The sequence below is a fragment of the Mobula hypostoma genome, chromosome 11, assembly GCF_963921235.1.
Source record: "Mobula hypostoma chromosome 11, sMobHyp1.1, whole genome shotgun sequence".
Lineage (NCBI taxonomy): Eukaryota > Metazoa > Chordata > Chondrichthyes > Myliobatiformes > Myliobatidae > Mobula > Mobula hypostoma.
In genome coordinates, this window is record NC_086107.1 from 74578890 (window position 1) to 74867247 (window position 288358).

General features: G+C 44.8%; 4 protein-coding genes across 13 annotated transcripts in view; 1 reads left to right on the plus strand and 3 right to left on the minus strand.

The window, feature by feature from the left end:
- The window catches only part of pex16 (peroxisomal biogenesis factor 16), a 20958-nt gene extending 7510 nt beyond the window's left edge, over positions 1-13448 (minus strand). The window contains exons 1-9 of the mRNA XM_063062281.1: positions 13321-13448; positions 12711-12746; positions 7498-7574; positions 4820-4953; positions 4141-4250; positions 3862-3954; positions 1718-1864; positions 1349-1421; positions 4-123 (exon numbers count right to left, since the gene is read on the minus strand). Of these exons, the coding sequence (XP_062918351.1) occupies positions 4-123; positions 1349-1421; positions 1718-1864; positions 3862-3954; positions 4141-4250; positions 4820-4953; positions 7498-7574; positions 12711-12746; positions 13321-13444 (914 nt within the window). The 5' untranslated portion in view covers positions 13445-13448. The remainder of the gene's footprint in view (positions 1-3; positions 124-1348; positions 1422-1717; positions 1865-3861; positions 3955-4140; positions 4251-4819; positions 4954-7497; positions 7575-12710; positions 12747-13320) is intronic.
- Positions 13449-20346: 6898 nt separating this feature from the next.
- rapsn (receptor-associated protein of the synapse, 43kD) lies at positions 20347-128416 on the minus strand. The gene is made up of 6 exons (XM_063062280.1): positions 127302-128416; positions 37296-37394; positions 31936-32058; positions 31249-31302; positions 21850-22049; positions 20347-21080 (listed from the first exon to the last, which is right to left on the minus strand). The coding sequence occupies exons 1-6, from the start codon at positions 127995-127997 to the stop codon at positions 21008-21010; spliced, it is 1245 nt and encodes a 414-aa protein (XP_062918350.1). The 5' UTR covers positions 127998-128416; the 3' UTR covers positions 20347-21007.
- A 16583-nt stretch (positions 128417-144999) lies between these two features.
- celf1 (cugbp, Elav-like family member 1) lies at positions 145000-227202 on the minus strand. Of its 8 annotated transcripts, none has more exons than XM_063062285.1 (16): positions 226684-227202; positions 222344-222405; positions 193331-193455; positions 186988-187175; positions 185689-185771; positions 174672-174720; positions 174419-174550; positions 172672-172751; positions 171937-172098; positions 170602-170677; positions 169094-169222; positions 165374-165484; positions 164827-165012; positions 152253-152396; positions 148640-148807; positions 145000-145196 (listed from the first exon to the last, which is right to left on the minus strand). In XM_063062285.1, the coding sequence occupies exons 3-15, from the start codon at positions 193399-193401 to the stop codon at positions 148680-148682; spliced, it is 1539 nt and encodes a 512-aa protein (XP_062918355.1). In that variant the 5' UTR covers positions 193402-193455; positions 222344-222405; positions 226684-227202; the 3' UTR covers positions 145000-145196; positions 148640-148679. The 8 variants fall into 8 exon arrangements, with proteins under 8 accessions (XP_062918355.1, XP_062918357.1, XP_062918352.1 ...); XM_063062287.1 differs by having other exon boundaries at positions 170602-170665; positions 226684-227200; XM_063062282.1 differs by having other exon boundaries at positions 174419-174553; positions 226684-227200.
- An 18911-nt stretch (positions 227203-246113) lies between these two features.
- The window catches only part of chid1 (chitinase domain containing 1), a 96127-nt gene continuing 53882 nt past the window's right edge, over positions 246114-288358 (plus strand). The window contains exons 1-4 of one of the 3 annotated variants that reach the window (XM_063062292.1): positions 246114-246327; positions 247125-247274; positions 270218-270350; positions 286405-286449. In XM_063062292.1, coding sequence (XP_062918362.1) covers positions 246223-246327; positions 247125-247274; positions 270218-270350; positions 286405-286449 — 433 coding nt within the window. In that variant the 5' untranslated portion in view covers positions 246114-246222. Of the gene's footprint in view, positions 246328-247124; positions 247275-253718; positions 263927-270217; positions 270351-286404; positions 286450-288358 lie in introns of those variants that run through there. The other 2 variants (XM_063062293.1, XM_063062291.1) reach the window with 2 other exon arrangements.

Consider the following 288358-nt stretch of genomic DNA (forward strand, 5'->3'; position numbering starts at 1 on the left):
CACTCTGAATATCGGTCGTAGAAAGGGGACCGCAGCAGGTAGTACAGCAGCATGAACGTCCGGCGCCGAAGCTCGGTCTCTTCCTCAGCGGTCACCACCTTGGCATCTTTCAGTAAACACAAGCTGCAGGAAAACCAGGGAAGGGAGTGTGTGGGCAGAAGGCAGTGACAGAGGCCATCCCACCCTCTCAGCAGACTGTCACCCTGACGCTGTGCGCTGTGACAGTGCACGTCTAACACCCCGTCTCCATGACCGGGGAGAGTGACCGTGTCATACTGACCCCGTCCCCGTGACTGTCTCCTGTCCCTGTGTCGTACTGACCCCGTCCCCATGACTGACCCCCATCCCGTGACCGAGGAGAGTGACCGTGTCATACTGACCCAGTCCCCATGTCGTACTGACCCCGTCCCCGTGACTGTCTCCTGTCCCAGTGTCGTACTGACCCCGTCCCCATGACTGGCTCCTGTCCCTGTGACCGGGGAGAGTGACCATGTCGTACTGACCCCGTCCCCGTTTCGTACTGACCCCGTCCCCGTGACGGGCTCCTGTCCCTGTGACCGGGGACAGTGACTGTGTCGTACTGACCCCTGTCCCCGTGACTGACCCCCGTCCCGTGACCGGGGAGAGTGACCATGTCATACTGACCCAGTCCCCATGTCGTACTGACCCCGTCCCCGTGACTGTCTCCTGTCCCTGTGACCGGGGACAGTGACTGTGTCGTACTGACCCCTGTCTCCGTGACTGACCCCCGTCCCGTGACCGGGGAGAGTGACCATGTCATACTGACCCAGTCCCCGTGACTGGCTCCTGTCCCTGTGACCGGGGACAGTGACCGTGTTGTACTGACCCCTGTCCCCGTGACTGACCCCCGTCCCGTGACCGGGGAGAGTGACCGTGTCATACTGACCCAGTCCCCATGTCGTACTGACCCCGTCCCCGTGACTGGCTCCTGTCCCTGTGACCGGGGAGAGCGACCGTGTCGTACTGACCCCGTCCCCGTGACTGGCTCCTGTCCCTGTGACCGGGGAGAGCGACCGTGTCGTACTGACCCCGTCCCCGTGACTGGCTCCTGTCCCTGTGACCGGGGAGAGCGACCGTGTCGTACTGACCCCGTCCCCGTGACCGGGGAGAGCGATGTTGCCCATATATCTTCAGTCCCCATACCATAAGAGCATCTTTTGCAGAAGCTCTTGACTCTGATCCTCAGAAGCAAAGACCGTACCAGTGTCATTTTAACACTGGTCCCCATAACCGGAGATGTGTTGTTACACCTCCAGTCCCTGTAACCAGCGAGGGGGCTGCTGCCATTATAACCCTGGGGAGCGCACTGCAGTCTTTGATAACCTACCTGGTAACATCGAGGATTCCTGATACTAGCCATGGTTTCCATGATCTCCGTCCGCAAATACTCAAAGTCACAACTGGCACATGTGGTTAAGGAACTAAACAGATTTGACCAGAATCACAGATATTCAGGGGAGAAGGCTATTTCCTGCAAATAGCTGATTGGCTCCTATTATTTCCAAGTACAGTTAGAGGGGCCGAAGAGCCGGCTCCTGTACCCTAATGCCTGGCCTTACTCACCACCCAGTTCCTCAGCCACAGAGGATTGGCCCACTCCTTCAGGAGTCAAGAGCAGCTGAGTGACGCAGTCTCCAGACGGTTGAGCCGACAGCGCCCCCTGACCCTGAGGAAAGTCACAGTTACTTTAGGATACGGTGCATCAGAGGCCGGGCTATGTGCAGCACTTCCGCCACTGTCTCCTGCTTGCCCAGGGTAGTTGGGGGGTGCTGGGACTCTCTATCCAAACTCTGGTGTCTCTCCTCCTGGGAGACTCCCCAGCGACGGAAATGCAGTGCTGGAGCTAACACAGATAAAGCCACAGGTTATCCTCCAAAGTCCAGCCTAGCCTCCATCTGCTTTCCAAACACATTTAATTCTGAAGTGACAGGTTCTTGAGCGGGAGATTGTACAGCAGTACAGATGAAGGCCCCAGTATTTAACAATTCAATAAGCTGTTTTAGAAGGAGTTATAAACAAGCTCAGGTAATGTACTGGCTCGAAGATAGGTCATCTTACAGAAGGGAATGATGGGCAGAGGAAGAATAAGTGGGCTACTCTGAGATGCAGATCTGTGTGGCCTGCCACAATGATCAGTGATGGCCCCAGCTCTTCACAATCTATATCAACAAGGAATAGATCCAAGTTTTCCAATGAAACAAACTAGATGATAGTGTGAACTGCCAGAGAAGAGCCTTGAGGGGGATAGAGATGGGCTAAGTGAACGGGCAAGGATGTAACTGGTGGAAATCAACTTGGGGAAAAGGTGAATCCATCCACAATGGTAGAAATTGAATTTTATTAAAGGTGAGAGGTTAATAGGTTCAGTGCTCAGGAAGCCTTGGGTATCCTTATATGAGAATCTGGAACAGCAACACAACCAGAAAACTTTATTGCAAAGATAAAGCTATCTCACTAGATTCCTGGAAACATAATATTCCTGGAATAGTGTGTGTCGGTCTGAGCTCATCCATCTACGTAAGGGATACCAGTGACAGAGGGAATGCATTAGACTCCTGGCATGGGAGGGAGTTATCCGATGAGAGGTTTCACAGACTCGGCCTGCACTCATTACCTTTGAGTGGAAAATCCTACAAAAGGCAGTGGATTCAGCCCAGTACATCACAGGCAAAACCCTCCCAACCACTGAGCACATCAACATGAAACATTGTTGTAAAAAAGCAGCTAAAATCCTCACCACCCAGGCCATGCTCTTTTCTCGCTGCTGCCATCAGGTAGAAGGTACAGATGCCTCAGGACTCACACCAGCAGGTTCAAGAGCAGGTACCACCCCTCAACCATCAGCCTCTTAACTACACTCATTCTATTTCTGGTGTTCCCACAACTGAAGGACTCACTTTACGGACTCTTTCTCGTTATTTCATGCTCTCGTTATGTATTGCTATTTATTTATGTTTGCATTTACACAGTTTGTTGTTGATCCTGCTTACAGTTACTGTTCTATAGATTATCGTTACCGTTCCGTAGATTAGTTACCATTCTATAGTTTACAGTTACTGTTCTATAGATTACAGTTACTGTTCTATGGATTACTGTTACCGTTCTATTGATTACCGTTACTGTTCTATAGATTTGCTAAGTATGCCCACAGGAAAAGAATCTCAGGGGTGTATGTGGTGACGTGTATGTACTCTGATAATAAATTTTGCTTTGCAATTTGAACAATGTAGTGTTCATAGGCCATTCAGAAATCTGATGGTGGAGGGGAAGAAGCTATTCCCAGAGTATTAAGCTGTCTGCCATGACGGTTTTCAAACTTGTCCCTGAAATCTTGTAAGGAGGGTTTAGAGGTCTGGAGGACAGCACAGAAATTCACCGTTGTACTGGAGTGGGGGTTGAGAAACATGATTTGAGAGTGGAAGGGGCTTTGGGTGAAGAAGGTCCTTTTGTCCTGGGAGGGGGTTGGATGTGGAAACACCACAGAGGAATGGTATGAAGAGTGCAAAACTGAGGGAATGACACTCTGGCAAAGACGTACTCTGCCAGCGCCCCAGGACGTACGGAGACGCCCTCCACATCAACACTAAAGGGAAGCTACCTTCTGAAGGGTGAAGGTTTAAAAATGGAGAGGTTTGGTCAAGCGGTTCACATAGGCTGTGACAACCACAGCTAACAAGAACTCTCCCCGAAAGCTGAGACACTTGGTTCTCTTCATGCCCCATCGACAACAACCTTGACACTGCAGGGAGGGGAAGGGTACCGTGGGCTAGGGCTGGGAGTGATCATGGTGGTGAAAGAGGCAACAGACGGGAGCAGAGCTTGGGGGGGGATGTCACTTACTGTGGTCGAGGGTACGGACCACTCTCCGAGAACGATGCCCAACGAAGGTGGAACAAGAGACCTGGGAGCCTTCAGTTTCTTCATGGGGACACCCTGGAACCAGAGCACAGAATTATGGGGTGAGGGGAGAGGGCCCGGCGGGGGGAGAGGGTGGTTGGTCTTTACCGCTATGTCACCCAATCATAGCCCCTGAGATGTGCTCCTCCCCCCACCCCACACACCCGCATCACTCTCCCTCTCCGCCGCCCCTGCCCTCCACTCGCACCCCGAGCGCCTCACCGTCATGACCCTCCCTGCACATGTGCCTCTCCCTGTTGAGCGGAGTGATGGGTGGGCACGCCTGGATCCCGGCCTTGTACCAGAGCAGAAGCACCACGCGGAGCACCGTCCTGTGACGGGGGTGGGAGAGAAAGAGAGAGACAGTTTACACACCAGCACGCGGAGCACCGTCCTGTGACGGGGGGGGGGGGGGAGAGAGACAGTTTACACACCAGCACGCAGAGCACCGTTCTGTGATGGGGGGGGGGGGAGAGAGAGAGACAGTTTACACACCAGCACGCGGAGCACCGTCCTGTGACGGGGGGGGGAGGGAGAGACAGTTTACACACCAGCACGCGGAGCACCGTCCTGTGACGGGAGGGGGGGGGGGAGAGAGACAGTTTACACACCAGCACGCAGAGCACCGTTCTGTGATGGGGGGGGGGGAGAGAGAGAGACAGTTTACACACCAGCACGCGGAGCACCGTCCTGTGACGGGGGGGGGAGGGAGAGACAGTTTACACACCAGCACGCGGAGCACCGTCCTGTGACGGGGGGAGAGAGAGAGAATGTGTGTGTGTGTGTGGCTGGGGAGCCGGTGCAGCAGACGGGTAGGAGAGGGCACGGGGAGAGGCTCAGGCTGGGAGGAAGGGTGGTGGGGTTGGAAGGGGAGGAAGCAAGCCAGTCTGCTGTCACTTACTTGCAGAGCTGAATGAGGACGATGACAAGCCAGCGGACACCGTCGCCCCACAGCTTGGCCGAGCACATCTCCGTGAAGACCTCCACATGCTCCAGCACAGTCAGCCATGTCATCAGCCGCTGCTGGGGGACAGGCTGCAATAGGAGGTACACCAGGTTTGGGCCTCGGGCACACATCCCAGATAAAACCAGTGTAACCACCCCACCCCCCGAGCTCAGCCAGTGCACAAGACAGCCCGACCAAGCCCCTGAAATATTGTTGCACCACAGCACCGCGTTTCCCACGACCAACAAACCACACAGTCCGTCTCCTCCTGCAGGCCAAACACAAAAGCTGACACCCAACTGTCACGTGTGGTACCAGTCACCCAGCTGGGCCAGAAAACCATTAGACATCGGATCAGAATTAGGACATTATATCATAACTAATTTATTTTTCCTCTCACCCCCATTCTCTTGCATTCTCCCCGTAACCTTTGACACCCTTGCTCATCAAGAACTTAATCCCAAAGACCTGGCCTCCACAACCATCTGTGGCAATGGATTCCAGATCCACGAACTCCAGGTTCCTCTTTAACTCTGGTCTATTCAGATGCTGGACTCTCCATCTATTGGAAACAACCTCTCCACATCCACTCTATCCAGGCTTTTCAATACTCCACAGGCTTCAATGACATCCCCCCTCATTCTTCTGAACTCCAGCTAGTACAAGCCCAGAGCCATCAAACACTCCTCGTGCATTTCCAGGGTCATTTCTCCTAAACCTCCTCTGGACCCTGTCCTTGCCCGTACGTCCTTTCCTAGAAATGGGGCCAGAAACAGCTCCCAAAACTCAGTCTTACGAGGACTGGAGGGTTTGAGTTGTAAGGAGAGACTGGAGGTTTTCCCTAGAGCGAAGGAGACTGATCTTGTAGGGGTCATAAAATCATGCGACACAAAGATGAAGTGGTTGGTCACAATATTTCCCCCAGGGTTGGGAATCTGAAACTAGAGCAGGGTGAGAAGGATTTCAATGGGACCTGAAGGGAGAGAGGGTGAAGTATACACGGGATGAGCTGCCACAGGAAGTGGTTGAGACAGGGACAGTTCTACCATTCACACAACATTTGGACTGGTACATCGAGGGGGAGAGGGACAGGATGCACGGGAGGGCTTCTACGTCTTGTATTGGTCTATGACTCTAACCAGACCAAGGGGAGCACAGACGCCAAGGACATGAAAGTAAATGTTTTCACACAGAGGGTGCCAGCAGCAGGTGAAAGTCATTGGACAGGTACATGGACAGGAAAGCTTTAGGGAGATAGGGGGCAAATGCAGGAAAATGGGACTGGCTTAGATTGGAATCTTGTTGAGCATGGAACAGTTGGGTTGACGGGCCTGTTCCCATCCCGGGTGGCTCTATGCCAGGTAGCTCTATGGTAGCTGTATGGCCAAAGCACCAGCCCTGGCCCCCAAGTGCCAGAAAACAGCACTAAGGCCCCAAGCTTCAATCAATACTGAATGTTGCTAAATTCCAGCACTAGAACCAGTATTACCACACGCTGAGAGCAGCACTTACACATAAGAAATAGGAGCAGGAGTCGGCCATCCAGCCCATCGAGCCTGCCCCACCATTCAATAAGATGATGGCTGATCTGTCCGTAAACTCAGCTCCATCTACCTGCCTTTTCCCCATAACCCTTAATTCCCCTATTATGTAAAAACCTATCTAACTGTATCTTAAATATATTCAGTGAAGAAGCCTCAACTGCTTCCCTGGCCAGAGAATTCCACAGATTCACCACTCTCTGGGAAAAACAGTTTCTTCTCATCTCCGTCCTAAATCCTCTCCCCTGAATCTTGAGGCAATGTCCCCTAGTTCTAGTCTCACCTACCAATGGAAACAACTTGCCTACTTCTCTCTTAAACACAAAATACTCTGCAGATGCTGGGGTCAAAGCAACTCACAGCACACCAGAGGAACTCAGTAAATCAGGCAGCATCCGTGGAAAAGATCAGTCAACGTTTCGGGCCTGACCCTGATGAAGGGTTCTGGCCCAAAACATTGAGTGATCGTTTCCATGGATGCTGCCCGACCTGCTGAGTTCCTCCAGCGTGTTGTGAGTGCTACTTCCATCTTATCTATCCCTTTCAAAATTTTGTATGTTTCTATAAGATCCCCTCTCATTCTTCTGAAACTCCAGACAGTATAGTCCTAGGCGACTCAATCTCTCCTCACAGGTTAACCCCTTCATCTCTGGAATCAACTTGGTGAACCTCCTCTGCACTGTTTCCAAATCCAGTATATCCTTCCTCAAGTATGGCGACAAGCCTGTGGTAGCCCCAGGATTAGCAGTACCAAAACCATAAACACTCCCTCGAAAAGGACAGGCTGAGGCACATAGGACCATCATCTGCAGGTTAGGCTCCCTCTGGCTCACATACACCCTGCTCTGGAAATGAGCAACTCCTGGAAACCCTCTCCCAACAGCACCTGGGGGTTAAGGTAGCTGCCCGTCCCCGCCTTCCTGCAACAGCATTATTCAACAGGACCAAGTACAACCTGCAGTTAAGTCAAAGGATCCAAGAAACATTCAGGTTACAACGGAGTGTTGAAGGATTGTAGAATCGATGCACTTTTAAAATCACCCCATCGTGGGTAACCCCTCGCTCTTTATGGTACAGCTGTGGACTACTTACCATCAGCAGTGACTGAGAGATTCCCTTCCTCAGTATCCCATCGTTCAACAGCACCAGCAGATTTGACACAGAGTACACTGTCAGATAGACAACAGTTTTAATAGTCAGCGACCAAAATCAACAGACTTTCACAGCCATCACCACACCAACTGTGGGCTATCCACAGCCTGTCTTCTGTCCCAGAGAGATTAGCATTCTTACCACTGGACTCGCAGTAGGCTTCAGAACCTTCTGCTCTCAATATAGACCACGTACTTTGAATAATCATCCACTGCGATAAAGACCAAAGACTATTCTGACATTTTCACAGCACGTGGATATGTATTGAAGCTAATCTGTTACGGCACACAGCAAACCCTCCTGTCCTCCCACAACACTATCTATTACACATTTCTACATTGATAATTGGTCTTACTACCGTCACACATTGCGAGAGACAGTGAAAAACATTTAATTACATGCCACCCAGACAGACTGTTCCATACACCAGGCAGTAAAGAGGAAACGGAATGCAGAATGCAATATAGAGTCTTGCAGTTCACAGGGGGTAAAGGGCACCACAAGGTAGATTGGGAGGGCAAGAGCTCATCTTTTAGTGCAACATCATGCTCTAGAAGAAAAAGTTTAGTTAGTGTCAGAAACACAGGCAAATGAAGGCTACACATCCTCAGCCACTGCTTCAATGGCCATCCCTTCAAAAGGTCACGGGAGGCAGAACCTAGCTCTAACTTGAGACTGCTAAGATTACAAAGGTCAGGGCAGAAAATATGAACAGAACAAGAGGGAATGAGCAGAAAGTTAACATTAATTAGATATAAAAAGAAATTAACAGGAGAGAAAACTGATTAAGTTGACTGGAGCCAAGGACTCACAACCAGGTGCCCGGGTAGCGATGGCTGTCGTTGCCCGGGTAGCGATGGTTGTCATTGCCCAGGGTTTTGTTGTATCTAGAATCGGTCTCACAGACAGGAAAGTAGCAAGTGTGACCCACAGTTTCAGGAGAGACCATAGGGCAGTCAGTTCAACATCAGCCCCGATGTAGATGCTGAATTCTGTGAAGGAAGTGGTAACTAGGGAAACAGTAATCGCCTTGGGCAGAGCGAACAAGGAGTTAAGAAAGGGAATACGTGATTGACAGATCTATCAGGGTTGCAAGTAGCAGATAAAAGGAAGCCAGTGAACGTTGACCCATATGTCCATAGTCCTTGCCCTGTATTAGGTCAGACACATGCTCGAGGAACCACACGAAATCTCCCAGCTGGGAACCCTGCACCTTCCCAACACAGTATCCAATTGTCCAACTTCTGACTTACTTCGTCTATTTCTGCCACTCATCCACCAGTGACAATGGATCTATAGCCAGCACTGTTATGGACATCCCACATCCCTGCTATCAGTAATACAGACAAAACAGCATGATTGCCCAGTAACCTCCTTGACCTAGTTGCACCCTATCACAGATATTCCCTTTCTCCTAACCATCTTTTCTGCAACCTTCTTCCCAGTCTGATGATGTGACTCAGACCAGAAACATTAACTGGTTCTCTTGTCACAGATGCTGCCTGACTTGTTGAGAATTTCCAGCACCCTCTTGGGGGAACTTTTGCTCCTGTTTTAGCCTCGTCCTCTTCTGTAACCACGCCACATCTAACTGAGCCACCAAAATCCCCTCCCACTAATGCTCCTTCCAGCTGCCCAGTTTTAGTTCTCTGAATTGTTTCTCCTTTTAGCTTGCGATAAGAACAATCTCCTGAGGAATTCTGTTTCCTTTTTGACATTCGACATTGATTGTATTCCTGAAATGATACAACACTGACCAAATGCTGTCTGCGCTACAGTTCAATGTGTGGCCTTTATTTAACTATCTGCCTGATGTATCGCTTCTCACAGGGGGGACCGTTTCTTTAATCAAGAATACCACCTAAGCCTCACAAGGCACAAGGAAGTAGCAGGCCACTTGGCCCTCCAAGTCTACCCCACCGTTCAATACAACTTCAACTTCTATCTTGTGACAGTTTTTCCATAGTCCGCACTTCTCCTGATCCAATCTCCATAACTCTCCAGGGTACTGAATTCCAGAGATTGAACCCCTTGTTGCAAAAAGAAATTCCTACACACTTCAGTCTTCAATGAAATTCTCCCATCTCAACATCTACCCTGTCAATAGCCCCCTAGCATCTTATTCGTTTGAATAAATCACCCCTCATTCTTCAAGTAACAAGAATCTTCATTGTTCTCCCCTGGAAACTGGTCATTTTAAAGCATGCCCCTGCCCATCTTCAGCCTGTGTGTCTGCACCAGCAGTTACACGTTTCAGCCTATTCCTGCTTTTGATTTCGGGATACTCCAAGCACAGTCACATTCCCTTGTTGGCATTTTCCACCCACCCTCCCCACAGTTCAAAGCTCAAAGTAAATTTATTATCAAAGTATGTAAATATTACCATATACAACCCAGAAATTAATCTTATTGTAGCAAGATTATACAATTAGGAAAAACTATACTATTAGGACAAAGACTGCAAGCAACCAACATGTAAGAGTAGCACAGCTGTAAAGCAGTCCCTCAGTAACTCCACACCTTCCAATTCTAGTTCTGCTTTTTGTGCATCAACAGTGATGGTCAGTTTCCCACGCCTCTATCTGATCTAATTTAAACTTTAAACAGCATCTCACATCCACCTGGGTAGACAGCGTGACCACTGAACCTTTCAACCTCATGTAACCTGCATCTCCTCTGTTCCTTCCTTTCTCCCTGATCCAACTAAGTCCTTTTACACGTCCCCTTCTTTCCAAACCCCACCCCCAATTCATTCCTTGTCCTCGTGTGACTCTGTTTGCCCATCACTCATACACAGCCGACAGATTTCCCCACCCCCTTCCTTCCCTCGTTCCATCTGCCCCCCACCTCCCTCACTTGATTCATGCTTCACTTTCCTCTCCTGTTAAATCTCAGCGGTCGATGAACGACTCCCCCTTTTGCACTATCATGATAATTTAATTCATGATTCATCTGTTGTCGGTCCCCAACCAACAAATATTCCACTCTCCCCTCCTACCCCTCCTCACAGTCCCCCACCCTGCTCTCATGACTATACCCCTTCCCCACACGAAACCACCATGATGGGCTTCACAGCTGACCAGGTGAGAAGACAGCTGAAACGTCTCAACCCAAGCAAGGCTGCAGGACCGGATGGTGTCAGTACCAGGGTGCTCAAAGCCTGTGCCCCTCAGCTATGTGGAGTACTTCGCCATGCATTCAACCTGAGCCTGAGGCTCCGGAAGGTTCCTGTACTGTGGAAGACGTCCTGCCTCGTCCCTGTGCCGAAGATGCCGTGCCCCAGCGGCCTCAATGACTACAGACCGGTGGCATTGACCTCCCACATCATGAAGACCCTGGAGAGACTTGTTCTGGAGCTGTTCCGGCCTATGGTCAGGCCACACTTAGATCCTCTCCAGTTCACCTACCAGCCCCGACTAGGAGTTGAGGATGCCATCGTCTACCTGCTGAACCATGTCTACGCCCACCTAGACAAGCCAGCGAGCACTGTGAGGGTCATGTTTTTTGACTTCTCCAGTGCGTTCAACACCATCCGCCCTGCTCTGCTGGGGGAAAAGCTGACAGCGATGTAGGTGGATGCTTTCCTGGTGTCATGGATTCTTGATTACCTGACTGGCAGACGTGTGCTTGCAACACTGTGTGTCAGGCAGAGTGGTCAGCAGCACTGGGGCTCCACAGGGGACTGTCTTGTCTCCCGTTCTCTTCACCATTTACACCTCGGACTTCAACTACTGCACAGAGTCTTGTCATCTTCAGAAGTTTTCTGATGACTCTGCCATAGTTGGATGCATCAGCAAGGGAGATGAGGCTGAGTACTGTGAGCAGAATTATCTGCAGCTTAATGTGAAAAAGAATAAGGAGCTGGTGGTAGACCTGAGGATGGCTAAGGCACCGGTGACCCCTGTTTCCATCCAGGGGGTCAGTGTGGACATGGTGGAGAATTACAAATACCTGGGAATACGAATTGACAATAAACTGGACTGGTCAAAGAACACTGAGGCTGTCTACAAGAAGGGTCAGAGCCGTCTCTATTTCCTGAGGAGACTGAGGTCCTTTAAAATCTGTCGGACAATGCTGAAGATGTTCTACGAGTTTGTGGTGGCCAGTGCTATCATGTTTGCTGTTGTGTGCTGGGGCAGCAGGCTGAGGGTGGCAGACACCAACAGAATCAACAAACTCATTCGTAAGGCCAGTGATGTTGTGGGGATGGAACTGGACTCTCTGACGGTGGTGTCTGAAAAGAGGATGTTGTCCAAGTTGCATGCCATCTTGGACAAAGTCTCCCATCCACTACATAATGTACTGGGTGGGCAGAGGAGTACATTCAGCCAGAGACTCATTCCACCGAGATGCAACACTGAGCGTCATAGGAAGTCATTCCTGCCTGTGGCCATCAAACTTTACAACTCCTCCCTTGGAGGTCAGACACCTTGAGCCAATAGGCTGGTCCTGGACTTATTTCCTGGCCTAATTTACATATTACTATTTATGGTTTTATATTGATATATTTATACTCTATTCTTGGTTGGGGCAACTACAACTATATTTCCTTTGGGATCAATAAAGTATGACTATGACTATTTTATGCCTTGCTCTGCAGCGCTACTACAAATGTCACAACATGTTAGTGATAATAAACTCGATTCTGCCTATCATCGTTCTCTCCGTAACACTCATCACTGCCCTCCTCCACCACCTAACCCTACCTCGCCTCCCAACTCTCACCCCCTAACCCTACCTCACCGCCTAACACTACCTCACCTCCCAGCCTCTCACTGCTTTATCCTGGCTATCTTCCCTCCATTTCCTCAGTCCTGATGCGGGATCTCAACCCCAAATGTCAATCATCCCTCTGCCTCCACAGATGCTACCCGGCCTGCTGAGTTCCTCCACATCCCAGTGTCTACAACCTCTCGTTTATCAAGGGAATCAATCCCAGCCCTGTGAGGTACTGGAGTCCACGTGCCAACTTGTGGAACACCACTGTGGAAGCAGAGTTGTTCAAGCAAGTAACTAAAGATCTCTTTCACCCAGATGGGCGATAAGTGTTAAACACTCAGGACAATGCAATTAAACAACGTTGGCGTTATAGCGAAGGGAGTTAATCTCCCTCACGACCTCCAGCACTGCCACTCATCAACACTCATACCTACCCAGTTCTGAGAGTTCATGCGAATCAGTAAATCGCCCTGCAAAAGAGAAGAAACAGCCACTTTTAATGACCACTCAGCAAAGTGCACCCACCTCCTATTGGGAAAGCCTCATGGGGAAATGGACTATCGTCATAGCTGTGATGTTGTGACACAACAGCACCCAACCTAACCCCAGCTCCCTCAAGGCTCATTAATTCTTTCCACAATTGGAGGCAAGATCACAGTATCAGTAATAATGACTATCATTATTAGTAATGACTGGCAAGTATTAATCCCAGTATTAGCAATGATTGGCGAGAAGCAGACGAACATTGGGTCACCTCCGACGGTAGGAGTGACGTGAAGTGATTCTCCAAGGAACTGTCGCTTCCCTGAGGGACATTGGGAGTGAGGTGCAGGGGGACATGGAACTAGAGAGTGGTCAGATGGGGTGGCTGCAGGGGGCAGTGGGAGAGAGGTGATGTCAATAGGAGCCAATGGTGGAGGGGGGGTCAAGGGGCAGAGGGGAAGGGTGAAGGGTGGGGGGGACAAGGCTGTTTGGGGAAGGACAGAGGGAAGGGGGCTCGGGACTTCAGGTAGTAGAGGATGGCGAGATCAGTGAGGGACCCACCGGCGATAAGGTAGGAGGCGGTGCGCACGCCGCCCTCTAACTGCGCCGCTCCCGCCGGGCTACAGAGCACGAAGTCCCGGTACCGCTGCAGCAGCCGCCGCAGCGCCATGACCAGCGGATCCATTGGGTTTCCGGGTCACTGACCCCGCCCACGTCATCCATTGGCAGTGGATAGGGAAGGGGCGGGTTGTCCGAACATACTAACCAATCATCTTTTCTGATCTATATCACGTGACACAGAACGTGCCCGGAGCACCCATATGCGCCGGCGCGTAACGTAGAGGAAGGGTGCGTCACGTGACCCAGACGCCGGCGAATGAGGGGTTAGCAGCATCAGATGGGCCGAAGGGTAAGCGCTCCGCGTTCTGTTGCGTAGGGGTTCTGTGAGTGGTGCGGAATGATCTGAGTAACAGACCCAGTCCCGAGTACCAAGGTGAGCCCAAATAATGCGGCGTGACCCCGAATAATGCGATGTTGCAGGCACCCTGAATAATGTGATTTGACCTCGGATGATGCAGCGTCACCCTGAACTGCGATCCCAGTACTACAATGTGACTGGAGTAATGTAACTACTCTGACCGTGAATAATGTGATTTTACCCTGAGTAAGACTATGTGACCCCGCTTGTGTCACCTGAACAATGCAGCGTGATCCAAATAATCATTATCCCGAATAATGCAGTCACCCAGAATAATACAATGCAACTCTGAACAATACGGTGTGACCCAGAGTAATACAGTGAGCCCGAGTTCTCAGTGTATGCATTGTCTGTACTTTTCAATGTGCAGCACTTTTGCTTTTTCGTGATTTTGAAATGTACCTTTTTGATCGTCTCTTTAATGCTGTAAAGTTCTGAAGACTTTTTTTGAAATTCCCCATCTCTTTTTCATGTTGTTTTGAGTTTGAGTGTTGCTTCTTTTGTAGCTACTTATGTAATCTTTTGAGCGTATCTTTCATGTTTGTCTGTTTCTGACTGGATGATCTTCCCGAGAGATACTATTCAACATCAGTCCTATATCTCAGTCCTTGTCAGTGGAGCTTTGAGTGGGCAGGCTGTGCTTTTGCCTGCCAACTCGTAATCACTTTCAAAAAATTTTCAGCAGAAGCTTTTTGTTTGTTTTCTTTTAATGTAATTTTTAGTGTCAATCCCATGCCTTTTACATGTAGTATCATGGTATGGACAACCGTAAAGAGGTAAAATTGAAGACTCTTTCATTACCTGTAAGGTCATATCATTAGAACAATATGGAAGGGTTAATGGCTAAACTGCAAATAAGTGGTTATTGTCATTGTACAGGCATGGGTTCTCAGTAACCAAAGATGGGGATTAAAAGTTCCAGGAAACTTAACCTATAGAAGAGTCATTTAAAGTCAGGGGAAACAGGCCCACCAACCCATTTACACTAATTCTACATTAATGCAGTTTTAAAATTCCCCCACATTCCTATCAACTCCCCAAGACCCTCCCCCTCATCCACACATTAGGGATAATGTACACCACCAGTTAACCTACATGTCTGGGTTTTGGCAGACAATCCATGCGGTCAAAGTGGGAGAGTGTAGGAACATCGGAGGTTACAATGAAGCTGGGTTGCTAGTCCTGTGAGGCAGGAGAGCTACCAGGCTCTGGGAGTGATGGGCATCTTACTCTGATTGTACTGAATCTAGTACAGCACATGGAGAGGAAATATTGTAGAATCTGTTTGGGACAGATTAGAGGCCCCAGAATATCTGCTGCAATTTACGACATGGCAAAAGTCAGTAAATTAAAGACTTGTAACCACAGGAGATTTAATTTACAAGTAAACTAAGCAGACCAACAGAGATCAAAGTTGCTGGTGAATGCAACAGGCCAGGCAGCATCTCTAGGAAGAGGTACAGTCGATGTTTCAGGCCGAGACCCTTCGTCAGAACTAACTGAAGGAAGAGTTAGTAAGAGATTTTAAAGTGGGAGGGGGAGGGGAGATCCAAAATGATAGGAGAAGACAGGAGGGGGAGGGATGGAGCCAAGAGCTGGACAGGTGATTGGCAAAAGGGATATGAGAGGATCATGGGACAGGAGGTCCAGGGAGAGGGAAAAGGGGGAGGGGGGGAAAACCCAGAGGATGGGCAAGGGGTATAGTCAGAGGGACAGAGGGAGAAAAAGGAGAGAGAGAGAAAGAATGTGTATATAAATAAATAACGGATGGGGTACGAGGGGGAAGTGGGGCATTAGCAGAAGTTTGAGAAGTCAATGTTCATGTCATCAGGTTGGAGGCTACCCAGACAGAATGTAAGGTGTTGTTCCTCCAACCTGAGTGTGGCTTCATCTTGACAGTAGAGGAGGCCGTAGATAGACATATAAGAATGGGAATGGGACGTGGAATTAAAATGTGTGGCCACTGGGAGATCCTGCTTTCTCTGGCAGACAGAGCGTAGGTGTTCAGCAAAGCGATCTCCCAGTCTGCGTCGGGTCTCGCCAATATAGAAGGCCACAACGGGAGCACCAGACGCAGTATATCACCCCAGCCGACTCACAGGTGAAGTGTCGCCTCACCTGGAGGGACTGTCTGGGGCCCTGAATGGTGGTAAGGGAGAAAGTGTAAGGGCATGTGTAGCACTTGTTCCATTGACAAGGATAAGTGTATTACCTTATATTCCATCTGGGTAGCCTCCAACCTGATGGCATGAACATTGACTTCTCAAACTTCCGCTAATGCTCCACCTCCTCCTCATACCCCATCCGTTATTTATTTTTATACACACATTCTTTCTCTCTCTCTCTCCTTTTTCTCCCTCTGTCCCTCTGAATATACCCCTTGCCCATCCTCTGGGTCCCCCCCTGCCCCGTCTTTCTCCCTGGACCTCTTGTCCCATGATCCTCTCGTATCCCTTTTGCCAATCACCTGTCCAGCTCTTGGCTCCATCCCTCCCCCTCCTGTCTTCTCCTATCATTTTGGATCTCCCCCTCCCCCTCCAACTTTCAAATCTCTTACTAACTCTTCCTTCAGTTAGTCCTGACGAAGGGTCTCGGCCTGAAACGTCGACTGCACCTCTTCCTACAGATGCTGCCTGGCCTGCTGCGTTCACCAGCAACTTTGCTGTGTGTTGCTTGAATTTCCAGCATCTGTAGAATTCCTTGTGTTTGCGTTTTAAAAGACCAACAGAGGGCTGGTTCTTCAGAGCAGTGCGTGAGGGATCCAATTGGGAGCAGGCAATTTTAGTGTAGGGTTGGCAACAAAATGCGGTTAATTAATTTGGGGAAGAGATATCACAAAGTAACATTTTACATAAAGACTGAAAATAGTTTTGTTCTCTCTGAAACCAACATTTTTACTCTTATTAAGGCAAACTATGAAGGTATCAGGCAATTATAGTAGAGTGAACACACATAACTTATAAATTTCTCTCTTTAGGGCACAGAACCCTAACAGGAGATGTGGTCCAGCTGTGGCTAAAGGCTACTTGTACATCAGAATTAGATCAACAAACTCCACCTTGGACAGTCCCAAGCCCGGCTGCGAAAGCAGGCAGCTTGGGCATGGAGCTAGCAACCCATGCCGTAAAAACCCAGTGCTACAGGAACGCCACAGACCTCATCCCTGGGAGAGGAAGGACCTTCGCTTGGACCCAGGATGGAGGACTCTGGTGAGCTGCTTTCGGCAGCCTACACCCCAGCAGGGGTGATGGACTTCTGCTCAACAGAAAATTGTTGCCAAAAGGAGCTGCAAGTTGAGGATTCAATAAGTTTCAAGATTCAGTGGAGGAGGATTCAGAGATTGAGTAGTTACGGGAAATTGGATACACAGATAATCAGCATAAAAGTAGACTACAGATAAGTAAAAATTCATTAGCAAAAAAATAATGCTGGGTCCCTTACAGATAGAGGCAGGAGATATTAAACCATCGAATAATGAAATGGTGAAGTTAAACAAGTGCTTTGTTTCTGTCTCCATGAAAGGAAGGCACAGAAAATCCCCAGGGAATAATGAAAGGGGCTAGCAGAAAGGTCTAACAGTAGGAACAAAAAATTACTGGAGGAAGTAATCAGATTTAAAGACAATCAATCCCTAGAAACCGAATGATCTGGATTCCCAGGTTTTGACTGAGATAGGGAGAGTGGATACACTGACATCATCTTCCATAGATTCCATAGTGTGGAAGATAGCAAAGGAGAGAGCAGAGAACTGTATATCAGCTAGCCAATCACCGATTGGAGGGGAAATGCTGAAAACATTCAAGCTGCTTACAGAGTAATGGTTGGGTTGGGTGATGTCAATGTGGATTTATGAGAGGGAAATAACATTTGACAAATCTGCTGGAGGTTGTGCCTCACAGATTAGAGAAAGGAGAACAAATTGATGTAGAGCATTTGAAATTTAGAAAACATTGACTAAGTTGCCACATAAGGGCATTTTGGACAAGGGTGAGGATGAGGGATTTATTCAGCCAGTAGTGTAATCACTGGGGCACTGTAATAATAGATTGTAATCAGGCAGCATTGCAATGATGTTATGTAATCTGTCAGCAGACCAATCAGGCAACAATGTAATTGGGGATTTTGTAATCAGGTGCCTCCACAATAAATTGAACAGTGCAGCAATGTAATCAGATAGAGCATTAATCCACCAAGTGGCCCAATGATGGCGTGAACCCAATGCTATGTAATTGGACAATAATCACCAGGCACTGTCAGCTACTTATGGTGTAATCAGTCAGGGCACACTGTAATCAGAAGGCAGTTGAATCCAGCCAGTGTGAGTAGGTTAAACTATAAGCATTTAGTGGTATAGTGAGGCCACAGTGAAATCAGGTGGCAGCAGCTTAATCAGAAACCACGAATCAGGTGACCCAATAATCAGACTGCAATGTACATAACTAAACAGTCAGATCAGTGGAATTGGGGCCAGTGTGATGTGTCAGTAGTGTAATCAGAGGCCAGTATAATCAGGAAGGTCTGTAACCAGCAGTGTAATTGGAGCAAAACACAAATTGTTGGAGGAATTCTGCTGGTTGAGCAGCAGCTGTGGAGACAAATGGATGGCCAGTGTTCTGGGTCAGTCCTTAATCGGGTGCGTTCCGGGCCAGGCCTTCATCGGGTGCGTTCCGGGACAGGCCTTCATCGGGTGCGTTCCGGGACAGGCCTTCATCGGGTGCGTTCCGGGACAGGCCTTCATCGGGTGCGTTCCGGGCCTGGCCTTCATCGGGTGCGTTCCGGGACAGGCCTTCATCGGGTGCGTTCCGGGACAGGCCTTCATCGGGTGCGTTCCGGGACAGGCCTTCATCGGGTGCGTTCCGGGCCAGGCCTTCATCGGGTGTGTTATACCAGTGCAATTACTTGCTGTGAAATTGTCGGCATTCAGGCGACTATGAGATCCAACAGCAGTGCAATCGGAGGTGTAGAATAAGCTGGCTGTATCATCCAGCAATTTCATAATTAACTCACAAATTGATCAGGAGCTGTGTAATTGGGCAGCAATGCAGTAAGGCATCTACAATCCAGCAACTGCGTCATCAGTGGCTGTCAATTTAATCTGACAGCAATCAGGTCGGGTGACAGTGGAATCGAGTGATGGTGTGGAATTAGGGACAGAAAAAACAGGCCACAGTGTAATTATACAGCTGTGTAACCCAGCTACAGCGGGCAGGGTGAAGCGCGTATGTTTACCACTGGGCTGAGCTGTGTTGGGAAGGCTCTTGTTACTTTTGTAGTTGGGCCAGAAAGATGATGATTCCAGGAAAACAGAGCTGGAATCTGTCAGCTGAAGGGAAGCCCAGGGCACACGCTTGGCCGGACAGCAAGCAGCTACATAACTTGTGGTGGGCACAAGTGTGGTACTGTGGTGATCAGAGGCATCGGGTGACACTGGCTCAGGTTCAGAAGGCTGCTGGAGCATAAGTGAGAGTAAAGATCCAGGGCTCGTCTATGCTGACCAGTATTCAGCAAGGTCAGAGTGACTGTAGCTTGTGGTGGGGTCTGATTCAGGCAGGTCAGTATCAGATCAAGGTGTAGGGCTAAGACGATTGGGACCAGGATTCACGGGGATGGGATTAAAATCAGAGCTGGGATGGAACTGGGGCTGAAGGGGAGCTCACAAGCACTCTGCTGTGACATTTCCTGAGGTCTTTCGTCTTCCTTCCCTCTCAGTCCAAGCCACTGAGAACTCAGAACTCTGAGAAAGGCAATGGAGACAGAGGAGGCTGAAGATGCCGAAATCTCCAGCTACATACAACTGCACAAGGGACTCTGGATCAAGCAGCAGCTGCGGGTCGAGAAGGTCCTAATGTAGCGATCTGACCTAAAGAGTCGACAATCCCTCCACCTCCCACAGATTCTATTTGTTCTGCTTGGAGACACAACAGACTGCAGATACTAGAATCTGGTGGAACTCAGCAGGTCAGGCTGCATCGCTGAAGGAAAATGGACAGTCGATGTTTTAGGTCACAGCCCAAAATGTCAGCTGCTCATCTCCCTCTGTGGATGCTATCTGACAGTGGAGACATGAGCAAAGGGGAGTCCGAATCCAAAGTCTGCATTGTTGGCATAAGCGAGCAGAATCCAAGCGAAGGACAGGCAGATTCGAGCTCTGTCCACTTAAACAGACGGTTGATCAATCTGAGCACCAGACCAACTTGGACTCGCGTGTTCTAAATGTTATTTGCTTACTTTTATTGTTTACATGATTTGTTTTTTTTCTCTGCACATTGGGTGGTTGTCTTTTTTTAATGGTTTCTTTGTTTTGTGGCTGCCTGTAAGGAGACGAATCTCAAGTTTGTATAATATAAACTTTGATAATAAATGTACTTTGAACTTAAGTTCCTCCAGCATCGTCTGTGGTCCTCTAGTAGTTTGTTCTTTTCATAGAAAGGAAATGCTTTAAGAAAGCAACACACATAAAAGTTGCTGGTGAACACAGCAGGCCAGGCAGCATCTCTAGGAAGAGGTACAGTCGACATTCCGGGCCGAGACCCTTCGTCCTGACTGTACCTCTTCCTAGAGATGCTGCCTGGCCTGCTGCGTTCACCAGCAACTTTTATGTGTGTTGCTTGAAATTCTAGCATCTGCAGATTTCCTCGTGTTGATGCTTTAGGAAAACTGGGTAAAGGACTGTTCTCTGCTCATGCAATGATAAAATCATCTGAAAATTTAGAGGGGGGGGTCATTGCCTTGCTGCTGCTCGTGCATGGGAGGGGGGAGCTGGGGGGGCTTTGGGTTCTAACATTTAACTGTTGTTCATTCTTTGGGGCGCTCCTCTATTTTCATGGATGTTTGCGAAGAAAAAGAATTTCAGGATGTATATTGTATACAGTTCTGTGACGTTAAATGTACCTGTTGAGCACAGTATTGGGACCTTCAGCCAGGGAAGGCAAAGGGGCTGAGAGATGCTCCCATGGTGAACCACACCTGGGTATCAGTCACAAAAAACACACACACACACACACACCCCAAACACCCTCTGACACCAGACATTGCAAGGAGCTGCTGGTGTTCTTCTAAAAGACCAACAAACTAAAATTATGGTTTTGTTTTCCAATCTCTGGTCCACCCTACTGCCATCAAGAGCTGAGAGCTCACTGACAGATAAGACAGGGTTTTTGTTTCCCTGAATTCCTGGTGCTGCCTTCTCCATGCTGAATCCATGGCTTGTTGCTAAGGAATAAAACAAAGAATCACATTCCATGTGTTCTTGCTTGCGCAGCGTCCTGGTCACACATAACCTGGTTTCACAGATGATCGCCTGCAGTTCGGGCAACCCTTCGTTGCACTGGCTTGTACACATCTGGAACGAGAGTACAGGTGGTCAGAGGTGGTTTGCTGCATACAAATTCTCTAGGGCAGGCATTCCCAACCTTTCTTATGCCATGGACTAACACCATTAACCAAGGGGTCTGTGAGCGCTAGGGGTTTTCAGTCTAAAGCTTCCTTACCCTCCCAAAGAATATCCTGGCCCAAATGATTTTGGTTTCGAGATTCCCTTTGATATGCTCACAGAATCTCAAACTTCCCCAGAGGCCACTGTATCTGTTGGACTCTGTCAGAAATCTGACTGGACATCAGACCAACCGCAGGGGAGCACAGTGTTGTCAGCAATCTCTCACGGTGCAGAGACCTGGTGCAATCCTGAGCTCTGGTGATGTGTGGTGTTTGCATGTTCCTCCTGCACCCCAACCATCTGCAGGTTGGTAGGTTATTGGCCCAACTCATCCAAGATGCCCACCTAAGCTTGTCCCATTTGCCTGTGTTTGTCCCACATCCCTTTAAACCTTTGCTATCAACTGTCTCTCAAATGTAATACCCACATCAACCGTTTCCTCTGGCAGCTTGTTCCATATACTGGATCAACAAGTCACCCCTCAGGTTCCTATTAAATCTCTCTCACCCTAAACCTATGCCCTCTTGCTCTTGGTTCCCTAGCCCTGGAGAAGAGACTGCGGGTATTTGCCCTATGTGGCTCTCAGGACTTCATACACCTCCACAAGACCATTCCTCAAGTCTGTATGCTACTTGCTTACATTGCGCCAGTGTGTGTGTGATTTTCATTTACTCACTTTAGATGGAAAAGGTGGGAACATGGGAGAGCCTGGAGCTGAGAATTCTTATCACCAATCGACTCGCCGCACATTCCACAGTACAATTCCATGTCTTCCATACACTCATGGAACTTGACAACATGGTCTCGGAGAAGTTGCTGGGAGCCCTTTGCTCGATAAATGATCTCACACAGGCAGTGTGCCTTCAGTAGCAGGAGCTGGAGGGGGCACAGAACATGTAGCTCAGCAGTACAGCTATGCTCAGAGACACAGTACAGACAGACACACAGACACAGTACAGACAGACACACAGACACAGTACAGACAGACACACAGACACAATACAGACAGACACACAAAGATAAAACACACAGATACACAAGGATAATAATAATAAATGCTTTATTGATCCTGAGTAGGAAATTCTTTTGTTACAGCAGCAACATTTAAAAACCCATTTAGAGTGTGCAAACTTAACTAATAATGAAATACAGAATAATAATATACACAATAATAATACCTTCGCGAGACCATCCACGAATCAGCACTCTCTATCTTTGGAAGAAAAACATCAAAGAGCAGTGACTGGTTTGAGGCAAAGTCCAACATCATGACTCCTGTCATTGAAGCCAAGCGTGCAACTCTCACAGAGTACAAGCGCTCACCCTCCAACTAAACACTCCTGGCACTTCGAGCTGCTAGAAGTAAAGTGCAACAGACTGCAAGGCAATGCGCAAAAGAGTACTGGCTCCAGCTCAGTGAGGACATTCAGACAGCAACGGGTGACAAGCAACATCAGGATTGATGTATGATGGTAACAAGAAGGCCCTTGGCCCATCGCAGAGCAAGACAGCACCCCTGAAGTCATCCAGCAGTGAAATAATCATCGATAAAAGCAAGCAGATGGAATGCTGGGTACAGCACTACTCTGAGCTCTACTCGAGGGAAAATGTTGTTGTTAGCTCAGCCACTGATGCCATCAATTGTCTACCAGTCATGGATGACTCTCGGAACCAACCATTGAGGACCTCAGCAAGGCAATTGACAGTCTAGCCCCAGGGAAGGCTCCTGGCAATGATGGGATTCCTCCAAATCTGATCAAACACTACAAGAGCTCACTCCTCCAACCTTTACATGAGGTCCTCCGTCAGTGCTGGAAAAAAGGAACAGTACCACAGGATATGCGCCATTCCAAAATCGTCACTTTGTACAAGAACAAAGGTGACAGGAGCGACTGCAACAACTACAGGGGTATCTCCCTCCTGAGTATCGTCGGCAAAGTCTTTGCTCGTGTAACTCTGGCAGAACGGGTCTACCCTGAGTCCCAATGTGGTTTCCGCACAAGGAGGTCAACTGTCGACATGATTTTCTCACTCTGTCAACTCCAGGAGATGTGCAGGGAACAACAGAAACCCCTCAATGTCACTTTCATCGACTTGTCCAAGGCATTCGACCTTGTCAGCAGGGATAGGCTCTTTCAGATTCTCAAGATGGGCTGTCCCCTGAAACTTCAGAGTATAATCAAGTCATTCCATGACGACAGGAGGGCTACTGTTCAGTACGATGGCAGCTCATCAGAACCCTTCGCGATTCATAGTGGAGTCAAACAAGGTTGCGTGTTGGCCCCAACATTATTCGGCATCTTCTTCTCTATGCTACTTAAGCGCATGTTTGGGACGTCGACAGAAGGCATCTACATGCACACCAGGTCTGATGGGCGGCTGTTCAACCCTGCGTGCCTGAGAGCAAGAACAAAAGTGTGAAAGATTTAAATACGTGACATGCTCTTTGCTGATGACACTGCTATAACCTCGCACACCAAACAGCAACTACAAACTCTCATGGACTGCTTCTCTAAGGCATGCAAGGACTTCGGGCTTACCATCAGCCTAAGGAAATCAAATGTCCTTGCCCAGAATGTACTAGAGACACCAGTCATTACCATCGACAATTACGATCTAGGAGTGGTCCACGAGTTGACATACTTGGGGTCGACCATTAACGACACTCCCTCCCTCGGTGCTGAAATCAATAGGCTTGTCGACAAAGCAGCATCAATCCTTGCTCGTCTCTCCTCGCAGGTCTGGGAGAATCTGAAACTCGCTACAAAGACCAAGACTGCTGTGTACAATGCATGTGTTATCAGCACCCTCCTGTATGGTAGCGAGACTTGGACCACCTACTCCAAGCAAGAAAGGGAACTCAATAGTTTTCACCTGTACAGCCTTCGCCGCATCCTCGGCATCACCTGGAGAGACAAAGTCCCAAACTCTGAGGTCCTCTCCCCTGCTGGACTTCCCACAATGTTCACACTTTTAAGACAATGCAGACTGCGCTGGCTGGGCCACGTCCACCGTATGAAGGAGAACTAACAACAGGCAAGAGGAACGTTGGTAGACCCCAGCTTCGCTTCAAGGATCTCTGTAAGCATGACATGAAAGCCTTAAAAATCAGCACAGAGTGCTGGGAGGATACAGCAGATAACGGCAACAAATGGCGAGGTACCCTTCAGCAACACCTCGAGCGAGGTGAAAGAGTGATCCTGAGTCAGGTTGAGGATTGGCAGGGTAAACGGAGAGCACAGCGGACAGTGGACAACAATTCCACAACGCCCTATACATGCAGCAACTGTGGCAGAGCCTACCATTCCAGGATCAGCCTCAATAGCCACAGTCAACGCTGCTCGTCAAACCAGTGACTACCACAGGTGCAGTACCCATGGTCAACCACGACTGACAGAGGCCACACACACAGAATTTAGCAAAATAGTAAAGCAGAGATTATTGTACTATGATGTGTGTGTTCTTCTGTCACACAGAGATGAACTGTTGTGTGTGCTTATTGCACTTGGTAGGAAAGATTTTCTGTAACGATCTTTGTGACAGCGGAGCTGAATGAGTCAGTTCGAAAAGGTGCTCAGCTGCTTATTCAGTAGGTCATGGAGAGGATGTGCCAAATTGTCCATAATGGATAACAATTTGTTTAGTGACCTCCTCTCCACCACTAACTCAAAAGAGTCGGGGTTGTAGCCAAGGACAGATCCAGCCTTTCTGATGAGCTTATTTAGTATTTTTGCATCACCAGCACCGATGCTGCTCCCCCAATATAAAGCCACAAAGAAGAGCGCACTCGCTAAAACAGACTGGTAAAAGATCTCCAACATCCTGCTGCACACATTGAAGGATCTCAGCTTCCATGGAAAATAGAGTGTGCTCATCCCTTTCTCATAAACAGCCTTGGTGTTGGTTTTCCAGTCAAGTCCGTTGTCGAGGTGAACACCCAAGTATTTGTACTCCTCCACCACTGCAACTTCTTCTCCCAGAATGTATACAGGACTCGTCACAGTCCTCTTACTCCTGAAACCAATCACCATCTCCCCGGTTTTGGCCACATTCAAGAGCAGGTGATTCCCCTCACACCACTCCACAAACCTGTCCGCCAGTCCTCTGTACTCTGACACCTGCCCATCTCTGATGCACTGAACCACTGCAGAGTCATCAGAGAATTTCTGAAGTGACAAGACTCAGAGTTGTACTGAAAGTCTGAGGTGTACAGTGTGAACAGAAATGGAGACAGGACAGTCCCTTGTGGGGCTCCAGTGCCACTCAGCACCATCTCAGACAGAGAACTACCCAGCCGTACAAACTGGGCTCTATCTGTCAGTCAGTAATCCAGGAGACAGTAGGTTTGTCTATGCCCATCCTTTGTAGCATCTCACTCAGAAGTGGCTGGATTGTATTGGAGGCACTAGAGAAATCAAAAAATGTGTTTCTCACAATGCCACCAGCATCATCCAGGTGGGAGTGAGCTCTCTGTAACAGGTAGATGATGGCATCATCCGCTCCCACGAGGCTGGAAGGCAAACTGTAGAGGGCCGAATGAAAAACTCACTTGCGGTCCAAGGTAAGTCAGGACCAGCTTCTCCAGCACTTCCATCACTTGAGATGTGAGGGCAATTGGATACAGTGTTCGTCCATCGTCCGTTGATGAGGACCTTGACACCATTATGATGGTGTCGAGACTAGCGCATGATTTGGATTTAAGTGAGGGAGAGTTGCGCAGCGTCAGCCTCACTCTCTCTTCCCAATTCCCATCTGGATCCAGTGGCAAGACAGAGTCGAGACGGCAGATTGGATAGAGTACAGGCAGACACACAGACAATGCAAATGCACACATGAACACCAGAGGCCAAACACACAGATGGAAATGCAGACACACACAGACTCAGACACAGATATGGACTCGTGTATTGCAGACACCGACACATACACACACAAATTTGCACACTTAGAAAAGGTGACGTATGCATTAAAACACAATGGTGTATCCCCTGAACACAGCTCCTCCTACAAAGTGAGCCTCAGCTCCTTTTCACACGGCCTACATCGTCACATCGATCACACAGCTTTGGTCACTTTGCCCAGTCCAGCCAAGGTCCCAACCTGTCACTACTTAAGGTCAAGGTAGTACAGATATTGGGAGTTAATTAACAAGAAGATAAAGGGCTCTACTCTGTAACTGTGACAGAGAGCACCATGTGACTCATGGGGGCAGGAGCATCATATTAAAAGGACAGTCCAGGTTCTAAAGGAACTGTAAACCCAGCAGTGATCTACATGTCACAAGGTTCACGTGGGCAGGGGCCACACAGTCTCAGATATAGAGGTGTGACCATGCCCTGTATACAGTCTGTAGAGCAAGCCACTGTTCCACACCGCGTTACCACATACTATAGACTATCAGGACGGGTGATGTGACACAATCCCACCACAGTTACCCCTCGTATGTGGATGGCATATATCAAATGAGCCCTAAACACTTCAGTCAACCCCAGGAAACACTGTGCTCTCTGACAAAGTCCAGTCAAACTTGGAATTCGAGCTTACTTTACTTCCACTCACTGTATCTTGGCTGCTGAGAGAAAGGGGAAGCTGGAGTTTAATGGGGGGTCAGTGGTGAAAAGGGTGAGATGCATCAAGTCTCCAGCTGTCAACATCTCAGAGGAGATCCTGGACCCAACACACTGATGCAAACATGAAGAATGCATGCTAGTAGCTCCAATTCATTAGGAGTTTTAGTACTTCACCAAACATTCTAGCAAATTTCTACAGATGAAGAGTGACGAGCATTCTGACTAATTGCATCAGTCTGGTATGGGGGCTCTATTGCACAGGATGGAGAGAGGCTGCAGAGTTGTAGACACAGCAAGCTCCTTTGCAGGCACAACCCTCCCCACCACTGAGGACATTTGAAAAGGCAGTAACGCAAGAAAGTGGAGCCATCACTAAGGGCCTTCACCACCTGCGACATTCCCTCTCCTCATTACCACTGGGGAGGTGGTACAGGAGCCCAAAGACCCACACTCAATGTGTTGGGAAAGTCTTCCCCTCTACCATCAGATTTCTGAATGGTTCATGAACCCACAGGAACTTTGCTCATTCCTCTCCAGCTGTATATTTTTTATATAATGTAAATTGTGGTAATATTTTTGTGTCCTGCATGGTACAGCTGCTACAACAGGTACTCCTGTTTGAGTACTGTTGGGGGTAACAGCTTACCCGGGGGAAGCGACAGCGGCCGTGCCTCCGGCACAGAGTCTGGCCCTGTAGCTCAGAAGGGTAGGGCAAGGAAGAGGAGGGCAGTTGTGATAGGGGACTCGATAGTAAGGGGGTCAGATAGGCGATTCTGTGGACGCAGTCCAGAGACCCCCATGGTAGTTTGCCTCCCTGGTGCCAGGGTCCGGGATATTTCTGATCGTGTTCAAGATATCCTGAAGTGGGCGGGTGAGGAGCCAGAGGTCGTGGTACATATAGGTACCAATGACATAGGTAGGAAAAGGGATGAGGTCCTGAAAGGAGAATATAGGGAGCTAGGAAGGGAGTTGAGAAAAAGGACCGCAAAGGTAGTAATCTCGGGATTACTGCCTGTGCCACGCGACAGTGAGAGTAGGAATGCGATGAGGTGGAGGATAAATGCGTGGCTGAGGGATTGGAGCAGGAGGCAGGGATTCAAGTTTTTGGATCATTGGGACCTCTTTTGGCGCAGGAGTGACCTGTACAAAAAGGACGGGTTACACTTGAATCCTAGGGGGACCAATATCCTGGCAGGGAGATTAGCGAGGGCTACTGAGGTGACTTTAAACTAGCATGGTTGGGGGGTGGGAATCAAATTAAAGAGGCTAGGCGAGAGGAGGTTAGTTCACAACAGGGGGATGGGAACCAGTGCAGAGAGACAGAAGGGTGTAAAGTGAGGGTAGAAGCAAAAAGTAGTAAGGAGAAAAAAGTGGCAGGCCGACAAATCCAGGGCAAGCATCAAAAAGGGCCACTTTTCAACATAATTGTATAAGGACTAAGAGAGTTGTAAAAGAGCGCCTGAAGGCTTTGTGTGTCAATGCAAGGAGCATTTGTAACAAGGTGGATGAACTGAAAGTGCAGATTGTTATTAATGATTATGATATAGTTGGGATCACAGAGACATGGCTCCAGGGTGACCAAGGATGGGAGCTCAACGTTCAGGGATATTCAATATTCAGGAGGGATAGACATGAAAGAAAAGGAGGTGGGGTGGCGTTGCTGGTTAAAGATGAGATTAACGCAATAGAAAGGAAGGACATAAGCCAGGAAGTCGTGGAATCGATATGGGTAGAGCTGCATAACACTAAGGGGCAGAAAACGCTGGTGGGAGTTGTGTACAGGCCACCTAACAGTAGTAGTGAGGTTGGGGATGGCATTAAACAGGAAATTAGAAATGTGTGCAATAAAGGAACAGCAGTTATAATGGGTGACTTCAATCTACATGTAGATTGGGTGAACCAAATTGGTAAAGGTGCTGAGGAAGAGGATTTCTTGGAATGTATGCGGGATGGTTTTTTCAACCAACATGTCGAGGAACCAACTAGAGAGCAGGCTATTCTAGACTGGGTTTTGAGCAATGAGGAAGGGTTAATTAGCAATCTTGTCGTGAGAGGCCCCTTGGGTAAGAGTGACCATAATATGGTGGAATTCTTCATTAAGATGGAGAGTGACATAGTTAATCCAGAAACAAAGGTTCTGAACTTAAAGAGGGGTAACTTTGAAGGTATGAGACGTGAATTAGCTAAGATAGACTGGCAAATGACACTTAAAGGATTGACGGTGGATATGCAATGGCAAGCATTTAAGGATTGCATGGATGAACTACAACAATTGTTCATCCCAGTTTGGCAAAAGAATAAATCAAGGAAGGTAGTGCACCTGTGGCTGACAAGAGAAATTAGGGATAGTATCAATTCCAAAGAAGAAGCATACAAATTAGCCAGAAAAAGTGGCTCACCTGAGGACTGGGAGAAATTCAGAGTTCAGCAGAGGAGGACAAAGGGCTTAATTAGGAAGGGGAAAAAAGATTATGAGAGAAAACTGGCAGGGAACATAAAAACTGACTGTAAAAGCTTTTATAGATATGTAAAAAGGAAAAGACTGGTAAAGACAAATGTAGGTCCCCTACAGACAAACAGGTGAATTGATTATGGGGAGCAAGGACATGGCAGACCAATTGAATAATTACTTTGGTTCTGTCTTCACTAAGGAGGACATAAATAATCTTCCAGAAATAGTAGGGGACAGAGGGTCCAGTGAGATGGAGGAACTGAGCGAAATACATGTTAGTAGGGAAGTGGTGTTGGGTAAATTGAAGGGATTAAAGGCAGATAAATCCCCAGGGCCAGATGGTCTGCATCCCAGAGTGCTTAAGGAAGTAGCCCAAGAAATAGTGGATGCATCAGTGATAATTTTTCAAAACTCGTTAGATTCTGGACTAGTTCCTGAGGATTGGAGGGTGGCTAATGTAACCCACTTTTTAAAAAAGGAGGGAGAGAGAAACTGGGGAATTATAGACCGGTTAGCCTAACGTCGGTGGTGGGGAAACTGCTGGAGTCAGTTATAAAAGATGTGATAACAGCACATTTGGAAAGCGGTGAAATCATCTGACAAAGTCAGCATGGACTTGTGAAAGGAAAATCATGTCTGACGAATCTCATAGAATTTTTTGAGGATGTAACTAGTAGAGTGGATAGGGGAGAACCAGTGGATGTGGTATATTTGGATTTTCAAAAGACTTTTGACAAGGTCCCACACAGGAGATTAGTGTGCAAACTTAAAGCACACAGTATTGGGGGTAAGGTATTGATGTGGATAGAGAATTGGTTAGCAGACAGGAAGCAAAGAGTGGGAATAAACGGGACCTTTTCAGAATGGCAGGCAGTGACTAGTGGGGTACCACAAGGCTCAGTGCTGGGACCCCAGTTGTTTACAATATATATTAATGACTTGGATGAGGGAATTAAATGCAGCATCTCCAAGTTTGCGGATGACACGAAGCTGGGCGGCAGTGTTAGCTGTGAGAAGGATGCTAAGAGGATGCAGGGTGACTTGGATAGGTTGGGTGAGTGGGCAAATTCATGGCAGATGCAATTTAATGTGGATAAATGTGAAGTTATCCACTTTGGTGGCAAAAGTAGGATAACAGACGATTATCTGAATGGTGGCCGATTAGGAAAAGGGGAGGTGCAACGAGACCTGGGTGTCATTATACACCAGTCATTGAAAGTGGGCATGCAGGTACAGCAGGCGGTGAAAAAGGCGAGTGGTATGCTGGCATTTATAGCGAGAGGATTCGAGTACAGGAGCAGGGAGGTACTACTGCAGTTGTACAAGGCCTTGGTGAGACCACACCTGGAGTATTGTGTGCAGTTTTGGTCCCCTAATCTGAGGAAAGACATCCTTGCCATAGAGGGAGTACAAAGAGGGTTCACTAGATTGATTCCTGGGATGGCAGGACTTTCATATGAAGAAAGACTGGATGAACTGGGCTTGTACTCGTTGGAATTTAGAAGATTGAGGGGGGATCTGATTGAAACGTATAAAATCCTAAAGGGATTGGACAGGCTAGATGCAGGAAGATTGTTCCCGATGTTGGGGAAGTCCAGAACGAGGGGTCACAGTTTGAGGATAAAGGGGAAGCCTTTTAGGACTGAGATTAGGAAAAACTTCTTCACACAGAGAGTGGTGAATCTGTGGAATTCTCTGCCACAGGAAACAGTTGAGGCCAGTTCATTGGCTATATTTAAGAGGGAGTTAGATATGGCCCTTGTGGCTACGGGGATCAGGGGGTATGGAGGGAAGGCTGGTGCAGGGTTCTGAGTTGGATGATCAACCATGATCATAATAAATGGCGGTGCAGGCTCGAAGGGCCGAATGGCCTACTCCTGCACCTATTTTCTATGTTTCTATGTTTCTATGTTACAAAACAACAAATTTCACAACATACAGTTTTAAACTTGATTCAGATCCTCACTCTCCTGAGCTTCCACTCACTCCCATTCCTGCTCGTACAGCAGTTTGTCAGGAGCTATCACCGTCAAAATTCTAAGCCATCACTCACCTTATTCCCGACTCCTTCTGCCACCTCCTCTGCCTTCTGCACAACCCCCAAGCTCTATCAAAATACAAAAGGCATTTCAGGAATGACACAAAGCAAACCCAGAAATATACACGCAGGAGGAATCGTGTAGAAGCAGGTGGTATACTGTGAGGGGGAAGACACTGTAGCCCCAGAGCGGAGACACAGAGTGACACACAGCGTAAATGCGTGGGGTGGGGTGGGGTGAGAGGACAGAGATGTGGATGGAGTGGGTGGTGATGAGAATGGGGATGTGAAAGGGGTCAGTTGATGGTTGGTCTTAGAGGGTCTGGAGAGGACGATCCAAGTGTTTAGTCCCCAACAACCATCTGTTTGGAACCACAGCCCCAAACCCTGGACCAGGAAGAGGGGAAATTTTGGGGCGCAGGCCAGCACTCCCTATCCTCACGTAAGCTGCAAGATGACTCTTCTCCCAGCCACATCTTTGACCTATCTGCCTGTTACCCCAGTAACATCCACCGACACCCCCACCTCCCTGTCGCCTTGGTTACTGATGGACCCACCCAGACACCCCCACCCCCCTGTCGCCCTGGTTACTGATGGACCCACCCAGATACCCCCATCCCCCTGTCGCCCTGGTTACTGATGGACCCACTCACCCCCTGACTCCCACAGCAAGAGACCCTGTGTTCCCAATTACTCTCCTACCTTGTCCATCTTCTTCTCAATCAGCCAACACTTGGCAATGCCCAGCAATACCTGAGCCTGCCCCACGCGGTTACCAATGTCCGTCATGATGTTGAGTGAGGACTCATACCGGGGGAGAGATTTCTGCAAAGGGAGAAGGGTGTCACTAACAGTCCATCACACAGATCTGTGTCCACACTTCAGTGTGAAACCATTTGGGGACTGTTTGTTGCATCATATTTGGTGACTCGCGTACATTTTATAATGCATGTCTGATTTTTTGTAACACTATGTAGTTCAATGTTTCTTGATGATTTGGCAGGAGACTCTTTGGCCTGTTGATTCTTCGCAAGTTCTCAGAGCAATTTCTTCCTCCCCCCCACCCCCACCTAATACCCACTGTAAATCCATTCCCCTCGCATCTTCATCAAGTGCTTGCTTTCATCAGACAAGGCATTGTGTACAAGAGTTGGGATGTCACTTTACAAAATACAAGACGTCAGTGAAACCATACTTGGAGTACTATGTGCAGATCTGGTCACCCAGCTATAGGAAGGATGTTATTAAGCTGAAAAGGGTGTAGAATAGATTCACGAGGATGTAAACAGGATAGGAAGGCTCGGGTTATAAGGAGAGGCTTCATATGTTGGGACTTTTCCCCCTGGAGCAAAGGGAGACCTTACAAATGTTAATAAAATCATGAGGGGAGTAGATAAGGTGAATGGTCACAGCCTTCTTCCCTGGGTTGGAAGTCTAAAACTATGAGGCATAGGTTTAAGGTGAGAGGGGAAAGTTTAGAGGGGATCTGAGGGGTAAGTTTTTCCTCACACAGAAGTAAAATTTGTTGCCAGAAGTGGTAGAGTTGGGTACAATTACAATGTTTAAAAGACATTTGGACAGGAAAGGTTTTGAGGCATATGGGCCAAATGCAGGCAGATGAGACGTGGTCAGAAAAGCACCTTGGTTGGCAAGGATGAATTGGGCCTATTTTGGTATTGTTTAACAGTGACACCTTTCCCCAAATGCTACTGCCTATCTACATACCAGGGACAATTAACCTTTTAATTGTGGCCAATGTAAAATAACATTAATTCATTTTATCACTAATTATGTATGCCAACATCTCCAACTCTCACCGGCCAGGCTTAAATCTGTATTAATGATGTTAATGGACGGTTTAAGGTGGCACTACTGAATGTGGGTGACAGCTTACTGGTGGTTCTCAAAGCAAGAAATTTGACTAAAAACTCTATTAGTAACACTTTTAATATGAAAAACCATGGTAAACGATCATTGAAAGCAATGAAGAGGCAAGCGAAGGCGAGGCTGATCCGAGGGTCGAGGCACGCAAGTGCATGACAGAGCCGGAGCAAGGTTGAGGCATGTTCCAGGGGAATATAGAGTCAGGTCGGAGACATAGTTGGTGCGAGTGGAGTGGAGAAAAGCTGAAGTGGAGCTGTTTCAGAGCCCGTCCACATAAACCAGCAGCAAAGTTTGATCCATCTAAGTGCCACATCAATTTGGAAAGGTCGAATACAGGCCAGAAGCAGCCCTGAGCATATCACTGCAGCAGGGGCCGAGTCCTAGTGTGGAGAACAACCCGGTGCTTGGACAATTTAAACGCCGGGCCAGATGGACTGAAAGGGCAAGGGGTCGAGACCAGAGGTGAGGGTTGAGCCAGTTATACTGCCATGTTTTACTCCACTCTCCTCGGCGCTGAGGCTGTCGTGCCGCAGATGCTCCGAGCTCAGTGAATGCCAGCTTTGCGGCAACTTGCCCATGATGGACTGAGATTGAGACCATGGACCAACTCCGTCTTACCCAGCTTCAGATTTATGGACTCAATTTCATTCCGAATGCTGATGCTTTCTTTATTTGCCTGATTTGTTTTCTGCACATTGAGTTTTGGCCTTTTATTTTTAAAACTGGGTTCTCTGGGTTTCTTGTTCTGTGGCTGCCTGTGAGCAAATGAATCTCAGGATTGTATAATTTATACATACTTTGATAATCAATGTACACTGAATCTTTAAGTTTGGAAGGCAAGAGATGAAGATGTTTCAGTTATAGTCTAACATTCAGAGTCCTAGATGGACAGAAGTTTACAGAACAAAAAGAAGAGCTTAAAACAGAGGCCTGGTTGTTAACACAAGTTACAGCCAGGCTAATTACTCACATTTCAGAGGTGAAGTCAAAAAGCAGATGAGAAGACAGGAGAGACTCAGCAGAGATGAAAGAGAATCTAAAAGCATGTGCTCAGAGGTAGAGTTTTACGTTGAGAGATGGGACTGGTCAGGGACAACTCAGATAATGATACATGGAGGCAGAGATTATGACAGATACAGGAGGAGGACTTTACAAAGACAATGTTATGGGGGTCAGAAAGGAAGATGGAACCCAGAGTCTGGATGAGCTAAAGGGCCATAAAGGAGAGGTTCTAGAGAAGCCAGCAGTACTTGGTGGATAAATCACCTGGTCTACATGGGGTGTAGTGATGTGTGGGTAAGATCCTGTCCATAATCTTGCATAGATTCAGGGCTGGTGCCAAAGACTGGTCTATAATTTCCTAGGCTATATCTACTCCCTTTCTTGAATAAGGGAACAACATCTCCAACCCTCCAATCCTCTGGAACCTCTCCCATCCCCATTGATGATGCAAAGATCATCGCCACAGGTTCAGCAATCTCCTCCCTCGCCTCCCACAATAGCCTGGGGTACATCTCGTCTGGTTCTTATCCAACTTGATGCTTTCCAAAAGCTCCAGCACATCCTCTTAATACCTATATGCTCAAGTTTTTCAGTCCGCTGTAAGTCATCCCTACAATTGCCAAGATCCTTTTCCGTAGTGAATACTGAAGCAAAATATTCATTAAGTACCTCGTTATCTCCTCTGGTTCCATACACACTTTTCCACTGTCACACTTGATTGGTCCTATTCTCTCATGTCTTTTCCTCTTGCTCTTCACATACTTGTAGAATGCCTTGGGTTTTCCTTAATCCTGCTCACCAAGGCCTTCTCATGGCCCCTTCTGGCTCTCCTAATTTCATTCTTAAGCTCCTTCCTGCTAGCCTTATTATCTTTTGGATTTCTATCATTACCTACTTTTTTGAACCTTTCGTAAGCTTTTCTTTTCTTCTTGACTAGATTTACAACAGCCTTGTACACCACGTTCCTGTACCCTACCATTCTTTCCGTCTCATTGGAACGTACCTATGCAGAAGTCCACGCAAATATCCCCTGAACATTTGCCACATTTCTTCCATACATTTCCCTGGGAACATTAGTTCCCAATTTATGCTTCCAAGTTCCTGCCTGATAGCCACATATTTCCCCTTACTCCAATTAATCATTTCCCTAACTTGTCTGTTCCTATCCCTCTCCAACGCTATGGTAAAGGAGATAGAATTGTGATCACTATCTCCAAAATGCTCTCCCACTGAGAGACCTGACACCTGACCAGGTTCATTTCCCAATACCAGATCAAGTACAGGCAATCCTCTTGTAGGCTTATCTACATATTGTGTCAAAAAACCTTCCTGAACACACCTAACAAATTTTACTCCATCTGAACCCCTCACTCTAGGGAGATGCCAATCAATATTTGGGAAATTAAAATCTCCCATCACGACTACCCTGTTATTATTACACTTTTCCAGAATCTGTCTCCCTATCTGCTCCTCAATATCCCTGTTACTACAGGGTGGTCTATAAAAAACACCCAGTAGAGTTATTGACCCCTTCCTGTTGCTAACTTCCACCCACAGAGACTCTGTAGACAATCCTTCCATGACTTTCTCCTTTTCTGCAGCCATGACACTACCTCTGATCGACGGGCCTGTCCTTTCAGAAACATCTAAAGCCTGGCACTCTAAGTAGCCATTCCTGCCCCTGAACCATCCAAGTCTCTGTAATGGCCACAACATCAAAGCTCCAAGTACTGATCCACACTCTAAGCTCATCCACTTTGTTCATAATACTGCTTGCATTAAAATAGACACATCTCAAACTATCGGTCTGAGCGCATCCCTTCTCTATCACCTGCCTATCCTCCCTCTTGCACTGTCTACAAGCTTTCTCTATCTGTGAGCTAACAGCCCCTTCCTCTGTCTCTTCAGTTTGATTCCCACCCCTCTGCAATTCTAGTTTAAACTCTCCCCAAAAGCCTTAGCAAACCTCCCCGCCAGGATATTGGTCCCCCTTGGATTCAAGTGCAACCCGTCCTTTTTGTACAGGTCAAGCCTGCCCCAAAAGAGGTCCCAATGATCCAGGAATCTGAATGCCTGCCCCCTGCTCCAATCCCTCAGCCATACATTTATCCTATACCATTCTATTCTTATACTCACTGTCACGTGGCACAGGCAGTAATCCCGAGATTGTGGGTATTGTGGGTTATTCCTCCTTCCCTTTCTTCCATGGTCCATTCTCCTCTCCAATCAGATTCCTTCCTCTTGAGCCCTTTACCTCTTCCACCTATCCTCTCCCAGCTTCTTATTTCATCCCCCACCCACCCAGTTCCTCCCTCACCTGTTTCACCCACCTCTTGCCAGCTTGTACTCCTACTACCCCCCACCCACCCAGTTCCTCCCTCACCTGTTTCACCCACCTCTTGCCAGCTTGTACTCCTACCACCCCCCACCCACCCAGTTCCTCCCTCACCTGTTTCACCCACCTCTTGCCAGCTTGTACTCCTACCACCCCCCACCCACCCAGTTCCTCCCTCACCTGTTTCACCCACCTCTTGCCAGCTTGTACTCCTACCACCCCCTGACCCACCTTTATCTTCTGGCTTCACCCTCCTTCCTGTCCAGGCCTGAACCATCGACTCTTTATTCCCCTCCATAGATGCTACCTAACCTGCTGAGTTCCTCCAGCATTTTAGTGTGTGTTGCTCAAGACTTCCAGCATCTGCAAAATCTGGTGTTTATGACAGAAGATGGTGCCAGTCAAAAGCAGGGGAGGAGCGGGCAATAGTCAGAGGCAGGCAGCGAGCAGTCATTGGTTACAGGCGGGTAGGGCAATGGTGCCAATTACAGGTTGAAGGGGAGTGGGTGTCAGTTACAGACCGACAGGAAGGATACACTAGTGGTACAGCCTGTAATTCCGGGAGAAGATGCACAATGTCAAGTGACCGCAGTCCGTTTAAGGGTGAGCAGTAAGTCACTGGCAAAGGACAGTTTGTGACAGGTTAGCTGTTCAACAGGCAAATGTGTAACTAACTATAACGGGCACACAGTGTTCTGCCTATGACCCTTGCCTACACAATGCTTTGCATTCATGTTGTGCTGTATCCAGAGACTCGAGGTGTGAAGCGCAGAGGGACCTCGTGAGTTCTCAGTGGAACTCCACTGTACAGTCTGAACCCAGGAGAGAATAATGTCGTTACCTCAACATCAGAGCGTTGCCGATGGATGTCAGCAAAACACAACAAGCACAGGGCCTGGAGCGGGCGGTCTTGGTGCTGCAGGGCGATCTTCATTGACTCCTGACGGGTAAAAAGACACACATCACTCTAGTGTACATGTACCCTGGAGTCAGACAGACAGACTCACACACACACACATCACTCTAGTGTACACATTCCCTGGAGTCAGACAGACAGACTCACACACACACACACACATCACTCTAGTGTACATGTACCCTGGAGTCAGACAGACAGACTCACACACACACACACACATCACTCTAGTGTACACATTCCCTGGAGTCAGACAGACAGACAGACAGACTCACACACACATCACTCTAGTGTACACATTCCCTGGAGACAGACACACACACACATATACACACACACACATCACTCTAGTGTACACGTACCCTGGAGTCAGACAGACAGACTCACACACACACACACAATCACTCTAGTGTACACGTACCCTGGAGTCAGACAGACAGACTCACACACACATCACTCTAGTGTACACATTCCCTGGAGTCAGACAGACAGACTCACACACACACACACACACACACCACTCTAGTGTACACATTCCCTGGAGTCAGACAGACAGACAGACAGACTCACACACACATCACTCTAGTGTACACATTCCCTGGAGACAGACACACACACACATATACACACACACACATCACTCTAGTGTACACGTACCCTGGAGTCAGACAGACAGACTCACACACACACACACACACATCACTCTAGTGTACACGTACCCTGGAGTCAGACAGACAGACAGACAGACTCACACACACATCACTCTAGTGTACACATTCCCTGGAGTCAGACAGACAGACTCACACACACACACACACATCACTCTAGTGTACACATTCCCTGGAGTCAGACAGACAGACAGACAGACTCACACACACATCACTCTAGTGTACACATTCCCTGGAGACAGACACACACACACATATACACACACACACATCACTCTAGTGTACACGTACCCTGGAGTCAGACAGACAGACTCACACACACACACACACATCACTCTAGTGTACACGTACCCTGGAGTCAGACAGACACACACATATACACACACACACATATACACACACACACATCACTCTAGTGTACACGTACCCTGGAGTCAGACAGACAGACTCACACACACACACATCACTCCAGTGTACACGTACCCTGGAGTCAGACAGACAGACTCACACACACACACATCACTCTAGTGTACACGTACCCTGGAGACAGACACACACACACACACACACACACACACACACACACACACACATCACTCTAGTGTACACGTACCCTGGAGACAGACACACAGACAGACAGACACACACACACACACCACTCCAGTAAACACATACCCTGGAGACAGACACACACACACACCACTCCAGTGTACACATACCCTGGAGACAGACACACACACACATACACATACACACACACCACTCCAGTGTACACATACCCTGGAGACAGACACACACATCACTCTATTGTACACATACACTTGGGGACATAGATACACACCATTCCAGTGTACACATACCCTGGAGACAGACACACACACACACAACACTCCACTGCACACACACCCTGGAGACAGACAGACACACACTACTCCAGTGCACACATACACTGGAGACAGACAGAGACAGAGACAGACACACACACACACACACACACACACACACACACCACTCCAATGTACACACATCCTGGACACACAACCTGTGCAGACACGCAAATTCCAGTGTACATACATTTCTTTCAGACATACAGTAGGAGCAGAATTAGGCCAATCAGCCCAATGAATGGCTCCTCCGTTCCTTCATGGCTGACTTATTATTCCTTCTCAAACACACCTTGTGCCTTCTCCCAATAACCTTTGACACCCTTACTAATCATGAACCAATCAACCTATACCCCAATAAATTGGCCTCCACAGCCGTCTATGGCAATGAATTGCACAGATTCACTATCGTCTGGTGAAAGGAATCCTTCCTCATCAAGGCAAAGGTATCCGTCGGTCTTGCGAGACCATGGATCCGCACCTGGAAAGTCTTCACTCTCCAGGGCGCAGGCCTGGGCAGGGTTGTATGGAAGACCAGCGGTTGCCCTTGCTGCAAGTCTCCCATCTCCACGACACCAATGTTGTCCAAGGGAAGGGCATTAGGACCCATACAGCTTGGCACCAGTGTCATCGCAGAGCAATGTGTGATCAAGTGCCTTGCTCAAGGACACAACACATGTTGCCTTGGCTGGGGCTTGAACTCATGACCTTCAGGTCACTAGTCCAATGCCTGAACCAGTTGGCCACGTGCCCATGCTCATCAAGTATCATCCTTCTTTTCTGAGACTCTGCCATTTGGCTCTGGACACTCTCCCAATGGGAACCATCCTCTCCACATTAACCGTGTCCGAGCCCTTCACTACACAATAGATCCGCTCTCACTTACACTGTCTGAGCCCTTCAATACACAATAGATCCGCTCTCACTTACACTGTCTGAGCCCTTCAATACACAATAGATCCTCTCCACACTTACCCTGTCCAAGCCCTTCAACACAAAATAGATCCTTTCCACATTTACCCAGTCCGAACCCTTCAATACACAATAGATCCGCTCTCATTTAATACACAGTAGGCACAGTCTTCAATACACAATAGATCCTCTCCACAGTTACCCTATTCAAGCCCTTCAATACACAAAAGCTCTGCTCACCTTTACCCAGTCCGAACCCTTCAATACACAATAGATCTGCTCCACATTTACTCTGTCCGAGCCCTTCAATACACAATAAAACCTGTCCATATTTACCCAGTCCGAGCCCTTCAATACACAATGGATCCTCTCCACATTTACCGTTTGACCTCAATACACAATAGATCTGCTCTCACTTACCCTGTCCGAGCCCTGCCATACACAATAGATCCTCTCCACTTTTACTCCGTCTGGGCCCTTCAATACACAATAGGTCTGCTCCACATTTACCCAGTCCGAGCCCTTCAATACACAATAGATCCGTTCCACATTTACCCTGTCTGAGCCCTTCAATACACAATAGATCCTCTCCACCTTTACTCAGTCCAAACCCTTCAATAGACAATAGATCTGCTACACACTTACCCTGTCCGAGCCCTTCAATACACAATAGGTCAGCTCCACATTTACCCTGTCCGAGCCCTGGAATACACAATAGATCCTCTCCACAGTTACCCTGTCCGATCCCCTCAGTACACAATTGATCCGCTCTCATTTACCCTGTCCGAGCCCTTCAATACACAATAGATCTGCTCCACATTTACCCTGTCCGAGCCCTTCAACACACAATAGATCCTCTCCACCTTTACACTGTCCGAGCCCTTCAATACATAATAGATCCTCTCCACGTTTATCCTGTCCTAACCCTTCAATACACAATAGATCCTCTCCACATATACCCAGTCCGAGCCCTTCAATACACAATATATCATCTCCACATTTACCCAGTCCGAGCCCTTCAATACACATTAGATCCTCTCCACATTTACCCAGTCCGAGCCCTCCAATGCACAATAGATCCGCTCTCATTTACCCAGACCAATCCCTTCAATACAGAAGAGATCCTCTCCACATTTACCCTCTCCGAGCCCTTCAGTACACAATAGATCCTCTTCATATTTACTCAGTCGGAGCCCTTCAATGCACAATAGGTCAGCTCCACATTTACCCTGTCCGAGCCCTGGAATACACGACAGATCCTCTCCACCATTACACTGTCCGAGCCCTTCAATACATAATAGATCCTCTCCACATATACCCAGTGTGAGCCCTTCAATACATAATCAGTTCCGCTCTCATTTACCCTATCCGAGCCCTTCAATATACAAACGGTCTGCTCCCCCTTTACCCTGTCCGAGCCCTTCAATACACAATAGGTCCTCTCCACATTTACCCTGTCCGAGCCCTTCAATACACAATAGATCTGCTCCACATTTACCCTTACCGAGCCCTTCAACATGCAATAGATCCTCTCCACATTTACGCTGTGCGAGCCCTTCAACACACAATAGATCCTCTCCACATTTACCCTATCCGAGCCCTTCAACACACAATAGGTCCTCTCCACAATTACCCAGTCCAAGGCCTTCAATACAGAATAGATCCGCTCCAATTTTACCCTGTCCGATCCCTTCAATACACAATAGATCCTCTCCACACTTACCCTGTCTGAACCCTTCAATACACAATAGATCCTCTCCACATTTACCCTGTCCGAGCCCTTCAATACACAGTAGATCTGCTCCACCTTTACCCAGTCCGAACCCTTCAATACACAATAGATCCTCTCCACATTTACGCTGTCCGAACCCTTCAACGCACAATAGATCGTCTCCACATTTACCCTATCTGAGCCCTTCAACACACAATAGATCCTCTCCACATTTACCCTGTCCGAGCCCTTCAATACACGATAGATCCTCTCCACATTTACCCTGTCCGATCCCTTCAATGCACAATAGATCCTCTCCACATTTACCCTGTCCGATCCCTTCAATGCACAATAGATCCTCTCCACATTTACCCTGTCTGAACCCTTCAATACACAAGAGATCCTCTCCACATTTACCCTGTCCGAGCCCTTCAATACACAATAGATCTGCTCCACCTTTACCAGTCCGAACCCTTCAATACACGATTGATCCTCTCCACATGTAAGCTGTTAGAGCCCTTCAATACACAATAGATCCTCTCCACATTTACCCTGTCCGACCCTTCTATACATGACAGATCCTCTCCACCATAACACTGCCCGAGCCCTTCAATACCTAATAGATTCTCTCCACATCTACCCTGTCCGAACCCTTCAATGCACAATAGGTCAGCTCCACCTTTCCCTAGTCCAAACCCTTCAATACACAATAGATCCTCTCCACTTTTACCCTGTCCGAGCCCTTCAAAACACAATAGATCTGCTCCACATTTACCCTGTCCGAGCCCTTCAATACACGATAGATCCTCTCCACGTTTACACTGTCCGAGCCCTTCAACACACAATACATCCTCTCCACAATTACCCAGTCCAATGCCTTCAATACAGAATAGACCTCTCCACATTTACCCTGTCTGAGCCCTTGAATACACAATAGATCCTCTCCACATTTACCCAGTCCGAGCCCTTTAATACACAATAGATCCGCTCCACATTTACCCTGACCTAGCCCTTCAAAACACAAAAGATCCGCTCCACATTTACCCTGTCTGATCCCTTCAATACACAATAGATCCTCTCCACCTTTACCCAGTCCGAACCCTTCAATACACAATAGATCCTCTCCACATTTACCCAGTCCGAGCCCTTCAATACACAATAGGTCCTCTCCACATTTACGCTGTCCGAACCCTTCAACGCACAATAGATCGTCTCCACATTTACCCTATCTGAGCCCTTCAACACACGATAGATCCTCTCCACATTTACCCTGTCCGAGCCCTTCAATACACAATAGATCCTCTCCACATTTAACCTGTCAGAGCCGTTCAATACACAATGGATCCTCTCCACAATTACCCTGTCCGAGCCCTTCAATATACAATAGATCCGCTCCACATTTACCCTGTCTGAACCCTTCAATACACAATAGATCCTTTCCACATTTACCCTGTCCGAGCCCTTCAATACACAATAGATCTGCTCCAACTTTACCCAGTCCGAACCCTTCAATACACAATAGATCCTCTCCACATTTACCCAGTGTGAGCCCTTCAATACATAATCAGTTCCGCTCTAATTTACCCTGTCCAAGCACTTCAATGCACAATAGATCCGCTCTCATTTACCCTATCCGAGCCCTTCAAGATACAATCGGTCTGCTCCCCCTTTACCCTGTCCGAGCCCTTCAATACACAATAGATCCTCTCCACATTTACCCAGTGTGAGCCCTTCAATACATAATCAGTTCCGCTCTAATTTACCCTGTCCAAGCCCTTCAATGCACAATAGATCCGCTCTCATTTACCCTATCCGAGCCCTTCAAGATACAATCGGTCTGCTCCCCCTTTACCCTGTCCAAGCCCTTCAATACACAATAGGTCCTCTCCACAATTACCCAGTCCGAGCCCTTCAATACAGAATAGATCCTCTCCACATTTACCCTGTCCGAGCCTTTCAATACACAATAGATCTGCTCAACATTTACCCTTTCCGAGCCCTTCAACACGCAATAGATCCTCTCCACATTTACGCTGTCCGAGCCCTTCGACACACAATAGATCCTCTCCACATTTACCCTATCCGAGCCCTTCAACACACAATAGATCCTCTCCACATTTACCCTGTCCGAGCTCTTCAATACACGATAGATCCTCTCTACATTTAACCTGTCTGAGCCGTTCAATACACAATGGATCCTCTCCACATTTACTCTGTCCGAGCCCTTCAATACACAATAGATCCGCTCCACATTTACTCTGTCCAAGCCCTTCAATACACAATAGATCCGCTCCACATTTACCCTGTCCGAGCCCGTCAATACACAATAGATCCTCTCCACAGTTACCCTGTTAGAGCCCTTCAATACACAATAGATCCTCTCCACATTTACCCTGTCCGACCCTTCTATACACGACAGATCCTCTCCACCATTACACTGTCCGAGCCCTTCAATACATAATAGATCCTCTCCACATTTACCCTGTCCGAGCCCTTCAATGCACAATAGATCAGCTCTCATTTACACAGTCCGAATCCTTCAATACAGAATGGATCCTCTCCATATTTACCCTCTCCGAGCCCTTCAATACACAACAGACCCTCTCCACATTTACCTAGTCTGAGACCTTCAATGCACAATAGATCCTCTCCACCTTTACCCTGTCCGAGTCCTTCAATACACAATAGATCCTCTACACATTTACCCTGTCCGAGCCCCTCATTACACAATAGATCCTCTCCACATTTACCCAGTCCGAGGCCTTCAATACACATTAGATCGACTCTCATTTACACAGTCCGAATCCTTCAATACAGATTGGATCCTCTCCACATTTACCCTCTCCGAGCCCTTCAATACACAATAGACCCCCTCCACATTTACCCTGTCTGGCCCCATTAATAAACAGTAAATCCTCTCCACCTTTACCCAGTACGAACCCTTCAATACACAATAAATCTGCTCCATATTTACCCTGTCCGAGCCCTTCAATACACAATAGATCCTCTCCACATTTACCCAGTGTGAGCCCTTCAATACATAATCAGATCCGCTCTCATTTACCCTGTCCAAGCCCTTCAAAGCACAACAGATCCTCTCCACATTTACCCTCTCTGAGCCCTTCAATACACAATAGATCCTCTCCACATTTACCCAGTCCGAGGCCTTCAATACACATTAGATCCTCTCCACATTTACCCTGTCCGGGCCCTTCAATTCACAATAGATCGGCTCTCATTTACACAGTCCGAATGCTTCAATACAGAATGGATCCTCTCCACATTTACCCCCTCTGAGCCCTTCAATACACAATAGACCCTCTCCACATTTACACTCTCTGACCCCATCAATAAACAATAGATCGTCTCCACCTTTACCCAGTACGAACCATTCAATACACAATAAACCAGCTCCATATTTACCCTGTCCGAACCCTTCAATACAGAATAGATCCTCTCCACATTTACCCTGTCTGAGCCCTTCAACACGCAATAGATCCGCTCCACATTTACCCTGTCCGAGCCCTTCAATAGATAATACATCCTCTCCACATTTAAACTGTCCGAGCCCTTCAATACACAATAGATCTGCTCCACATTTACCGTGTCCGAGCCCTTCAATGCACAATAGATCCGCTCCTCATTTACCCTGTCCGAGCCCTTCAATGCACAATAGATCCGCTCTCATTTACCCAGTCCGAACACTTCAATACAGAAGAGATCCTCTCCACATTTACCCTCTCCGAGACCTTCAATACACAATACATCCTCTCCACATTTACCCAGTCGGAACCCTTCAATACACAATAGATCCTCTCAACATTTACCCTGTCCGAGCCCTTCAATACACAATAGATCTGCTCCACCTTTACCCAGTCCGAACCCTTCAATACACAATAGATCTGCTCCACATTTACCCTCTCCGAGCCCTTCAATGCACAATAGATCCGCTCTCATTTACCCAGTCCGAACACTTCAATACAGAAGAGATCCTCTCCACATTTACCCTCTCCGAGACCTTCAATACACAATACATCCTCTCCACATTTACCCAGTCGGAACCCTTCAATACAGAATAGACCTCTCCACATTTACCCTGTCCGAGCCCTTCAATGCACAATGGATCCTCTCCACATTTACTCTGTCCGAGCCCTTCAATACACAATAGATCCGCTCCACATTTACTCTGTCCAAGCCCTTCAATGCACAATAGATCCGCTCCACATTTACCCTGTCCGAGCCCGTCAATACACAATAGATCCTCTCCACAGTTACCCTGTTAGAGCCCTTCAATACACAAAAGATCCTCTCCACATTTACCCTGTCCAACCCTTCTATACACGACAGATCCTCTCCACCATTACACTGTCCGAGCCCTTCAACACACAATACGTCCTCTCCACAATTACCCAGTCCAAGGCCTTCAATACAGAATAGACCTCTCCACATTTACCCTGTCCGAGCCCTTGAATACACAATAGATCCTCTCCACATTTACCCAGTCCAAGCCCTTCAATACACAATAGATCCGCTCCACATTTACCCTGACCTAGCCCTTCAATACACAATAGGTCCTCTCCACATTTACGCTGTCCGAACCCTTCAACGCACAATAGATCGTCTCCACATTTACCCTATCTGAGCCCTTCAACACACAATAGATCCTCTCCACATTTACCCTGTCCGAGCCCTTCAATACACAATAGATCCTCTCCACATTTAACCTGTCAGAGCCGTTCAATACACAATGGATCCTCTCCACAATTACCCTGTCCGAGCCCTTCACTACACAATAGATCCGCTCCACATTTACCCTGTCTGAACCCTTCAATACACAATAGATCCTTTCCACATTTACCCTGTCCGAGCCCTTCAATACACAATAGATCTGCTCCACCTTTACCCAGTCCGAACCCTTCAATACACAACAGATCCTCTCCACATTTACCCAGTGTGAGCCCTTCAATACATAATCAGTTCCGCTCTAATTTACCTTGTCCAAGCCCATCAATGCACAATAGATCCGCTCTCATTTACCCTATCCGAGCCCTTCAAGATACAATCGGTCTGCTCCCCCTTTACCCTGTCCGAGCCCTTCAATACACAATAGATCCTCTCCACATTTACCCAGTGTGAGCCCTTCAATACATAATCAGTTCCGCTCTAATTTACCCTGTCCAAGCCCTTCAATGCACAATAGATCTGCTCTCATTTACCCTATCCGAGCCCTTCAAGATACAATCGGTCTGCTCCCCCTTTACCCTGTCCGAGCCCTTCAATACACAATAGGTCCTCTCCACAATTACCCAGTCCGAGCCCTTCAATACAGAATAGATCCTCTCCACATTTACCCTGTCCGAGCCTTTCAATACACAATAGATCTGCTCCACATTTACCCTTTCCGAGCCCTTCAACACGCAATAGATCCTCTCCACATTTACGCTGTCCGAGAACTTCGACACACAATAGATCCTCTCCACATTTACCCTATCCGAGCCAGTCAACACACAATAGATCCTCTCCACATTTACCCTGTCCGAGCTCTTCAATACACGATAGATCCTCTCTACATTTAACCTGCCTGAGCCGTTCAATACACAATGGATCCTCTCCACATTTACTCTGTCCGAGCCCTTCAATACACAATAGATCCGCTCCACATTTACTCTGTCCAAGCCCTTCAATACACAATAGATCCGCTCCACATTTACCCTGTCCGAGCCCGTCAATACACAATAGATCCTCTCCACAGTTACCCTGTTAGAGCACTTCAATACACAATAGATCCTCTCCACATTTACCCTGTCCGACCCTTCTATACACGACAGATCCTCTCCACCATTACACTGTCCGAGCCCTTCAATACATAATAGATCCTCTCCACATTTACCCTGTCCGAACCCTTCAATGCACAATAGGTCAGCTCCACATTTACCCTGTCCGAGCCCTTCAATGCACAATAGATCAGCTCTCATTTACATAGTCCGAATCCTTCAATACAGAATGGATCCTCTCCATATTTACCCTCTCCGAGCCCTTCAATACACAATAGATCCTCTCCACATTTACCCTCTCCGAGCCCTTCAATACACAATAGATCCTCTCCACATTTACCCTGTCCGAGCCCTTCAATACACAATAGATCCTCTCCACATTTACCCTCTCCGAGCCCTTCAATACACAATAGATCCTCTCCACATTTACCCTCTCCGAGCCCTTCAATACACAACAGACCCTCTCCACATTTACCTAGTCTGAGACCTTCAATGCACAATAGATCCTCTCCACCTTTACCCTGTCCGAGTCCTTCAATACACAATAGATCCTCTACACATTTACCCTGTCCGAGCCCCTCATTACACAATAGATCCTCTCCACATTTACCCTGTCCGAGCCCCTCATTACACAATAGATCCTCTCCACATTTACCCAGTCCGAGGCCTTCAATACACATTAGATCGATTCTCATTTACACAGTCCGAATCCTTCAATACAGATTGGATCCTCTCCACATTTACCCTCTCCGAGCCCTTCAATACACAATAGACCCCCTCCACATTTACCCTGTCTGGCCCCATTAATAAACAGTAAATCCTCTCCACCTTTACCCAGTACGAACCCTTCAATATACAATAAATCTGCTCCATATTTACCCTGTCCGAGCCCTTCAATACACAATAGATCCTCTCCACATTTACCCAGTGTGAGCCCTTCAATACATAATCAGATCCACTCTCATTTACCCTGTCCAAGCCCTTCAAAGCACAACAGATCCTCTCCACATTTACCCTCTCCGAGCCCTTCAATACACAATAGATCCTCTCCACATTTACCCAGTCCGAGGCCTTCAATACACATTAGATCCTCTCCACATTTACCCTGTCCGGGCCCTTCAATTCACAATAGATCGGCTCTCATTTACACAGTCCGAATGCTTCAATACAGAATGAATCCTCTCCACATTTACCCCCTCCGAGCCCTTCAATACACAATAGACCCTCTCCACATTTACACTCTCTGACCCCATCAATAAACAATAGATCGTCTCCACCTTTACCCAGTACGAACCATTCAATACACAATAAACCAGCTCCATATTTACCCTGTTCGAACCCTTCAATACAGAATAGATCCTCTCCACATTTACCCTGTCTGAGCCCTTCAACACGCAATAGATCCTCTCCACATTTACCCTGTCCGAGCCCTTCAATAGATAATACATCCTCTCCACATTTAAACTGTCCGAGCCCTTCAATACACAATAGATCTGCTCCACATTTACCGTGTCCGAGCCCTTCAATGCACAATAGATCCGCTCCTCATTTAAACTGTCCGAGCCCTTCAATACACAATAGATCCTCTCCACATTTAAACTGTCCGAGCCCTTCAATACACAATAGATCTGCTCCACATTTACCGTGTCCGAGCCCTTCAACACGCAATAGATCCTCTCCACATTTACCCTGTCTGAGCCCTACAATGCACAATAGATCCGCTCTCATTTACCCAGTCCGAACACTTCAATACAGAAGAGATCCTCTCCACATTTACCCTCTCCGAGCCCCTCAACACACAATACGTCCTCTCCACAATTACCCAGTCCAAGGCCTTCAATACAGAATAGACCACTCCACATTTACCCTGTCCGAGCCCTTGAATACACAATAGATCCTCTCCACATTTACCCAGTCCAAGCCCTTCAATACACAATAGATCCGCTCCACATTTACCCTGACCTAGCCCTTCAAAACACAAAAGATCCGCTCCACATTTACCCTGTCTGATCCCTTCAATACACAATAGATCCTCTCCACCTTTACCCAGTCCGAACCCTTCAATACACAATAGATCCTCTCCACATTTACCCAGTCCGAGCCCTTCACAACACAATAGGTCCTCTCCAAATTTACGCTGTCCGAACCCTTCAATACACAATAGATCCTCTCCACAATTACCCTGTCCGAGCCCTTCACTACACAATAGATCCGCTCCACATTTACCTTGTCTGAACCCTTCAATACACAATAGATCCTTTCCACCTTTACCCTGTCCGAGCTCTTCAATACACGATAGATCCTCTCCACATTTAACCTGTCTGAGCCGTTCAATACACAATGGATCCTCTCCACATTTACTCTGTCCGAGCCCTTCAATACACAATAGATCCGCTCCACATTTACTCTGTCCAAGCCCTTCAATACACAATAGATCCGCTCCACATTTACCCTGTCCGAGCCCTTGAATACACAATAGATCCTCTCCACATTTACCCAGTCCGAGCCCTTCAATACACAATAGATCCGCTCCACATTTACCCTGACCTAGCCCTTCAAAACACAAAAGATCCGCTCCACATTTACCCTGTCTGATCCCTTCAATACACAATAGATCCTCTCCACCTTTACCCAGTCCGAACCCTTCAATACACAATAGATCCTCTCCACATTTACCCAGTCCGAGCCCTTCACAACACAATAGGTCCTCTCCAAATTTACGCTGTCCGAACCCTTCAATACACAATAGATCCTCTCCACAATTACCCTGTCCGAGCCCTTCACTACACAATAGATCCGCTCCACATTTACCTTGTCTGAACCCTTCAATACACAATAGATCCTTTCCACCTTTACCCTGTCCGAGCTCTTCAATACACGATAGATCCTCTCCACATTTAACCTGTCTGAGCCGTTCAATACACAATGGATCCTCTCCACATTTACTCTGTCCGAGCCCTTCAATACACAATAGATCCGCTCCACATTTACTCTGTCCAAGCCCTTCAATACACAATAGATCCGCTCCACATTTACCCTGTCCGAGCCCGTCAATACACAATAGATCCTCTCCACAGTTACCCTGTTAGAGCCCTTCAATACACAATAGATCCTCTCCACATTTACCCTGTCCGAACCCTTCAATACACAATAGATCTGCTCCACATTTACCCTATCCGAGCCCTTCAATACACAACAGATCCTCTCCACATTTACCCTGTCCGAGCCCTTCAATACACGATAGATCCTCTCCACATTTAACCTGTCAGAGCCGTTCAATACACAATGGATCCTCTCCACATTTACTCTGTCCGAGCCCTTCAATACACAATAGATCCGCTCCGCATTTACTCTGTCCGAGCACTTCAATACACAATAGATCTGCTCTCATTTACCATGTCTGAGCCCCTCAATACACAATAGATCCGCTCTCATTTACCGTCCAAGCCCTTCAGTACACAATAGATCCTCTCCACATTTACCCTGTCCGAGCCCTTCAATACACAACAGATCCTCTCCATAGTTACCCTCTCCGAGCCCTTCAATACACAATAGACCCTCTCCACATTTACACTCTCTGACCCCATCAATAAACAATAGATCGTCTCCACCTTTACCCAGTACGAACCATTCAGTACACAATAAACCTGCTCCATATTTACCCTGTCCGAACCCTTCAATACACAATAGATCCGCTCCACATTTACCCTGTCCGAGCCCTTCAATACACAATAGGTCCTCTCCACAATTACCAAGTCCAAGGCCTTCAATACAGAATAGATCCTCTCCACATTTACCCTGTCCGAGCCCTTGAATACACAATAGATCCTGTCCACATTTACCCTGTCCGAGCCCTTCAATACACAATACATCCTCTCCACATTTACCCTGTCCGAGCCCTTCAATACTCAATAGGTCTGCTCCACCTTTACCCTGTCCGAGCCCTTCAATGCACAATAGGTCCTCTCCACAATTACCCAGTCCAAGCCCTTCAATACAGAATAGATCCTCTCCACAGTTACCTTGTCCAAGCCCTTGAATACACATTAGATCCTCTCCACATTTACTCCGTCTGAGCCCTTCAATACACAATAGATCCTCTCCACATTTACCCTGTCCGAGCCCTTCAATACACAATAGATCCTCTCCACATTTAAACTGTCCGAGCCCTTCAATACACAATAGATCTGCTCCACATTTACCGTGTCCGAGCCCTTCAACACGCAATAGATCCTCTCCACATTTACCCTGTCTGAGCCCTACAATGCACAATAGATCCGCTCTCATTTACCCAGTCCGAACACTTCAATACAGAAGAGATCCTCTCCACATTTACCCTCTTCGAGCCCCTCAACACACAATACGTCCTCTCCACAATTACCCAGTCCAAGGCCTTCAATACAGAATAGACCACTCCACATTTACCCTGTCCGAGCCCTTGAATACACAATAGATCCTCTCCACATTTACCCAGTCCGAGCCCTTCAATACACAATAGATCCGCTCCACATTTACCCTGACCTAGCCCTTCAAAACACAAAAGATCCGCTCCACATTTACCCTGTCTGATCCCTTCAATACACAATAGATCCTCTCCACCTTTACCCAGTCCGAACCCTTCAATACACAATAGATCCTCTCCACATTTACCCTATCCGAGCCCTTCAAGATACAATCGGTCTGCTCCCCCTTTACCCTGTCCAAGCCCTTCAATACACAATAGGTCCTCTCCACAATTACCCAGTCCGAGCCCTTCAATACAGAATAGATCCTCTCCACATTTACCCTGTCCGAGCCTTTCAATACACAATAGATCTGCTCAACATTTACCCTTTCCGAGCCCTTCAACACGCAATAGATCCTCTCCACATTTACGCTGTCCGAGCCCTTCGACACACAATAGATCCTCTCCACATTTACCCTATCCGAGCCCTTCAACACACAATAGATCCTCTCCACATTTACCCTGTCCGAGCTCTTCAATACACGATAGATCCTCTCTACATTTAACCTGTCTGAGCCGTTCAATACACAATGGATCCTCTCCACATTTACTCTGTCCGAGCCCTTCAATACACAATAGATCCGCTCCACATTTACTCTGTCCAAGCCCTTCAATACACAATAGATCCGCTCCACATTTACCCTGTCCGAGCCCGTCAATACACAATAGATCCTCTCCACAGTTACCCTGTTAGAGCCCTTCAATACACAATAGATCCTCTCCACATTTACCCTGTCCGACCCTTCTATACACGACAGATCCTCTCCACCATTACACTGTCCGAGCCCTTCAATACATAATAGATCCTCTCCACATTTACCCTGTCCGAGCCCTTCAATGCACAATAGATCAGCTCTCATTTACACAGTCCGAATCCTTCAATACAGAATGGATCCTCTCCATATTTACCCTCTCCGAGCCCTTCAATACACAACAGACCCTCTCCACATTTACCTAGTCTGAGACCTTCAATGCACAATAGATCCTCTCCACCTTTACCCTGTCCGAGTCCTTCAATACACAATAGATCCTCTACACATTTACCCTGTCCGAGCCCCTCATTACACAATAGATCCTCTCCACATTTACCCAGTCCGAGGCCTTCAATACACATTAGATCGACTCTCATTTACACAGTCCGAATCCTTCAATACAGATTGGATCCTCTCCACATTTACCCTCTCCGAGCCCTTCAATACACAATAGACCCCCTCCACATTTACCCTGTCTGGCCCCATTAATAAACAGTAAATCCTCTCCACCTTTACCCAGTACGAACCCTTCAATACACAATAAATCTGCTCCATATTTACCCTGTCCGAGCCCTTCAATACACAATAGATCCTCTCCACATTTACCCAGTGTGAGCCCTTCAATACATAATCAGATCCGCTCTCATTTACCCTGTCCAAGCCCTTCAAAGCACAACAGATCCTCTCCACATTTACCCTCTCTGAGCCCTTCAATACACAATAGATCCTCTCCACATTTACCCAGTCCGAGGCCTTCAATACACATTAGATCCTCTCCACATTTACCCTGTCCGGGCCCTTCAATTCACAATAGATCGGCTCTCATTTACACAGTCCGAATGCTTCAATACAGAATGGATCCTCTCCACATTTACCCCCTCTGAGCCCTTCAATACACAATAGACCCTCTCCACATTTACACTCTCTGACCCCATCAATAAACAATAGATCGTCTCCACCTTTACCCAGTACGAACCATTCAATACACAATAAACCAGCTCCATATTTACCCTGTCCGAACCCTTCAATACAGAATAGATCCTCTCCACATTTACCCTGTCTGAGCCCTTCAACACGCAATAGATCCTCTCCACATTTACCCTGTCCGAGCCCTTCAATAGATAATACATCCTCTCCACATTTAAACTGTCCGAGCCCTTCAATACACAATAGATCTGCTCCACATTTACCGTGTCCGAGCCCTTCAACACGCAATAGATCCTCTCCACATTTACCCTGTCCGAGCCCTTCAATACACAATACATCCTCTCCACATTTACCGTGTCCGAGCCCTTCAATACACAATAGATCTGCTCCACATTTACCGTGTCCGAGCCCTTCAATGCACAATAGATCCGCTCCTCATTTACCCTGTCCGAGCCCTTCAATGCACAATAGATCCGCTCTCATTTACCCAGTCCGAACACTTCAATACAGAAGAGATCCTCTCCACATTTACCCTCTCCGAGACCTTCAATACACAATACATCCTCTCCACATTTACCCAGTCGGAACCCTTCAATACACAATAGATCCTCTCAACATTTACCCTGTCCGAGCCCTTCAATACACAATAGATCTGCTCCACCTTTACCCAGTCCGAACCCTTCAATACACAATAGATCTGCTCCACATTTACCCTCTCCGAGCCCTTCAATGCACAATAGATCCGCTCTCATTTACCCAGTCCGAACACTTCAATACAGAAGAGATCCTCTCCACATTTACCCTCTCCGAGACCTTCAATACACAATACATCCTCTCCACATTTACCCAGTCGGAACCCTTCAATACAGAATAGACCTCTCCACATTTACCCTGTCCGAGCCCTTCAATGCACAATGGATCCTCTCCACATTTACTCTGTCCGAGCCCTTCAATACACAATAGATCCGCTCCACATTTACTCTGTCCAAGCCCTTCAATGCACAATAGATCCGCTCCACATTTACCCTGTCCGAGCCCGTCAATACACAATAGATCCTCTCCACAGTTACCCTGTTAGAGCCCTTCAATACACAAAAGATCCTCTCCACATTTACCCTGTCCAACCCTTCTATACACGACAGATCCTCTCCACCATTACACTGTCCGAGCCCTTCAACACACAATACGTCCTCTCCACAATTACCCAGTCCAAGGCCTTCAATACAGAATAGACCTCTCCACATTTACCCTGTCCGAGCCCTTGAATACACAATAGATCCTCTCCACATTTACCCAGTCCAAGCCCTTCAATACACAATAGATCCGCTCCACATTTACCCTGACCTAGCCCTTCAATACACAATAGGTCCTCTCCACATTTACGCTGTCCGAACCCTTCAACGCACAATAGATCGTCTCCACATTTACCCTATCTGAGCCCTTCAACACACAATAGATCCTCTCCACATTTACCCTGTCCGAGCCCTTCAATACACAATAGATCCTCTCCACATTTAACCTGTCAGAGCCGTTCAATACACAATGGATCCTCTCCACAATTACCCTGTCCGAGCCCTTCACTACACAATAGATCTGCTCCAACTTTACCCAGTCCGAACCCTTCAATACACAACAGATCCTCTCCACATTTACCCAGTGTGAGCCCTTCAATACATAATCAGTTCCGCTCTAATTTACCTTGTCCAAGCCCTTCAATGCACAATAGATCCGCTCTCATTTACCCTATCCGAGCCCTTCAAGATACAATCGGTCTGCTCCCCCTTTACCCTGTCCGAGCCCTTCAATACACAATAGATCCTCTCCACATTTACCCAGTGTGAGCCATTCAATACATAATCAGTTCCGCTCTAATTTACCCTGTCCAAGCCCTTCAATGCACAATAGATCTGCTCTCATTTACCCTATCCGAGCCCTTCAAGATACAATCGGTCTGCTCCCCCTTTACCCTGTCCGAGCCCTTCAATACACAATAGGTCCTCTCCACAATTACCCTGTCCGAGCCCTTCAATACAGAATAGATCCTCTCCACATTTACCCTGTCCGAGCCTTTCAATACACAATAGATCTGCTCCACATTTACCCTTTCCGAGCCCTTCAACACGCAATAGATCCTCTCCACATTTACGCTGTCCGAGAACTTCGACACACAATAGATCCTCTCCACATTTACCCTATCCGAGCCAGTCAACACACAATAGATCCTCTCCACATTTACCCTGTCCGAGCTCTTCAATACACGATAGATCCTCTCTACATTTAACCTGCCTGAGCCGTTCAATACACAATGGATCCTCTCCACATTTACTCTGTCCGAGCCCTTCAATACACAATAGATCCTCTCCACATTTACCCAGTCCAAGCCCTTCAATACACAATAGATCCGCTCCACATTTACCCTGACCTAGCCCTTCAATACACAATAGGTCCTCTCCACATTTACGCTGTCCGAACCCTTCAACGCACAATAGATCGTCTCCACATTTACCCTATCTGAGCCCTTCAACACACAATAGATCCTCTCCACATTTACCCTGTCCGAGCCCTTCAATACACAATAGATCCTCTCCACATTTAACCTGTCAGAGCCGTTCAATACACAATGGATCCTCTCCACAATTACCCTGTCCGAGCCCTTCACTACACAATAGATCCGCTCCACATTTACCCTGTCTGAACCCTTCAATACACAATAGATCCTTTCCACATTTACCCTGTCCGAGCCCTTCAATACACAATAGATCTGCTCCAACTTTACCCAGTCCGAACCCTTCAATACACAACAGATCCTCTCCACATTTACCCAGTGTGAGCCCTTCAATACATAATCAGTTCCGCTCTAATTTACCTTGTCCAAGCCCTTCAATGCACAATAGATCCGCTCTCATTTACCCTATCCGAGCCCTTCAAGATACAATCGGTCTGCTCCCCCTTTACCCTGTCCGAGCCCTTCAATACACAATAGATCCTCTCCACATTTACCCAGTGTGAGCCATTCAATACATAATCAGTTCCGCTCTAATTTACCCTGTCCAAGCCCTTCAATGCACAATAGATCTGCTCTCATTTACCCTATCCGAGCCCTTCAAGATACAATCGGTCTGCTCCCCCTTTACCCTGTCCGAGCCCTTCAATACACAATAGGTCCTCTCCACAATTACCCTGTCCGAGCCCTTCAATACAGAATAGATCCTCTCCACATTTACCCTGTCCGAGCCTTTCAATACACAATAGATCTGCTCCACATTTACCCTTTCCGAGCCCTTCAACACGCAATAGATCCTCTCCACATTTACGCTGTCCGAGAACTTCGACACACAATAGATCCTCTCCACATTTACCCTATCCGAGCCAGTCAACACACAATAGATCCTCTCCACATTTACCCTGTCCGAGCTCTTCAATACACGATAGATCCTCTCTACATTTAACCTGCCTGAGCCGTTCAATACACAATGGATCCTCTCCACATTTACTCTGTCCGAGCCCTTCAATACACAATAGATCCGCTCCACATTTACTCTGTCCAAGCCCTTCAATACACAATAGATCCGCTCCACATTTACCCTGTCCGAGCCCGTCAATACACAATAGATCCTCTCCACAGTTACCCTGTTAGAGCACTTCAATACACAATAGATCCTCTCCACATTTACCCTGTCCGACCCTTCTATACACGACAGATCCTCTCCACCATTACACTGTCCGAGCCCTTCAATACATAATAGATCCTCTCCACATTTACCCTGTCCGAACCCTTCAATGCACAATAGGTCAGCTCCACATTTACCCTGTCCGAGCCCTTCAATGCACAATAGATCAGCTCTCATTTACATAGTCCGAATCCTTCAATACTGAATGGATCCTCTCCATATTTACCCTCTCCGAGCCCTTCAATACACAATAGATCCTCTCCACATTTACCCTCTCCGAGCCCTTCAATACACAATAGATCCTCTCCACATTTACCCTCTCCGAGCCCTTCAATACACAATAGATCCTCTCCACATTTACCCTGTCCGAGCCCTTCAATACACAATAGATCCTCTCCACATTTACCCTCTCCGAGCCCTTCAATACACAATAGATCCGCTCCGCATTTACTCTGTCCGAGCACTTCAATACACAATAGATCTGCTCTCATTTACCATGTCTGAGCCCCTCAATACACAATAGATCCGCTCTCATTTACCGTCCAAGCCCTTCAGTACACAATAGATCCTCTCCACATTTACCCTGTCCGAGCCCTTCAATACACAACAGATCCTCTCCATAGTTACCCTCTCCGAGCCCTTCAATACACAATAGACCCTCTCCACATTTACACTCTCTGACCCCATCAATAAACAATAGATCGTCTCCACCTTTACCCAGTACGAACCATTCAGTACACAATAAACCTGCTCCATATTTACCCTGTCCGAACCCTTCAATACACAATAGATCCGCTCCACATTTACCCTGTCCGAGCCCTTCAATACACAATAGGTCCTCTCCACAATTACCAAGTCCAAGGCCTTCAATACAGAATAGATCCTCTCCACATTTACCCTGTCCGAGCCCTTGAATACACAATAGATCCTCTCCACATTTACCCTGTCCGAGCCCTTCAATACACAATACATCCTCTCCACATTTACCCTGTCCGAGCCCTTCAATACTCAATAGGTCTGCTCCACCTTTACCCTGTCCGAGCCCTTCAATGCACAATAGGTCCTCTCCACAATTACCCAGTCCAAGCCCTTCAATACAGAATAGATCCTCTCCACAGTTACCTTGTCCAAGCCCTTGAATACACATTAGATCCTCTCCACATTTACTCCGTCTGAGCCCTTCAATACACAATAGATCCTCTCCACATTTACCCTGTCCGAGCCCTTCAATACACAATAGATCCTCTCCACATTTAAACTGTCCGAGCCCTTCAATACACAATAGATCTGCTCCACATTTACCGTGTCCGAGCCCTTCAACACGCAATAGATCCTCTCCACATTTACCCTGTCTGAGCCCTACAATGCACAATAGATCCGCTCTCATTTACCCAGTCCGAACACTTCAATACAGAAGAGATCCTCTCCACATTTGCCCTCTTCGAGCCCCTCAACACACAATACGTCCTCTCCACAATTACCCAGTCCAAGGCCTTCAATACAGAATAGACCACTCCACATTTACCCTGTCCGAGCCCTTGAATACACAATAGATCCTCTCCACATTTACCCAGTCCGAGCCCTTCAATACACAATAGATCCGCTCCACATTTACCCTGACCTAGCCCTTCAAAACACAAAAGATCCGCTCCACATTTACCCTGTCTGATCCCTTCAATACACAATAGATCCACTCCACCTTTACCCAGTCCGAACCCTTCAATACACAATAGATCCTCTCCACATTTACCCGTCCGAGCCCTTCACAACACAATAGGTCCTCTCCACATTTACGCTGTCCGAACCCTTCAATACACAATAGATCCTCTCCACAATTACCCTGTCCGAGCCCTTCACTACACAATAGATCCGCTCCACATTTACCCTGTCTGAACCCTTCAATACACAATAGATCCTTTCCACATTTACCCTGTCCAAGCCCTTCAATGCACAATAGATCCGCTCTCATTTACCCTATCCGAGCCCTTCAAGATACAATAGGTCGGCTCCCCCTTTACCCTGTCCGAGCCCTTCAATACACAATAGGTCCTCTCCACATTTACCCAGTCCGAGCCCTTCAATACAGAATAGATCCTCTCCACATTCACCCAGTCCGAGCCTTTCAATACACAATAGATCTTCTCCACATTTACCCTTTCCGAGCCCTTCAACACGCAATAGATCCTCTCCACATTTACGCTGTCCGAGCCCTTCGACACACAATAGATCCTCTCCACATTTACCCTATCCGAGCCCTTCAACACACAATAGATCCTCTCCACATTTACCCTGTCCGAGCTCTTCAATACACGATAGATCCTCTCCACATTTAACCTGTCTGAGCCGTTCAATACACAATGGATCCTCTCCACATTTACTCTGTCCGAGCCCTTCAATACACAATAGATCCGCTCCACATTTACTCTGTCCAAGCCCTTCAATACACAATAGATCCGCTCCACATTTACCCTGTCCGAGCCCGTCAATACACAATAGATCCTCTCCACAGTTACCCTGTTAGAGCCCTTCAATACACAATAGATCCTCTCCACATTTACCCTGTCCGACCCTTCTATACACGACAGATCCTCTCCACCATTACACTGTCCGAGCCCTTCAATAGACAATACATCCTCTCCACATTTACCCAGTCCGAACCCTTCAATACACAACAGATCCTCTCCACATTAACCCTGTCCGAGCCCTTCAATACACGATAGATCCTCTCCACATTTAACCTGTCAGAGCCGTTCAATACACAATGGATCCTCTCCACATTTACTCTGTCTGAGCCCTTCAATACACAATAGATCCGCTCCGCATTTACTCTGTCCGAGCACTTCAATACACAATAGATCTGCTCTCATTTACCATGTCTGAGCCCCTCAATACACAATAGATCCGCTCTCATTTACCGTCCAAGCCCTTCAGTACACAATAGATCCTCTCCACATTTACCCTGTCCGAGCCCTTCAATACACAACAGATCCTCTCCATAGTTACCCTCTCCGAGCCCTTCAATACACAATAGACCCTCTCCACATTTACACTCTCTGACCCCATCAATAAACAATAGATCGTCTCCACCTTTACCCAGTACGAACCATTCAGTACACAATAAACCTGCTCCATATTTACCCTGTCCGAACCCTTCAATACACAATAGATCCGCTCCACATTTACCCTGTCCGAGCCCTTCAATACACAATAGGTCCTCTCCACAATTACCAAGTCCAAGGCCTTCAATACAGAATAGATCCTCTCCACATTTACCCTGTCCGAGCCCTTGAATACACAATAGATCCTCTCCACATTCACCCAGTCCGAGCCCTTCAATGCACAATAGATCTGCTCCACATTTACCCTGTCCGACCCCTTCAACACGCAATAGATCCCCTCCACATTTACCCTGTCCGAGCCCTTCAATACACAATACATCCTCTCCACATTTACCCTGTCCGAGCCCTTCAATACTCAATAGGTCTGCTCCACCTTTACCCTGTCCGAGCCCTTCAATGCACAATAGGTCCTCTCCACAATTACCCAGTCCAAGCCCTTCAATACAGAATAGATCCTCTCCACAGTTACCTTGTCCAAGCCCTTGAATACACAATAGATCTGCTCCACATTTACTCCGTCTGAGCCCTTCAATACACAATAGATCCTCTCCACATTTACCCTGTCCGAGCCCTTCAATACACAATAGATCCTCTCCACATTTACCCAGTCCGAGGCCTTCAATACACATTAGATCCTCTCCACATTTACCCTCTGACCCCATCAATAAACAATAGATCTTCTCCACCTTTACCCAGCACGAACCCTTCAATACACAATAAACCTGCTCCATATTTACCCTGTCCGAACCCTTCAACACAGAATAGATCCTCTCCACATTTACGCTGTCCGAGCCCTTCAACACACAATAGATCCTCTCCACATTTATTCTGTCCGAGCCCTGCAATAAACAATAGACCCGCTCTCATTTACCCCGTCTGAGCCCCTCAATACACAATAGATCTGCTGTCATTTACACAGTCCGAATCCTTCAATACAGAATGGATTCTCTCCATATTTACCCTCTCCGAACCCTTCAATACACAATAGACCCTCTCCACATTTACCCTCTCTGACTCCATCAATAAACAATAGATCTTCTCCACCTTTACCCAGCACGAGCCTTTCAGTACACAATAGATCCGCTCTCATTTACCCTGTCCGAGCCCTTGAATACACAATAGATCCACTCCACATTTACCCTGTCCGAGCCCTTCAATACACAATAGATCCTCTCCACATTTACCTTGTCCGAGCCCTTCAATACACAATATATCCTCTCCACCTTTACCCTCTCCGAGCCCTTCAATACATAATAGACCCTCTCCACATCTACCCTCTCTGACCACATCAATAAACAATAGATCTTCTCCAACTTTACCCAGCACGAGCCCTTCAATACACAATAGATCCGCTCTCATTTACCCTGTCTGAGCCCCTCAATACAAAATAGATCGGCTCTCATTTACCCTGTCCGAGCCCTTCAGTACACAATAGATCCTCTCCACATTTACCCTGTCCGAGCCCTTCAATACACAATAGATCCTCTCCACATTTACCCTCTCCGAGCCCTTCAATACACAATAGACCCTCTCCACCTTTACCCTGTCCGAGTCCTTCAATACACAATAGATCCTCTCCACATTTACCCTCTCCGAGCACTTCAATACACAATAGACCCTCTCCACATTTACCCTGTCTGGCCCCATTAATAAACAGTAGATCCTCTCCACCTTTACCCAGTACGAACCCTTCAATACAGAATAAATCTGCTCCATATTTACCCTGTCCAAGCCCTTCAATACACAATAGATCCTTTCCACATTTACCCTCTCCGAGCACTTCAATACACAATAGATCCTCTCCACCTTTACCCTGTCCGAGTCCTTCAATACACAATAGATCCTCTCCACATTTACCCTTTCCGAGCACTTCAATACACAATAGACCCTCTCCACATTTACCCTGTCTGGCCCCATTAATAAACAGGAGATCCTCTCCACCTTTACCCAGTACGAACCCTTCAATACACAATAAATCTGCTCCATATTTACCCTGTCGAAGCCCTTCAATACACAATAGATCCTTTCCACATTTACCCTCTCCGAGCACTTCAATACACAAGAGATACTCTCCACATTTACCCAGTGTGAGCCCTTCAATACATAATCAGATCCGCTCTCTTTTACCCTGTCCAAGCCCTTCAAAGCACAACAGATCCTCTCCACATTTACCCTCTCCGAGCCCTTCAATACACAATAGACCCTCTCCACCTTTACCCTGTCCGAGCCCTTCAATACACAATAGATCCTCGCCACATTTACCCTGTCCGAGCCCTTCAATACAAATTAGATCCTCTCCACATTTACTCCGTCTGAGCCCGTCAATACACCATAGATCCTCTCCACATTTACCCTGTCCGAGCCCTTCAATACACAATAGGTCCTCTCCACATTTACCCTGTCCGAGCCCTTCAATACACAATAGATCCTCTCCACCTTTACCCTGTCCGAGCCCTTCAATACACAATAGATCCTCTCCACATTTACTCTGTCCGAACCCTTCAATACACAATAGATCTGCTCCACCTTTACCCAGTCCGAACCCTTCAATACACAATAGATCCTCTCCACCTTTACCCATTCCGAGCCCTTCAATACACAATAGATCCTCTCCACATTTACCCTGTCCGAGCCCTTCAATACACAATATATCCTCTCCACCTTTACCCTGTCCGAGCCCATCAATACACAATAGATCCTCTCCATATTTACCCTGTCCGAGCCCTTCAATACACAATAGATCCTCTCCACCTTTACCCATTCCGAGCCCTTCAATACATAATAGATCCTCTCCACCTTTACCCTGTCCAAGCCCTTCAATACACAATAGGTCAGCTCCACATTTACCCTGACCGAGCCCTTCAACACAAATAGATCCTCTCCATATTTACATTGTCGGAGCCCTTCAACACACAATAGATCTGCTACACCTTTACTCATACCAACTCTTCAATACACAATAGATCCTCTCCACATTTACCCTGTCCGAGCCCTTCAATACACATTAGATCCTCTCCACATTTACTCCGTCTGAGCCCTTCAATACACAATAGATCCTCTCCACATTTACCCTGTCCGAGCCCTTCAATACACATTAGATCCTCTCCACATTTTCCCTGTCCGAGCCCTTCAATACACAATAGATCCTCTCCACATTTACTCTGTCCGAACACTTCAATACACAACAGATCTGCTCCACCTTTACCCAGTCTGAACCCTTCAATACACAAGAGATCCTCTCCACATTTGCCCTGCCCGAGCTCTTCAATACACAATAGATCCTCTCCACCTTTACCCATTCCGAACCCTTCAATATACAATAGATCCGCTCTCATTTACCCTGTCCAAGCCGTTCAATACACAATAGATCCGCTCCACATTTCCCGTCCGAGCCCTTCAATGCACAATAGATCCTCTACACTTTTACCCAGTACGAGCTCTTCAATAAACAATAGCTCCTCTCCACCTTTACCCTGTCCAAGCCCTTCAATACACAATAGATCCTCTCCACATTTACCCTGTCCGAGCCCTTCAATACACAATAGATCTGCTCCACTTTACCCAGTCCGAACCCTTCAATACACAATAGATCTGCTCCACATTTACCTTGTCTGAGCTCTTCAATACACAACAGATCCTCTCCACATTTACCCTGTCCGAGCCCTTCAATACACAATAGATCCTCTCCATATTTACCCTGTCCGAGTCCTTCAATACACAATAGATTCTCTCCACATTTACCCTGTCCAAGCCCGTCAATACACAATAGATCCTCTCCACATTTACCCTGTCTGAGCCCTTCAATGCACAATAGATCCTCTCCACATTTACCCTGTCCGAGCCCTTCAATACACAATAGATCTGCTCCACTTTACCCAGTCCGAGCCCTTCAATACACAATAGATCCTCTCCACATTTACCCTGTCTGAGCCCTTCAATGCACAATAGATCCGCTCTCATTTACCCAGTCCGAACCCTTCAATACACAATAGATCTGCTCCACATTTACCCTCTCCGAGCCCTTCAATGCACAATAGATCCTCTCCACATTTACCGTCTCAGCCCTTCAATACACATTAGATCCTCTCCACATTTACCCTCTGACCCCATCAATAAATAATAGATCTTCTCCACCTTTACCCAGCACGAACCCTTCAATACACAATAAAACTGCTCCATATTTACCCTGTCCGAACCCTTCAACACAGAATAGATCCTCTCCACATTTACGCTGTCCGAGCCCTTCAACACACAATAGATCCTCTCCACATTTATTCTGTCCGAGCCCTTCAATACACAATAGATCCGCTCTCATTTACCCCGTCTGAGCCCCTCAATACACAATAGATCCGCTCTCATTTACACAGTCCGAATCCTTCAATACAGAATGGATTCTCTCCATATTTACCCTCTCCGAGCCCTTCAATACACAATAGACCCTCTCCACATTTACCCTCTCTGACTCCATCAATAAACAATAGATCTTCTCCACCTTTACCCAGCACGAGCCTTTCAGTACACAATAGATCCGCTCTCATTTACCCTGTCTGAGCCCCTCAATACAAAATAGATCTGCTCTCATTTACCCTGTCCGAGCCCTTCAATACAGAATAGATCCTCTCCACAATTACCCAGCCCAAGCCCTTCAATACAGAATAGATCCTCTCCACATTTACCCTGTCCGAGCCCTTCAATACACAATAGATCCTCTCCACATTTACCCTGTCCGAGCCCTTCAATACACAATATATCCTCTCCACCTTTACCCTCTCCGAGCCCTTCAATACACAATAGACCCTCTCCACATTTACCCTCTCCGAGCACTTCAATACACAAGAGATCCTCTCCACATTTACCCAGTGTGAGCCCTTCAATACATAATCAGATCCGCTCTCATTTACCCTGTCCAAGCCCTTCAAAGCACAACAGATCCTCTCCACATTTACCCTCTCCGAGCCCTTCAATACACAATAGACCCTCTCCACCTTTACCCTGTCCGAGCCCTTCAATACACAATAGATCCTCTCCACATTTACCCTGTCCGAGCCCATCAATACACAATATATCCTCTCCACCTTTACCCTCTCCGAGCCCTTCAATACACAATAGACCCTCTCCACATTTACCCTCTCTGACCACATCAATAAACAATAGATCTTCTCCAACTTTACCCAGCACGAGCCCTTCAATACACAATAGATCCGCTCTCATTTACCCTGTCTGAGCCCCTCAATACAAAATAGATCGGCTCTCATTTACCCTGTCCGAGCCCTTCAGTACACAATAGATCCTCTCCACATTTACCCTGTCCGAGCCCTTCAATACACAATAGATCCTCTCCACATTTACCCTCTCCGAGCCCTTCAATACACAATAGACCCTCTCCACCTTTACCCTGTCCGAGTCCTTCAATACACAATAGATCCTCTCCACATTTACCCTTTCCGAGCACTTCAATACACAATAGACCCTCTCCACATTTACCCTGTCTGGCCCCATTAATAAACAGTAGATCCTCTCCACCTTTACCCAGTACGAACCCCTCAATACACAATAAATCTGCTCCATATTTACCCTGTCCAAGCCCTTCAATACACAATAGATCCTTTCCACATTTACCCTCTCCGAGCACTTCAATACACAAGAGATACTCTCCACATTTACACAGTGTGAGCCCTTCAATACATAATCAGATCCGCTCTCATTTACCCTGTCCAAGCCCTTCAAAGCACAACAGATACTCTCCACATTTACCCTCTCCGAGCCCTTCAATACACAATAGACCCTCTCCACCTTTACCCTGTCCGAGCCCTTCAATACACAACAGATCCTCGCCACATTTACCCTGTCCGAGCCCTTCAATACAAATTAGATCCTCTCCACATTTACTCCGTCTGAGCACGTCAATACACCATAGATCCTCTCCACATTTACCCTGTCCGAGCCCTTCAATACACAATAGGTCCTCTCCACATTTACCCTGTCCGAGCCCTTCAATACACAATAGATCCTCTCCACCTTTACCCTGTCCGAGCCCTTCAATACACAATAGATCCTCTCCACATTTACTCTGTCCGAACCCTTCAATACACAATAGATCTGCTCCACCTTTACCCAGTCTGAACCCTTCAATACACAAGAGATCCTCTCCACATTTGCCCTGCCCGAGCTCTTCAATACACAATAGATCCTCTCCACCTTTACCCATTCCGAACCCTACAATACACAATAGATCCGCTCTCATTTACCCTGTCCAAGCCGTTCAATACACAATAGATCCGCTCCACATTTCCCGTCCGAGCCCTTCAATGCACAATAGATCCCCTACACTTTTACCCAGTACGAGCTCTTCAATAAACAATAGCTCCTCTCCACCTTTACCCTGTCCAAGCCCTTCAATACACAATAGATCGTCTCCACATTTACCCTGTCCGAGCCCTTCAATACACAATAGATCTGCTCCACTTTACCCAGTCCAAACCCTTCAATACACAATAGATCTGCTCCACATTTACCTTTTCTGAGCTCTTCAATACACAACAGATCCTCTCTACATTTACCCTGTCCGAGCCCTTCAATACACAATAGATCCTCTCCATATTTACCCTGTCCGAGTCCTTCAATACACAATAGATTCTCTCTACATTTACCCTGTCCAAGCCCGTCAATACACAATAGATCCTCTCCACATTTACCCTGTCTGAGCCCTTCAATGCACAATAGATCCGCTCTCATTTACCCAGTCCGAACACTCCAATACAGAAGAGATCCTCTCCACATTTACCCTCTCCGAGCCCTTCAATACACAATACATCCTCTCCACATTTACCCAGTCGGAACCCTTCAATACACAATAGATCCTCTCAACATTTACCCTGTCCGAGCCCTTCAATACACAATAGATCTGCTCCACCTTTACCCAGTCCGAACCCTTCAATACACAATAGATCCTCTCCACCTTTACCCATTCCGAGCCCTTCAATACACAATAGATCCTCTCCACATTTACCCTGTCCGAGCCCTTCAATACACAATATATCCTCTCCACCTTTACCCTGTCCGAGCCCATCAATACACAATAGATCCTCTCCACATTTACCCTGTCCGAGCCCTTCAATACACAATAGATCCTCTCCACCTTTACCCATTCCGAGCCCTTCAATACATAATAGATCCTCTCCACCTTTACCCTGTCTAAGCCCTTCAATACACAATAGGTCAGCTCCACATTTACCCTGACCGAGCCCTTCAACACAAATAGATCCTCTGCATATTTACATTGTCGGAGCCCTTCAACACACAATAGATCTGCTACACCTTTACTCATACCAACTCTTCAATACACAATAGATCCTCTCCACATTTACCCTGTCCGAGCCCTTCAATACACATTAGATCCTCTCCAGATTTACTCCGTCTGAGCCCTTCAATACACAATAGATCCTCTCCACATTTACCCTGTCCGAGCCCTTCAATACACATTAGATCCTCTCCACATTTGACCTGTCCGAGCTCTTCAATACACAATAGATCCTCTCCACCTTTACCTTATCCGAGCCCTTCAATACACAATAGATCCTCTCCACATTTACTCTGTCCGAACACTTCAATACACAACAGATCTGCTCCACCTTTACCCAGTCTGAACCCTTCAATACACAAGAGATCCTCTCCACATTTGCCTTGCCCGAGCTCTTCAATACACAATAGATCCTCTCCACCTTTACCCATTCCGAACCCTTCAATACACAATAGATCCGCTCTCATTTACCCTGTCCAAGCCGTTCAATACACAATAGATCCGCTCCACATTTCCCGTCCGAGCCCTTCAATGCACAATAGATCCTCTACACTTTTACCCAGTACGAGCTCTTCAATAAACAATAGCTCCTCTCCACCTTTACCCTGTCCAAGCCCTTCAATACACAATAGATCCTCTCCACATTTACCCTGTCCGAGCCCTTCAATACACAATAGATCTGCTCCACTTTACCCAGTCCGAACCCTTCAATACACAATAGATCTGCTCCACATTTACCTTGTCTGAGCTCTTCAATACACAACAGATCCTCTCCACATTTACCCTGTCCAAGCCCTTCAATACACAATAGATCCTCTCCATATTTACCCTGTCCGAGTCCTTCAATACACAATAGATTCTCTCCACATTTACCCTGACCAAGCCCGTCAATACACAATAGATCCTCTCCACATTTACCCTGTCCGAGCCCTTCAATGTACAATAGATCGGCTTTCATTTACCCTGTCCAAACCCTTCAATACACAATAGATCTGCTCCACCTTTACCCAGTCCGAACCCTTCAATACACAATAGATCTGCTCCACATTTACCCTCTCCGAGCCCTTCAATGCACAATAGATCCTCTCCACATTTACCGTCTCAGCCCTTCAATACACATTTGATCCTCTCCACATTTACCCTCTGACCCCATCAATAAATAATAGATCTTCTCCACCTTTACCCAGCACGAACCCTTCAATACACAATAAAACTGCTCCATATTTACCCTGTCCGAACCCTTCAACACAGAATAGATCCTGTCCACATTTACGCTGTCCGAGCCCTTCAACACACAATAGATCCTCTCCACATTTATTCTGTCCGAGCCCTTCAATACACAATAGATCCGCTCTCATTTACCCCGTCTGAGCCCCTCAATACACAATAGATCCGCTCTCATTTACACAGTCCGAATCCTTCAATACAGAATGGATTCTCTCCATATTTACCCTCTCCGAGCCCTTCAATACACAATAGGCCCTCTCCACATTTACCCTCTCTGACTCCATCAATAAACAATAGATCTTCTCCACTTTTACCCAGCACGAGCCTTTCAGTACACAATAGATCCGCTCTCATTTACCCTGTCTGAGCCCCTCCAATACAAAATAGATCCGCTCTCATTTATGCTGTCCGAGCCCTTCAATACACAATAGGTCTGCTCCACCTTTACCCTGACCGAGCCCTTCAATACAGAATAGATCCTCTCCACAATTACCCAGTCCAAGCCCTTCAATACAGAATAGATCCTCTCCACATTTACCCTGTCCGAGCCCTTGAATACACAATAGATCCACTCCACATTTACCCTGTCCGAGCCCTTCAATACACAATAGATCCTCTCCACATTTACCCTGTCCGAGCCCTTCAATACACAATATATCCTCTCCACCTTTACCCTCTCCGAGCCCTTCAATACACAATAGACCCTCTCCACATTTACCCTCTCTGACCACATCAATAAACAATAGATCTTCTCCAACTTTACCCAGCACGAGCCCTTCAATACACAATAGATCCGCTCTCATTTACCCTGTCTGAGCCCCTCAATACAAAATAGATCGGCTCTCATTTACCCTGTCCGAGCCCTTCAGTACACAATAGATCCTCTCCACATTTACCCTGTCCGAGCCCTTCAATACACAATAGATCCTCTCCACATTTACCCTCTCCGAGCCGTTCAATACACAATAGACCCTCTCCACCTTTACCCTGTCCGAGTCCTTCAATACACAATAGATCCTCTCCACATTTACCCTCTCCGAGCACTTCAATACACAATAGACCCTCTCCACATTTACCCTGTCTGGCCCCATTAATAAACAGTAGATCCTCTCCACCTTTACCCAGTACGAACCCTTCAATACACAATAAATCTGCTCAATATTTACCCTGTCCAAGCCCTTCAATACACAATAGATCCTTTCCACATTTACCCTCTCCGAGCACTTCAATACACAAGAGATCCTCTCCACATTTACCCAGTGTGAGCCCTTCAATACATAATCAGATCCGCTCATTTACCCTGTCCAAGCCCTTCAAAGCACAACAGATCCTCTCCACATTTACCCTCTCCGAGCCCTTCAATACACATTAGATCCTCTCCACATTTACCCTCTGACCCCATCAATAAACAATAGATCTTCTCCACCTTTACCCAGCACGAACCATTCAATACACAATAAAACTGCTCCGTATTTACCCTGTCCGAACCCTTCAACACAGAATAGATCCTCTCCACATTTATTCTGTCCGAGCCCTTCAATACACAATAGATCCGCTCTCATTTACCCCGTCTGAGCCCCTCAATACACAATAGATCCGCTCTCATTTACACAGTCCGAATCCTTCAATACAGAATGGATTCTCTCCATATTTACCCTCTCCGAGCCCTTCAATACACAATAGACCCTCTCCACATTTACCCTCTCTGACTCCATCAATAAACAATAGATCTTCTCCACCTTTACCCAGCACGAGCCTTTCAGAACACAATAGATCCGCTCTCATTTACCCTGTCTGAGCCCCTCAATACAAAATAGATCCGCTCTCATTTACCCTGTCCGAGCCCTTCAATACACAATAGGTCTGCTCCACCTTTACCCTTTCCGAGCCCTTCAATACAGAATAGATCCTCTCCACAATTACCCAGTCCAAGCCCTTCAATACAGAATAGATCCTCTCCACATTTACCCTGTCCGAGCCCTTGAATACACAATAGATCCACTCCACATTTACCCTGTCCGAGCCCTTCAATACACAATAGATCCTCTCCACATTTACCCTGTCCGAGCCCTTCAATACACAATATATCCTCTCCACCTTTACCCTCTCCGAGCCCTTCAATACACAATAGACCCTCTCCACATTTACCCTCTCTGACCACATCAATAAACAATAGATCTTCTCCAACTTTACCCAGCACGAGCCCTTCAATACACAATAGATCCGCTCTCATTTACCCTGTCTGAGCCCCTCAATACAAAATAGATCGGCTCTCATTTACCCTGTCCGAGCCCTTCAGTACACAATAGATCCTCTCCACATTTACCCTTTCCGAGCACTTCAATACACAATAGACCCTCTCCACATTTACCCTGTCTGGCCCCATTAATAAACAGTAGATCCTCTCCACCTTTACCCAGTACGAACCCTTCAATACACAATAAATCTGCTCCATATTTACCCTGTCCAAGCCCTTCAATACACAATAGATCCTTTCCACATTTACCCTCTCCGAGCACTTCAATACACAAGAGATACTCTCCACATTTACCCAGTGTGAGCCCTTCAATACATAATCAGATCCGCTCTCTTTTACCCTGTCCAAGCCCTTCAAAGCACAACAGATCCTCTCCACATTTACCCTCTCCGAGCCCTTCAATACACAATAGACCCTCTCCACCTTTACCCTGTCCGAGCCCTTCAATACACAATAGATCCTCGCCACATTTACCCTGTCCGAGCCCTTCAATACAAGTTAGATCCTCTCCACATTTACTCCGTCTGAGCCCGTCAATACACCATAGATCCTCTCCACATTTACCCTGTCCGAGCCCTTCAATACACAATAGGTCCTCTCCACATTTACCCTGTCCGAGCCCTTCAATACACAATAGATCCTCTCCACCTTTACCCTGTCCGAGCCCTTCAATACACAATAGACCCTCTCCACCTTTACCCTGTCCGAGTCCTTCAATACACAATAGATCCTCTCCACATTTACCCTTTCCGAGCACTTCAATACACAATAGACCCTCTCCACATTTACCCTGTCTGGCCCCATTAATAAACAGTAGATCCTCTCCACCTTTACCCAGTACGAACCCTTCAATACACAATAAATCTGCTCCATATTTACCCTGTCCAAGCCCTTCAATACACAATAGATCCTTTCCACATTTACCCTCTCCGAGCACTTCAATACACAAGAGATACTCTCCACATTTACCCAGTGTGAGCCCTTCAATACATAATCAGATCCGCTCTCTTTTACCCTGTCCAAGCCCTTCAAAGAACAACAGATCCTCTCCACATTTACCCTCTCCGAGCCCTTCAATACACAATAGACCCTCTCCACCTTTACCCTGTCCGAGCCCTTCAATACACAATAGATCCTCGCCACATTTACCCTGTCCGAGCCCTTCAATACAAATTAGATCCTCTCCACATTTACTCCGTCTGAGCCCGTCAATACACCATAGATCCTCTCCACATTTACCCTGTCCGAGCCCTTCAATACACAATAGGTCCTCTCCACATTTACCCTGTCCGAGCCCTTCAATACACAATAGATCCTCTCCACCTTTACCATGTCCGAGCCCTTCAATACACAATAGATCCTCTCCACATTTACTCTGTCCGAACCCTTCAATACACAATAGATCTGCTCCACCTTTACCCAGTCTGAACCCTTCAATACACAAGAGATCCTCTCCACATTTGCCCTGCCCGAGCTCTTCAATACACAATAGATCCTCTCCACCTTTACCCATTCCGAACCCTTCAATACACAATAGATCCGCTCTCATTTACCCTGTCCAAGCCGTTCAATACACAATAGATCCGCTCCACATTTCCCGTCCGAGCCCTTCAATGCACAATAGATCCTCTACACTTTTACCCAGTACGAGCTCTTCAATAAACAATAGCTCCTCTCCACCTTTACCCTGTCCAAGCTCTTCAATACACAATAGATCGTCTCCACATTTACCCTGTCCGAGCCCTTCAACACACAATAGATCTGCTCCACTTTACCCAGTCCAAACCCTTCAATACACAATAGATCTGCTCCACATTTACCTTGTCTGAGCTCTTCAATACACAACAGATCCTCTCCACATTTACCCTGTCCGAGCCCTTCAATACACAATAGATCCTCTCCATATTTACCCTGTCCGAGTCCTTCAATACACAATAGATCCTCTCCACATTTACCCTGTCTGAGCGTTCAATGCACAATAGATCCGCTCTCATTTACCCAGTCCGAACACTTCAATACAGAAGAGATCCTCTCCACATTTACCCTCTCCGAGCCCTTCAATACACAATACATCCTCTCCACATTTACCCAGTCGGAACCCTTCAATACACAATAGATCCTCTCAACATTTACCCTGTCCGAGCCCTTCAATACACAATAGATCTGCTCCACCTTTACCCAGTCCGAACCCTTCAATACACAATAGATCCTCTCCACCTTTACCCATTCCGAGCCCTTCAATACACAATAGATCCTCTCCACATTTACCCTGTCCGAGCCCTTCAATACACAATATATCCTCTCCACCTTTACCCTGTCCGAGCCCATCAATACACAATAGATCCTCTCCACATTTACCCTGTCCGAGCCCTTCAATACACAATAGATCCTCTCCACCTTTACCTTATCCGAGCCCTTCAATACACAATAGATCCTCTCCACATTTACTCTGTCCGAACACTTCAATACACAACAGATCTGCTCCACCTTCACCCAGTCTGAACCCTTCAATACACAAGAGATCCTCTCCACATTTGCCCTGCTCGAGCTCTTCAATACACAATAGATCCTCTCCACCTTTACCCATTCCGAACCCTTCAATACACAATAGATCCGCTCTCATTTACCCTGTCCAAGCCGTTCAATACACAATAGATCCGCTCCACATTTCCCGTCCGAGCCCTTCAATACACAATAGATCCTCTACACTTTTACCCAGTCCGAGCTCTTCAATAAACAATAGATCCTCTCCACCTTTACCCTGTCCGAGCCCTTCAATACACAATAGATCCGCTCTCATTTACCCTGTCCAAGCCGTTCAATACACAATAGATCCGCTCCACATTTCCCGTCCGAGCCCTTCAATGCACAATAGATCCTCTACACTTTTACCCAGTACGAGCTCTTCAATAAACAATTGCTCCTCTCCACCTTTACCCTGTCCAAGCCCTTCAATACACAATAGATCCTCTCCACCTTTACCCTGTCCAAGCCCTTCAATACACAATAGATCCTCTCCACATTTACCCTGTCTGAGCCCTTCAATGCACAATAGATCCGCTCTCACTTACCCAGTCCGAACACTTCAATACAGAAGAGATCCTCTCCACATTTACCCAGTCGGAACCCTTCAATACACAATAGATCCTCTCAACATTTACCCTGACCGAGCCCTTCAATACAGAATAGATCCTCTCCACATTTACCCTGTCCGAGCCCTTGAATACACAATAGATCCACTCCACATTTACCCTGTCCGAGCCCTTCAATACACAATAGATCCTCTCCACATTTACCCTGTCCGAGCCCTTCAATACACAATATATCCTCTCCACCTTTACCCTCTCCGAGCCCTTCAATACACAATAGATCTACTCCACATTTACCCAGTCGGAACCCTTCAATACACAATAGATCCTCTCAACATTTACCCTGACCGAGCCCTTCAATACAGAATAGATCCTCTCCACAATTACCCAGTCCAAGCCCTTCAATACAGAATAGATCCTCTCCACATTTACCCTGTCCGAGCCCTTGAATACACAATAGATCCACTCCACATTTACCCTGTCCGAGCCCTTCAATACACAATAGATCCTCTCCACATTTACCCTCTCCGAGCCCTTCAATACACAATACATCCTCTCCACATTTACCCAGTCGGAACCCTTCAATACACAATAGATCCTCTCAACATTTACCCTGACCGAGCCCTTCAATACAGAATAGATCCTCTCCACAATTACCCAGTCCAAGCCCTTCAATACAGAATAGATCCTCTCCACATTTACCCTGTCCGAGCCCTTGAATACACAATAGATCCACTCCACATTTACCCTGTCCGAGCCCTTCAATACACAATAGATCCTCTCCACATTTACCCTGTCCGAGCCCTTCAATACACAATATATCCTCTCCACCTTTACCCTCTCCGAGCCCTTCAATACAGAATAGACCCTCTCCACATTTACCCTCTCTGACCACATCAATAAACAATAGATCTTCTCCAACTTTACCCAGCACGAGCCCTTCAATACACAATAGATCCGCTCTCATTTACCCTGTCTGAGCCCCTCAATACAAAATAGATCGGCTCTCATTTACCCTGTCCGAGCCCTTCAGTACACAATAGATCCACTCCACATTTACCCTCTCCGAGCACTTCAATACACAATAGACCCTCTCCACATTTACCCTGTCTGGCCCCATTAATAAACAGTAGATCCTCTCCACCTTTACCCAGTACGAACCCTTCAATACACAATAAATCTGCTCCATATTTACCCTGTCCAAGCCCTTCAATACACAATAGATCCTTTCCACATTTACCCTCTCCGAGCACTTCAATACACAAGAGATCCTCTCCACATTTACCCAGTGTGAGCTCTTCAATACATAAACAGATCCGCTCTCATTTACCCTGTCCAAGCCCTTCAAAGCACAACAGATCCTCTCCACATTTACCCTCTCCGAGCCCTTCAATACACAATAGACCCTCTCCACCTTTACCCTGTCCGAGCCCTTCAATACACAATAGATCCTCGCCACATTTACCCTGTCCGAGCCCTTCAATACAAATTAGATCCTCTCCACATTTACTCCGTCTGAGCCCGTCAATACACAATAGATCCTCTCCACATTTACCCTGTCCGAGCCCTTCAATACACAATAGGTCCTCTCCACATTTACCCTGTCCGAGCCCTTCAATACACAATAGATCCTCTCCACCTTTACCCTGTCTGAGCCCTTCAATACACAATAGATCCTCTCCACATTTACTCTGTCCGAACCCTTCAATACACAATAGATCTGCTCCACCTTTACCCAGTCTGAACCCTTCAATACACAAGAGATCCACTCTCATTTACCCTGTCCAAGCCGTTCAATACACAATAGATCCGCTCCACATTTCCCGTCCGAGCCCTTCAATGCACAATAGATCCTCTACACTTTACCCAGTACGAGCTCTTCAAGAAACAATAGCTCCTCTCCACCTTTACCCTGTCCAAGCCCTTCAATACACAATAGATCCTCTCCACATTTACCCTGTCCGAGCCCTTCAATACACAATAGATCTGCTCCACTTTACCCAGTCCGAACCCTTCAATACACAATAGATCTGCTCCACATTTACCTTGTCTGAGCTCTTCAATACACAACAGATCCTCTCCACATTTACCCTGTCCGAGCCCTTCAATACACAATAGATCCACTCCATATTTACCCTGTCCGAGTCCTGCAATACACAATAGATCCTCTCCACATTTACCCTGTCTGAGCCCTTCAATGCACAATAGATCCGCTCTCATTTACCCAGTCCGAACACTTCAATACAGAAGAGATCCTCTCCACATTTACCCTCTCGGAGCCCTTCAATACACAATACATCCTCTCCACATTTACCCAGTCGGAACCCTTCAATACACAATAGATCCTCTCAACATTTACCCTGTCCGAGCCCTTCAATACACAATAGATCTGCTCCACCTTTACCCAGTCCGAACCCTTCAATACACAATAGATCCTCTCCACCTTTACCCATTCCGAGCCCTTCAATACACAATAGATCCTCTCCACATTTACCCTGTCCGAGCCCTTCAATACACAATATATCCTCTCCACCTTTACCCTGTCCGAGCCCGTCAATACACAATAGATCCTCTCCACATTTACCCTGTCTGAGCCCTTCAATGCACAATAGATCCGCTCTCATTTACCCAGTCCGAACACTTCAATACAGAAGAGATCCTCTCCACATTTACCCTCTCCGAGCCCTTCAATACACAATACATCCTCTCCACATTTACCCAGTCGGAACCCTTCAATACACAATAGATCCTCTCAACATTTACCCTGTCCGAGCCCTTCAATACACAATAGATCTGCTCCACCTTTACCCAGTCCGAACCCTTCAATACACAATAGATCCTCTCCACCTTTACCCATTCCGAGCCCTTCAATACACAATAGATCCTCTCCACATTTACCCTGTCCGAGCCCTTCAATACACAATATATCCTCTCCACCTTTACCCTGTCCGAGCCCATCAATACACAATAGATCCTCTCCACATTTACCCTGTCCGAGCCCTTCAATACACAATAGATCCTCTCCACCTTTACCCATTCCGAGCTCTTCAATACATAATAGATCCTCTCCACCTTTACCCTGTCCAAGCCCTTCAATACACAATAGGTCAGCTCCACATTTACCCTGACCGAGCCCTTCAACACAAATAGATCCTCTCCATATTTACATTGTCGGAGCCCTTCAACACACAATAGATCTGCTACACCTTTACTCATACCAACTCTTCAATACACAATAGATCCTCTCCACATTTACCCTGTCCGAGCCCTTCAATACACATTAGATCCTCTCCACATTTACTCCGTCTGAGCCCTTCAATACACAATAGATCCTCTCCACATTTACCCTGTCCGAGCCCTTCAATACACATTAGATCCTCTCCACATTTGCCCTGTCCGAGCCCTTCAATACACAATAGATCCTCTCCACCTTTACCTTATCCGAGCCCTTCAATACACAATAGATCCTCTCCACATTTACTCTGTCCGAACACTTCAATACACAACAGATCTGCTCCACCTTTACCCAGTCTGAAACCTTCAATACACAAGAGATCCTCTCCACATTTGCCCTGCCCGAGCTCTTCAATACACAATAGATCCTCTCCACCTTTACCCATTCCGAACCCTTCAATACACAATAGATCCGCTCTCATTTACCCTGTCCAAGCCGTTCAATACACAATAGATCCGCTCCACATTTCCCGTCCGAGCCCTTCAATACACAATAGATCCTCTACACTTTTACCCAGTCCGAGCTCTTCAATAAACAATAGATCCTCTCCACCTTTACCCTGTCCGAGCTCTTCAATACACAACAGATCCTCTCCACGTTTACCCTGTCCAAGCCCGTCAATACATAATAGATCCTCTCCACATTTACCCTGTCTGAGCCCTTCAATGCACAATAGATCGGCTTTCATTTACCCAGTCCGAACCCTTCAATACACAATAGGTCTGCTCCACATTTACCCAGTCCGAGCCCTTCAATACACAATAGGTCTGCTCCACATTTACCCAGTCCGAGCCCTTCAATACACAATAGACCCTCTCCACATTTACCCTGCTGAATCTTTAATACACAATAGATCCGCTCGACATTTACCATGTCCGAACCCTTCAATACACAATAGATCCTCTCCAGATTTACCCTGTCCGGGCCCTTTAATACATTATAGATCTGCTCCACATTTACTCTGTCCGAACCCTTCAATACACAATAGATCTGCTCCACCTTTACCCAGTCTGAACCCTTCAATACACAATAGATCCTCTCCACATTTGCCCTGCCCGAGCTCTTCAATACACAATAGATCCGCTCCACATTTCCCGTCCGAGCCCTTCAATGCACAATAGATCCTCTACACTTTTACCCAGACCGAGCTCTTCAATAAACAATAGATCCTCTCCACCTTTACCCTGTCCGAGCTCTCAATACACAATAGATCCTCTCCACATTTACCCTGTCCGAGCCCTTCAATAGACAATAGATCCTCTCCATATTTACCCTGTCCGAGTCCTTCAATACACAATAGATTCTCTCCACATTTACCCTGTCCAAGCCCGTCAATACACAACAGATCCTCTCCACATTTACCCTGTCCAAGCCCGTCAATACACAATAGATCCTCTCCACATTTACCCAGTCTGAGCCCTTCAATGCACAATAGATCCGCTCTCATTTACCCAGTCCGAACACTTCAATACAGAAGAGATCCTCTCCACATTTACCCTCTCCGAGCCCTTCAATACACAATACATCCTCTCCACATTCACCCAGTCGGAACCCTTCAATACACAATAGATCCTCTCAACATTTACCCTGTCCGAGCCCTTCAATACACAATAGATCTGCTCCACCTTTACCCAGTCCGAACCCTTCAATACACAATAGATCTGCTCCACATTTACCCTCTCCGAGCCCTTCAGTGCACAATAGATCCTCTCCACATTTACCGTCTCAGCCCTTCAATACACATTAGATCCTCTCCACATTTACCCTCTGACCCCATCAATAAATAATAGATCTGCTCCACCTTTACCCAGTCCGAACCCTTCAATACACAATAGATCTGCTCCACATTTACCCTCTCTGAGCCCTTCAGTGCACAATAGATCCTCTCCACATTTACCGTGTCAGCCCTTCAATACACATTTGATCCTCTCCACTTTTACCCTCTGACCCCATCAATAAATAATAGATCTTCTCCACCTTTACCCAGCACGAACGATTCAATACACAATAAAACTGCTCCATATTTACCCTGTCCGAACCCTTCAACACAGAATAGATCCTCTCCACATTTACGCTGTCCGAGCCCTTCAACACACAATAGATCCTCTCCACATTTATTCTGTCCGAGCCCTTCAATACACAATAGATCCGCTCTCATTTACCCCGTCTGAGCCCCTCAATACACAATAGATCCGCTCTCATTTACACAGTCCGAATCCTTCAATACAGAATGGATTCTCTCCATATTTACCCTCTCCGAGCCCTTCAATACACAATAGGCCCTCTCCACATTTACCCTCTCTGACTCCATCAATAAACAATAGATCTTCTCCACCTTTACCCAGCACGAGCCTTTCAGTACACAATAGATCCGCTCTCATTTACCCTGTCTGAGCCCCTCAATACAAAATAGATCCGCTCTCATTTACCCTGTCCGAGCCCTTCAATACACAATAGGTCTGCTCCACCTTTACCCTGACCGAGCCCTTCAATACAGAATAGATCCTCTCCACAATTACCCAGTCCAAGCCCTTCAATACAGAATAGATCCTCTCCACATTTACCCTGTCCGAGCCCTTGAATACACAATAGATCCACTCCACATTTACCCTGTCCGAGCCCTTCAATACACAATAGATCCTCTCCATATTTACCCTGTCCGAGCCCTTCAATACACAATATATCCTCTCCACCTTTACCCTCTCCGAGCCCTTCAATACACAATAGACCCTCTCCACATTTACCCTCTCTGACCACATCAATAAACAATAGATCTTCTCCAACTTTACCCAGCACGAGCCCTTCAATACACAATAGATCCGCTCTCATTTACCCTGTCTGAGCCCCTCAATACAAAATAGATAGGCTCTCATTTACCCTGTCCGAGCCCTTCAGTACACAGTAGATCCTCTCCACATTTACCCTATCCGAGCCCTTCAATACACAATAGATCCTCTCCACATTTACCCTGTCCGAGCCCTTCAATAGACAATAGATCCTCTCCATATTTACCCTGTCCGAGTCCTTCAATACACAATAGATTCTCTCCACATTTACCCTGTCCAAGCCCGTCAATACACAACAGATCCTCTCCACATTTACCCTGTCCAAGCCCGTCAATACACAATAGATCCTCTCCACATTTACCCAGTCTGAGCCCTTCAATGCACAATAGATCCGCTCTCATTTACCCAGTCCGAACACTTCAATACAGAAGAGATCCTCTCCACATTTACCCTCTCCGAGCCCTTCAATACACAATACATCCTCTCCACATTCACCCAGTCGGAACCCTTCAATACACAATAGATCCTCTCAACATTTACCCTGTCCGAGCCCTTCAATACACAATAGATCTGCTCCACCTTTACCCAGTCCGAACCCTTCAATACACAATAGATCTGCTCCACATTTACCCTCTCCGAGCCCTTCAGTGCACAATAGATCCTCTCCACATTTACCGTCTCAGCCCTTCAATACACATTAGATCCTCTCCACATTTACCCTCTGACCCCATCAATAAATAATAGATCTGCTCCACCTTTACCCAGTCCGAACCCTTCAATACACAATAGATCTGCTCCACATTTACCCTCTCCGAGCCCTTCAGTGCACAATAGATCCTCTCCACATTTACCGTGTCAGCCCTTCAATACACATTTGATCCTCTCCACTTTTACCCTCTGACCCCATCAATAAATAATAGATCTTCTCCACCTTTACCCAGCACGAACGATTCAATACACAATAAAACTGCTCCATATTTACCCTGTCCGAACCCTTCAACACAGAATAGATCCTCTCCACATTTACGCTGTCCGAGCCCTTCAACACACAATAGATCCTCTCCACATTTATTCTGTCCGAGCCCTTCAATACACAATAGATCCGCTCTCATTTACCCCGTCTGAGCCCCTCAATACACAATAGATCCGCTCTCATTTACACAGTCCGAATCCTTCAATACAGAATGGATTCTCTCCATATTTACCCTCTCCGAGCCCTTCAATACACAATAGGCCCTCTCCACATTTACCCTCTCTGACTCCATCAATAAACAATAGATCTTCTCCACCTTTACCCAGCACGAGCCTTTCAGTACACAATAGATCCGCTCTCATTTACCCTGTCTGAGCCCCTCAATACAAAATAGATCCGCTCTCATTTACCCTGTCCGAGCCCTTCAATACACAATAGGTCTGCTCCACCTTTACCCTGACCGAGCCCTTCAATACAGAATAGATCCTCTCCACAATTACCCAGTCCAAGCCCTTCAATACAGAATAGATCCTCTCCACATTTACCCTGTCCGAGCCCTTGAATACACAATAGATCCACTCCACATTTACCCTGTCCGAGCCCTTCAATACACAATAGATCCTCTCCATATTTACCCTGTCCGAGCCCTTCAATACACAATATATCCTCTCCACCTTTACCCTCTCCGAGCCCTTCAATACACAATAGACCCTCTCCACATTTACCCTCTCTGACCACATCAATAAACAATAGATCTTCTCCAACTTTACCCAGCACGAGCCCTTCAATACACAATAGATCCGCTCTCATTTACCCTGTCTGAGCCCCTCAATACAAAATAGATAGGCTCTCATTTACCCTGTCCGAGCCCTTCAGTACACAATAGATCCTCTCCACATTTACCCTATCCGAGCCCTTCAATACACAATAGATCCTCTCCACATTTACCCTCTCCGAGCCCTTCAATACACAATAGAACCTCTCCACCTTTACCCTGTCCGAGTCCTTCAATACACAATAGACCCTCTCCACATTTACCCTGTCTGGCCCCATTAATAAACAGTAGATCCTCTCCACCTTTACCCAGTACGAACCCTTCAATACACAATAAATCTGCTCCATATTTACCCTGTCCAAGCCCTTCAATACACAATAGATCCTTTCCACATTTACCCTCTCCGAGCACTTCAATACACAAGAGATCCTCTCCACATTTACCCAGTGTGAGCCCTTCAATACATAATCAGATCCGCTCTCATTTACCCTGTCCAAGCCCTTCAAAGCACAACAGATCCTCTCCACATTTACCCTCTCCGAGCCCTTCAATACACAATAGACCCTCTCCACCTTTACCCTGTCCGAGCCCTTCAATACACAATAGATCCTCGCCACATTTACCCTGTCCGAGCCCTTCAATACAAATTAGATCCTCTCCACATTTACTCCGTCTGAGCCCGTCAATACACAATAGATCCTCTCCACATTTACCCTGTCCGAGCCCTTCAATACACAATAGGTCCTCTCCACATTTACCCTGTCCGAGCCCTTCAATACACAATAGATCCTCTCCACCTTTACCCTGTCTGAGCCCTTCAATACACAATAGATCCTCTCCACATTTACTCTGTCCGAACCCTTCAATACACAATAGATCTGCTCCACCTTTACCCAGTCTGAACCCTTCAATACACAAGAGATCCACTCTCATTTACCCTGTCCAAGCCGTTCAATACACAATAGATCCGCTCCACATTTCCCGTCCGAGCCCTTCAATGCACAATAGATCCTCTACACTTTTACCCAGTACGAGCTCTTCAAGAAACAATAGCTCCTCTCCACCTTTACCCTGTCCAAGCCCTTCAATACACAATAGATCCTCTCCACATTTACCCTGTCCGAGCCCTTCAATACACAATAGATCTGCTCCACTTTACCCAGTCCGAACCCTTCAATACACAATAGATCTGCTCCACATTTACCTTGTCTGAGCTCTTCAATACACAACAGATCCTCTCCACATTTACCCTGTCCGAGCCCTTCAATACACAATAGATCCACTCCATATTTACCCTGTCCGAGTCCTGCAATACACAATAGATTCTCTCCACATTTACCCTGTCCAAGCCCGTCAATACACAATAGATCCTCTCCACATTTACCCTGTCTGAGCCCTTCAATGCACAATAGATCCGCTCTCATTTACCCAGTCCGAACACTTCAATACAGAAGAGATCCTCTCCACATTTACCCTCTCCGAGCCCTTCAATACACAATACATCCTCTCCACATTTACCCAGTCGGAACCCTTCAATACACAATAGATCCTCTCAACATTTACCCTGTCCGAGCCCTTCAATACACAATAGATCTGCTCCACCTTTACCCAGTCCGAACCCTTCAATACACAATAGATCCTCTCCACCTTTACCCATTCCGAGCCCTTCAATACACAATAGATCCTCTCCACATTTACCCTGTCCGAGCCCTTCAATACACAATATATCCTCTCCACCTTTACCCTGTCCGAGCCCGTCAATACACAATAGATCCTCTCCACATTTACCCTCTCCGAGCACTTCAATACACAAGAGATCCTCTCCACATTTACCCAGTGTGAGCCCTTCAATACATAATCAGATCCGCTCTCATTTACCCTGTCCAAGCCCTTCAAAGCACAACAGATCCTCTCCACATTTACCCTCTCCGAGCCCTTCAATACACAATAGACCCTCTCCACCTTTACCCTGTCCGAGCCCTTCAATACACAATAGATCCTCGCCACATTTACCCTGTCCGAGCCCTTCAATACAAATTAGATCCTCTACACATTTACTCCGTCTGAGCCCGTCAATACACAATAGATCCTCTCCACATTTACCCTGTCCGAGCCCTTCAATACACAATAGGTCCTCTCCACATTTACCCTGTCCGAGCCCTTCAATACACAATAGATCCTCTCCACCTTTACCCTGTCTGAGCCCTTCAATACACAATAGATCCTCTCCACATTTACTCTGTCCGAACCCTTCAATACACAATAGATCTGCTCCACCTTTACCCAGTCTGAACCCTTCAATACACAAGAGATCCACTCTCATTTACCCTGTCCAAGCCGTTCAATACACAATAGATCCGCTCCACATTTCCCGTCCGAGCCCTTCAATGCACAATAGATCCTCTACACTTTTACCCAGTACGAGCTCTTCAAGAAACAATAGCTCCTCTCCACCTTTACCCTGTCCAAGCCCTTCAATACACAATAGATCCTCTCCACATTTACCCTGTCCGAGCCCTTCAATACACAATAGATCTGCTCCACTTTACCCAGTCCGAACCCTTCAATACACAATAGATCTGCTCCACATTTACCTTGTCTGAGCTCTTCAATACACAACAGATCCTCTCCACATTTACCCTGTCCGAGCCCTTCAATACACAATAGATCCACTCCATATTTACCCTGTCCGAGTCCTGCAATACACAATAGATTCTCTCCACATTTACCCTGTCCAAGCCCGTCAATACACAATAGATCCTCTCCACATTTACCCTGTCTGAGCCCTTCAATGCACAATAGATCCGCTCTCATTTACCCAGTCCGAACACTTCAATACAGAAGAGATCCTCTCCACATTTACCCTCTCCGAGCCCTTCAATACACAATACATCCTCTCCACATTTACCCAGTCGGAACCCTTCAATACACAATAGATCCTCTCAACATTTACCCTGTCCGAGCCCTTCAATACACAATAGATCTGCTCCACCTTTACCCAGTCCGAACCCTTCAATACACAATAGATCCTCTCCACCTTTACCCATTCCGAGCCCTTCAATACACAATAGATCCTCTCCACATTTACCCTGTCCGAGCCCTTCAATACACAATATATCCTCTCCACCTTTACCCTGTCCGAGCCCGTCAATACACAATAGATCCTCTCCACATTTACCCTGTCTGAGCCCTTCAATGCACAATAGATCCGCTCTCATTTACCCAGTCCGAACACTTCAATACAGAAGAGATCCTCTCCACATTTACCCTCTCCGAGCCCTTCAATACACAATACATCCTCTCCACATTTACCCAGTCGGAACCCTTCAATACACAATAGATCCTCTCAACATTTACCCTGTCCGAGCCCTTCAATACACAATAGATCTGCTCCACCTTTACCCAGTCCGAACCCTTCAATACACAATAGATCCTCTCCACCTTTACCCATTCCGAGCCCTTCAATACACAATAGATCCTCTCCACATTTACCCTGTCCGAGCCCTTCAATACACAATATATCCTCTCCACCTTTACCCTGTCCGAGCCCATCAATACACAATAGATCCTCTCCACATTTACCCTGTCCGAGCCCTTCAATACACAATAGATCCTCTCCACCTTTACCCATTGCGAGCCCTTCAATACATAATAGATCCTCTCCACCTTTACCCTGTCCAAGCCCTTCAATACACAATAGGTCAGCTCCACATTTACCCTGACCGAGCCCTTCAACACAAATAGATCCTCTCCATATTTACATTGTCGGAGCCCTTCAACACACAATAGATCTGCTACACCTTTACTCATACCAACTCTTCAATACACAATAGATCCTCTCCACATTTACCCTGTCCGAGCCCTTCAATACACATTAGATCCTCTCCACATTTACTCCGTCTGAGCCCTTCAATACACAATAGATCCTCTCTACATTTACCCTGTCCGAGCCCTTCAATACACATTAGATCCTCTCCACATTTGCCCTGTCCGAGCCCTTCAATACACAATAGATCCTCTCCACCTTTACCTTATCCGAGCCCTTCAATACACAATAGATCCTCTCCACATTTACTCTGTCCGAACACTTCAATACACAACAGATCTGCTCCACCTTTACCCAGTCTGAACCCTTCAATACACAAGAGATCCTCTCCACATTTGCCCTGCCCGAGCTCTTCAATACACAATAGATCCTCTCCACCTTTACCCATTCCGAACCCTTCAATACACAATAGATCCGCTCTCATTTATCCTGTCCAAGCCGTTCAATACACAATAGATCCGCTCCACATTTCCCGTCCGAGCCCTTCAATACACAATAGATCCTCTACACTTTTACCCAGTCCGAGCTCTTCAATAAACAATAGATCCTCTCCACCTTTACCCAGTCCGAACCCTTCAATACACAATAGGTCTGCTCCACATTTCCCAGTCCGAGCCCTTCAATACACAATAGACCCTCTCCACATTTACCCTGCTGAATCTTTAATACACAATAGATCCGCTCGACATTTACCCTGTCCGAACCCTTCAATACACAATAGATCCTCTCCAGATTTACCCTGTCCGGGCCCTTTAATACATTATAGATCTGCTCCACATTTACTCTGTCCGAACCCTTCAATACACAATAGATCTGCTCCACCTTTACCCAGTCTGAACCCTTCAATACACAATAGATCCTCTCCACATTTGCCCTGCCCGAGCTCTTCAATACACAATAGATCCGCTCCACATTTCCCGTCCGAGCTCTTCAATGCACAATAGATCCTCTACACTTTTACCCAGACCGAGCTCTTCAATAAACAATAGATCCTCTCCACCTTTACCCTGTCCGAGCTCTCAATACACAATAGATCCTCTCCACATTTACCCTGTCCGAGCCCTTCAATACTCAATAGATCCTCTCCACATTTACCCTGTCCGAGCCCTTCAATACACAATACATCTGCTCCACCTTTACCCAGTCCGAACTCTTCAATACACAATAGATCTACTCCACATTTACCTTGTCTGAGCTCTTCAATACACAATAGATCCTCTCCACATTTACCCTGTCCGAGCCCTTCAATACACAATACATCCTCTCCACATTTACCCAGTCGGAACCCTTCAATACAGAATAGATCCTCTCAACATTTACCCTGTCTGAGCCCTTCAATACACAATAGATCTGCTCCACATTTACCCTCTCCGAGCCATTCAATGCACAATAGACCCTCTCCACATTTACCCTGTCTCAGCCCTTCTATACATATTAGATCCTCTCCACATTTACCCTGCTGAGCTCTTCAATACACAATAGATCCTCTCCACATTTACCCTGTCCGAGCCCTTCAATACACAATAGATACTCTCCACATTTACTCAGTCTGAGCCATTCAATACACAATATATCCTCTCCACCATTACGCTGTCCGAGCCCTTCAATACATAATAGATCCTCTCCACATTTACCCAGTCCGAGCCCTTCAATACACAATAGATCCTCTCCACATTTACCCTGTCCGAGCCCTTCAATACACAATAGATCCTCTGCACATTTACCCTGTCCGAGCCCTTCAATGCACAATAGATCCTCTCCACATTTACCCTGTCCGAGCGCTTCAATACACAATAGATACTCTCCACATTTACTCAGTCTGAGCCATTCAATACACAATATATCCTCTCCACCATTACGCTGTCCGAGCCCTTCAATACACAATAGATCCTCTGCACATTTACCCCGTCCGAGCCCTTCAATACACAATAGATCCTCTCCACCTTTACCCATTCCGAGCCCTTCAATACATAATAGATCCTCTCCACATTTACCCAGTCCGAGCCCTTCAATACACAATAGATCCTCTCCACCTTTACCCTGTCCGAGCCCTTCAATACACAATAGGTCAGCTCCACATTTACCCTGACCCAGCCCTTCAACACAAATAGATCCTCTCCATATTTACATTGTCGGAGCCCTTCAACACACAATAGATCTGCTACACCTTTACTCATACCAACTCTTCTATACACAATAGATCCTCTCCACATTTACCCTGTCCGAGCCCTTCAATACACAATAGATCCTCTCCATATTTACCCTGTCCGAGTTCTTCAATACACAATAGATTCTCTCCACATTTACCCTGTCCAAGCCCGTCAATACACAATAGATCCTCTCCACATTTACCCATTCCGAGCCCTTCAATACATAATAGATCCTCTCCACATTTACCCAGTCCGAGCCCTTCAATGCACAATAGATCCTCTCCACCTTTACCCTGTCCGAGCCCTTCAATACACAATAGGTCAGCTCCACATTTACCCTGACGCAGCCCTTCAACACAAATAGATCCTCTCCATATTTACATTGTCAGAGCCCTTCAACACACAATAGATCTGCTACACCTTTACTCATACCAACTCTTCAATACACAATAGATCCTCTCCACATTTACCCTGTCCGAGCCCTTCAATACACAATAGATCCTCTCCATATTTACCCTGTCCGAGTCCTTCAATACACAATAGATTCTCTCCACATTTACACTGTCCAAGCCCGTCAATACACAATAGATCCTCTCCACATTTACCCTGTCTGAGCCCTTCAATGCACAATAGATCCGCTCTCATTTACCCAGTCCGAACACTTCAATACAGAAGAGATCCTCTCCACATTTACCCTCTCCGAGCCCTTCAATACACAATACATCCTCTGCACATTTACCCAGTCGGAACCCTTCAATACACAATAGATCCTCTCAACATTTACCCTGTCCGAGCCCTTCAATACACAATAGATCTGCTCCACCTTTACCCAGTCCGAACCCTTCAATACACTATAGATCCTCTCCACCTTTACCCATTCCGAGCCCTTCAATACACAATAGATCCTCTCCACATTTACCCTGTCCGAGCCCTTCAATACACAATATATCCTCTCCACCTTTACCCTGTCCGAGCCCATCAATACACAATAGATCCTCTCCACATTTACCCTGTCCGAGCCCTTCAATACACAATAGATCCTCTCCACCTTTACCCATTCCGAGCCCTTCAATACATAATAGATCCTCTCCACCTTTACCCTGTCCAAGCCCTTCAAAACACAATAGGTCAGCTCCACATTTACCCTGACCGAGCCCTTCAACACAAATAGATCCTCTCCATATTTACATTGTCGGAGCCCTTCAACACACAATAGATCTGCTACACCTTTACTCATACCAACTCTTCAATACACAATAGATCCTCTCCACATTTACCCTGTCCGAGCCCTTCAATACACATTAGATCCTCTCCACATTTACTCCGTCTGAGCCCTTCAATACACAATAGATCCTCTCCACATTTACCCTGTCCGAGCCCTTCAATACACATTAGATCCTCTCCACATTTGCCCTGTCCGAGCCCTTCAATACACAATAGATCCTCTCCACCTTTACCTTATCCGAGCCCTTCAATACACAATAGATCCTCTCCACATTTACTCTGTCCGAACACTTCAATACACAACAGATCTGCTCCACCTTTACCCAGTCTGAACCCTTCAATACACAAGAGATCCTCTCCACATTTGCCCTGCCCGAGCTCTTCAATGCACAATAGATCCTCTCCACCTTTACCCATTCCGAACCCTTCAATACACAATAGATCCGCTCTCATTTACCCTGTCCAAGCCGTTCAATACACAATAGATCCGCTCCACATTTCCCGTCCGAGCCCTTCAATACACAATAGATCCTCTACACTTTTACCCAGTCCGAGCTCTTCAATAAACAATAGATCCTCTCCACCTTTACCCTGTCCGAGCTCTTCAATACACAACAGATCCTCTCCACATTTACCCTGTCCAAGCCCGTCAATACATAATAGATCCTCTCCACATTTACCCTGTCTGAGCCCTTTAATGCACAATAGATCGGCTTTCATTTACCCAGTCCAAACCCTTCAATACACAATAGGTCTGCTCCACATTTACCCAGTCCGAGCCCTTCAATACACAATAGACCCTCTCCACATTTACCCTGCTGAATCTTTAATACACAATAGATCCGCTCGACATTTACCCTGTCCGAACCCTTCAATACACAATAGATCCTCTCCAGATTTACCCTGTCCGGGCCCTTTAATACATTATAGATCTGCTCCACATTTACTCTGTCCGAACCCTTCAATACACAATAGATCTGCTCCACCTTTACCCAGTCTGAACCCTTCAATACACAATAGATCCTCTCCACATTTGCCCTGCCCGAGCTCTTCAATACACAATAGATCCGCTCCACATTTCCCGTCTGAGCCCTTCAATGCACAATAGATCCTCTACACTTTTACCCAGACCGAGCTCTTCAATAAACAATAGATCCTCTCCACCTTTACCCTGTCCGAGCTCTCAATACACAATAGATCCTCTCCACATTTACCCTGTCCGAGCCCTTCAATACTCAATAGATCCTCTCCACATTTACCCTGTCCGAGCCCTTCAATACACAATACATCCTCTCCACATTTACCCAGTCGGAACCCTTCAATACAGAATAGATCCTCTCAACATTTACCCTGTCTGAGCCCTTCAATACACAATAGATCTGCTCCACATTTACCCTCTCCGAGCCATTCAATGCACAATAGACCCTCTCCACATTTACCCTGTCTCAGCCCTTCTATACATATTAGATCCTCTCCACATTTACCCTGCTGAGCTCTTCAATACACAATAGATCCTCTCCACATTTACCCTGTCCGAGCCCTTCAATACACAATAGATACTCTCCACATTTACTCAGTCTGAGCCATTCAATACACAATATATCCTCTCCACCATTACGCTGTCCGAGCCCTTCAATACATAATAGATCCTCTCCACATTTACCCAGTCCGAGCCCTTCAATACACAATAGATCCTCTCCACATTTACCCTGTCCGAGCCCTTCAATACACAATAGATCCTCTGCACATTTACCCTGTCCGAGCCCTTCAATGCACAATAGATCCTCTCCACATTTACCCTGTCCGAGCCCTTCAATACACAATAGATACTCTCCACATTTACTCAGTCTGAGCCATTCAATACACAATATATCCTCTCCACCATTACGCTGTCCGAGCCCTTCAATACACAATAGATCCTCTGCACATTTACCCCGTCCGAGCCCTTCAATACACAATAGATCCTCTCCACCGTTACCCATTCCGAGCCCTTCAATACATAATAGATCCTCTCCACATTTACCCAGTCCGAGCCCTTCAATACACAATAGATCCTCTCCACCTTTACCCTGTCCGAGCCCTTCAACACAAATAGATCCTCTCCATATTTACATTGTCAGAGCCCTTCAACACACAATAGATCTGCTCCACCTTTACCCAGTCCGAACTCTTCAATACACAATAGATCTACTCCACATTTACCTTGTCTGAGCTCTTCAATACACAATAGATCCTCTCCACATTTACCCTGTCCGAGCCCTTCAATACACAATACATCCTCTCCACATTTACCCAGTCGGAACCCTTCAATACAGAATAGATCCTCTCAACATTTACCCTGTCTGAGCCCTTCAATACACAATAGATCTGCTCCACATTTACCCTCTCCGAGCCATTCAATGCACAATAGACCCTCTCCACATTTACCCTGTCTCAGCCCTTCTATACATATTAGATCTTCTCCACATTTACCCTGCTGAGCTCTTCAATACACAATAGATCCTCTCCACATTTACCCTGTCCGAGCCCTTCAATACACAATAGATACTCTCCACATTTACTCAGTCTGAGCCATTCAATACACAATATATCCTCTCCACCATTACGCTGTCCGAGCCCTTCAATACATAATAGATCCTCTCCACATTTACCCAGTCCGAGCCCTTCAATACACAATAGATCCTCTCCACATTTACCCTGTCCGAGCCCTTCAATACACAACAGATCCTCTGCACATTTACCCTGTCCGAGCCCTTCAATGCACAATAGATCCTCTCCACATTTACCCTGTCCGAGCGCTTCAATACACAATAGATACTCTCCACATTTACTCAGTCTGAGCCATTCAATACACAATATATCCTCTCCACCATTACGCTGTCCGAGCCCTTCAATACACAATAGATCCTCTGCACATTTACCCCGTCCGAGCCCTTCAATACACAATAGATCCTCTCCACCGTTACCCATTCCGAGCCCTTCAATACATAATAGATCCTCTCCACATTTACCCAGTCCGAGCCCTTCAATACACAATAGATCCTCTCCACCTTTACCCTGTCCGAGCCCTTCAATACACAATAGGTCAGCTCCACATTTACCCTGACCCAGCCCTTCAACACAAATAGATCCTCTCCATATTTACATTGTCAGAGCCCTTCAACACACAATAGATCTGCTACACCTTTACTCATACCAACTCTTCAATACACAATAGATCCTCTCCACATTTACCCTGTCCGAGCCCTTCAATACACAATAGATCCTCTCCACATTTACCCTGTCTGAGCCCTTCAATACACAATGGATCCTCTCCACATTTACCCTGTCCAAGCCGTTCAAAAAAAAATAGATCCTCTCCACATTTACTCAGTCTGAGCCCTTCAATACACAATATATCCTCTCCACCATTACCCTGTCCAAGCCCTTCAATACACAATAGATCCTCTGCACATTTACCCTGTCCGAGCCCTTCAATACACAATAGATACTCTCCACATTTACTCAGTCTGAGCCATTCAATACACAATATATCTTCTCCACCATTACGCTGTCCGAGCCCTTCAATACACAATAGATCCTCTGCACATTTACCCTGTCCGAGCCCTTCAATACACAATAGATCCTCTCCACCTTTACCCATTCCGAGCCCTTCAATACATAATAGATCCTCTCCACCTTTAACCTGTCCGAGCCCTTCAATACACAATAGGTCAGCTCCACATTTACCCTGACCGAGCCCTTCAATACACAATAGATCCTCTCCATATTTACCCTGTCCGAGTCCTTCAATACACAATAGATTCTCTCCACATTTACCCTGTCCAAGCCCGTCAATACACAATAGATCCTCTCCACATTTACCCTGTCTGAGCCCTTCAATGCACAATAGATCCGCTCTCATTTACCCAGTCCGAACACTTCAATACAGAAGAGATCCTCTCCACATTTACCCTCTCCGAGCCCTTCAATACACAATAGATCTGCTCCACCTTTACCCAGTCCGAACCCTTCAATACACAATAGATCCTCTCCACCTTTACCCATTCCGAGCCCTTCAATACACAATAGATCCTCTCCACATTTACCCTGTCCGAGCCCTTCAATACACAATATATCCTCTCCACCTTTACCCTGTCCGAGCCCATCAATACACAATAGATCCTCTCCACATTTACCCTGTCCGAGCCCTTCAATACACAATAGATCCTCTCCACCTTTACCCATTGCGAGCCCTTCAATACATAATAGATCCTCTCCACCTTTACCCTGTCCAAGCCCTTCAATACACAATAGGTCAGCTCCACATTTACCCTGACCGAGCCCTTCAACACAAATAGATCCTCTCCATATTTACATTGTCGGAGCCCTTCAACACACAATAGATCTGCTACACCTTTACTCATACCAACTCTTCAATACACAATAGATCCTCTCCACATTTACCCTGTCCGAGCCCTTCAATACACATTAGATCCTCTCCACATTTACTCCGTCTGAGCCCTTCAATACACAATAGATCCTCTCCACATTTACCCTGTCCGAGCCCTTCAATACACATTAGATCCTCTCCACATTTGCCCTGTCCGAGCCCTTCAATACACAATAGATCCTCTCCACCTTTACCTTATCCGAGCCCTTCAATACACAATAGATCCTCTCCACATTTACTCTGTCCGAACACTTCAATACACAAGAGATCTGCTCCACCTTTACCCAGTCTGAACCCTTCAATACACAAGAGATCCTCTCCACATTTGCCCTGCCCGAGCTCTTCAATACACAATAGATCCTCTCCACCTTTACCCATTCCGAACCCTTCAATACACAATAGATCCGCTCTCATTTACCCTGTCCAAGCCGTTCAATACACAATAGATCCGCTCCACATTTCCCGTCCGAGCCCTTCAATACACAATAGATCCTCTACACTTTTACCCAGTCCGAGCTCTTCAATAAACAATAGATCCTCTCCACCTTTACCCTGTCCGAGCTCTTCAATACACAACAGATCCTCTCCACGTTTACCCTGTCCAAGCCCGTCAATACATAATAGATCCTCTCCACATTTACCCTGTCTGAGCCCTTCAATGCACAATAGATCGGCTTTCATTTACCCAGTCCGAACCCTTCAATACACAATAGGTCTGCTCCACATTTACCCAGTCCGAGCCCTTCAATACACAATAGACCCTCTCCACATTTACCCTGCTGAATCTTTAATACACAATAGATCCGCTCGACATTTACCCTGTCCGAACCCTTCAATACACAATAGATCCTCTCCAGATTTACCCTGTCCGGGCCCTTTAATACATTATAGATCTGCTCCACATTTACTCTGTCCGAACCCTTCAATACACAATAGATCTGCTCCACCTTTACCCAGTCTGAACCCTTCAATACACAATAGATCCTCTCCACATTTGCCCTGCCCGAGCTCTTCAATACACAATAGATCCGCTCCACATTTCCCGTCCGAGCCCTTCAATGCACAATAGATCCTCTACACTTTTACCCAGACCGAGCTCTTCAATAAACAATAGATCCTCTCCACCTTTACCCTGTCCGAGCTCTCAATACACAATAGATCCTCTCCACATTTACCCTGTCCGAGCCCTTCAATACTCAATATATCCTCTCCACATTTACCCTGTCCGAGCCCTTCAATACACAATAGATCTGCTCCACCTTTACCCAGTCCGAACTCTTCAATACACAATAGATCTACTCCACATTTACCTTGTCTGAGCTCTTCAATACACAATAGATCCTCTCCACATTTACCCTGTCCGAGCCCTTCAATACACAATACATCCTCTCCACATTTACCCAGTCGGAACCCTTGAATACAGAATAGATCCTCTCAACTTTACCCTGTCTGAGCCCTTCAATACACAATAGATCTGCTCCACATTTACCCTCTCCGAGCCATTCAATGCACAATAGACCCTCTCCACATTTACCCTGTCTCAGCCCTTCTATACATATTAGATCCTCTCCACATTTACCCTGCTGAGCTCTTCAATACACAATAGATCCTCTCCACATTTGCCCTGTCCGAGCCCTTCAATACACAATAGATCCTCTCCACCTTTACCTTATCCGAGCCCTTCAATACACAATAGATCCTCTCCACATTTACTCTGTCCGAACACTTCAATACACAACAGATCTGCTCCACCTTTACCCAGTCTGAACCCTTCAATACACAAGAGATCCTCTCCACATTTGCCCTGCCCGAGCTCTTCAATACACAATAGATCCTCTCCACCTTTACCCATTCCGAACCCTTCAATACACAATAGATCCGCTCTCATTTACCCTGTCCAAGCCGTTCAATACACAATAGATCCGCTCCACATTTCCCGTCCGAGCCCTTCAATACACAATAGATCCTCTACACTTTTACCCAGTCCGAGCTCTTCAATAAACAATAGATCCTCTCCACCTTTACCCTGTCCGAGCTCTTCAATACACAACAGATCCTCTCCACGTTTACCCTGTCCAAGCCCGTCAATACATAATAGATCCTCTCCACATTTACCCTGTCTGAGCCCTTCAATGCACAATAGATCGGCTTTCATTTACCCAGTCCGAACCCTTCAATACACAATAGGTCTGCTCCACATTTACCCAGTCCGAGCCCTTCAATACACAATAGACCCTCTCCACATTTACCCTGCTGAATCTTTAATACACAATAGATCCGCTCGACATTTACCCTGTCCGAACCCTTCAATACACAATAGATCCTCTCCAGATTTACCCTGTCCGGGCCCTTTAATACATTATAGATCTGCTCCACATTTACTCTGTCCGAACCCTTCAATACACAATAGATCTGCTCCACCTTTACCCAGTCTGAACCCTTCAATACACAATAGATCCTCTCCACATTTGCCCTGCCCGAGCCCTTCAATACACAATAGATCCTCTCCACATTTACCCTGTCCGAGCCCTTCAATACACAATAGATCCTCTGCACATTTACCCTGTCCGAGCCCTTCAATGCACAATAGATCCTCTCCACATTTACCCTGTCCGAGCGCTTCAATACACAATAGATACTCTCCACATTTACTCAGTCTGAGCCATTCAATACACAATATATCCTCTCCACCATTACGCTGTCCGAGCCCTTCAATACACAATAGATCCTCTGCACATTTACCCAGTCCGAGCCCTTCAATACACAATAGATCCTCTCCACCTTTACCCTGTCCGAGCCCTTCAATACACAATAGGTCAGCTCCACATTTACCCTGACCCAGCCCTTCAACACAAATAGATCCTCTCCATATTTACATTGTCAGAGCCCTTCAACACACAATAGATCTGCTACACCTTTACTCATACCAACTCTTCAATACACAATAGATCCTCTCCACATTTACCCTGTCCGAGCCCTTCAATACACAATAGATCCTCTCCACATTTACCCTGTCTGAGCCCTTCAATACACAATGGATCCTCTCCACATTTACCCTGTCCAAGCCGTTCAAAAAAAAATAGATCCTCTCCACATTTACTCAGTCTGAGCCCTTCAATACACAATATATCCTCTCCACCATTACCCTGTCCAAGCCCTTCAATACACAATAGATCCTCTGCACATTTACCCTGTCCGAGCCCTTCAATACACAATAGATACTCTCCACATTTACTCAGTCTGAGCCATTCAATACACAATATATCTTCTCCACCATTACGCTGTCCGAGCCCTTCAATACACAATAGATCCTCTGCACATTTACCCTGTCCGAGCCCTTCAATACACAATAGATCCTCTCCACCTTTACCCATTCCGAGCCCTTCAATACATAATAGATCCTCTCCACCTTTACCCTGTCCGAGCCCTTCAATACACAATAGGTCAGCTCCACATTTACCCTGACCGAGCCCTTCAATACACAATAGATCCTCTCCATATTTACCCTGTCCGAGTCCTTCAATACACAATAGATTCTCTCCACATTTACCCTGTCCAAGCCCGTCAATACACAATAGATCCTCTCCACATTTACCCTGTCTGAGCCCTTCAATGCACAATAGATCCGCTCTCATTTACCCAGTCCGAACACTTCAATACAGAAGAGATCCTCTCCACATTTACCCTCTCCGAGCCCTTCAATACACAATACATCCTCTCAACATTTACCCTGTCCGAGCCCTTCAATACACAATAGATCTGCTCCACCTTTACCCAGTCCGAACCCTTCAATACACAATAGATCCTCTCCACCTTTACCCATTCCGAGCCCTTCAATACACAATAGATCCTCTCCACATTTACCCTGTCGGAGCCCTTCAATACACAATATATCCTCTCCACCTTTACCCTGTCCGAGCCCATCAATACACAATAGATCCTCTCCACATTTACCCTGTCCGAGCCCTTCAATACACAATAGATCCTCTCCACCTTTACCCATTGCGAGCCCTTCAATACATAATAGATCCTCTCCACCTTTACCCTGTCCAAGCCCTTCAATACACAATAGGTCAGCTCCACATTTACCCTGACCGAGCCCTTCAACACAAATAGATCCTCTCCATATTTACATTGTCGGAGCCCTTCAACACACAATAGATCTGCTACACCTTTACTCATACCAACTCTTCAATACACAATAGATCCTCTCCACATTTACCCTGTCCGAGCCCTTCAATACACATTAGATCCTCTCCACATTTACTCCGTCTGAGCCCTTCAATACACAATAGATCCTCTCCACATTTACCCTGTCCGAGCCCTTCAATACACATTAGATCCTCTCCACATTTGCCCTGTCCGAGCCCTTCAATACACAATAGATCCTCTCCACCTTTACCTTATCCGAGCCCTTCAATACACAATAGATCCTCTCCACATTTACTCTGTCCGAACACTTCAATACACAAGAGATCTGCTCCACCTTTACCCAGTCTGAACCCTTCAATACACAAGAGATCCTCTCCACATTTGCCCTGCCCGAGCTCTTCAATACACAATAGATCCTCTCCACCTTTACCCATTCCGAACCCTTCAATACACAATAGATCCGCTCTCATTTACCCTGTCCAAGCCGTTCAATACACAATAGATCCGCTCCACATTTCCCGTCCGAGCCCTTCAATACACAATAGATCCTCTACACTTTTACCCAGTCCGAGCTCTTCAATAAACAATAGATCCTCTCCACCTTTACCCTGTCCGAGCTCTTCAATACACAACAGATCCTCTCCACGTTTACCCTGTCCAAGCCCGTCAATACATAATAGATCCTCTCCACATTTACCCTGTCTGAGCCCTTCAATGCACAATAGATCGGCTTTCATTTACCCAGTCCGAACCCTTCAATACACAATAGGTCTGCTCCACATTTACCCAGTCCGAGCCCTTCAATACACAATAGACCCTCTCCACATTTACCCTGCTGAATCTTTAATACACAATAGATCCGCTCGACATTTACCCTGTCCGAACCCTTCAATACACAATAGATCCTCTCCAGATTTACCCTGTCCGGGCCCTTTAATACATTATAGATCTGCTCCACATTTACTCTGTCCGAACCCTTCAATACACAATAGATCTGCTCCACCTTTACCCAGACTGAACCCTTCAATACACAATAGATCCTCTCCACATTTGCCCTGCCCGAGCTCTTCAATACACAATAGATCCGCTCCACATTTCCCGTCCGAGCCCTTCAATGCACAACAGATCCTCTACACTTTTACCCAGACCGAGCTCTTCAATAAACAATAGATCCTCTCCACCTTTACCCTGTCCGAGCTCTCAATACACAATAGATCCTCTCCACATTTACCCTGTCCGAGCCCTTCAATACTCAATATATCCTCTCCACATTTACCCTGTCCGAGCCCTTCAATACACAATAGATCTGCTCCACCTTTACCCAGTCCGAACTCTTCAATACACAATAGATCTACTCCACATTTACCTTGTCTGAGCTCTTCAATACACAATAGATCCTCTCCACATTTACCCTGTCCGAGCCCTTCAATACACAATACATCCTCTCCACATTTACCCAGTCGGAACCCTTCAATACAGAATAGATCCTCTCAACTTTACCCTGTCTGAGCCCTTCAATACACAATAGATCTGCTCCACATTTACCCTCTCCGAGCCATTCAATGCACAATAGACCCTCTCCACATTTACCCTGTCTCAGCCCTTCTATACATATTAGATCCTCTCCACATTTACCCTGCTGAGCTCTTCAATACACAATAGATCCTCTCCACATTTGCCCTGTCCGAGCCCTTCAATACACAATAGATCCTCTCCACCTTTACCTTATCCGAGCCCTTCAATACACAATAGATCCTCTCCACATTTACTCTGTCCGAACACTTCAATACACAACAGATCTGCTCCACCTTTACCCAGTCTGAACCCTTCAATACACAAGAGATCCTCTCCACATTTGCCCTGCCCGAGCTCTTCAATACACAATAGATCCTCTCCACCTTTACCCATTCCGAACCCTTCAATACACAATAGATCCGCTCTCATTTACCCTGTCCAAGCCGTTCAATACACAATAGATCCGCTCCACATTTCCCGTCCGAGCCCTTCAATACACAATAGATCCTCTACACTTTTACCCAGTCCGAGCTCTTCAATAAACAATAGATCCTCTCCACCTTTACCCTGTCCGAGCTCTTCAATACACAACAGATCCTCTCCACGTTTACCCTGTCCAAGCCCGTCAATACATAATAGATCCTCTCCACATTTACCCTGTCTGAGCCCTTCAATGCACAATAGATCGGCTTTCATTTACCCAGTCCGAACCCTTCAATACACAATAGGTCTGCTCCACATTTACCCAGTCCGAGCCCTTCAATACACAATAGACCCTCTCCACATTTACCCTGCTGAATCTTTAATACACAATAGATCCGCTCGACATTTACCCTGTCCGAACCCTTCAATACACAATAGATCCTCTCCAGATTTACCCTGTCCGGGCCCTTTAATACATTATAGATCTGCTCCACATTTACTCTGTCCGAACCCTTCAATACACAATAGATCTGCTCCACCTTTACCCAGTCTGAACCCTTCAATACACAATAGATCCTCTCCACATTTGCCCTGCCCGAGCTCTTCAATACACAATAGATCCGCTCCACATTTCCCGTCCGAGCCCTTCAATGCACAATAGATCCTCTACACTTTTACCCAGACCGAGCTCTTCAATAAACAATAGATCCTCTCCACCTTTACCCTGTCCGAGCTCTCAATACACAATAGATCCTCTCCACATTTACCCTGTCCGAGCCCTTCAATACTCAATATATCCTCTCCACATTTACCCTGTCCGAGCCCTTCAATACACAATAGATCTGCTCCACCTTTACCCAGTCCGAACTCTTCAATACACAATAGATCTACTCCACATTTACCTTGTCTGAGCTCTTCAATACACAATAGATCCTCTCCACATTTACCCTGTCCGAGCCCTTCAATACACAATACATCCTCTCCACATTTACCCAGTCGGAACCCTTCAATACAGAATAGATCCTCTCAACTTTACCCTGTCTGAGCCCTTCAATACACAATAGATCTGCTCCACATTTACCCTCTCCGAGCCATTCAATGCACAATAGACCCTCTCCACATTTACCCTGTCTCAGCCCTTCTATACATATTAGATCCTCTCCACATTTACCCTGCTGAGCTCTTCAATACACAATAGATCCTCTCCACATTTGCCCTGTCCGAGCCCTTCAATACACAATAGATCCTCTCCACCTTTACCTTATCCGAGCCCTTCAATACACAATAGATCCTCTCCACATTTACTCTGTCCGAACACTTCAATACACAACAGATCTGCTCCACCTTTACCCAGTCTGAACCCTTCAATACACAAGAGATCCTCTCCACATTTGCCCTGCCCGAGCTCTTCAATACACAATAGATCCTCTCCACCTTTACCCATTCCGAACCCTTCAATACACAATAGATCCGCTCTCATTTACCCTGTCCAAGCCGTTCAATACACAATAGATCCGCTCCACATTTCCCGTCCGAGCCCTTCAATACACAATAGATCCTCTACACTTTTACCCAGTCCGAGCTCTTCAATAAACAATAGATCCTCTCCACCTTTACCCTGTCCGAGCTCTTCAATACACAACAGATCCTCTCCACGTTTACCCTGTCCAAGCCCGTCAATACATAATAGATCCTCTCCACATTTACCCTGTCTGAGCCCTTCAATGTACAATAGATCGGCTTTCATTTACCCAGTCCGAACCCTTCAATACACAATAGGTCTGCTCCACATTTACCCAGTCCGAGCCCTTCAATACACAATAGACCCTCTCCACATTTACCCTGCTGAATCTTTAATACACAATAGATCTGCTCGACATTTACCCTGTCCGAACCCTTCAATACACAATAGATCCTCTCCAGATTTACCCTGTCCGGGCCCTTTAATACATTATAGATCTGCTCCACATTTACTCTGTCCGAACCCTTCAATACACAATAGATCTGCTCCACCTTTACCCAGTCTGAACCCTTCAATACACAATAGATCCTCTCCACATTTGCCCTGCCCGAGCTCTTCAATACACAATAGATCCGCTCCACATTTCCCGTCCGAGCCCTTCAATGCACAATAGATCCTCTACACTTTTACCCAGACCGAGCTCTTCAATAAACAATAGATCCTCTCCACCTTTACCCTGTCCGAGCTCTCAATACACAATAGATCCTCTCCACATTTACCCTGTCCGAGCCCTTCAATACTCAATATATCCTCTCCACATTTACCCTGTCCGAGCCCTTCAATACACAATAGATCTGCTCCACCTTTACCCAGTCCGAACTCTTCAATACACAATAGATCTACTCCACATTTACCTTGTCTGAGCTCTTCAATACACAATAGATCCTCTCCACATTTACCCTGTCCGAGCCCTTCAATACACAATACATCCTCTCCACATTTACCCAGTCGGAACCCTTCAATACAGAATAGATCCTCTCAACTTTACCCTGTCTGAGCCCTTCAATACACAATAGATCTGCTCCACATTTACCCTCTCCGAGCCATTCAATGCACAATAGACCCTCTCCACATTTACCCTGTCTCAGCCCTTCTATACATATTAGATCCTCTCCACATTTACCCTGCTGAGCTCTTCAATACACAATAGATCCTCTCCACATTTACCCTGTCCGAGCCCTTCAATACACAATAGATACTCTCCACATTTACTCAGTCTGAGCCATTCAATACACAATATATCCTCTCCACCATTACGCTGTCCGAGCCCTTCAATACATAATAGATCCTCTCCACATTTACCCAGTCCGAGCCCTTCAATACACAATAGATCCTCTCCACATTTACCCTGTCCGAGCCCTTCAATACACAATAGATCCTCTGCACATTTACCCTGTCCGAGCCCTTCAATGCACAATAGATCCTCTCCACATTTACCCTGTCCGAGCCCTTCAATACACAATAGATACTCTCCACATTTACTCAGTCTGAGCCATTCAATACACAATATATCCTCTCCACCATTACGCTGTCCGAGCCCTTCAATACACAATAGATCCTCTGCACATTTACCCCGTCCGAGCCCTTCAATACACAATAGATCCTCTCCACCGTTACCCATTCCGAGCCCTTCAATACATAATAGATCCTCTCCACATTTACCCAGTCCGAGCCCTTCAATACACAATAGATCCTCTCCACCTTTACCCTGTCCGAGCCCTTCAATACACAATAGGTCAGCTCCACATTTACCCTGACCCAGCCCTTCAACACAAATAGATCCTCTCCATATTTACATTGTCAGAGCCCTTCAACACACAATAGATCTGCTACACCTTTACTCATACCAACTCTTCAATACACAATAGATCCTCTCCACATTTACCCTGTCTGAGCCCTTCAATGCACAATAGATCGGCTTTCATTTACCCAGTCCGAACCCTTCAATACACAATAGGTCTGCTCCACATTTACCCAGTCCGAGCCCTTCAATACACAATAGACCCTCTCCACATTTACCCTGCTGAATCTTTAATACACAATAGATCCGCTCGACATTTACCCTGTCCGAACCCTTCAATACACAATAGATCCTCTCCAGATTTACCCTGTCCGGGCCCTTTAATACATTATAGATCTGCTCCACATTTACTCTGTCCGAACCCTTCAATACACAATAGATCTGCTCCACCTTTACCCAGTCTGAACCCTTCAATACACAATAGATCCTCTCCACATTTGCCCTGCCCGAGCTCTTCAATACACAATAGATCCGCTCCACATTTCCCGTCCGAGCCCTTCAATGCACAATAGATCCTCTACACTTTTACCCAGACCGAGCTCTTCAATAAACAATAGATCCTCTCCACCTTTACCCTGTCCGAGCTCTCAATACACAATAGATCCTCTCCACATTTACCCTGTCCGAGCCCTTCAATACTCAATATATCCTCTCCACATTTACCCTGTCCGAGCCCTTCAATACACAATAGATCTGCTCCACCTTTACCCAGTCCGAACTCTTCAATACACAATAGATCTACTCCACATTTACCTTGTCTGAGCTCTTCAATACACAATAGATCCTCTCCACATTTACCCTGTCCGAGCCCTTCAATACACAATACATCCTCTCCACATTTACCCAGTCGGAACCCTTCAATACAGAATAGATCCTCTCAACTTTACCCTGTCTGAGCCCTTCAATACACAATAGATCTGCTCCACATTTACCCTCTCCGAGCCATTCAATGCACAATAGACCCTCTCCACATTTACCCTGTCTCAGCCCTTCTATACATATTAGATCCTCTCCACATTTACCCTGCTGAGCTCTTCAATACACAATAGATCCTCTCCACATTTACCCTGTCCGAGCCCTTCAATACACAATAGATACTCTCCACATTTACTCAGTCTGAGCCATTCAATACACAATATATCCTCTCCACCATTACGCTGTCCGAGCCCTTCAATACATAATAGATCCTCTCCACATTTACCCAGTCCGAGCCCTTCAATACACAATAGATCCTCTCCACATTTACCCTGTCCGAGCCCTTCAATACACAATAGATCCTCTGCACATTTACCCTGTCCGAGCCCTTCAATGCACAATAGATCCTCTCCACATTTACCCTGTCCGAGCCCTTCAATACACAATAGATACTCTCCACATTTACTCAGTCTGAGCCATTCAATACACAATATATCCTCTCCACCATTACGCTGTCCGAGCCCTTCAATACACAATAGATCCTCTGCACATTTACCCCGTCCGAGCCCTTCAATACACAATAGATCCTCTCCACCGTTACCCATTCCGAGCCCTTCAATACATAATAGATCCTCTCCACATTTACCCAGTCCGAGCCCTTCAATACACAATAGATCCTCTCCACCTTTACCCTGTCCGAGCCCTTCAATACACAATAGGTCAGCTCCACATTTACCCTGACCCAGCCCTTCAACACAAATAGATCCTCTCCATATTTACATTGTCAGAGCCCTTCAACACACAATAGATCTGCTACACCTTTACTCATACCAACTCTTCAATACACAATAGATCCTCTCCACATTTACCCTGTCCGAGCCCTTCAATACACAATAGATCCTCTCCACATTTACCCTGTCTGAGCCCTTCAATACACAATGGATCCTCTCCACATTTACCCTGTCCAAGCCGTTCAATACACAATAGATCCTCTCCACATTTACTCAGTCTGAGCCCTTCAATACACAATATATCCTCTCCACCATTACCCTGTCCGAGCCCTTCAATACACAATAGATCCTCTGCACATTTACCCTGTCCGAGCCCTTCAATACACAATAGATACTCTCCACATTTACTCAGTCTGAGCCATTCAATACACAATATATCTTCTCCACCATTACGCTGTCCGAGCCCTTCAATACACAATAGATCCGCTGCACATTTACCCTGTCCGAGCCCTTCAATACACAATAGATCCTCTCCACCTTTACCCATTCCAAGCCCTTCAATACATAATAGATCCTCTCCACCTTTACCCTGTCCGAGCCCTTCAATACACAATAGGTCAGCTCCACATTTACCCTGACCGAGCCCTTCAACACAAATAGATCCTCTCCATATTTACATTGTCGGAGCCCTTCAACACACAATAGATCTGCTACACCTTTACTCATACCAACTCTTCAATACACAATAGATCCTCTCCACATTTACCCTGTCCGAGCCCTTCAATACACATTAGATCCTCTCCACATTTACTCCGTCTGAGCCCTTCAATACACAATAGATCCTCTCCACATTTACCCTGTCCGAGCCCTTCAATACACATTAGATCCTCTCCACATTTGCCCTGTCCGAGCCCTTCAATACACAATAGATCCTCTCCACCTTTACCTTATCCGAGCCCTTCAATACACAATAGATCCTCTCCACATTTACTCTGTCCGAACACTTCAATACACAACAGATCTGCTCCACCTTTACCCAGTCTGAACCCTTCAATACACAAGAGATCCTCTCCACATTTGCCCTGCCCGAGCTCTTCAATGCACAATAGATCCTCTCCACCTTTACCCATTCCGAACCCTTCAATACACAATAGATCCGCTCTCATTTACCCTGTCCAAGCCGTTCAATACACAATAGATCCGCTCCACATTTCCCGTCCGAGCCCTTCAATACACAACAGATCCTCTCCACATTTACCCTGTCCAAGCCCGTCAATACATAATAGATCCTCTCCACATTTACCCTGTCTGAGCCCTTTAATGCACAATAGATCGGCTTTCATTTACCCAGTCCGAACCCTTCAATACACAATAGGTCTGCTCCACATTTACCCAGTCCGAGCCCTTCAATACACAATAGACCCTCTCCACATTTACCCTGCTGAAACTTTAATACACAATAGATCCGCTCGACATTTACCCTGTCCGAACCCTTCAATACACAATAGATCCTCTCCAGATTTACCCTGTCCGGGCCCTTTAATACATTATAGATCTGCTCCACATTTACTCTGTCCGAACCCTTCAATACACAATAGATCTACTCCACCTTTACCCAGTCTGAACCCTTCAATACACAATAGATCCTCTCCACATTTGCCCTGCCCGAGCTCTTCAATACACAATAGATCCGCTCCACATTTCCCGTCCGAGCCCTTCAATGCACAATAGATCCTCTACACTTTTACCCAGACCGAGCTCTTCAATAAACAATAGATCCTCTCCACCTTTACCCTGTCCGAGCTCTCAATACACAATAGATCCTCTCCACATTTACCCTGTCCGAGCCCTTCAATACTCAATAGATCCTCTCCACATTTACCCTGTCCGAGCCCTTCAATACACAATAGATCTGCTCCACCTTTACCCAGTCCGAACTCTTCAATACACAATAGATCTACTCCACATTTACCTTGTCTGAGCTCTTCAATACACAATAGATCCTCTCCACATTTACCCTGTCCGAGCCCTTCAATACACAATACATCCTCTCCACATTTACCCAGTCGGAACCCTTCAATACAGAATAGATCCTCTCAACATTTACCCTGTCTGAGCCCTTCAATACACAATAGATCTGCTCCACATTTACCCTCTCCGAGCCATTCAATGCACAATAGACCCTCTCCACATTTACCCTGTCTCAGCCCTTCTATACATATTAGATCTTCTCCACATTTACCCTGCTGAGCTCTTCAATACACAATAGATCCTCTGCACATTTACCCTGTCCGAGCCCTTCAATACACAATAGATACTCTCCACATTTACTCAGTCTGAGCCATTCAATACACAATATATCCTCTCCACCATTACGCTGTCCGAGCCCTTCAATACATAATAGATCCTCTCCACATTTACCCAGTCCGAGCCCTTCAATACACAATAAATCCTCTCCACATTTACCCTGTCCGAGCCCTTCAATACACAATAGATCCTCTGCACATTTACCCTGTCCGAGCCCTTCAATGCACAATAGATCCTCTCCACATTTACCCTGTCCGAGCGCTTCAATACACAATAGATACTCTCCACATTTACTCAGTCTGAGCCATTCAATACACAATATATCCTCTCCACCATTACGCTGTCCGAGCCCTTCAATACACAATAGATCCTCTGCACATTTACCCCGTCCGAGCCCTTCAATACACAATAGATCCTCTCCACCGTTACCCATTCCGAGCCCTTCAATACATAATAGATCCTCTCCACATTTACCCAGTCCGAGCCCTTCAATACACAATAGATCCTCTCCACCTTTACCCTGTCCGAGCCCTTCAATACACAATAGGTCAGCTCCACATTTACCCTGACCCAGCCCTTCAACACAAATAGATCCTCTCCATATTTACATTGTCAGAGCCCTTCAACACACAATAGATCTGCTACACCTTTACTCATACCAACTCTTCAATACACAATAGATCCTCTCCACATTTACCCTGTCCGAGCCCTTCAATACACAATAGATCCTCTCCACATTTACCCTGTCTGAGCCCTTCAATACACAATGGATCCTCTCCACATTTACCCTGTCCAAGCCGTTCAAAACACAATAGATCCTCTCCACATTTACTCAGTCTGAGCCCTTCAATACACAATATATCCTCTCCACCATTACCCTGTCCGAGCCCTTCAATACACAATAGATCCTCTGCACATTTACCCTGTCCGAGCCCTTCAATACACAATAGATACTCTCCACATTTACTCAGTCTGAGCCATTCAATACACAATATATCTTCTCCACCATTACGCTGTCCGAGCCCTTCAATACACAATAGATCCTCTGCACATTTACCCTGTCCGAGCCCTTCAATACACAATAGATCCTCTCCACCTTTACCCATTCCGAGCCCTTCAATACATAATAGATCCTCTCCACCTTTACCCTGTCCGAGCCCTTCAATACACAATAGGTCAGCTCCACATTTACCCTGTCTGAGCCCTTCAATGCACAATAGATCCGCTCTCATTTACCCAGTCCGAACACTTCAATACAGAAGAGATCCTCTCCACATTTACCCTCTCCGAGCCCTTCAATACACAATACATCCTCTCAACATTTACCCTGTCCGAGCCCTTCAATACACAATAGATCTGCTCCACCTTTACCCAGTCCGAACCCTTCAATACACAATAGATCCTCTCCACCTTTACCCATTCCGAGCCCTTCAATACACAATAGATCCTCTCCACATTTACCCTGTCCGAGCCCTTCAATACACAATATATCCTCTCCACCTTTACCCTGTCCGAGCCCATCAATACACAATAGATCCTCTCCACATTTACCCTGTCCGAGCCCTTCAATACACAATAGATCCTCTCCACCTTTACCCATTGCGAGCCCTTCAATACATAATAGATCCTCTCCACCTTTACCCTGTCCAAGCCCTTCAATACACAATAGGTCAGCTCCACATTTACCCTGACCGAGCCCTTCAACACAAATAGATCCTCTCCATATTTACATTGTCGGAGCCCTTCAACACACAATAGATCTGCTACACCTTTACTCATACCAACTCTTCAATACACAATAGATCCTCTCCACATTTACCCTGTCCGAGCCCTTCAATACACATTAGATCCTCTCCACATTTACTCCGTCTGAGCCCTTCAATACACAATAGATCCTCTCCACATTTACCCTGTCCGAGCCCTTCAATACACATTAGATCCTCTCCACATTTGCCCTGTCCGAGCCCTTCAATACACAATAGATCCTCTCCACCTTTACCTTATCCGAGCCCTTCAATACACAATAGATCCTCTCCACATTTACTCTGTCCGAACACTTCAATACACAACAGATCTGCTCCACCTTTACCCAGTCTGAACCCTTCAATACACAAGAGATCCTCTCCACATTTGCCCTGCCCGAGCTCTTCAATACACAATAGATCCTCTCCACCTTTACCCATTCCGAACCCTTCAATACACAATAGATCCGCTCTCATTTACCCTGTCCAAGCCGTTCAATACACAATAGATCCGCTCCACATTTCCCGTCCGAGCCCTTCAATACACAATAGATCCTCTACACTTTTACCCAGTCCGAGCTCTTCAATAAACAATAGATCCTCTCCACCTTTACCCTGTCCGAGCTCTTCAATACACAACAGATCCTCTCCACGTTTACCCTGTCCAAGCCCGTCAATACATAATAGATCCTCTCCACATTTACCCTGTCTGAGCCCTTCAATGCACAATAGATCGGCTTTCATTTACCCAGTCCGAACCCTTCAATACACAATAGGTCTGCTCCACATTTACCCAGTCCGAGCCCTTCAATACACAATAGACCCTCTCCACATTTACCCTGCTGAATCTTTAATACACAATAGATCCGCTCGACATTTACCCTGTCCGAACCCTTCAATACACAATAGATCCTCTCCAGATTTACCCTGTCCGGGCCCTTTAATACATTATAGATCTGCTCCACATTTACTCTGTCCGAACCCTTCAATACACAATAGATCTGCTCCACCTTTACCCAGTCTGAACCCTTCAATACACAATAGATCCTCTCCACATTTGCCCTGCCCGAGCTCTTCAATACACAATAGATCCGCTCCACATTTCCCGTCCGAGCCCTTCAATGCACAATAGATCCTCTACACTTTTACCCAGACCGAGCTCTTCAATAAACAATAGATCCTCTCCACCTTTACCCTGTCCGAGCTCTCAATACACAATAGATCCTCTCCACATTTACCCTGTCCGAGCCCTTCAATACTCAATATATCCTCTCCACATTTACCCTGTCCGAGCCCTTCAATACACAATAGATCTGCTCCACCTTTACCCAGTCCGAACTCTTCAATACACAATAGATCTACTCCACATTTACCTTGTCTGAGCTCTTCAATACACAATAGATCCTCTCCACATTTACCCTGTCCGAGCCCTTCAATACACAATACATCCTCTCCACATTTACCCAGTCGGAACCCTTCAATACAGAATAGATCCTCTCAACTTTACCCTGTCTGAGCCCTTCAATACACAATAGATCTGCTCCACATTTACCCTCTCCGAGCCATTCAATGCACAATAGACCCTCTCCACATTTACCCTGTCTCAGCCCTTCTATACATATTAGATCCTCTCCACATTTACCCTGCTGAGCTCTTCAATACACAATAGATACTCTCCACATTTACTCAGTCTGAGCCATTCAATACACAATATATCCTCTCCACCATTACGCTGTCCGAGCCCTTCAATACATAATAGATCCTCTCCACATTTACCCAGTCCGAGCCCTTCAATACACAATAGATCCTCTCCACATTTACCCTGTCCGAGCCCTTCAATACACAATAGATCCTCTGCACATTTACCCTGTCCGAGCCCTTCAATGCACAATAGATCCTCTCCACATTTACCCTGTCCGAGCCCTTCAATACACAATAGATACTCTCCACATTTACTCAGTCTGAGCCATTCAATACACAATATATCCTCTCCACCATTACGCTGTCCGAGCCCTTCAATACACAATAGATCCTCTGCACATTTACCCCGTCCGAGCCCTTCAATACACAATAGATCCTCTCCACCGTTACCCATTCCGAGCCCTTCAATACATAATAGATCCTCTCCACATTTACCCAGTCCGAGCCCTTCAATACACAATAGATCCTCTCCACCTTTACCCTGTCCGAGCCCTTCAATACACAATAGGTCAGCTCCACATTTACCCTGACCCAGCCCTTCAACACAAATAGATCCTCTCCATATTTACATTGTCAGAGCCCTTCAACACACAATAGATCTGCTACACCTTTACTCATACCAACTCTTCAATACACAATAGATCCTCTCCACATTTACCCTGTCCGAGCCCTTCAATACACAATAGATCCTCTCCACATTTACCCTGTCTGAGCCCTTCAATACACAATGGATCCTCTCCACATTTACCCTGTCCAAGCCGTTCAATACACAATAGATCCTCTCCACATTTACTCAGTCTGAGCCCTTCAATACACAATATATCCTCTCCACCATTACCCTGTCCGAGCCCTTCAATACACAATAGATCCTCTGCACATTTACCCTGTCCGAGCCCTTCAATACACAATAGATACTCTCCACATTTACTCAGTCTGAGCCATTCAATACACAATATATCTTCTCCACCATTACGCTGTCCGAGCCCTTCAATACACAATAGATCCTCTGCACATTTACCCTGTCCGAGCCCTTCAATACACAATAGATCCTCTCCACCTTTACCCATTCCAAGCCCTTCAATACATAATAGATCCTCTCCACCTTTACCCTGTCCGAGCCCTTCAATACACAATAGGTCAGCTCCACATTTACCCTGACCGAGCCCTTCAACACAAATAGATCCTCTCCATATTTACATTGTCGGAGCCCTTCAACACACAATAGATCTGCTACACCTTTACTCATACCAACTCTTCAATACACAATAGATCCTCTCCACATTTACCCTGTCCGAGCCCTTCAATACACAATAGATCCTCTCCACATTTACCCTGTCCGAGCCCTTCAATACACAATAGATCCTCTCCACATTTACCCTGTCCGAGCCCTTCAATACACAATAGATCTGCTCCACCTTTACCCAGTCCGAACTCTTCAATACACAATAGATCTACTCCACATTTACCTTGTCTGAGCTCTTCAATACACAATAGATCCTCTCCACATTTACCCTGTCCGAGCCCTTCAATACACAATACATCCTCTCCACATTTACCCAGTCGGAACCCTTCAATACAGAATAGATCCTCTCAACATTTACCCTGTCTGAGCCCTTCAATACACAATAGATCTGCTCCACATTTACCCTCTCCGAGCCATTCAATGCACAATAGACCCTCTCCACATTTACCCTGTCTCAGCCCTTCTATACATATTAGATCCTCTCCACATTTACCCTGTCTGAGCCCTTCAATACACAATGGATCCTCTCCACATTTACCCTGTCCAAGCCTTTCAATACACAATAGATCCTCTCCACATTTACTCAGTCTGAGCCCTTCAATACACAATATATCCTCTCCACCATTACCCTGTCCGAGCCCTTCAATACACAATAGATCCTCTGCACATTTACCCTGTCCGAGCCCTTCAATACACAATAGATACTCTCCACATTTACTCAGTCTGAGCCATTCAATACACAATATATCTTCTCCACCATTACGCTGTCCGAGCCCTTCAATACACAATAGATCCTCTGCACATTTACCCTGTCCGAGCCCTTCAATACACAATAGATCCTCTCCACCTTTACCCATTCCGAGCCCTTCAATACATAATAGATCCTCTCCACCTTTACCCTGTCCGAGCCCTTCAATACACAATAAGTCAGCTCCACATTTACCCTGACCGAGCCCTTCAACACAAATAGATCCTCTCCATATTTACATTGTCGGAGCCCTTCAACACACAATAGATCTGCTACACCTTTACTCATACCAACTCTTCAATACACAATAGATCCTCTCCACATTTACCCTGTCCGAGCCCTTCAATACACATTAGATCCTCTCCACATTTACCCTGTCCGAGCCCTTCAATACACATTAGATCCTCTCCACATTTACCCTGTCCGAGCCCTTCAATACACATTAGATCCTATCCACATTTACCCTGTCCAAGCCGTTCAATACACAATAGATCCTCTCCACATTTACCCTGTCCGAGCCCTTCAATACACAATATATCCTCTCCACCATTACCCTGTCCGAGCCCTTCAATACACAATAGATCCTCTCCACATTTACCCAGTCCGAGGCCTTCAATACACATTAGATCCTCTCCACATTTACTCCGTCTGAGCCCTTCAATACACAATATATCCTCTCCACCATTACCCTGTCTGAGCCCTTCAATACACAATAGATCCTCTGCACATTTACCCTATCCGAGCCCTTCAATACACAATAGATCATCTCCACCTTTACCCTGTCCGAGCCCTTCAATACACAATAGATCCTCTGCACATTTACTCTGTCCGAACCCTTCAATACATAATAGATCTGCTCCACCTTTACCCAGTCTGAACCCTTCAATACACAAGAGATCCTCTCCACATTTGCCCTGCCCGAGCTCTTCAATACACAATAGATCCTCTCCACCTTTACCCATTCCGAACCCTTCAATACACAATAGATCCGCTCTCATTTACCCTGTCCAAGCCATTCAATACACAATAGATCCGCTCCACATTTCCCGTCCGAGCCCTTCAATGCACAATAGATCCTCTACACTTTTACCCAGTCCGAGCTCTTCAATAAACAATAGATCCTCTCCACCTTTACCCTGTCCGAGCTCTACAATACACAATAGATCCTCTCCACATTTACCCTGTCCAAGCCCTTCAATACACAATAGATCTGCTCCACCTTTACCAAGTCCGAACCCTTCAATACACAATAGATCTGCTCCACATTTACCTTGTCTGAGCTCTTCAATACACAATAGATCCTCTCCACATTTACCCTGTCCGAGCCCTTCAATACACAATAGATCCTCTCCACATTTACTCAGTCTGAGCCCTTCAATACACAATATATCCTCTCCACCATTACCCTGTCCGAGCCCTTCAATACACAATAGATCCTCTGCACATTTACCCTGTCCGAGCCCTTCAATACACAATAGATACTCTCCACATTTACTCAGTCTGAGCCATTCAATACACAATATATCTTCTCCACCATTACGCTGTCCGAGCCCTTCAATACACAATAGATCCTCTGCACATTTACCCTGTCCGAGCCCTTCAATACACAATAGATCCTCTCCACCTTTACCCATTCCAAGCCCTTCAATACATAATAGATCCTCTCCACCTTTACCCTGTCCGAGCCCTTCAATACACAATAGGTCAGCTCCACATTTACCCTGACCGAGCCCTTCAACACAAATAGATCCTCTCCATATTTACATTGTCGGAGCCCTTCAACACACAATAGATCTGCTACACCTTTACTCATACCAACTCTTCAATACACAATAGATCCTCTCCACATTTACCCTGTCCGAGCCCTTCAATACACAATAGATCCTCTCCACATTTACCCTGTCCGAGCCCTTCAATACACAATAGATCCTCTCCACATTTACCCTGTCCGAGCCCTTCAATACACAATAGATCTGCTCCACCTTTACCCAGTCCGAACTCTTCAATACACAATAGATCTACTCCACATTTACCTTGTCTGAGCTCTTCAATACACAATAGATCCTCTCCACATTTACCCTGTCCGAGCCCTTCAATACACAATACATCCTCTCCACATTTACCCAGTCGGAACCCTTCAATACAGAATAGATCCTCTCAACATTTACCCTGTCTGAGCCCTTCAATACACAATAGATCTGCTCCACATTTACCCTCTCCGAGCCATTCAATGCACAATAGACCCTCTCCACATTTACCCTGTCTCAGCCCTTCTATACATATTAGATCCTCTCCACATTTACCCTGTCTGAGCCCTTCAATACACAATGGATCCTCTCCACATTTACCCTGTCCAAGCCTTTCAATACACAATAGATCCTCTCCACATTTACTCAGTCTGAGCCCTTCAATACACAATATATCCTCTCCACCATTACCCTGTCCGAGCCCTTCAATACACAATAGATCCTCTGCACATTTACCCTGTCCGAGCCCTTCAATACACAATAGATACTCTCCACATTTACTCAGTCTGAGCCATTCAATACACAATATATCTTCTCCACCATTACGCTGTCCGAGCCCTTCAATACACAATAGATCCTCTGCACATTTACCCTGTCCGAGCCCTTCAATACACAATAGATCCTCTCCACCTTTACCCATTCCGAGCCCTTCAATACATAATAGATCCTCTCCACCTTTACCCTGTCCGAGCCCTTCAATACACAATAAGTCAGCTCCACATTTACCCTGACCGAGCCCTTCAACACAAATAGATCCTCTCCATATTTACATTGTCGGAGCCCTTCAACACACAATAGATCTGCTACACCTTTACTCATACCAACTCTTCAATACACAATAGATCCTCTCCACATTTACCCTGTCCGAGCCCTTCAATACACATTAGATCCTCTCCACATTTACCCTGTCCGAGCCCTTCAATACACATTAGATCCTCTCCACATTTACCCTGTCCGAGCCCTTCAATACACATTAGATCCTATCCACATTTACCCTGTCCAAGCCGTTCAATACACAATAGATCCTCTCCACATTTACCCTGTCCGAGCCCTTCAATACACAATATATCCTCTCCACCATTACCCTGTCCGAGCCCTTCAATACACAATAGATCCTCTCCACATTTACCCAGTCCGAGGCCTTCAATACACATTAGATCCTCTCCACATTTACTCCGTCTGAGCCCTTCAATACACAATATATCCTCTCCACCATTACCCTGTCTGAGCCCTTCAATACACAATAGATCCTCTGCACATTTACCCTATCCGAGCCCTTCAATACACAATAGATCATCTCCACCTTTACCCTGTCCGAGCCCTTCAATACACAATAGATCCTCTGCACATTTACTCTGTCCGAACCCTTCAATACATAATAGATCTGCTCCACCTTTACCCAGTCTGAACCCTTCAATACACAAGAGATCCTCTCCACATTTGCCCTGCCCGAGCTCTTCAATACACAATAGATCCTCTCCACCTTTACCCATTCCGAACCCTTCAATACACAATAGATCCGCTCTCATTTACCCTGTCCAAGCCATTCAATACACAATAGATCCGCTCCACATTTCCCGTCCGAGCCCTTCAATGCACAATAGATCCTCTACACTTTTACCCAGTCCGAGCTCTTCAATAAACAATAGATCCTCTCCACCTTTACCCTGTCCGAGCTCTACAATACACAATAGATCCTCTCCACATTTACCCTGTCCAAGCCCTTCAATACACAATAGATCTGCTCCACCTTTACCAAGTCCGAACCCTTCAATACACAATAGATCTGCTCCACATTTACCTTGTCTGAGCTCTTCAATACACAATAGATCCTCTCCACATTTACCCTGTCCGAGCCCTTCAATACACAATAGATCCTCTCCACATTTACCCTGTCCGAGCCCTTCAATACACAATAGATCTGCTCCACATTTACCCTGTCCGAGCTCTTCAATATATAATAGATCTGCTCTCATTACCCTTTCCAAGCTTTTCAATACACAATAGATCCGCTCTCATTTACCCTGTCCGAGCTCTTCAATACACAATAGATCTGCTGTCATTTATCCTGTCCGAGCCCTTCAATATACAGTAGATCCACTCTCATTTACTCTCAATGTCCATTAGGAATCAGATGGCAGAGGGGAAGAAGCTGTTCCTGAATCACTGAGTGTGTGCCTTCCTTCTTCTGTACCTCCTACCTGATGGTAACAGTGAGAAAAGGGCATGCCCTGGGTTCTGGAGGTCCTTAATAATGGACGCAGCCTGTCTGAGGCACAGCTCCCTAAAGATGCCCTGGGTACTTTGTAGGCTGGTAACCAAGATGGAGCCAACTAAATTTACAACCCTCTGCAGATTCTTCTGGTCCTGTGCAGTAGCCCAACCCCACCCCATACCAGACAGTGGTGCAGCCTGTCAGAATGCTCTCCTTGGTATAACTAAAGAAATTTTTGAGTGTGTTTGTTGACCTGCAAAAATATCATCAGACTCCTAATGAAGTATAGCTGCTGTCTTGCCTTCTTTATAACAACATCCATGAGTAGGTCTTCCGAGATCCTGACATCCAGGAATTTGAAACTGCTCACTCTTTCCCCTTCTGATCCGTCTATGAAGATTGGTACATGTTCCTTCATCTTACCCTTCCTGAAGTCCACAATCAGCTCTTTTGTCTTACTGACATTGAGGGATCATTACTGCACAACAAATCAGGAGCTGTTGGCCATGCCTGATATCTTAATCTTTAAACATTTTTTTCTTCAGATGACCAAAAGCTGTGCTGGTGCATTGAAGGTGATGGTGAATTTCATCAATACCCACCTTTGCTCAGAGGTGGTTCCTGTGGTATGCGAAACAGTCCACATTTTTCTGAATCTTGCTGTGGACTTTTAAAGTCAAAGGGTGTGTTGGTAACTTTCCTACTCATATTCTAATGCAAAAATCATCCCATGTGCCTTTCTAATCACATCTATCTGTCCTACCACTGCCAGGGATTTGTGAACCTGCAGTCCAATTTTCCCTGTTGGTCCACATTTCATTCCACTCCATCATTTATTGTGTTCTCCCCCATCAAATGTAGGACCTCAGACTTGTCTGGATGAGTTCCTTATCCTGAGATATCTCCCCACCTCCAGACTCAAGCTGTGATCTTCTCCTGGCCTCTTCCTTTCAGGATACTAGAACAATGTAAGATTTCCTTCATTTTTATTGCTGACATTTTTCACATACTGTACACACAAGGGAAATAGGGATAATCCTGGAAACAATAGACCAGTGAACCTTCTATCAGGGAAATTACCATACAGAGTTCTTAGGGATGGGATGTATGAGCTTTTGGAAAACCATGCCTAGTGAGTGACAGCGAGCATGGGTTTGTGCGGAGCAAGCTATGTTTTACTAACTTAAGTTTTTCAAAGAGATAACAAGGGTGATTGAAGAAGGTAGAGCTGTGGATGAAGCCTACATAGTAAGATGTTTGACAAGGCCCCTCATGGGAGGCTCATCCAGAAGATTAAGAAGCATGGGATCCATGGTGAGTTGCCATTTGGCTTCAGAATTGCCCATAGAAGACAAAGGGTGGTAGTGGTCAGCAGAACTTACTTTGGCTGGAGGTCTGTGACTAGTGATGATCTGCAGGGATCTGTACTGGGTCCTCTACTGTCTGTGATTATATAAGTTTTTGATATGGGCAAGATCGTGTAGTGGTTAGCATGATACTATTACAGCACCAGAATCTCAGAGGGTGACAAAGAGGAGTACAGGAGTAAGATAGATCAGCAGTAACAACCTTGCACTCAACATCAGCAAGTAAAAAGAATTAATTGTGCGCTTCAGGAAGGGGAAGTCAAGGGAACACAAACTGGTAATCATTGAAGGGTCAATGGTGGAAAAGGTGAGCAGCTTCAAGTTGAGAAGATCTAAGGCCCAACACAATGATGCAATAATTAAGAAGGCATGCCAGCAGATCTACTTCATTAGGAGTCTGAGATTTGGTATGTCACCAAAGACTTTAGGGAATTTCTATAGATGTGTGGTGGAGAACATTCTGATTGGTTGTATCACCGCCTGATATGGAAGCCCCAAGGCAAACAATCGAAAGAAACTGCAAAGGGTTGTAGATACAGCCAGCTCCATCGCAGGTACAACCTCACCCATAACCATCCTCAATAGGCAGTGCCTCATGAAGTCACCACCATTAAGGACCCTCATCATCTGGGACATGACCTCTTCTCGTTACTACCATCAGGGAGGAGGTACAGGCAACTGAAACCCCAAACTCAGTGTGTTAGGAACAGATTCTTCCCTCACTGTTCCTCTTTTGTACTATTTATTCATTGGAGCAGTAATTCTTGTGTCTTCCACTATACTGTTGCTGCAAAATATCAAAGCTCATGACATACGTTGGTGATAGTAAACCTGACTCTGAGATGGAGTTTAACTTTGCCAAATGTGAAGTGTTGCACTTTAGAAGATCAAATGTAAAGAGACAACACAAGACGCTCAGTAGTGTAGATGTGCAGCGGGATCTTGGGGGTTCAACTCCCTGAAAGTGACTGCACAGGTTGATAGGATGGTAAAAAAGGCATATGGTATGCTTGAAGAAATGAGTTCAAGAGTTGGGCGTTACAGTATTTTGTAGCTTTATTAAATTCTAGCTGGGCCACATCTGGAGTATTGCATTCACTTCTGGTTGCCCCATGATAGAAGGATGTCAAGAGTTTGGAGAAGGTACCGAAGAGGTTTACCAGGAGGAAAGGTTGGACAAGGTTGGGTTGTTTTTTTCCTGGTATGACAGAGGCTGAAAGGAGAGCTGATAGAGATTTCTAAGTTGATGAGCAGCATAGATAGAATAGATAGACAGTATCTTTCCCCTAGGGTTGAAATGGCTAATACCAGATTAAAGCAAGAGGGGGTAAGGGAGATGTGCAGGGGAGATTTATTTTTTAAAACACAAAAATAAGTCAGTGCCTGTAATGTGCTGCCTGGGCTGGTGGTGGGAGTTAAATACAATAGAGCTGTTCACGAGGCTCTTAGATAGGGAAAAGGATGTGCAGAAAATGTAAAGATCTGATGATTGGGTAGGCAGAAGGGATTAGTTTAGCTGCGACCGAAGATCTGGTTCTCGGGCAGTGCTGTTCTGTATACACTTTGTCTGCCTAACAACCTTCAGAGTTTAACCAGGGTACCATGTAGACTTTCTGTAGTATTAAGCTGTTGGATTTGTTCTGAGCTTCATTTCTTTGTATCCCAGGCTGTTATTCTCCATCCATGGCACTTTAGGATTTACCCCTTCTCTGTAAACAAGAACATCTTTGGAAAACTTTGGTCCAGAGTCAAGGATGGAGAGTTATCAAGGCCAGAGAGGCAGCAAGTAGAAGACTAACCCAAATGTGACTGTATCACTGAACAACTGTTCTTGACTCCATCCTTGGGTAGACTATCCAATCCAATCTCACCACTACCCCAGACCAACAAGTTGGCAGAAAAACCACAAGACCTCAGAATTAGATGGTTCCCTGCTGAGGTTTTAAAACTTGGTCACAAGTCCACTGGAAGGGGAGACTTCTCTATGGGACTGCAGAGATGGTGCAATCATCAAAGCCTTTGAAAAGGAGACCCATTCATTTCTGGTAGATACAGAGGGGCTCGGTCTTCCTGTGGCCTGCCACAGGGAAGGTTGTCAATGATCCCCCTCCCGTGGCTGAAGAGCTGCTGATTCCACCCATCCAGAGACATAGTGGGGGGTACAACAGTGTAGTGGTTAGCACAACACTTTACAGTACAGCTGCCCCAGGTTCAATTCCCATCGCTGCCTGTAAGGAGTTTGTACATTCTTCCTGTGACCACGTGGGCTTCGTCCAGGTTCTCCGGTTTCCTTCCACGGTCCAAAGACATACCAGTCTTTCAGACCATGTCAAGGAGTTGGAGCTGGAACTGGATCATTTGGGAGGATGAGTGGTTGATGACATACAGGAGATATGTCCTGTTGATCAACCCCTCTGGGTGACCGTCAGGAGGGGCAAAGGGGAAAGGAAAAGAGAGTGCAGAGTGGCCATTTCCCTCAACAACAGGTGTATTACTTTGGATACTGTTGGGGGGGGGGGTAGAGACATGGCCTAGCGGAGGAAAGCCACAGTGGTCAGGCCTCTGGAAGTGAGTCTGGCTCTGTAGCTCAGATGGGGAGAGGGGAAGAGTGCAGTAGTGATAGGGGATTCCATAATTACAGGAGCGAACAAGACATTCTTGGATGTGAAAGAAACACCCAGAGGGTATGTTGCCTACTAGGCACCTGGGTCAGGGACCTTTTGGATCAGCAAGAAGTTGTGGTACATATTGGTACCAATGATACAGGTAGAAACGAGAGGCGGTCCTAAAGAGAGAATATAGGGAGTTAAGTAGAAAGCTGAAAAGCAGAACCTTCGGGGCAGTAATCTCTGGATTGTTGCCTGTGTGACGCCCCAATGAGGGTACGAACAGGATGATTTGGCAGATGAATGCATGGCTGAGGAATTGGCGCAGGGGGCAGGGTTTCAGATTCCTGGATCACTGAGATCTCTGTATCTCTGTCATACCTGTACAAAAGGGATAGGTTACATCTGAACCTGAGGGGAACCAATATCCATGCGGGCAGGTTTGCTAGAGCTGTTCAGGAGGTTTAATCTAACTTGGCAGGGGGATGGGAACTGGAGTGATAGGGCCGTTGGTTTACAAACAGAAGCAGTGTGTAGTGAGACCTGCTAACAAGGAGAGGCTTTTGATAGGGCAAAATTGCAGTCAACAGGATGAATTGCAATGTAAAAGGGGGACAAAATCAAAAAGGGTAATGAATATAAGACTGAAGGTGTTAAATTTGAATGCACACAGATAATCGAATAAGGTAGATGAACTTGTAACGCAGTTAGAGATTGTCAAGCATGATGTTGTGCACATCACGGAGTTGCAGCTGAAAGAAGATCATAGTTGGGAGCTTAAAATCTAAGGATGCACATTGTATCGAAAGGACAGGGGGCAGACGGTAGGCAGAGGGGGTGGAGACAGACGGTAGGCAGAGGGGGTGGGGACAGACGGTAGGCAGAGGGGGTGGGGATGGACGGTAGGCAGAGGGGGTGGAGACAGACGGTAGGCAGAGGGGGTGGGGACGGACGGTAGGCAGAGGGGGTGGGGACAGACGGTAGGCAGAGGGGGTGGGGACAGACAGTAGGCAGAGGGGGTGGGGACAGACGGTAGGCAGAGGGGGTGGGGACGGACGGTAGGCAGAGGGGTGGGGACAGACGGTAGGCAGAGGGGTGGGGGCAGACGGTAGGCAGAGGGGGTGGAGACAGACGGTAGGCAGAGGGGGTGGGGACGGACGGTAGGCAGAGGGGTGGGGACAGACGGTAGGCAGAGGGGGTGGAGACAGATGGTAGACAGAGGGGTGGGCTGGCTCTGTTGGTAAAAACTGAAATCAAATCTTAAGAAAGAGGTGATATAGGATAAGAAGATGTTTAATCCTTGTGGGTAGAGTTAAGAAAGTGCAAGGTTAAATAGACCCTGATGAGAGTTATATTCGGGCCTCCAAACAGTACCAGGATATTGGGTGTAATTTACAACGGGAGATAGAAAAGGCATGTCAGAAGGCTGATGTTATGATAGTCATGGGGGGTTTCAATATGCAGGTAGATTGGGAAATTTCAGATTGGTGCTGGATCTAAGAGATTGAACTTGTTGAATGCCTATATGAGGTGGCTTTTTAGAGCAGCTCCTGGTTGAGCCCGCGAGGGAAAAGGTAATTCTGGATTGGGTATTATGTAATGAAATAGATTTGTTTAGGGAGCTTAATATAAAAGAACCCTTGGTTGAGAGTGATTATAAGAAGATACAATTCACCCTGCAGGTTGAGAGGTAGAAGGTAAAGTCAGATGTATCAGTATTACAGTGTAACAAAGGGAAGTACAAAGATATGAGAGAGGAGCAGGCCAAAGTTGATTGGAGGGGACACCACCAGAGATGACAGCAGGACAAAAATGGCTGGAGTTTCTGGGAGTGCCAGGGGCCAGAAGTGAGTGTAGTTACGATTGGCTTGGGAAGCTGAAAGGCCTGAAAGTAGATGAGATATCTGGACCAGATGGACTACACAAGGCTCTGAAAGAGGTGGCTGAAGAGATTGTGGAGCTGTTAGTAATGATCTTTCAAGAATCACTAGATTCTGGAATGGTTCCAGAGTACTGGAAAATTGCAAATGTCACTATACTCTCTAAGAAAGAAGGGAGGCAGAAGAAAGGAAATTATAGGCCAATTAACCTGAGTTCAGTGTTTAGGAAAATGTTAAGAGTCTGTTATTAAGTAGGATGTTTCAGGGTACTTTCAAGCACATGATATAATAGTCCAAAGTCATCGTGGTTTACTTAAGGGGAAACTTTGACTGACAAATCAAAACTGGTGGAGAAGCAGGTAGTGTTGAGGACCTGAGGAAACAGGTAGACTGCAGAAAGACTTAGAGAGATTGGGAGAATGAGCCAAGAAGTGGCAGATGGAATATAATGTAGGGAAATGTATGCTTATGCACTCTGGCAGAAGGAATAATGGCATAAAGTATTTTCTAAACGGTGGAGAAAATTCAAAAATCTGAGGTGCAAACGGACTGGGGATTCCTTTTGCAGGATTCCCTAAATTTTAATTGCAGGATGAGTCAGTTGTAAGGAAGGCAAATGCAATGATAGCATTCTTTTTTGAGAGGGCGAGAATACAAGAGCAAGGGTGTAATACTGAGGCTTTATATGGCATTGGTCATATCACATTTGGAGAACTGTGAGCAGTTTTGGGCCCCTTATCAAAGAAAAGATATGCTGTCATTGGAGAGGCTCCAGAGCAGATTCACAACAATGATTCTGAAAGTGAAAGGGTTAATGTATGAGGAGCATTTGATGGTTCTGGGCCTGTACTTGCTGGAGTTTAGAAGAATAAGGAGGGCTTTCATTGCAACTTATCAAATATTGAAAGTGGATGTAAAGAGGATCTTTCTTGCAGTGAGGGAGTCAAGGACCAGAGACCGCAGTTTCAAACAAGAGGGACATCCATTTTGAACAGAGATTAGGAGGAATCTTTTTAGCCAGAGGGTAGTGAATTTGTGGAATTCATTGCCAAAGATACCCGTGGACGTCAAGTCATAAAGCAGAGGTTGATATGTTCTTGATTATTCAAGCTGTCAAAGGTAACGGGGAAAAGGCAGGAGAATGTGATTCACATATGGATGCTGTCCAAGTTGCATGCCATCTTGGTCAATGTCTCCCATCCACTACATAATGTACTGGGTGGGCACAGGAGTACATTCAGCCAGAGACTCATTCCTCCGAGATGCAGCACAGAGCGTCATAGGAAGTCATTCCTGCCTGTGGCCATCAAACTTTACAACTCCTCCCTTGAAGGGTCAGACACCCTGAGCCAATAGGCTGGTCCTGGACTTATTTCCTGGCATAATTTACATATTACTATTTAACTATTTATGGTTCTATTACTATTTATTATTTATGGTGCAACTGTAACGAAAACCAATTTCCCCCTGGGATCAATAAAGTATGACTATGACTATGAATCAGTCATGATGGAATGCGGAGCAGACTCGGTGGGCTGAATAGCCTAATTCTGCTCCTATGTCTTATGGTCCAATAGTCACACCACCTGGTTAACGGGAAGAGACCGCAGAAACGCCCCCTTCTTTACGACGGTGAGGTCCAGCTCTCACATCCATATTCAGCCAGATTGCTGAGGGAACGATCCACTGCCACAGGTTCCAGCCCCTAGCCATTTCACTCACTCCACGTGATGTCAATAAATGGCTGAGAGCAGCCCAGCTAATCCAGTAAAATCATAACACTGGCATCTCCCCAACATGTGCAACAGATACATTCTGTACACTAAATATACAAGGAACACCCGAACCAGCTGAGCACCGTCCAGCTGATCAACTCTCAGTCACCATCAGAATGAGTTGAGATATCATTAACACTACTTTCAAATGACACTCAGCAGTGATCTGCTCACTGATGCCTGGTTTGGGTTTCACCAGGACCACCCAGCCCCAGACCTTGCCAAACACTGACCCAACAGCTGAACCCCAGAGGAGAAAGCAAAGAGACTGCCTGCAATATTGTCAGCTGGTTTTCATAATCTGCTCAGCACATCACAGAAATTATTCTCCCAACAATGGAATCTGTCTTCACTTCTCACAGCCAACATAATCAAATACCCCACACCCCCCAGATATTTTCTCTTCTTCCTCCACCCAATGGCAGGAGATAGAAAAGCCTGAAAGCATGTATAGCACAAGGTTCAAGGACAATTTCTATTCTGCCATATCACTACTTAACAGTTTCCTAGTATGATACAATGGAGTCTTGATCTCACAATCTACCTTGTTAAGGCCATGCACCTCATTGTCTGCCTAACTGTGCCTTCTCCGCTACACTACAATTTGCAGTCTGGTATTGCTTTCCTTTGTACTACCTTAACGTACTGTTGCGATGAAACTATCTGTACGGATGGCATACAAAACAAGGTTTTTCGGTGTACCTCAGAGTACATGTGATATATATAAAGCTGATTAAAACTGGTCAAAGAATACTGCAGTGGTTGGGATCGCACCTGTTGAGATCATTGGAGGTCGGTCACTCCCCCATCCCCAGGTCATCCCTGCTGGGTTCCTCAGGGCAGTGCTCCTGACCCTGCCATCTTCATCTGCTTCATGAATGGCATTCCTTCCATCATGAGCTCGGGAGTGGGAATGTTCACCGAATGTTTCTCAGTCTTAAGAGTTGGAGTTATTCAGCATGGTTACAGTTCCTTCAGTCTAATTCATCCATGCCTATCAAGATGCTGCCAAAGCCATTTGCCTAGGTTTGGCCTGTACCCCTCTGAAACTTCCCTCTCTGTTTTCCATCATTTCTAATTCCTCAGCAACTGAAGAAGCCCACGTCTGCACTTGGCAACATTCAGGCACATGCTGATAAGAGACAAGTAACACTCACACTATGAAAGGGCTGGTCATTGACCACTTCCAACACAAGAGAGTCTCACCACCTCCCCTTGATATTCATTCGGAATGCCCATCACCAAGGTCACCACTGACCAGAAACTCATCAAGACAGGCACATGAACAAGAGTGAATCAGAGGCTGGGTAGCCTGTGGTGAGTCACTCCCCTCTACCTACAAATCACAGTCAGCAGTGTGGCAGAACGCTCTCCATGTTCTGTAGCAGGGGCAGCTCCAAAAGCTCAGTCTCATCAGTAACACAACAGTCTATTAGACTTGTACCTCTTCACTTGCCCACTACTCACTGGTAGGCAATAGCTGCAGTGTTCACCATCTACAAAGTACACTGCAGTTATTCACCCAGGTTACTTGAAAAGCCTCCTTCAAACATGTGACCCCCATCACCAAGAAGGCAAGCACACGCAGATACACAAGATCACCACCTCCAGGTTCCCACCCTGACGTGGAAATGTACCACCAGTTCTTCTGGGACTGCCTGCAACTCCCTCCCCAATAACACCTTCACTAGAAGGAATGCAGGACCTATATGGCACCCTGGTCCAGTAGGTTAAATCCAATGGGATCCAGAATCATCTAGCCAATTGAATACAAAGTGAGCTTGCTTGTAGTGTCTACGGGATGGTCGAGGAGGTTTGTTATAGATTGGAGGTCTGTGACCAGTAGTGAGCCACCGGGATTGGTCCATGAGTCTCTGTCAAATACATTAAAGATTTGGTTGACAATATAAGTGGCATGATTAAGTTTGTGGACGACACCAAAATTAGTGGCAATAGTGAAGGTTGTCCAACATTACAACAGAATCTAAATCCACTGGGAAAGAAGGCAAGTGTTAAGTGAATTTTGGAAGTTAAATCGATAAAACCTGAAACTGGAATGAATCCAACAGTACACCACCATGGAAAGTCCCAGCAGCACAGTTCCACCAGACAATCCCAGCAATACATTTGGGTCACTAACAAGCCCCACTCCTTCCTTGGCTACTCTCTTATCCTGCAATATACACATAAAGTGCCCTGCCTTAATTTTGTTCACCGGTGACATTTCATGCCCCCTCTTTGCCCTCTTACTATCTTACACACCCGGAGACTTCCTTTGATTTCAGCTCTCTATACCTGCCACACTGATCTCCCTCAACACCTTCTGTTCCATGGAACTTCACTCTACGAGGACAAATTGACCCTGAGCTCCCGTTATTTCATTTTTAAATGATTCCCATCAGCAGAAATAGTCTTCTGGATAATTAGCTATTGCCCATCAACTTTAGCCAGGTCTTGAAATTGCTTTGTTCTCTTGAAATTGGTCTTCCTTGAATTAGGATCTTCACAGAATTAGTCATTACTTCTGAATTGCATTCCTACTGACATCAACTCTTTACAAGTACTGCCCTCCTCCAACTGGAGTGTCTATATGCTAGCTCTACAACCATTCTAGTCAGTTTTACAATTCCACTTTCATTAGTTATTTTCACACAAAGGTTGATGTGTGTTCTGGGCTGTGTGTATGTGCGGTTAACACTCAGCCCTGATGTGTGTAAGGATACTATGTGAATGTGCGTATTGGGTGCATGAGGTTACTGTGCAGTGTGTGGTAGTTAATGTGTGTCTGTATAGTTTGGTTGCATTTGCCCTGGGTATAGGGATTACAGTGTGTGGATGCTGGACCGGAGCAGTTGTTGGGTGCAGCATGGGCGTCGGGATGGGGTGTAGAAACGGGAAGGACTGCAGTGTGTCTGGCTCTGAGGGCGATGTGTAGAAACAAGCCCGACCCTGAGTGAGGTGGCAACCAGTCCCATGTCCAAGCAGCCGGTACCAGCTGTGTGCGACGCCCTCCCATCCCTCACCCCACCCAGTCCCCTCTCTCCATCTCTCTCCGCCCCGCTCACCTCGCAGCAGTCCATGGCGTCGTCGAGGCGGCCGAGTTTGCGGTAGGCAGCAGCCATGTGGTACTGGCTCATGGCGCGGTACTTGAGGCTCCAGCCCTTGCCGTAGTCGGCCACCAGCTCGGCCGCCTTGCAGGGGAAAAACAGCGCCTTCTCGTAGTCCTTGAGCTGCACGTAGAATCCGCCGAGGCTGCAGCAGACGCGGCACTCCAGCATCTTGTCGTCGTTGCCGTGCGCGTAGCGCAGCGCCTTCTCGAAGCACTCGAGCGCCTTCTGGAAGGCGCTGAGGCCCAGGAAGGCGTTGCCCATGCTGAGGCAGACCTGCCCGTTGAGCTGCAAGCCCAGCCGGCCGCCCTGCGTGCTCAGGCAGGTCCGGCAGTAGGACACGGTCTTGGCGAACTCGCACAGCTTCTCGTTGCTGCGGGCCAGATTGAGGTAGGACTCGGTAACGTAGTCCGGGGCGCCGAGCTGGCGGGCGGCCTCGGTCTGCGCCAACGCCAGCCTCAGCATGTCGCCGTACCGGCCCATCTCCGAGTGCGCCGTGATGAGGCAGCCTAGAACCCGAAACCGCCCCGCCAGGTCGGTGCTCTTCAGCAGCACCTGGTTCCACACCTCCAGCGCCCGGGATGTGTCATTGGACTGGTAGAGGCGCAGGCCCTTCTCGATCTGCTGCTTGGTCTGGTCCTGGCCCATGGCCATGGGCTGGGGGAGGGGGACACCGCACAGCCCGGTCCGCGGCGGCAACACGCCGGCCTCTGAGGGGCTGGCAGGGCTGGCCGGCCGGGCGAATGCCGCCGGAACGCGATCGGCTGCTGGCTCGGGCTCGGGAGTAAGGGAGGGGAGAGAGGCGATCCCGGGCTGCAGCTGCCCATGTCCATCGCCGGACAGCGTGGTGGTGGGGTGGCAGGCAGCGCTGTCAGTCTGTCAGAGCGGCAGGAAATGGACAGAACCTCCCACCACACACACTCCTACTCACACAGCGACTCCTTAACCCCGTCCTCAGCGACAGCGACCTCCCAGGCTCAATCTCACCAAGCGATCCTCCTCTGAGGAACCCAAGCCCCCCGCTCTTCACCTTTCAGACTCCGAGCCCGGGTAGTAAACGCGCTTTGACTGCAGGAGAATCGGAGACCTGTTCAAATCTCCCTGGAGGAACAACTGCTCATTCCATCCTCTGACCCATGGAATGCACATCGTGCCCCGTGGGAACCCAAGGCTAATACAGCTACAGGTGTGGTCTGCTGGAAGCTGGGGCCAGGCCCTGCAGTTTGGAGCTCAGGCAACAGCTGACTCCCTCAGGGAGGAGTGCTTTGCATCGTGCAATTAGGCTTGGCGAGAACGATGAAAATTCAGGCCAAAGTGGAACGGCAGTACAAGAAAACGGTACCTTTCTGTCTGTATCTTGTTTTACGGCGGTTGGCATCCAGCTTAATGGTGCATTACCGCCACTCCCTTTCTCTCTGACTGGCTTTCAGTTCTTAATGCTGATAGGGGAGAGGGCAGTAGAATTGGAGCTAAGGCCATAGCAGGATGGAGGAGAAAGATCAGCCGGTGACAGGAGCTCCCACCGTTGGCAGAATGGGCAGCCAGGCACCAGCAGTCAAGACCCAAGTGTAGTAATATTGTCCCTGGATGACAGGGTCAAAGGGATCACTACGATGTCTGGAGAGGAGGGAGATGAACAGCCAAAGGTTGTGGTCCATTTTGATACCAAAGCCAGTGTGAATAGAAAAAGCCACGTCTGTGTGTGGAAGGGGTTGTGGCTTTATGTATCAGGGGTACTAGTACCATTTCTGGGGGACAATAAACAAGATACTGGAAGATCCCAGCAGGCATGACAGCATCTGTGGAGGGAAATAGTCAGTGTTTCAGGTTGAGAGCGTTGAAAGATTGAGGAGATAAGGAAATATAAAGGGTAGAGCTGACAAGCAATAGGTGGACCCGGGAAGGGGAGTGGAAATAGTGATTGAAAGTGGGAGGTGATGGGTAGAGGAGACAAAAGGCTGTAGACACTGGCATCTCATCAGTAGAGAAGATAGAACATGGAATCCAGTGAGGGAGGTGGAGTGGACAGATAAGAGGAGAGGATCCATTGGGAGGAGTGTCTGGCTGATGAAGCAGGAGGAGGAGGGGAAACAGGGTGATGGCGGCTGGCGTGGGTGTGGGGAAAACTGGACAGACCAAGAGAAAGAAAAGGAACAGAGAGGGAGCAGGTCACTAGAAATTGGAGAATTCAAGGTTCACACCATCACAGATGGTGGGAGTTGGCTGGAGGGAGATGGGGAGGAAGTAAATGAGCCTCCACCAAACAGGGTTTGTTGTCCTCAAGGGGAGTGGGTTGGGGGAGTATGTTTAATTTAGCAGGGGAACAGAAGCAGGAATAGGCTGTTAAAGGCTGAGGAGGTGTACATAAAAGGATTGGAAGGATTAAATAGCACCAGAACAAGCAACAAAACCGTTTGGACAGCTGACCGGGTTCATCCTCAGACCTTGTGAGAGGAGAGAGAGGAAACTGCAGAGGCCCTTGCGAAGATATTTGCTTCATTGTTAGCCACTGGAGAAGCTACCGAAGATTACAAGGTGGCTAACATCATTCCATTATTTAAGGAGGATAGCAAGAACAAGCCAGACACTGACCAGCCTGACATCAGTGGTGGGAAAGTTACTGGTGTGAATTCTGAGGGACAGGGTTGGCCAGCATTTGGATTAGAAGGTTTCAACATGGCTTTGTGTGTGGGAAGTTGTGGCTGATGAATCATCTTTTAGAGTTTTTAGAAGAGGTAACCAAAAGGGTAAATAAGGGTAGGGCAGTGGATGTTGTCTATTTGAACTTGGGTGACGAGGGCGGACTGGAAGGTTTGGTTCCTTGGGACCCAGGGAGACCTATTTAAGTGGATTCAAAATTGGCTCAGAGGCAGGAAGGTTGTTTCTTGGGATGGAGGTCTGTGTGCCAAAAGGGTTGGTGTTGGGAGCCTTGGTACTCATTATATGAATGATTTGGATGTGAATACACAAGGCTTCGTCAAAGTTCAAAGTAAATTTATTATTTAAATATGTATATGCATCATACACTATTGGGATATTCATTTCCTTGTAGGAATAAACAGGGAAAAAAGACAATAGAATTTTATGACTAACTATACATAAACATTGCCACAGGAGGGAGGGGAGGTCCCTAATGAATACTTTGCTTCAGTTTTCATCAGTGAGAGGGACCTTGATGTTTGTGAGGACAGCATAAAACTGGCTGACATACTAGAACATGTCAGCATTAAGAAAGGGATACGCTGGAACTTTTGGAAAACATTAGGATAGGTAAGTCTCCAGGGTCGGAGGGAATAAACCCCAGGTTACTACAGGAAGTGGGGGAAGAGATTGTTGTGCCTTCGTTGATCATTTTTGCATCCTCATTGGCCCCAGAAGTAGCACCAGATGATTGGAGGGTGGCAAATGTTATTCCTTTGTTCAAGAAAGGGAGTAGGGTTATCACTGGGAATTATATTGCAGAAGATTTATGAGCATTTGGAGAAGCCTAGTTTGATTAGGGGTAAACAGTGTCACTTTGAGTGGCAGTTCATGCCTCATAGCCTGACTGAACTCTTTGAGGATGTCACTAAACACATTGCTGAAGGTGCAGCAGTGGATGTGGTGTGTATATATATTTGTAGGAAGGCTTTTGATAGGTATTGCATTCAAGGAAACATGGATGTGTGGATTCAGAATTGACATGCTCATAGAAGGCAGAAGGTGGTTTTATATGGAACATACTCTGCCTTGTGGCTGGTGACCATTGATTTTCCATAGGGATTTGTTCTGGGACCCCTGCTGTTCGTGATTTTCTAAAAGGACTTGAATGAGGAAGTGGAAGGGTGGGTTTCTAAATTTGCATAATACAAGAAGGTTGGTGGTGTTGTTGATAGTATAGAAGGTTGTTGTAGTTTACAACAGGACATTGACAGGTTGTAGAGCTGGGCTGAGAAGTAGCAGATGGAGTTCAACATGGAAAAGTGCAAAGTGATTCACTTTGGCAGGATGAATTTGAAGGCAAAATACAGGGTTTATGGTAGGATTCCTGGCAGTGTGGGGAAACAGAGGGGTTTTGCAGCCTACATCCATAGATCCCTCAAAGAATCTGCATAATATGATAAAGTTGCCAAGAAGTCGTATGATGTGTTGGTCTTCACTGGTCCGGGGATTGTGTTCAAGAGCCACGAGGTAATACAAAAGCCTAGTTAGACCACACTTGGAATATTGTTCATTACAGACAGGATGTGGAAGCTTTAGAGAGGGTGCAAACAAGACTTACTAGGATGCTGCCTGGATTGGAGAGCACGTCTTATGGTATTAGGGTGAGCGTGCTAGGGCTTTTCTCTTTGGAGTGAAAGAGGATGAAAGGTGACTTGATAGAGGTGTACAAGATGATAAGAGGCATAGATAGAGTGAATAGCTAGAGACTTTTTCCCAGGGTGGAAATGGCTAATATCAGGCAGCATAATTTTAAGGTAATTGGAGGAATGTATAGGATGGGGAATAGGTGGTGTAGTGGCACTTCCACTAGACTTCAAGACAAGTGGTCCTGGGTTCGAATCTGGCCAGCTCCTTGCATGCTTTCCATCCAGCTAGGTTGAGTGTTGAGCTAACAGCTTGGCCTGGTAAAAAATAGCGAGGTTGCTGTCCAATGCACCACAAGGCATGGAAAGGAACAACAATAGGAGGGAATGTCAGAGGTAAGTTTCTGTTTACACAAAGATTGGTGAGCGCATGGAATGTCCTACGAGAGGCTACGGTACACTAGCGACATTTAAGAAACCCCTAAATAGGCACAAGGATGACAGCAAAATGGAGGACTACATAGGAGTGAAGGGTTAGATTGACCTTAGGTCAGCACAGCATGGGCCAAAGGGCCCGTACTGTGCTGTAATGTCTTGTGTAAAGACTGACAAGCAACCATCATGCAAAAGGATATAAAATGTGCAATAAAAATAATACTGAGAAGATACAGAAAGCTGTAGAGTCCTTGAATGTGAGTCTGTAGGTGGAGTACTGGTGAATGAAGTTATCCATGCCATACGAAGATCTGTAAATTTGCAGGTTATGTGAAATTAGGGGATGTTAATAGTGAAGGAGGTTATCTTGGTTACAGCAAATCTTGATCAGTTAGGGAAGAAGGCTGAGGAGTGGCAAATGGATTTCAATACAGGTAAGTGTGAGGTGATGCATTTTGCTGACCACCTTGTACTATGAATGGCAGGCTGTAAATAAACGGAGACCAAGGAGTACAAGTGCATGGTTTGTTGTAAATGTCATCACAGGTAGACAGGGTGTTGAAAAAGGTGGCTTTCATCACTGGCTGTAGGAGCTGGGACAATATGTTGCAGGACTATAAGTAGCTGATGGGGCTGCACTTGAAGTACTGTGTACAGCAGGGTTTCTCAACTGGGGTTCTGCAAGAGATCATGATTAAAAAAATAAACATCGTTGTTTGAACTTGGCGCAACGTACTCGCAGTGGTGGGCAGTGACCAAGCAGCCTTGTTAGCAGTCTCTCAGCCCCATATGGCAGTGCACAGCAGGACTACATTTATTTGGTTGAGTCCTCTCCCTCCCCCAACTTCCCCTGACATATGGCAGCGAACAAACTCCACCTGTATAGTAGAAAATTGGAGGGAAATTTTCATTCTAAAGACAGTCAAATATGGCAATTTTTTAAGCAAAGGTGTGAGATGGAAGAGGAGGATTCTAAGGCTTCGGCCTACAGACAATTCTGATAAGGTTAATGATAAAGAATTACAATCTTCTGAGTCATTTCACTGCACTTGTTCAACAACGGATACAAAAAAGTCCATCTTTAATCATAAGCTGATTATTTACTGATCAGTTACTTATCATTGGGTGATCCTAGTTGTCCTATTCCATTGTGCCTCATCTGTGACAAACAACTTACAGATGCAGCAATCGCTCCAGCAACATTGAAAAGACACTTAACTACAAATCACAGCCACATAACACAAAAATGTGCTGATTATTTTAAACGGCTATTAGAATCTCAAAACAAACAGAGTAAAGCTTTTATTAATAAAGGCACAGTCAATAAAGTGACTCAGGAAGCAAGTTATTTAGTAGCAGATCTTATTACCCAGAAAAGTAAAAGTCACACAGTTGATGGGGACCTAATAATGCCAACATGTAAAATTATAGTGGGTAAAATGCTAGGAATAGATGCAGTACAAGAAATTGATAAAGTTTCACTCTCAAACAGTACGATAAGTCGAGGTATTGTTGACATGTTACAGGATGAAGAGGTTTTGTGTGATAAACTGGAAAACAACAGCTTCACAATCCAGGTTGACAAGTCAACAGATTTCACCAATAAATGTCATGTTGTAGCATTTGTAAGATTTGTAAATGATGATGAAATTCAAGAAAATTTTTTCTGTTGCAAAGAGCTGCCTGAAACAAGCAAAGGCCGAGATACATTTTGTCTTCATATCTGAAAGCAAAAGGTGCGTCTTGGACAAACTTTGTTGGCATCTGTACTGCGGGTGCCTCATCAATGTCTGGCTCCATGAGATGTTTCATTTCAAAAAGAAAATCCTGACATTATTACACTGTTTTCTTCAGAGAGAGGTGCTGACGTTAAAAAGTCTTGGAGATGAAATCAAAATCTGGATGACGCTACAAATATGGTTAACTTTATTATTTTAGTTCACCCAAAAATGTTGTTAAAAACTGAAAACCTGGACAAAGAGACACCAATCTCTTACTACATACAGAAATCCGGTGGGTTGACAGAGGAAGAGTTCTCAGTTTTGAGCTGAAAGGTGAATTGCAGGATTTTGCTGCGTGCTTCGAAGATGAAGAATGGCTGCAGAAACTAGCCTACTTAGTAGACATTTTTCATCAGATGAACCAATTGTACACATCTCTGCAAGGCCCTGGAGAAGATGTTTTGACTTCAAGTGACAAGATCCTTGGATTGAAAAGGATCTTTGGAAAAATGTTGCAAAAGGAAATCTTGAAATGTTTCCACTGCTGTTTGCACTAGAGAAAGGATCAGCAATTCTCTAGTCTTATTGAACTACAGAGCAAAATTGAACAATATTTTTCCTCCCTTTCAACACAAGTGTACGACTGGGTGAGGGACCTTTCTCTGAATTTTCTGCTCAGTCTGAGAACTTGACGTTGAGCTGCAGTCTGATCGTGCGCTCAACATGAGATTTACTGACCTGCCCCTGAAGAAACATAGAAAACCTACAGCACAATACAGGCCGTTCGGCCTACAATGCTGTGCCGAACGTGTACTTCAGAAATTTCCTATGGTTACCCATAGCCCTCTATTTTTCTGAGCTCCATGTATCTTCTGTCCAGGAATCTCTTAAAAGACCCTATCGTATCCGCCTCCACCACCATCGCTGGCAGCCCATTCCATGCACTCACCACTCTCTGCATAAAAAACTTACCCCTGACATCTCCTCTGTACCTACTTCCAAGCACCCTAAAACTGTGCCCTCTCCTGTTAGCCATTTCAGCCCTGGGAAAAAGCCGCTGACTATCCACACGATCAATGCTTCTCATCACCTTGTACACCTCTATCAGGTCACCTCTCATCCTCTGCCGCTCCAAGGAGAAAAGGCCGAGTTCACTCAACCTATTGTCATAAGGCATGCTCTCTGATCCAGGCAACATCCTTGTAAATCTCCTTTGCACCCTTTCTATATTTTCCAAATCCTTCCTGTAGTGAGGTGACCAGAACTGAGCACAGTACTCCAAGTGGGGTCTGACCAGGGTCCTATATAGCTGCAACATTACCTCTTGGATCTTAAACTCAATCCTTCGGCCCATGGTTGATGAAGGCCAATGCACCATATGTCTTATTAACCACGGAGTCAACCTGCATAGCAGCTTTTTACCATTAATACTATATTCTGCCATCATATTTGACCTACCAAAATGAACCACCTCACAGTTATCTGGGTTAAACTCCATCTGCCACTTCTCAGCCCAGTTTTGCATCCTATTGATGTCCCACTGTAACCTCTGACAGCCCTCCACACTATCCACAACACCTCCAACCTTTGTGTCATCAGCAAATTTACTAACCCATCCCTCCACTTCCTTATCCAGGTCATTTATAAAAATCAGAAAGAGAAGGGGTCCCAGAACAGATCCCTGAGGCACACCCCTGGTTACCGACCTCCATGCAGAATATGACCCATCTACAACCACTCTTTGTCTTCTGTGAGTAAGCCATTCTGGATCCACAAAGCAAGGTCCCCTTGGATCCCATGCCTCCTTACTTTCTCAATAAGCCTTGCATGGGGTACCTTATCAAATGCCTTGCTGAAATCCATATAACCTACATCTACTGCTCTACTTTCATCAATGTGTTTAGACACATCCTCAAGAAATTCAGTCAGGCTTGTGAGGCATGATCTGCCTTTGACAGAGCCATGCTGACTATTCCTAATCATATTATGCCTCGCCAAATGTCCATAAGTCCTGCCTCTCAGGATCTTCTCCATCAACTTACCAACCACTGAAGTAAAACTCACTGGTCTATAATTTCCTGGGCTATCTCTACTCCCTTTCTTGAATAAGGGAACAACATCCACAATCCTCCGGAACCATTGATGATGCAAAGATCATTGCCAGAGGCTCAGCAATCTCCTCTCTCACCTCCCACAGTAGCTCTGGGGTACATCTCGTCCAGTCCTGGTGATTTATCCAACTTGATGCTTTCCAAAAGCTCCAGCACATCCTCTTTCTTAAATGTCTATATGCTCAAACGTTTCAATTCACTGTAATCATCCCTACAATTGCCAACATCCTTTTCCGTAATGAATACGGAAGTAGTTCTGCGTTTCTGTGAAAGAAGAGCATCCTGCCATTCATAGGAAAGCATTTAACATTTAGCTGCAGTTTTCATCTTTTTGCATGCATAAGCAAACTTTTTTCTTGTTTAATAAGCATCAAGAGCAAGGATAGAGATCACCTCATTTCAGTTGTAGATGCAATTCTTGCATGCTTATCTCAAGTTTGACCCAGGACTGAGTATTTTTGCAGCAAAGAACAAGCGCAGGTTTCACATGCTGGGCCTATATTTGAGCCTGATCATGTCAATCAGTCAGAAAATGTTTTTTCAAAGTCTTGAAAGGTTGGCTAAAAATTCATTCCCTACTCAAAAGAGCATTGACAATGATTTTTGGATTTTATCTATAACTTACTGATCATGCTAACATACTGTGTGCTGTACATTTAATAATTTTTACACGGGGGGTTCCTGAGACCTGAAAGTTTCAAGGGTTCCTCCAGGTCAAAAGGGATGAAAATAGCTGGTGTACAGAATTGGTCATTGTTGTAAGAAAGATCTAAACTGGAAGAAGTGCAGAGACTTGCAAGGATATTGCCTGGAATAAAGAGCTGAGATTATAGGGAGAGGCTGGGCAAGTTCGGTCTCTATTTCTTGAAACATGATGAGATGAGGGATGACCTGATCTAAGTGTTTAGAATTATGAGAGGTATAGATAAGGTAGATGGTAATGGCCTTTTCTCTGTGCCAGGGTGTCAAAAACTATGGGGCATAGGTTTAGGGTGAGAGGGGATGTTTTAAAAGGGTGCAGAGGGACAACTTTTTCCACACAGAGGTTGTTGAATATATGGAATGATCTGTTGGAGGAACTGGTTGAAGCAGGTACAATAGTATCATTTAAGAAGCACTTGGTCAGGTACATGGAGGGGCAGGATTTGTTGGGATATGGGCCAAACACAGGAAATTGTATCTGTGTGAGCACTGTGATCAGTGTGGTCTGATTGATCTGTGCTATATGACTCTATAACCAGACCAAGGAGGAGTGTGCAAGTGTCAAGGATCAGGTCGCATTAAGTGTACATAGACACAAGGTTGATGAACACCAATTGAAACAAACCATATGGAATGAAGATGTTCTAGGAAGAGCAGAGAACTTGCTAAAACAGATATGGATGGGTGCTAAATATCCCTAGATACCAGACAGAGATGAAAGAAGAGAATGTGGCAGTATTGATCAGAGAGGAACACACACAAAGTGTTGGAAGAACTCAACAAGCAAAGTAGCATCTATGGAGGGGAATAAATGGTCGATGTTTTAGGTTGAGACCCTTCATCATGACTGGTAGGGGAAAAAAGGAGAGAGGAGAGGAAAGAGTACAAGCTGGCAGTTGCTAGATGGAAACAGTTGAGGGGGTATGTGGGTGGGTGAAGGAGAGAGATGAAGTAAGAAGTGGGAGTTGATGGCTGGAAGAGGTAAAGTGCTGATGAAGGAATCTGATAGGAGAGGATAGTGGACCATGGAAGAAAGGGGAAAAGGTGCAGAAAGGAACGTGAAGGGCAGGTGAGAAATCTTTTAGTATGAATGACTTTTTTTCTCTTCTTTTTGAGACATTGTAAGTGATGCTTACTTCGATGTACTCTTGATTTTGGAATTGATAATAAAAAGATTTGAAAATGAAATAAACAGTACTGTATGGCTACTGAAGCTGAAAAAGAAGGAAAGAGTGAGAGAGAAGGCAGAATGGGAAATGTGAAAAGAAAGAAGGGGGAGGGTGAGAAATCAATGTTCATGCCATCAGGTTGGAGGCTACTCAGACAGTGTAAAGTGAGCTGCAGCTTCATTGTGGTAGTAGAGGAAGCCACAGACCAACATTCAAGAATGAATAGGAAACCACGGCAGGAGCATCATATATAGTAGATGACACCAAAAGACTCGCATGTGAAGACCTGGCTCACTGTTTGGGTGCTCTGAACAGTGGTGAGAGAGGTGGTGTAGCGTCAGGTGTAGTACTTGTTGCCCTGCAGGGATTAAGTGCCAGGAGGGAAAGTGGAAAAGGGAGTCACATATAGAGCAATCCCCAAGGAAAGTGGAGTGTTGGTGTTACCCGATCAAAACTTCTCCATGGATGGCTTCCAGACCATTCGGGCTGACCGGAAGTGCACTGAGAGTGGTAAGCGTAAAGGAGTTGGGCGCTTACTGTTCTGGTTAACAACGGATGGTGCAATCCCGGTCATATTACGATCAAGGAACGTGTTTGTAGACCGGATCTTGAACTTTTTGCTGTTGGACTCCGGCCATATTCCACCGAGATACAACACTGGAGGTTGTTCCTGCCTGTGGCCATCGAACTTTGCAGCTCCTCCCGTGGAGGGTCAGACACCCTGAGCCAATAGGCTGGTCCTGGACTTATTTCCATCTGGCATAGTTTGCATATTTATGCTCTATTCTTGGTTGGTGCGGCTGTAACGAAACCCAATTTCCCTCGGGATCAATAAAGTATATCTATTTATGTTGGATATGTGGCTACTGGTAGGATCCCATTGATGATGACTTAAGTTATGGAGAATGCTGGAAATAGTCCTGGAGTACAGATGGAGAAGAAATAAGAGAATATGGTAATATTGATTAGAGAGGGAATGACTAGATAGCCATCTCCTGCTATATCTTTGTCTGATGGGTACTTCATCTTTGTCCAAATTCAATACTCTGATATCAAACTGTTTACATTTAACAGTGAGATACAACTCAGGAACCAATCCTGGCTCCAGTCCTCTCCTGTCTTGTCCCAAGATGGACAGAAGAACTGAATCCCTTGAGAGTGAGGCAAAGTGACTGCCCAGGACATCCAGGAAACACCTGAGAAAGTACAATCGGGTATCTCAATGTAAATGAAATCAATGGAAACCACTGGGGGTGGGGGGAGAGGAGTCATGAGCCAGCATGATAGATCAGTCACAATTGCTGTCATAGCACAGAGTACTGTCAGAAGCACTTTACCTTGGAGATAATTTTTTTTAGGCAATATCAGCATCTCTAATGATAGAAACATAGAAAACCAACAGCACAATACAGGCCCTTTGGCCCACAAAGCTGTGCTGAACATGTCCTTACCTTAGAAATTACCTAGGGTTACCCATAGCCCTCTATATTTGTAAGCTCCATGTACCTATCCAGTCTCTTAAAAGACCCTGTCATTTCCGCTTCTACCACTAATAATGAAAGTTGATCTTTGATGAAGAATTGGTGATAATCAATAATGATCAGCACCCAGTTCCATTGGTATCCTCAGCAAATCAATCAGTTAAAGCCCACAGCAGGACATCAGGGTTGGCTGGCTAGTAAGATTTGAACCAGGCATCAAGTCATTAACGGGAGTATCTCATCATTTATCCTTGATGAATAAATCAGGATGGTGCGGGGCCACGAGCGACTATTTCTCACTGATTGAAGCATCAAGGAAGATTGAAACATCAAGGCGAATGCGGAGGAGGCTGGGTTGGTGGTCGCTCCCCATGGGAGGCCACATCTTGGGGGACAAAGGCTTCACAGAAGGACTGTGTTCAAGTTGCAGCTCTCCTCAATGTTGACAGAGGATGTTTTTGAAATTCTGAGGCATGTGATTATTGTAGTTTATATTAGTTTCCTTCAGTTTTTCTCTTCTTGCTGCCAATTGGCAGGTGGGCGATGTTACTTTTTTGGGGTGAGGAAGGGGTTGAGTTTGATGTTATTGTCATTTTTTTGCATGGGAGGGGCTTGGGGGTTAAGGGTTTGATGTGCCTTGGTGGGTGATCTGTTAGTTTTTGTGTGAAGGAGAGATTGGGGGAAGTTTGGGGCTTGCAAGATTTGTTTCTTTTTCTTTTTGACCATAAGGGTGGTTTTTCTATATTTCATGGCTACCTGGAGATGAATCTCATTTGTATTTTGTGTACATACTTTGATATAAAATTAACCTTTGAATCCTTGATGTTAAGTGACAGTGCCACTGTCAAGTCCCTACATTGGAAGGGGTTGGGATGGGGTACCATTTAACAGCATGCTAACTGAACCCTCCACCGACATACTGTGGTTACTAGGGGCAAAAGCTTGGTCTTCCACACGAATGCAGACCTTCATGCATGTAGCCACATAACCAAGCAGCTCACTCAAGAAGTTAGCAGCACAACCACCCACTCATTCTAGCAGTGTATCAGCTCAGTGTGCACACCTCTGTGATGCAGGGTTCCTCCTGTCACTTCCAGCCTGGAGAAGGCAGCAGGCAGACAGGAACAGCATCTCCATGCTTTCCTTCAGCTCAACTGCAAATACTGCTAACACTAAACTGAGGTGGGAGGAGGGTGTAAGTTATTGTTCAGCTAGCTGTGGGAGTTTGCAGACTTGTAATGCATATTGGTTGTTCTTTCAGTGGCATCTGTGGGGACAGAATTTCTTTCAAGTCATCAGATCTCCTTCCCAATTCTCACGGGAAATTTAAAACTTTGGCTGTTTCTTTCCACAGCTGCTGGCCTGAGGAAGGTTTCCAGCTGTAACTGCTTTTATTTCACATTTCCAACAACTGCAGTTTGATTTTAATTGCATCTTCAACAATGTTAAGTTGAACATCAATATTGCAATATTGTTGATGTTGAAGTTGGGTACCTTCACTGAATATCAACAATTTGTCTGAAATGTACTCCAATATGATTTAACCTTTGCAAAGAGACTGAATTAAGATAGTGATTTAAGTTAAAAGATTTCAAGTGACGGTCCCAACATTACACCCCAAAATTGGAAGCAATTGTAGACTTGTGAACACAGCATAATGACAAACTTCTATAGATGTGTAGAGGAGAGTATCTTGATTGGTTGCATCATAGTCCGGTACTGAGCAGAAAATCCTTCAAGAGGTAGTGGATAAGGCTCAGTCCATCGTGAGTAAAGCTTTTCCCACCATTCAGCGTATCTACACGGAACACTGTTGCAGGAAAGCACCATCAGAAGGATCCCCACCACCCTGGCCATACTCTCTTCTCGCTGCTGCCATCAGGAACAGTTATTACCCCCTCAACCAATGGGGATAACCTCACTCATCCCATCACTGAACTGTTCCCACGACCTACAGTCTCGCTTTCAAGGATTCCACCTCATGTTCTTAATATTTCTTATTATTTTCTATTTTTTCTTTTATATTTGCAGTTTGTTACCTACCATCAGGTTTAAACGACAGCTTCTATCCTGCTGTTAATACACCTTTACATCTCATATTCTAAAGATGAATTCCATCTCATTCGACATCATGAACCTTGTATTTTGCTTCCCTGCACTGTCTATGCAACTATATCACTATATTCTGCTTTTTTTCCTTTGCACTGTTGTGAAGTACGCAAGGAATGATCTGTCTGGATGGCATGCAAATCAAAATTTTTCACTGTACTATGGAAGAGGTTTTCAGAATTCAGCCCATTGAGTCTGCTCAGCCACTCAATGACCCCTCTCAACCCCATTCTGCTGCCTTCTCCACATAACCTTTGGCACCCTTGGTAACCTCTGTACAAGTGATGATAATATAAACTAATTACTATTTTTAAAGAACTTCAACCTATTTATTATGGTTTCTTAAATAAAAAAGATGATTAAACCTTTGGATGAAAAAGTTACCCAAGTTATGTTTAAATTATTCAGATTAACACTTATGTAGGAAAGGCACAGAAAGATATAGACTGAATGCAGACAAACAGGATTAATGTAGATAGGCAAAAAGTTTGGTTTGGGTGTGGTGGTTCAAAGTTGCATCAATCCTGGGTTAAAATCCTTTAGTTCTTTATCTCACTTATTGTGACGGTGCCTTCACAAGCACTCACTGCAGATTCACAATAAATGATAAATGCTGCAAAGAAAAGCAATTCTCGCACTCCGGGAATGAATGAAAACACACAGACTGATCCACATTGAATGACATCTTCCAGAGACAGCCACGTATTAAAGAAAGGAGGCAAGTGACAGAATCTTCTCAAACTGTTTAATAGTAAATGCTAAACAAGGTACCACAGTTTCATATAAAATGTCTGCAAATCTGTGTGTGCAGTTTAAAAAAAACTTAGTACCTAGTCAAGACAAAAATAGTAAGAAAAATCTGAAGCAAATACCAGCTTTATTCAAACTTGCAACACTTTGCCATACCTCTACAGTTTGCTCCAAAACAACTTACAAGTGGTTCTCTTCCATCTTTTCTAATTAACTCAATAAATTGTCTCAAGGTTACATCACACAGAAAAGAAAATACACACAGATAATAACACTTCAGGGGAAAAAAAGCTTTTTCTTTGTAATGAGAGCAAAATTGCATCTTACTTTAGTAGAGAGGTTTGGTCATTGTGGCAAACGTTTAGAAATCAATATCATTCACATTTGTTAATCATTTTATAATCCTCGTATAAAAGGCAAAGTTGTACAAAACCTACAGAGTTAAATACAATCAGTTTGTACCAAAAAAAGCCCACAGGATTCTAAAATGTTTGTTAACTTACAAAGCAGCAAGGGTTTGGAAAAACAGTCACTGAAATATTTGTTTTCAATGCTTATATTATCAAAAGATAACAAGATGGCAATTAAATATTCATTAAGCATTTTCCACAGGATTCTGGCAATGGGTGGTGTGGCAAAGACCACTGAGTGCTTGTGAAGAAGCTGGAGGATTGGCAAAGGAACTACAGAAGGAACTGTGCTTGAGTGAGACAGCATCAGCACATCAATCCCCTCCAGCATACATCATCCCTAATACCCCTTCAACTACACCCTCTAGTCAGTGGCAGTTGTGAAGGACCTTGGCATGAGGTCTGGGTTATCACACTGGGGCACTTACTGCACTAAGTGCTCAGCTGGAAGAGGAGACTGAGGCTCAGGTGCCTTTGGAAACACAACTGTTTCCGACAGTAATCCAAATGAGCTGCAAGCAGTTTCTCTGTGCAGCTAGCCATCCAGGCCTGGTCAAACTCAATCCCAAATGGCAGACTAGTTAATCAGTGCACTTCACACTGGAACAACAGATCAGCTAGTAACTCAAAAAATATGATGAGGTGAGGGGGAGGGGAAAGCTGATAAAACTGTTCAAGTAATGCTTCTTAATTCAGTAAATAATTTGCTAGGTCTAGCTATCCTTACTGTGTATTAGGATCTCAATAACCAGCTGTAGTCCTGCCCTGTCATCTGCTTACTTGTGCCGGTGAGTGCAGTCATAGGGCATTTAGTGGGTCAAAGGATGAGGAAAAATAACCAATGCCAGTGTCAAACCCAGAAAACCCAAAGGTGGGGTAGATTTAGGGAGGAGCAGATTTAGGGGAGTGGACTGTATCTGAGAATTTGTGGTTGGTGTATTTTGGGTGGAGGTTGAACAGTTGGAACTTGAGGATGAAATGCGTGGCTGTGAGATGGATGGCACATTAACGCTAGTGGGTGGTGGGGGAAAATGGAGGAAAGTTAAGGCTGGGTTGGAGAGAAGTGAGTGCTTTTTTAGGGATACAGTTTGGTGATGAGGAAGTGACACCAACCAGATGCCTGCGACAGGATGGAGTGGGAAGGGAAAGGCAGAGGTTAACTCTTGGCGCTACCTCATACCATTCGGTAACTAGCCATGGACACCGTAGTGGAAAAGCACAGTTGTCATGTATCCAATAATCAACTCAGCCCTTGCAAAATGTCTCACTTCCAAAACTGACACAGCCACTTGGATTACTTTGTGGAAAGTCAGCTAACTCCCCAGAATCTTTAAAACCAAACAATCTGTAAACAAAAACACTGCACACATACCAGCAGGGCAGCTGGGAACCGCTTTAACATCAGGGTCAAAGCGAACAGAGGGGTGGGCTTCAACGGGATGTTACCTGGTCTCCACACTGTATTTGCCATGAGACAGTTCAAAAATATACTTTATTTAAACCTCCAACTCAATTGTATTTTTCCTTTATCAAACGGAAAATTCAAAGTCAGGAAGACAGAAAAGCTGTACAAAGTGTAAAAGGCTGTAACATGCAAATAACACTTGGCACTAAATCAATTTAACAATTCACATCACATCTTGCTGAGGGTTTGAGCATAGATACAATACATGCAAGGTATAATCAGACCAAACTTGACAACATTAAACTAAAGACTTCCTTATTATTTCTTCAAACTTTTGCTTCAGACACTTACTGCTAACGTTAGAAAACCAAAGTGCCAAAAAAAACCCCAAGGGAAGTGGGCGACACTTTGTAAAAGCTATTCAAGTATTTCTTTATTGATGTCACTCCAGTATTCTGAGGGAGGGAGGGTCATGGAGCAATGAGAAGTGGGAGTGGGGTAAAGGAAGGAGTGGATGAGGGTGGGGATAGAGGGAGTAGGGGGTAAGGCAGGGGAGGCAGAGGTTGGAGATATGGATGGGAAGGGTGAGGGACAGACCAGAAGGGGAAGGGAGTGGTGAATGGCACAAAGAGTGGCTGAGGAGTTGGGGGGTGGGGACAGGAGGTGGACTAAGCAAGGGAGGGTTGAAGTGGAAAAGGGGAGAAGCAGCTGCCCCCCTGCCTTCTTCTGGAGTAGAAAGCATTTCAGCCTCATCATCTTTAAGAGTGTAATGTGATAAACACTTCATACTTCCCTAACACACAACACACTTAAAAAAAATGAAACAGGAGCACACACAAGTCATTTCTGTTTGTTTGCTGATTGGATGGTCAAGATACAAAGTCCTCTGCTAGTGCCAGAAAAGCTGCTTTGCTAAAAGGAGTAGAAAGTGTCAAAATGCTGCAATTTAGTTAAGAAATTCTAGAAAAATAGACTCTCAAAATTTTGAACGCAGCAATCTTTTGTAAGCTTGCTTAAAGTGGTCTGCCCCAGCAACACTGAAGGGTGTGTGTGTGTTGGGTGGGGTGGGGGTTGTAAGGGTGGGTGGGGCAAGGGAGGCTGGCAAAGAGAGGAAAAACAAAAAAATTCTGAAATACATCAAATTTAATGTCAAAAACAAGGTCAAAGTCAGTAGAGGTCAAGCATCAGAGAAGCTCAGAGACAACGAGGGACGATGAACTTTGACGTCACAGCAACATGCTAGGTAGACGATGAACAAACGGGCACGAAGATATCTAGGAGAAAACAAAACCAGAAAGGGAGAAGGACCAAGTTACACAAAGCTATAAAAAAGGGAAGAAATAAATTGAAATAAAAATTAAAAACAAAACAATGATACAGTGCATGAGATCAATGCATAATTTGAACATGGGACAGGGTACAGCACATGCTAAACACTGCAAACAGATGTAATTCACACAGGTACAAGAAAGACATCAGACAATCCTTAGCCACCCAGAGGGGGCAGGAAGTGGGAGGGGGAGAAGAGGAAAGAACAGGGGCCCCCATCCTGGGTCCTTTTATCTGCAACTTGTATCTACCTCATCGCCAAATGGCTGTAAGACAAAAAAAATCTTTAAAAGGGAGAATGATGGACAAGACTGGCACAGGTACACAGTTGGGAAATTTACCAATTTTGGTAATTTAAATTGCATTTTAAAAAAACAGCTACTTGGTTCTCAAGCCACAATTGCAGAATTAAGACCAACCTGGTTCACACAAAGAAAAGCTAAGCAGCCACTCCACAGAACTCCACTAACCACTTCATTAACCCAAATGCCTGACTGAGAAATCATCAGGTAAGACTTGTTTTAAAGGAAGATTAGCATTCCTACTACATCTGCCATCACTTTAGACCTCTCTAACCCTATACAATAATTTTTTTTTAAAAAAGTGCAGATTCTGTTGTAATCATGTGGCAGGCAACTTAAGATACAACAAGCTCCAAACTGCAGTGTGATAATGATAAGACAATTGCTTTTAAGTGACTTCAGTTGAAGGAAAATATTGTCCAAGGTACTGGGGAAGACTATACCTTGCTCTTCTTCACAATACTGTAATAGTGCTTAGAGAAGTGAAAGGCACTGGCAGATGGAGGAATGATAAATCAGTCTTTAGGATAAGTCCTACCCGACAATTCAGCGTTAATAGTGCCCCTGGAAACTTTCACAGCTATTTGAGAGAACAGACAGTCTCTACAGCGCAGTGCTCCCTAAGTACTGTCCCTCCTAGAATGTAGTCCTCTTTTGGTGCTCTCCCTCCTAAAACGTGGCACTCCCTTGGTGCTACCTCTCTGACCCTGTGTTCCTCCAACAGTTCATTCCCTCAGTCCTGCACCTTGGAGATGTGCACAACTCCATCCAAGACTGCAGTATTCACTTAGTATCTCCCACCCCGAAACAGCAGTGCTCTGTGAGCACTGTGCTCATCCCATCCAGACAATTGTAATGGAGGCACAAACCCAGAGCAGTGCTAGCTCAGTACCTCCCATCCCCAATCCCTAACAACAGTACAGGACTTGCTTAGTAATCATCATGTCCAGTCTTACGGCAGGATTTCCCTCAAAAATTCACTGCTGCAAGCTGGGCTGTGTGTCTGAGCACAAGGGGAATCTTTGGTCAGGTAAGGAGCCCCATGCTGTAATTCACCCTGTCTGAAACTGCATGGGAAGGAGAATGCATTGTGGGCACCCAGAGTGGGCTGGGTGTTAGGTCAGAAGTATAGGTGGGGGTTGGGTCAGGGGAAAACATGTCCCCTTTCCCTGCACAACAGACACCTCAAGGGACCCCAAGGGTATTGCTTAAACCCTGCCCCCACCTCTGATCCACATTCACACCAGAACACAGCCTGTTCACAGAGAGGAACACCGACAACAAACAGGCTCTAATCATCCTTCCCCCAGCTTCCAAATTTAAAACCAGGCCCTCCACTTCTGTTTCCAACAGTAATTTAAAAAACAATAGGTTTCAAGTTTTTGATTAAAGTGTGCTAAAAGGACACTGTATCAGTAGCTCCCCCTCAAACATTGCATATAACAACCATGTAAACCAGGTGCCTACAAAATACTGATTCTCCATTAAAATACTTCAGATAATAAATAATCTCCAACACTCAGGAGCTGTAAAAAACCTCTATAAAAATAGAAAAGGTAGAACTGTAATTATACATTCACCCCAATCTTAAGTTTGTGCATTTTTTTTTGAAACAAATTCACATTATTCTCCTGGAAGTTTTTTGTTTTAAAGTTGAACGTGTAAAAACAAAAAAAAAAACATTTTATTGTGAAGCCATCAATTATCAAAAAAAAACCCGGAGAGAACAAAACCCTGGGAGCCGCTCAGAGCGATCCTCGGAACGTCGGATACTTGATCATCCGAGTCAGTCACAGAACGTGCAAGCACTAACTTTCTTTGGAGTCAGAGAGAGGAAGTGCGAGAGTGATGGCTGTGCTGCACCTTTTGAGGAGTGATGGGAGTGCCTCACATGTGGGGGCGCACTAGAAGAAACAAGCACGAGTGCACAAGAGAGCTTGCACAGAGAACGGAGCGGCAGTGAGCAATGCGACAAGGATCAGCGATAGGAGGGAGTGGGAGAGCGGGCAGGGCTGGGTAGAGCCCGAGGGGTGTAGACTCGGTGGGTTGTTGGATCAGCATAGAGACCATGGCAATCTAAGGAATATCGCTGGCAAATGTGTGGGGGTAGGGGAAGGGGAGCAGAAGTGGGGGTAAGGGGAAGATGATGGGGAGAGGGGAAAGCAGGGCAGTGGGCAACTGGGACAGGGCAGCAAAGAGACAGGGAGTGGAGGGCACAGGGTAGAGAAACACGTGATGAGAAGGGAATCAGAGTTAGAAGCATGGAGCAGGAGGGGAGGGGGAAGTGAAGGGCATGGAGGACAAAAGTTTGTGGACTGAGGGAGAGGACTGAGTGGAAATAGGGAAGGAGTATGGTTGGGGTGAAAGAAGGCCAGGAGAAGCAGAAAGGAGGCAACGTGAGGAGAGTGCAGCCAGGGCAGGGAGAATGGCTGGAGATGATAGGCTGACAGTAGGGGACAGCTGGTCAATGGAAGGGTGGGGCTAGCATGAGGGGAGGACAGAAGTGAGTAGGGGAGTGGGACAGAATCCTGGGATGAAGAAGAGAAAGTGAAGGGGTCAGTAATGGCACAATATCTGTAACCAACTCTGTTGCTATTAACCAGTTCCCTTTGGTGTACTCCTTTGATATTTCTGATGGCACAGTTACTGTTATTTAAAAATAAGTGACAAGAGGCACTTTGGTAGAACATCCTTCAATCCTCAAAAGGGTGTTAGCACAAAAATTGTTTGGCATATTCCACTAAACAGCTGTTCTCTCCAGTGATACAACATTTGACTGTCAGTACACAGCAAACTCCAAAATTTAAATTATGTGGTGGCTAAACTTTTAATGAAATTTTCAGTATGCTTTATGTCTACATTTGTACTGAGAGTCAGCACATCTCTGAATATATAACTTAAAATTCACAACAGAAAATTGTACTGTTAAAGTCACACATCCACACGCGCGCACGCACACACACACACACACGCATACATACACATGCACACAAGACAGAGTGCAGTGAATTGCCCCAGTCACGATGGGGTTAAAGAGTCCGATGACACTTTCTCTCACGATTGTTTCCACAGCTGCACCAACTTACCAGTGAACATGTTTAAACTCAAGTTCATTTTGATCAAAGCTCAGTATGGCTTGCTGTCATTCTTTGATCGCTTAAGTTGGACCTTCAGGCGTTTCATACCAATCTGAAAGCCATTCATTGCTTGTATAGCAGCCTGCGAGGAGACTGGATTGTCATAGCTTACAAACCCTGCAACCCAAAACAGAGCAGAAGAGTCAAGAGAAGAACAGTTGTCTAATATTCAAATTGTGCACATTACCAAGGAAGGTATCTCCATTTTGGAGAGAAGGAAGTGCTGAACACGTTCAGTTCTGAAACAGTGCCCTTCATTTAAACAGTTACTCAGCTAAGCTACTGCCAATATGCCTCTCTCACCTACAACCTACCCGATCAAAAGTCCCCCTCCAACTCCAGCACTGACTTGGAAGTGTCACATTATTCCTTTCTCATCCTTGTATTTACATCCTGGAACTCTGCGTCCTAGTGGCTATCCCCATTTCACTGAGCGTAGAGGAAACTGTACCAAGCATACCTTAAAAAGCAATGATAGCATGCCACAATGAATATTTACTCAAGAGCAGAAGAGGCACACAGTAGCTGGAGTGAAGAAATTCCGCCAGCACTGCCTGCCGTAGCCTGCATTGGGAAAGTGGCGAAGAGTTAAACCACTAACAGGATGTCCCAAGCATAGAACCCAGACTCATCAGGGGCTGCATAGTTGGACAGAGCAAAGACTACAGGACTCAACCACTACCTGGCTGAATTCTTTAACTCAGAACCATCCACTCACCTGAAAAGATCCTATTCCAGTGTAGCCACAACACTGGTATCCAGCAGATAGTGTACAAACTTTACCTTTTCACAAAAAACAGGGAGCATCCAACCCTGATAATTATCTGCCAACAGTCTGCCTTCTACCATCAGTGAGGTGATGGAAGGTATCGCCAAGTATATCAAGTGGGAACAGCCTGCACAGTTGAGGACCAAGCCTGGTGCAGGATCTCATCACAGCCTTGGTTCACAGATGGACAAATGAGCTAATTTTCAAAGAGCTCCACAAAACAAGAGTCAGTGACTATCAGAAGGAAAAGTAGTACCCATGCTGGGAAAACTGGGGACAAATGAAGAGTTAACATTTTAGGTTGATGCCCTTTGATCTGTTTTTGTAGGTCAGCTTCTCCAGATATTTCTCAGCTAAGGGGTTTTGTATCCGACTATCGTGAGCTCCCCCATGAATGACCACTCTTTAGTACCTCATCAGAAATGAAGATGCATGAACTCTCTTTTGTAACTCCCACAACGAAGGAGTCACTAACACACCATGGTTTGGACAATCAGTGGCAAGAAACATTCACGCCACATAACTGGCCATCCCAAACAAGTACATTTTCACCTATATTCTCACAACATTCAATAGCATTTTTATTCAATCCCGCACATCCACAAAGCTGGGCATATCACCATCCCAACAAGTTAAACAAACAGGTCACAAGTCAAATTCAATATTCTGCAGCAAATCACTCATTTCACAACTTCCCAAAGCCTTACCAGGGCTTTTTGGGATTGTAAAGGAATAAACCCCACCTGCCTAATGAATGCAACTCAAGCAATATTCAAGAAGCTTAACATCATCCTAAATAAAAGCAACTAAAAGGGAAAAGGTGTAAGCTAGCTAAAAGAGACGAGAATAGATATTGGACTGTGGGAAAATGACACTGGAGAGTAAGAATGAGGACAAGGACATGGTGGATGAACTAAGTATTTTGTATCTTCACAGTTGAAGGCACTAGCAGTATGCCAGAAGCTTGAGTATGTCAGGGAGCAGAAGTGAGTGCAATTGCCGTTTGAAGAGAAAAGGTTCTGGGGAAGCAGAAAGGCTTGAAGGTGGATAAGTCACTTAAGACCAGATGGATTACACACCAAAGTTCTGAAAAAGGGGTCGGAAGAGATTCTGCTGTGGTTCCGGAGGACTGGAAAATTGCAAACATCACTCCAGTCAAGAATGGAGGGAGACAGAATAAAGGAAATTATAGGCCAGTTAGTCTGACCTCAGTGGTTAGGAAAATGTTGGAGTTGATTGCTAAGGATGAGGTCTCAGGGTACTTGGAGGCCAAAGTCAGCGTAGTTTCCTTAAAGGAAAATCTTGTCTGACAAATCTGATGGAATGTTTTGAGGAAATAGCAAGCAGGATAGCCAGAGGAGAATCGGTGAATGTTGTGAACTTTGATTTTCAGAAGGCCTTTTTGACAATGGTACTGCACATGAGGCAGCTTAACAAGGTCAGAGCCTATGGTATAACAGGAAAGATACTAGCATGGATAGAAGATTAGCTGATTGGCAGGAGGCAAAAAGTCAGAATAAAGCGACATGCTTGGGAGTCCTCATGCAGGACTCCCTAAAGTTAATAGCAAGTTGATGCGGTGAGGAAGGCAAATGCAATGTTAACATTCATTTCAAGGGGACTACAATATAAAAGCAAGGATGTAATGCTGAGGCTCTATGAGGCACTGGTAATGCCTCACTTGGGAGTACTGTGAGCAGTTTTGGGCCCCTTATCTAAGAAAGGATGTGCTGACATTGGAGAGGGTTCAGAGGTTTACAAGAATGATTCTGTGAATGAAAGGGTAATCGCATGAGGAAAGTTTGATGGCTCTGAGCCTGTACTTGCTGGAACTTTGAAGAATGAGGGTGGACCTCATTGAGCCTAAGGAATGTTGAAAGGTCCAGATAGAGTGGATGTGAAAAGGATGTTTTCTATAGTGGGGGGGGGGGAGCTCTAGGACTAGAGGACACAGCCTCAGAATAGAAGGATGACCACTTAGAACAGAGGTGAGGAATTACTTTAGCCAGAGGGTGATGAATCTATGGAATTCATTGCTATAAGCACCTGTGGAGACCATGTCATTGGTTGTACTTAAGGCAGAGTTTCATAGGTTCTTCATTAGTCAGGACGTGAAAGGTTATGGGAAGAAGGCAGGAGAATGGGGTTAAGAGGGAAAATATTTCAGCCATGATAAAATGGTGGAGCAAACTTGATGGGCCAAATGGCCCAATTCTACTATCTCTTATAAATTTATTTTGAACTTTGAAGTCTTATGGTCTTATAACTGGCATCCAAGACAACCACCCTGAATATTCATTCTCTTCCTATCGATACAACAGGTGTACCACCTCCAAGAAGCAAAGGATCAATGCGCCAAAATGCCTTTGACAGTCCTTTGCACGGCTGCAACCTCTAACCCTCCACTGGACAGGGCACCAGGCATAAAAAAAATCCTGCAATTCATGTACCAAGATGGAATTAAAAGCCATGCCATCTAGACAGATCATTTCATACAAAAGTACACTGAAGTAGTACAAAAGGGAAAAATTAAGTGTAAAATTTAGTTTTACAATTATATGGGAAGTGCAGTGCAGCAATCAAATGAAGTGGTTTGAGAGATTAAAGATTCACCTTGTGGGTAACAGCCTGGGAGATTTGAATTGTGAGGTGAGTGGGAAAGGTTGGACAAAGAGAAGAGCTGGTTTACAGAAGGCCAATGCACTAAGACAACCAATCAGCTGCCACGTGCCACTAAATACATTCAAAGGAGCTTTATACACAGGATGATGCCCTTTTCAGCAACATACCCACCAAAACATTTGCTCAAGTTCGTCTGTTTGTCAATGAAAACCTTGGCAGAAATGACATTCCCAAACGGCATAAACATCTGGAGCAGATCCTGATCTCCGAACTCCTGAGGCAGGTGGTAAATAAACAGATTACCTCCCTCTGGACCTAAAAGAATCAAAAGGAGAAAATCATTAACTGAAGCTTGCTTAACTCATTGCAGAACAAAGAATACAGAGGCATGGGTGCTCACACCAGAGTCCTGAGACTTAGGACACTCTTGGGGCCCAAGAGTGAAAGTACTTACAGCTGCCCATCCTTCCTTTGATAGCAACTCTTTGGAACCAAGTTCATGAATAACACAAGTCACATGACAGAAACTAACTGTGCACTGCCAAGTCTCCCCTCTGGTCTGGCTTAAAATACACACTATGCAGAAATCTCTCTCTCTGACTACATCTAACCCTCTACCAAACTACGCCCATTGCCACCATAAGGACACATTTGGAGAGGGCATTGGAAGCTCTTATATTGGGTATATGATTAATCAATGCAAGTATGATGAGTGGGTACTTTGAGCTTTTAACATCAAGTAAAACATGGCTGAGTTGAAAAAGTGCTGCTGAAACAGCATCTATGGGGGGATACAGACAGACATTTGTTAGCAAATGTGCAGTCGCTGAAGAACTGAGGACCTGAGGGCAACATTGCAGTATCGGAAGGAAATGTGAGATGGTTGTGTTCTAGGTTTGAACGAGACATGGTTTACCCTCAGCACACCAGATACGGTGATCAGACCTGTAAGGCTTTTTAATTCACACAATGGACCAAACTGCTGATTCAGAATAGGCAAAAGGTGGAGGTGTGTGTTTCATGATTAACCCTCTGTGGTACTCTGATATGGCAGTTTTGTCAAACTCGTGTTCCCCAACTTGGAACACTTAATGCTCAAATGACGTCCATTCTATTTACCTAGGGAGTTCTCCTCTGTAATCCTGGCTGCAGCTTATATACCACTAGCTGCCAACTATAATCAAGTGTTTGTGATACTGCATGATGCAGTAACAGTCTATCCTGATACATTTCAAATCATTGTCAGGGGCTTCAACCAGGCTTGTTTGAAGAAAACCCTGTCCGAATACCATCAGCATATAACCTGTGGCACCAGAGGTCCCAATACACTAGAACACTGTCATACTAAGATAATGAATGTCTACCGATTTATGCCACATTTCAGTAAATCTGATCACTTGGTTGTCCTTCACCTACATGCATACAGTCAGAGACTAAAGAGCAAAACTCCAGAGATTAGGACAACAGAGAGGTGGTCATGGGAGGCAGAGGAATGGATATGGGATTGCTTCAAGTTAGTGGATTGGTCTGTGTTCAAGGACTCCTCTGTGGATCTGAATGAGTACACCATGGCTGTCACAAACTTTAACAAAACAGCTGTGGACAAGTGTGTCCCCACAAAATCATTCTGTTTTCCACACTAGAAGCCCTGGATGAACCATGCAATCAGCAATCTGATGAGGGCCAGATCACAGGCATTCAAGTCTGGTGACCAAGTTACAAGAGGTCCACATACGATCTCCGGAAAGCCACCTCACAGCTCCAGGAAGCCACCTTCTTTCCAGACTAACCTTGAATCAATGAAGGATGTTTGGCAGTTGTGGCAGGGCTTCCTTCCAGATGAGCTCAGTGCCTTCTATATGCGCTTTGACCATCAAAACATGGAGGAACCATCACGAACTCCCACAGCCCCTGATGATCCAGTGATTCCAATCTGAGGCCAACTTGTGTGCAGCCTCCCGGAGGGTGAACCCACGAACAGCATCTGGCCCAGACAGGGTTCCTGGCCAAGTACTTAAGACCTGTGTTGATCAACTGGCTGGGGTGTGCACTGAGATCTTTAACCTCTCACTTCAGCAACTGAGATACTCACATGCTTCAATCACACCAGTGCCTAAGAAGAACACGGTAACCTACCTCAATGATTATAATCCAAAAGCACTTATATTCACAGTGATGAAGTGTTCTGAGAAGTTGGTGATAAAACATATTAATTCCTGTCTCAGAAGTGAATGAGATACCCTCCGATATGCCAACCGGAGCAACAGGTCTACAGCAGAAACCATTTCATTGGCTCTTCACTCAACTCTGGAACATCTGGACAGCAAAGGTGCATACATGATGATGCTCTTTATCAACTACAGCTTGGCATTCAATACCATCATCCCCTCAAACTAATAAGCCCCAAGACCTAGGCCTTAATACCTCCTTGTGCAATGGATCCTCGATTTCCTCACTTGCAGACACAAGTCAGCTCAAAATGGCAAAAACATCTCCTCCATGATCTCCATCAGCACAGATGCTCCACAAGACTGTGTGCTTAGCCCTCTGATCTACTCACTTTGCACTTATGATTGTGTGGCCAAGCACAGCTCGAATGCCATATTCAAAGGTGGTGATGAACCAGCATATAGGAGGGAGACTGGGGGTTTGACTAAGTGGTGCCATAACTACAACCTCTTACTCAACATCAGGGCTAAGGAACTGATTATTGGATTCAGGAGGAGGAAACCAAAGGTCCGTATCCCAGTCCTCAGAGGTGGAGAGGGTCAGCAACTTTAAATTCCTCAGTGTTTTAATTTCGGAGGACCCGTCCTGGGCCGTCTGCAATTATGAAGAAAGCACGACAGTGCCTCTACTTTCTTAAGAGTTTGCATAGAGTCGGCATGACGTCTAAAACTTTGGCAAACTTTTATAGAAGTTGTGGAGAGTATATTGACTGGCTGCATCATAGCCTGTTATGGAAACACCAAAGCCCTTAAATGGAAAGCAGTCCAGTCCATCCCACCACTGAGCACATCAACATGAAGTGATGTCACAGGAAAGCAGCATCCACCCAAGACATGCTCCCTTCTCACTGCTGTCATCAGGAAGATGGCACAGGAGCCTCAGAACTCACACTACCAAGTTCAGATTCAAAAAGGCAACAATTATACCAATGCCCAAAAAGAGCTGTTTTAATGACTATCACCCGGTAGCACTCACATCCACAGTGATGAAATGCTTTGAGAGGTTGGGCACGGCTAGACTGAACTCCTGTCTCAGCAAGGACCAAGCCCCACTGCAATTTGTCTATCATCACAATAGGTCTACGGCACACACAATCTCAATGGCTCTTCACATGGCCTTAGATCACCTAGACAATACAAACAGCTATGTCAGGATGCTGTTCATTGACTATAGCTCAATGTTTAACACCATCATTCCCAGAGTCCTTATCGATAAGCTACAGAACCTGGTACTCCATACCGTCCTCTGCTAACTTCATAACTGGAAGACCACAACCTGTATGGATTGGTGATAATATCTCCCCCTCGCTGACAACCAACCCTGGTGCACCTCAGGGGTGTGTGCTTAGCCCATTGCTCTACTCCCTCTATAACCATGACTGCATGGCTAAGCACCATCTATAAATTTGCTGATAATACAACCATTATTAGTAGAATCTCAGAAAGAGATGAGAGGGCATACAAGAGTGAGATATACCAGCTGGTTGAGTAGTGTAGCAACAACAACTTTGCAATTTACGTCAGGGAGACAAAACAACTGATTGTGGACTTCAGGAAGGGTGAGATGAGGAAATACGAACCAATCATCGAAGAGGCATCAAAAGTGGAGAGACTGACCAATTTCAAGTTCCTGAGAGTCAATATCTCTGAGGATCTAACCTGCTCCCAACATATTGATGCAGTTATAAGGGCAGCAAGACAGTGGCTATATTTCATTAGGAGTTTGAAGAGATTTGGTTTGTCACCTAAAACACTCAAACACTTCTACAGTTGTACTGTGGAGAGCATTCTGACAGGCTGCATCACTGTCTGGTATGTGGGGTGGGGTGCGGGGAGGGAGGTGGCTGCAGCACAGGATCGAAAGAAGCTGCAGAAAGTTGTAAGTTTAGTCAGCTCCATCTTGGATACTAGCCTCTGTAGTATCTAAGACATCTTTAAGGAACTGTGCCTCAGAAAGGTGGTGTCCATCATCAAGGACCCCTATCACCCAAGGCATGCCCTTTTCTCTGTTACCATCAGGTAGGAGGTACAGAAGCCTGAAGGCACACACTCAGCGATTCAGGAACAGCTTCTTTCCCTGTCATCCGATTCCTAAACCAGCATTGAACCTATGAATGCAACCTCACTTTTTTATATATATTTTTTTTGTTTTGCTCTATTTTTAATCTATTTAATATACCTACACTCACTCTAATTGATTTACTTTTATTTCTTTCTATATCATGTATGGGATTAAACTGCTGCTGCTAAGTTAACAAATTTCACGACACACGCTGGTGATAATAAACCTGATTCTGATCCTGAGTATTTAATCTTCAATCATCAAGCTCTTCACTCAACTTTACGCCCCAACACTGAGATGTTTTTACAACCTATGGACTTACTTTTAGGGACTCACCTCATGTTCTTGATATTTATTGCTTGTTTACTTAATACTATTTCTTTCTTTTTGTATTTGCACAGAGTGTTGTCTTTTGCCTAAGCTGGTGCAGTGTTTCATTGAATCTGTTACGGTTATTATTCTAGTATAGATTTCTTATGTCCACAAGAAAATAAATCTCAGCGTTACATATGGTGACATGAATGTACGTACTTTGATAACAAACAATTTGAACTTTGAGGCCAAAATAGATCTATCAGTGGAGAGAAAGAAAATTCTTTTCGTAGGTATACAGGACAGAGTTAAGGCCATTAGTAAAAGAGGGGTTAGGTTACAGGGAAATGAGCATGGGGATGGGATCAATGGGATTGTCAGGGAGTCAGTGGTACAATGGCCACCTTTTCTGTCAGAAAATATAAGGTATATTATAGTACTTGAATTTGCAGGGAACTACACAGAATGAAAAAGGAGAGGGGTTGCTCTTATGAAGTATGCTATTAACTTAAGTGATATTTAAGCAAGTGTAGAATAAATTTTTGGTGGCAATAATCATGAATTCATCAGTGCGAACAGTCTATGGGCAAAGTAACAGCAGCTACATCTTTGGAAAGAATGGGAATTAGAGGGCTTTTCACAAAGTTAATGCAATAATGGAAAAGAGTTTTTGACCTTTGTCTACATCGGCCCAATCAAATTGGCAAAGAAAGTCTTGAGAACGAGTTCACGGAATACAGAATGTTTGGACTTAGTCAAGCAAAAGGCTATTTTAAAACGTGGTCATATGCAATGAGAAAGGATTAATTAGGGATCTTTCAGTGAAGGATCGAATGATCATAACATGACAGGAATTCACATCCAGTTCAAGAGTTACAAACTTTGGTCCAATGCTTAAATACAAATACATTTATCTAAAGAGAGCTAGCCAAAATGAAAAATGTAAATTGAATTAGAAGGTATCAGGATATATAACAATTAAAAGAAATATCAAGTTTATTATCACAGACATATGTCATGAAACGTTTTGCAGCACTAAATATACTATAAATTGCAGTAATAAATATATTAAACAATTTAATTAGTACAAAAAGAGAGCAAAATTAGTGAAGTAGTGTTCATGGGTTTAATGAGATTGCATCCGTCATTGTCGTGGCTATCCCTCAAGGTCGAGGATGATGGTCTTTGTTCTGTTGATCTACTTATGGGCTCTCAAGCGGCTTATAAGTCCAATCTTATTCCTGCCGGTTCTTGACTAGGAGCTTCCAGCCATCACAGTGCCTGCTCCCGTCACCCTCCCCCAATCACTGAAAGACTTGAAGAAGTGGCCCACAGAGCGAAGGTGCCTGTGCGTGTATTTGTTTAATGTGTACTTGATGTTGCACTCCAAGAAGCACACAATACTTCACAAATCAACCAAATGATTCCAATGGCATGGAAACCACGACGATTGGAGCTGATGGATTTGTTGCAGCCTTCATCCGCCTTCACAGCCGTTGAGTTTGAAGTAACTTCATCCACCTGTTCCACCGTTGAGGTCTTGGTTGGATTGTTCTTTGTCAGGGACCTCACCTTTCTCTGTGGATTGTCACCTTGTCGTGGTGGAGAGGCTTCTGTGGTCCTGAGATCCCGAGAGCGATGCCGTCTGGAGCTATGCTCCTGGTATGGTCACCCATGGCAGTAAGGTCATCCACTGTAGACCAATTGTGGTGGTAGGCAAAATGCAGCAGGTCCTGATCCTTGCTTAGGCTGGAGTTAACTGTCTATGATCAACCTCGCAAGCACTACATCACAGTAGATGTGTGTACAACTGGGCAATAGTTGTTGAGGCAGCTCACCGGTATGATTGATGCCCTTTGAAACTGGCAATCTCTGACTGCAACAGCGAGAGACTGAGGATATCTTTGCACACTCCAACTAGTTGGTTGGCATAGGCTTTCAGGGAAATGACATGGGGACAGTCGGGAACTGATGCAATGTTCTAACATCAGCCTGAGACAGATATCACAGGGTCGCTAGATGCTGCGGAGATTTGCACAGGTATTGTCACTCTCCCTTCCAAAGCCTATTTACAAGGTATTGAATTATCTGGGAGTGAAAAATCACAGCCATTTATGAGGTTAGGTGTTGCACTGTAGGAAGTAAAGGCCTGCAAATGCAAACCCTGCTAGAGCTGACATGCATCTGATTCTGTCTGTAATTTCACTTGGAGTTGCATTTTTGCTCTTAAAGTAGGTTTCCCGTAGGCCATACCTGAACTTCTTGTAGAGTACTGGATCACCACTCTTGAATGCCACAGATCCAGCCCTCAGTAAACTGAATCTCACGGTTCATCTACAGCTTCTGGTTTGAGTATATCCAAAATGTTGTCAAAGGCATACATTCATCCACATAGGTTTTAATATAGTTAGTGACAACTGTGGCATATTCATTCAGATCTGAAGGCCATCCCTGAATATGGCCCAGTTCACCGATTCAAAGCAGTACTGCAAGTGCTCCTCTGCCTCCCTTGACCACACCTTCTTGGTCCTCAGTCTCTGCCTGTACTTCAGGAGTAGAAGTAAAGCCACGTGATTGGACTTGCCCAAGTACAGGTATGGGATGGCACAATAAGCATTTTTGATGGTGGCATAATAGTGGTCTAATATGTAGGCTTCTCTGGTTTGTCGGGTGATAGGTTAGTGATAGTGGGTCAGGGACTTACCTTCAAGCTGGCCAGGATGAAGTGTGTGCTATCCCGTGAGAGCTGATCACCATGCTCAGCTCCGTCAACCCCAGCCTCACGTTGGCAGGGATGGAATGGACACTGCCACCAGGATGAAGGTGGAAAACTAACTTGGCAGATAAAATGGACCACACTTGATCACTCGATGCTCCGAGTCAGAGCAGTAGGACTAACACAGAACTGTGCATCACAATGAGATAATCATGAAGCAAACAGCACTACCTCTGCTTTTATATGATACCATTGTCCAGTCCATATGGTGATAAGGTGTAGCCTTGGGCTGTAGTGCTGTGTCCGAAGTACTGGAATGAGCCCTGATGTCCCTCTGGTACTGCAATCTTGGTCTGAGGTCTTCAGTTTTATTTTCCAAAGACTGTACACAGCCAGGAGTATGGTAGGGAGTGGGGGCCTCAAGACACTGTATTTCAGTTTTGCCTGTAGCCCAATACATCTTCCAAATTTTCAGAAAGGGAAACTGCACTTGCTACCCATGGTCTGCAGTCTGGAGTCCGCCAATTTTGAGAATCGATAGACTTTTTTTTTATAAGTCTTAAAACAATATTGCTTACCAAAATATATGGCTCTGATTGTAGATTTCAGCTGTAGTAGTCCTACATGATTCCCTTTGAAACTGCACACAAAGAACTGCCACTCGCCGGCACCATCTTAACCAGAGTTAAGATGGATATTGAAGTGTCAATAAATGACTGCATGGAAAAGGAAATCTATGCATGGGTAGCTGTAAACTATCTTATTGAAACACAGAAATCTGATAGGGTTTAACTACGAGTATGGTTCCCCAAGTGACAGAATTTGGAATGAGGGTGTACGGAGCTGGGATAAAGGGCTATCCATGCAAGGTGAAAGCAAGGAGAACTTCTTTCAAATGGGAGCTTTGAAATTCTTTGCCCCAAAGAGCTGTGGACCTTGGTTAACAGGGAACCGCAGACACTGAGTTAATAAGATAACAAGATACAAAGATGAAGATTCTATAGGAATCAATGATAATGGTGACCAGGCAGCATAGTGAAGGCCAATAAAGAATCAGGCCACAATCACATTGAACTGGTGCTATAATCCAATTTCTGCTCCGATTTTTTAATATATAGTTTCACAGAGTGGTGGAGACAGTTTCAATTCTGAAAATCTCCTGTACTTAAAGAAATCCAGAGTTGTGAGAAAAGAGTAGGAAATTAGTCAGAGCTACACAGCATGGAACCAGGCCCTTCAGCCCAACTCATCTCTGCTGACCAAGCTGTGTTCTTGAACTAGTCCCATTTGCCTGATTGCCTCATATCCCTCTAAAATTTATGCCCATGTACTTGTCCAAAAGCCTTTTAAACATTGTAATTGTACCTGTATCTTCCACTTCCTCTTGCAGCTCGTTCTACATACCAACCACCCCCGTGTAGAAAACTTGCCCCTCAGGTCCCCTGAGACTTAAAAATCTTTACCCTCTCACCTCTAGCTTTAGACTTGGAAGTATATCTGTAACCCTTTAGTCTTTATGAATTTGTAACTTTTGTAAAATGTAATGTAATGAAATTGGGTCTATGAAATCCTAAGGTGAGAAAACTTGCAAGTGTGTTTGTGTTATATGGGAACAAACTATTTTTTTTGACGGGCAATTCTTTTATGGCCAGAGGGGATGTTTGATAACAGGGGGAACAGAATGGAACTTCTATAAATCAAATGCGTGAATGAGATAAGGATGAAGACAGGAGGAATGTATTGTGAAAAATATATATAAAAGTACTTTGGTTTAAACAGAAGACGGGAGCTATATTCCCAGATGAAACTTGGCTGGAAGTACATCTCCCCTTGCAAGTAAAATAATTAATGCATTAATCATGTGATCCATTCAGAACCTGTTGTAGTTTGTATCTTTATATTGGAAGACCTAGCTGAACGGTACATAACAAGACTCTTGCTGTCACGAGAAAAATTCTGTGACCACCTACTCTATCCATGCCTTCAAATTTTAATAAACCTTTAAGATCACCCCTCATTCTCTTGCCCAGGGAAAACAGTCCTAGCCTAGCCAATCTCACCCTGAAGCTCAAGCCCTTCTGCTTTTGCACCCCCATTAAACGATCTTCTGTGTTACCACTTACAAGGAACTATGTGTCTGTAGCCCTAGATCTCTGTTCTACAATGCTCTCTAGGGCTTTGTCATTCACAAATTATGCCCTGTCCTTAACTTCCAAAATGCAACACCGTGCAACCCCAAGTTACATTCCATCTGTCAGGTCACAGCTTATCCACTGTATGCAATCTGGTCTGCCTATCTACATTGCAAGGAAGATGTGAGTCTGTGAAGAGGGTACAGGGAAGTAGTCTGAGGATGTTGCCAGAAAAGAAATGTAGCAGTGAGATTGGATAGGCTGTGATTGGAACAAGAGGAAACCTGATGACATAACTGAGTCGTATGAATTGGTGTAAGCAAGAAGGTTATAATTTCATAAGCAGAAAAGACAGAAACCAGGGGAAGCAGACTGAAAATAGTTGCTGTAAGGATTGGATGATAGATGAGATGAAGAAGCTTCCACGTAGAAGGTAGTAAGGATCTGAAATTCCAGTTGAAAAGTTGGGAGAGGCAAGCCCCACCCCCACCCCCTTACACTTACACAGAGGAAGCAAGTCATCCTCGATCCCAAGGGATTGCTTGAGAATAAAATAACAATACCTGGATACAGTGTGGAAAGTAGACTGATCTACTGAGTCTAGTACAGTATGGGTGAGTATGTTTGTTGGCGAGGGACACTACTGAGAGAATAGTGTGATGTAATGCTGCGTCAAGATCTGTCAATAAAGCAGACTGTGTCGACAATACGCTCCAAAAAAGCGTCATAGGTTGCTAGCTCAACTCACCCAGGCCAACCAAGTTGCCTATCTCAGCTAGTCCCATTTACTGCGTTTGGTACACCAACTGTCCTGTTTGAAAAAAGTGACCTTGAAAATATTAAGTTTTCTGCGTAGCAATGCATGAGCTTTCAGTCCTTCCTAAATAGTACTAGGATGTGTTTTAAAAACTGTCTCCTTTAATGTACTTCCCAAAACTGTCATAGGACATAAGACATAGGCCATTCAGCGCATCCAATAAACTCCCTGAACTCATTGTGTCAGTAGGCAAGCCAGCTCAAGAGCTTTAAAAGCAACATATTAATCATTATGGGTCTCTTTGCACAAAACTTCATTGCTTTAATGAACACTAGCAATGAGATTTTCAAAATTCCAAACCATTTAAACTTTACCACGGAACTAGACAAGGCTGTCTGTTGAGTCCTTTGCTTTTTGATTTAGCTTTAGAACCCCTAGCCATTGCTTTTCGAGAATCTAATGACATCTGTGGTATTTTAAGGAGAGGTATTACCCACAAAATCTCTCTTTACGCTGATGCTTTTTATCTCTAATGGCGAGACCTCGTTACCTTGTGTACTTTCTTTACTCTCCCATTTTAGCCAGTTTTCAGGATATAAATTGAACCTACATAAGAGTGAATTATTTCCTTTAAATAATTTGGTATCAATTAATACTAATCTCCCTTTTAAAATTGTAAGGAATCAATTTACTTACTTGGGTGTAACAATCACTGAGAATTACAAACACCTGTTTAAAGAAAACTTTCTTACTTTATTGAACCATGTAAAAAAGATATTATTACATTGATCACCTCTTTCAATATCGTTGATTGGACGAATTAATTCTACTAAAATGAACACTCTACCTAAATTTATATATCTTTTTCAGGCTTTACCCGTTTTTATTCCTAAATCCTTTCTTGATTCTCTTGAATCTATTTTATCCTCCTATATATGGAAAAATAAACGTCCTCGTTTAAATAAAGTTCATCTTCAAAAATCTAAAAAGTCTGGAGGTTTAGCCTTACCTAATTTTAGGTTTTATTACTGGGCAGTTAATATACGATATCTTATGTTTTGGCTATATTATATTAATCCTGCAGACTGTCCGGTATGGGTTTCTTTAGAAGCTAGTTCTGTTAACAATATTATTTCTCTTCTTGGACCCTCACTTCCTTTATTTGTAAGTAAGCTAACTGATAATTTAATAGTTAAATATACTCTGAGGATCTGGATACAATGTAGAAAACATTTTGGTTTATTGAGATTTTCCCTTTCTAGTCCCATTTATTCTAATTTTTTTTAAGCCCTCCATAACTGATTTAGTCTTTAAAGAATGGGACAGGTTGGGAATAAAATGTTTTTGGGATCTGTTTGTTGGAGGAAATCTTTTTTCATTTGAGCAATTGGCAGCTAAATATAGCCTACCCAAAACTCACTTGTTCAGATATCTACAGAGACTAAGATCTCAATTATGCACATTTCCTATAAACTCAGATAAGGACTTACTAGACGTAATTTTTAATTTGACACAATTTCATAATGGTTCAATACCTAATATTTACGGTATGTTACTGGAGACGAGGAATGTTCCTTTAGACAAAATTAAGAATCTCTGGGAACAAGATTTACAGACATCAATACCTGAGGGAACTTGGAATGAGATTTTTAAACTGGTTAATACTTCATCGATATGTGCCTGCCATTCCCTCATACAATTTAAGGTGGTACATAGAGTCCATATGACTAAAGATAAGCTATCTCGTTTTTATTCTGATATATCTCTCTACTGAGATAGATGCAATAATGAAGAAGCTTTATTAATTCATATGTTTTGGACTTGTCCATGTCTTGAAAAATATTGGAAGGAAGTTTTTCAAACTTTTTCTTTACTTTTCAAAGTCAATTTTAAGCCGAATCCTCTGACAGCCTTATTCAGTATTGTTGCAGGGCAAGATATCAAGTTGAAGACATCTGATTTACATATTTTGGCCTTTAGCTCTTTTATAGCTAGGAGGGCACTTTTGTTTAAATGGAAAGATGTTTCTCCTCCTACTCATGTTCAATGGTTATGCGACGTTATGTCATGCTTAGATTTAGAGAAGATTCGTTGTTCAATTTCTGAATCTTGACAAGACTTTCAAACATTGTGGGGACCCTTTCTGAAGTATCTTCAAAACCCTCAATTCGTTGTTTAAATTAGATGTTGGCTATTATTAATTTTTATTATACAAGAAGGTATTTTACCTTTTCCTCCTCCTTAATAAACAACTTCGGTCTTGGTAGGGGTTAGACTGTTTTTTTGCAATAAATTAGTATATTTCAATACAACTTTGACTAACACTAGCAATGAGGACTTGAAGGTCCAAGGCAGGCTGTTATAGCTCCAGCTCTCCAATAATAGACACCCCATTATTTATTTAGAGCAAAAAAGGGACAGCCTTCCCACTTCTAACTTGAGGTATATCACTATACATTCCACCCGCCTAGGACAATATACACCTAGCAATGGGAGGTAACAGAACCACATAGAACTGACAGCCTTTCTCATACTTGCCTTCCTTCTGGCTTCCTGCCGCACTTAAGCTCTGCTGTGTAAGAAGACTCTGGTTATAGAGAGAAGGGAGGGCTGCAGCTGCATACTGCTGAATCCCCGAGTACGCCTGGGTCAGAGCATCCATTGTACTCCCTGTCCCATTTGATAGAGCCCCAGTTCCCAGTCCACCATTCAAAGCCGCCATACCTGCAGGAAAAGATATTAGTTCTAGTGAGTTTTGCACATACAATGGAGCAACAGTCGGGGTCCCAATGGAAACACAAGAAACTACAGATTCCAAACTAACAAACAAGCTGTTACAGTCAGTGTGTCCCCATTACAGCGCCTCAAAAATCAGAAGAGGAGCCTAATCCTTGCTCAAAATAAAGCATCCCACTTGCTCCTTCACCCACTGAAGCATGCCAGGTTATGCTCCATGGTATAGGAGTCCTTCTGGAATGCTCAGAGGTATGATAAGGCACTACGTGTATACCAGCATCGCCACTTTCAGCTGACTCGTAGGTAAGCATTTCAAGGACTGCTTTTTATTGTACAAAATTTCCTTCACCTGCTAAAGAGTTAACATTGAGGCCTCCTGTTGCCCCTGCCAAAGTCTGCAGCGCTCCCAAGGATGTCATTGGGTTTACCGAGGAGCTTGTACTGTTGTTGCTCGATGAACCTGCAGTCAGAGGAAGGAGGCAATAATCAAATCTAATATATAAAATATAATATATAAACGTATAAAATTCTAAAGGGATTGGACAGGCAGGATGCAAGAAGATTGTTCCCAATGCTGGGGAAGTCCAGAATGAGGGTGCACAGTTTGAGGATAAGGGGGAAGCCTTTTAGGACCAAGATGAGGAAAAACTTCTTCACACAGAGAGGGTGAATCTGTGGAATTCTCTGCCACAGGAAACAGTTGAGGCCAGTTCATTGGCTATATTTAAGAGGGAGTTAGATATGGCCCTTGTGGCTGAAGGGATCAGGGGGTTTGGAGAGAAGGCAGGTACAGGGTTCTGAGTTGGATGATCAGCCATGATCGTACTGAATGGCAGTGCAGGCTCGAAGGGCCGAATGGCCTACTCCTGCACCTATTTTCTATGTTTCTATATCAACAGAATGTTCCCCTTTAACAAAAGCGCCCATGTATGAAAAGCATCAATTTCTCAGACAATTTTCAAAAGATGGTCAGCACTAGCATATGTTTTTAATGGATGAGGCATGGGAGGGGATAGAGGGCAAACTCAATTGGAGTGTGCAGAATGAATAACTTTGCAGCTTTTGACATCAGACTGGATTTCAGATTTTAATTTTCAGTGAAAAGACTAAACTCTACAATCTTTCAGGAAGTAGAGTTGGTTGCAACAAAGAAGTTTGGTTTCACTGTACATTACGGAACTCTAAACAGAAAACCAAAGCACTCCATAAAGTCATAAGTACACTGCATTTGACTTGTCCTACTAAATACATGGGCTCAGGGTAGATGTACAAAGTTTCCTGAAAGCAGCATCATAAGTAGACAGGGTAGTGAAGGCAGTACTTGGCATGGTTGCCTTCATTGATCAGGACACAGAGTACTGCAGTTGGGATGACGTGACCAAGTACAATATATTGGTGAGGCAATTTTTGGAATACTGTGAGCCGTTCTGATAAGCTGATTATAGGAAGGATCCAATTAAACTAGAAAGAGTGCAGGAAAGAGTCACAAGGATGTTACTGGAACCCGAGGGTTTAAATTATAAAGAGAGACTAGATGGTGACTTCCTTCCCCCTGAAGTGGAGGAGACTAAGGGTTGACCTTGTGGAACAGGGACTCCCAACCAGAGATCCACTGACTCCCTCCATTAATAGTAGGGGTCCATGGCATAAAAATGGTTGGGAACCCCTGATATAGAGGTTCTAAAATCACAAGGGGCATAGATAATGTTAAAGATCAAAGTCTTTTTCCAAAGGTACAAACGTCCAAAACTAGAGGGCGGAGGTGTAAAGTGAGAGGGGAGAGATTTAAGGGGGAATCAGAGGGGCAAGCTATTCATTTGGTGGTAGCTATAAAGTATGATTTGCCTGTGGAAGTGATAGCAGCAGGTACAAATGCAATACTTAGAAGATTTTAGCATTGTCTTAGGAAAGCAGCAACTATCAGGAATCTCCATCACCTAGGCCATACTCCCTTTTCACTGCTTGCATCAGGAAGGTCCAGGAGCCTCAGGACTCATACCACCAGGTTCAGGAACAGTTATTACCCTTCAACCATCAGCCTCCTGAACCAGAGGTGATAACTTCACTCCAGCCATCACTGAAATGTTCCCACGACCAATGAACTCACTTTCAAGGACTCTTCAAGTCATGTTCTCAATATTTATTATTTATTTATTATTATTTCTTCTTGTTGGCCTATCTGTATAACCCTAAGACAATAGCTCCCTAGAAAGGAACTGTTGTTAAAGAGGAGTATTTTCAAAGCTAAATATTTAACCATGGCAGCCACTACTTACTGGGTCTCTCTAACACATACTGACTATTGCTCCCACATCACCACTACCCCAAAGTGACACTTTCAGTTCAACACTTTTTCAAATATTTCCTTTCATCATTCAGACAGGATGCAAACCTCTCATCTTACAAAGGCTCTCCAGAATATAGCAGAGGTCTTCCTCCTTCTGGAGCTAAGGTCATACAGCCCAAAGCTACTGGGATTTGTTTGAGGAGCCAGGTTTAACCTTACAGTATGTACCCTCAGTGCGCACCCAGTTTGCCTGCTGCATTACAAAAGCTACTGAGCAGCACAACAGATTCCCACTCTTTTCTCATGCTTAGATTCATGCACAACCAGGAGACAAAAAGCAGAATTAGGCCATTCAACCCATCTTATCTGCTCTGCCATTCAATCATAGCTGATCCATTATTCCTTCTCAACCACATTCTCTTGCACCCTCTCCGTAAACCTTATTAATCAAGGCCCTATCAGCCATTGCTTTAAAGACACCCAATGAATTGGCTTCTACAGTTGTCTGTGGCAATGAGTTCCACAGATTCACCACCTCTGGCTGAAGAAATTCCTCATCTCTGCTTTAAAGGGACATCCTTTTATTCCGAGTGCTTCACCTCCGGAAGGGAAGACACATGCAACCAAAAGCCTGCTTCCCGCAGTGGACATCTTTCCACTTCCAATGAGGCACAGGTAAGAGCTGATCTAAAGTGCCTCACTGAAGTCACTCCACCTAGATTTCTGCCCTTCAACAAGTCAGCATTGAGAAGGTGAACAAGTATTACCATGAAGGAGTCAATCAGCTGGGGTAGCACAGGGTCAAGGGGAGCTGTACAATCCGGGCCATAGCCCATTGTATGCCCAACATTAGAAAGCTATTAAATTCTTTTGTTCAGTTCATTCTAACATCTCTTCATTGAAAATCAAATATGGATTGATGATCTCTTTCACTCGCCTTTAGCATAATGATTTATCTAAGGTTGCCAGCAGCTCAGTGGAATGTAGATCCTGTGAGAACACTGAAATATTTCCAAAATCACTGTCATTGTTTATGAACTAACAAATCAATCCAAATTTCTCTTCCTGTTTTTATAATGCACCCTCCACACATATTAACAGCATTATTTAAGTTCCACAGCTCTCAACAGTCTCACTCTGAACCACATAGAAAATTATAATTTTCCTCCTAATCAGATAATTAACATTATATGTCTGAGGTGACCCAATTCCTAATTGAATGCATGACATTTTCCTCCCAGATACATATTCTTTGAATTCATCCTCTGAACTAATATTGCACAGATCAATCCTTCCCACACAAAGGTTAAATCCTTGTGTTTACTGTGTAATTTTAGTATTGGTTACAACTACTCTGTGCATTTAAATCAGCTAGTTTGTTTTAACTTTCAGTCTTTTTTCCCTGACATGGCTGTTTAGCAGAGTCAGGTGGGATAGGACAGAAGCTTATCATTACTAACACTGCTACATTGTTCTGTAACCTGCTCCCCCCTCTCTGGCCACTCAGATGATAAAAGTCTCAAACCATCTGATCTGTTTCCTCTGCTGTCCATTTGACTATAGTATTTATGCTGGAAACTTGGGCACTGAATTCATTTTTCTTTTGTGTGGCTGGCTTAGAATAACAACTATCAAATACACGTGTGGAGCAGAGCGTTACATGGCCCAGAGCAAACTCATGGTCACTGCTGCATATTCCTCAAACGGTGGTGAATGTACAGACAAACTGGTTAAAGCATAGGTACTACGACTAAGTCAGTGCTGATATACTGATGGTCTTACCTGAGCTGGCTAGTGCACTCAGGGGGCTGCTGCCTGTGTTCAATGCGTTGGAGCCCGCCGTAGTGCTCTGAGCTGCACTTGCAGCTGCAGCCAGAGCAGCAAGGTTCTGTAACTGCATAGCACTCAGACCTGAATAGGAAGGACAAACTGCAATCACACAAAAATGGGCTAAATACGCACACAGTGTGTAGCAGATAGTGGACCCTTAAGGAATTCCCAACAATAGGATTCTCAGTCACATAACGTTCCCACCACAAGGTAGCATGGCAGGACTGTGCGATAAAACCACACAGAAGTATTTAATGGAGAGCCAATCGCTTCCAGTTGACAGGAGGGAGTGGTTAGCTACTTGGCACCCCTGATCAACCATAAGACATTGAAGCAGAATTAAGCCATTTGACCTGAATCTGCTCCATTTAATCGTGGCTGATTTATTATTGCCTCTCAACCCCATTCTTTTGCATTCTCCCAATAAACCTTTAAAACACTTACTAATCTAGAATCTATCAATTTTCACTTTAAATATACACCATTACTTGCTGCACAGTTGAATGTAGCAATGAATTCTGGAAATTCACCATCCTCTGGTTAACGAAACTCCTCCTCATCTCTGCTTTAAAGAGACATCTCTCTATTCTGCGCCCGAGTCTTAGACTCCCCCACTAATGGAAACATCCTCTCCATATCCACTCTATTTAGGCCTCTCAATATTCAGAAGGTTTCAATGAGATTCCCCCTCATTCTTCCAAACTCAAGTATAGGCCCAGAGCCATCAAACACAAACACTCTTTATACGTTAACCCTTTCATTCCTGGGATCATTCTCATAACCCTCCTCAGAATCCTTTCTGATGCCAGCACCTCTTTTCTTAGATAAGGGTCCAAAACTGCTCACAATACTCACTGGTCTAACCAGTGCCTTATAAAGCCTCAGCATTATCTTTGCTTTATACAAATGAATGCTAACATTGCTTTTGCTTTCCTTATTACCAGCTCAAGGGGAGGGAAGGGAGGGGGAGGGAACGTCGACTCAGGCCATGAGAGGCCTGCGTCGGGCACTTTCATGCCTTACAAGGCGCAGATTGGAAGTTCCAGCTCACCAGCTCAACCTGCAAGATAACCTTTAGGGAATCCTGCAGGAGAACTCTCAAGTCCCTTTGCGTCACTGATTTCTGAATTTGCTCACCGTTTATAAAACAGTCTATGTCATTTGTTGCTTCTACCAAAGTGCATCACCATACAGTTCTCCACATTGTATTCCATCTACCACTTCCTCACCCATTCTCCTAATCAAAGTCCTTCTGTAGACTCTGTGCTTTCTCACCACTACCGCCCCTCCATCTATCTTTGTTCCATCTGCAAACCTGGCCACAAAGTCGTCAATTCCAATTGATAGCAATGCCCTCGCCCCCTGTATTTGGTGGAATATAACTGAATGGACTGCAGGAGATTGATGCTAGCACCCTGGGTTTTCTAGAGGGTGAAAGGTGACAGAACAAGGTTACTCACCAGCTATAGGGTGCAGATTACTCAGTGTGTTGAGGTTCCCAGAGGATGCAGTCTGTTGTAGGAGCTGTAAATAAAGCTAGACATTACACCAAAACAAAAACAGAATGTGTCAGCAGTGCCTGGAGCATAGTAACGTGAGAAACATTGCATGGGAGTTAAAGGACAGAAGGCACAGTAGAGACACAGACTAAGGTTAATCCATTGGCACAAAAATTTCATTGCTGACTTTGCATCTCCTGGCAATTCATGAAGTAACTGTAACTGTAGCCAATTTTCTGATACAAGGCATAGAAACATCGTCTTCCAGTAATGGACACAATTGTTGGTCAAGCTTTATATTAAAGACAAATAACCAAAACCCATCATCATTAAGCATGTATTCTTTATAACAAACTGCTTGAAAAGATATATCAAACTTGAAGTTACAAGTTTGGAAACTACCTACATACTGTAAGGTCCCTGCAAAACAGATAAGAACCCTGGGGGGAAATAGCACAGAAAGTATCTTATCAAAGGGAGCAACTGGACATGGTGTGTGTCTGTTGGGGAAGTGGAGAGAAAGAGGAACGGTTGGAATGAATGAGGTGAAGAATGAAGGCACAAGGGGAATGAGTGTGGGCTGATGGGAAAGACAACAGGATAACACCGGTAATACAGGGCATGAGTGAGGAAGGTGGGGAGGGAAAGAGGGTTATGTATACTGGGGGAAGCATGGAGATACAGGAAAATGTGGAAGCAACTGAATCCATGCCAGAAAGTTAGTGAAACACTCCCTGTCACTTGTTTCCATTTAGAAAAGCATGGTGGGGGCATGGGGAGGGGGAGGGGGCGATGGGGAGAAAAAATTAGAGAGGACAACACACAAAATGCTGGAGGAACTCAGCATTTTAGGCAGCAACTATGGAGGGGAATAAACAGTTAATATTTCAGACTTGAGACCCTTCATCGTGAATAAGGGAGGGCATATGTTGAGCAGTTGGCGACTGTCATTTGAGCAGAAGCAAAGAGGCCCGGGTAGTAATTAGACAAAGATGTGCAACCAGATCCAGGATATATTCCTAATCCACACCAGTTTAGGAACCAATACTGTTCAACCACAGCAACACAAACAAAATGCTGGAGGAACTCAGAAGGCCAGGCAGTATCTGTAGAAATGAATAAACAGCCAATCTTTTGGGCTGAGGCCCTTCTGGAGAATTGCTGAGTTCCTCCAGCATTTCATGTGTGTTGCTCTAGATTTCCAGCTTCTACAGACTTCCTGACGTTTCTGTTCAACCACATCTCATTACCAGTAGGAACAAGACCTAGCCTCATGACCAGCCCAACAATACTCACTGCCAGGTACTGGGGTCCCAGTGTGTTGAGCCCGGCCAAGCTTCCCCACATGGTGGCGGCACTGAGCTGCTGCATCTGCTGTTGGAGCTGCTGGGCAATTCTCTTCTGCTCTTTATCTTTCTGTGTGTCAGCGAACTTCACGACGATCGGTGAAGAACAGCCCTGCCAAGGAGATGGCACAGTTGGGAGCAAAGCAGTGATACACAGAATAGATGGAGTGCAGGTGCCAGGAGTCTGACGGTGGAGAGCATCGAGTGACGGGAACGCTTTCGAAGCCAGGTGAGTGCAGTGTGTCTGAGGAGACTGGCAGCAATGGGGCAGTGAACACCACACATGCACAATCAGACCTGGAGATGAACCACAGTGCGGGGTAAGTAAAGGGGCGCAGGATTACATAAGAGACGCAGCTTGAGACAAATTTCAGGAATGTATGGACTAATCAGAGGAAGGGGAGACACAAATAACGGAACAGCACAGTATAGTTTTACATTTTGCCCAGTAGAAAGATTTAGCTTGTTAACTAGCATCATACTGATGATACTAGTCTAAATAAGGTTCTGGGAGATCTGAGGTGACATGTGGAAATCTCTGGACAAACAGGATAGTTGGGAAGGCTGTTAAGAAGATATGTGGGTCTTGTATAATACAAGGCTGGCATGCCAACCTTTCAGTACAGTGGTCTCGGCAGGACAACCACACTGAGCCAACTGCCCTCACAGAATTCAGAAGGCTCACCTCCATTGTCTGTGACTGGTGCATTGTTTTGATTGCATTCTGAGCCATTGATCTTGTTGTAAATGTTATAAATGCACAACCTGTGGAAAGACAACACATTTTCAGGGGCTTCAATAATAGAACGGCAGCTTCAAAACATACACAGGGAGGCTAGGAGCAACAGACTTAATGCCAGGTTGTAGGGTGTGGTGAATCAGCTCTCTGGGTGCTCCACCAGTGAATGAGACAGAGAAGGGCACCCTCACATCCCATCACTCTGGTCCATATACCTACATCCTCTGGGACAGAGAGTCTAGTGCTGCAGCTGCTAGCAATGACCGTTAATGTCCCAAAAACATTGTTCAGCTAAGTGATTCTGATCTGTAGATCAGTTGTAGGAACTAAGGCAGACAGTCTGAATACAACATCACAGGTAGCATAGAAACAACAAGCAGCAACAATCCCAGCCCAAAATATGGGATAAAGCAAACTCAAGGACAGGACTGAAAATCTGCTGTGATGGGAGTCTTCAACATAAATAAAGTTATTCATTCCTTTTAAATCTCCAGCGTGCTCCTCAAGGAAACCCAGAATACACTTGTGCCTTTATTCACCAGTTCTCACCACACCTATCCCTGGTCATGCATTACCTCCACTTATCCCCATCTCTAGATCAAAAATCAAAGTTAGATAAAAGAACAAACAGCAGGAAGCAGAGGCAGCTGTAGTAGAAGAGTGCATTGAAGGGGGTGGTGAGTAAATGTTTGTTGTTTTTTTTTGGAAAATAGAGAATTAACACAAGTAAAGGGAAAGATTTGGGAAAGGGATAAAAAAATGAAAAAATTAAGTAAATAAGTACATAGGGATTGGATAATTATGTCTGTGGGCAGGAACAAGCACGAACAAATTGGGATATAAACACCTACAATGGTTGGTATATAGGCTTGTATGCAACATTTTGGACCAGTGGAAATGGTCCAGAAGGGTTGTATGGAAACTATTATTACCATTTTTCTCAACAACTAATTTCATTACTTAGCCTAATAGGTTAGATTTACCACAGTACATAATTATCTATTTAAATGTTTATTTTGCTTTTATATCATCTCAATGTGTACTTAAGAATGTATAAATAATTGTAGTTTTATACATATAAAAAAATGGAAAAGGTTATATGTGTGAAAAAAGTACATGATAATTGTGAACTCCTTATCCAAATAAAAATAAAATTTAAAAAAAAAAGGGGGTGGTGAGAGGGTGGCTGAAGGTAGGTGATGTGGGTGGGGTGGTCAGTGGCAGAATGGGGAGAAGAGGGAGGGAGGTGGTTGGGACAGTGTGGGGGAGAAGGGAGAGGAGGTGTGTGGTTGGGGGAGGTGAAAGGGGGAGGGAGGGTAGAAGAACGAGGGTGAATCCAGGGGCAGGTGAAGGGGAGGAGGAAAGGAAAGTGGTTTGTGAGTCGGTGAATGAGGAGGTAGGGAGGTTCTGCGAACAGGGGAGCCAAAGGGAGGGTAGGTGGGTAGATGGCAGTGCATGAGGGGGAAAAAGAGTAAATAGCTGGGGCAGGAGATGTGAGGGTAAACGAGGGCAGGGAGAGGGGGCTGAGGTGGGAGTGAGCAGGGAAGAATGGAGGACACCAGGATGGCCGCAGCAAGAGCTGAGGTACATGAAGGAAATGAACCAGATTGCCTCAAGTGAACAATTTTATAAGGTCAGTGGGAATAATCCCAAGCAAAGCCACTAATCCCCTTTAAGGTTGACCCTTACTCACCTTTACTCAGTCCATCTGGGCCCCGTAATATTCTACATTCCTCTATCTGTCCGAAAGGGGAGAACATGACACGCACGTCGTTCTCATTGCATTTCTTGGAAATCATCCCCACGAATAGCTTCCTGTCTTCTACTGCTGCAATCAAACATGGGGTTTATTATAAAAACTCTTAGTAAAGGAGGAATACAGACTGTGTGCTCTGGCAGTGCAATGTGCTAGGGGAAGAGTTTTTGATGTTCATATGCCAACTCACCATTGTTCTTCTCACTGTCTGCTGGCTTCATCTGTATAGGATGGTGCATCTGAGGAAGAGAGGCAGCAGTGGATCAGTACTGAGCTGGCATACAAGTGCTCCTCAAGGTACATTGCTACACAGAAACAGCACACTCATCGGCTTTCCCAGATACAAACACTGACCTGGCAGCCAGTGAAGCCCAGTGACTGGGTTTGATTTCATGTCAAATCTCTATAGTTCCATTTTGCTCTCAACAAAAGCTGAAAACTTACAGAATTTCCTGCTTTAATTTCTGATTTACAGCATCTCAGCATTTTACTCTGGTGAAAACTTTTTCTGCCCCCTCACCCTGGAACATGGCCACGCAGATTTATCGCGGTATTCCCAATCTGTTAAAAAAATTACATCCATGTTGACCATGCACCCATTTCATTACATATTATCTGTGCAAGAGCAGGATTTTATAGGGCAGGAGTCCCCAAGCTTTTTTGCACCGCGGACTGGTTTATTATTGACAATATTCTTGCGGACCGGCCAACCAGGAGTGGGGTGGGGGGGGGTAGGGTTGCCAACGGACAAGAGTAGCAGTCAAATACATTGTGTTTACCCCGAGTCACTACCATGACCATGAAGCCTTGCGCGGGTACCTGTGTGCGCATGCATGTAGGTGCCGATTTTTTTTCAACAAATTGTTTTTTGGCCATTAAGTGAAACTACACCGTACATTATTATTTCTACTTTATATAGGTTGTGTATTTATCATATCATTCCTGCTTTTACTATATGTTAGTGTTATTTGGTATGATTTGGTAGGTTATTTTTTGGGTCTGGGAACGCTCAAAAATTTTTCCCATATAAATTAATGGTAGTTGCTTCTTTGCTTTACGCCATTTCGGCACAAAGGTTTCATTGGATCACTCTACCTTAGCGGGGGAAATATGGGACAAGGGCGGTCCCACATGGGGCAAACCAATTTAGCCCATTATACGGGATGTTCCGGCTAATAAGGGACAGTTGGCAACCCTGGGAGGGGGGTTGGTGTTAATCATGACCAGAATACAGGTGATAAGTCAACTATAAGTCACTTATAAGTGGCTGGTACACTCAAATTCATTTCTAAAAGGGTTTATCTAACGAATTTAATATTAAACACACAGTGCATATTTTCCTTGCAGGAATATAGTGAATATAGTCAATTATAAGTCACTTATAAGTCAATAGCATCATAACATTTTAAGTAATGTTTGGATATTAAACACACAGCACGTATTTTCCCCGCATGAACATATAAAATCATTGCAACACACCAATATCGCTGAATCAGTGGGAGCCCTGGGCTTGTTTCCCTGTAACAAGACGGTCCCATCGAGGGGTGATGGGAGACAGCGATACTCGAAGGGGGTTCCTTATGTCCAGTCTATTCCGCAATTTAGCTTCCATTGCATTCATTGCAGAAAACCCCACTTTGCAGAGATATGCTGGAAATGGAAGCAACGTTTTCAGTGCTTTCGTGGTTATCTCAGGATATTTAGCCTTGACTTTGATTCAGAATGCCGGCAGAGATGTTATGTCAAACATACTTTTCAGCCCGCCGTCATTTGCAAGCTTGAGGAGTTATCTTCTTTCCACACTGACGTGGATGACGCGTGCGTAATGACTTTGCGTGTGTTCAACAGTGGCCACGACAGAGAATGAGGAAAGGTGCAGCTGACTCATATCGCCAAATCATATCATTTCCTCGTGGCCCAGTAGCACATGCTTTGCGGCCCGGTACCGGTCCGCGGCCCCGTGGTTGGGGACCACTGTTATAAGGCACCCACAGAACAAAGAAACAGCAAAGTGGGAAGTGGAAGGGTAAAGGGAAATAGTAGAAACCATAGAAACTACAGCACAGAAACAGGCCCTTTGGCCCTTCTTGGCTGTGCCAAACCATTTTCTGCCTAGTCCCACTGACCTGCACACGGACCATATCCCTCCATACACCTCCCATCCATGTATCTGTCCAATTTATTCTTAAATGTTAAAAAAGAACCCGCATTTACCACCTCGTCTGGCAGCTCATTCCATACTCCCACCACTCCGTGTGAAGAAGCCCCCCCAATGTTCCCTTTAAACTTTTCCCCCCTCACCCATAACCCATGTCCTCTGGTTTCTTTCTCCCCTTGCCTCAGTGGAAAAAGCCTGCTTGCATTCACTCTATCTATACCCATCATAATTTTATATACCTCTATCAAATCTCCCCTCATTCTTCTACGCTCCAGGGAATAAAGTCCTAACCTATTCAACCTTTCTCTGTAACTGAGTTTCTCAAGTCCCGGCAACATCCTTGTAAACCTTCTCTGCACTCTTTCAACCTTATTTATATCCTTCCTGTAATTTGGTGACCAAAACTGAACACAATACTCCAGATTCGGCCTCACCAATGCCTTATACAACCTCATCATAACATTCCAGCTCTTATACTCAATACTTCGATTAATAAAGGCCAATGTACCAAAAGCTCTCTTTACAACCCTATCTACCTGTGACGACACTTTTAGGGAATTTTGTATCTGTATTCCCAGATCCCTCTGTTCCACTGTACTCCTCAGTGCGTTACCATTAACCCTGTATGTTCTACATTGGTTTGTCCTTCCAACGTGCAATACCTCACACTTGTCAGTATTAAACTCCATCTGCCATTTTTCAGCCCATTTTTCCAGCTGGTCCAAGTCCCTCTGCAGGCTCTGAAAACCTTCCTCACTGTCTACTATACCTCCAATCTTTGTATCATCAGCAAACTTGCTGATCCAATTTACCACATTATCATCCAGATCATTGATATAGATGACAAATAACAATGGACCCAGCACTGATCCCTGTGGCACACCACTAGTCACAGGCCTCCACTCGGAGAAGCAATTCTCTACCACCACTCTCTGGCTTCTTCCATCGAGCCAATGTCTAATCCAATTTACCACCTCTCCATGTATACCTAGCGACTGAATTTTCCTAACTAACCGCTCATGCGGGACCTTGTCAAAGGCCTTGCTGAAGTCCATGTAGACAATATCCACTGCCTTCCCTTCATCCACTTTCCTGGTAACCTCCTCGAAAAACTCCAACAGATTGGTCAAACATGACCTACCACGCACAAAGCCATGTTGACTCTCCCTAATAAGCCCGTCTATCCAAATGCTTGTAGATTCTGTCTCTTAGTACTCCCTCCAATAACTTACCTACTACTGACGTTAAACTCACCGGCCTATAATTTCCCAGATTACTTTTCGATCCTTTTTTAAACAACGGAACAACATGAGCCACTCTCCAATCCTCCGGCACTTCACCCGTAGACAGCGACATTTTAAATATTTCTGCCAGGGCCCCCACAATTTCAACACTAGTCTCCTTCAAGGTCCGAGGGAACACTCTGTCAGGTCCCGGGGATTTATCCACTTTAATTTTCCTCAAGACAGCAAGCACCTCCTCCTTTTCAATCTGTACAGTTTCCATTAGTATTGCAATAAGCTTTGAGCTTCCCCCTCTGTACCATTGCTCATGCATCAAAGTTGTCTCATTCACAAAATAACCTTTCATATTCACCACTAAATGCATTTCGGCAAATGTCTTCTCCGTGTCCTCCCATTCTCTCTCTTAAAATACTGGAGAAACTCAGCAGGCCAGGTAGCATCTATGGAAAAGAGTAAACTACTCTTTTCCATAGATGCTGCCTGGCCTGCTGAGTTCCTCCAGCATTTTGTGTGTGTTGCTTGGATTTTTAGCATCAGCAAACTTTCCTTTTGTGACTGGACTTTCTCTCATCTCCAGAGCTCAATGCTTCAGGCACATCCCTTAAGCTCATTTCACCTCTTTGTCCCTCCATTCCTACACCTCCAATACCCATAATCATCCCCTTGAGTAATTGAAGGTTATGGGAACCAGATTAGCAGCACTGACCAGCCACATCACATTAAATGAAACGAACAAGGTCCTGGTGACCTACTCCTGCTCCCATTTTCTTGTGCTCCTGCTTGTATTCCCCAAGGCCCATCTTTGTACAAGATTTCTTTTTCTCAGAAGGTGGAACCAGAGCCTTCACCTCCTTTACCCCAAACTGCTATTTATTACACTACATCATGACTGCCTGTCTCTGCACAACTCCATCATTTGCCTTCCCCCAACCTGTTACACAAGTCTAGACCAAAAGAGCCTTCACCCTCAAGCACCTGGAGCACCAAACACCTTTCCAATATGTTCAATTACTACCCTGAGGTCTCCCTTACAGATTCAGCCTACAGTGCTTTTCCTTGGTCTTCCAATCAAAATGTATCATCTTACACTCTTTTGCTTTTCATCTGCCACATCCACACTTTTCACTAGCTACTGCTGACCTTTTAACTTCTATTTCCAGAACGAAGAGGAACCAAAGATTGCACAGTAAACTGAGAGCAATGTTGTGAGCTTGATGAGAGTATAACATCAGTACAAAGGGAGAAAGAGGAGTAATTGTTTCTGTAATCTTGAATCACATTTCCAATATTGTTCTGTATCTTAGCACTTGAGCCATATATGAAAAAGGAAAGCCTAACGCCTGGCTATTGCTGATCATCATTACCCAGGGATATGGCAGTGCAGGTTGGATGTCTGGATCCCAAATATGTTTGAGTTTCTAGGCAGCAAGTCTCATCCTAGAAGTCATCCAGGCCGACTCGCACACTCTCTTCTTTCCCACCCTACTGGGTTACCCAGTTGCAGCCCACTGGGCAATAACTCTGCTACCTAGTTTCTTTTTCCTTCCCCACCTGGTTCCATCTGCCTATCACCCACACACTCAACCCACTGGGTTCCTTATTCCCTTCCCCTCCCCACTGTTCCCATACACCCACCATCCCACTCTTATCTGATTCCAACTCCTCAGCTTCCTTTCTTATCAGAATCCATAACACGCAGTTCTTTGTTGTTTCTAGTAATCACCTCCCAGCCTCTATCATTATTTCCATCCCTTCCTCCCCTAACCTGAATCTTATCACTTGCCAGTTCCTGCCTTGCCCTTCCCCATTACCAGCTACCTTCTCTTTACACTGCCAATCCTAATGCAGGGTCAGGAACCAAAGTGGTGAGTATCCTTTGCACAGATGGTGCCTGACTCACTGAGTTCCTTTAGCAGGTTGTTTGTTGCTCCAAATCCCAGTATTTGCAGCTTCTTGTCTGCTAGAAGTCATGTTTGACTTAGAAGCCTCTTCTTCTAATTGTGTAAACTTGCATCAATAAGGAGATGAATCGAGCATTCACAGTTTGTTCCTGAGCTGGTCAATTGGTGTGACCAATAACTTGTGGGAAAATAAACATAACTGATGCACAGAAACTGACCATATTCAATGCATTTTCATTATCTATGACAACTGAATGACTTCAATATCAGACCAAGGAGGAGAAATCTTACACATTTCAATGAGATATTCTGTCCTAAAATCCAGAGAATACAGTTCCAAGCTACTCTCTCTCTTCATATAGCCAATCTGTCATCTCAGAAATAAATCCAGTGAAATATCTCTGCATTTCTTCTTTGGGAAGTCTATGCTTTAATAAGACCAAACTATACTTCCTATTCACCAAGGACTTGTATAACTTCAATAAGACAGCTTCAATTCTGTACTCAGATCTTCTCACAATAAAGACCAACATACCATCAGCCTTCTTGGTTATTTGTGCACTTGCACACCACTGTTCAATGACATGCATAAAGAGAGCCAGGTCTCTTTGAATGTCAACATTTTGCAATCTGATTTTCTGTTTTGTGTGCCAAAGTGGGGCCATATTTAATGTGTTAGGGTTGGATTAGTGTAAAGATGGAAGTTTGATTATCAGCTCAAACTCAGTGGGCTGAAGGACCTGTGTCTATGCTGTATCTCCCTCTATGGTCTCACCCACAGCCTGACTATATCCCCTTGAAGTCTCCCGACATTTTCCTGTCAACTCTGAATTCCAGCTCATTCTGTGTTACCAACAAACATCAGTAATATTCACAGATAGTGAATAATTGCAGCCTAATCAGTAATCCACCTGATATTCCACTAGTCACAGTACACCAAACTGAGAAAGACCCCTTTATTCCCAAACTATGCACTGACAGCCAATTCTCAGCACATGCCAGTACAGAATCAGGTTTATTATCACCAACATGACCTGAAATTTGTTAACTTAGCAACAGCAGTTCAATGCAATACACGATAACGTAGAAAGGAAAAAAAATATATCAATTAAAGTACATCTATGCACATTGAATAGATTAAAAATAGTGCAAAAAAATATATATTTTTTTTAAAAGTGAGGTAGTGGGGGGGGCGTCACGTGATGACGTAGGATTGAGACGTATAAATCCAGCTCTCCCGTAAAAAATCAGCAAAAACCGTTTAAACAAAGTAAAGTTAATAAATATTTTCCGAAAACTACTTATAAACTTCGTAAGACTACTCTACGATATGCCTCGTAAACCGCAACAGAAGTAGTCTGTTGTTGTGAAGTCGCCACGAGATGGGAAGAAAAAAGGGCCTACTGCAGCAATGGAGCCTCGGATTCAGGTTGGATCTCCTTCGGAGGCGACGTATTTTATCTCTGGCGTAGAAGAATAGGGAGCAATGGTGGCGGTAGTGGTCTCTCGGAAGAAGATGCCGGAATTGTGCATGCACAAATCGACACAACTTAAACTACAAGAACCGACGGCCATTGCAACTGAAAGCGACTCAGAGTCAGAATTGGATACCGCGGAGAATACAGATGAAGAGGAGGAGGAAGAACTGGAAGAGACTGGAAGTAAAGGAGACGATCGAGACATAAGAGAGGCTTTATTGCGATTAACGGCTGAACTAAGAAAATTAAGAACAGAGCTTAGAGACGTGAAGATGTGCTATGATAAAGCTATGAAAAGACAGGATAAAATGGATAAGAAACTTCAGAAGATGGAAAGAACAATGGAGCATATTAACGATAAGAGTGGAAAAAACAGAAAATGATGTGCTTGTCTGGAACACGGAAAGAAATCGACTCTTGGAGAAAGTGGACGTGTTGGAAAATTTTAGTAGACGTAATAATATTAAAATTGTTGGTCTCAAAGAAGGTATAGAGGGAGATAATCCAATAGAATTTTTTCAAAGATGGATCCCAAAAACCTTGCAAATGAAAGAGGAAGACCGATCAATTGAAATTGAGCGGGTACATAGAGCTCTAAGACCAAAACCACAAGATGACCAATATCCACAAGCAATTTTAATAAAATTCTTAAGATTTCAAGACAAAGAAAGGATTCTACAGGCAGCTGCCCAAGCTGCCAAGAAGAGAAAAGGGCCACTGATGATAGAAGGGAAGAAAATTTTTTTTTACCCTGACATAAGCTATGAACTTTTGAAGAGAAGGAAGAAATTTAATCCAGTGAAAAAAGCCCTATGGGATCACGGTTATCAATTTATATTGCGTTATCCTGCAACCTTGAAGATTTTCTTGCCTGGTGGAGAAAAAAGATTTTTTGAAGATTCCCGGAAAGCGGAGGAGTTTGTGCGAGATTCTTTGAATATTCACCAGATACAAGAACAAACCCAGGGGAGCGAGAAGGATTGAAGATGAAGACTGGATCAAGGATTAGGCCTGTTGGATTTTTAGGCGGATGAATATATAAATATATTATTAATTATATGAGGGAGCGGAAGAAAGGTTAAAATTTGAGGAATATTAGCTGGGAACAATGACATTAATTTTTTTTTATATATCTACAATTTTTTGTTATGGGGGAGCTGGAAGAAACACTGATCAATCACTACGTTATTCATGTGTGCAAGCGTGGCAATAGCTACGACCCGCACAATGGAGGGGGGTAGTGTTGTGTATCTTTTCATTCACAACATTAGTGGGGGGGGGGATTTTGTTTTTTTTTCTTTTTTTGTATCTTTTCTATCTTTTTTTTTCTTTTTGCCTGGATGATTGGGAGGGAAACACATAGCAACATGGTGAAGTTCAAAGAGATTCCCCAGGGAACTATGAGAGTTGAGAAGCTAAGTAATGTTTTAGATTTTAAGAGATAAATATGAAACATCTTTGAATATTTGGAGCCCTTATTTACAGCTCTGATGATGAAGATCTTGGTTCCTTGGGGAAAGTAACAAATATATATTAAATTTATTTTTAATCCCATGGAGCATGTGCAAACCTTCCAATATTCAGGCGGTTCTTTTTTTTTCTTTTCTCTTTAGGTAGGAGTATATATCGGTGGGGGAGGGTTAAGGGGAGGGTAGATATTCATGGGTTCAATGTGCATTTAGGAATCGTTTGGCAGAGGGGAAGAAGCTGCTCCTGAATTGCTGAGTGTGTGCCTTCAGGCTCCTGTACCTCCTTCCTGAGAAGCGGGCATGCCCTGGGTGATGGAATCCTTAATAATGGACGTCACCTTTCTGGGGCACCGCTCCTTGAAGGCGTCCTGAATACCATGGAGACTACCATCTATGATAGAGCTAATTTTACGATTTTCTGGAGCTTCTTTCTGTCCTGTGCAGTAGCCCCTCCATACCAGACAGTGCTGCAGACTGTCAGAATGCTCTCCACGATACAACTATAGAAGCTCTGAGTGTTTTAGGTGACAAACCAAATCGCTTCAAACCCCTAATGAAATATAGCCACTATCTTGCCTTCTTTATAACTGCATCAATATGTTGAGACCAGGTTAGAACCTCAAAGATCTTGACACCCAGGAACCTGAAGTTGCTCACTCTCTCCACTTCTGATCCCTCTATGAGAATTGGTTTGTGCCCACTTTAATGTACTCCCTTGTCCTCCAAACTTACTGACCAACTTTATTTATGGAATCTAACCAAAGGTTTTCTGAAAGACCAAATACACTTCCACAGATATGAGAGAGATGAGGATGTAGGAAAATATGCTGGAAAGTGCAATTAATTGCTCTAGCAATGACATGAAGGCTGAATGGCCTCCTTTCGTAACATTAGGAAATAATAGAAATGTGTATTAAAGAATAAAATAGTCAAGCATGATTTCCCTTTCAAGTCCATACTAACTACTCAATCCTACTCTTTTCCAGATGTTTTGTTATATCCTGCATTATGGTTACTGACATATTCCCTAATACTGATGTTATCCTAACATGAAAATAGATCCTCTCGTTCTCTCGTTCCTTCCTTCCTTCCATAAAGGGATTGCATTTGCTACTCTAATTTGATTTTGCTGATGCTAATTTCCTTTAATTTCCTTTTTCACCAGATTTTTGGCTCTCCAGTAGAATGACTGGGCCTTCACAAAATTTTTTAAATTTCTCAACAATTTCCTTATTCACCACTATTAACTCTCCTACTGTAGCTCTTAGCTGTTTTTATGTTTAGAGGTTTTATCTCTTGCTCTGTTCCCCCATTACATCAATTTCATTTCTTAAATTCTGAAGTGCCCCCAAGCTACAGACGTAGTTATTTCTGTCAACTTTATAAGCCTCTATATTTGATTTAATATTAACTTTAACTTAAACTGTCGACAATAGGTGGACTACTGGATTTTTTTTTGCTTCACTGACACCTCACTTTAACTTGAGGGGATACTAGCCTGTACCAGCCTTTGTGCCTCACATATACTGGCATCATCATAGTTTGATATGGCAATCTGAATGCAGAACAACATAAGAAGCTGTAGACAACATTGACGTCAGCTCAATAAATCACAGGCCCACCACTGGTAGTATCTACAGGAGGCACTGCCATAATGAGGCAACATCCCTATCTTACGGGCAACCTATTTTCTCACAGCTACCATTTTTACAGAAGCCTGAAGTCTCACACCACCAGGTTCAGCAGCAGCTACTTCCCTTCAGCCATTCAGTTCTTGAGCCAAATGACTCAACCCTAAAACCTACAGTTTATCAGTACTATGACTACCTTGCACTAGAGCTTGCACTTAGAATGAGCATTTTTTGTTACTGTGTTCTTTGAAAAAATTGTGCACAATGTTTTTTTAAACTTTTCTTCTGACTGCTGCTCATTAAATGTTGTGTGTGATGTTGCTGCAAAATGCTTTTCGTTGCCTTTGCGCATACGACACTAAACTGTTTGCTCAGATAAGTCACCTTGGCTCCTGCAATGGTTGTTGTTATCAAGCATTCCAAGTATCCCCTTGTTATCGCCTCTCTGCTAGAGGTAAAGAAGTTTACAGAATTATATGGGAGGTAACTAGCAGGAAACCTAGCCCATAGCGTGGGGGTGGGGTAAGAGGGCAGAGTGAAGGAGAGACTGGCATGCAAAGATTTGGGTGGGACAGAAAGATGAGAGGAGGTGCAGGAGTGTGGCTCTTGACGTATGCGGTTTAATTTACTGAACAGTGGAGTTTCTGCAGCTCACAACTTTATAGCTGCTTTATATCTACTTTCCAATCCTTCACTAATACTTCTCTTGCCTTCCTAAGTGCACCATCTCGCACTTGTCTATATTCAATTCTATTTGCCCCTACACAGACTAATCGAAAGCAATCTAACGCTCCCTCCTCACAGGCACAACACGTGGTCAAAGTCTTTTTTATCATCTGCAAACTTCTTTCATCATGCCTGAGCAATTGTCTAAATCATTCATTACAAAATGCAAGGGACTGAACACAGATCCACAGAGCCCCACTGATAACAGTTTTCCAGTCACAAAAAAATCTATCATCATCCATAACTTACTGCAACTTTGCCAGATATGAATTCAATTTGCCACTCCCCTTGGGTTTTTACTTCATTATTTTGGTAAGCCTGTCAACTGGGACTTTGACATAAACCTTGCTGAAATTTATTACAAAATGTTCAGTTAGTAGTGTGAACAACAAAGTAGGTTACTCAAACTCTAGGCACAAGGTATTCATTCTGTAACAGGCAAATATGATCCCTGGGCCTCTCCTACATTTCCCTATGGTTTCTGACCTCACAACATGCCTCACAACAGCACCAGCAACTGTGGCATGTACTTAACCAGTTCCGCTTAAAAGGTAAAACCACTACCCTCACTAAAGCCTGACATAATATGGACATACTCACCCCGGGCAAAATCTTCATATTGTGAAGGGCATTTTGTGCTTCTAGTGCTGCTTTACGGGTATAAAACGTTACAAAGCAACAACCTGGAAAGAGATGCATAAATTAAACAGCAGAACAGGTTCATGTGTCAAATTCCAGCAACTCCCAGGCAACTTTGGCCAATGGATTATCATTCTCAGTTGCCCCACCTTTCCCATTCCTTCCCTTTGCACCCCCCACCCAGGAGGTACTATTAAGTCTCAGATACAATTCAACCCATGACACTTAGTACTGCTCTACGCATCTCAGTTCTCTGCACTGGTCAGTGTCATCACACATCCCACCCACCCTTCTACCAGCTGTACAGAATTATGACGGACATAGCTAGCAGCTAACTTTAACCCATCACAACGATATCTAAAACCGAAGGGCAAATGCTTAGGGAAAGGGATAAGAGATTTAGAGAGGAACTAGGGAGTAGCTTCCTTCACCCAGGTGGTTGGACTCTGGAGCACATTGAGTAGATGGTGCAGGCAGAGACTCACCCATTTCAGGATCTAAACTAGCACATGAATTGCCAAGACATAGAAAGCTGGCAGCTGGGATTAATGCACATGGGTATTTGGTGTTCAGCACAGGCTTCGTGGCCTGCTTCGGTGCTATGAGACATTAGCTCCAGAGTGCTTACCAATTTCAACAAAATGTATTCCACATTCAACAATGCTGCCGTCTGTCTCTTTTCAATCCATCAGTGCCAGAAAGGGCTTTTGTTACAGAGAGAAGTTGGGCAGACTGAGACCTAATTCCATTGAATCAGTAAATTCACAAGGGCTTTAAATCGGTTGGATGCATAGTCTTTTTCCTTGGGGTTGGAATTTATTAGAAAGCTGAGAGGCAACTTTTCCCACAAAGAGGGTGGTCCGTATATGCAATAATCTGTGAGGAGAAGTAGTTGAGGCAGATACATGTACATTTAAAAGACACTTGGACAAATACACTAATAGGAAAGCTTTAGAGGAACATGGGCAAACATGGGCAAATGGCACCAGCTTAGATGGGGCATTTTGGTCTGCGTGGACTGGTTGGTTGCTTTCTGTGTGACTCTGTGACTAGAAGTCAGTAGCTGCCTGCAGCTCACAGAAACCAAACACCCCCGGGGAATGGCACCTATTCAATGGAATTCGTATTGTAACCAGCTCTACAGCTTGACTCAGTTTTTTTTTTACAATACTTAATCCGGATCAGCAGTACACAACTGCTCGAAAAAGTTTTGGTGCAGTTCACCTAAAGGTAAAGTGAAGCAGAATTGACGAAGCTCACCTTTACTCTGAGGAGGGTTTTGACTTCTGTCGCGGAGTACATTAATCTCATACACAACACCGTACTGTTCGAAAAGTTCTTTCAGCTCTTTTTCAGACCAGGACCTTGGAATCTGACCCACAAACATCTTGATGGAGTCGATATCAGGCTGGTCGGGGTGATCCAGAGACCCATTCATTTTCTTTGATCTGCAGAAAGGAGAAATAACAACAGACACTGATCCAAAGGTCTGGCTGGGGGGGTGGGGAGAAGAGAATTGGCAGAGGCTGGTGAAAGCATGCTGGAAGACAGGCCAGAGACTATAGGGGGGTAAAGGAAGGAGAGTGTGGCACAGAGCAAGAGGAGGGAAAGTACCACCAGAGCTGGAGGCAGTGCGAGGAAAGAAAGGGCAGCTTTTCAACCATCTCAATGATGCTACAATAATGGCAAGTCTATCTGAGGCAACTGTGACCTGTTCACACAGAGGTGATGGACAAGTCTGCTGAGCTCCTGAGTGCATTCAGTAGGGTGACCCAGTGAAATCTCCCTGGCACTCACCATCACTGCCATGCAACTGGCACAGCCATGTACCCATTGGTGATGTCAGTATGAAAGGCTGCCTCCCCTGGAGCTTCTCTGCAACACCTGACACCTGACTCTGTCCAATAGGCCAGCGTTAATTAAGAAAAGGTTCTTCACTTGGGCATTCAGCACATAAGCTAAAAAAAACTAAAAAAGTCGATGTATGAAAACATATCCAGAGCTAACAGTGAAAACAAAATCTGTGTAAACTTTAAATCCTCCTTTTGCATTTTCTTGTGTTTTCCAAAGTTATAATTACTGTGTGATATTCTAACATGTTCTCAAGGAAGTTGGCATACCGGGGTGGTACAGAATAAATTGTAAATACGGTGCTGAGCTTGGGGTGAACTCTGATGCCAACACTTTAATGTTAAAGTGGCATAACAATAAATTAACTTCCAGGTTGTGTTTATTGACCATTGACTTAAAATGAGCCCTGCTAAATTAACTAGCTCATTATGTTACAAACTAACTACTCAGAAACACTGCCAATGCTTACACCATCTGGAGAACGAGAATTTCAGAGTTGTATACTTTGATAATAAATGAACCTTTGATTTCCACGATACACAGCAAAACTGAAGATCAAATGGTACAAATCAGTGCAGCGTGAAGGCACCAATGGAAGCTGGGCTTATCCTTCAGAGTAATTAATCTGATTAGGCCATTTCTGTTACTCTCAGCACCTGAGTTGGTATGCTGTCTGGCCATTCCTTTAAAAGGTGATTACTGTATAGCACTGGGGGAAAAAATTGTAAATTTATAGCACATGGCATATAGCAAAAATACAAATGCATTAAAATAATCTGTAGCCATATGAATGCAAAAGAAAATCTTAGGCAAGATATAATGGATACATTATCGAACAGAGGGGAACGGTGCAGAAATCAATGCTGGTTATTCGTACCATGTCTGGTTTGAATATGGTGTGTAGTGACTGACACATGACTCAGTGTTCCTACTACAATATTTCAGGAGTACACAAGATATATAAAAAAAACAATGAAAGAGCCTAAAGGCACAAGCTTCCCTGCCAAAGAATTTTAAATAAATTGAAAGCTATCCCAATCCGTCTTTGGCAGAATTTCACCTTACTTGACTGTTTATAATAATCAATGCAGCCCAGCACTGCTTAGATAAATGAATACAAACAGAAGCAATAGAACTTTAGGAAGCCCACCATATCATGGCATGAACTATATTAAACTACACAGACAAGCAGGAGGCTCCTGTACCTGAGTCTCATTCTACACAAGCTCTCCTACCATTCAGTAGCCCAGGTGCCTTGACAACCTTTGCCAATCCGGGACTGTTGGAAGAAGCAGTTTGCTTGCATGAGTGCTGGCACAGTGAGGAACCAACCTCTCCAGTATACAGGCAGGAAGTGAGAGCTGAGACACTGTGCCAAGACTTCCAACCAGAACCAGAAGTACAGACGGGCAGCACTGTTTGGATGATCCTGCCTAAAACAGCCTAGGAGCCGTGTACTCATGCTACCTCTACGTATCTGCGTATTAGCATAGATTCACTCAGATAACCTACTCAGTTTACTTCCCACTTAATTCCAGGGAGAGGTGACTCAATACATCTCTAACCTTGACGATCCCACTCACCATGTCCCAGGGATACTACAGCCATCCTCAGGATACTCTGCACCGATCATCCTGAATAGCCAAACCCCATATTACATTCCAACAACAACCTGACGCTTAGTGATTTCTTCTCTGCCTTCCACAAGCGGAGCTGCCAAGCAGTGCTGTCAGCCAGTGGCAGCTCAGCTCACCTCGGACGCTCAGCAGATAAGGACGTCTGAGGTGTGCTGGACTGGGGGTAGGGGACAGGTACTCCTAACCCACCAAACATACCATTGAACCCAGCGATGGAGCACTGGCATTCTGGACAGAGGGACTGTCTTGAACAGAAACAAAGGGCTCATACTTTTGAATAGAGCTGCAGTTCTAAAGGGAAAATAAAGTGCAAGTAAATGAATTATTTCATTTTAATTTGATACTTCTGATTATTTGAGAGCATTTTATGATGTCAGACTATCAGATGTTTTAAAACAGTTCAAAACCCCTTGAATTGCACAGACCTACACTGAGTGGACTCATCACTCCGCACAAGGACACCTCCTGGACATAGCTACATCTGGAAAGAAGGGATCTTGGGCATTCACAAGGGTAGGCCCAGCCTAGTATTCGAACTCCACTGAAAGCAGCTATATTGACCAATAACTCATCCCATACCTTCCAGTTTAAACTGATTTTGGTCTACCTAAAGTCAATGCAACTCCTTAACAATTGAACACACCCTGAATCTCCCTGAAGTGCTTGTGGGTCAGTGATGTTGTGCAGATCCTTACTGCCAGATGTTTCCTTGCAGCACTATCTGTTCTAACCAGACCCCCAGTCACAACAAGTACATCGAGTACAATCTGGAACTTCAATTGGCACTAATCTGCAATACTTTATCCCTGATGGGCAGAGACAGCATATGGCCAGGTAACACTATCAGTTCAGTCAGAGGATAAATACTAAAATAGTACCATCTCTTGACAATCACTATTGTTCCTCCCAATGAAAGCCTAATGGCTTTAACTATGATAAAGTTGGGTCTCAGGTGTTGGCATCCAGATTTGAAGCCTTGAAGATACACAGTAAAGCCAACCCAAAGCCTGTTGTTGAAACACTAGAGTATAGAAAGTGGACTGATCCACACTCTCAACTCTTGAGTTCAAGTAGGTACTGCATCAGAGTCTCAAGTTTGGCCACAATTATCAATTTAATGAGAGCTCAGACTTTCCACCACAACTGAGTTTAGTAAAGTTGAACTTGAACTCAGCTCACTTATGTGTCCCAATTTCCAAACTGTAGCTAATGTGTTTTTTTTTGGTCACATGTGCATGCAGAGTGACTGTGGTGCAGGATACCACTCCCCACTCTCCTGACCCTTCAGATATATCTATACTTCTCCATCAGCCGAGCCTTCCCATATGGTGTCTGACACCCCACTTAACATTCTTGAATCACCTAGATAGGCTTGCAGCTTTTATCACTTTTGAGTGAATCATCATGCACATGTTTATGGTCATAATGGGTTGCACGACTCTCGCTGTTCACTTGAGCAGATTTCCTAACAAAGTAGCACATGGTCACATAGCAGTCCTGTTCCCATTCCTCGCTCCTCAAGTCTTTCAGGTTCTCTTCAACACTTTCCAATTTCATTAGTAAATTTCCAACTCGCCCAAAAGTGCTCCCAATTACAGCAAACAAACAAGTGTATATTTTCTCATCAATGTCAAAAGATATTGGCTAACAGCAAATACAAAGCCCTCAGTTCTTGACAACTTAGTGTTGCTACTTTATAGACTTCACAGGGGTAATGTGGGACACCTCCTAGAGCCTCTGACTATTTTCATACTCAATTATTGCCTATCCTTCAAAGTCTTCAAGCTTGAGCTTTCAAGCATAGAGCACTCTTGCTAAGAATTCTTTCCTGATTGCCCTCAATCAACTCAGCATTTCCTCACTTCAGGGGACACATTTGTGCTGCTTCTACTGATCCTTCCACACAGCTCGCCCTTGTGGCAACTGTAATATTGCTACCATTATGTCAAGCCATTGCATCTCTAATCACGTCACTGCATCAACCCATGGCCCGCCCACCCTACACCTTTACCAAACTCCCTTCCACATGAGGCATCCTAAACACTCTTCCAGCCCGACTATCCAAAATTCTCCTGGTTCTTTCAAATCTCCAGTTTTTCATTCTCATCTCTTTTTATGTTTCACATGCTAGGTGACTTCGGTCTCCAAAGAAGTCCAGGAAATTCCTCAAGGCAAACTCATGTCAAATGTCTATTTTACAATGGCTAACTTTATATTCCAGAAGGGAAAAATTTTGTGCCTTTGTTTCCAAAATTGCTGCACTGTTTTCTTGAACCCCCACAGCAACACACCTCAGCCACACTCAAATTGCAGCTAGTCCCTTTGGCTGTTTTTAGTTTCACTATCCAACTTTCGTTATTGTTTTACCTCATGCTTGTTCACCTCCCCCCACCCCTCAAACGTAAATAGAGGATTCCAGTTAATTGGAACACTGGGACCAGTACATTTCAGCCCAATTAAACAGCTGCCCCAGTTAGCAGAAGTTTCATGGAAGTAGTTAAAAAGGTATAAAAAAGACAAGCTACCATTTAATTGAGTAACAACTTACGTACTTAAGTGAAATACAGAACAAATTAGAACACATGCAATAATACAACAGTGTTATAAAACTGTGTACTGGTTCCTAATAGATATCAACAGAGGAATTCATTCAGAGCTCCTTTGTGTTTTTTGATTGACAAAATCAGCGCAGACACCTAGTGCAGACAGTGGACCGCCTTCAAACAGTGCTGTCAAAGATTGCATCATCCAAATCTTCATATTATTCATCGTTCCAAACTTGAAGTAGTGAAATCATTTAATTTTCACTCCAGGCCATTTCTGGTATCTCCAAACCTGAATGCTTGAAATCGCAGTAAGCCAAACAGTTCTGCATTATCTTACTGTTTATTACCCACCAACTATCAGTGACAAAGATCACTGCTTTTTGAGCACACAAAACATGCATGTGACTGAAGCAAGATAGAAAATGCTCGGCAAGTCTCCTGTCTCAATTAAGCAGCATAGTGTCCCAAATAAACAAAGGAAATCCCAGCTATTTTCTTTATTTGTTTTTGTTCTTTAAGAGCTGTCCCAAGAAGTGGCTGCCCTGACTAACTGTGGGCCAATTGATTGGAATCAAATATAATACATAACTTCCTTTCACATTGTACATTCAATTCCTCCCTCAGTCAACATTTCGATTCTTTTTCAAACATCCACCCCCCGCAAGTCAATGGTCTCTCTTCCTTTTGAAGTTGTACACTAATCTAACGTCTCTGAATGTACTACTGTTAGTCAGTCAAATGTACAACTACTCCCCTGTTATCAATAATCTCCAATTTCATTTCCAGCAACATCTGGAAAAAAAACATAGTTGAAGTACCAATGACAGAAATTCCAATTTGTCTTTTACTGCCCTGACACTATTGATTTCTCAGCTTTTACAAGTCTTCTATGCTCTTAGCTCTATTTACATGTTACATTTTGACAACCACCCATGTAGAGTGCTGCGCCAAATACACAACTTATCCACTACCATGTTTTCAAAGATTCTGATTTCCTGCAGTTCACTGTTAGCAAAAACTGAACCGACAGTCAGATTCTTATGAATATCCTTCTACTTCCAGTAGAAAACTTTTGCAAATTCCTCCTCAAACTTAACCTAAAACGAGACCTCAGTCTTTTCAATCACGTGCTAAGCTTTCTGCTCCAAGGAAATTCTGTTTACCATAGGTCTGCATTTTTCATCTCACACTTTCTCAAGGATTGGATGGTTCAGATATGGAGTAAAAGTTCCTCAACACAACCCACCTAACATTCTCCTAGCTGATCATAGCACGATTAAATGCAGACTGAAGTCTGTCTTTGCAAATGCACTGTGGTATTTTACAATTTTTGGAGCTACACTGGTAATCTAAACAGCAGTTAAACTTGAATTAAAATGACAGATTCCTTTGTAAATAATCTTCCATACTTGCTTTGAAATGAAGCTATTTTTCCCAAGCACACATAGTAGATGAGCACAGAGATAGGCAGAAAGACAGGCTGAAAGTTAGCAAAGCATGTGGTTGAGAGGTTCGCTGTAGCCCTGACAGCAGTTTGCCCACTACACGCGCAGTGTGGTCCCTACTCACACAGAGTTAGAGCTCAGGGTGCAGTGATCCACCATCATCTCCGGCAGGAAGTCCAACTTGAAGGAAGACATTTTCCTGGATGAAGCCGAGGGCAGAAACAGGCCTCTCTTTACAAGGCTCCACAACTTCTCAAAATAAGAACAAAAAGTATATTTTTTTGAAAAGAGTTATTTCAAAAAAAAATCTCTGCAGATTGATGGAGACAGGTGCTGCAGGCATTTAACAACAGCTCACTCTCAAAGCTTTTTACACTCACAACCTCGCCCTCCCCCAAACAGCAACAGCTGTGTTTAACAGGTGGTGGGGTGGGGAAGGGAATGGGGAGGTAAATGTGAGACTTGTTGAACCTGGGAGTCACGTCGGAAATAGTTTGGACTGAACAAACAGAATAAATCCGATTGGGACAGCAGCTGGATTAAATGGGAGGCAAACTGGCAAATACTATCTCACCCCGACACACAATGGAAAGTGCTGCCTCAGCGGGGTCTTTGCAAAATGTACAACCGAAGCAGTACCAAAGTGCAGCGTTAGACAGATCCACTGTCAGATTGATCATGATACAGCCGCTTGATGGTTGGGAACGAAAGTCTGCTAGCTGCTTTAATTCACCATTAATGTTAAGAGTTTGACATCAGCACAGTGCTCAACTGCTTTCCATTAAATTGGAGGTGGGGTACAAAGGTGCAGGCAGAGGTAGGCACAAACTTAATTAATGAACAAACCAAGGATTGCCACAACCTCCATATGCTGGGACAGAAAGCAAGTTCTGCAGTTACGTGAAATAATGTACAGATCAGACCCAAGGATCCTGCTTGCAGTTTTTGAGAAGTGACCTACAGAATACCCATTGATGTCAACAGGGCTGATCGTCCAGAATGGGTTCAGTTGGCAGCTCTCGGTCTCAGCTGCAGGTTGTGGCATGACCCCACCCCCTACAGCCGAGTTCCACTCCAGAAACTCCACCATAAACATCCATCTCAGTGCTAACAAAGGGAGGAACTCACCCTGAAAACAACTCACCCCCACCCTTAGGCTAGCACTACAGCTGTGGTTCAATAAAGCAACATTAACCCAAAACAACCAGATAATAAACACAAAATGCTGGAGGAACTCAGCAGGCCAGGCAGCATCTATGGAAAAAGGTACAGTCGACGTTTCGGCGTGAGACCCTTCATCAAGCCCTCGGCCCAAAACATCGACTGAACTCTTTTAATGTACTGTACTCTGTTAATGTGGTTGAAATCACTACTGTCAAGCAATCGTCCCGAACTCATGCTCAGTGGTAGAGTCGAGGAGTTCAGTCCAAGTTGTGTGTTAATACTAGCACCTCTCTGATAACGATAACCTTTCCACGACTTTGCTGAGCACACACCCAGCATGCAAATCCCATGCACCTGTCTATAAACTATTCACCCACCCCATTTCTTTTTAGCTGATAAACGCAGCAGACCTGCACAACCTCCAGAGAACAAGTAACATCATGAAAGGATCCGGAGCTGGGAGCAAATTCAAACATGTTCATTTCATCACTGATCTTTTCAAACTCCTGTGGCTCCCCCATCACACATCTCAATCCATTTCTACAGAGCACTGTAACTGAACAATTGAAAACCATCCGATATTTTTGCACCGTGAAGAACAGTGATGATCCCTATCACTTTTGGGGGCTGAAGGAGTGATTGCAGACGGCCCTGCCTTCCTGAGAGTTCCTCACAGATACTGTTTTACTGTGCTCAACACTGTAGTCCTGTTTCACTGGCCAGATGCCAGTTTCCTGCAGTTACACTGGGAAATTCAAACAATGCACTTATGCAGGTTAAACCCACTGTTGACTTAGTGACTATGGATTTCAAAAGAGGAATAGTTCTCAAGGAATGAAGTTTCAGTAACTCACATTTTTTAGATTCATTTTCTTTTAGATATTTCAATGTTTTCCTCATGTTTAAATGTTTTAATCATTGAATATTTTGTTTTTTAATATGTTAAATTTTGCTTAAATGTATGACTACAATTTAAGTTTTTAGATCATTTTCAATGTTTGTAAGTTCTCAAACATTACAAGTCTCTCTACAGTTTCGCCACGCAGTGAATCTGTATTGTGACTTAAACAGCAACTGAGGCAGTTAATGGGGACTGAGCAGAGCAAGGCAAGCTACCTCTGCTGCCAAGTCCAGATAAAGGAACAGGAAGCACCTGGCCACCAAGATTGAACAGATCAAACCACTCCAAGTGCTAGATGTGGCCTTCAGTTCTAATATTAAGCAACAGGAACCTTAATCCAGTGAAGGTCAACATGAAATTGTTCCATTGGTGTAAAACTCGTTAGTTACCAATATCCATGTCATTTTTACCCAGCCTGGTCTTACCCACCTTAGAGGTACAGCATGTTGACTTGAAACTGTCCTGTTTAGTGATAGAGAAAGCCACGTAGTATGGATGCAGAACACTTGCTGAATAAACTAGCATTGCCACATCCCAGTCATTGGGTAGATTCATCCACTCGAAGCAATCACGGTAGATGACACAGTGCTCAGATTTCTAGAGCTACTAATTCACAGTTCCAGTGACCCGGGTTCACTGTGTGGAGTTTGCACATTCCCATGACCACATGGGTTTCTTCCAAGTGAGAGCTGGTAGGTTAATTTACCTGTGTAAACTGTTCAGAGAGCGGTAGTTGATGTAAGTGTGTGAATAAAATGAGGTTCAGTGCAGGAATGATACAAATGGGTGGTGGCCGGTCAGTAGAGACTAGACGGGCCAAAGGGCCCATTACATGATGTTTGACCATCACTTATCAAAATGAGATCCTACTGGGGATGTCCCACACAACACAAAAAATAATCATTTAAAAATCCTCATCAATGCATTTTGATTTTGAACCGAGAAACAAACATCAAGGTATTTGCACTGGGTTACAAATGGCCAACTTATGGGCACCCCACATATTATTATTAAATTGCAAAATGATGTACATACATACGTTTGATTTGCTCTCTTCACTATGAGTAACTGCTCTTTTTATGTGTCGTATGTGTTTTTGATGTTATTCATTATAATACTGAAGAGGTGTAGTTACCATGGAGTGACTTTTGTGCATTTTCAATATTGACTGTAAACACAAACCTATTCATTACCCAAGGATGGCCATGAGAAACCGTAACTTACAGCATCGGGATACAACCTAGAATGGACTGAGAAATCAATTAACCAGAGACAGAAGAGCTCAGACACCAGAAACTAGCCATCCTGCACATTATCACACAGGTGAATGCTGCTCAGTTACCCACGTTGTAAACTAACATCCTAACTCAGCCAGCATCTTATAAGATACTTAACAGCAGGCAATCAAAATTACTACATTGGCATGCTGGGAATCTGAAATCAAAACAGAAAATGCTGGAAATACGCAAAAGGTCAGGTGGAGAGAGATAAAAATTCCTTAGACTAATTAAATAGATGCAAAATAGAGGAGAGGGAAGCAAGAATAAAACAAACCTGGCACAAGGCAAGAAAGATTAAATAACAACCTACACACACAAAACTCTGGAGGAACTCAGCAGGCCAAGCAGCATTTATGGAAAAGAGTTAACAGTCTACGTTTCAGACCAAGACCCTTCTTCAGGTTAGATAGAAAAGATGAGAAGTCAGAGTAAGGTGGGGGAGGGAAGAAGGAAGTACAGGGTAGCGGATGACAGGTGAAACCGGGAGGGGGAGGGAGAGGGGTGAAGTAAAGAGCTGGAAAGTTGATTGGTGAGAGAGATACAGGGCTGGAGAAGGGGGAAAGGGGGAATCTGATAGGAGAGGATAGAAGACCAAGGAAGAAAGGGAAGGGGAGGGGTGACTATCAGAGGAATGTGATGGCTCGGTAAGATGAGGTGAGGGGGGAAATGGGAATGGCAAATGGTAATTAATGGGGGGCAGGTGCGAGGGGGGCAATTACCAGAAGTTCGAGAAATCGATGTTCATGCAAACAGATTGAAGGCTACCCAGACGGAACACAAAGTGTTACTCCTCCAACCCAAGTGTGGCCTCATCGCAGCAGTAGAGGTCATGAACTGACATGTCGGAATGGGAATTTTGTGTGTGTTGCCTGGATTTCCGGCATCTGTAGGCATTCTCCTGCTTGCTAAATAACAATCTGATTAAGTGCAGTTTACACCTAACAATAGCCTAAATCTGTGAACTAAATTACTTGATGTGAAAGGGGTGGGGAAACTCGAAATAAAAATATCAGAGATGCTGGCTGTGTGATGTTGTTTAACCCAAGTGTGACTAGAAGATGAAGTTGTCTTTTTCAAATCTGTGCTGAGCTTCTCAGGAAACTGCATGTGAGGCTGAAGCAGGGGCTTCGGCTTTTGTTACAGATGGTTAATACTTCTCCTTCACATCACGTCCCTCATCAATGCAGTAATGTGACTCTCCTGAAATCTTCTCCCCCCACTCCCTCTTTGCTGGTAGGCAAATTCAAATATTTAGTGCCCCGGAGGTAAAGGAGAAAGCTCTTACTTTCTTTTAAACTGGGGTTACAGAACAAGCTGAACCTTTGGATTTTCTTACAGTGACAGTAAGAAAACTGTCATCACTGTAATACATTTCAGTCAAATGCACCCCCAATCACTATTGAGTCAACAGGCTCAACCAGGCAATACACTGCACAGGAATTACTCTCAGCAGCATATCATTGGTCATTGACAAAAGCATGCTTGTTCAGGCAGCTATTAGTTGGCAGCATTGTACTTCAGGCTCAGACCTGCTTAACTCCCTCAGTGAATCGTCTCATGAATCCACATCGTACCCACATACAACACTATCCTGAAATACAAACATCTAAGTCAGCTCTTGATTCACATCGAACACAGAGTCAAACACCAGCTCGTGGCATTGCTCAGAGCATAGCATCAACACTCTTCCTTCTATATTTGGCCCCAAGGAAAGTTCATATGCCCCTTAAACCTAATAGGCAAGGATATTTTTAGCAACCCCCTGACAAAAGGGCCTTGTATCTTAATGATGAGCTGTTAAACTTCAGGGAAAGCAACATGCTAGATCTACCATCATGGAGATATTTTCACCAACAATAACTGACATTACACTAGAGATGGTGGATTGATCCTTGAAGGTGAGATTAAACCTGATACACTAAAGTTTAGAAGAATACAAGGTAAACTCAAAGGAGACCACATACTTACAGGGATTGGCAGGATAGATACAGAAATGATTTCCTTTGCTTCAGCACCGAGAACTACAGGTTACAGTATCAGAATAAGGGATTGGATACTTAGGACTGAGCAGGATTAACATTTCCAAAGAGCAACTCGTAAGTGTGGCAATCCTTTGGAAATTTCTGCCCAAGAGTGCTGGAGGACACTCAGGACAGAGATCTATAATACTTTAGGATATTTCGGAAATTGAAGGATATAGGGTTCATGCAGGGAAGTCAGACCACTGTAAAGGACCAACGATGATCTTACTGAACGTCAGAGTTACTCGAGCAGCCAACAGTTTAATATTGCATATGTTCATATGATTACCTATGCAACAAATATCCAGGTCAGCAAAACCCAGAACTCCCATATCAAAACCAAAACAGGGAGAGGAGCAATCAGAAAAACTATGATCACTGACGTTGATGATGCCAAATTAGTTATTTATTGAATTGAATTAACTTTATTACTTATATGAGGAGTAAAAATCTTTATTTTACATCTCTGTCTGAATGTGCAATTTATAGTAATTTAAAATAAATATTACGTACAACAGGACAGTGAATATAACATTGAAACACAATTGTATCAGCATGAATTAATCAGTCTGATGGCTCGGTGGAAGAAGCTGTCCCAGAGCCTGTTGGTCCTGGCATTTATGCTGCAGTACCGTTTCCCAGATGGTAGCAGCTGGGACAGTTTGTGGTTGGGGTGACTCGGGTCCCCAGTGATCCTTCAGGCCCTTTTTATACACCTGTCTTTGTAAATGTCCTCAGGTGAAAGGGGCACTGTTGTGCCTTTTTCACTAGACCACCAGTATGTATAGACCACTTGAGATCCTCAGTGATGTGTATGCCGAGGAATTTAAAGCTTTTCACCCTCTCAACCCCAGATCCATTGACGTCAACAGGGACAGTTCTTCTGTTTTTGAGACTTTGAGGGAAGAAGTTCATTTCTTGATACAACTGTGTCAGGGTGATGACTTCCTCTCTGTAGACTGCCTCATTATTATTTGAGATTAGGCCAATCAGTGTAGTGTCGCCACAGTCATGGGTATACAGAGAGGGGGCTTAGGACACAGCCCTGAGGGGCTGTAAATTACAAACATAAACAGTGCAAAAGGAGGAACAATGAGATTGTGTTCATGGGAAATTCATAAATCTTATGGAAAACTGTTTCTGAAATGTTGAGGGCAATCAACATCAGAAAAATATTTGGAAAGGTAATCAAAATCAGAAATATTAACAGGCATGTCGAAAAAGGGAGGCAGAAAGATATTGGAACCACTGGCTCCAAAATTGCCTGTCTTGCCAACAATCTGGAATCCTTTACATTCCTTGGCTTTAACACCTTCTTTTGTACTGTCATGGGTCCAATTTACTTTTGGTAACAGCTGAAGGGACTTCTCCACTCTCTGTCATGGAAGATCAAAGCTAAGCTCCTCCTCAGCCACCCCACTCCCATTATTTGAAGGGATGCTCTCCATATCATAACATGAATTCCATCTTTCCTGAAGCACACTGGACAAGATCTTCACAGCTCAGCGATTTCAACAGAAAGGTAGGGAGTAGCACCAGCCACAATGCATGGCCTTAAGACCTCATTAGCCCTTTAAGCTATTAATTGAAGGGGAACGCAGAATACCCCTGCTCAAATATGACCACTCAGAAACCCACATACATTTTACATTTGGTTCCCATTATCATCTCCCTTACTTACCAGATTCCAGCATTGGTAGCCTTCATGTTCACTCTACCTAACCTACCTTGCTCCATTGGCCTCCAGCCATCATCCAACTACCTGCCTGCCTCATAATTCTATCCCCCTGTCACCTGGCTCAATCTGCCTGACCTCCACCAGACCTCATTAATCCAACAATCACCTCAGGTCTCACCCACACCCCTCCACTTTATACTGACCATCTCCCATTTTCATTCTAATGCAGGCATCGACCCTAAAATACCAATAGCTCCTCTCCTCTCACAGATACTGCTTGATTTAATGAGTTCTTCTAGCAGTGTTCTGTTGCCCCAAATCCCAGTATCTGCAGTCTCACATCTCTACTTTACATTTGCTCTACAATGGCAATCGTTGATATTAATAAGCATATCTACAACAAAACCAAATTCTGGGCAAACAAGATGAAGAATACAGGACTGAAAGTGTTGTATTTGAATGCATGCAGTATACAAAATAAGGTAGATGACCTTGTAGCACAGTTAGAAATTGGTAGGCATGACATTGTGGACCATCACTGAGTCGAGGCTGAAAGCAGATTGCAGTAGGGAATGTAACAACAAAGGATACACATCAAATCAAAAGGACAGGCAGGTGTGGAGAGGGGGTGAGATGTGGCTTTCATTTGGTTAAAAACTGAAATCAAATCCTTAGAAAACAATATAGGATCAGATGATATAGAATCCTTCGTAGAGTTAAGAAAGACTGTGATGGGAGTTATATACAGACTTCTGAATAGTAACCAGGATGTAGGGTATAACTTACAACAGGAGATCGAAAAGGCAAGTAAAAAGGGCAAAGTTATGATGGTATGAAGGATTTTGACGGCAGGTAGACAGGGAAAAATCAGGTTGTTGATGGATCTCGAGAAGGAATTTGTAAAAAGACTAGAAAAAGGCTTCTTGTTGAATCCACTGGGAATAAGTCATTCTGGATTGGGTGGTGTGTAGTGAACCACATGCAATTAGGGACCTGAAGGTAAAGGAACCCTTAGGAGACACTGCAGTTAAAATTCACCCTGCAGTTTAAGAGGGAGAAACTAAATTCAGTTGTATCAGTATAATAGTGGAGTTAAGGAAACCAGAAGCATACCGAAAGAACTGGCCAAAGTTTATTGGAAGGGAACACTAGCAGGGCTGACAGGAGAACAGCAATGGTTGGAGATTCTGGGAGTAATTCAGAAGGCAGAGGATTGGTTCATCTCAAACAAGAAACAGCATTCCAAGAGGAGGATGAGGTAACCATGACTGATAAGGGAAGTCAAAGACAGCATAAAAGCAAAAGAGGAAAAGATTAGTAGGAAGGTGGATTGGGAAGTCTTTAAAAATCAACAGAAGGGAACCAAAAACAATAAGGTGAGAAAAGATGAAAAGTAAGCTAGACATATTATAAAAAGATACCAAAGTTTTTTCAAATACATAAAGAGTAAAGAAGAGGCAAGAGTGGATATCAGGAAATGATGCTGGAGAGGTAGTAATGGGGACAAAGAAATGGTGAGCGATCTCCATAAGCATTTTGCGTTTGTCTTCACCGTGGAAGACACCAGCAGAATGCCAGAAGTTCCGAGCATTGGAGGTAAAAGTGAATGTAATCACTATTACTAAGGAGAAGGTGCTTGGGAAGATGAAAGGTCTGAAGGCAGATAACAATCACAACACGCTAGAGGAACGCAGCAGGTTGGGCAGCATCCGTGGAAACGATCAGTCAATGTTTCGGCCAGAACCCTTCATCAGGACTGAAGAGGGAAGGAGCAGAGGCCCTATAAAGAAGGTGGGGGGGAGTTTGGGAAGGAGAAGGCTTGGAGGTTCCAGCTGGAACCTACCAGCCTTCTCCTTCCGACCCTACCCCCCCACCTTCTTTATAGGGCCTCTGCCTTTTCAGTCCTGATGAAGGGTTCTGGCCTGAAGCGTTGACTGATCATTTCCACGGATGCTGCCTGACCTGCTGAGTTCCTCCAGCGTGTTGTGAGTGTTGCTTTGACCCCACCATCTGCAGAGTATTTTGTGTTTATTGAAGGTAGATAAATCACCTCAACCAGATGGATATTACCCCAGGATTCTGAAAGAGATAGCTGAAGAGATATGGATTCATTAGTAGTGATCTTTGAAGAATCGTTAAAGAGTTGTCACTCCACTCTTTAGAAAGGGAGGGAGGCAAAAGACAAGAAATTATAGGCCAGTTAGCCTGACTTCAGTGGTTGGTAAAATGTTATTAAGTCTATTATTAAGAATGAAGCTTAGAGTACTTGCAGGCACGTGATAAAATGGGACAAAGCCAGCATGGTTTCCTAAAGAGGAAATTTTGCCTGGCAAATCTCTTGGAATTCTTTGAGGAAGTAAGAGGCAGGATAGACAAAAGACAGTAGGTGGATGTTGTTCACTTGGATTTTCTGAAAGCTGTTGACAAGATGCCACATATGAGGCTGCAAAACAAGTATTACGATGGTATTACAGGAAAGATACTAGCATGGCTAGAGATTTGGCTGACTTGAAGGAGGCAAAGAGTGGGAATAAAGGGAGCCTTTTCTCATTGGCTGCTAGTGACCAGTGGCATTCCACAGGGGTTGGTGTTGGGACTGCTTCTTTTCACATTATATGTCAATGATTTTGATGACAGAATGGATGGCTTTGTGACCAAGTTTACAGACTATACAAAGGTAGGTGGAGACGTTGAAAAAGCAGGGCTTGGACCAATTAGGAGAATGGGCAAATAAGTATCAGTGGAATACAGAATCATTATGCACTTTAATAGAAAGAATAAAAGTGTGGACTATTTTCTAAACAGGGAGTAAATGTAAAAACAAATCAGAATGCAAAGGAGCTTGGGAGTCCTCTTGCAGAATTCCCTACAGGTTAACTTGCAGGTTGAGTTGGTAGCAAGGAAGGCAAATGAAATGTTAACATTCAAGAGGACAAAGGTATAATGCTGAGGCATTACAAGGCATTGGTCAAAGAGCACTGTGTTGTATTGTGAGCAGCTTTGGGTCCCTTACCTCAGAAAGGATGTGTTGACATTGGAGAAGGTCCAAAGGAGGTTCATCAGAATGATCCCAGAAATGAAAGGATTAACATATGAGGAGCTTTTTATTTTAGGCTGGGAATCTCACTGAAAACTATTGAATACTGGAAGGTCTAGATAGAGTGGACATGGAAATGTTTCCAATAGTGGACAGTCTAGGACCAGAGGGCACAACCTCAGAATAGAGAGGAGTCCCTTTAGAACAGAAATAAGGAGGAATTTCTTTACCCAAAGAGTGGTGAATCCAAGGAATTCATTGCCACAGATGGCTGTGAAGGCCAAGTTATTGGGTATATTTAAAGCAGAGGTTGATAGGCTCAAAAGTTACAGGGAGAAGGCAGGAGAATAGGGTTTGAAGGGATCACGAATCAGCTATGATTGAACGGTAAAGCAAACTCAACAGGTCAAATGGCCTAATTCTGCTCCTACCATACTTCTCTCAACCATACCTACAGCAATGCTGCATTGCATCTCCAATAAATTAGCATTAAAGAGAAAGGAAGAAATAAATTGCATGCAGATCAGTGAATGAGTCAGTGACATTCTCAGCAGATTGGAAAGTAGTAAATACAACACCATCATTTAAGATGAGAGAAAGAAACAGGACACTAAACATCAGTAAGTATATACCTACATGTCTCAAAATGCTGTAGCATGATCAATCCTATCAGGGCACTCTGAAAAGTCAAAATGTTCAGCACACAAAGTCATCATATTCAGCACAGGACAATGGCCAGGATACAAGGTTTCAATCCAAACCACTGACAATTCTCCCCAGGATTCCTCTCGCACCCCCACCACCAGATGCTGCTCCTCCAGTACATTGTTTGCTACTTCTGATTCCAGCCTCTGCAGGCTCGTGTCCCTACAGGACAATAGTATTTGACAAATCCAATAAATACAAGAATGCGGGAACAGGGAAGACTAAGGGTGAAACAGAGCCCATATCAAATCTGGATTTTCCGAAGGCATTTAGAAGATTGCTCCATATAGGAAAGACTCTGTGGAATTAGAAAATTGTTAAAACAAAAAACAATGCATCATTTAAAAATGCTTATCAAGCTGGCACTAGTAGAATATCTCAAGGATAAGACCAGGGCCTTGTATTCACACTGTACCTCATTGTTATATAGGTATCATGAAGTTAGAAAGAATGCAGAGGAAATTTGAGGATGCTGCTGGGACTTATAGGACTAAGTTATAGGGGGAGATTGAGCAGATGGAGACTTTACTTCATTACAGTATGATCTTGGAGCGCCGTGGTTCCCAAATGTCTTTGGGTTACCGCCCCTTGGATCCCAGACCATATTCCCAGCTACCCTCTCTCCAGCCATTACGGAAAAAGACAATAAAGAATTTTGATTTACCATATAACAATTACAGCACGGAAACAGGCCATCTCGGCCCTTCTAGTCCCTGCCGAACTCTTACTCTCACCTAGTCCCACCGACCTGCACTCAGCCCATAACCCTCCATTCCTTTCCTGTCCATATATCTATCCAATTTAACTTTAAACGACAACATCGAACCTGCCTCAACCACTTCTGCTGGAAGCTCGTTCCACACAGCTACCACTCTCTGAGTAAAGAAGTTCCCCCTCATGTTACCCCTAAACTTTTGCCCTTTAACTCTCAACTCATGTCCTCTTGTTTGAATCTCCCCCACTCTCAATGAAAAAAGCCTATCCACGTCAACTCTATCTATCCCCCTCATAATTTTAAATACCTCTATCAAGTTCCCCTCAACCTTCTACGCTCCAAAGAATGAAGACCCAACTTGTTCAACCTTTCTCTGTAACTTAGGAGATGAAACCCAGGCAACATTCCAGTAAATCTCCTCTGTACTCTCTCAATTTTATTGACATCTTTCCTATAATTCGGTGATCAGAACTGTTCACAATACTCCAAATTTGGCCTCACCAATGCCTTATACAGTTTCAACATTACATCCCAAATCCTATACTCAATGCTCTGATTAATAAAGGCCAGCATACCAAAAGCTTTCTTCACCACCCTATCCACATGAGATTCCACCTTCAGGGAACTAAGCACCATTATTCCTAGATCCCTCTGTTCTATAGCATTCTTCAATGCCCTGCCATTTACCATGTATGTCCTATTTTGATTAGTCCTACCAAAACGTAGCACCTCACATTTTTCAGCATTAAACTCCATCTGCCATCTTTCAGCCCACTCTTCTAACTGGCCTAAATCTCTCTGCAAGCTTTGAAAACCTACTTCATTATCCATACTATCTTAGTATCATCTGCATACTTACTAATCCAATTTACCACCCCATCATCCAGATCATTAATGTACATGACAAACAACATTGGACCCAGTACAGATCCCCGAGGCACACCACTAGACACCGTCCTCCAATCTGAGTTATCCAGCACTATTCTTTGGCATCTCTCATCCAGCCACAGCTGAATCCATTTTACTACTTCGGTATTAAATCTAACGATTGAACCTTCCTAACTAACCTTCCGTGTGGAACCTTGTCAAAGGCCTTGCTGAAGTCCATATATACAACATCCACCGCTTTACCCTCGTCAACTTTCTAGCAACCTCATCAAAAACATGCAGTAAGATTTGTCAAACATGACCTTCCACGCACAAATCCATGTTGACTGTTCCTAATCAGACCCTGTCTATCCAGATAATTATATATACCATCTCTAAGAATACTTTCCATCAATTTACCCACCACTAACGTCAAACTCACAGGCCGATAATTGCTAGGTTTACTCTCAGAACCCTTTTTAAACAATGGAACAACATGAGCAATACACCAATCCTCCAGCACCATCCCCGTTTCTAATGACATTTGAAATACTTCTGTCACAGCCCCTGCTATTTCCACACTAACTTCCCCCAAGGTCCTAGGGAACATTTTGTCTGGACCCAGAGACTTATCCACTTTTATATTCCTGTAAAGCACCAGTACTTCCTCTTCTTTAATCGTCATACTTTCCATAGCTACCCTTCTTGTTTCCTTTACCTTACACAATTCAATATCCTTCTCCTTAGTGAATACCGAAGAAAAGAAATTGTTCAAAATCTCCCCATCTCTTTTGGCTCCGCACATAGCCGTCCACTCTGAGTCTCTAAGGGACCAATTTTATCCCTCACTATCCTTTTGCCATTAGTATAACTGTAGGAACCCTTTGGATATATTTTCACCTTACTTGCCAAAGCAGCCTCGTATCTTCTTTTAGCTTTTCTAATTTCTTTCTTAAGATTCTTTTTACATTCTTTATATTCCTCGAGCACCTCATTAACTCCAAGCTGCCCTATATTTATTGTAGATCCCTCTCTTTTTCTGAACCAAGTTTCCAATATCCCTTGAAAACCATGGTTCTCTCAAACTTTTAAGCTTTCCTTTCAACCTAACGGGAACATAAAGATCTTGTACCCTCAAAATTTTACCTTTAAATGACCTCCATTTCGCTATTACATCCTTCCCATAAAACAAATTGTCCCAATCCACTCCTTCTAAATCCTTTCGCATCTTCTCAAAGTTAGCCTTTCTCTAATCAAAAATCTCAACCCTGGGATCTCTATCTTTCTCCATAATTATATTGAAGCTAATGGTATTGTAATCACTGGACCCGAAGTGTTCCCCAACACATACCTCCATCATTTATAATGCGCAATGAAAGAAAACAGGAATTGCAAATTTAAAGCAGTGAAAAATAATCACAAAAAATTTTCAAATCTATTTAAATCTGTAAATAAAAACTTATTTACTACTTTCATGAACAATTTTAGAGTGTGCATTAGTCCAACTATTCACTGCTTCATAGCTTTTTTACCTTTCGGTAAGATGGATGGGCTTGGTGCAGTGATACCAGCTTCTCAACATCAGGCTGACTGTCACTCACTCAGGAGTCTCAGATCCCTATAATCAATAATTTGCAGTCTGTTCTGTTGCTTTATAAAAAGTTGGGCAACTGCACTCCACTAGATACAATAACGTTAGAAAGATAATAAAGAACATGCTGACCATCTTCCGCAGTGCAGGATTGAGTTCAGATTTCTTTTTACAACCATAAGTCTTAATGCACTCACATAGGTGGGCACATAATAATTAAAAATCATAAGACAGAGGAGCAGATTTTTTGAACCTTGGCTTCAGCTCAAAATCATTTTGTAGTGAGATCAGTAATTCCTCCAATACAAACGTTAATTCCTCATTACAAAGCTCAGGAATGAATTATCACCCAATCTGGAATTTGAATCGTGACGACTTATGCATTCACACACGTGGGCACATAATACATAAAGATCACTAAGACCATATGCCATAGGAGCAGAATTAGGCCATTCAGCCCATCAAGTCTGCTCCGTTATTCCATCATAGCTGATCTCACTCAACCCATACACCTGCCTCTCACCATATCCTTTGATGCCATGACCAATCAGGAAATGATCAACTTCCACCTTAAATATATGCACGGACTTGGCCTCCACCACAGTCTACGGCAGAGCATTTCACAGATTCACCCTCTAGCTAAAAGAATTCCTCCTTACCTCTGTTCTAAAAAGAACCTCTCAAATTTGAGGCTGTGTACTCTAGTTGTGGATACCCTTACTCTGGAATGTAGTCCTTCTGGTCCAGGTCCACCTTCAGACCTTTCAGTTTGCGTAGTACTTTTTTCCCTTTGTAATAGCAATGGCACTCACTCCTGCTTCCTGACATTCACAGACCTCTGCCACACTGTTAGTGTCCTCCACAGTGAAGACACATGCAAAGTACACATTAAATTCACCTGTCATTTCTTTGCCCCCCCATTACTACCTCACCTGCATCATTTTCCAGTGGTTCAATATCAACTCTCCCCTCCCTTTTACACATCTGAAAAAAACTCTGGGTATCCTGTTTTATATTATTGGTCAGTTTGCCCTCATATTTCATCTTTTCCTTCTTATAGCTTTTTTAGTTGCCTTTTGTTGGATTTTAAAAGCTTTCCAATCATCCAACTTCTCACTCACTTCTGCTACCTTATATGCTCTTTCTTTGGTTTTTATGCCATCCTTAACTTCCCTTGACAGCTACGGTTGCCTACCCCTGCCATTTGAGAACCACTTCTGTGAGACATTATCTATCCTGCACCTTGTGAATTATTCCCAGAAACTTCAGCCATCTCTGCTCTGCCGTCATTCCCACCAGTATCCTCCTCCAATCCACCTGGGCAAGCTGCTCTCTCATGGCTCTGTAATTCCCTTTATTCTATTGTGATACTGATACATGTGACTTATGCTTCTCCCTCTCAAATTGCAGTATGAATTCAATCATATTATGATCACTCCCTCCGAGGGCTCCTTTACATTAAACCAGTCTTCAATTGCAAGCAAATGATGTGAATCTTATCAAAATCAAATCTTATCAAATCAAATAATCTTAAGATCTCCTTAAGATCTGGGTTATTACACAACATCCAATCTAGCATTCTTTCTCTTCCTTCGCAAGAGCGGTTCAGAAATCGGAAAAGGTCGCAATGGCTAATATTGTATTTAAATAGGGTTAACTTGGACAGAAATGTGAAGACAACTGATTTGATTTTGGTAAGATTCACATCATTTGCTTGCAATTGAAGACTGATTTCATTAAGTTTATGAATAATTCTGACAAATAAGCAACGACCCGGATCTGGGCCGTACCCTCCAAATATCCGGACCTGCCTCTCGATTTTTTTTTGCACTACCTTACTTCTCTATTCTATTTCCTATTTATGACTTATAATTTAAATTTTTAATATTTACTCATTTCAACTATTTTTAATATTCAATATTTGTAATCCAGGGAGCGTGAAGCGTAGAATCAAATATCGCTGTGATGATTGTACCTTCTAGTACCAATTGTTTGGCAACAATAAAGTATAAAGTAGTGCCTAATATTCTTGGGTTGATTACTTAATGAAGCATTCAAATCTTCAAAGAATTTGATCCGTTTCAAAAAGCGCATAAAAACATTTCAGATACAGTCGGCCTTCCTTACTCGCGAGTTCCGCATGCACGAATTCAACCAACCACGAATCAAGAAAACCCGGAAGCACTCTTCCAGCACTTGTTCTTCGAGCATGTACAGACTTTTTTTCTTATCATTATTCCCTAAACAATGCAGTATAATAACTATTTTACACAGTATTTACATTATATTAGGTATTAGAAGTAATCTAGAGATGAATTAAAGTATACCGGAGGACGTGTGTAGGTTATTGTGGATCGGGATCGGGAAAAAACTGGAAATTCTCTTACTAAGCAAGTCCGAACAGATACATCCGGTATTATTTAGCGTCAGTCAGTCAAACGTTTGTCTTAGTATATAGTATATATTTTGCCTTTCTATACATATAAAACACTTAAGAAATGTATGTTTCAGTGCTGGGCTCGGGAACAGAAATTCCCGAGTTCGATCCAGTGACAAATCGCTCCTGAGCGCGCTCTCCATCCGTGCCGGGTTGATGTGAAGGATCAAAAACCCAAAATCCAATAATTAAACCACTGCATTGCGCATTGCTTAGTAATAATTGTAGCTTTCATCAGGGCAAGGACTTTCTCACTTTATCCTTTAAAATTGTTCCAATCGTTGACCGACTGTAGCCTAACGCTTTTCCAATGACTGATGGCGTTTCACCTCTTTCCGATTGCTTTATTATTTCCACTATATTTTAAATTGTAATCATGATTATTTTCGTGAACAGAAACACTGCAGATTCAGAGCTCCGCCACCGGGTCCTAAGGTCCACCACATTAAGACAGGCTGAATAAGGGACTTGAGCATCCGCGTTTTTTGGTATCTGCGAGGGGTCCCAGAACCAATTCCTCACGGATAAGGAGGGCCAACTGTAGTTTCCTTTTGACAGCTATCTGACTTTGGTATGCAACAGCAAGTATTCAAACTGCTCATCATTATCAATAAAGGCCTCAAAATAGTTCAGAATTGAGCATGGGACTTGATTCTATTTACTGCTGTGGTAACAGTATTTAATGATTTGTGCAGTTGATCACTTAGGTTATCTGTGAATAACACAGTGAGTGATAAGCACGTTAGATGCAGCATTTTTTTCCAGGAAGTAATAATCCCACAGGTGGCAGGGTGGAGATGCATCTCTACCAAAGGAGGTGTAAGACACTCCTGCCCTCTGCTAGCCTGCAGGTCACCCTTGGGCAAGGTGTGGCACCTTCTTAGCCCCCAATCGGGGTCACATGAAGCCATGGGAGCAGGTGGTGGATGGTTATATGAGCAGCTGGTAAATATCACAAGTCCTGCTTACGTGACCACTGACCCCAAACTTTGAATATCGATAATGGCTGGGGTCACCTGTCTTCTAAAGACACTGCCCAGTGGCAAACCACATATGAAGAAATATTTGCCAAGAACAATCATGGTCAAAGACCATGATCGCCTATGTCACGTGACACGGTACATAATGATAATGATAATGTTGGCATCCTGTCATTGACTATGCCCCATCTGCTGCACAGGCAAGAACGTTAGTCAGCAAATGTCCTTCTCTTTGAAGGATTGCTCAATAACCCGAAATATTCACTCACCCTTGCAAATGACACTTTCAAACCATGCTTTCACCTTTTATGAAGTGAACATAACCAAGAAGCAAAAATCTGTTGCCTGGCAAAGTTGAGTCATCGAACTGCATAGCAAATTCTGTTGTTCTAAGTATGTTGTATAATATGTCTTGCACATTCTTAGATATTTCAGCTATTCATCTCTGAACAGAGTCGTCGCTGAGCCGAATCTCTATAATTATTTGGTCTGGTGACATATGCAAAACCATACTCAAAACCTTCCCTACTACTGGTAGAATGAGTTCTTTTCCAATTGTATGGGGCTTTCCAGATTTAGCAATAAGCAATGAAATGCTGTATGAAGCAACAAACCACCACTGTTTTGTTGTGAAGTGCTGGCAAACATGTTTTGAAGTATTTTATGCTTCTGAAAGGTTTCACGAATTGACTGGAAATAAGCCAAGTTCTTGTTTGCTTTATCAGTGTATTCTCTTCAAATTTCAAGGAGCCTGTACAGATTCATTGCCTCATTTGAAAAAACCATTTTCACACTGGTTGGTGCTGGCATAAACTCATATTTCAGATACTCCACACTATACTGTCTACATGTCTTTTTCCTTTGGGCTGATGCTGTAATTTTTGTTATGGATTAACGATTATGGTGAATTGCTGATTCTTTAAGACCAACAATAAAGGGTAAAGTTAAAACGTCGTCATAGCTCAGGCAAAAACTGACTCTGCCTGAAGGTACATGAAGTAGGGCAGCGATATCTCGGTGGGCCATGGGCTAGAGAAATGTGACCAAAACCAATTGAAAGGGCAGATTCTGAACTTCACCCCATTGAATGTCATACCCTAATTCACAGGAATTGCGACACTGTGTGATTAGAGTATGGGAATTGTACTAGCTAATATTGTACTACAGTAGTGAATAGCAATAATGTGGGGCTGGGCCCAGAAATAACACGATTTCTTCTGTCCTCGTGGTACGCCAAATAAAGAAGCATTATGTTGCTTTTCAACAACTATAACACACTTCAAGGGTTATACAGAACGATGGGTTAGCAAGAGATGAGGTGATTATATGAACATTATAATCAATTCAGAGGCATGCCAAGTACTTATAATAAGTAACTCATTTCTTAAATTAAGCCTGTAATCCTTCAGCTGATCCCCTTGCTACCAAGTGCCACCCTACTGTCCCCTTTGAAACTCCCACCATCCCCCGGAGGGAGCAATATTGCACTGTTATAGAGAATAAAACAATAAGGAGCATAGACAGGATGAATGCACACAGACATTTTCCCAGCATTGGGGAATCAAGAACTAGAGGACATAGGCTTAAATATGAGCGAAAGCATTTAGTAGGCACTTGAGGGAAACTTTTTTTTTAATTATACAAAGCGTGGTCCATGTTTGGAGTGATCCGCCAAAGGAAGTGGTTGAGGCAGATATAACAACAACTTCTAAAAGACACTTGGACGATTACATGGGTAGGTCAGGTTGCAGGTATATGGGCCAAGTAAACCAATGATAGGAATCTTGGTTATTATGCACATTGAGTTGAAGGGCCTGTCTCAGTATTGCACGATTCTTACAAGATCACTAATTAAAGAGCTGTCTGCAAAAATGAACTGGAAGAAGGTGGTTCTTTAAAACATACAATTTACAATATTGTAACTGTGTTCTGCAATCCACCACATTCTACTCAGAGAAATCTCTTCACCTTGCACACCCTTTTGTATTCTCATATCCAAGGTCAGCACTGTTTCAAGCAGATATCATGATCTGAAACAATTCTACTCCCTTACTCCAGTGATGAAATATTCCTTAGATCAATAAGCAAAGTGAAGTCCAGTGTGCAATTATGTGCTCGATGATTGCAGACAATGGTTAGGTCTGGAACTCACTGCCTGGAAGGCGGAAGCAGAAAATCCTTTCCATGCCTGCATGAGAACGTGGAGTCATGACAGTTAAGACAACCTACAAATTCACTTTCAAGGACTCCACAACTTGTGCTACTTGATTTTTTAATTGGTTGTTTGTCAGTCTTCGTGTGTAGTTTTTCATTGATTCTATTGTATTTCTCTGCTCTACTGTGAATGCACGTGGTCAAGTGGTTAAGGCATTGAACTAGCGACCTGAAGGTCATGAGTTCAAGCCCCAGCCGAGGCAATGTGTTGTGTCCTTGAGCAAGGCACTTAATCGCACATTGCTCTGCGACGACACTGGTGCCAAGCTTTATGGGTCCTAATGCCCTTCCCTTGGACAACATAGGTGTCGTGGAGAGGGGAGACTTGCAGCATTGGCAACTGCTGGTCTTCCATACAACCTTGCCCAGGCCTGTGCCCTGGAGAGTGAAGACTTTCCAGGTGTGGATCCATGGTCTCGCAAGAGTTAGGGACACCTTTACTGTGAATGCATCTAAGAAAATGAATCTCAGGGTAGTATATGGTGACATACATACTTTGATAATAAAATTTACTTTGAACTTTTGGTGGAAGAGACTGGTTGCATGTTGTACGATTCCATCCCATCATGAACAAGGTGGTGATTATGCTGCAGACTAATTATGTACTGTTTTTCTGTACCTGCACCACACACACACACAAACAAAGCATATGCAGTCCATGTTCGAACTCCAGTACAGGAACACTCCCCTACTCCAGTCAAGGAATGCTCCCTGCTCTAGTATGCATGTGAGACCATTAAGCTTCTTACAATGGATATTGCTTATTGATCAGCTTATTTCTTCCTATTTAATTCTATTCTTTTCCTTTTGCCTAGTTTCCAGTCTTTCATGATTAAGGCAATGAAGACATCAGGTTTGTGCAGCAATGTGAAGCTAAGATAAAACATCCACTATGATCTTTTTAATAGCTCAGCAACAACAGTACTGTTAGGTCGCCTCCTACTTCAGCTTCTTATGTCCTCTTCCCACTGAAGTTGATCACACCTCGGACCTTCTCTTCCATTTCTCCGGTGTTCGATATCCTGGTCCTCACGGACCCACCATTACATTGGACCCCAACTCCCTAAGCCATGCTGGAGTAGGAGAGTATTCCCACGCTGGAATTAGAACAGGAACTATGCATACCATGTGTGTGTGCATACAGGTAAAGCAGAACAGTATTCCACAATCAAGGATTATAATCACTTCTTTCCACTATGCAAGGGACCAGCCTAGCCCTCTAAAACTGCCTGAACTCGTTCTCCCATTGTGGATCTGTTCCAACTCCACTTACTTCACCCAGATCAAACGTATAGCTGATGGGCCCGAACTATACCTCCTCTTTATGATGTGTAAAACACTCGTTTCTATTCTATCGGAACCTCTTCTTCTTTATTTAGAAACATGATGACTGAATTGTAGTTGCTTCCTGCCCTCACACAGAACTCACAGGTTTTACCACTTTTGCAACCTGTTCCCACCCTACAGTCCTTTTCTCAGGGTCTACCCCAACAATTCCTTTCCATCACTTCGGGGAAGGGTTCCTGAATGGACATTGAACACTACCTCACAAAATGTTTTTTTTATATATAAACTCTTTTTGCACTGCATACATATTTCTTACTGTAATTTATACTTTTGATATGTATTGCAATATACTGCTACTGCTGAACAAATGTAACAATATATTTCAGTGATATTAAACCTGATTCTGAATAAAAAACACTCTTACAGGATTCATGTAAAAAAAATCAGTAAATAAACATTTTTTTTCAACTGGTGTTTCTTGACATTTGTGCAGTTGTCTTGGCTTCACATTACAACAATCATAATAGACTGTTTTTCAGGAATGTAACCTCCCATCTAATGCAGGGGTTGCCAATATCTATCACAAGCCAGCACGCTCCTATAGTTACCTCATTTCCACCTTCTACTGTGCTTTCATCAGTTTCTCTAGTTCCATTGCGTCTATTCAGACCTTAACTGTCAGCTCCAAGTGCAATTTCTCAGAATAGCGTTTAGGGTGGATGTAGAAGTTTCACCAGGCAATGTGACTTATAATGACACACTCTTGGTGTTGTTTCCCTTAGAAAAGGGGTTAGTTACAATGGCTCTGAAAAAGCCATAAAGGGCCCAGGCAGAGTAGACAGAGAGAAACAGTTTCCATTGACACACAGATCAAGTACCAGAAAATACAGAATGGTGTTGATTGGCAAAAGAACATGAGAAGTGTTTTTATGCAGTGAGGGTGAGAATTCACAATGTACTTCTAGGCAAGTGGAGTCAGATTCAACTTCAATGTTCAAAAGTAAGTTGTTTAAGTGTCAGGAAAGAAAAAATGTTAGAAAGTGGTGTTCACAATGTGGTCTCCACCACTCTACAGAAATCAAAAAATTGATTGACCACTCTGACAACCACTTCCGTTCAGTCCACAAGGGCAAACCAGAACTTGTCACTTTAATTATCTTCTAACTTCTCTTGTTGGCCTGCAACAAGGTTCTAACAAGCCCAATAAAAGCCAAAGGAAAAGCATCTCTTCATTCAACTTGGCACATTCCAGCACTGAGGACTCAACGCTGAATTCCATCATTTCAGATAATCTGCCTTTTTTGTTTGCAACACAACCAGTAATATTAATCCACTTCTTCTCTCACCACAGATGCTGCTTGACCTGCTGAGTACTGCCAGCAATGGTTGCATCTTTTCACTGCTCCAGCAGTTTTCTCTTCAGACCTCAGGAAAGTTAATGCTGAGGGACCGTCCACGTTTGAGTACAGCTTGTGCTGGACACCTTAAAATGTACGGAGATAGACAAATCTCCAGGATCTGACCAGGTATATCCAAAGACATTGTGGGAAGCTAGAGAAGAAACTGTGAGAGGCATTTGCATCATGGTTAGCTAGAAGTGTCAGAAGACTGGAGGGTAGTGAATGTTATTTAAGAAAGGCCACAGAAGAAAATCATGGGAACTTTCAACCTTTGTGTTTTAAAGTTGGTTCATAAACTTTTCAACAGCACCTTAGCAAAGATCTTCTGAAAGTCCAAATAGGACAGCTGCATCTTAACTATTTTGCTAATTGCTAGGGCCTTGACCAGCATCTTCATGTCTTCCCTAGGCAAAGTCCTGGAGGACTGGCTAGTGGCTAATGTACCTCCTTTTAAGAGGGGTACAAGAGAAAATCCTGGGAACTATAGACCAGTCAGTAGTGGTGTTCCACGGGGATCTGTGCTGGGACCACTGCTGTTTGTGATGTATATATCAAGATTGGTAGAGTTGTGGATAGTGTAGAACAGCGGTCCCCAACCACCGGGCTGCAGAGTATGCGCTACTGGGCCGCGAGGAAACAATATGATTTGGCGATATGAGTCAGCCGCACCTTTCCTCATTCCCGGTCACGGGCGGCGCCTTTCCTTGTCAGCTGCACCTTTCCTCATTCCCGGCCACGGGCGGCACCTTTCCTTGTCAGCTGCACCTTTCCTCATTCCCGGTCACGGGCGGCACCTTCCCTTGTCAGCTGCACCTTTCCTCATTCCCGGTCACGGGCGGCACCTTCCCTTGTCAGCTGCACCCTTCCTCATTCCCGGTCACGGGCGGCACCTTCCCTTGTCAGCTGCACCTTTCCTCATTCCCGGTCACGGGCGGCACCTTCCCTTGTCAGCTGCACCTTTCCTCATTCCCGGTCACGGGCGGCACCTTTCCTCATTCCCGGTCAGGGGCGGCACCTTCCCTTGTCAGCTGCACCTTTCCTCATTCCCGGTCACGGGCGGCACCTTTCCTTGTCAGCTGCACCTTTCCTCATTCCCGGTCACGGGCGGCACCTTTCCTCATTCCCTGTCACGGGCGGCACCTTTCCTCATTCCCGGTCACGGGCGGCACCTTTCCTTGTCAGCTGCACCTTTCCTCATTCCCGGTCAGGGGCGGCACCTTTCCTCATTCCCGGCCACGGGCGGCACCTTTCCTCATTCCCGGCCACGGGCGGCACCTTTCCTTGTCAGCTGCACCTTTCCTCATTCCCGGCCACGGGCGGCACCTTTCCTTATTCCCTGCCACGGGCGGCACCTTTCCTCATTCCCGGTCACGGGCGGCACCTTCCCTTGTCAGCTGCACCTTTCCTCATTCCCAGTCACGGGCGGCACCTTCCCTTGTCAGCTGCACCTTTCCTCATTCCCGGTCACGGGCGGCACCTTTCCTCATTCCCGGCCACGGGCGGCACCTTTCCTTGTCAGCTGCACCTTTCCTCATTCCCGGCCACGGGCGGCACCTTTCCTCATTCCCGGTCAGGGGCGGCACCTTTCCTCATTCCCTGCCACGCCCACTGTTGAGCCATTACCCGTGCGTCGTCCATGTCAGCGTGGGAAGGAGATCAACTCCTCGAGCTTGCAAGTGACGACGGGCTGAAAAGTCTGTTTGACATAACATCTCTGCCGGCATTCTAGATCAAAGTCAAGGCTCAATATCCTGAGACAGCCACAGAAGCACTGAAAACGTTGATTCCACTTCCAATGATGAATTTGCGATGAATGTAACAAAAACTAAATTGCGGATTAGACTGGACATAAGGAACCCCATTCGAGTATCGCCGTTCCCCATCACCCCTCGATAGGACCGTCTTGTTGCAGGAAAGCAATCCCAGGGCTCCCACTGATTCAGCGATATTGGTGCGTTGCAATGATTTTATAAGTTCATACGGGGAAAATATGCGCTGCGTTTAATATCCAAACGTTACTTAAAATGTTATGATGCTATTGACTTATATAACCATATAACAATTACAGCACGGAAACAGGCCAACTCTGCCCTTCTAGTCTGTACCAAACGCCACTCTCACCTCGTCCCACCGACCTGCACTCAGCCCATAACCCTCCATTACTTTCCTGTCCATATACCTATTCAAGTTTTCTTTAAATGATAATATCGAACCTGCTTCTGACACTTCTACTGAAAGTTCATTCAACACTTACTTCAAGCTCCCCTGGTAACTGACTTATCGCTATATTCATGCGAGGAAAATGCGCTGTGTGTTTAATATTAAATTCGTTAGATAAAGCCTTTTAGAAACAAAGTTAAGTGTATTAACACTTATCACCGATATTCCGGTCGTGATTAACACCCCCCTCCGAACAGAATCGCCAAACACGATTTGAGGAAAAATAATCGGCAGGTGCACGCATGCGCAAATCACGCATGCGCACTGGTGCCCGCACAAGGCTACATGGTCATTGTAGTCTTTCTCTGGGTAAACGCAACGTACTTGACTGCTACTCTTGTCCGTTGGCAATCCTACGCCCCCCCGCCCCCGCCACCCCCACCCCCGGTCAGCCAGTCCGCAAGAATATCGTCAACGTGAAACCGGTCCGCACTGCAAAAAAGGTTAAAGACTGGCAGAGAATACAACACAATATAGATCAGTTGCAGATATGGGCAGAGAAATAGCAAATGGAGTTTAACCCAGATAAATGACAGAAGTTGCCCCTCGGTAGGGCAAATGCAAGGAGACAGTACACTGTTATGAGCAAGGTCTTTAACAGTGCTGCTGAGCAGATACCTTGGGCTCCAAGTTCATAGCTCCATGGAAGTGGCTACACAGGTTGAGTGCTTATGGAGTGCTTGCTTTTATTAGTTGAGGCGCTGAGTTCAAAAGTAATGTTGCAACTTTATAGAACTCTGGTTAGGCCTTACCTGGAGTATTGCATATAGTTCTGGTCGGCCCCACTATAGGATGCTTCCTGGTTTAGTGGTTTAGAGAGGTTAGACAAACTCGGGTTTTCTTCGGAGGGTGGAGGCTCAAGGGGGATCTGATGGAGGTTTCGAAGAGTATGAGAGGCATAGATAGAGTAGACAGAGAATATCTTTTTCCTGGGGTATAAATGCCTAATACCAGAGGGCATACTTTGAAGGTGATAAGGGAATGTGAGAGGCAAGTGTTTTTTTTTATATACACAAGAGTGCTGGATGCCTGGAGTGCATTCCCTTGAGTGGTGGTCGAGGCAAATATATTAGAGGCTCTTAAGAGACGTGTAGATAGGCAATGAATGTGAGGAAGATGAAGGAATACGGACACTATGCAGGTTGGAGGGATTGGTGTTTGATTTACTTTATAGCTGGTTCGGCACAACATTGTGTGCTGCACTGTTCTGTGTTACAATCTCAAAACGACGACACTCTTCAAACATGATCCCCTTTTCATAAGTCGACACTAACTCTGTCCAATCATATTATTCCCACCTGGTGACCGTTTCAGTCCCCAATATCCATCCTGAGCCTCCAGTTGCAAACCATTTCACTTCCCCTTCCTTAGTCAGTCCCAAACTGGCCAACCCACCTTCGCCATCTCTAATGCCAGGGTAAAGCCCAACGTAAACTGGAGGAGCAACTTACATTGCACCTGGGTAGTCTACAACCCAACGACATAAATATCAAGTTTCACAACGTTTAGGCAATTCGCTTTTATTCCACCTGCCCACCCCCACCACTCTCCATCACTTTCTGATTCTCCCAGTCTTGTCTGCTTTCCATCATGATCCCTCCTCCATCTCGGTTCCTCCATCCACTACACATTCTCTCACCTACACACACAATTTTGTGTTCCTGCTTGTCTCCAAACTGCACACCACCAACCCAGCTCAATTTATTTTTCCCTGACCTCCATCTGCTTCCACTGTCCTGCAATTCCCCATTCTACTGGCCATCACCCCTACTCCACTCCTCTACCCGTCATCCTACACCTCTCCTCAGTCCACCGTTCTACTGGCCATCCCCCCCTTCTCTACTCCTCTACCCGTCACCCTACACCTCTCCTCAGTCTACCGTTCTACTGATTAACCCCCTTCTCCACTCCTCTACCCGTCATCCTACACCTCTCCTCAGTCCACCGTTCTACTGATTAACCCCCTTCTCCACTCCTCTACCCGTCACCCTACACCTCTCCTCAGTCCACCGTTCTACTGGCCATCCCCCCCTTCTCTACTCCTCTACCCGTCATCCTACACCTCGCCTCAGTCCATCGTCCTACTGATTAACCCCCTTCTCCACTCCTCTACCCGTCATCCTACACATCTCCTCATTCCACCGTTCTACTGATTAACCCCCTTCTCCACTCCTCTACCCGTCACCCTACACCTCTCCTCAGTCTACCGTTCTACTGATTAACCCCCTTCTCCACTCCTCTACCCGTCATCCTACACCTCTCCTCAGTCCACCGTTCTACTGATTAACCCCCTTCTCCACTCCTCTACCCGTCACCCTACACCTCTCCTCAGTCCACCGTTCTACTGGCCATCACCCCTACTCCACTTCCTCTACCCGTCATCCTACACCTCTCCTCAGTCCATCGTCCTACTGATTAACCCCCTTCTCCACTCCTCTACCCGTCACCCTACACCTCTCCTCAGTCCACCGTTCTACTGGCCATCCCCCCCTTCTCTACTCCTCTACCCGTCATCCTACACCTCGCCTCAGTCCATCGTCCTACTGATTAACCCCCTTCTCCACTCCTCTACCCGTCATCCTACACCTCTCTTCAGTCCACCGTTCTACTGGCCATCCCCTCTTCTCCACTCCTCTACCCGTCACCCTACACCTCTCCTCAGTCTACCATTCTACTGGCCATCCCCGCTTCTCCACTCCTCTACCCGTCACCCTACACCTCTCCTCAGTCCACCGTTCTACTGATTAACCCCCTTCTCCACTCCTCTACCCGTCACCCTACACCTCTCCTCAGTCCACCGTTCTACTGATTAACCCCCCTTCTCTACTCCTCTACCCGTCATCCTACACCTCTCTTCAGTCCACCGTTCAACTGGCCATCCCCCTTTCTCCACTCCTCTACCCGTCACCCTACACCTCTCCTCAGTCCACCGTTCTACTGATTAACCCCCCTTCTCCACTCCTCTACCCGTCACCCTACACCTCTCCTCAGTCCACCGTTCTACTGATTAACCCCCTTCTCCACTCCTCTACCCGTCATCCTACACCTCTCCTCAGTCCACCGTTCTACTGATTAACCCCCTTCTCCACTCCTCTACCCGTCATCCTACACCTTTCCTCAGTCCACCGTTCAACTGGCCATCCCCCTTTCTCCACTCCTCTACCCGTCATCCTACACCTCTCCTCAGTCCACCGTTCTACTGATTAACCCCCTTCTCCACTCCTCTACCCGTCACCCTACACCTCTCCTCAGTCCACCGTTCTACTGATTAACCCCTCTCCTCCACTCCTCTACCCGTCACCCTACACCTCTCCTCAGTCCACCGTTCTACTGACTAACCCCTCTTCTCCACTCCTCTACCCGTCACCCTACACCTCTCCTCAGTCCACCGTTCTACTGACTAACCCCTCTTCTCCACTCCTCTACCCGTCATCCTACACCTCTCCTCAGTCCACCGTTCTACTGGCCATCCCCCCTTCTCCACTCCTCTACCCGTCATCCTACACCTCTCCTCAGTCCACCGTTCTACTGATTAACCCCCTTCTCCACTCCTCTACCCGTCACCCTACACCTCTCCTCAGTCCACCGTTCTACTGACTAACCCCTCTTCTCCACTCCTCTACCCGTCACCCTACACCTCTCCTCAGTCCACCGTTCTACTGATTAACCCCCCTTCTCCACTCCTCAACCGTCACCCTACACCTCTCCTCAGTCCACCGTTCTACTGGCCATCCCCCCTTCTCCACTCCTCTACCCGTCATCCTACACCTCGCCTCAGTCCATCGTCCTACTGATTAACCCCCTTCTCCACTCCTCTACCTGTCACCCTACACCTCTCCTCAGTCCACCGTTCTACTGATTAACCCTCCTTCTCCACTCCTCTACCTGTCACCCTACACCTCTTCTCAGTCCACTGTTCTACTGGCCATCCCCACTACTCCACTCCTCAACCGTCACCCTACACCTCTTCTCAGTCCACTGTTCTACTGGCCATCCCCACTACTCCACTCCTCTACCCGTCATCCTACACCTCTCCTCAGTCCACCGTTCTACTGATTAACCCCCTTCTCCACTCCTCTACCCGTCACCCTACACCTCTCCTCAGTCCACCGTTCCACTGGCCATCCCCCCTTCTCCACTCAGTCCTAATGCAGTCTTCAGCCAAAACATCGACGATTTCTGTCTCCACACTGATGCTGTTCAGCTCACTTGAGTTCCACCAGCTGCTTATTGTTTCTGACGTATTCTGTTAACGCTTCCTAAGTAAAGTATTTTCCTTATCCGTAATAATACTCATATTAGAAGCCTCGCTGCTCTGAATTTCCATGTCCATCCCTAAATTCTCTGGGCCAGATTCTAATTATATGAAAACTACACAATCATGGAGATAAAACATTGGTTTCAGAAAGCTCTGTGTTTTAAATGACCATATCACCCAAACGGTGTTATGGTTCCTCATCTCTGCATATGCATGAAGCAACAACGCAAGTTTAAGCCCACTACTACTATTATTTAATATTATTTTATCCCAAAAAGTTTCCAGATAAACCATTCTCACAAATGTCGTCAGGGAGCTATACAGGATAATTGTCAACCGTAAATAGACAACAAGCAAGAGAAAGTAACACCAATCATTTTACCTTCAAGCCCTCCTTGACTCACGCACGATGTTGTTTTCCGCTACTCACTCTTCCTTCAGAATCTTAAAGAAAACAGAAGATCTGGTTCAGCCAAGATCAATGTTGCTAAATGATGTTGAGCACTGCTATCCCACGGCATTAAGCAGCCAGCATCTTCAATACCTCTGTACATTTCCTCCCCTCAACCATTATACCCAACACCTACAACACTCCAGCTATCTCCTCCACCCAAACCTGTGATCCTGTTTCATTCACTCTCTGCTGTCTTCTTCATTTTTGCTACTTCAATCACCTTAGCCGCTCCCCTTTCAATTCTCTCACCCACGTCCCTCCGCTGTGTCCCTCAGAGCAGACCTTCTGACCCTCTGCTGCTCTGCCAATGACAGAAGCTCTTTCACCTGAGTTCTACCAACCCTCTCCTTCTTGATTCCTGCAATACCGGGATTATTGCAGTAAGACACCGCTACACTTGCACTCGATAAAGGACAACTCACTGTGTGCCTTTCTAATTCCAGTTTGTCATGCCTGCATGTTCATTGACAGATTTCTGCACAAGGACACTCAGAATCACTCCGAACACCAACATCTTTCAAATTCTCAGTTTCTAAAATACTCCACTTTTTATTTTTTTCTCTACCAAAGCCAGTGACCTGGCAATGTTCCACATTATATTCCACCTGGCATGCCCTTGTCCATTCGCTTTATCTGCCCACATACCCCTGAAGGCCCTCCGCATCCTCCACAGCTCACCAAGACAATTAGACAACAAATCCAGCTGCCACCACCCGTTTTCCTCACCCCTTCCATCTATCCTTTCAATTCTCCTTAATCTGGCCCCTGCTGCTCCACCCATTTACCCCTCTCTTTCTCAACACACCACCATCCCAGCTGTCCATTTCCCACTTGGTCTACATTCCCATCCCCATTCCCTATCAGTCCCTCTGTCATTCCATGTACAGTTCTGTGCAAAAGTCATAGGCACATGTAAAAACAAAAATAAAGAAATTATGTTTCTAAATATCAAAACATTTACTGTGAAGAGCAATAAACAGTTAAAAAAAAACGAAAGCAATATTTGGTATGACCACTCCGTGACTTTAAAACTGCATCAATTCTCTTAGACACTGTCATGCAGTTTCATAAGAAAATCGGCTCGTAGGTTGTTCCAGGCACCTTGAAGAACTTGCCACAGTTCTTCTGCAGACTTTGCCTGACTCACTTCTGTTTCTCTAGGGAGTTCCAGGCAGCCCCAATGTTAAGATTGGGGCTCTGTGGAGGCCATGTTGAACTCCTGTTCCTTTCACTGAAGACAGTTCTTTATGACCCTAGCCGTGTGTTTGGGGTCGGTGTCCTGCTGGAGAATGAAGTTGGGACCGATGAGACGCCTCCCTGATGGTATTGTGTGATGGATGAGAATCTGCTTAGACTTCTCAGCATTGAGGATCCCATTAATTCTGACCAGAACACAGACTCCAATTACTTTACTTTATTGTCACCAAACAGTTCATACGAGAGCGTACAATCATCACAGCGATATTTGATTCTGCGCTTCGTGCTCCCTGGAGTACAAATTGAGAGTAAATATTAAAAATTTAAATTATAAATTATAAATAGAAAAGGGAAAGTAAGGTAGTTCAAAAAAACCGAGAGGTAGGTCCCGATATTTGCAGAGTACGGCCCAGATCCGGGTCAGGATCTGTTCAGCAGTCTTATCACAGTTGGAAAAAAGCTGTTCCTAAATCCCGCTGTACGAGTCTTCAAGCTCCTGAGCCTTCTCCCGGAGGGAAGAGGGACAAAAAGTGTGCTGGCTTGGCTGGGTGGGTCGTGTCCTTGATTATCCTGGCAGCACTGCTCTGACAGCGTGCGGTGTAAAGTGAATCTAAGGACGGAAGAGTCGCAGAAATGGAGCCCCACTACTACAGGAAGCACCGCCATGCTTCACCCATGCAGTGCTCTCCAGCTTTTCTGCAGACAAACTGCCTGCCTCTATTTGAGTCAAAAATTTAAAATTTTAACTCTTCAGCCCAGAGCACTTGCTGTCATTGTCAGCACCCCTATCCTTGTGTTTTTGTGCAGAGGTGAGTCTGTTAGCTTTGTTTCCATTTCGGAGGAATGGCTTTTTGGCAGTAACTCTTTCATGAAAACCACTTCTAACAAGACTTCCCCAGACTGTAGAAGAGTGTACTTGGATTCCAGTGGTGTCTGTGAGTTCAGAGCTGATAGCCATGCTGAACTTCTGATTTAGTAAGAATGTCAGTTTGATGTATCGTATCTGCTGCGGTCAGTTTCCATGGCTGACCACTGTGTTTCTGGTCCTCAACCTTGCCCGTTTCTTTGTGCTTCTTCAGAACAGCTTGGACAGCACATTTTGAAACTCCTGGCTGCTATAAAGCATCTGCTTGGGAAAGACCTTGCTGACGTATGATGATCACAAGGTCTTGTTGCTCTGCTCACTCTTCCCATGGTGTAAGAATTGATGATCTGAAGGTTACATTTTCACATCTACCACACCCTCACCTTTCAGTTTGGTTGTCCTTCACCCAGTTTGATTCCTTTTACACCGTTTCCATTTCAGTTAATCAGTTTAGTTCATTCAACTCATTGTCATTCACCATTAGCACCACTGCTATCTTTGTTTAATAACTACAAAATAATCAAATTTTTATCTGAAAAGAGATCTATTACTTATTAAGTTATCTTTCTCTAGCAAAATACAAAAACGATTTCTAAATTTTAATTTTCTGGAAAATGAATTCTTGGAATTCTAAAACTTGCTTCTTTCCACTGACACACTAACACAGCAAAAAAACATAAACATCTAAAACAAAATTTATATTAAAAAAGAAAACTAAAAGTTTTGCACAGTACTGTACCCTGCTGGATTCCCAACTCTCCCTCTCCACCACACCATCCCCAATGCCAATCTCCCATCATCTAACACCTGACCTCTATCACCAGGCACATTAACCACCCCACCCCGATCAATAATCATTACCACATACCAAACTCCAACTTTGAAGCCCAGTGCCAGTTCATCTCCCTGAAATCAGGACGTAGGCAATGCAATCACCCACCTATTGCCTCTACAAATTTTTCCTGGCCTACTAAGTTCCTCCATTATTCTTTGCTCCAGATTCTAACACCTACAGGCTCTTATATCTCCTCCTTCATCGCTCCCCCCTTGCCCCTCTTATCAAAATCCCCATCTTCCAATGCCCTTCTTTTACTCTTTAACACCCATCCTCCCCACTATCAAGGGTTTACCGAACCATGCACCCTTCCTATGTTACGCCCCCATTCCGACTTACTTTTCCCTTCACCTCTCCCCATCCTCCCCCCCGTGCCCACCACCCTCCCCTCCCACTGCACCTACCACCTTCCCCTCCTGCTACACCCATACTTCTCCCACCCCTTCATCCCAAGCCCACCCCCTCACCCTGTAACCACTGCCCTCCCCTCCCCCCATGCCATACACCTCCAACCCCCTGGAAATGACACCTACCACCTTCCCCTCCTGCTGCACACATACCCCTCCCACCACTGTCCCTTAACCCCTTGCCCACTGCCCTCCCATCCCAAGCCCAGCACTGTCCTCTCCCCACACCCATCACCCACTCCCCGCCATTGCATCCATTGCACCCGCACCCATTACCCGCTCACCTGCACACTGCACCCTCACAATGCCCACCCACCTCCCATCACCCTCGCCTACCACCTTCACTGCTCCCCCCCATACCTACCGCCCAGTCATCTCCTTCCCTTCCCTCCTACATGCTTTTCCCACCACCTCGTACCCTCAACTCTCCTCCCCGCTCCCATCACACCACACTCCCCCCTGTACCCCACACCCGTCACATCTCCTCTCCCCTCCCTTCCCCCGCACCCATCACATCTCCCCTCCCTCCTGCACCCCGCATCCATCACCCATCACATCTCCCCTCCCTCTTGCACCACGCACCCATCACATCACGCCCCCTCCTGCACCCCACACCCATCACCTCCCCTTCCCTGCACCCCATACCCCATCAGACCTCCTCTCCCTCCTGCACCCATCACTTCTCCCCTCCCCTCCCTCCTGCACCCCGCACCCATCACATCTCCCCTCCCTCCTGTACCCCACACCCATCACATCTCCCCTCCCCTCCCTGCTGCACCCCGTACTCCATAGCCCATCAGACCTCCCCTCCCTCCTGCACCCATCACACATTCCCCTCACCCCTGCAACCAGCTCCAAGCCCCCCTTCCCCTAAACTTCGTTCTCCCACCCCTCCAGCAATGCCCTCATCCCGCTCCCGCATCCCGTCCCTGTGGGTCGCCCCGCCACACACTTGGCGCCGTACCCGACTCCTCGCTCCGCTCCTAAGGTAGGGGCCCGATCAAAATGGTGGAACTTCCGGTCGTAACAATCTGCCGGCAGTTCAGAGTGAAGTGGTGGGCGTAACGTCGCGTGGGAACACTGAATATGGCGCCGTTGCGTCCGTTTGGGACACTCAAAATGGCAACCATTCTTCCGCTGTGGAACACTCAAAATGGTGACGTTTCTTCCGCTGTGGAACACTCAACATGGCGATGTTTCTCCCGCGCTGAAATACCTAAATAAAGGCGACGTTTTCCCTCCGTTATAGGACACTCAAAGGCGATGTTCTCTTTCTGTTGTGGGACACTCAAAGTCGATGCTTTCTCTCCGTTACGTTACGGTCACTCAAAGGCGACCTTTCCACCGCCGCTGTGGGACACTGTGGTGTCGTTTTACTTGGACCGACACGGAATCTCACGGAATGTCAGAGTTAGAAAAGTCACAATTTTGAGCGTTCCAACCAGGGAAACCTTAATTTTTGCCGAAGAGAGCGTATCAACGTCACCTTATTGCCTGTCCCAAAGGGAGCAAACGTCGCCATGTTGAATGTCCCATTGGGGTATATGCCGCCATGTTGAGTGTCCAGAGGGGAATGGGAAACGTCGCCATGTTGAGTGTCCCATTGGGTGTATATGGCGCCATGTTGAGTGTCCGTCGTCGGGGGGGGGGAATGGGAAACGTCGCCATGTTGAGTGTGCAGGAATGCCGAAGTTCCGGGGCGGGGGTGCCGAGTGTTGACGGAAGTTGTGTCCTTTCGGCTTGGGGATTTGATGGAGTTTTGGGGGGAATCAGGAGCCCTAGGGAAAAAGTGGCGGGAATTTGAGAATGTGGGCATGAACCAATAAAGGGTTAGTTGGGAAGAAGGAGGAGGACGTAGTAAGGGTGGGGAGGGATTAAGGAGGGGGTTCGAGAGAAAGGGACAAGACATGGGATGGGAAGGGAAGGGGCAGCGGGAGGAGTGGATGGAGGTGGTTAAAAGGGAGGAAGCGTGGGGATTGACAATTGGGGAGTTAGAAATCAAGAAAAAGAGCAAACATTGAGAAATGGGAAGGAAAGGTAAAATGGAGGAACCGTGTTGTCCTCCGTCTATTCATGACTTCATATCACAGCTCTCGCTATGAGATGATCACTGACATAATGTCATGAAACTTGTTGTTTGCTGCAGAGGTACTGTACAACAAATTTAAAAGTTCTAATTGTAATAAATACTTTAAAAGAGGAGTAACAAAGGCAGTGTCTGCGGTTTCAGGGACTGTTAAGAAATCTGATGGTTTAGGTGAAGAAAAAGTTACCAAGATGATGAGTGTGGGCTCATGTAGGTGAGGCTTATGCAGGCTCCTGTACGTCCTAGCCAATGGGGTCCATGAGAAGAGGGCCTGTTGATCTCCAATGATGGAAGTTCCTTCCCTGACTGTTTGACGTCAGCTGGACCCAGCCTGTGACCATGTATGCTTCCTCTCTGAGTATGCCCGTCCTCTGACTGTACTGCACCTGCCCTGTCCTACCCTAACCATCGGCATTACCTTAACCTACTGGGTCCTTTCTGAACAGTGCCCACCCCTGACCATTCCCATGCTTTGTCTGTGACCTTCCTCCCCCACAGCCCACATGCCATGTCTTCAATCCCCAGCTGTGCACTTTCCCAACTGCCCCTTCTTGTCATTTGTGGATTTCACCTGTGCCTTCTGCCCCTGCCATTTAACGATGTTCATTCAATCCTTCAAATTCACGTTGTCCGTCAGTTCCCGATGAAGTGTCTCAGCCGAAAATGTTCTCTGGTCTTTTCCCTGCTTGACTCACCGAGTTCCTCCAGTAGGTTGAATGTGTGAACCCAGATTTCTAGCACCGGCATCCTCTCTGGTGTCAAACTGGCCACCCACCACCCAGCCACGTCCCGAACGCTCATCCACTTCTCCACGAAGCAGCCTAATCACCTGAGTGGGCTTTCCCCCCACTCGGTCCTGTGTTGACTCACAGGCACATGGTATTCACAGTCTAATTTGAGATTGAGGGTCAGACTGGAGATCACTGGTATAACTTATCTAGAGACCGACTGTCAAAGTTGAGTTTATTGTTATAAGCGCAAGTACGGTGTGCGATGAGAAACTAGGCAGCACAGAAAAACAAAATACTCACTGTTTTTACAAGAAAGAACACAATGAGAATTCTGAAAAAGATCATTTTAGTCCAAGGTGTGCGTTTCGTGCTGCTGAACTGGTGACGAGGATTGTGCCTGTTGGCTCAAGGACCGAGTAGCTGAAGTAAAGGAGCCCTTCCTGGACCTGGTGACGTTGGACTTCAGGCTTCTGTACCTCGTGCCCGTTGGCAGCTCTGAGAATATGGCACTGTGCGGATGGTTAGGATCTTCGATGGATGTAGCCTTCGTCAGGCAACGCCTCCTGTAGATCCTGACGATGATGGGGAGGGAGGTATGCCTGCGATGAGTCCACTACTTAGCAGGTTTTTATGTTCCTGTGCATTCCAGGACTGTTCAGGACGCTTCCTACCGTACGTTGTCTTGAGTGTTCAGTAAGCTAAGAAAGAAAAATTACTGACACACATTTCTTGTGATAATGTGTATGAGCCGGGCATAGGACAGGTCATCCGATCTGTGAATTCCAGGAATTTAAAGCTGCAAATACCTTCTGCACCTCTGAATCCCCAATATAGATCGAGACATGTTCATCCTCCTGCACCTTTCCTGACATCAGTATTCACCTCTGTGGTTCTACTGACGTTGCAGGGAAGGCTGGCGTTGCAGCACAACTGAAGGCTGATTTATACTTGTGTGTCAAATCTACGCTGTAGGTATGGCGTAGCCGCGAACCCTACACAGTGCCTACGCAGATCCCTATGTCGTAGCCTGACACGCACCTCTCCCAAAATGTAACTACACGTCGCAGCAACGCAGAACACAACAACTGTGATTGGTCCGCTTGGTAGCATCACATTTCCTCCTGCGCTGCAATAGCTTCCCATTGGGCGACTGAAGAGCAGGGAAGGAACTCTGGCTGCAATGCTTCCAATAAAGCTTTACAGACCTCCGAAATTATGGAAGACACATTTTGCTTTTATGAAAAAAGACGCTCACATCTTGTTTACCCCGGGAAAGACTACCATGACCATGAAGCCTTGCACAGGCAGGTGTGTGCGCATACATAACGTGCACGAGTTGTAGAGCAACGCAGACATGCCAACGCACAAGTATAAATGCTCACAACGGCATAGCCCACTTGCGTAGGCTACGGCGTAAACTGGTATGCACAGGTATAGATCAGCCTTAAACGACGTCTCCTATCCCACTCCTGTACGCCGACACATCACCGCTTGCGATGTTCCACATGATGTGAGTTCCCTCTGTCACTGAGTGTCACCACGATATCATAGAAAGATAGAAAACCTACAGCACAATACAGGCCCTTCGGCCCACAAAGCTGTGTGGAACATGTCCTTACCTTAGAACTACCTAGGCTTACCCATAGCCCTCTATTTTTCTAAGCTCCATGTACCTATCCAGGAGTCTCTTAAAAGACCCTATCGTTTCCGCCTCCACCACCGCTGCTGGCAGCCCATTCCACGCACTCACCACTCTCTGCATAAGAAACTTACCCCTGACATCTCCTCTGTACCTACTTCCAATCACCTTAAAACTATGCCCTTCATTTTAGCCACTTCAGCCCTGGGGAAAACACCTCTGACTATCCACAAGATCAATGCCTCTCATCATCTTGTACACCTCTATCAGGTCACCTCTCATCCTCCGTTGCTCCAAGGAGAAAAGGCCAAGTTCACTCAACCTGTTTTCTTAAGACATGCTCCCCAATCAAGGCAACATTCTTGTATATCTCCTCTGCACCCTTTCTATGGTTTCCACGTCCTTCCTGTAGTGAGGTGACCAGAACTGAGCACAGTACTCCAAGTGGAGTCTGACCAGGGTCCTATATAGCTGTAACATTACCTCTCAGCTCCTAAACTCAGTCCCATGGATGATGAAAGCCAATGCCCCCTATGCTTTCTTAACCACAGAGTTAACCTGCGCAGCAGCTTTGAGTGTCCTATGGACTCGGATCCCAAGATCCCTCTGATCCTCCACACTGCCAAGAGTCTTACCATTAATGTTATATTCTGCCATCATATTTGACCTACCAAAATGAACCGCCTCCCACTTCTCTGGGTTGAACTCGTCTACAACCACTCTTTGCCTTCTGTGGGCAAGCCAGTTTTGGATCCACAAAGCAATGTCCCCTTGGATCCCATGCCTCCTTACTTTCTCAGTAAGCCTTGTATGGGGTACCTTATCAAATGCCTTGCTGAAATCCATGTACACTACATCTACTGTTCTACCTTCATTAATGTGTTTCATCACATCCTCAAAAAAATCAATCAGGCTCGTAAGGCAATGACCTGCCCTTGACAAAGCCGTGCTGACTATTCCTAATCATATTATGCCTCTCCAAATGTTCATAAATCCTGCTTCTCAGGATCTTCTCCATCAACTTACCAACCACTGAAGTAAGACTCACTGGTTTATAATTTCCTGGGCTATCTCTATTCCCTTTCTTGAATAAGGGAACAACATCCACAACCCTCCAAACCTCCGGAACCTCTCCTGTCTCTGTGAGTTCCCACTATCACTGAGAGTCACCAGGATATCACCCTGTAATACAGGGTCTATATAAATTCCCACTATCACTGAGTGTGACCAGTATATCGCTGTGTAATACAGGGTCTGTGTAAATTCCCACTGTCACTGATTGTCACCAGTATATCTCTGTGTAATACAGGGTCTCTGTGGGTTCCCTCTATCACTGATTGTCATCAGTAAATCTCTGTGTAGTTCAGGGTCTGTGTAAAATCCCATTATCACTGAGAGTGGTCAGGGTATCCAGGGTCTCTGTGGGTTCCACTATCACTGATTGTCACCAGTATATTGCTGTGTAGTACAGGGTCGGTGTAGATTCCCCCTGTTACTGAGTGTGGCCAGGATATCATCCTATAGTACCGGGTCTCTGGGGGTTCCCTCTATCACTGACTGTCACCAGTAAATCCCTGTGTAATACAGGGCCTGTGAGTTCCCTCTGTCACTGACTATCGCTAGGCTATCTCTGTAGTACAGGATCTCATTATCTTTCAGTGTTGGATTGTTTTCCGTGGAGTGTCAGAAGCTGCAGGAAGACCTGATCCTGTAATTTCCTCTGCACCATAACCTGCTGAGTGAACTGCACTCCAGCAATCACTGGCAGCTCACTCCCAAAGTCCTGACTCTCCGAATCCCCTCCCTCAACATCCTCACCATTATCACTTCCTTTCTTTTAGAATCTTCCTGATGCCATGGGTGAGCTTTCAATCATCTTCACTTACCGTGGAAACGTGATCGGGGTCGTTATGAGATGCTAGATCGAGTAGTCGCAATCCTTTTCCCCGGGTAGTAGTGTTAAGTTGTGGAGGATATGCATGTCAGGGGCAAAGATTGAAGGAGCTGTGACAGGCTCGTTTTTTTACACAGTGGGTGGTCTGTGCTGACAGAGATAAAGCTGGAAGCAGATAGGATGGTGTTGAAGAGACACACGAATGTGCAGAGGTGAAGAGATAGGCGTCAGATAATGGTGGAGGAGATTTGGTTTGAATGTTTAGTGCAGACATTGTGGGCCAAGGGGCCTGTGGCTCTGTTGTACTGTGACACATTGGAAAGTGATGACAGGCACATTTAGAATATCTTAGCTGAAGTAGGAGTGAGGGATACTGGAGGAGAGGGAGATGTGCAGGGTGGTGGTGGGTGCCGGGGTGAAGCAGGAAGCATTTAGGAGGCTTTTGACTGGGCACATGACCAAGCGGGGAAAGGCAGGATAGGCATTGTGTGTGGCAGAGGTGAACAGTTTAATTTGCCTTTGTGCTCAGTGCAGCCGTCATGAGTTAGAGGGCCTTTTCATTCTACGGTTTAACAATGATTCAAGATCACTATTATCTGGGGCTGTGTGGTACGATCAGGGACATTGTTTTCATGGTTTCACTGTATTTGTGGTCATTTAGAGTTACACTAGAGAATCCGGTCTCGGTCTGAGTTGGTGAGGGAGGGGAGTGGGTGGTCCTCCCCATGCGGGTCGGCTGCTGCAAGTGCAGAAGGTGTGGCTGGTCTGAACACCAAGAATATGGAGCGGCGTACAACGCCTGTGTCATCTCAAGCACCTTCTGTATCATAAACAGAATGGAACTGGTTTACTATTGCCGCATTTACTGAGATATTGTAGACATTTGTCTTGCAAACTGTCCATTCAGATCAGATCATTGCCCAGTAAACTGAGGTAGAACAAGGTAAAACAATAAGAATGCACAATGAAGTGTAAGACTGACAGCGAGAGTGCTATACCTGTAAACAATAAGCTGCAAGACCATAATGGTAGAGGTCAAGACACCAACCCATCTATCGGGAAACCATCTGATAGACATAACAGCAGGGGAGAAACTGTCCTTGAGCCTTGTGCTATGTGCTTCCAGACTTTCCTACCTTCTACCCGGTGGAAGAGTGGAGAAAGGAGAACGCCCAGGCTGGTTGGGATCTTTGATTATGCTGCCTGCTTTGCTGGGAGTTCACGGAGGGGCGGTGTGGTAGGCTTGAGCTCGCACAACTCTGTAGCTTCTTGCGGTCACATACAGAGGAGTATCAAGCCATGATGCATCTATATAGATAAGAGGAAATCTGCAGAGGCTGGAATTTGAACATAGAGTTCTTGAACTTCAGGTAATTACCCACCTCGCTTCACCATTTCCTATTTCCATTTCCCTCTCTCACCTTATCTCCTTACCTGCCCATCACCTCCCTCTGGTGCTCCTCCCCCTTCCCTTTCTTCCATGGTTTTCAACCCTCTCCTACAAGATTCCCCCTTCTCCAGCTCTTCTATCTCTTTCAACAATCAACTTCACCCCTCCCCCTCTCCCAGTTTCAGCTATCACCTACCACCTTGTACTTCTTCCTCCCCTCCCCCACCTTCTTGCTTTAATTTCTCATCTTTTTTTCCTGATGAAGTGTCTCAACCCGAAACATTGTCTGTTTATTCATTTCCATAGATGCTGCCTGACCTGCTGAGTTCCTCCAGCATTTTGTGTGTGATGCATCTGTATATGGTGCATTGATGAAAATTGGTAAGTGTCGATGGGGCAACACCTATTGAGGGAGTACAGGTGTTGGAAAAATTCTGCTTTCTCAAAGCTGGTATTCCCTCTCACTGTTATTGCCCTGGTTAGCAGCCAACAGGAGAGGCAGGGTAAGTTGAAATAACATCATCACACATTGTCTTGATGAGTGGTAACCCAGTCTCAGGAAGGAGAAGACTGAAAAGTGGAACTGGGCAAGAGTTAAAATGGACGCCCGTTTCAAAGCTGCCAGATTTTGATCCCTGTTTCCTGTTTTGACCAGCTTTAAATCTTAATCTTCTCTCAGATATCCAGACAATGCATCAAGGTACAGTAAATCATTGGGTGAGCCGGATTAAAAATTTACTCTTTGCTTCTGTCTCCTCCCGTCTCCCGTACTCCAACTAGTTCTCCCAATATTTTGTCTATCCCTTGTGCCTAGTTCTTTCGAGTCCATTATTTCTGAATTTAAAGCTGGGGCTGTTTATTTCCTTGTGACAATTATTTCCATATTGACCCTTTTCCATTTCTGTCATCTCCCACCTTCACCCCACAGATCAGCACCACTCCTCCGTCATCCCGATTGTTGATAAATAGTGAGGTGGTGGAAAGGGTCTCCAGTTTCACGTTTTTGGATGAATGTCACCGAGGAGCTGTTAGTCCCTCAGCACAACCCCGATAGTAGGGAAGGCACAACAGTTGTGCAGCTGAATAATGCTACACCCTGGCTTGCCAGTGGCCTTTGAGTGTTATAGACTATCAAAGTCACTTGTTGCATGTAAATATGGGATTTGTTTTTAATTAAGCCGTAATTCATGCATTGTAACTATCTGTTTTGCACAGACTGGGGCAGCACTGAAACCTTTTTGTCTTGAGCAATGACAATAAGGTTCGATTCTATTAAGGACCACTGCACTTTCACTATTCTTACACATGTTCTAATGAAAATATGGACTGGAAACTAGTTGTGCCTTCGATGACCAGTTTAATCCATCCTTTGGCCTTAGTGAATAGAACCAATCGTAACTTTCAATGCAAATCTGAAGGATCTAGGGTACAGCTAGTTTCCAGTTCATATTTGTGCAAATCTGTCACACAACGTATCCCTCATAACCAATGCAGGCCCACAGCCTTTCGGTAGTGTGTACACAGACCTTTGTGTGTGGTGTTTCAGCATTACAGCTTTGAAGAGAAGCACATTCCTTTAACTACCCCATGCTGTGCAGGAGGAGGCAAAATGATTGCTAATTATCAAACTTCAGAAAATATGGTTTGGATTTTTTCCTCAAAGGAATCAGAATCTGATGACAGCAATGAGAACAAGGTATGCCCTGGGTGACGGGGTCCTTAACGATGGCACCTTCCTGAGGCACCGGGCCCAAATGCTACGAAGGCTGGTACCCATAATGGAGCTAAGTTTACAATTCTCAGCAGCCTACCTTGATCCTATGCAGTAGCACCCTGCGCACCCCCCCATCCTTCCCATACCAGACCCGGGGGGATGGGGGATGGGGGGACATGTAACTGTTATGCTTCTACAGTGTCATGCGGCAAGGATTCAGTAAGGTTTGGTGAGCGTGTGGACATGCTATAGTGCTTCCTATATCAATCCCATCACATGATTGATGAAAGGTAAGCCTATCTCCAACTGGGACACGACACTAATGTAACATCATTAATTGTGCTTACTCAGTTGAATTGGGCTAGATAAAAGTAACCATTTTTTAGTAAAGAATGGAATATTTCATAATCGTTATGGACTGTAATGTTCCAGACAAAGATCAATATCAACTCAATTTATGTTTTCATTACAGTCCCACTTTCTTTAAAAACGTGACCAATGCAAGCACTGGAATTATGTAGCATTGATTCAGAGTGTAGCATTTCATAAATTAATTGATAATCATTGATTAGTTGGCATCCAGTGCCGATTGACACCACTGTGCCCCTTCCTGAACATAAACATCGGTTTCCATTGCCATTTCCACAGTCAATCCCATGGTAGTTTTTCTATTCTTATCTCAGTAATATTTGCAAAGCATCTTGTATGCACTTCACACAACAACGGACTTCATGTTTTATGTTCCAATTATGTTCTTTCTTGTATATAATTTATTTTCCTTGAAGATGCTGCTTATGTAATGCTAAGTTCAGAAGTTCAAAGTTAATTTATTATCAAAGTACATAAATACAACCCTGAGATTCATTTTCCTGTGGGCGTACTCAATAAATCCAAAATAAAATAATAACCATAATAGAATCAATGAAAGTCTGCAGCAACAGGGCTTCCAATCAGAGTGCAAAAGACAATAAATTCTGCAAATAGAAAAAATGAAATAATAATAGTACATAAATACTCCTCCTCTTCATGGACACCCCGCTCTGGTTTTCTGCCTGCTCTGGATCTCTTTATTGCTAACTGTCGACGGGACATCAACCGTCTCGACTTCACTGCATCTTGTTCCCATTCCAACCTCACTCCTTCCGAACACCCTGCTCTCCACTCCCTCTGCACTAATCCTAACCTTACTATTAAACCCGCCGATAAGGGGGCTGCTGTCGTCGTCGGCGTACTGACCTCTACCTTGCCGAGGCACAGCGACAACTCGCGGATACCTCCTCTTATTTACCCCTTGATCGTGACCCCACTAGGGAGCACCAGGCCATTGTCTCCCACACCATCACCGACTTTATCCGCTCAGGGGATCTCCCATCCACTGCTACCAACCTTATAGTTCCCACACCTCGCACTTCCCGTTTCTACCTCCTACCCAAGATCCACAAACCTGCCTGTCCTGGCCGACCTATTGTCTCAGCTTGCTCCTGCCCCACTGAACTCGTTTCTGCATACCTCGACACTGTTTTATCCCCCCCTTGTTCAATCCCTTCCTACCTATGTTCGTGACACTTCTCACGCTCTTAAACTTTTCGATGATTTTAAGTTCCCTGGCCCCCACCGCTTTATTTTCACCATGGATGTCCAGTCCCTATATACTTCCATCCCCCATCAGCAAGGTCTCAAAGCTCTACGCTTCTTTTTGGATTCCAGACCTAATCAGTTCCCCTCTACCACCACTCTGCTCCATCTAGCGGAATTAGTCCTTACTCTTAATAATTTCTCCTTTGACTCCTTCCACTTCCTCCAAACTAAAGGTGTAGCTATTGGCACCCGTATGGGTCCTAGCTATGCCTGCCTTTTTGTTGGCTTTGTGGAACAATCTATGTTCCAAACCTATTCTGGTATCTGTTCCCCACTTTTCCTTCGCTACATCGATGACTGCATTGGCGCTGCTTCCTGCACGCATGCTGAGCTCGTTGACTTCATTAACTTTGCCTCCAACTTTCACCCTGCCCTCAAGTTTACCTGGTCCATTTCTGACACCTCCCTCTCCTTTCTAGATCTTTCTGTCTCTATCTCTGGAGACAGCTTATCCACTGATGTCTACTATAAGCTTACTGACTCTCACAGCTATCTGGACTATTCTTCTTCTCACCCTGTCTCTTGCAAAAATGCCATCCCCTTCTCGCAATTCCTCCGTCTCTGCCACATCTGCTCTCAGGATGAGGCTTTTCATTCCAGGATGAGGGAGATGTCCTCCTTTTTTAAAGAAAGGGGCTTCCCTTCCTCCACCATCAACTCTGCTCTCAAATGCATCTCCCCCATCTGCTCATCTGCTCTCACTCTATCCTCCCGCCACCCCACTAGGAATAGGGTTCCCCTGGTCCTCACCTACCACCCCACCAGCCTCCGGGTCCAACATATTATTCTCCGTAACTTCCGCCACCTCCAACGGGATCCCACCACTAAGCACATCTTTCCCTCCCCCCATCTCTCTGCTTTTCGCAGGGATCGCTCCCTACGTGACTCCCTTGTCCATTCGTCCCCCCCATCTCTCCCCACTGATCTCCCTCCTGGCACTTATCCTGGTAAGCGGAACAAGTGCTACACATGCCCTTACACTTCCACCCTCACCACCATTCAGGGCCCCAGACAGTCCTTCCAGATGAGGCAACACTTCACCGGTGAGTCGGCTGGGGTGATATACTGTGTCCGGTGCTCCCGATGCGGCCTTCTATATATTGGTGAGACCCGACGCAGACTTGGAGACCGCTTTGCTGAACACCTACGCTCTGTCCGCCAGAGAAAGCAGGATCTCCCTGTGGCCTCACATTTTAATTCCACATTCCATTCCCATTCTGACATGTCTATCCACGGCCTCCTCTACTGTAAAGGTGAAGCCACACTCAGGTTGGAGGAACAACACCTTATATTCCGTCTCAGTAGCCTCCAACCTGATGGCATGAACATTGACTTCTCAAACTTCCGCTAATGCCCCACCTCCCCCTTGTACCCCATCCGTTATTTATTTATATACACACATTCTTTTTCTCTCTCTCCTTTTTCTCCCTCTGTCCCTCTCACTATACCCCTTGCCCATCCTCTGGGTTCCCCCCCCTTTCCTTTTCCCTGGGCCTCCTGTCCCACGATCCTCTCATATCCCTTTTGCCAATCACCTGTCTAGCTCTTGGCTCCATCCCTCCCCCTCCTGTCCTCTCCTATCATTTTGGATCTCCCCCTCCCCCTCCCACTTTCAAATCTCTTACTAACTCTTCCTTCAGTTAGTCCTGACGAAGGGTCTCGGCCTGAAACGTCGACTGCACCTCTTCCTAGAGATGCTGCCTGGCCTGCTGTGTTCACCAACAACTTTGATGTGTGTTGCTTGAATTTCCAGCATCTGCAGAATTCCTTGTGTTTGCATACATAAATTATTATGTATAATTATGGAATAATGGGATTCAGGATAGGACGGATGGTGAAAAAGCAAAGATAGCGTGCGGTCAGACTGTCAGGAAAGGCAGGCAGATGATAGCAAACACAATATTTAAAGTGTTATATCTCAGTGCAGGGAGTATAAGGTTAGCAAACACAATATTTAACGTGTTATATCTCAGTGCAGGGAGTATAAGGTTAGCAAACACAATATTTAAAGTGTTATATCTCAGTGCAGGGAGTATAAGGTTAGCAAACACAATATTTAAAGTGTTATATCTCAGTGCAGGGAGTATAAGAAATAAGGTGAATGATCTTGTTGCACTGTTACAGATTGTCAGGTATGATGTTATAGCATCACTGAATCGTGGCTGAAGGTTGGTTGTAGTCGGGAGCTGAATGTCCAAGGTTACAGGTTGTATCAGAGGGATAGGAAAGTAGGCAGAGGGGGTGGCGTGGCTCTGCAAGTAAAGAATGGCATCAAATCAGTAGAAAGATGTGATATAGGATCGAAAGATGTTGAATTCTATGGGTTGAGTTAAGAAGCTGTAAGGATAAAAGGACATTGATGGCAGTTATATACAGGCCTCCCAACAATAGCTGAGGTGTGGACCACAGATCACAACAGGAAATAGAAAAGGGGTGTCAAAAGGGCAATGAGTTGGCCTACTCCTGACCCTTTTTCTTACGTTCACTCAATAAGAAAGGAAAGAAGCAGCAGAGAGGAAATTATAGACCAGTTAGCCTGACCTCAGTGGTTGGGAAGATGTTGGAGCCAATTGTTAAGGATGAGGTGATGGAATACTTGGTGACAGGACAATTTAGTACAAAGTCAGCATGGTTTCCTAAAGGGAAAATCTTGCCTGATAAACCTGTTGGAATTCCTTAAAGTGATCACACGTAGGATAGATAAAGGGGATGCAGTGGGTGTTGTAGATTTGGATTTTCCGAACGCCTTTGACAAGGTGTCACACATGAGGCTGCTTACCAGGAGGCCATGGTTTTACAGGAAAGTTACTAACATGGTTAGAGCATTGGCTGATTGGTAGGAGGCAGTGAATGAGAATAAACGGGGCCTTTTCTGGTTGGCTGCCAGTGACTAGTGGTGTTCCGTGAGGGTCAGTGTTGGGACCACTTCTTTTTATGCTGTATGTCAATGATTTAGATGATGGAATAAATGGTTTTGTTGCCAAGTTTGCAGATGGTACAAAGATTGGTGGAGCAGCAGGTAGTGTTGAGGAAACAGGTAGGCTGCAGAAGGATTGAGACAGATTAGGGGAACGGGCAAGAAAGTGGTGAATGAAATACAATGTTGGAAAATGCATGCTCATGCACGTTGGTAAAAGAAATAAATGTGCAGACTATTTTCTAAATGGAGAGAATATTCAAAAAACTGAGATGCAAAGGGATTTGGAAGTCCTTGTGTAGAACACCCTAAATGTTAACTCGCAGGTAGAGTAGGAGGTGAGGAAGACAAATGCAATGTTAGCATTCATTTCAAGAGGTCTAGAATACGAGAGCAAGGATGTGATGTGGAGGCTTTATAAGGCACTGCTGAGGCCTCACCTTGAGTATTGTAAACAGTTTTGGGCTCCTTATCTAAGAAAAGATGTGCTGGCATTGGAGAGGGTTCAATGGAGGTTCACAAGGATGATTCCAGGAATGAAAGTGTATCATATGAGGAACATTTGATAGCTCTGAGTCTGTACTCACTAGAATTTAGAAGGATGAGGAAGGACTCTTACAGGCGGAAGTTCCCACTTACTTAAAAAAGGCAACAATTATACCAGTGCCTAAGAAGAATAATACAAATTGTCTTAATTACTATCGCTTGGTAGCACTCACAACTACAGTGACGAAATGCTTTGAGAGGTTGGTCACGACTAGACTGAACTCCTGCCTCAGCAAGGACCTGGACCCATTGCAATGTGCCTATCGCAACAATAGGTCAATGGCAGATGCAATCTCAATGGCTCTTTACACGGCCTTAGACTACCTGAACAACTTAAACACCTATGTCAGGATGCTGTTCATCGACTATAGCTCAGCATTCAATACTATCATTCCCACAATCCTGATTGAGAAGTTTTAGGTCTGTACCTCCCTCTGCAATTGGATCCTTGACTTCCTAACCGGAAGACTACAGTCTGTGTGGATTGCTGATGATATATCCTCTCCGCTGACGATCAACCTCAGGGATGTGTGCTTAGCCCACTGCTCTACTCTCTGTATACACATGACTGTGTGGCTAGGCATAGATCAAATACTATCTACAAATTTGCTGACGATACAACCATTGATGGTAGAATCTCAGGTGGTGACGAGAGGGCGTACAGGAGTGAGGTATGCCAACTAGTGGAGTGGTGCCACAGCAACAACCTGGCACTTACTGACAAAAGAGCTGATTGTGGGCTTCAGGAAGGGTAAGACGAAGGAACACATACCAATCCTCACAGAGGGATCAGAAGTGGAAAGAGTGAGCAGTTTCAAGTTCCTGGGTGTCAAGATCTCTGAGGATCTAACCTGGTCCTAATATATCAATGTAGCTATAAAGAAGGCAAGACAGCGGTTATACTTTATTTAAAGAGTTTGAAGAGATTTGGCATGTCAACAAGTACACTCAAAAACTTCTATAGTTACCTGCTTTATTTGTACTGGCGATAGAGCCATTAGCAGAACTAATCAGAATTGATCCAGATATTATGGGTTTTAGAGTTAATCAGGAGGAATATAAAATTAATCTTTTTGCTGATGATGTTTTGATCTACTTAACAAACCCACAACATTCGTTACATAAATTATCTTCTAGATTGGATGAATATGGGAAGGTATCAGGTTACAAAATAAATTGGGATAAAAGTGAAATTTTACCTCTTACTAAAGGAGACTATAGTCAATGTCGACTAGTAACCCAATTTAGATGGCCGGTAAATGTTATAAAGTATTTAGGTATAAGACTTGATAATGATGTAAAGAATTTATATAAATTTAATTATTTACCACTATTGAAAAAAATTCAAGAAGATTTTGACAAATGGATGATACTACCAATAACATTAATAGGTAGAGTCAATGTTGTAAAAATGAATATATTTCCTAGATTACAGTATTTATTTCAAACATTACCAATACAATTGCCACAGAAATTTTTTCAAGAGTTAAATAAATGTGTGAGAAAATTTCTTTGGAAAGGTAAAATGTCAAGAATATCATTGGAAAAATTGACATGTAAATTTGGGTTAGGAGGGTTACAACTTCCAAACTTTAAAAACTATTATAAAGCAAATCAACTTAGATTTATTGCATCTTTCTTCGACGATCGAAAACCAGCATGGATTAAAATAGAATTAGACAAGATAGGAGAAAATAGACCTGAAGATTTTATATATAAATGGGAATCTAACTGGATACGGGAAAAGAAAGAATCTCCTATATTAACACATTTGATTGATCTATGGAATAAGATAAATGTTGATAATGAAACACAGAAATCTCTATTAGCAAGGAGACCTTTGTTCCGAAACAGACTTATTCCTTTTACAATGGACAATCAACTTTTATATAATTGGTACCAAAAAGGGATTAAATTTATAGGAGATTGTTTTGAACGAGGTATATTGATGTCATTTGAACAATTAAAGGATAAATATAAAATATCAAATAATACTTTCTTTTGTTACCTTCAATTAAGGGCTTACTTAATAGGTAAGCTGGGTCAAACAATGTTTTTGCCAAAACCTAATGAAATTGAAATTTTAATTCAAAAAGGGAAAATTAAAAAATGTATTTCTTGTATGTATAATTTGATTCAAGAACAGACAATTAAACAAGGAGCCCATAAGTCAAAGCAAAAATGGGAAACAGATCTGAATATTAATATTGATGAAACAAATTGGTCAAGACTCTGTCTTGACAGTATGACAAATACAATAAATGTTTGACTTAGATTAGTACAATATAATTTTTTACACCAATTATATATTACACCACAAAAAATAAATAGATTAAATTCAAATCTATCCGATAAATGCTTTCGGTGTAATCAAGAAATTGGTACTTTTTTACATTCTACTTGGTCTTGTTTTAAAATTCAACCCTTTTGGATAAATTTAAGAGTCTTATTGGAACAAATTACTGGAACTCAACTTCCACATAACCCTGTATTATTTCTACTAGGTGATATTGAAGGGATAAAACGGAAACTTAAATTGAATAAATATCAGAAAGAATTTATAAAAATTGCATTGGCAGTAGCTAAGAAGACTATAGCAGTTACTTGGAAATCTGATTCGTATTTAAGTATGGATCGTTGGAATAATGAAATGGCTAGTTCTATTCCACTCGAAAAAATTACTTATAATTTAAGAGATAAATATGTAACATTTTTGAATATTTGGCGCCCTTATTTACAAAAGATAGGATGGCATATTTAAGTGCTCCGATAAAGATCTTGGTCCCTTGGGGAAAGTAACGAATAATTATACCAAATTTATTTTGAATCCCATGGACCATGTGGAAACCTTCCAATACCCAGGCGGCTCTTTTTTTTTCTCTTTTCTTTCTTTTTAGGTAGGACTATATATGGGGGCAGAGGGAGGGTTAAGGGGAGGGGGGAGGGTAGATTTTATCTTTTCATGTATTCTTTTTGAAAACTCAATAAAAATTATATTACAAAAAAAAACTTATATAGTTGTACCATGGAGAACATTCTGACAGGCTGCATCACTGTCTGGTATGGAGAGGCTACTGTACAGGACCAAAAGAAGCTGCAGAAGGTTGTAAATCTAGTCAGCTCCATCTTGGGTACTAGCCTACAAAGTACCCAGGACATCTTCAGGGAGCAGTGTCTCAGAAGGCACCATCTAGTACCCAGGGCATGCCCTTTTCTCACTGTTACCATCAGGTAGGAGCTACAGAAGCCTGAAGGCACACACTCAGCGATTCAGGAACAGCTTCTTCCCCTCTGCCATCCGATTCCTAAATGGACACTGAATCTTTGGACACTACCTCACTTTTTCTTTAATATGCAGTATTTCTGTTTTGACACTTTTTAAAATCTATTCAATATATGTAATTGACTTACTTGTTTATTTATTATTATTTTTTCTCTGCTAGGTTATGTATTGCATTTAACTGCTGCTGCTAAGTTAACAACTTTCACATCAGATGCCGGTGATAGTAAACCTGATAAAAAAAAACCTTTCGAATGTTGAAAGGTCTAGACAGAGTAGATGTGGAAAGGATGTTTCCCATGGTGGGGGATCTAGGACAAAAGGGCACAGCCTCAGGATAGAGGTGTGTTCATTTAAAACAGATGTGGAGAAATGTCTTTAGCCAGAGGGCAGTGAACTTGTGGAATTTGTTACCATAGGCAGCTGTGGAGGCCAGGTCGTTGTATTTAAGGCGGAGATTGATATGTTCTTGATTGACCACGGCATCAAAGGTTGTGGGGAGAGTGCTGGGGTGTGGGGCTAAGGAAGGGTAAAAGGTTAGCAGAGCAGGCTCTATAGGCCAAATGGCCTGATTCTGCTCCTATGTCTTATAATCTTAGAAATAAACATTAAATATCAACAACATGAGGTAAAGAATTCCTGAAAGTGAATAGGTGAATAACTATTCCTGAAAGTGATTAACCTATCCATAGGTTGGGAGAGCATTTCAGTGATGGGTCAAGTGAAGTTATGTCCTTTTCTTCAGAGCCTGATGGTTGAAGAATATTAACTGTTCCTGAACCTCGTGGTGAGTCCTGAGACTCCTGTACCTTCTTCCTAATGACAGCAGCAAGAAGGGTGCATGTCTAGATGGTGGGGGTCTTTGACGATGGATGTTGCTTTCCTACGATAATTCTCAATGTAGATGTGCTCAATGGTGGGGAGGGCTTTACCCGTGACGGACTGAGCTGTATCCACTTTACCCGTGATAGACTGGATGTATCCTCTTTACCCATGATGGACTGGTCCGTATCCACTACTTTACCCATGACGGACTGGGCCGTATCCACTTTACCCATGATGGACTGGGCCGTATCCATTTTACCTGTGACGGCCTGGGCCATATTCACTTTACCTGGGATGGACTAGGCCGTATCCACTACTTTACCTATGATGGACTGGGCCGTATCCACTTTACCCATGATGGACTGGGCCGTATCCACTTTATCCGTGATGGACTGGGCCGTATCCACTACTTTTTGTAGGAAATGCCTGTGGTTCCGATGCAATAAGATTTCCATTGTACATGCATACGTGTGTTTGTGCATGTGATAATAAACCAGGATTCAACTTTCAACCATGAAATTGAGGATGGGACCTGGACTATTTCTCTCTGCACAGATGTGCCCAACCTATTAAGTGTGCATTTCAGGATTTCCAGCATCTGCAGTTTCTTTATTCCCATTAATGTCCGCTGTTCCACCACTGCAGACAGCTTCTCCATCTTCATTCTTAAAGAAGTCAAAGCAGTTCTCTCTTCAGATTGACAATTGCTCAGTGGCTGCACAAACTGGACAGTTTTCATTCTCAGGTCCATTAGAACTAGGGTTGCCAACTTTCTCACTCCCAAATAAGGGACAAAAGTAGCAGTCAAATACGGGACCCTTGTGTTTACCCAGAGAAAGACTACCATGACCATGAAGCCTTGTGCGGACACCTATGTGCGCATGCGTGTATGTGCCGGTTTTTTCTACAAATTGGTTTTGGCTTAATCATCCCAATTCTGTTACGTGAAACTACACTGTACATACATTATTTCTACTTTATATAGGTTGTGTATTTATCATATCATTCCTGCTTTTACTATATGTTAGTGTTATTTTAGGTTTTATGTGTTATTTGGTATGACTTGGTAGGTTTTTTTGGGTCTGTGAACGCTCAAAAATTTTTCTCATATAAATTAATGGTATTGCTTCTTCGCTTTACGCCATTTCCGCTTACGAATGGTTGCACAGGAACGCTCTACCTTAGCAGGGGAAATACGGGACAAGGGCAGTCCTGGATGGGTCAAACAAATTTAGCCCAATATACGGGATGTCCTGGCTAATATGGGACAGTTGGCAACCCTAATTATAATAAAGCTCTTCACACACCCCAGGAGGTTGTTGTTTACACACTCCCGCCTACTGAAACCAAACTACATAAAGGAGCTCTGTGCCCTCGTAAGATGTCTGTCTAACAGCCCTCCGAATCACATACTCTCCAAACAACACACCCAAAATGCTGTAGGAACTCAGCAGGCCAGGCAGCACCTATGGAAAAAAAGTACAGTTGACGTTTCAGGCCGTGACTCTTTCCCACAGATGCTGCCTGACCTGCAGAGTTCTTCCTATGTCATTTGGCTTTCCCGCATCTGCAGCTTTTCTCTTCTTTGTGATTGGATCACATGCTCTCCAATCGAGGCTCTCTGGTACCGCCCCTTCCACCTCCTGATTGATAGTTCTTCCAACCACTCAGAACGGACCACCCGGCGGGTTGTACTTCTTCGCCGCCTCCAATCAGCGCACTGGTCTCCCGTCTCCCGCCTCCCGCCAAACGGCGCGGAATCGGCCAAAACCGGCCCTTTAATCCACTCCCCTTTAATCGAGACGCCGCTCGAAGCGCCGGCGGTGACCACGACCACGACAGGATGAAGTGGTGCGGCTGGGTAGCGGTGCTGCCCTTCCTGCTGACCGGCGCCACTCTCTCCAAGAAAGACGTGAAGAAGGCGGGAGTCCGGAGCCCCGAGGAGGAGGTGAGTTCGGGAGAGCAAGGGCTGGCTGGTTTGGGGAGCGGAGGGCCGACCGGGGCCTGGGGCCGGACCGATCCCTGGGCTCTGGCCTCTCTCCCGGGTTAAGTTCAAGACTGGGGTCTTGGGGTCAAGGGTCCAGGGTGATGGTGGGGTCAGGTGAAGAGTCCGGGGTCAAGGAGCTCAGTTTAGGCGTCTGAGGTCAAGGATCTGGGATAGGGCCAAAGTGCAAAATACATTTTATTTTGACAGTACACATGTCACCATCAGCGACCCTGAGATTCACTTTCTTGTGGACATTCTCACCAACTCTATGGCCCTGACTGAGGAGAGGTGAAACTTAAAATAGAGGTGCTCTGTGGGTCAGGCAGCATCTCTGCAAGTAGAGAAGTAAAGTTAACATCTCATGTTGAAGACCTTTCACCACACTGGGAAAAATCACTGTCTCTTAACTTTGTTTCTCTCCCTTGCAGATACTGTCTGACATTCTCAATGCTTCCAATATTTTCTCCTAATATTTCAAATTTCCACAATTGGATATAAGATTACTGAGGTAAAGCTGTCATGAGGATGAGACATTCAAACTACAGGCTATTTAATCTGTTGGGGTGACTCAGGTAGATGTTAAAAACTCCTTGACCTTATGGGGCTTTGATTCTTTCTCAACTGACACAGGAGCCTGCTGAAAAATGGTGCATTACAGCAAGTTCAGTGCCTAGACACCCTGGCTGCAGAAGCACTTGTGATTAGTCAGTTTAGCATGTTTGGAGCCTGTTATAAACATCAGTGTTTGCTCTTGTTAGGCAGGACCGTCGAAACATTTAGTTCAGGATCGAGGCCTTGTTGTCACTGATCCAAAGGCGAAAGATATTGTCAGGGAGCAGAAGAGTTACTGTGCTACGAAAGTGAGAGAGCAACACTTCCAAGGTGACATTCTGGGATACGTCACGCCTGTGAGTACCTAAATGGGATGATACTATTATTCACTGGGGTACCTCACTGTATATGTGGTTGTCTGCACAAATTGGCTCTCTTACCTTAGCTCTTTACCCACCCATCATCTCCCTCTGGTGCTCCTCCCCCTTTTTCTTTCCTCCATGGACTTCTGTTCTTTCCTATCAGACTCCCCCCTTCTCTAGTGTTGTGTCTCTTTCACCAACTTCCCAGCACTTCTTCCTCCCCCCTTCAGGTTTCACCTATCACCTCTTTCCCCTCCCCCCACCTGTTTAATCTACTCTTCAGTGTTTTTTCTCCAATCCTGCTGAAGGGTTTCTGCCCCAAACATCGAATGTTTACTCTTTCCATTGATGTTGCCCGGCTTGCTGAGTTCATCCAGCATTTTGTGCGTGTTGCTTGGATTCCCAGCACCTGCAGATTTTTTCTTGTTTGTGACTAACATGTGTCCGTTTCCCAGTGGCTCTGCTCCAAGCCAGCATTATTTTATTGCCCTTCTGACAAGTAACAACTTGTAATGAATATCTCTTTGTTTTGAATCAGAGCAGACCAGCCAGTTACTAGACTCAGATTCCTCCAGTCAGACACAGACTCCCCGATTCATAAACCTGCATGTTCTAGCACACCAACAAACTTCTTTTTTGGAACTGATCTCTAGTTCATCAGGTTATCAGGAACATCACTGTGCCCACTTTAAACCACTTTGATAGAACTACTCCTGAGCAAAACAGTTCACAAGACGGCTCACAAAATGGAGGTTACAGAGCAGCTTCACAAAATGGCAGTATCCATTCCATCAAGTACATGGCAAGAGCAACTGGTTTGTCTTCTTCCAGTATCCATGACTCATTCGAGTTTGATACTTTCTTCATACTTCATTGCCAATATCTCCCCCCCCCCCCCATTTTGATCCACAGAAAATCTGGGGATCAGACTATCAGTTACATGTGTGAGTGAATACAGTATAAAAGGAACACCAGCATAAAACATAAGTATCAAAACACTGGCATATTTAAGGATCAGTATAAAAGCATATAAAAGAAACATGATAAAATGTACCTATTTTCATAGTAAATGCTTGGCATATACTAATCAGTAAAATATAATGAGGTACAGTTACATTATACTCAATGTAAGACAACATCATGATGATAAAATCACCAAAAAGAGACTTAGAATGGCATTTAGCATGTAAACTAAGTTGTTTTAAGTAGCTATCGGAAAATGCTTGGGAAAATACCTTGAAGCAACACACACAAAATGCTGGTGGAACGCAGCAGGCCAGGCAGCATCTGTAGGAAGAGGTACAGTCGACGTTTCGGGCCAAGACCCTTCGTCAGGACTAACTGAAGGAAGGGATAGTAAGAGATTTAAAAGGGGGAGGGGGAGATCCGAAATGATAGGAGAAGACAGGAGGGAGAGAGATGGAGCTAAGAGCTGGAAATACATTGCATTGGATAATCATTAGAACAAGGAGCAGAACAACAATAACATGTGAAAAGCAAATCCAAGCATGTACATTAACATTCAGAACTTAGTTCCAAACTTTACTCCAAAAGGGTGGATTCTGCAAAACGTCATTAGCTAAATCGGCATGATCTTTAATAGTGTTCCATATATAGTGTCCCATAGCTTCCATATATTTAGTAGCTATCTTTCTGTGCAGAGAGATGAGGGTTAGGTGGAAGACCAGTAAGTACCTATCTATGTAAACCCTCCACAGTATTGTTGATATAGACATTCAGTTGAATAGGTGGTTTTACAATAGTTTTGGCAAAACTTGACCATTCAAAACTGAGTCAGAGTCACTTCAAACATTGGAAACTGCAATGTTTGAGTAAATTAACTGCAAATCAAAGATCCCTTCTTGTAATGCTGTTTGAAGTCAAGTCAAGTCACTTTTTAATATTTTTTTTATTTGGGTAAGGTATTCACATGTATTACACAAACTTTTTTACATATAAAAACCTTTTCCATCTTTAAAATGTATGTTTAAATCTCTATATATTTATACATTCACAAGTACACGTTCATATTTGCTCTTACCCTCAGACATACTTATCCAATCCCTGTGTACTTATTCACTTCATCAGGTCACTTTTTATTGTCATTTTGACCATAACTGCTGGTACAGTACACAGTAAAAAAGAGACCATGTTTTTCAGGACCATGGTGCTACATGAAACAATACAAAAACTACACTGAACAACGTAAAAACACAAAAACTACACTAGACTACAGACCTACCCAGGACTGCATAAAATGCACAAAAAAGTAGCAATGTACTGAAATAAGTGTCACTCACCAAAGCAAATTTCAGGATTGTCCTGTTATTGACGGGCAAAATAAATAGAGAACAGTTCTCATAAGAAACAAACCCACAAATTGTTTACCCATTTTTAACTAAATCCTTTGGATAAATCCAGTATTCTCCCTTTGATGAAAAGAAGCCAAAATCACTCCCTTTGTAGGTGGTTGCCATTTAAATATCATAAGACCACAAAATATAGGAGTAGAATTAGGCCATTTGGCCTATCAAGTCTGTTCTGCCATTTAATCACAGCTGATCATTTTTTCCCTCCTCAATCACACTCCCCGTACTTCTCCTTGTAACCTTTGATGCCGTGTCCAATCAAGAAACTGTCAAGCTCTGCCTGAAATATACTCCAACAACCTGGCCTCCACAGCTACCTGTGGAAATAAGTTATACCAATTTACCACCCTCTGGCTAAAGACATTTCTCCACATCTCTGTTTTAAATGGATGTCCCTCTATCCTGAGTCTGTGCCCTCTTGTCCTAGACTCCCCCACAATGGGAAACATCCTTTCCACATCTACTCTGTCTAGGTCTTCCAACATTCAAAAGTTTTCAATGAGATCCCCCTTCGTCCTTCTAATTTCCAGCGAGTACAGACTCAGAGCTATCAAATGTTCCTCGTATGATGACACTTTCATTCTCAGAATCATCTCCAATTCCAGCACAACACTTCTTTGATGAGGAGCCCAGAATTGTTCACAGTCTTGCTGGCTATCCATCCCACAGGATGATGATGGTTCCTTTCAGTCAGTTAGTGGGGTTTGAGGATACCCCACACCTCAGAAAGGAATAGCGTGTGCATGAATGGATTTTAGGTGAGGAGGGGGTTGCACAAGTCCAGACCCACGCTCTTGACATTCCCTCCCGGATCCAGTGGCATGGTGAGGTCCAAGATGGCTGGGGGAAGTTCTGTTGCAGTGAATGGCCAGACCAAGCTTCGATCCAAGGGATGCCCTTTCCGTGCTTCAGTACATGTGTTTGCTAGATGGCCGTTGACCCTACGAGAGGGTTCACCCACCCTTTGACAGGTCTTGTTTTTCATCCTGCAGGGTGTCAAGCCACCCTCCTCACCAGGCAAGCCTGGTGGGGGAGCCAGTTTAGTCGCCGACCACCCGACCATGTGACAGGTAGTACTGAGTTACATGGTACCAGTTGCACTCAGACGAGTGACCTGATACTCAAGGTCAGGCCTCACCAGTGCCTTATAAAACCTCAGCATCAAGTCTCTGCTGTTGTATTCTAGACCTTTTGAAATGAATACTAACATTGCATTTGCCTTCCTCATCACTGACTCTACCTGCAAATTAACCTTTTGGGTGTTCTGCACAAGGATTCCCAAGTCCCTTTGCATCTCAGATTTTTGGATTTTCTCCTTATTTAGAAAATAGTCTGCATATTTGTTTCTTCTACCAAAGTGCATGACCATGCATTTTCGAACATTGTATTTCATTTGCTATCTTCTTGCCCATTCTCCTAATCTGTCTCAGTCTTTCTGCAGCCTACCTATTTCCTCAACACTACCTGCCCCTCCACCAATCTTTGGATCATCTGCAAGCTTGGTAACAAAGCCATCTATTCCATCATCTAAATCATTTATATACAGCATGAAAAGAAGTGGTCCCAACACTGACCCCTGCAGAACACCACCAGTCACTGGCAGCCAATCAGAAAAGGATCCTTTTATTCCCACGCACTACCTCCCACCAATCAGCCAATGTTCTAAGCATGTTAGTAACTTTCCTGGAATACCATGGGCTCTTCACTTGGTAAGCAGACTCGTGTGGCACCTTATCAAAGGCCTTCTGGAAGTCCAAATATACAACATCTGCTTTATCTCTCCTCCAAGAATTCCAACAGGTTCGTCAGGCAAGATTTTCCCTCAAGGAAACCATACTGACTTTGTCCTATCTTGTCCTGTGTCACCAAGTACTCCATGACCTCATCCTTAACAATTGACTCTAACGTTTTTCCAACCACTGAGGTAAGGCTAACTGGCATATAATTTCCTTCCTACTGCCTTCCTCCTTTCTTAGAGTGGAGTGACATTTGCAATTTCCAGTCCTCTGGCACCATGTCAGAGTCCAGTGATTTTTGAAAGGTTATTACTAATGCCTCTGCAATCTGTACTGCTACCTCTTTCAGAACCCTAGGGTGCAGTTTATCTGGTCCGGGTGACTTATGTACCTTCAGGTCTTTCAGCTTTTTGAGCACCTTCTCCCTTGTAATAGTAATTGCACCTACTTCTCTTCCATCGCACCATTCAGCAACTGGCTCACTGCTAATGTCTTCCACAGTGAAGATTGATGTAAAATACTCATTTAGTTCATCTGCCATCTCCTCGTTCCCCTTATTATTTCTCTGGCCTCATTTTCTAGAGGTCCTATATCCATTCTCATCTCTCTTTTATTTTTACACAAAAGCTTTTACCATGCACTTCGATATTGTTTGCTAGCTTGCTTTTATGTTTCAGCTTTTCTCTCCTGATGATTCTTTAAGTTACTCTCTAGGTTTTTAAAAGGTTCCCAAACATCTATCTTCCCACTTACTTTTGCATTGTTATATGCCCTCTTTTGTTTTGTTTATACATTAGCTTTGACTTCGCTTGTCAGCCATGGTTGTTCTATTTTGCCATTTGAATACTTTGGCCAACTCCTCTCTCATACCACTGTATTTTCCTTTACTCCACTGAAATATTGCTATGTCAGACTTTCTCCCTATCAGATTTCAAGTTGAACTCAATCATATTGTGGTTCCTAAGGGTTCTTTTACCTTAGGCTCCCTAATCACCTCTGGTTCATTACATAACACCCAGTCCAGTATAGCTGATCCCCTAGTAGGATCAACGACAAACTGCTCTTAAAAAACCATCTCGTAGGCATTCAACAAACTTATGCTCTTGAAATCCATTACCAACCTGATTTTCCTAATCTATTTGCATGTTCAAATCTCTCATGACTATCATAATATTGCCCTTTTGACACACCTTATCTATTTCCTGTTGTAATCTGTGGTCCACATTCCAGCCTGTATATAACCGTCATCAGTGTCCTTTTACCCTTGCAGTTTCTTAACTCAACCCACAAGGATTCAACATCTTCCGATCCTATGTCATCTTTCTACTGATTTGATGCTATTCTTTACCAGCAGAGCCATGCCTCCCCCTCTGCCTACCTTCCTATCCCTCCAATACACCATGTAAGCTTGGACATTCAGCTCCCATTTACAACTATCCTTCAGCTATCCATCATCCTTCAGTGATGGCCACATCATACCCGACAGTCTGTAACAGTGCAACAAGATCATCCACCTTATTTCTCATACTCCGTGGATTGAGATATAACACTTTGAGTTCTGTATTTGCTACCGTTTTTGATTCTGGATCCCTAATGCACTGATAGTCACCCTGCTGGCTGCAATTTTGTCCTATCATTTGGTCCTGACTGTCTGACTGCACGCCATCTTTGCTTTTTTACCATCTGTCCTAGTGAGTCCCTGCCAAATTAGTTTAAACCCTCCCCAACAGCCCTAACAAACCTGCCTGTGAGAATATTGGACCTCCTCAGGTTCAGGTTCAATTTGTCACTTTTGAACAGGTCATACCTCCCCCAGAAGAGATCCCAATGATCCAAGAACCTGAAGCCCTGTCCCCTGCCCTAGCTTCGCAGCCACGCATTAATCTGCCAGATTATCCTGTTTTTACCCTCACTGGCATGTGGCACAGACAGCAATCCAGAAATTATTACCTAATAACTAGGTGGATTAGTAAGTGCAATCGAAACTCCTCCTTGAGAAACATTCAATTTACAATGGCATTCCTGGACATTCTAATACGACGGAAACTGGATGGTAGCCTCGGACATGGCACCTATTGGAAACCCACTGACCCGCACTTGTACCCCTACAATAACAGCCACCATCATACCTCCCAATGTAGAGCAGTCCTTTCTACTTTGATTAACTGTGTGAAAACTTATTTTAGACCCAGAGAGTCTCTCCGAGGAAATAAGTCAATCACGCACAACATTCCTACAGAATGGCTGCAAAGTAAAGGAAATCAATTAAAAGGGCCAACGGAAAAACCTAACAAAGAGGAGGCTGCTGAATGTCTTCCCTATTATTTCCACAGTTTCTGAAAGAATTACCAGGGTCTTGAAGAAATGCTGGAATAATACCATCCACCAGCCCACAAGGAAGCTCAAAGCACAGCTTATGGGGGTCAAAGATGACCTGGGACTTGGGTCGGCTGGTGTTTACAGGATTCTCTGTGAATGCAGAGCAGAGTGTATCGGCCAGATGGGACACAGTGAAAACCCGCGTCAAGGAGCACAGGAGGTGTATCTGTTTGGGTTACCCAGAGAAATCGGCCGTAGCAGAACATTGTATTCCCAATGGCCGTGGGATTGACTTCGACACAAAATTACTGTGCTGCGCCAATGGCTTTTGGGACCGTCTGGTAAAGGAAACCATTGAAATAAAACAGAGGAAAAGAATTTTAACAAAGACGAAGGTCTCACTCTTAAGTAAGACCTGGAATTGGATTGTAACCTAGGTGGGAGAGCGGAAAGCTGATTGGATGAGGACTAACCAATCAGGAGGGACGGACTACAGGGGTATAAATACCACTGGACTAGGGATGTCCAGGCATCATCCCTGATGAAGATGGCAGAGCTTGTCGTTGAAATATCAGTTATTATGGATACCTGTACCCGGCTGGAAGCCTGTGAAGAGTTTATTCGTCCTTCTTGATATTTCCCGACATTATGAACTTTGTACAGTGGGTATGTTCAGTTGTCACTATGGTAAGAAATATGAAGAACAGCTCCAAAATACATTCTTACAATTTTCTAAGGAGGTGATTTGTCAAGGTGAATTTCCTAATGTGACACCGTGGTGTGTTAGAACCAACTCATTCCTTTAACTCTTCATCTGAGATCCAGTTGGGAACCCTGTGTTCTCTAATAGTACCATGTTAACCAGAATTACAGAAAGTAGCCATGAAGCAGACGTTGTGAAAAACAGCATCCTTAGTGTGTTCAGTAGTTTCATTATTAACTCTGTCAATAGGTTGGGTTTATCATACAGTATCTCCTAAGGGTTGTAAAATACGGAGCAATTCCGAAATTACATTCTCTTGTTGCTTACCTAAAGTGCGAACTGCTTCTGTGTCCTCATAATCCCGATTTACAATTTTGTTCCGCGTTCGCCGTGACGCGGAACTCTTCTTCTGCTGGCTCCGTCTTCGAGCCTACTTCTTCGGCAAGGACTCTCCCACCCCCTCCGATGACCCCTCCTCCTGTCTTCAACCCTCCTCCTCTTTGTGGAAACCCCGCTCTGGTCTTCTGCCTGCTCTGGACCTCTTTATTGCTAACTGCCGACAGGACATCAGCCGTCTTGACTTCACCGCACCTTGTTCCCATTCCAACCTCACTCCTTCCGAACGCTCTGCTCTCCACTCCCTTCGCACTAATTCTAACCTTACTATAAAACCCACCGATAAGGGGGGTGCTGTTGTAGTCTGGCGTACTGATCTCTATCTTGCCAAGGCAACTCGACAACTCGCGGATACCTCCTCTTATTTAGCCCTCGATCGTGACCTCACTAAGGAGCACCAGGCCATTGTCTCCCACACCATCACTGACTTTATCCGCTCAGGGGATCTCCCATCCACTGCTACCAACCCTATAGTTCCCACACACCGCACTTCCCGTTTCTACCTCCTACCCAAGATCCACAAACCTGCCTGTCCTGGTAGACCTATTGTCTCAGCTTGTACCTGCCGCACTGAACTTATTTCTGCATACCTCGACACTGTTTTATCCCCCCTTGTTCAATCCCTTCCTACCTATGTTCATGACACTTCTCACACTCTGAAACTTTTCGATGATTTTAAGTTCCCTGGCCTCCTCCGCTTTATTTTCACCATGGATGTTCAGTCCCTATATACTTCCATCCCCCATCAGCAAGGTCTCAAAGCTCTCCACTTCTTTTTGGATTCCAGACCTAATCAGTTCCCCTCTACCACCACTCTGCTTCGTCTAGCGGAATTAGTCCTTACTCTTAATAATTTCTCCTTTGGCTCCTCCTACTTCCTCCAAACTAAAGGTGTAGCTATGGGCACCCGTATGGGTCCTAGCTATGCCTGCCTTTTTGTTGGCTTTGTGGAACAATCTATGTCCCAAACCTATTCTGGTATCTGTTCCCCACTTTTCCTTCGCTACATCGATGACTGCAATGGCGCTGCTTCCTGCACGCATGCTGAGCTCGTTGACTTCATTAACTTTGCCTCCAACTTTCACCCTGCCCTCAAGTTTACCTGGTCCATTTCCGACACCTCTCTTTCCTTTCTGGATCTTTCTGTCTCTACCTCTGGAGACAGCTTATCTACTGATGTCTACTATAAGCCTACTGACTCTCACAACTATCTGGACTATTCCTCTTCTCACCCTGTCTCTTGCAGAAATGCCATCCCCTTCTCGCAATTCCTCCATCTCCGCCGCATCTGCTCTCAGGATGAGGCTTTTCATTCTGGGACGAAGGAGATGTCCTCCTTTTTTAAAGAAAGGGGCTTCCCTTCCTCCATCAACTCTGCTCTGAAACATATCTCCTCCATTTCACACACATCTGCTCTCACTCCATCCTCCCGCCACCCCACTAGGAATAGGGTTCCCCTTGTCCTCACCTACCACCCCACCAGCCTCCGGGTCCAACATGTAGTTCTCCGTAACTTCTGCCACCTCCAAAGGGATCCCACCACTGAGCACATTTCTCCCTCCCCCCCCACCCCTGCTTTCCGCAGGGATCGCTGTCTATGCCACTCCCTTGTCCATTCGTCCCCCCCATCCTTCCCCACCAATCTCCCTCCTGGCACTTATCCTTGTAAGCAGAACAAGCGCTACACATGCCCTTACACTTCCTCCCTCACTACCATTCAGGGCCCCAGACAGTCCTTCCAGGTGAGGCGACACTTCACCTGTGAGTCGGCTGGGGTGATATACTGCGTCCGGTGCTCCCGATGCGGCTTCTATATATTGGCAAGACCCGACGCAGACTGGGAGATCGTTTGGCTGAACATCTACGCTCTGTCCGCCAGAGAAAGCAGGATCTTCCAGTGGCCACACATTTTAATTCCATGTCCCATTCCCATTCTGATATGTCTATCCACGTCCCGAAACGTCGACTATACCTCTTCCTAGAGATACTGCCTGGCCTGCTGCGTTCACCAGCAACTTTTATGTGTGTTGCTTACAATTTTGTTCATCTTTTGCCTTAGAGAATCCAACTGGGAGTTTACCTCTGCAATATCTAGCATATTTACCATGGAAACTCCAGCAGTGTATCCTAATCCCATAAGTTCAATAAAGCTTCTTCACCCCTCATGTCTGGTATGAGGAGTGGGCTACTGAACAGGATCAAAGCAGGCTGCAGGGAATTGTAAAGTTAGTCACTTCCATTGTGGGTACTATCCTCCGTAGTATCCAGAACATCTTCAAGGAGTGATGCTTTAAAATGGCAGTGTCCATCATTAAGGACCTTCATCACCCTGGTCTGCCTTGTTCTTATGCTACCATCAGGAAGGAGGTACAGAAGCCTGAAGGTGCACACTCAACAATTAAGGAACAGCGTCTTTTCCTCTACCATACAATCCTGAATGGACATTGAGCCCATGAACACTACCTCACTAAAAAGGATCCAGTGCTTTCCCAGCATGTAGGACAAATAAACTCTTCTCAGGCATCCAGCTGGATACAGATACCTGTACCCTGTTGGAAGTCCGAGAAGAGTTTGTTCGACTATCTTGTGACTTTTTTATTTCTATTTTTGCACTACTTTTTTAATGTAAGTATTTTTTATATTTATTTATTTGTTTGTTTGTAGTAATTTACAGGTTTTCCCCCTCCATTATTATGTATTGCATTATACTGTTGTTGCAAAGTTAACAAATTTCACTACATATGCCAGTAAACCTGGTTCTGGTTCTGAAATTCTGAATGGGTAAATTATTCAATTTATAAATGTTGGAAAAGCTCCTGATGGCTTATTCCACGCCAGCTAGGAATTTGGACTGCTGTTAAGTTGAAGAACACTTGCAGATGTCTAGAGTAATTTGTTCTTTTTCATCTAATGCAAGTACTATTCCCTATATCTGTCTGAACCTCATCACAACAAAGGGCGAGTAAGAGTTGGCACTGCAGTGGCTGTAGGATCAGTTGGTAATGGGAAATCCTGAGGCTCCAGAGCAACTGGGATTGAGTTGCCTGAGGCACATGCTAATCCTGGATCTCATTTCTGATTTGTGTCCATTACATTCACAATGAAGGTGTATTTGAGTTATAAGACCTTTTTTTCCTGAAGCAGGACTGGAAAAAACAGATTTCCCATCATTATTATAGTACTGTGGTGACCCACTTTCTGGCACACACGAACCGGCTCACGAAACCGCGCGCAGGCAGAGGGCCGGCCCCAAAAAGGGCGCCAGTCCATCTTCACCAGCAGGGGGAAAATCCCGCGCGCAGAAAGGGTCTGGGAATATGCATTCCCCACAGCAGTCCCGCCCCACGGAGGGCGGGAACGGGAAGGCTTTAAAGCAGGCCGCGAAGTTTGAATAAGTCTCTTTCATCGCAACTCTAACTCACCGACTCCGTGTGGTTATTCTAGCGCTGTGTGTAGCACACCGCTACAGTACTCCCATCTTTCTCCATATCACCATTACTTGACTACGATTATCAACAGACATCGGTCTTATTTCCTTTACAGTATCTCATCTCTGTTCTTATTAAGTCCATACCACCATTTCACCTTCCTCACCCATACAGTCTATTACCACGGCAACTAGTGGAATCCAAATAGACTTCTCCATGAATGTTGTGAATATCCATCTGCAGCCTACCTAATCTTCATACTTTGCATCTGTCCATAATTGGCCAATAATGTACTTATTGTAGAACATGTAACCTTCAGGAAAGCCTTTGACCACTATGAGGCTGCTCATCTGTAGTATTCAAACATCAATCATTTCCATATACCTAGAAAACAGAACATTAAGAAAGAGCACCATCTGTACTTAACTAATAATTTGATACTTCCTCTAAATTGAACTCTTCCATCTCACACTTTATTTCCAGAAGATATGGTAATGAACGCAGTTTCCTATCTGTTTCTCCCTTCCATTGTCTCTACCTTGGCTTCGGTGATTACAAAGATTGCCTTGTCTTAACCCTCCCTTCTTGCTGCTGAGTATGAAGTGAATTATCCTTAAACTCTGGGTGGAACCTGGAGGTGGTTGCCGAACTCAAGGCAACTGCTCCTTCATCCTTATTATCATCATAGATTTTCTAAGAGTAAATCTGAGAGGTCATCCCATAAACAGTGTGACTTATGGTCCTCAGCTACTAGAGGAAATTGAGTTTCAACAAGGGGTTTAAGTTGGTTAATACGATACCAACCTAGCTTATTAGAAGTCTTGTTTTAGTAGACTGATGGGCTAACTCTGTGAATGGCATCAAACGGCCCTTTAAATCTCAGAGATGTAAAAGAACCTTGCTGATGTACTGAGGTCATAACCTTCTGTTTTATTTCCAACACCCTAGGTTTTGTTCGCTTGTCAAAACAAGCTTTACTCTGCTGTTTCTTCCATCCCATATTAAGGTTCAAATGTTCACTTTTCAAAGTATACTACTCTGAAATTCTGTGGGTAGCCCTGTGAAACACCCTGGTCTCCTTGTTTACGCAAGTCTAGGGAAGACTCTCTCAAGTCCTGCCAAACCTATGAGATTGAGATGACTTGTCCCACCCCAAACCCTGGTTTGTGTGGATGCTGTGTAATTTGCTACCCTGTTTCAAATTAGTGCCACAAAGTAACAGACGGTACACTGCATATGATTAAAGGAATTATATTTATTTATCTTAACTAAGGGGTTAGTAAAGAATAACAAAAAAGGAAAGGACCCATTTTAATTAAACAGTCAAATATGCACAAGTTGGAGCTCATCTTGAACTTCTCTGTCTCTCACGTGTTGGGCCCTCGGTCAGCGTGAAAGCACACACCACCTTCCGGACGTCGCTCGTAATCCATCTCAAACAAGCAGGTCTCCCACTGGATCGTATGCTCCCCAGCGTCTTCTCTCTTCCTCTCCTCTCGAACAAAAGCCCAAGACCAACCTTATTGTCCCTCAGCAAGAAAGCTTCCTGCTGATTGGATGGCACACATTCCACATCAACAATAACCCAAACAGGCTGAAAGCGGAACAGCAGCTCTTACAGAGCTTCTAAATGAAATACCTATAGCATAACAGTAAAGATGTGAACCAGGGCATTACACATGAAACCAAGAAAGATACCATGTTCATCAACCCCCTTATCCCACCTCTTCGCAAAAAGAACCCAAAAATGGAACAGGCACATCGACCCCCAAATCCCTCCTCCCACACAAAATTGTGTCCTGTGATGTAATAGCCTTCCTTAATAGTATCATTAGTTGTTGTATCCATTTATCCTTTACAATACCTTCATACTCGGGCTCTGATAAATCTAGCCCAACCAGGAATTCTGACCCCTCATTTCTCTCCCACCATCAACTTAAATAGTGCAAGTCTAGTGTAAGAAGCTAGTGTGGTATAGATGATCGAAAGGACATTGGTAAGACAGTCACCTATGTGGTCCTGTGCTGTTTAGCCATTTTAGCTACCCTTGTATTTAAAGTCCTTTTCATGTGTTCAACATTTCCACTGCATTGTGGAACCCCTGTTTCACCCAGAGCAGCTTCATCTGTGTGGTGAAGTGGGATCGTGAACTGATTCTAGAGTCCTTGGCAATTTCTCAATGGGTTTAGAAACTCTCTCAAACAACATCCTGGCTGTAACCTTAGAGATGTTATTTCTGGTTGGGAAGTCTCTATGCAATTGGTGAAAATATAGACTATCATCGCCAGGATTTATTTCAGTCCTTCAGGGTTTGGAGGTAAAGGTGAAACAGAATCAATCTGCAAGTTAACCCCTGTCTTAAAACTGTGATTCTTGCCAAGTTATCAGAGTTATAATGAGCACAGGTCAAACAGTGCTTACAATAATATTCTACATCTCCTCACATTTTCAGTCACTGACACAGATTCTTCAACTGTTCCATAGTTCTGTCTGCTCATGGATGCCCCAAAATGTCATGTTACCAATACATCATCTGGTTTCTTTTACCTTATGGCACCACACATCTAGCATTATTAAATGCAATTCTAATCTGTACCTGTATTCCTCGATATCTCCCATACACTTCAGAATTCTCTCCTCTCTGTACCTTTGCTAACTCTGGATCCTGTTGCGGTACCTTGACTAAGTCCATAGGTATACTGTTTGTTGGTTTCTGTGACATCACTCCCTCTACATCTGGATTCTGTTTTGCCCTACACTTTGCTCCTACTTTGGCTAACTCATCCGTCTTCCTGTTCCTTTCCGGGGATGTCTTTACGTGAGCCTTCATCTTTACTCTATCAATGTTTCTTCTGGCCATTCTTAAAATATACTTCAACAAGGGTGGTGATGGTAAAGGTTTACTATCTGCTGAAATGTAACCTCAGACTTCCTGTAACGGTAAATATTCAAACTATTTCAAACATATCTGGGTGTATGATTGCTCCTGAAGGATACCTGTCCAGATGGCTGACAGCTAAAGCTATAGCAGCAAACTCTGCCACTTGTTGCATTCATTGTTTTAGGTAACTTGATCGTAATACCTTTGATCTTTACTCTTTCCTCATCCACCACATCCTGTAAGCCTCTCTCCATCATGAAATGATGCTGATCTGTCAGCAAAGACCCTTAAATAGGAACTTTCCAATTGCATGATTTTAGTTGCCTTTCCTGATTTTAAGATGGGAATGAATGGTCCGTCCATTTTGTCCATGTACTACTGTCACCTGACACTCATGAGGTTAAATTGTCTTCGAGCTCAGTTGTACTGCTAACTCTTGTAACTGTGACATTAGGACCATGCATTAACAAAGTCTATTGGACTAACTGAGTTTGACTGACTGTTCCATTCTTGATACAACCATTCAACAAAAGCTGAATTGGAGTAAGCTCTGTTAAAACTCGCAGTATCAGTGAAATACACTGCTAATAGATGACATTCACATGTTGTATATCCTTGCTTTACTGCAGTGAGGATTTGAGATGCATACACCATTGGCTCCAGTTGACCATGGAGTAACATAGCTGATATTGTGGTGCCCAAGAGAATGGCTGGGAAGGATTTGGAGTCTTAAGAGCAGATGCTCCTGCAAGGCTAGTTTTAAGATCTGATACTACCTTAGTGTGTTCTGATTTCCATTTCCATAAACTTTGGTAGCAAAGCCACCTGTGTGGTCTCTATAATATGCCACCAAACTGAGAAATTCCCTTGCATCAGTGGGAAAAGGTTTTGCTGTGCCATCCTCACTGTGTTTATCAATCTCTCGTCTCCCAGAGGTTATGACCACTTCCAAGTAAATAACTGCTGCCTCATGATTTGAGCCTTTTTAGGGTTAACCCTCAAATCCATCTCCTGCAACAGTTGCAGTAGTTCTTTAAGTGTAGTGGTGCTAGAAAGTTTGTGAACCCTGTAGAATTTTTTCTATTTCTGCATAAATATGACCTAAAATGTGATCAGATCTTCACTCGTCCTAAAACTAGATAAACAGAACCCAGCTAAATAAATAACAGAAAAACATATACTTGTTCATTTATTTATTGAGAAAAATGATCCAATAGTACATGTATTTGTTGGAAAAAGTGTGAATCTCTGGGGTAATGCCTTCTGCAAAAGCTATTTGGAGTCAGGTTTTCCAATCAATGAGATGAGATCGGAGGTGTGGGTTGTAGAGGTGTCCTGCTCATTTAAAAAAAAACACACACACACACACACACACACACACACACGCGCGCGTGCGCGTCAGGTTACTGACGGAACCTACTCGTCTCAAGAAAGATCTGTTTATGTGCACCATGCCTTCGTCAAAACAACTTTCAGTGACCTTAGGAGAAAAATTGTAGCAATGCATGAAGCTGAAAAAGGCTACAAAAGCATTTCTAAAGACTTGAGTGTTCATCAGTCCACAGTAAAAGAAATTGTCTACAAATGGAGGAATGAACTTGTAATGCTCCTCTTGGGTCTCTGTCTGTAACAGCAGGTCATCTACATATTGAATTAAACATTGGGGATCTGAAAAAATTTTCAGACTCATTTGCTAAACTTTGATGGAAAATGGAGGGCGAATTATGAAAGCCTTGTGACAAAATTGTCCGTGTATACTGTTGTACTTTTGAAGTGAAAGGTAATTTATATTGACACTCCTTTTCCAATAGAACAGACCAAAACCCATTACTCATATCCCGTACTGAGAACCACTTTGGTACAGTATTTTGCTTAATCGTAGTCTCTGGATTTATGGCAACTTTAGGGGTAGTTAAAGGGTATCTTCTGGTAAGAAGGCAGCATGTTCAGATGCAGCGGCCTCTTCAATGCCAACCAAAGGTGTTTCTGTATTTTAATCGCCTTTTTTTACAAATGCAAGACAATGCTGGACATTAAGAACTTCAAGTACTGCAGGTCTACCCCATCAGTGAGTTGCTTGTTAGCGTAGAAGCTGGACTTGGTGTGGACCATCTAGCTGCCTGCTGCAGAAAGACATCGGAGTCTGTCAGCGAAGGCGTTGTGCAGTCTAACACCAAGTGATTGACTTGGATGTTTTTCTTGTGGTTGCAAGACTCTGTTGGACATTGTAATGTAAAATATTGTAAATCCCGTTTACTGGTTTATTGGGAAGACCGACAGTGGGGGAAGCTATGTGGCCTTGGTTGTAGCAAGAACAAGGCCTCATGCCGCGTGCTTGCCTGTTGCAGGAGTCCAGGATGGATGATGCTGGATTGGGGGTTGGCCCCTCCTGTCGGTCCTGCCCTTGACAGAAAACTAGCTGAATTGTGAGCGTGCATGTGTACGTTTGTTTGTAGACTGCTGAGAACTGTTTGTTCTTGCCAACAATACCCATGCATCATCAATTTACAGGTCACATCTCTCATTTACTGCTGTCTTATATGTGCTATATGTTCAAAATTTAAAATACATTTATTATCAAAGTACATAAATGTCAGCATAAATAACCCTGAAATTTGTTTTCTTATGGCCATACATAGTAAATCCAAGAAATGTATCCAAGAGTATATCCAGAAATCCAAGAATATGTACCTTGTGCTGTATACTGTTGGTACTGTGTTTTGCACATTGGCTCTGGAGGAACACTGTTGTTTGGCTGTATTCATGTATGATTGAATGATAATTAAACCTGAACTTGAACTTTATTCAGTTCCCTGTAATCTATGTGTCTCTCCAACTTGTTCAGATTTTTGAACTGGCCATTTGGGTGAATTAGTTGTACATACTATTTCTTGCAAAACTCCCAAATTGGTGCATTGAATGTGGATGTGTTTAGGGTGCTTCTAGAGTCTCCTGTATCCCAAAGAAATGTTATAGAGTGGCCTCCCACCCTACTTCTACAAGGGGTCTACCCACACCACCCCACCGTGCAGTGCACACCCACGTAACAGAGGGCCTGACACCATCATCGTGTGTGGAAGTCCAGATACAGTGGTGGCTTCTCCTCTGAGCTCTAGACATTTCATTGCTGGTAATGTGATGGACCTTCCAGGGGCAAAGGAGCTATTGTTATGTCCTAACCATTCCCAGCCCATCCCTGGCAAAATGACTTTTGTGTCCACAATTGAAACATTTTCATGGATATCCGGTATTCATAACGGGCAATGCAGGCATTCTGACTGGGTCCTTGATCACCCCCTCTACTAGGTGGTGCTGCTGAGCACGATGTTGACATGCCCTGATAACCAGCCCGCCTCCCTTCATTTTACCACTGCAGACCTTGTTCTCTAATAGGGGCCATTTTAGAACCCTGTTTCCACTTGCTTCCTTTACCCATATTTGTATTATCCTTCTGAGAACCCATGTTTCAGTGTGTGTAGAATCCGTCAGATCAAACATATCACCCGCTCTTCTGCTCTTCTCAGTACAGAGTGACACTAGGGTCCCCGGCCAGTTACTATTCTGTTGTTGAGTCAAATTCCGCCTGTCCAAAATAGGACCATAAACAGTCGGGAAAACGGGCCACAGTCTCGTCTCAACTCAAATGCAGTGGGGTGCTCCCTTTCTATCCTTGGCAAAGTCTCCACTGAATCACCTCGCATGGTCCCTGCAGCTTCTAATATAGCCTCTTGTAAATCGCTCAGTGTCCCCTGGCCTTGTGTTTGTTCCTCTGCAAGTTAGACACAGCACGGTTTACTGTAAACTGAATTATCCTGTGCTGCTGAGTGTACTGGAAAGGTTCTGGAGGATCATCTCCCAGCAGACACTTTGGTATATTTGGCACACAATTGGGCCACATTAAAAGCAGTAGAATATCGAGTCACAACCAGTTCCCCCAGCTCTGATGTCTCCTGAACTCTCTCCGTTACTGGGATGCCATTGGGGCAGGAGGTGCTGGAGATTGCCTCCCCCTTGGAAAAGTCCATGGAGAAGAGGGCCACTTCCCCATTCATCCTCGGTGTTACAGAGTGTTGCCTCATTCACCAAATCACCCCACTCTACACCACCATCATCATTAGTTCTTGCCCAAAATGCATGTCACTCCTCTGAGCTGAGAGTTGATTTGCAGCTTCTCTACCTGTTTTAGATAATTGGTGTGATTGATATTGCCTTTCTTCTCAGCTGCAGATTTCAGCACGACATTCATGACAGTTCATCAATCCTGACACTGATTTTTCCATTTCTTTTCCTCCATATTTGCATTTTTACAGTCTTCTTCAGTTTTTTACTTTTCTCATGTATCAAATTCATTTGACCATGCTCCCTCCCCGGATCTCTCCCCACACTCCCTCTTCTCTTCCCACACTTACACAATTCCTCTGCCAGTTTCTGCTTTTCTTTCTTCACCTCAATTCTATCTTCGTGCATAAATCCCGTTATAAAATGTTTTTTAATCGGTTGTAACTCCTTTTGTTTCTTTTCACTGCTTTCCACAATGCATCTCCCAGTGTCCCTGGCCCTCCACTCTCAAGCCATTTTCTTTGTATGTAACTATGTGTGCAATCTCCAATCCTCTGAACCCCCGGGTTCTTTTTGTCCTTCTTTCCTTTTACCATTTTAATTTGGTTTGACTCAGACCTAGGGTCCCAGACCTCTATTTTTCCTTTTTGAGCCAGATGGGGAACGCTAAATTCTGTTGACTATCATCAGCTGATCTCAGACAATTCACTTACAACTCCTAATTAATTATCACTTCATTGTCATTGCACAACATCTTGGACCAACTTAAAGCATGAATTCTACTGTTCCCTCTGTACCAATACTCACTCAGACCACTTCTCCAATTTATAACACTGAAATCAGCGATCTTCCATTGGCCATACAATTGATTCTTCTTCTAGCCACTGGTGTGGGGATGGGGGAGGGGTTTCCCTGCAAAAGGTGGTCTTTGGCGTTCTCACTGCTTTGCATTCAGAGCCCCTCATTCTTAGCCTCTTTCCTTATCAGTTCAAATATTGCTTTTCGATCACCTTGGCTCTGTCCTTCGTGCTCACCTGTGTCAGCTTCCCATTTTCTCTGGTTCAAGCCAGCATTATTTTATTGCCCTTCTCGTAAGTAACAACTTGTAATTAATGTCTCTGTTCTGAATCAGAGCAGACCAATCAGTTGCTAGGCTCAGGTTATCAGATAAGATAAACTTGCATGTTCTATCTTACAAATGAACACCTCAAATGACTTTTCATTTGGAAATGATCTCTAGTTCAGGAGCATCACTGTGCCCACTTTAAAGCACTTTGATATAAAACCAGTTCACAAAATGGAGGATTCAGAGCATCTTCACAAAATGGCAACCTCCATTCCTTCCTGGCACTCAACATCAGTAAGACGAAAGAGCTGATTGTGGACTTCAGGAAGGGTAAGATGAAGGAACACATACCAATCCTCACAGAGGGATCAGAAGTGGAAAGTGTGAGCAGCTTCAAGTTCCTGGGTATCAAGATCTCTGAGGATCTAACCTGGTCCTAATATATCAATGAGCTATAAAGAAGGCAAGACAGTGGCTATATTTTATTTAGAGAGTTTGAAGAGATTTGGCATGTCAACAAATACACTCAAAAACTTCTATAGTTGTACCATGGAGAACATTCTGACAGGTTGCATCGCTGTCTGGTATGGAGAGGCTACTGCACAGGACTGAAATAAGCTGCAGAAAGTTGTAAATCTAGTCAGCTCTATCTTGGGCATCAGCCTACAAAGTACCCAGGACATCTTTAGGGAGCAGTGTCTTAGAAAGGTAGTGTCCATTATTAAGGACTTCCAGCACCCAGAGCATGTCCTTTTCTCAATGTTACCGTCAGGTAGGAGGTACAGAAGCCTGAAGGTGCACACTCAGCGATTCAGGAACAGCTTCTTCCCCTCTGCCATCCGATTCATAAATGGACATTGAATCTTTGGACACTACCTCACTTTTTTTTTAATATACAGTATTTCTGTTTTTGCAGGTTTTTAGAAATCTATTCAATATATGTGATTGATTTACTTATTTATTATTTTTTTTATTTTTTTTTCTCTGCTAGATTATGTATTGAACTGAAGTACTGCTGCTAAGTTAACAAATTTCATGTCACATGCCGGTGATAATAAATCTGATTCTAATTCTGAAACACATGGCAAGAACAAAGACCATTGGTTTGTGTACTTCCACTATTCTTAACTCATTTTTGTTCACTGTTTCTTTCCATGCTTTAAGTCCTTCATGGCCGACACCTCTGCCATTGAACTGATTATAATCAAGGAATTCTTTGTGCAACATTGGGTGTTATTAGTTAGGATTGTTGTTCAAGGCATTTGATACTACGATGATTCATTATCCAAGTACAAGATAAAATTGGCTGTCTATCAGAATCAGGTTTATTATCACCGGCATGTGACGTGAAATTTGTTAGCTTAGCTGCAGCAGTTCAATGCAATACATAATCTAGCAGAGAAAAAAAATTAATAAAATAAAAATAATAATAAATAAACAAATCAATCACGTGTATTGAATAGATTTCTAAAAACAAATGCTGTATATTTGAGGTAGTGTCCAAAGATTCAATGTCCACTTAGGAATCAGATGGCAGAGGGGAAGAAGCTGTTCCTGAATGGCTGAGTGTGTGCCTTCAGGCTTCTGTACCTCCTACCTGATGATAACAGTGATGCCCTGGGTGCTGGAGGTCCTTAATAATGGACGCTGCCTTTCTGAGACCACCGCTCCCTAAAGATGTCCAGAGTACTTTGTAGGCTAGTACCGAACATCTAGACACAGTGCATCAAAATAAGTACCAACTGAAGCCAGTTACTTGAGTACCAGATAAGCCTTTGTTCAGAGAACATGCTCAAGATGTCTGTACTGAACCTGAAAATGAAGCTGTTTACCATGGAGCCTTGGTGGGGATCTGACTACATACAGCATCATGGTTAGGATATTGGCAAGATCTTGTTCCTCAGTATATTTTGACCTCTTTTAACAGGGTGTTGGTGAGACCACATCTGGAGATGTACGGGCAGTCTTGGTCTGGTCATTAAAGTAAGGATGTTGATATGTTGGAAGCAATTTAGAGAAGATTTATCAGACTGAATGAGCATAAGAAATAGGAGCAGGAGTCGGTCATCTGGCCCATCAAGCCTACTCTGCCATTCAATAAGATCATGGCTGATCTGACCTTGAACTCATCTCCACCTACCTGCCTTTTCCCCATAACCCTTAATTCCCCTACTATGCAAAAGTCTATCCAACCTTGTCTTAAAATATATTTACTAAGGTAGCCTCTACTGCTTAATTGGACAGAGAATTCTACAGATTCACCACTCATTAGGAAAAGCAGTTCCTTCTTATCTCCATCCCAAATTTACTCCCCTGAATCTTGAGGCTTAATCAACTACCAGTCTTACCTACCAGTTGAAACAACTTTCCTGTTTCTATCTCTTTCTTTATTTTATATGTTTCTATAAGATTACCTCTCATTCTTCTGAATTCCAGTGAATACACTCCCAGGTGACTCAACCTCTCCTCATAGTTTAACCCTTCATCTCTGGAATCAACCTGGTAAACCTCGCCTGCACAGCCTCCAAAGCCAGTACATCCTTCCTTAAGTAAGGAGACCAGAACTGCACGCAGTACTCACCAGTACCCTATACAGTTGCAGCATAACCTCCCTGCTCTTAAATTCAATCCCTTTAGCAATGAAGGCAACCTTCCATTTGCCTTCTTGATAACTTGCTGCACCTGCAAACCAACCATTTGCGATTCATGCACAAGCACTCCAAAGATCTTCTACACACAGCAGCATGCTGCAGTCTTTTACCATTTAAATAATAATCTGATCTTCCATTTTTCCTTCCAAAGTGGATGACTTTGCATTTACCAACATTATATTCCATCTGCTACACCCTTGCCCACTCACTTAGCCTATTTGTATCTCTCTGCAGACTCTCCAAATCCTCTGCACAATTTACTTTTCCACTCAATTTAGTGTCAATAGCAAATGAAGATACACTACCCGCGGTCCCCTCTTCCAGATTGTTAATGTATATTGTGAACAGTCACAGGCCCAGCACTGACCCCTGTGGCACACCACTCACCACTGATTACCAACCAGAGAAACATCCATGTATCCCAACTCTCTGCTTTTTATTGGTTGACCAATTCTCTATCCATGCTAATATATCACCTCCAACTCTATGCATCCTTATCTTATGTATAAGTCTTTTATGTGGCACCTCATTGAATGCCTTCTGGAAATCCAAGTAAATAACGTCCATCTGTTCCCCTCTATCCACTGCACTCATTATAACCTCAAAGAACTCCAGTAAGTTCTACCCTTTCTGAATCCATGCTGCGCCTGCCTGATGGATCCATTTCTTTCCAGCTGCCTCATTATTTCTTCTTTAATTGTAGCTTCAAGCATTTTCCCAACTACAGATGTTAAACTGACTGGCCTATAGTTACCTGCCTTTTGCCTACATCCTTTTTTGGACAGTAGTGTGACATTTGCCCTCTTCCAATTTGCTGGGACATGCCCAGAGTCCAGAGAATGTTGGTAAATTATCACCAAAGCCTCAACTATAGCCTCTGCTATTTCTTTCAGTAGCCTGGGATGCATTCCATCAGGATCAGGGGACTTGTCTATCTTTAGGCCCACAAATTTGCTCAGCACTACCTCTTTAGTGATAGCTATTATATCGATGAACAGGCTGTTGTATGAGGAAGTATTGGACAAGCTGGGTTTATATCCTCTGGAGTTTAGAAGAGTGAGGAGGCCTTGCTGAATCCAAACAGATCTGTCTGTGGATGTTTCCTCTTCAGAGAGCATCTAGAACTAAGGGTTACCACCTTTAAACATAAAGGGTCCTCATTTAGGAATTTTTTCTCCTCTCCTTGAACAAGGCTAATCTTTGAAAAAACTATTTGCCAAGAGGTGATAGAAGTCTTGCCTTTGAATATATTTAAAGCAGAATTAGATGAGTTTAGCATCCCTGTATCTTTCCCATACCTCCTGATTATCTTTTTTTTTACTTTTGCAGTGGAATGGCCATGGTTATGAAGTTGCAAAGACTTTTGGTGGAAAATTCACCTACATTTCTCCAGTTTGGCTGCAGATCCAGAGAAAGGGAGTTCAGCTGTATTATCTGACTGGTCAGCATGACGTAGACCAAGGTGATGTTTCTACTGCTGACAACATCTGTACACACATCTAATACGCCTCTCCGAACTTTAAACCTGTCCTTTCGCTGTATAGTTTCAATAATCATGGTGAGGGCTGCTATCTCATTCTGTGTGTGTAATGCAATGTTCTAGATCTGTGTTCAGTTTGAGTTCTTTTTCACTTAACGGTTTCCTGTCAAAAGTGCTCAGTGCTTAACCTAAGTGCCATGAGGGTGTGTTGGCCCAGAGAAACGATTTGAAATCATCAGTGGGAGCAGGAGGTTAAAGTCAAGGTTGAGTTTATTGCCTTCAGCACAAGTACATATATGCCCAGATGCATTGAAAAACCTGCTACAGCATCACAGTATCAGGTAAGTAGCATTAATAAGAAAGCATAAATTATATAAAAATCATACAAGAAAGAACAATTAGAAAAGAAAGCCCATTTTTATACAGCGTGATCGAAGTGGTTATAGTGTTGCTAAACTATAGTGATTAGGATTGTGCAGGTTGGTTCAAGCACCAAATGGTCGAAGGGAAGTAGCCGTCCTTGAACCTCTTGGTGTGGGACTTGAGGCTTCTGTACTTCCTGCCCAACAGTAGCTGCAAGAAGACAATTTGGCCCAGATGGTGGGGTCTTTGATGAATATTGCCTTCTTGAGGCAGTGCCTCATAAAGATATTACCAATGGTGGGAAAGGATGGGGAGTTTATGCTGAGATGTGAACTTTCAGTCAGGAATTATCTTACCATCAAGTAGTGATTGATAATTGGTTATCTGCCACTTAAATTCTCCATCCTAATCTGCTGTCTTTGGCACAATGTTGTGCCAATGTATAAACCTACTCCACAACAATCTAATCCTACCTTCCAAAACAGCCAGACTTCATTTTTCTTACATCCATGTGCCTATATGAGAAAGAGAAAATGGACACATTCACCCTCTCTATGCCTTTCATGATTTCATACACCTTTATAAGGTCACCCCTCAGGTCTTCTATATTTCAGAGAATAAAGTTATACCCTTTTTAACTTCTCCCTATAACCCAGTCCCCTGAGTACTGGCGATATCCTCTGCACTTTTTCTAACTTAGTGACATCTTTCCTGGAGGAATGCAATACTCATCAACAAGTGCAAGTAATGTCTTAACCTCTATACTCAATGCCCTAACTGATGAAGGCCAGCATGCTAAAAGTCTTCATCAACATTCAGTTGACCTATTTCGCCAATTTCAAGCAACCACATATTTGTACTCCTAGGTCCTTCTGTTCTACAATGTTCCCCAGAGCCCCACCATTCCGTGAAGGTCCTATCCTGGTATATGTATCACCGGGCATTTTTTTGTGGCTGTCAGTTTCAAGAACCTCATAAATAGAAGCTGGAGAAAACCATTCAATTCTTGTTTGATCATTTGCAAATTTACTAACCATGCCTTGTACATTCTCATCCAAGTTGTTGATATAGGTGACAAACTACTCTGGGACTAGTACTGACCCCTGAGGCTCACCACTAATCACGAGCCTGTAGTCCAAGGAAAAACCTTCCACTTACACCTCTGTGTCCTACCATCAAGCCAGTTCGGTAACCATCTACCTAGTTCTCCCTGAGGGATCTAGCTGAGGGGAGCATCTGTCGTCCCAAGTTTGGTGAAGATGCAAAACCAGATGGGATTGTAATGATGGAGGAAGTAAATAATTTCAAAGGGAGGAGGGCAAGTTTAGTGAGTGGTGAGAAGGAGGCAGAAGGAATGAAAGGAAGAAATATATGATAATCTATTTTGGTGTACAAAGCAGGAAAGTTTTTGCTACACACATCAAAGTTGCTGGTGAACGCAGCAGGCCAAGCAGCACCTGTAGGAAGAGGTGCAGTCGATGTTTCAGGCCGAGACCCTTCGTCAGGACTAACTGAAGGAAGAGTGAGTAAGGGATTTGAAAGTTGGAGGGGGAGGGGGAGATCCAAAATGATAGGAGAAGACAGGAGGGGGAGGGATAGAGCCAAGAGCTGGACAGGTGATAGGCAAAAGGGGATACGAGAGGATCATGGGACAGGAGGTCCGGGAAGAAAGACAAGGTGGGGGGGGGACCCAGAGGATGGGCAAGAGGTATATTCCGAGGGACAGAGGGAGAAAAAGGAGAGTGAGAGAAAGAATGTGTGCATAAAAATAAGTAACAGATGGGGTACGAGGGGGATGTGGGGCCTTAGCGGAAGTTAGAGAAGTCGATGTTCATGCCATCAGGTTGGAGGCTACCCAGACGGAATATAAGGTGTTGTTCCTCCAACCTGAGTGTGGCTTCATCTTTACAGTAGAGGAGGCCGTGGATAGACATGTCAGAATGGGAATGGGATGTGGAATTAAAATGTGTGGCCACTGGGAGATCCTGCTTTCTCTGGCGGACAGAGCATAGATGTTCAGCAAAGCGGTCTCCCAGTCTGCGTCGGGTCTCGCCAATATATAAAAGGCCACATCGGGAGCACCGGACGCAGTATATCACCTCAGTCGACTCACAGGAGAAGTGTTGCCTCACCTGGAAGGACTGTTTGGGGCCCTGAATGGTGGTAAGGGAGGAAGTGTAAGGGCATGTGTAGCACTTGTTCCGCTTACACGGATAAGTGCCAGGAGGGAGATCAGTGGGGAGGGATGGGGGGGGACTAATGGACAAGGGAGTTGTGTAGGGAGCGATCCCTGCGGAATGCAGAGAGAGGGGGGGAGGGAAAGATGTGCTTAGTGGTGGGATCCCGTTGGAAGTTCCATCCTGATGGGGGATGGAAGTACCATCAGGAAGGTCTCAAAGCTCTACGCTTCTTTTTGGATTCCAGACCTAATCAGTTCCCCTCTACCGCCACTCTGCTCCGTCTAGCGGAATTAGTCCTTACTCTTAATAATTTCTCCTTTGGCTCCTCCCACTTCCTCCAAACTAAAGGTGTAGCTATGGGCACCCGTATGGGTCCTAGCTATGCCTGCCTTTTTGTTGGCTTTGTGGAACAATCTATGTTCCGTGCCTATTCTGGTATCTGTCCCCCACTTTTCCTTCGCTACATCGACGACTGCATTGGCGCTGCTTCCTGCACGCATGCAGAACTCGTTGACTTTATTAACTTTGCCTCCAACTTTCACCCTGCCCTCAAGTTTACCTGGTCCATTTCCGACACCTCCCTCCCCTTTCTAGATCTTTCTGTCTCTGTCTCTGGAGACAGCTTATCCACTGATGTCAACTATAAGCCTACTGACTCTCACAGCTATCTGGACTATTCCTCTTCTCACCCTGTCTCTTGCAAAAACGCCATCCCCTTCTCGCAATTCTTCCGTCTCTGCCACATCTGCTCTCAGTATGAGGCTTTTCATTCTAGGACGAGGGAGATGTCTTCCTTTTTTAAAGAAAGGGGCTTCCCTTTCTCCACTATCAACTCTGCTCTTAAACGCATCTCCCCCATTTCACGTACATCTGCTCTCACTCCATTCTCCCGCCACCCCACTAGGAATAGGGTTCCCCTGGTCCTCACCTACCACCCCACCAGCCTCCGGGTCCAACATATTATTCTCCGTAACTTCCGCCACCTCCAACGGGATCCCACCACTAAGCACATCTTTCCCTCCCCCACTCTCTCTGCATTCCGCAGGGATCGCTCCCTACACAACTCCCTTGTCCATTCGTCCCCCCCATCCCTCCCCACTGATCTCCCTCCTGGCACTTATCCGTGTAAGCGGAACAAGTGCTACACATGCCCTTACACTTCCTCCCTTACCACCATTCAGGGCCCCAAACAGTCCTTCCAGGTGAGGCAACACTTCACCTGTGAGTCGACTGGGGTGATATACTGCGTCCGGTGCTCCCGATGTGGCCTTTTATATATTGGCGAGACCCGACGCAGACTGGGAGACCGCTTTGCTGAACATCTATGCTCTGTCCGCCAGAGAAAGCAGGATCTCCCAGTGGCCACACATTTTAATTCCACATCCCATTCCCATTCTGACATGTCTATCCACGGCCTCCTCTACTGTAAAGATGAAGCCACGCTCAGGTTGGAGGAACAACACCTTATATTCCGTCTGGGTAGCCTCCAACCTGATGGCATGAACATCGACTTCTCTAACTTCTGCTAAGGCCCCACCTCCCCCTCGTACCCCATCTGTTACTTATTTTTATGCACACATTCTTTCTCTCACTCTCCTTTTTCTCCCTCTGTCCCTCGGAATATACCTCTTGCCCATCCTCTGGGTCCCCCCCCACTTGTCTTTCTTCCCGGACCTCCTGTCCCATGATCCTCTCGTATCCCCTTTTGCCTATCACCTGTCCAGCTCTTGGCTCTATCCCTCCCCCTCCTGTCTTCTATCATTTTGGATCTCCCCCTCCCCCTTCAACTTTCAAATCCCTTACTCACTCTTCCCTCAGTTAGTCCTGATGAAGGGTTTCGGCCTGAAACGTCGACTGCACCTCTTCCTGCAGATGCTGCTTGGCCTGCTGCGTTCACCAGCAACTTTGATGTGTGTTGCTTGAATTTCCAGCATCTGCAGAATTACTGTTGTTAAAGTTTTTGCTATGTGGTGAGAGACTGGTTGGTGTCAATGTTCAAAGGAAGCTGAGTGTATCTACGCACAAGTCACAGGAAGACACCAATGCAGATGCAGCAGCCAATTAAGAGGGTAATTCGTGTGTTAGCTTTTGTTACAAAGGGGATTTGAAAATAGGAGTAAGGAAGTCATTTTGAAATTGTACAGAGCCTTAATGAGACTGCACCTGTACAGTCTTTGTCTCCGAATTGTAGGAAGAATATATTTACCAGCAAAGATCTACTAGACTGATTCTCATGATGGTGAATTTGCTATGTGAGCAGAATTTAAAAAGATTTGAACTGTTCTCTAGTGTTTAGAAGAAAGGGACGCAATCTTATAAAATTGACAAAATTTGTAAGTAATTTGATAGGCTAGGTGCAAGGGGGATGTTTCCCTGCCTTAGGGATCCAAAACTGGGTGCTGAATGAAGTTTAGTAATGTAGGACTAGATGGTGTTGACACTATCACCCTGAGTGAGTTACTAGGAGCAGGAGGTGCAAGAACAAGGCAGTGAGCAGTACTCAATCTTTGAACAGGGACATACCAGAAGAGGAGGATAATTTTTGTAGTGTCGCATCCAGAATGAGCTATTTTGCTGTGTTATGGCTTCCGCAATAGACTGAATGTATGTCTCATGATCTAGATTACTCTACCCTGGAACTAGTACTCATGGGACGTCAATATGTGCATGCTACTCCTGGACCAGATGTGGTTTATGAGTGTTTCTTCCATGACCTTGACCTGAATGCTAAGGTTGGAGAAGATGGGATCCTCTGGCAAGGTGTGAGAGGCCAAAAGGAAAGTTGCCACCAACAGCATAGGTCTGACAAAATGCTTGAAGCACAACTAATAGCTAAAATCTTGTTTTTGCAAAAATGATTACAGAACAGGTGACCTTGTTGCAACACAGTCCTGATGCTATAATTGTGGCTACTTGGTCATCACTCAAAAGACAGACTGCAGTGATGCCCACATCACCTGCATCATGACTGATCAGAGTTGGACTGACTGCCATTTAATCCACTGTTCTCTCCATCAACCTAGCCCCAAAACAATGGCAGCAGCAGATACATTGCTACAATAAAAATCAATTTTGTCCCCACAAAGTGTTGACTGCTGGCCAGCTAACTTTGGTTAGCTAGTTCAGTACACAAATCTTAATTAATTCAGAATTTGAACTTGATAGTATATATGCAAATATCCACAAATTACATCGACCCCTGGCCAACCACCACTTCAATTTATAACATCGTAATATGGGATCTCCGGTTGGCTAAACTTTCTTCTTCCTACTCCTGGCATGAGACGCCTTCTTTGTTTTAGTTAGAAATTCTCGCTACTCATTATTCAGAACCCTTCATTCTTATTGTCTTATCATTTCTGCACCATTATGCTTTGTCTTCACTGGTTTTGGCTTGCCTGTGTCAACCTTTCATAGGCTATGACCCTAAACTACAGGTCCCATTGCTCTTCTCCCAAATAAGGACTTTCCTCTGATGTCATCCCCTTGCTTCACCTTCCAATTCAATCAGCTCCAGCCATTTCAACTAGACACTGGGTTCAAGTTCCTTCAGTTTGCAGGCACAGACTGCCCTTCCATATGTCTGCAGTTTTCCTCTTTCCTGATGAACTGTTCACAAGCGATGGGTTATTTGGAAAGAATCCTTTGTTGAGTAGATTATTGTAATTTCCACTTCCAGCTGTCCCTGGCGAGGAACCAGTTCACAGAATGGTGGTCTCTATTCCTTCCACCATGTGACAAGAACAAAAGCATTTGTTTTGTCTACTGACACTGTTGTTTATCTGTTTCAGTTAGCTGTAGTTCATATTTTAATTTCTTCTCTTATGGTCAGCCCAATGTCAACCAACCAACAAAATCTGCAGACTATCTGCAGTGCCCTGAAGTCCCCGGTAATCAGTAACTGGAGAGATTCTTGGCCTCTCTGCCAAAAAGCCTGGTTTGATGAGAATAACTGGAAGGTCAAAGAGTGAATTAACTGAAATTCCACCAGACTCTAATGGAAAGGAGGCCAGTCTACTGGCAGCTGAAGGCTTGGGTCCAACAGAAGACTCAAGACCTAGAGGACAGTTGGTATGTGAAAGAGTGCAGTAACTCTTTGACTGCTGTGAAGAGCCTTGCCCAACACCCCACTCGGAGCCAAAGATGGAGGGTTGTTATCAAGAGCAGTGAGGTAGTTGGTGCCCACCTAGAAGATGAATCAAACCATGAGACTGTCCTCGAGTCCATCCCAAGGTAGACTGTCCAGTCCAGACACACCAACACCCCAGACCAACATGAAGCCAAATAAAAGAAACCATAAGACCTCAGGAGCAGATGCTGAAATTCCAGAAGAATACTTGGTCACAAGTCCACAGCCTGATTTCCCACTTCTGGGAGGAGAATGATATACCAGATGACCGAAGCTGCATAACTGAGGTGTTCTTTAGGAAAAGATATATTTAGTTATGCTAACTTTAGGAGGATCTGTTGACTGTCAGTTGAGAGGAACTGTGCAGCAGACATCTTAGACTTGGCTGCCAGCAGAAACTCATCTCCCTTGCACCTTTGTTATGATGGTACACAGCTGTGATTTTAACTAAGGAGTCCACGACAGATCCGATTTCAATGCTGCCTGTTATTACCCCCAACGCTTTTCTGGACCAACAGATTTCCTGTTGAAATAGAGTTCACCCACAAGGTAAACACACTAAGTGCTGGAGGAACTTAACGTGTAAGGCAGCATGGCAAACCCTCTTCTCGCCACCATCCCATCTCCGATGAGCCCCCTATGCCCTTCTCTGATCCCATGCCTGACCCTAGCTCAAACCCTCCCTTCTCTGATGCATATTGGCCTGACCTCAGCAAGGGCTTTGCCTTCATACCTCTGCACCTGCACCTCAATGAGCTTCAAGCCTACCATGATATTGAGATCTTCCATCGCCTCTGTTCTTTGGCAAGGATTCCCTGCCTCCCCTACTGATGAACCCTTCTCCCACCTCAAACCCACTTCCTCTTGCACACACACTTTTGGCCTTTAGCGCTCACTCAACCTTGCTGATGTGATATCAGCCGTCCTGACTTCTCCAATCCAACCTTACCCCTTCTCACCGTACTACTTTCTGTTCTGTGTGCTAATCCCAATCTCACTGTTAAACCTGCAGACAAGGGCAGTGGTGTTGTAGTCTGGTGAAGTAATTTCTACTTTTGCAGCTCCTTTTACCTACTCCTTGATGACCATCAGACCACAGAAATTATTGGCATATGCAGAAAATGAGATTCGAGTCACAGACAAAGCATTCACTAAAATGTCCGAAAGAATGAGTCATGTTCTTATGGGTTCAACCTCTGCAAAGCAGAGGTCCTATACCACCTGCCCATGATGCACCATGCTGCCCTCTCACTATAAGTTCTGTGGCATGATCTTTGGAATCCTGTTATCTTGGAGACCATCTTTCCATGAAGACCAACAGAACTGACTATTGATAAAGCTGAAACAGATGGTGAGGTTTACACCTCACGCTATCAGAGCAGTGCTGCCAGGATAATCAAAGACACGACCCACCAAGCCAACATACTTTTTGTCCCTCTTCCCTCCGGGAGAAGGCTCAGGAGCTTGAAGACTCGTACGGCCAGATTTGGGAACAGATTCTTTCCAACGGTGATAAGACTGCTGAACAGATCCTGACCCGGATCTGGGCCGTACCCTCCAAATATCTGGACCTGCCTCTTGGTTTTTTTTTGCACTACTTTACTTTCCATTTTTCTATTTTCTATTTATGATTTATAATTTAAATTTTTACTATTTACTATCGATTTGTACTCCAGGGAGCACGAAGCGCAGAATCAAATATCGCTGTGATGATTGTATGCTCTGGTATCAATTGTTTGGCAACAATAAAGTAAAGTAAAGGTTGGTAGGACCTACTGAAGGAAAATTTAGAAAGTTATAGAGAAATGGCAAAGCAATTTGTGTAGTACAGTAAAGTAAATAATAATACCCAGAATTTATCAAGACCAGCACAATAGTAGTTCTGCCAGAGGAGTGCACGAAGACAGAACTGAAGTCCTCTATGTGAATGCATGCAGAAATTGTTACAAATGGGTGAGTCAGTAGCACAAACAGAAATGAATGGGTGCAGTCTAATAGCTGTTATGGTGACATGGGTTGCAGACTATTGAAACGGTGGAGGCACAATGAGATGGGCATGGATGAGAAGCTGGCCTGTGCAGAGACTGAGCCAGGAAAGTAACCTCATCATCCATGTGTCTGACAGTAGCTCTAATAGTTGTGCAAAATCCAGGTCGTGCTCCAAGCCAGGAAGGACAGTAGACTTGCGACATTTATTTGACACTTGCAATTTGCCTTTTGTTGAGCTGTTAAGCCACTAGATGGTAGTACTGTGTTACTGTTTAAAGAATCCTTGACGATTAACCCTGTTTACCATTTGTGAAATATTTCTTTTAAGTGAAGGTTACTAATAACAAGATTGAAAAGAATTTTGAAGCATAACGTAGGACATTTTTGTCCTTTATTTTGGAGTGTCAACTTTTCACCTATCAAGCCACCACCATGATGGTGCTGGTGAACCATGGTGACATTCTGTGTGCTGTGGACAATACTTCTAAATATACTTTTAAATATACCTGTTACAAATTACTCTCACTGCAATCTGCAGCCTGTAATTTCTCTCTAAGGACTAAGCAATGTAGTTTTAAATGAACTTAATGATCTATAGATTTCACAATTGTCTGAAGGTCTCAGTGGACCAGGCAGGTACAGCATATCTAAGTGGACTAAGCTTCATCGCCGTGGACAGAAGCAAGGCAGGAGCGGGGTACTTCAAACCAGGCTGACACGCGGAGGGATGAGGCCTCTTCTGTCCAGCATCTTGTTAGCAAATGTGCAGTCGCTGGAGAGCAAAATTGAGGAACCAATGGCAAGATTGCTACATTGGAGGAAAACAATGGACTGTTGCAGTGTATGTTTGAATGAAACTTGGCTGTCTTCTGGCACACCAGATACATTAGTCAAACCAGAAGGCTTCTGGACTTACTGAATGGACCGAACTGTTGATTTGGAATAAACAAAAGGTGGAGGTGTGTGTTTCATGATTAATTCTCAGTGGTGCTCTGATATGGCAGTTTTGTCAAACTCGTGTTCCTTTGACCTTGAACACCTAACAGTCAAATGCTGTCCATTCTATTTACCTAGGGGGTTCTCCTCCATAATCATGATGGCAGTTTACATACCACTAGCAGCGAACTATAATCAATCGCTTGACATACTGCATGATGCCAACTCTAAACAAGAAACAGACCATCCTGGTGCATTTCAAATCAGAGTCAGGCACTTCATCCAGGCTTGTTTGAAGAAAACCCTGCCAATTACCATTAGTATATAACCTGTAGCACCAGAGGTCTCAACACACCAGACCACTGTCATACACTAAGATAAGGACTGCCTACTGTTCCATACCCAGAGGGCATTTCAGTAAGTCGGATCACTTGGCTGTCCTTCTGCTACCTGCATACCTTAGATTAGATTAGATTAGATTAGATTATGAGGACACTCAGTCCTCGTTTATTGTCATTTAGTAACGCATGCATTAATAAATGATACTATGTTCCTTCGGTATGATATCACAGAAACACAAGACAGACCAAGACTAAAACTGACAAAAACCACATAATTATTACATATAGTTACAACAGTGCAAAACAATACCGTAATTTGATAAGAGCAGACCATGGGCACGGTAAAAAAAAGCCTCAAGGTCCTGATAGACGGTAGAAAGGAGAAACTCTCCCTGCCATGAGCTTCCAGCGCCGCAAACTTGCCGATGCAGCACCCTGGAAGCACCCGACCACAGTCCGACTCTGAGTCCGTCCAAACTTCGAGCCTCCGACACCGAGCACCCAGCATCATCTCTGCCGAGCACTTTGACCCCGATCCCAGCCCCGGCCGCCAAGCAACAGGCAAAGCTGAGGATTCGGGGTCTTCCCCTCCGGAGATTTTGGTTCACACAGTAGCGGCGGCAGTGAAACAGGCATTTCAGAAGTTTCACCATATGTTCCTCCATGCTCTCACGTCTGCCTCCATCAAATCAGAATTGTGCACGGCATCCTACTTGACAGATTACAGATATTCATCACCGGAGAGGCCGCGCGTGCTCTGCCGCGCTGCCATCTTCTCCTCCCGGAAGCTAAAGAGCAAAGCTCCAGAGATTAGGGCAACAAAGAGGTGGTTGTGGGAAGCAGAGGGGCAGCTACAGGATTGCTTTAAGTCAGTGGACTGGGTCCTGTTTAAGGACTCATCTGTGGATCTGAATAAATACACCATGGTTGTACTTTTCAGAACAATTGTAGTCAAGAGTGTTCCCACAAAGTCATTCAGAGTCTTCCCCAATCAAAGCAATTATGAGATCCGCAGTCTGCTGAAAGCCAGATCAGAGGCAGTCAAGTCTGGTGACCAAGAAAGTTACAAGAGGTCCAGCTACGATCCCCAGAAAACCATCTCACAGGTGAAGTACCAATTCCGGACTAAACTTGAATCAACGAAGGGTGCTCGACAGTTGTGATAGGGCTTGAATACTATCACCTCTATGAGGTTAAATCAAGCAACGTAGTCGACATCAGGGCTTCGCTTCCAGATGAGCTTAATGCCTTCTGTGCACGCTTTGACAGTCAAAACATGGAGGAGCCATCACGAACTTGCACATCCCCTGATGATCCTGAGATTTCAATCTCTGATGCCGATGTGCGAACAACCTTTAGGAGGGTGAACCCACAAAAAGCATCCGTTCAGATGGGATACCTGGCCAAGTATTAAAGACCTGTGCTGATCAACTGGCCAGTGTGTTCACTGAGATCTTTAACCTTTTGCTTTGGCAATCTGAGGTACATATCTGCTTCAAGCAGGCTTCAACTACACTAGTGCCCAAGAAGAGCATCGTGACCTGCCTTAATGACGATCACCCAGTAGCACTTACATCCACAGTGCTGAAGTGTTTTGATGGGTTGGGGATGAAACATATCAACTCCTGCCTGAGAAGCGACTTAGATCTGCTCCAATTTGCATAGTGGGAGCTCTTCACTCAACCCTGGAACATCTGGACAGCATTCATACATCAGGATGCTCTTTATTGACTACAGCTCAGCATTCAATAGCATCATCTCCTCAGAACTAATAAGTAAGCTCTAGACCTTGGCCTCAATATCTCCTTGTGCAATTGGATCCTCAATTTCCTCACTCTCAGACCCCAGTCAGTTTGGATTGGCAAAAACATTTCCTCGATGATTTCCATCAGCGCGGGTTTACCATGAGGCTGTGTGCTTAGCCCCCTGCTCTGCTCACTTCACACTTATAACTGTATGGCTAAGCACAGCTTCAATGCCACATTCAGGTTTGTTGATGACAGCACTGTCATTTGATGAATCAAAGGTGGTGAGGAATGAACATACAGGAAGGAGACTGACAATCTGGCTAAGTAATGCCATAACAGCAATTTCTTACTCAATGCCAGCAAGACCAAGGAGCTGATTATTGACTTCAGAAAGAGGAAACCAGGGGTCCATGAGCCAGTCCTTATCAGAGAATCAGAAGTGGAGAGGGTCAGCAACTTTAAAATTCTTTGGTGTTATTATTTTGAAGCACCTTTTCTGGGCCCAGTACGCAAGTGCGATTTCGAAAAAAGCACATCAGCTCCTCTACTTCCTTAGGAGCTGCAGAGATTCAGCATGGCACCTAAAACTCTGATAGACTTCTATAAATGTGCAGTGGAGAGTATATTGACTGCTACATCACAGCCTGCTATGGAAACACCAATGTTCTTGACCACCAGTGAGCATATGTAGATGAAACACTTGCAGGAAAGCAGCATCCATCATTAAGGACCCCACCACCCAGGACTCGCTCTCTTCCTGAACTTCCAGGTTCAGGAACAGTTACTACTGCTTAACCATTAGGCTCCTAAACCAATCAAGATAATTTCTTTCAACTTCACTCGCCCAATCTTTGAAATGTTCCCACAACCAATGGACTCACTTTCAAGGACTCTTCACCTCATGTTCTCAATACTTATTGCTTATTTATTTATTACTGTTATTTCTTTCTTTTAGTATTTGCACAGTTTGCTGTCTGCACTCTGGTTGAACACCCAAGTTGGGCAGTCTTTCATTGATTCTGTTCTGGTTATTATTCTGTGGATTTATTGAGTATGTCCACAGGAAAATGAATCTCAGAGTTGTATATGGTAACATATATGTACTTTGATAATAAATTTACTTTGAGCTTTGAACCAGTGCTAGTATTTGTGTCTCATTGTAATTAAATTTTAATTGGCAAGCTCATGATTTTGGTGCTAGTTGAGAAGATGTTCAGGACTATCAACTGTTCTTCTGTTTGTACTGCAACACATTTTGAATAGACATTTCTTGTTAAGCTGTTACATGTTAGAATCATAAATTTCCTTGTGAACCTAGTAAATTATGTGGAACTGGAGCCTGGTGAACTTCAAGAGAGAACCATAAGTTCACCATAAGAACAGGGTGAGTTTAAGGGGATCACAGATACCAAGGTCCCAGTATGTGGAGAGGAAGTGCAGCAAGCATTGCCTATAGGTCAGGTGCCAAACCATCAAGGTTTCTGAAGCAGGAGTTCCCTACCTGGGTCATGGACCCTTTGCTTAATGGTAATAGTATGGGTACATGGCATAAAAAACATTGGGAACCCCTGCCGAATACTCAGATAAAGGATTATTGTGTATACAGAGTGGCTGTGGAATGTAGTGCTGTAAAGTGTTTTAGTAATACTACAATTAACCCTAGCTGTGAGGTTTTGAGATGCTTTTTACTTTCTGTGGGATCACTAGAAGTGATAATGATAAAGGGAAGAAGAAAATGATAGGAAGTGTCAGAAGTATATGCAGGGGAATAGTGATCAGAATTCCATTAGTTTCAAGATAATTATGGGAGCGATAGGTCTGATCCTCAGGTTGAAATTCTAAATTGGAAAAGGCCAATTTTGATGGCATTAGAAAGGATCTGGCAGGTGCGGATTTTTTTTGGGTTTGTTTTCTAGCAAAGGGATGCTTGGTGAGTGCGAAGCCCTCAAAAGTGAAATTTTGAGAGTACTGAATTTGTATGTTCCTGTCAGAATAAAAGACAATCCTAGCAGAATAGGGCACCCTGTTTTTCAAGAGATATTGAGTCCTGGGTTAAGAAAAAGAAGGTGGTTTATTGCAGGTGTAGAAAGCAGGAAATAAATTAGATGCTTGAGTATAAGAAATGCAAGAGAATACTTAAGAAGGAAATTATGAGGACTAAAAGAAGGCAAGAAAATTCTTGGCAGATACGGTAAAGGAGAACCCCAGGGGCTTCTACAGATATATTAGGAGCAAAAAGATAGCAAGGGACAATATTGGTCATCTATGCATGGACCCGAAAGAGATGGGGAAGATTTTAAATAGAATTTTTGCATCTGTATTTACTTAGCGAATGGACGCAGAGTCTATAGAACTGAGGCAAAACAGCAGTGAGGTCATGCATTGTATGCAGATTACAGATCAGGAGGTGCTTGCTGTCCTGAGGAAAATCCCCAGAGCCTGAGGAAATGTTCGTTCGTACCTTGTGTAAAAATTGCAGGGTCCCTGGCAGAGGTATTTGAAATGACCTTAGCTACAGGTGAACTGCCAGAGGACTGGAGGATAGCTAATGATGTTCTTTTGTTCAAGAAAGGTACTAAGAATAAGATGGGAAATTATAGGCCAGCGAGCCTGATGTCAGTAGTGGGTGAATTATTGGAAGGTATTCTAAGGGACCAGATATAAGTATTTGGATAGACAAGGCCTGACTAGGAATAGACAGCATGTTTTTGTGCATGGGAGGTCACATTTGACTAATCTTAAAGAGTTTTACGAAGAGGTTACTAGGAAAGTTGATGTTGCCTATGTGGACTTTAGCAGGGCCTTTGATGAAGTCCTGCATGGGAGGCTGGTCAAGAAGATTCAGTTGCTTGGCATTCAGGATAAGGAAGTAAATTGAATTTGACATTAGCCTTGTGGGAGAAGCCAGAGAATGGTAGCATGGGGTTGCCTGTCTGACTGGAGGTCTGTGACTGGTGCTATGCCATAGGGATTGTTGTTTTTTGTCATCTACATCAATGATCTGGATGATAATGTAGTAAATTGGATCAGCAAACTTGGGGAGATTGGGTAGTGGACAACGAGAAAGGCTATTAAAGCTTGCAGTGGGGTCTGGACTAGCTGGAAAAATAGGCTGAAAAATGGCAGATGGAATTTAATGCAGACAAGTGTGAGGTTTTGCACTTTGGAAGGACAAACCAGATTAGGACTTATACAGTGTATGGTAGAACAGAAGGATTTCTCTTACTCTTAGGATTCATAATTCCTTGAAAGTAGACAGGTAGGGTTGTAAAGAAAGCTTTGGCACATTAGCCTTCATAAATCAAAGTACTGAGTACAGGAGTTAAATGTTATGTTGAAGTTGTATAAGATGTTGGTGAAGTCGAAGTTGGAGTATTGTGTGCAGTTCTGGTCACCTACCTACAGGAAACTAATAAATCTTCCCTGAATTCTTACAATGTTATAAGGATGTTTTTGGGACTTGAGAATGAGTGATAGGGAAAGGTTTAATAGGTTAGAACATTATTTTCTGGAGCACAGCAGAATGAGGGAAGATTTGATAGAGAGTATATCAAATTATCAGCGATATAGATAGTGTAATTGCTATTAGGCTTTTGTCACTGAGGTTGGCTGAGCCAAGGGTTAAGGGGTGAAAGGTGAAACACCTGTATGTAAGAGGCGGCTGAGGGGGAAACTCTTCACTCAGAGGGTGGTATGAGTGAAATGAACTGCCAGCAGAAGTGGTGAATGCAGGTTCGATTTCAACATTTAAGTGCAATTTGGATAAGTATGTGGATGGGAGGGATATGGAGGGCTGTGTAACGTGTAGGTCAATGGGACTAGGCAGAATAACAGTTCAGCATGAACTGGATGGGTCAGAAGGCCTGTTTCTGTGCTGTAATAGTTTATGACTCTTTAGAATTAGGACATTATCAACAGTGAACCATTTTCAAATTTTGTGTGAGGTTTATTGGATTAACATGTTTTTAGTGAACAAATCCCTCATCCTGCTGATTCACGACTCATCTACTTCACCCAAATCATATCATTATGAGATTTACAGTATGTAATGTGCACTACATAACCAAACTAGCTAAATGGAAATTATCTCAGTCCATAGCAGAAGCCTTCTCCTTTAAGAGACAGCGATTCCACCTAAACCTTGCCCCTATCTGTTCCTGTTAATGCGTTGTCATTCCATTTTCAAAACTGCAAACTGAAAATGTAACCATAAATCAATTCTTTGCTGAATATCTTTATAACTTTGTTACATGAAGAAAGAAGTTTGTTTCTGAGAGACCATTAAGTGGAATCTGCTAGCTTTGTTGTATTCTGCACATAACTAACTCTGTTCTTGTTATCTGTAAACAGGATGGATGAAGAAGGTGAGGGAGAGCTCCAATGCAGCTCGTATTGGTGAGTGGTGAATTGTCTGTTAGCTTTAATGTTATTTTGTTCACAGTAATGCTGTGACTTCCAGTCTCCTTACCTAGATTTTGTGCTCCATGATTAATACAGGGCATCGTCTTTAGAATATTGGACTTGGCTGGTCACCGACTGTTGTAGAGAACTGTTAGCTGGCTCCAGTCAATGTCAGTGATATCCTTATAAAAGTCGAGGTGTTACCTTACCCCTATAAGAATCAGGGCGTTATACAGCAGTGAACCAGACTCTTCTGCTCAACCGATCTGTGCCATCTAAGCCAGACCCATATCCCTCAAAATGTTTCTTATCCATGTACCCACTCAAATGTCGTTTTAAACATTGTGATTGTACCTGCCTTTACTGCATCCTTTGGCAGCTCATTCCGTATTCCCAGTATTCTGTGCGTGAAGTTTATCCTCAGGTCCCTTTAAGCATTTCCCCACCTACATTAGATCGTGTTCCTAGGTTTTTCTAGATTCCCAACCCTGGGGAAAAAGTCTGTGACACTCTACCCTATCTATCCCTTCATGGATTTTATAAACCTCTGTAAGATCACTCCTCCTTCTTCCTCACTGCAGGGAAAACAGACCCAACCTGTTCAGTCTCTCCTTATAACTCAAGCCCACCAGTCCAGATGACATCCTTGTGAAGCCCTTCTCCGTTGTTTCTAGCTTCATTGCATCCTTCCTATAGCATGTGTGCACAATACTCCTAAGTGTGGCCTAACCAACATTTTGTACAACTGTAGAATTTCAACAGTAGAGTGTGTTCTGGAGAGAGGCCACCTGTAGTCTGACCTCCCACACCGCAACCCTGAGCCCACCTCTGGGACCAGGGACACTGCGATACTGACGTGATGAACTAATTTCACTTCGCATCTGGCCTCTCAGCATTTTAAACACCCTTGGGGGCATGTCCAGCATAGCCATGTCCAGGTGTGTGGGATTGATGGCCTGTGTGGAAAAGAGCAAAGAAGATCCACTCCCACCACCCCCCCGCACCTCAGATTTATTTATTTAGTGAGATACAATGAGGAATAGGCCCTCCTGGCCCTTTGAACTGCGCCAGCTAGCTATCTCCAATTTAACTGTAACCTAATCATGGGACAATTTACAATGACCAGTCAACCTACCAACCAGTATGTCTTTGGAGGAAACCCACATGGTCACAGGGAGATTTACAGACAGCGGCAGGAATTTAACCCGGGTCACTGCTACAGTAAAGCATTGTGCTAACGACTACACTACGGTGCCTCCTTGTCTGTATGGCACTTACATATTCTCTCTGTGATTATGTGGGTGCTCGCTGTGACCACTCTGGCTTCACCCCTCATTCCAAGAACATGCATCTTGGTGGTTTATTGGCTGCTGTAAGAGTTGGTTGGCTGTTTCAACAATTTCCAGTAACATCAGTAGGGAACTCCATCTGGTTTCAACACCTGAGCGTGCTGCTCTGTGAATCTCATCTGAAGACCACTTAGGGGTACTATCATTATTGGACTGTCAAATTTATGGTTCTTGAATTTGTAGCTTTAGTGAGTCTAATGCCCCTTCCAGTCTATTATCTTTGCAGGTCTAACATGTGCTTAACAAATGTGTTATTCTAAGGAACCACTTTCGGCTGTGACTCTGTCTAATGTATTGCTGCTATTTTCTGTCTAGAGTCTAAATTGTACCATCTCTACAATCTCTCAGTCACCATGGCTTTTCACAAAACTAACCAGGCCACTTTTTTTTATTTTGGTACGGGGAAGGTGTAAGATTATGTAAAGTTTCTAGAGTTCAAATGACCAATCTTTTAAAAACAGATCCCTCCATCTCTTAAACATCAACTTTGGGCTATCCATTCCATGTATTCGATGCGAAGTTTGTTCAGCTTTTCAGCCCATTTCATTAAGATA

Excerpts from the sequence above, each read along its gene's own strand:
- rapsn (XM_063062280.1), bottom strand. The coding sequence starts at position 127,997 with ATGGCCATGGGCCAGGACCAGACCAAGCAGCAGATCGAGAAGGGCCTG. Across the intron at positions 37,395-127,301 it reads ACGCCATGGACTGCTGCGAG|GAGTCAATGAAGATCGCCCT; the intron begins GTGAGCGGGGCG and ends TTTACCCGTCAG. Across the intron at positions 21,081-21,849 it reads TCCCACCTTTTCCATCTAAA|ATGTGTACAAGCCAGTGCAA; the intron begins GTGAGTAAATGA and ends CTCTCGTTCCAG.
- celf1 (XM_063062282.1), bottom strand. The coding sequence starts at position 193,401 with ATGTCTTCCTTCAAGTTGGACTTCCTGCCGGAGATGATGGTGGATCAC. Across the intron at positions 174,721-185,688 it reads ATATGAAGATTTTGCCCGGG|ATGCACCATCCTATACAGAT; the intron begins GTGAGTATGTCC and ends TCTCTTCCTCAG. Across the intron at positions 148,808-152,252 it reads GAACTTGAGCAAATGTTTTG|GGTTTGTAAGCTATGACAAT; the intron begins GTGGGTATGTTG and ends TTTGGGTTGCAG.